We start from the raw sequence: 260,695 nt of genomic DNA on the forward strand, positions 1-260,695 counted from the left end.
ATAATCAAACCACCAAAAAGGCACAGATGAGGATGGCCTCAAGAACAACTGGAATTGTGGCTCTCCTTAGAAAACATTCTCCATCTTTCCTCTTTATGTTTCTCTTTATGTTGGTTTTATTCTTTCAAATTAGCTTACTCCTGCCAACAGGGACCATGGCAAGTCTGAATTCACATCCTTGCCAGGGTTTCCACCAGTGGTGGTAAAGGAACTTCTTGGTCCAAATTTTTTGAAATAACTTGGTGAAGACTTCTGATTGGCCTGCCCTGGGTCATATGGCTAACTATAAGCCAATTAAAGTGGCCAGAGACAGGAAACTATTATTGGTCTAGCCTGAGCCACATGCCCACTTTTGTGGCCGAGAGGGGGGAATTCTATGATTGCTAGCCTTTATCAGGACCAGGTTGAGGTAGGGAGAAGTGGTTTTCCAAAATACTGAATTTCCTATTCCAAGAATGAATATATATATATATATATATATATATATATATATATATATATATGATCAACTCTTTTGATTATATTGTTTATGTCTCCTGTCATTTGCACTGAGAGTAATGTATAAAAGTTTCCTTTACTACTATGCATCTATCTATGTTTCCTTGTAACTCATTCACTTTTTCTTCTATACATGTGGATACTATATTGGATTGGCAGCCACTCACTTTCCTTTCTTGGGCTCTTCTGCTGCCCTTTCTGAACCTCATCCTCAAATTCCTTCTAATCTCTTGTTTCTGCTTTTCTTTAAAAAATATTTTACTTTATTTTTAAAGAGAGAGAAAGGGAAGGAGAGAGGGAGCGAAACATCAGTGTTTGGTTGCCTCTCATGCTCCCCCAACTGAGGGCCTGGACAACAACCTAGGCATGTGCCCTGACCAAGAATTGAACTGGTGACCCCTTGGTTCGCAGACCAGTGCTCAACCCACTGAGCCATACCAGCCAGGGCTGGTTTCTGCTTTTAATGTTACAGGTATTTAATATTTGCAGGCCTATGTTTCTGACTCTTTAAAGATGGACACTAGTAACAGCTAATGTTTCCTGACCACTTATTATGCGCTAGGTATTGTGACATACATTATTGAATTTTATTTAATTTAATTCTCACTGTAGCTCCTATTCAGATGTTCTATTATTGTTCCCCTTTTTGCAGATGAGAAACATAAAGTACAAAAACATTAACTTGACCAAGGGTCACCAAGCTGGCAAATGGTGGAGCCAAGCTTTTAACCCAGTCTAGCTCCAGACCTATGCTCTATAATGCATGTAAATGCACAGAAAAGAAACTCAAAGGACATACATCAGACTGTTTTAAAGCCATTATCTTGGGAGAGCAGAATGGGACTGAGGAGAAAAAATGGTCAATGAGGTCAGTCATGCTTTGCACTGTAAATGTTTACATTTGACTGTTTTTTATAAGTTTGTCTTTTATCTGAGCTTTGCCTCTTTTAAAAGAAAATCATTTAGGTATTTAGGGGTTTCTATTTTTTATTGTGCAGAAATACGAGGTCTGTTGAGATGGTATCCATCAATGTAATATGAAAAATAGAGACATTTATTGAGGAAGATACAAAATACGAGAAACATTGTCCTCGGCACCTTGGGACTTCACACAGTTCTCCAAGCATCTCTTCCACTGTTCAAAACATTCTGTAAAATCCTTTGTTGGAATTGCCATCAGTTGCCACAACACATTTCATGCCAAGATCTTGCATCAAAACCTCCGACACAGTAGTTTTCGGAATCCGCAGTTCAGCTTCTAGTTCTCGCAATGTCAGTCGCCGATTTTTGTTGATTGCAGCCCGTACAAGTTCAACATTCTCAGATGTTCTGCTTGTTGCAGGCTTTCCAGAATATGGATCACTTTCAACAGATTCTGGACGACCTTTGAAGCATTTGTGCCACACTTTTATTTGTGCTGCACTCATTGCATCATCCCTGAAAGCCTTCTGAATCATCCAAGTAATTTCCACAGAAGAATGTTCAAGCTTAGTGCAAAATGTGATGCAGATTTGTTGCTCTACTCGCTCAGTCATTTTGAATGTGACGGACACACAGCACACGTGCTCACTCAACAGTATTTACCGCACCCACTGACTAGCATAGTGAAGTCATCATTGTTCACACATGTGTATTCCAGTCCACTCTCCTTGGCTGCATGGTTACATTGATATCACCCAAACCATTCTCATTATATTAATAATGGCTGGACTTTTTCCAGACAGACCTTATATACGTGACTTAATTTTTACCATTTTAACTATTTTTGAATATACAATTCAGTGGCATTAAATAAATTCACATTGTTGTTCAACTATCACCATCATCCATCTAAAGAACTTTTCTATCACCTCAAACTGACAATTTGTATCCATTAAATAATAACTTTGCATTCTCCACTCTATCTAGCCCCTGGTAACCACCATTCCACTTTTGGTCTCTATGGATTTGACTATTCTAGGTAGCTCATAGAAGAAGAGCCATACAGAATTTGGCCTTTTGGACTGGCTTATTTCTCAGCATAACATCCTCAAGGTTCATCCATGTTGGAGCATACCTCAGAGTGTAACGCCTTCTTAAGGGTGAGTAATATCCATTGTATGGCTATACTACATTTTGTTTATCTACTCATCTTTTGATGGACAGTTTCAACCATTTGACTATTGCGAATAATGCTGCTATGAACATGGGTGTACACATAGTTGTGTAATTTTTTAAAACACTGATAAAATACTTACAGAATGATCTCATTTATGTTTAGTGTGTGTGCATCATATACATATGAAATGTATGTAAATGTGTAGAAAGAAATCTGAGAAATATATATAAAATTTTTGAGTCATTATTTCTAGAATGGGAAAAGAGTGGTATGGTAAAGAAAAAGACTTTATAACTTTTGTATATGTCTGTATTTTTTGATTTTGCATAATGAGACTAGATTAACATATCCCTTATGTAATTATGCAATTATAAAATGCGATTAAAAATAAAGGTTAAGATTTCAGGCATCATGGCAGGCCATGAGCAAGAAATATTCAGAGCAATTTTCAAGGGGTTATAGAAACTGAAGGCATAAAGAAAAGCATAGCCCTGCCTGGTATGGCTCAGTGGATTGAGATCCAGCCTGTGAACCAAAGGGTCGCCAGTTTGATTCCTAGTCAGGACACACTCCTAGGCTGTGGCCACATCCCCAGTTGAGGGTGTAGGTTCTCCCGCACTTCCCCTCTCTCTAAAAATAAATAAATAAAATATTTTAAAAAGAGAAAAGTGTAGACTTCCAGCCAAGATGGAGGTGTAGACAGACATGCTGCCATCTCCTCCACAACTAAGAAGAATTACAACTACCTCAAAACTAGAAACAACCAGAAGTTCCAGAAAATCAAACAGCATAGAAATCTAACAAACAAAGATATAAAGAAGAAATACTCATCCAGACAGGGAGGAAGAGTGGAGCCATGGTGGAGAGGACGCGGTGTGGTGGTGGTGGTGGCGGCGGCAGCAGCGGCAGTGGCAGCAGCCACAGGCCAGCAGAAAGCAGTTACATGTTTTAAAAAGTCAGGAGGGACACCTGGGGAGCGTTCCAAGGTCCTCACCAGACCGCACAGCTCATGGTCTCAGCACCAGGGAAAATCAAGTTTCATTGCTTCTGACTGTGCAAACCAGTGGGGGTTGGGGCAGAGGAAGAAACTGCTGGTCTCTCAGCAGAGTCCGCTTGTCTAAAGGGCCCCCATGGTCCTAGAACATCCGCAGACCCATCCACTGTGGAAATGACAGCCAGGGCAACAGCTAGAGAGGCACCAGGCCCATACGAAATTGGGAGAAGTGCCTGAAAAAGGGGCGAGTGCTGGGCAGGCAGCACTGTTCCCTCCCAGACCCCTCCTCCTACAGCACCACAACGTGGTGAAACAGGTCACCCTGTACTGATGAATCCCTAAGTCTCTGCCCCTTAAAACGTAACAGGAGTGACAGCTCTACCTGGGACACAGGCAAACAAACACAGGAGCCTGTCAGAATCAGGAGACAGAGAAGTATGGCGCAAAAGGGGGAACAGATCAAGGTTCCAGTGGAGAACTAAGCAACAAAAAGATAGCCAACCTCACAGATGAGGAGATAGACAATCTAACAGATGCAGAATTCAAAACACTGGTGATAAAGATGCTCACAGGTTTGACAGATATGCTTGAGTACAGCAAACGCCTAAGAGAAGTGAAGGCTATGCTAAGTGAAACGAAGGAAAATCTACACAAAACCAATGGTGAAGGGAAGGAAACCGGGATTCAAATCAATGATTTGGAACATAAGGAAGAAAAAAACAGTCAACCAGTGCAGAATGAGGAAGCAAGAATTGAAAAAAATGAGGAAAACTTCCCAAATTTTATGAAGGAGATGGACATATGGGTCTGGGAAGCACGGAAGGTCCCAGGCGAGCTGGACCCAGAGGGGACCACACCAGGACACATCATGACTGAGATACCAAAGGTGAAAGATAAAGAGAGTCCTGGGGGCAGCAAGAGAGAGGCGGAGTGTTGCCTACAGAGGGGTGCCTATAGGACTATCAGCTGATTTCTCAGAGGACAGTTTGCAGGCAGGAAGGGACTGGCAAGCAGTGTTCAATGTGATGAAAAGCAACCTACAACCAAGATTGCTTTATCCAGCAAAGCTACTATTTGGAATGGAAGCGCAGATGAAGTGCTTTCCAGACAAGGTAAAGCTAAAGGAATTCATCATCACCAAGCTATTATTACATGACATGTCAAAGGGCCTTCCTTAAGAAAAAAAAGATCAAAACTATGAACACTAAAATGACAACAAACTGACAACTATCAACAATTGAATCTAAAAAATAAAAACAAAATCCAACTAAACAAACCAGAATAGGAACAGAATCATAGGTATGGGGATCATTTGGAGAGTTATTAGCTGGGAGGGGGCAGGGGGAGAAATGGGGAAATGGTGCAGGGACTAAGAAGCATAATCAATCGGTACAAAATAGACAGGGGGATGTTAATAATATAGGAGACGGTGAAGCCAAAGAACTTATATGCAGGACCCATGGACATGAACTAGGCGGGGTGGGAGTGCTGGAGGGAAGGGAGGTATTGGGCAGAGGGGAGCAAAGGGAAAAAATTGGAGCTACTGCAACAACATAATCAAAAAATATAAAAGAAAAAAAAGAAAAAGAAAAAGAAGGTAAAAAAAATTATTAATATAAGAAATTGAAGCCCAGTAGTGGAATTGCACTGACAACTGAGGTCCAGAGGAGGGCAGTAGAAAGCCATGAGGAGGAAACCCCAGAAAGGTTCCTGGGTCTCACCTGGAAAAGGGCCAAGGATTCCTACTTTCCATGTGGGAACTAGAACAAGCTTGGATACCTCTGATTCCACTTGCAGCGGTACTGGCCAAACTGTGGGAGGAAGACAGTAAAATAAAAGGGAGGGATCATAAGAAAGCAGCCCAGGAGCAGAGTCAATACAAACAATAACAAAGTCCGAAGCAAGAAATGGGATTTTAAAGTACAACTTTATGTACAATTTTAATCAAAATTCTACCCAGAATTTGAGGGAAATTAAATCCGACATGCCATTCATGTGAACCTACAAATAAAACATATAAATTTACGTTAAAGCAAAAATAAAAAGTAGGTTTCTCTATTCGTTGTGAAAATGAAATTAATATTTAAATTCTTTTGAAAGCTATTCTGAAATACTGGCTTTAATATATTGTCTGTCAAGTATCTGTCCATACTAGGAAAACAACCTGATTTTAAAAAGAGTTGGCAGATACATTCTTTCACTTTATAGAAATCACTCAAATTAAGATCATTTTATTCAAAAGGGAATAAAGAACATTTTTCTGTTTTAGGGTTTTTTTCCCCAGCTTTATTGAGATACAGTTGATATACTGTATAACATTATGTAAAAATATTTTCTGATCTTTATACTGTTAAAATGTATTTGGGGAGCAGGATTATTTAGAGTTTCAAGGTAAAAGTTATTTGTATTTTCCAAAAACTATTTAATTTTTTTCTATTCCAATGGTCCCCAAAGGATGATTTCAAAGATTGCTACTCTTATAGGCCATGTTTTTTCATCTCTTCTCTATTCATTTTAGAGATGAGGAAATAGGCTTAAAGAAAGGCTCTTAACCCTGGCTGGTGTGGCTCAGTGGATTGAGCTCTGGCCTGCGAACCAAAGGGTTGCCAGTTCAGTTCCCAGTTGGGGCACATGCCCAGGTCCCCAGCTGGGGGTATGTGAGAGGCCACCACACATTGATGTTTCTTTCCCTCTCTTTCTTCCTTCCCTCCCCTCTTTCTAAAAATAAATAGATAAAATATTTTTTAAAAAGAAAAATTAAAGAAAAGCCTTTAGCACACAACCCTTCCTTAAGGGTTACCCTGTTTACCTATTCCAGCTTTATTTCAAGCTATCCCCTCCCAGTGTTATTCATTTTGGCCATATGGAAATGAAGTTTCGTCAACCATGTTTTATAGATATTGATTTATCTGTCTTCAATACAATGTTCTTTCCTTCCTTTCTGGGTTCAGGGAATTCCTACTCTCATTAAACAACGAATTAAAGACCTCACTTCAGCTCAAGGGTCATCTCCTACAAAAGTCCTTACTCTGAAAACATACTCCTTTTGTATGCTCCTGTGGCACTGTACCCTGCACAGCCTGCATGATGTAATACACCCACACTACCTACTGATTGTTTATTTACATGTCTGTCTCTCCAAATAGATTTCAAATTTCTTTTTTATATTTTTTAATTTTATTTTTTGTTATGCAATTACAGTTGTCCCATTTTCCCCCCATTGCTCTCCCCTCCCAGCCCATCCCTTCTCCCACAATTATATCCCTCCCCGTTGTCCATGTCCATGAATCATTCATATACGTTCCTTGACTAAACCCTTCCCTTACTTATCCCCCTTCTCTCCCTCCCCCCTCCCCCCTACTGACTACTATTCTAGTCTTTGCCTATTTAGTTCGTTTGTTTGTGTTGCTCTTTAGTTTCCTGTATTGGGTGATATCATATGGTATTTTGCTTTCTTTGCCTGGCTTATTTCACTAAGCATAATTCTCTCTAGTTCCATCCATGTTGTTGCAAATGGCAGGAGTTCCTTCTTTCTTTCTGCTGCATAGTATTCCATTGTGTAAATGTACCACTGTTTTTTGATCCACTCATCTACAGATGGGCGCTTAGGTTGTTTCCAGCGCTTAGCTATTGTAAACAGGGCTGCTATGAACATAGGGGTGCATAAGTTTTTTTGAATTAGGGTTTTAGGATTTTTCGGGTATAATCCTAGCAGTGGAATCACTGGTTCAAATGGCAGTTCCATTTTTAGTTTTTTGAGGTAATTCCATACTGTTTTCCATAGTGGCTGCACCAGTCTGCATTCCCACCAACAGAGCAGTAGGGTTCCCGTTTCTCCACATCCTCGCCAGCATTTGTTGTTTGTTGATTTGTTGATGATGCCATTCTGACAGGTGTAAGGTGGTATCTCATTGTGGTTTTTACTTGCATCTCTCTGATGGCTAGTGATGTTGAGCATTTTTTTCATGTGTCTATGGACCTTCTGTATGTCCTCTTCAGAGAAGTGTTTGTTCAGGTCCTTTGCCCATTTTTTAATTGGGTTGTTTGTTAATTTCAAACTTCTTGAAGGCAGAAACCATGTCTATTAAAATGTCTAGTACCTAGTGCAAATCTTCCTGTCACATAATAGACACTGAACACTTCTTTTATTGAATGAATGAATCATCCTTGCTACCTCTCTACCCCTCATGCCCCATAGCCCACCCATCATCTAGTTCTACCTTGTATCCATATAGTTCACAAATTCGTTGATTTTTCTCCATCTTCACCACCACCACTCTGCTTCCAGCTACCATCTTCTATCATCTCTGGACCACTGCAACAACATCCTAGTTGTCTTACTACTTTCTTCCACATATGACCCTCCAATCTGTTCCCTATACAACAGCCTGGGTGGTTTTTCTAATATGCAGATCTTACCGTGTCATTCTCTTGCCAGAAACTCTTTAGTGGTACACCATTTGTCCTAGAATAAAATTCAATGTACTTAACTTGACCTACACAGAAGTTCATGCTTTACCATGGTGACATTATGTTGTCAGCATATGGCACAAAAGCTATGGTGTCATAAACCCCTAGAACAGGCTCAACCATATAAAATTCAGCAGTTTCCTTGGTAGAAGAAACATTTGAAGAAAGCCCCTGGACATAAATCTTTTTATTTATGTCCTACTTTTGTCCATTTGGACAAGTAGCTGTTCAAATACAAAGCAAAGTGACGGATCTTCTACTACAGGTAGGAACCTAACCTTAAAACCTAGAAATTATGATTGTAATATGCATTCAAACACCTAATTAGACAATTTAAGTGTGTTTAAGAAATCTGCTGTTTATTGAATATTATCATTTAGTAAGTCTTTGAGAATTTCAAGGGCAACGTCTGAGAGTTTTTATTCTGTGGGGAAAACCCAAGCAACATTGCAGCAGAGTACAGACATATTTTCCTCCTTCACTCCCCTTCTCCACGCAATCCACCAACCCCCATTCTCATCCAAACTAGATAATAATATTTGAATGAATCTGGCATGGTATTTAACCATAGTAGATTTCAACAACAGTTTTACTTGTTCCATACTCTTTCCCACCACACACACAAACACACACACACATTAACACTCAAGTGTATTCAAACATGCAAGACATACACACACACTCAGAATCTTAAGTAATAGGGTGAGAAAACCATGATGCAGGGATAACCCAGGTAGCTACACTTATTAGCCAGAGATGTCTCCCAGATTTGGATTCTATACTGTGGCTGGAGGTGTGATAGAGGGAAGAAAATGACAATCAAACATTTATGCTTAAAAAAAACAGATTTTATTTGGACCAATAGTGGCAAGCCACTATCAAAATGGAAGAAACCTTGGTTACCTAACACATTTTCTGGTCATACAGTCTCTTCGACAGGAGCTGAGGACCCTGAACCAACAAGACAGAACAAAACAGACAATTCCAGAAGACAGACGTTCGTTTCTATAATTGGTGTTGTGTGCACAGCTATTATATTGGCCTCATTTTGTTTCTTCCATTATAATTGTTTGACCAACGGTCCCAAACCAGAAGTGCAAGTTTTACACCTTGAATTAAGAATTCATGGAGTGTGTGTGTGTGTGTGTGTGTGTGTGTGTGTGTGTACATATAATGAAGATTTCATTGTTGGAGTGGTTACTTAATGTTAACTGTAGAATTCTAAAGTGCTACCAACATCTTGTGGGTGGATACCTACACTTCAGTGACATCAGTTCTTAAATATTCTCAGGTACATTATCAACTTTAGCCAAAGCTGTCTCCTATTCAGTGTTCAGCTGAGCCCCAGGCTATTAATTTCAGTATAAACTGAGTTTAGGAAAATAGGGTATGACTATCTGAATAAGACTGGAAGAATGAAAAAGGGGAGAGAGAGGGAATCGGTCTGCATTCCAAAGAGAATGAAACATGTTGGATAACCTTCCATTTATGATGTATTATCATAAAGTTATTCACTGTTCACATGAGTTCAGTCACTGCCTTTCATATAGGAGGATCAGTCTGGAGCTAATGTAGTGGTTCCCTAAATATTTTCCAATCCAAGGACTGATGAATAAAATATACCAATGCTTTTTTCCTTTAGCTTTTGGGGAATATTGTGAAAATAAATATGCATGGATAGATAACTTGATGTTATATATATAATGGGAAAACAATTACTTTGGTCTAAAGAGTGGTTGTTGTTTTTTGCCCAGTTGCTCTCCCCTGCCCCGCCCCCACCCCTACTCCCAGAGTCAGTCCCCACCCTGTTGTCCATGTCCATGGGTCTTTATAGATGTTCCTTGGCCAGACCCTTCCCTTTATTTCCCCCCTTATTCCCCTCCCCCTCCCCTCTGGTCGCTATCAGTCTGTTCCTTGTTTCTATGCCTCTGGTTCTATGTTGCTCCATTGTTTGTTTTGTTCATTAGGTTCCTCTTATAGGTGAGATCATATGATATTTGTCTTTTGCCACCTTGCTTATTTCACTTAGCATAATACTCTCCATTTCCATCCATGCTGTCATGAAATGTAAGAGTTATTTCTTTCTGCTGTGCAGTATTTCATTGTGTAAATGTACCAGTTCTTGGATCCACTCAGTTACTGATGGGCACTTAGGCTGTTTTCAGCACTTAACTATTGTAAATAATGCTGCTGTGAACATAGGGGTGTGTAGGTTATTTTGAATTGGTGTTTCAGGGTTCTTTGGTTATAATCCCAGCAGTGAAATCACTGGGTCAAAAAGCAGTTCCATTTTCCGTTTTTTGAGGTAATTCCATACTGTTTTCCACAGTGGCTGCACTAGTCTGCATTCCCACCAACAGTGCACTAGGGGTCCCTTTTCTCCACATCCTCACTAGCCCTTGTTTGTTGATTTGTTAATGATGGCCATTCTGACCATGTGAGGTGACATCTCATTGTGATTTTAATTTGCATCTCTCTGATGGCTAGTGGTGTTGAGCATCTTTTCACACGTCTATGGGCCCTCTGTATGTCCTTCTTGGAGAAGTGTCTCTTCAGGTCCTTTGCCCATTTTTTAATTGGATTGTTTGTCTTCCTCGTGTTGAATCATATGAGTTCTTTATATATTTTGGAGATCAAACCCTTGTTTGAGATATCATTTGCAAATATGTTTTCCCATACAGTTGGTTCCCATTTCATTTTGATGATGGTTTATTTAGCCATGAAGAAGTTTTTAAATTTGATGTAGTCCCTTTTGCTTATTCTTTCCTTTATTTCCCTTGCTCTAGAAGATGTTGGCAAAAATATTACTATGTGGGATATCTGAAATTTTACTGCCTATGTTTTCCTCTAGGACTTTTATAGTGTTACAGTTATGTTTAAGTCTTTTATCCATCTTGAGTTGATTCAGGTGTATGGTGTAAGTTGGTGTTCTAGTTTTATTTTTTTGCATGAACCTGTCCAGTTCTTCCAGCAACATTTGGTGAAGAGGCTATTTTTACTCCATTGCATGCTCATGCCCCCTTTGTCAAATATTAATGACCATAGAGACCTAGGTTTATTTCTGGGCTCTCTATTCTGTTCAATTGATCTATGTGTCTGTTCTTATGCCAGTGCCAGGCTGTTTTGATTACAATGGCCTTGTAATATAGTTTGATATCAGGTATTATGATCCCTCCTACTTTGTTCTTCTTTCTCAGGATTGCTGAGGCTATTCAGGGTCATTTTGGATTCCATATAAAGTTTTGAAGTATTTGTTCTAAATCTGTAAAGAGTTTTTTCTTCTGACAAGTTGTGACATTTGTTTATCAGTTCTGTATCAACTTGTGATTTCTTTTATAAAAAGTTTAATTTCTGAAATAAATGCAGTTGTCTCTCTCACTAGTAGATTTAAAACAACTTTGTAGTTTTTCATTTGTAGACTATATAGTTATCTAATGTGGTTGAAACAGTAAAATAGTCTGAATAAAAAGAAAAAGCATGAATTCAACATGAGTTCATATCTGTAACCCGAGTCAAGGCTTTCACTACACTCCAGTTCTTACTGTGTTCAATTTTCCTAGTAGAGCCAAGAAAAAAAAAAGATGAAAAGTCTAAACTGACACAGTAGCTTATGTTTCCTGGTGGTAGCAATAACACTCTTTTGTTTTAAATTGTCATACTCCATATTTTTTATATTTTCAGGGTCAAGAAACATGTAGCATATGTAGCATCCAGACCATCCATGTCATTCAAAATGCTCTTCAGTAAATATAACAGAAACGATTCATGCATTCCTGAAAAGCAACCCATGCTATCTGATACCGACCAATTATTTGAGCCTTCAAGTCCAGAAACGTCATCATTCTATTCAGAAAATGTAATTAGTTCCTCAAGTTCTGGGACTTCAACTCTATCATCTACAGAAAATTTCATCAAGCCATCAAGTCCCAAAACAATGTCCAGAAAGATAAATAGAAAATGCACTCTAGGCAAGTTACATAAGCTTGCTAATGCCCATAAACTAGGAAGTCAAGTCTGTTTATCCTATCCAAATAGGGCAGCCAGGCCACCTTTACCAGCCAGTCTACCATGCGCAGTTGAGCAAACTGAAACACCTTGTCTAACCTGTCCACAAAATCAAATCATGCTACCAAAGTCATCCAGTTTACAGAAATATACCAAGTCCCCGAGACATCTTAATCTAAAAATGTCAGCCAATACAGGTGTGGCAGACATGTTAGCTCAACTCAGTCAATTAATTTTTGTCAATACTGTAGGGGAAAATGTCTTGTTTGCAGAAATGCTTCTGAGTCTTTGGTTAATGATATTTCTGAAGTCAAGGAGTCACATGCTCTATGCCTATCTTGTCCATGCACACTTAAGCCTATTTCCAAGTTCTTTAGAGAAAATGAATCCCATGGCCATGTGAGTGACACTGATATAATGACATATAACAGCAACAGTAACAGTGAGGGGGAAATAACATTATTTGCAAGATAAAACTTAATGAAATCATTCTTAATGCTACCCTAAGTAATTAAGGGCTCAATAAAAATAAAAACTACCTGTAAAGAAACCAATATACCAGCTATTTTATGCTCACCATCCTTAAGATCTTGGAGGTTATTTCTTTGAAAAATATTAATAAAATGCTTGGTATAACAAATGATTTTATTGTAATTATTACTGCATTTTAGAGGCAGAAAGCTCTTTTGATGTATCTTATTTAGATCTGGTCACTTGGACAGGAACCATAAACATACAAACATACACACATACACAAATCTAGAAAGGAATTGAAAAATGGGTACCCTGGACTCCTCCTTCCCTTGGATTTGCCCTCAAAGTCCCAACACAATTGAGTTTATTTTTTAATGTTTACATAACTCCTCTCAGTTTAAGATTGCCTTTCTATAGTGCCCAGTGCCTAGCAAAAATTACTTTGTGTGCTTGGTTCTGGCTGAGTTGGGGACACTGACAGCTATTTTGTAACATCACTTCCTCCTATAACTGCTACTTAAAGTGAGGCTCCAGCCTCCAGCATGCACACCTAGGGCTCCATGATACCAGTCTAACTGTTTTAGTCTTCATAATTCTCAACAAGTCTTTTCATTCATTTTGTTACCCTTCAAAATGCTAAAAAAGAGTTTTTCCTCCTGTGTATTCTCAAAAAGTCCCCGTTGGAGGTCTGATCATCTACCCATTTTTCCCTAGATGGTATCTCCCCACTCTGAGTGGGCAGGGGTGGATGGACAGGGGAGAACCTTGGAGTTATACCCTCTAACTTCCCCACTAAAGAGATGTTATTCTTTACTTCTTCCAAGGGCATGGCTGAGAAAATCAGGCAAGTCCTGGATTCAGAGCCTATGTTCTAGTACAGTAAAGTTAGTCCCTTATAACAACTAGCAGGCATAAGTTAGATGCAAGTAGCTAGCTTCTATTGAAGGCTACAATCAAGTTTGCTGATTCAGTGAAAGGACTCACAAGACTTAATAGCAGGTTATATTCATGGCTAAGGTTTACTAGAACAAAAATAGCCAGACCAAGGCCAATAGCAAAAAGATATGAATCAGGAGGAATTCAGAGATGTTAGGCACAGGCTTTTGAGTACTTCCCCATCTAGGACCACCCATGACATGCTTTCTCTCTAGCAACAAACTAGAATGGCATGTGCAGAATATCTCTGCCCAGGGAAGCCTGTTTAAATCTCTGCGTCTGAAGCTTTTATTGAGAAGTGGTCACATAGGTAAATCACGCTACATGACCACCATGTCAACTGAAATTCGGGATTCCAGCAATGAAACCAGATGCACATCAAAAATGTTGGTGTTTATGCAAAGTAATCCTGACGAGCTAATATGGAGTGGTCCATTGTTCCCTGTGTACAAAACATAATCATCAACCATTAACATAAGACATTCTGAGAGCCACATTCCCAGAAGTTGGCCAATGCTCGATCATGGTTCCAGGTTCCCTTGAAGACATACAAGTACTAAACAACCATACTTGTTGTATTAATACTTTCTCACACATCACATATTTTATTTAATCTCCAACAATCCCTCATTATACGGGGGATTATATGAGTTAACTGAGGTTCTCTAACATATAGTAAGATCACATCTAGTAATTAGTTGAATCGAGATATGAATCTATGATTAGATTATGCTCAAATTTTCCTTATGCTGTACTGCCTTCTCAATATCAGCTTCTAGGGAGCCTGCTGTTCACTGATCACCCAGTCCATTGGTGTAAGCAAAATCCCTACTTGATTTTTAATCAGTCTGGGTCATTCTCCCAGCCTTTTGGGGATGTCTTATGTTCATTCATATCTGACTTTCCCATGGCTCTTGTCTCTACTGGTGGTTCCACTGGTGGGGACTGTACCTATAAGGTCATCATGAAATTCACAAAGGTCACTAAGTTGCTGCTTATGTGTAAAAGTTTTAAGTGATGGTATATGCATATAAAAAGCATTGTGGGAGATTACAGACTTGATACCCTACTGGTATTAACCTTTTTTAAAAGACAAACTGTAAAGGGTTAGAATTGTTTGAGGTTAGCCCAGTCTTTTTAAAATTCACAAAGAGAAGCAAAAGTTCTGATCTAATTTAAAACTGCTTACTATGAATAAAAGTTTAAAGATATACAAAAGTAGAGCAAGTAAGCATTGCTCAGATTCAGCAATTATCTCTACATGGCCAATCTCATTTCATTGATACATTTATCCATTCTCCTTCCCATTTATATCTCTAAAAGACAATAACTTTTAGAAATACAGACACAATACTATCATCTCACCTAAAAATTAACAATAATTTCTTAATATCAATTATTCAGTCAGTATTCAAATTTCCCCATCCTTCTGCTAATTTGTTTTATGGTTGCTTTGTTCATATGAAGTTGATCAGCATTTGACAGCATCTAAGACTAAGTTTTTAAAAATCAAAACTACAATTTGATTGGCTAATCTGTTTTTTTCTTATTGTAATATAATTTTGGAGTTAATCTGAGCTGTCAGTAGTCTGGAAAATACCAAAAGTTAAAATTGTGTGGTTTTCAGATTAAATTAAACTGATGTCTGGGTAGGCAAAGACAAATAATCTACACTCTATTCTCTTCTCAATTTTGAAGCTAGAGACTTGTAATACTTTAAAAGCTGCGAGTATTAATATCTAATAAAATGACTAACTGCCAGTGGCAACTATGATAATGACATCTTAACAACAAGTTTTCTGCATGACTATGTATGTTCCTTTTTAAAACATAGTTAATTATATAGTAGTAATCTACAGAATATTTGAAACTCGTTTAACATGCAAAATTCTAAGTGAATTAATAGGGTCTTCACACATAAAAGCAATATAACATACGTAATAAAAATATATACCATGAATCAGAGAAGAATTTTAGTAAAAAATATATATACCAATCAAAATTTTCCCAGGTTAATAATTAAGTCCTATCACTCTAATAGATAGTCTCCTATAATTCTTGGTAATATCCTGATTTAAGTAAGAGTCCTGAATTTCTATTTTTTGGTCTCATCTCTCATGGTATCTTACTGCTTCCTTCTTTCTCATTCTGGTTCTTTCCTTCTGTTCAGCAAGTCAGGGCCATATGCTCAGTCAGCCCATGGCTTCCTTACATTTTAATTCTCCAGAGGGCACTGTGAAGCGAACTTTAAGCATGGCCTTTCCTCTCAGAACATTCCCAGTCTGTTTCTGTAGAATCCACCTTACTTACACTCATCTCCAAAATTCATGCCTTGCTCCTGGCTATGGGGCTAAAATGAACTATATTTATCTTATTTCACTTAGTACAGCTCTTTGTAAAAACCCATAACTTTAAAAAAACTGCTACAAGGTCAGATTTCAAACATTTCTCACATATACAGAGGTGGGCAAAAGTAGGTTTATATTTGTGAGTATGGGAAACAGTTTATTCTCATATTATTATTCATTGACTTATTTGTATTTTTCTATATGAAAAACTGTAAGCCTACTTTTGCACACCCCTGTGTTTTCTACATGAAATTATATAAGCATGGAGCTGAAAGGATGCTTAGAGATCCTCTCTCTTCTACCCTCCTGTGGGGAGCAGAAGCTGTGAAGAGTTGAAGGAATGCTCATTCAGCAAGAAAAGCATTTTTGGCTAGCTGGAGAGACAAGCTGACTGTGGCATAATGCCAGGGATCACAGATCTTTAAGAGGCAACAAAGAAGTGACATACCAGATGTGAGATGTTTATGGTGATGTCAAGCAGGAACTTACTAAAAATTTTCAACTTTATCAGTTTCCAAAATCCTACAGTTCCTGCCTCATTTCAACTTTATCAGCTTCCAAAATCCTATAGTTCCTGCCTCACTATGCGTAATCCTTAAGAATCAGAAGCAGCACAGTGGATTGAGCACTGGCCTGTGAACCAAAAGGTCTCTGGTTCGATTCCCAGGTCAGGACACATGTCTGGGTCGCAGGCCAGGTTCCCAATTGGGGGTGTGCAAGAGGCAACCCACATTGATGTTTCTCTCCCTCTCTTTATCCATCCCTTCTCCTCTCTCTAAAAATAAAATAAATAAAACCTTGAATACGAATTAAAAAAAAAAAGAATGAGAAGCAGCTAAGGAAGGGAAACAGAAGTAGGAAAATAGCCCTGTGGTTACTTCAGCCAAGTATTTCCTTAATTGTAATCCATATACAACCCTCAATTATTCCTATGCTGCTGTGACCTTAGAAAACAAGGGTTAAGCATGATTAATTAGCTTTTTAATTATTTATGTAATACATAGAAAAGGGCCATCTTTAAAATAAGCAGGGACAAATGATAGCTTACATGGAAGAACTTTCAGGTAATTTTACTTGTTTTGAATTATCCCTTTATATGCCCAATCAAAATAACAAATTGAAAAGACCAGTAAAGTAGATGAATAAATAAATAAGTTACCATAAATTTGTCATATGTAAGTATTTTACTTTGATCGAAAGAACAGCAATGGCAATGTGTGAAACTGTCAAAACTAAAACTTTCTCTGCTGATCTTTTAAAGCTACTATAGGAAACAATAAAAACATACTACATAGTCACTTAAAAGATTAAAGTGATGGGGGGTAAGCTGTTTCAGGACTCATATGCCGATTGCTAGGCCAGTGGATTGTCAGCAAATCAGTCTGGACTACTATACTAAGCTAATTCACGCCACTTTCATTTGTTATTACTGTTACCTTGTACTAAACTATGAAAGTCTAAAATAGAGATTTATGGTGCTCTTGAGCTTTAAACCACTTTTATATTGTATCCAGTCTCGCAAAGAACACCTCCATTATTCATTAACAACATACTGGATGCTGGAATAGCAGGAAAAAATTTTCTTTTTTGAGTATGACATCCCATTCATTTTATATGTATATGTATATAGTATGTCCAGAAAAAGTCCAGCCATTGTTAATATAATGAAAACGGTTTGCACAACATCAATGTAACCTGGCAGCCAAGGAGATTGGACTGGAATACGCATGCGTAAACAATGACTTCACTGTACTAGTCAGTGGGGGGCAGTAGATGCCATTGAGTGAGCATGTGTACTGTGTGGTCATCACATTGAAAATAACTGAGCAAGTAGAGCAACAACTCTGTGTTCAATTTTGCGTTAAGCTTGAACATTCCTCCATGGAAACTATTCGGGTGATTCACAAGGTTGCAGCTCCGGGCAACTGGCAATTGGCAGCTTCATCATGACAATGTGCCTGCTCATGCATCACACCTCATGCAGAGTTTTTTGGTGAAACATCAAATCACCCAGGTGACTTAGCCCCTCTACAGCCCATATTTGGCACCCTGTGACTTCTTGCTTTTCCCAAAACTAAAGTCACCTTTGAAAGGAAAGAGATTTCAGACCATCTATGAGATCTAGGAAAATATGATGGGGCAGCTGATGGCGATTGGGAGAACTGTGTGAGGTCCCAAGGTGCCTACTTTGAAGGAGACCAAGATGTCATTGTCCTATGCACAATAGTTTTTGTGTCTTCTTCAATAAATGTCTCTATTTTTCATATATATAATTAGTTTTTTGTTGTTTAGTTTCTTTTTCTAAAGCTGACATTTTGTTGTACACCTCTGTTGTACCACAGTAATGTGGATCAAATTTTATTCAAGTATATAAGGCCTGCCACACAAATATCACACTGAACTACTTTTGTAAGGAGTACTTAAATAAGAGGACAAACAACCCAAGAGATGCGGCAAGGAATATGTGGTTCAAGAGTAATGGAATATCTTGGTATTATGTGTTGAATTGTGCCCCCTCTCAAATTCATATGTTGAAGTCCTAACTCCATACCTCAGAATGTGACTATATTTGGAAATAGGGTCATTGCAGATGAAGTTAGTTAAGGTGAAGTCATACCATAGTAGAGTGGACCCCTCATCCAATATTACTGGTGTTATAAAAAGAGGAAATTTTGATCCAGACAATGAACAGAAGGAACTCCATGTGAAGATTAAAATTATGCCGCCACAAGCCAAGGAACTACCAGAAGGTAGGAGAAAGGCCTGGAAAAAATCCTTCTTTTGCACCTTCAGAGGGGGAAGAATATGGTCCTTGATCTCAGATTTCTAGCCTTCAGTACTGCAAGATAAAATATTTCTCTTGTTGCCCTGGCCAGGTGGCTCAGTTCGTTGAATCATTGCCCCATACACCAAAATGTTGCAGGTTCAATTCCCAGTCAGGGCTCATGCCTAGGTAGTGGGCTCAATCCCCAGTCAGGGTACATATGAGAGGCAACCAATCAGTGTTTCTCACATTGATGGCTCTCTCTCTCTCTCTCTCTCTCTCTCTCTCTCTCTCTCTCTCATTCCCCCCTCCCTCCCTCCTTCTCCTTCCTCTCTCTCTAAAATCAATAAACATATTCTTGGGTGAGGATTTAAAAAGTTTCTCTTGTTTCAGCCACCAAGTTTATGTATGGTACTTTGTTATAACAGTCCCAGGAAACTAATATACTTGCTGAGGTTTGCTACTGCCTTAATAATAGTTAACATCAGATAATAGGAAAATAAGAGGGAAATACTAGAGAGGAAGTGTCCTTTCACACACCAACCATTGCAATGGATACTCCTCCCTGGAAGAGTGACTAATCTGATTATACAGAGTTTAACATGCATTAAACCTAATGGTTACATGTCACTAGTGGGTAAGGTTACTGCCTTTAAGGGTGATTTGTGTTTGTCATGTTCTCAAGGTTACGTGAGGCACACCTGGGGTCCTCATTCATTTTGCTGGTTGGATAAGTGGACTGGAGTCTATTTTAAATCTCTCATTCTCTCTCCCCCCCACACCCACCCTCTCTTCCTACACACAAGAATATTCAGGTTGGTCCCAAAATTATAATTCATGTGGAGAACTGAAGGCCCTTTTCTTAAGCTGAAAGTCTAAGCTGTATCTACCTCTTAGCAGCACTCAGTGTTTGCTTATTGGGTCTTGGCCAGCCATAATGAATAATTCAGTCCTTTGTAATCAGTACTTTGGTTTTGATTTGGTTATTGAAGATGAATGAATGGTGCCAAAAACCCTAAACAAATCCTACCCAAAAGCCACAAGCCCTGGTCAACATTCCTTCAATGCCTTTTTTTGATGAAACTCTTCCAGAATAGTTATTTTTGAAACTGCGACATTTGTTATATATTCATGTTGTTCCAGACACTCCATTAAATAATGCACATAGAATGAACATTAATCAGACTCTGCCCCCAAACAGCTTCTATTCTTTTCTAGTATGCATATATCAAAAATATTCATAGTTTTTCTGAAATACAAAATTAATTGGGTCTCCTGTATTTTATCTGGCAAACTTACTCAGGGGTGACAAATAGAGAATACATATGATCGAATTAGATAGTCAGTTTGCTCACTGTGCCACAACTTGTTGAGGTTTAACCTGGCATGTTCATAGCTCTGTGAGGGACAGACCTTCATATAATGACTCCATTCCCTTAACCCTGGCTGAACTAAAAGTATACAACTGACCTCCTGGGAACCCACAAACTTGTTGGCTATCAGATTTAGTTTCTTGAGAATTTTCAATAAGAGATAGAAATTCTAGTGAGAGAACTATGTGGATGCTTGAATTAAATAACATGTGGAATCTAGCCAACAAGGCATGTTAATTAGAGAGTAGAAGATGATAGTCAAAAGAAAAAGGAGACAGATAATGTAAGAGACACTCTATGTCAGCGGTTCTCAACCTGTGGGTTGCGACCCCTTTGGGGTTCAAATGACCCTTGCACAGGGTCTCCTAAGACCATTGGAAAACACATATATAATTACATATTGTTTTTGTGATTAATCACTATGCTTTAGTTATGGTTGGGGGTCACCACAACATGAGGAACTGTATTAAATGGTCATGGCATTAGGGAGGTTGAGAACCACTGCTCTGTGTGGTCATTGAGAGAAAGAGCAAGCAATTTGCCAATTCTAGTTTCAATCACTCTGTGGCCTGACTGTACTTCATAGACCAGAAACCTGTAATAGTGCCTGTTGTATTCTTTTTTTAAAAAGTTTATTGATTTGAGCCCTGGCTGGTGTGGCTCGTGGATTGAGTGCCCACCTGCGAACCAAAGTGTTGCCAGGTCAATTCCCGGTCAGGACACATGCCTGGGTTGTGAGCCAGGTCCCTGGCTGGGGGCTTGTGAGAAGCAACCACACATCAATGACTCTCTCCCTTCCCCTATAAAAATAAATAAAATCTTTTTAAAAAGTTTATTGATTTGAGAGAAAGAAAGAGAGAAACAGAGAGAGATGTGAGAGAGAAACATTGAACACTTGCCTCCCATATACTCCCCAACTGGGGATTGAATCCGAAACCTAGATATACACGCTGACAGAATTGAACCCACGGCCTTTTTGGTATACAGGAGGATGCTCCAACCAACTGAGCCACATCAGCCAGAGCTGTTGTATCCTTATAATAAATTTCCCTTTCTTAAGATAGACTGACTGAGCTTCTACTCCTTGACACCACTGACCCTTGGTAAGATATGGGATGACCTTTTAAGGTTAGAACAAGAATGACAAATGGCTTTCATTTAAGGTAACTACTCTGATCTATTCACATAACTGTGTAAAGGGCTGGATTGCAAAAGATTATGGTATTACTTTCAAATTCATGACAAAGAAAGCCAAGACTAACGCTGTCTGCTATGAATGGGAGAGTGGGGACTGGTAACGTATGTGTCATACATTTGCCATCCCTGCAGTTGAGGAAGAAATTAAAATAAGCATATGTCTTCTTCTAAAAGGTGCCAAAGGTCATTATAGAACTACATTGTGGAAAAATGAGGTACACAGAAAAAAATCAAAATATACATAATTGTGTCAACTATAATAACAGCAGTTTGCTGAACTTTTGCCTATTCCTATCTGTTCTTTATGCAATCTCTAATTTCTTTCTATGGAAGGTCACCAATAGAAATGAATATGAATCAGTTATCTTCCTAGCAGGTTTCATTTGGATTATATTTATACTTAAACAGTTCAAAAATATGTCAAAGCTATAAATAAATTCTCTGTACATCTACAATCATGAATATTGTTTATGATCTGAACCAAGAACAAAAGCTGATTAGGGGAATTACCATATATTCCAGAGGCAGCTGTGGTTTAACCAAAGAAGATACTGACCTTTCCTACTAAATAATAGTAATTAATAACAACTAATATTAATATGGCACTTCACAGATTATTAAAAAGAACTCTCAAATCTCTATTAAATAGAAATTGCTGATACCAGGGTCTCTGTACATATTACAAATATGTATACCATCCAGGAAACATCATTTCTAAACTGGAGTAAATCAGGGCAATTTTCAAGGGTCTTGTGCTTTAGGGAATAACAAATATCTAGTAGACTCAGAAATAATTGAGGGTGGCAGCCCAAAGGAGATAAGGAAGGAACTGGTCTAGTGAATGCTTAAAAAGAAAGAAAACTGTTGTCTGTCTAATTTATACACAATTGGTCTATAAACTCTACATTTTCTGTGACTTTTCTATTCCTTTAACATAAGTTCATTTGTATAACAGTATTGGGAATGGGGAAGGGAGTGGGTCTGCTGGAGATTCATAGTGATTAGATCTGGCTAGAACATCTGTGAAAGCCTGCAGCTCAGTTGGAAATCTGCCTGCCCCATGGTAAAGTAAAACAGTCATTAATGATAGGAAATGGCACAGTAACAGAATGAGAGCTATTAGAGAAATAGCATAATTATTAATTATGAGTTACAACTGAGAACAAGTTGAGACCTTGCCAATCATAGCCTTAGTAGTGTTCTGCAGGGTAAGATCTAGTTAACTTCTGCTGAAGAATGTCAAGACCATTATTTCTTTAAATTCTATATTCTATATTGTTGCCTGGGTGATTCTGGACAACTTATAAGTGTGTGTATACAAAGAGGAGGAAGCTGTATTACTCTGAATGTTAATGAGACCTGCAATGTAAGTACTTAACTTATCTGATGGGTTTAGTCTTTTTTATTGCTGGGCATTCTCTTTTCAACCCAGGATGGACTAAGAATATTTTCATAAGCCACAGGTATGGTAGTATGATGTAGGGAGGGCAGAGTAAGGAGGTGTTGAATATTTAAAGGTAGGATGACTGTAGCAGAGTGTAAACTTGGCCCTCCCAATAATTGTAAAGCAGAAGTTATTGGGCAGAACAGTTGACAGTTACATGATGATTTGAGAGGCAGTAGGTGAGTGAACCCTCTCTACACACCCAAATAGTTTACTTATTAATACTTAAATCCCATTACCATGAACTCGTTACTTTGGCTCAGCATTGTTCTTCCCTGCTGTTTAAACATTTTATAAGTTCCCCAATTCTTAGGTTGAAGAGGCTTATCAGATCTCAATTTGTCTAGTCACAAGTGGGGATTGCAGAAGAGCCCTGCGCTCTGAGGCAGGGGCTAGGAAAAGGCAGTGTTAAAAGTAGGGGTCATGGGAGTTTGAGAATGCCTAGTAGAAACCTGTTGTGATGTCCACCTTGCTCATCTCAATTGATTGCCTGTTTTGCTGGAGTTCTCCTTTGAGAAGAATCTCCTGGTTTGCTGATGGTTTCCAGTGGAGACTGAACACCTAGCCAAGTGAGGATAAGGACTACAGGTTGCCCATCACAAACAGTGTTATCTAATCAGCCTAGCCATAAAACCTGGAGTTCCCAAAAGTATTTCATCATTTCATGGAAGATGTATAGGTGGGATGGAGCCTGAGCAGGCTCTGAAGGCATAAGTTAGTTTAATAAGCAGGTGGCCCAGACTCCTGTGGCACTTCCTCCTTCCATACTGCTGCCCCTCCCTCAATTCATATGTGTGGTCTCATGGTAAGTTACCTGGGACCAAATGTCTTAAAATAAACAAGAAATACATGAGCCTAGGTTGCACATAACTTTGTATACTTAAGCTGGCACCATCTGAAAGTGAATGGCTGCAGCACTACAACCCCACCACAGGGTGCTCCAAAAAGACACCGGGGAAGGGAAGTCTTCGCAATGGACAGAACTTTGAGTAGCACATCTGGTTGGCTGAGGACACAGAAAAAAAATGTCTAACAGCAATTTAAATATTGCTACTTGGAAACCTGAAATTTCATCTGCTTAAAAATGGCATAAAACTTTAGAAGTAATAAATAAATTATCCAATCCCTTCATTTTCCCATGGGGAGAATGAGACCCAGAGAATGTACGTGACTGGTCCAAGGGGAACTCGAAATTTCAGCCAGGATTGACATTGCCTGGGTCTCAGTTTTGGGCTCTCACCATAACAGCACATAGATAATCATTCATTCCTTTGTCAACATTTCACACTCTTCCCTGGGAAACGGGGACAAATTTTAATATGGCATGGTCTCTGCCCTCAAGAAGCTCTTGTGTTTGCTCTGTTTTGTGCATATTTGTGTATTCTAGTTATATCTTGTGACAAGACATAACTGAAACCAAAATCACAAATACTTCTTCAAGTAGAGCACACTAAATACTTGCTGAAGAATGTCAAATGGAATTAAAATATGTTAGAAAGTGAGATACTAAGAACTATGTGACTTAAAAATAAAACAGACACCAAGAGAGATATTAATTAATTCAAGATTGTATTTGATAGTTAAGGGGAGTTTGCATCACTATAACTTCTGGGAAGAGAGCCATTTTTAATGGATTTTGATGGCATCCTGCCTGAGTTTTAGTATTTAAATGTTGGCCTGGGTGAGATAAAATTTGAATTAATTGATCAGAAAGACTGGAGGATGGTGCAATCTACTATTATTTTAAACAGTAGAAAGTGGTTGAAATAAGGCTGTTCAATAACCCCCAGATTTGTTAATTTTTAGATCTATCCTTCAAATTCAATTCTATTTCCTTACAAATCTCCATCCCCTTCCCCAATAGACCTTTCTTAAAAAAAAAAAAAAAAAAAAAAAAAAAAAAAAAAAAAAAAAAGCTCTGCTAAAAAAAAATAGAGACTGTTTACTCCTGGGCATCCTTTCTCTAACAATGTTTTATTCCCTTTTTTCCTCCTCAGCCTACTTTCTTGTCTTAGAGGGAAAAAGTTCCCTCCTCCTTTCTCAAACCTGAGCCTCATATTCTCCAGTCCATCCTCTTACTGCATTTCACACCCAGCTTTCTCAATTATTTCTCTTTCTAAAATCTTTAGCTTCCCCTTTCTACAGAATCCTTCCCCCTCTGCTTTTAAACACATATAGGTCTCCTTTAGTTTAGAAAAAAAAATGTTGCTTAATTCTGACGACCCTCATAGCTATTGCACTTTTTTCCTTTTTCCACCATCAAGCTTTGCAAATGAATGGTTTACACCTATAAACTCCTACAATCTAGCTTCCAGCCCAACTACCATTGAAACTGTATTCTTAAAGTTTATGCAGAATTTCTGAAGCATTACATGAAATAGCTTTTCTAAATTCTTATTTCCCCTGACCAAGAATATGTTTTTGAGGTTTAGAGCATCTTATACCAAGCTCTAATACCACATTTTCCATGCATACAGGACACTTTTATTTGAACATTCTACTGTTACTTTAACATAGTTAAAAGTTAACTCACAATTTTCTCCACTGATACCCCCCTGAATGATTTTCCTGTGCATGACTGATGGTAAGCTCTATGAGAGCAGGGATACTATCTCTCAGATACATTACTATAGCTCTTTCACACTGCTTGGATATAGTCAATATTCAAAAAAACATTTGTTGAAATGAATAAACAAATAAACATCATTCTCCTAACTCACCAACCTTAATTCCTTAGTCATTTTGGATTTACTTCTCTCCTTTGCCCCATACACTTAGTGGTTAAGTGTATGGATTTTTAGTCAGATGGACCTGTTTTACTCTTTGTTATTTTCTAGCTGTGATTTTGAGCAAGTTCCCTAATCTCTCAGTTCCTTAGTCTACAACATGAGGATAATAGTGGAAGCTTATGAGGTTAGTGACAATGAGATGATGCATGTAAAGTGCTTAGCACAGTGGCTGGCACATAGCAAAGTTCAATAAATGACAGCTATTCAAATTATCTTTCACTACTCCCCAGTGGGAACTCACACTCCCCTAGAGAGGTGTACTTGGTGCTTCCTATATTTGCTGTTCCAATCAGCTGGAATACTCTACTCCTTTCTGCACATTCAAAATGCTATTTACTTACATGTTATATGTGATTATATGTCAATAAAGCTGGAAAATATTATTTTTAAAGTATACTTTATTGATTATGCTATTACAGTTGTCCCACTTTTTTTTCCCTTTGCCCCCTCCGCACGGTACTCCCTTTCCCTCTAGTAATCCCCCACTTAGTTCATGTCCATGGGTCATGCATATAAGTTCTTTGGCTTCTCCATTTCCTTTACTATTCTTAACGTCCCCCTGCCTATTTTGTACCTACCAATTATGCTTCTTAATCCCTGCACCTTTTCCCCACTCTCCCCCTTCCCCCTCCCCACTGATAAACCTCTTTATAATCTCCATATCTATGATTCTGTTTCTGATCTAGTTGTTTTCTTAGTTTGTTTTTGTTTTTTAGATTCAGTTGTTGATAGTTGTTTGTTGTCATTTTACTGTTTGTAGTTTTGGTCTTCTTTTTCTTAAAAAAGTCCCTTTAACATTTCGTATAATAAGGGCTTGGTGATGATGAACTCCTTTAGCTTTACTTTGTCTGGGAAGCACTTTATCTGCCCTTCCATTCTAAATGAGAGCTTTGCTGGATAAGAGTAATCTTGGTTGTAGGTCCCTGCTTTTCATCACTTTGAATACTTCTTGCCAGCTCCTTCTTGCCTGCAAAGTTTCTTTTGAGAAATCAGCTGACGGTCTTATGGGAACTCTTTTGTAGGTAACTCTCTGCTTTTCTCTTGCTACTTTTAAGATTCTCTCTTCAACTTTTGGCATTTTAATTATGGCATGTCTTGGTGTGGTCCTCTTTGAGTCTAGCTTGTTTGGCACTCTCTGTGCTTCCTGGACTTGTACATCTATTTCCTTCACCAGATTAGGAAAGTTTTCTTTCATTATTTTTTTCAAATAAGTTTTCAATTTCTTGCTCTTCCTCTTCTCCTTCTGGCACCCTTATGAGTCAGATGTTGGCACTTTGGACATGTCCCAGAGTCTTCTTAAACTCTCCTCGCTTTGTTGAATTCTTGTTTCTTCATTCTGTACTGGTTGACTATTTATTTCTTCCTTATGTTCAAATTCATTGATTTGAACCTGGCTTCCTTCCCTTCATTGTTGGTTCCCTGTGGATTTTTCTTTATTTCACTTAGTGTACCCTTCATTTCTTCCCTCATGCATTTGCTGTACTCAGTGAGTTCTCTGAGCATCCTGATCACCAGTGTTTTGAACTCTGCATCTGATACATTGGCTATCTCTGTTTCACTTAGTTCTTTTTCTGCAGTTTTGATCTGATTTTTCATTTGGGCCATATCTCTTTGTCTCCTCAATTTGGCAGCCTCTCTGTATTTGTTTCTGTGTACTAGGTAGAGCTGTTCTGACTCCATCTCTTGGCACACCTGTTACATTATAAGAGGTGGAGCTTTAGGTATTCGCCAGGGCCATTCAATCCATTTCACCACCTGGTGGCACTGTATGTGGGGGAAGGGTCAGAGAGGGAACAATGCCACTTGCTGGACACTTGCCCCATTTCCAGTCACTTCACCCACTTCTTGTGTGTGACTGGCCCCCTTCTAGGTGTTGTCCTGGTTGTGGTTCCCAGTGTAGATGGATTTGGATACATTCTAGGACCGTGGGGGCCCTCTAAATGGACTCTCCTGAGAGGTGGTCAGTTTCTTCCACTGCCCCAACCCCCGCTTGTTTTCACAGCCAAAAGCTAAGAGGCTTTATTTTCCCAGCACTGGAACCCTGGACTGCGAGGTCTGGCCTGGGACTGGGATTACTCCCCAGGTGTCCCTTCCTGCTTTTATCCACCATATGTGAATGTGAGACCACCGTTTCCACTGGCGTGAGACCACCGTTTTCACTGGCCACCACTGCTGCCTTGCTGCCACCACCTCGCTACCACCACACCATGTCCTCTCCGCCCTGGCTCCCTGGCTCCCCATCTCTGTCTCTCATACCCATCTGGATGAATATTTCTTCTTTAAATCCTTGGTTGTCAGACTTCCATATAGTTCAATTTTCTGGCAGTTCTGGTTGTTTTCGTTTTGAGTTTACTTGTGATTCTTCTAATGGTTGTATGAAGAGGCAAAGCAAATCTATCCATGCCTCCATTTTGGCCAAAAAATGTTAAAAATATTTATTTTTTAATTAATTTTTATTTTTTCATTTTTTGTATTTTGCATCTAATATAACATTTACTTAAGCCATAAAAAGTGTATTAACAGTTATCTTATACATGTTCAGTAATCATAAACAGTTGGACTATATAGAAAACCCAAAGAACAAGTATAAGTATTATTATGGCTAATATCCTTAGCAGACAGGTAAAGACAATTAAACAAAATGATTTCTGAGTTCAGCATCAAACCATAGGTATACAGGTCTTGTCAATGTTTTGGGATAGCTGTCTACCTCTGATGTTAATGGTTCTCAACCTAAACGAATCTTTGACGTCCCTTGGAGGCAGGGGCAAGGATAGGTGTCCATTCATGGTTAGGTGCCAGATAAGGTCCCTTCCAACAAGGCTGGGCAGTGTCTTTATCTGATGTCCTTTCCAAGTTCACCCAGTTTGAAGCATGGAGATGGTAGGGCACAATGGGCACATGTTGGTACCTACAACAGGGTCTGGGTCTGCAGGATGGTCCTGGGTGGATTTCTTCAAAATCCTGTCAACCATGCCAAGTAAATGTCAATGTAAGAAACATCCAAATGTGCCCTGGCTTGTGTAGATCAATGGATTGAGCACCAGCCTGCAAACTGAAAGGTCACTGGTTGGATTTCAAGGTCAGGACACATGCCTGGGTTGCAGGCCAGGTCCCCAGTTGGGGGCAAGCAAGAAGCAACCAATTGATGTTTCTCTCACTCCTTCCTCTCTTTCTCTAAAAATAAAATATTTTTTCAAAGATTTTTATTTATTTTATTTTTAGAGAGAGGGGGAAGGAGAGAGAAAGAGAGGGAAAGAAACATCAATGTGTGGTTGCCTATCAAATGTTCCCCACTGAGGACCTGGCCCACAACCCAGCCCTGTGCCCTGACTGTGAATTGAACCAGTGACCCTTTGGTTTGCAGGCCAGCACTCAACCCACTGAGCCATACCAGGCAGGGCTAAATAAAATATTTTTTTAAGTCCAAATTTGTCGGAATTTTTGTGTTTATTTGAGCCAAACTGATGACACTGCGGGAAGCAAGGTCTCAAATGTTCTCTATTATTTTCTGAAAGTAACACATATTCATAGTTTAAAAGTTAAATAGATTAAAAAGACATAAATAAAAAGAGCAGAACCCTACCTCCCTCCCAACTTCTGATCTGTACTACTAAAGCAACTGCTTTCAATAATTTTAGATGTTTCTATACTGATGCTTCTTGATCTCTCAATTTTTAGATAGCATTTACTGCCTTCTTATTATGGAAAATAAAGATTTAGACCTCTTATAATGCCAAACTTTCCAACTTGTTTTCCCTACATCTTACAAAAGAGTTTTAATTTGGTATATCAGTAAAGCAGTGTTTTCATTGTTATGGCTATATAACTGTCTTTTACTTTGAAACTGAGTAGCATTTTATCACGGCTCGTTTACTTTCTTGAATAACTCCCGCCCCACCCGGAGTTAAATACTGCCTTGGTTTTTATTAGTTTGTGTGCTGCCTTTTCTATGTACCAATCACTAATTCTTCATTAATTGCCCTATAATATTGTAAAACCGTTCTAAATACTATTCTCCATGTGGTCAAATCTAGCAGGTAATCTATTAGTTAATTAATTTATTTTTCTTTAGATATAGCCCTCCTATGTCCCTCTATCTTCCTACTTTCTTTGGGCCTGGTTGTTCTCTAGGTATGCCACACAACTTTTCACCTTGAGCTTTCTTTCTTCATCATCTAGGGAATTCCCTTCACTTCTCTTTTATGTTTATCTCCCATTTTCTGGGTCTCATATCTTCCTCTTTCTTGGTTTACTCTTTCATATGACAGAATGCATATTCCAGTGGCTTCCTGAGATGGTAGATTTAAATTTTATATCATTTATTAATCCTCAACATGGACCCATTGCTTCTGTAGGCAGGTTCACTTATTATTTACTGGAATACTTTTACCTCCACATCGTCACCATTTCTTTTGGTTAGAATGCTCCCCAACTTCCTGTCTGCATGTCCAAATGCTATTTGTATTTTGAACTAATTTTTATTTTTATGAAAATAATACATGCACATAGTTTAAAAGTTAGTTATAAGGCTTGTACAGAGAAAAAAAGTCCCTTATCCCATTCTTTTCCATTCTCAAATTTTGCTTCTAGAGCAAGTACTTTCCATTATTTTAGCTGTTTCTTCTGGTATTTACCCCCTTATTTCTAAATAATATAACTATACTGATATATTTTAACTTAATGACTTCTTATTATGGAAGATAAAGATTTAGTCTTCCTATGCTGTAAACTTTCCAACCGCTTCTCTGTCTCTCCTCCCAATATAGTTTGGGAGGAGGTAGAATTCTGAATTAGAAATCATTTTCTCAGAATTGCGAAGGCCAAACTGTATCTCAGAGACTTCATTGTGGTTTCTAGTGATTGCCTTTTCCCTTCCACTGTAATAAAATACCCTATCCTTATAATAGTCAGTTCTAGAAATGTGTATCCCTTCGATATTATGATTACTAGAATACACAAACTTCCCCTTTTTGAAAAGCAAAACAATATTAGATCATCCACAATCCCCTTGGAATTCTGTTGTTCTCCATGATTACTAACCTCTTTTGTCATTAATGTCATATTAATGTCATTAATATGAGCTATTTGGAGCACTATAACAGGTAGCCCTAATCTAGCCTGACAAAGTGTCATTTAAACTAAGATCTGAAAGATGAATAGCAAAGGCCATGTGAAAGCGTTCCAGCAGAGATGGTTGCATGTGCAAAATCTGTCAGGGGAGAAGGATATTTGGGAACACCAGGGAATAAAGGTGTCCAGTGAGGTGGAGCTTGGTGAGTGAGGGAGAGAGTAAGCCCACTGAGGCTAGAGAGGAAGGCAGGGGTCAGAGAATTCAGGGCCATGTAATTGATGGTAAAGTAAGATTTGGGACTTATCCTAACAGGAATGAGAAGCTACTGAAAAGTCATAATCAAGGGAATGATTTGATCTGATTTATCTTCCAAAGATTTCCGTGGTTGCAGTGTAAAAAAAAAAAAAAGAATTTGAGAGGGCCGATAGTTAGGAAGATATGGGTAAAATTGGTATAAAATAAACATTAAGGCCAGTCTTGGAAGAGAGAAAAAAATTTCAAATAGGCTAAAGGTAGTCTTATGAGGTGTGTTTGAAAGCTCAGCAGAGATACCTGAATTTATTCAACTTGCTGATGACACTGATTTAGATGCTGATATAACAGCTTCAATTTTTTCTTTTCTTTTTTTTAGTATTAGATGGAGGAAACGACTCCTTCTTACCATTCCCTTCCTACTGGATCCCTGAATTGCTGAACAACTTGCTGATCCCAGAAGCAGTGTGCTCCCCTCCTTCGCAATTGGGGATGGTATCCTGTGCCCAAGATTTTGTTCTGCCCGTTTGCCATGGTGAGATTTCTGAGGGGTTGAGGTGAAAGGTGGGGAAGAACGAGGGGGTCAAATAGAGAAGGGCTTAGGAGGGGCTTGCATAGAAATGGGGCAGCAGAATTAAAATAGTTGAGGAAGAACATTTTCCTTTCTCTTTATCCTACAGTAAGCATTATATCTAGTCAAGATGTGAAAAGGACAGAAGACTGCTTCCTCACAATTCCTGCCTGCAGAAGACTGGGGCTTCTGCTGCAGTCAGCTGCTACACCACAAGAGTTGGTGTTATATATACTGAGGCTTCTGACAGTTTAGGCTGGAGGAAGTTAGTTTTTGCACTTCTGTTTATGGAGTTGGCCAAATGAAAATGCAGGCTGAAGATCTGCTTTTCATAGTCATTGACAACAGCTTTCTACAACACCTGGGTTTTCTTTAGAAATTGTGAAGAGACACTAAAAAGAACAGAAAATAATTTCTTCTTGTCTTAAAAAATAACCCTCAAAGGAAAGTAACACAAAGATGTGTGTGAGAGTAACTTTAATTTCAGGTTGAGTTTGGATATGGAAAAAAATTACCTTGCATAAGTTTCACGTTTTGCTGAGCATATATTGATTTGTGTGGAATTGCATTTTTATTGTCAAGCAGATTAGTCTAAACCCATGAATGTAGATATTGTGATGAAATAAATTAGGGGGACATAGAGTTGGTGGAATTATAACAGCAAATGAAAATATGTCAAACATTACCGCTATATCTCGGGGGTTGCTAAACAGTTATGCTTTTAAGCTGCGCAACATGGCAATGGCATGTGAGATAATACACAATGGTGTGTGAGAGAACACTGCAAAACAATTTCTAGTCCTCTATTTTCTTAAGTTTATCTGTTTGAATTATAAGAAAAGTACTTCTTTCCATTTAACAAAATTGTATATGAAAACATATTACTTATTATTTTTTAAAGATTTTATTTATTTATTTTTAGAGAAAGGGGAAAGGGAGAAAGAGAGGGAAAGAAACACCAACGTGTGGTTACCTCTCGAGCACCCCCAACTGGGGACCTGGCCTGCAACCCAGACATGTGCCCTGACTGGAATCAAACCCTTTGGTTCAGAGGCCAGAGCTCAATCCATTGAGCCACACCAGCCAGGGCTACTTATTATTATTAAATTCATTTTCTATTACCTATTTTATTGACAAGGATGCATTTTATTGACAAGGATTCTAATCTTACGCCTACACGAAATGACAATAACTTCTTACACCCCCAAATTTCAGCATCTAGAATAGGCCCTTTTACGTAGTAGATGTTCAACAAATAATTAGTGAGTTAAATTATATTAATTACTGTGTTCAATAAAAGTAAAGTCAGAAAATAAATTATTTGAAAATAGACCTTTGAAATAGTAGGTAGCAAAATCTTGGATCCATTTTGCAATAAAATAAAATATCCTAATATCTAATTAATATACATTTAACACAAACCTCAAAATCATTGGTTATAGCCTTAAGTTTGAGCAAACTGACGGACTCACAATAGGAAAAGAAGTGGAAGCGTATGGTTTTACTTTTTGGCAATAAGGACAATTTTGGGGCATCCCTTGTCTCTTGCATTTGCACTTCGTTGGGGATGGGCTCCTCACTCAAAGAATCAAGTTCAGACTTCATAGTGTTTCTGAAGATCATTTCCGGGGTTTAGTTCATTCCTGCAGCCTGTTCTCACATATACTGGGCGTCCGGCAGGGCGTTGTTCTTCTTAGCTCATCCTGTACTTTCTCACAGACTTCTCCCCCAACCCTGGACTTTGCCCATTGGGCTCTTTTTGTCAACTCCAGTATAGTCTTCCCACATTTCAAGGTCCAGTTTAATCTTCAGCGTTTTCAGAAAAGCTTCCCAGACCCCCTTTTCAAATACAATATCGCCCCCCCTCATTTTTTGAACCTCTACTGCAGCAGGTATCCCCTGACTAGACTGCGACCAGCCTATTGGGGAGGTCTTTCAAGTAGTCGCTGCGTTCAGCCCCTGCCGCAGTGCACGGTACAAAGAAAATGCCAAATAGTGGTTGTTCAAGTGAGTCTGAACTTCTGAGAGGAAAAGAAAAGCCTGTGGACAGCAGTAAAGGTCCTTCACCACCCGAGGGGAAGCCCGTTGTGTAGCTGGACCCTTCTCCTCAGCTGCAGACTGAGAGGAGAATGTTGTGTGGCAGAAGGCTCTGGTAAATGTACTTAGGTCTTCTTTACTTTTATAGGGGGATCCGAAAGTTCTTTAATAGTCTCTGGGCTAGCCGTAAGCAGGTGGGGGTTGGGATGCCCAGTCTCGGGGGCAATTCTAGGCTTAGCTTTCATATCTCATTTTTAAAGTTTTGTGAATTCCAGTTCTAAACTAGGAGCAGAGGGTGTAGTGTTTCACAATTTTCGCGCCCTAGGGACGGCTACCTCATTTATCCCTCTCACATTCCCATCGTGGGCAATCTACCGATCGCTCCTGGCCTCCACATCCAGCCGGTGCTGAGAACCACGGTTCAGCCCGGCAGTCGCAGCCGCTTCCTCCTTCAACCCTCTGGGCAAACCCTGCACGGGCGAGTGGGGGAGCTCCCGGCCCACAGTACAAGGCGGAATCGGTACACGGTTGCACTACAACTTCCAGGATGCACCAGGGGTGCGGCAGGGGTGGAGGGAGGCGAGGGGGCGGGGTTTGAGGTGGAGGGGCAGGGAAATCCCGCCCCGCTGTGCGCAGTGGCGACACAAAGCTTGACTTTACTACCTCAGAGAAAGTGGAAGTAAGATGGCTTAGGTGGGCGGCAGGACAAGAGAAAGAACTAGGAGAGGGACAACCGTGTAGGTGGAAGCGGAGCTAGAAGAGGGTAGTGGGGTGACCCGCGCCTTTCCAAATGAGGTGGGGGCGGCCTTCTTAACTAGTTCCCCTGCCCTGCTTGCTCTGGGGTCTCTACAGTGCCCTGCCACTGCTCGCTCTGAGACCTGCTGCCTTTTGGGCTCGGGGCGGGCCGGTGGGCGGGACTGTGGCTCCCCAGCCCGGGTGCGGGACGAAAGCGCGGGGCAGCACGGCAGCCGCAGACCGAGGAGGGGCAGTGAGTGAAGCAGCGTGGCGGAGGAGTTAGGGCCGGGGCAGGGGAGGCTGTGACTCGCGACAGAGCCAGTTAGAGTAGTGTCTGAGGAGAGGTGAGGCGCTAGGTGCCTCGGGGAGTCCTCCCAGTGCCGGGAGTGGGGCGGAAGCACGCGGGCTGGCCAAAGGGGAGGGCGGGCAGTGGCACTGCTCCAGGGAAGAGTGCAGACCGCGGGGGGCCGAGTCCGGCGCCAGCGGAGAGATAGGAGCGTCCCCTCGCCGCAGGAGGAGTCTGAGACTCCTCCACCTTCCCTCCCTCGCGCTTCGGGTTCGCCTTCTCCGCGGGCTGCTGCGGGAGCGAAGGGGAGGCGGCGGGGGGGCAGCTAAGGGGGAGCTACAGGGCTACAGACCCCAGGACTGGCGGGCGCGGGCCGTGAGTGAGGCGGGGCGGGGGTGTGTGGGGTGGACTAGGGCGCGCGCGCCTGGGGGGCAGGGGTAGCGCGCAGAGTCAAAGAGGGCGGCGGCGGCGGCGGCGGCTGGTGGCTGGTTAGCCTCCCTCGCGTGTGCTTGGCGCGACCAGTCCAAGCTGCAGTGTGTTCTGTGGACCGCACCTTCCGAGACAGCCCGGCAGAGTCCACCTCGGTGCCTCCAGCGTTGGACGCGATGTTCCGCCGGAGCTTCAATCGCTTTGTAAGTACACGCGCTGCGGCTCCACGCGGGCCGGTTCGCTGGCTCATCAGCCCCTGTGCTGGATCCCTCGGAACAGTTTTCTGAGGACATTAAGTGCATCTGTGGGAGACACCACCACCCCCTTTTAATTCTCACGGAGATACGATGCCCAGGCGACCAGGATGGGGAGTCAGGTAGGGCTCTGAGTCCCTGATACCCCCCCACCCCGGACAATTTAAGCAGAGCTTCTCGGGGTCGTTACAAACTCCGCCTGAGACCGGGGTGGGGGGTGCCCCAGAGGCCCCTTGGTTTGCCAATTAGTTGAAGATGGCGTTTTATTATAAGGGAGGTGGCTTTCTTTTGTTTCCTCTGCTGCGAACACATGGAGGTAAACGTAAACCTGTCTCTTTGCTCCCCCTCCCCCAAAAGATAACCCAGGGGGCTGGGCTCGGCAGGGCGGGCGATGGGTGATTGAGGATCGGAGGCTGGGCAAACTTTGGAGACCCAGCCTAAAAAGCTCACCTTTAGGGGTTGATAAAAGCTAGGGCGATTGTCAGGGTTGGCTGGGTGGATGTGGAGACCCCAGGAGATGGCAGCTGAGCGGCGTGTCTGAAGCCTCGCGGGTGAACACCAAACACCCCAGACATTGAACCCTTGGGAGAAGGCAGGCTGCTGGACTCTTCCGCCCACGTTTACCCGCTTCCAAGTCCGCAGAATGGGGAGTTGGGCATAGAGAAAAGCGATTGGTGCCTACTGACTTTTGAGTAATCTGTTTTACTCCTAGAGGGAACATTAACAATGGAGCAAGGCAGAGACCATGACTTCTGTGCTGCTATTTGTAGCAACTTCCTTAATTGCAAGATGAGGTGGCGGGAATAGGATTTTATTTCTGCCAATGATGTGAAAGAAAGGGTTCGTCTTTAAGTTTAGATTTTTCTGTCCTCAGGAAAAATGGTTAGGTGCTGTGCGCTCCCCACAACCCCTCACAATATAGGTTTGAGAACTTGTCAATTTGGTTTTTAATGCGTTTATTCTTACTGGCATTTTTTATCCTCGGATGATTTTGCTCTCATCTGCATTTGAAACTTTCTCAAATGTAGCCTGGCTAAAAAGAATTGTACATCCCCTTTTAGGATATTGTTATCACAAGAGTGCTGCATTATAGTTTTTCTAAATGTTTAACCTCATCCATAAATTTATGAAATTGGAGCAGATTATCTGTGGCACAGAACACTATTGGTTGTACATATCAAGGATCCTTAAATCCATAGCAATTAGCTTGTATCGGATGCCTTACTATGTAGCAAGTGACTAAAACTGGTTTCTCACTTTTAGCCTGAAAAATTTTCATAGTTCTATTTCCCATTAATTCTTGGGATTTTGGGGTGGTGTTTGTGGGTGACCAAAAGCTCATTGTAATATTTGGGAAAAGGGTAATCTTTGCACATGGCACTCTTATAGTGGAAAACAACTGGTTCATAATAAATTCATTAGCTTAAAATTAAGATGTTGATATACATTTTTTTTGACAATGTTAACATTTGAAATCAAACAACCCAAATATTGGTCTAAAAGCCACCTTTGCTTTTCTTTTCCTAAGAGCGGTATACATTGTATCAGAGCAGTAATTAAGCAGTGTTGGCCCAGGAAGCCAGGGCATGCAGTAGAATTTTCAGAGGTTATTGAGGTACCAACCTGCAGGTCTGAGGCTAGTACAGTACTTTGCATCTCCAACCAGAATCTTTCTGCAGAGAATTACTTAAGTTCACACTGAAATGAGCTTTGACCTCATTGTTTCAGCTGGAATATCTGACTGCTCACATTTTCCTATGCAGCCATGACTATGGTAAGTCTTGGAATTTCTACCAGTGCTATAAACTGGTAGGCTCTCAGGAGTTGTTTCTTAGGCCTAGAGCAAGGAATTAATCTGCAAGTGATGGAATTGAATGTGAAACATGCTATCAGATACTCATTGCTAAAGAATTACTTCAGTATTTTGGGAAGCCAAATTTTATCTCCTTTAGATCAGAAACCCACATGTCCCAACATTTTTACTGGTAGAGATTATTTGAGGGATACTTCCATTTAAATCACTATAAGGCTACCATTAAAGATTTAGGTTGGACTTTGAGTCTTGCACAGCAGTATAGTCCAAGTTGTATGCTGTCTTGTGATTGCTTTTATATTTCAGAGATGGGGCTATAAATTCTTACCAAAATTAAGCATCTTTTTTGTATGCCTAAAATCTGAAATTGACTTGGAATGTGAAGTAAATTATGGTGGTGTTTGTTGTTGGTCACTGAAAACTAGATACTGCATGGTAGGATAGGGCTTTATATTTTAAAGTAACTGTCTCTTGGGAGCAGCATCATTTATGGCTTAGTAGTGTTTGCTGAATCATTTTTAAAAGGCCGTTTTTCCACCAGGACCTCAAATTTCAAGCTAAAAGACATAGTGATTCAGAGACTTTTATCCTCGAACCATGGCCCAGTTTGTCCATAACCCCTCATGTTCACCGGTAAAGATGCTGTGACTTGAAGCCTTGATTAGTCACATTTTGGCACTAGGCCATGGTTGAGCTGGTTCCTCTAGCCCCTGCTGAGATCCCTACAGCTTTTCAGAGATTGAAAAAAGAATAGCCACTAGTGCTCAAATTGATGTCTTCAAACAGGTCACAGTTAAGGGAGTTCTCCTGAATGGTTTGGTTGTCACTGAGGTGTGGATGTGGTTTTATATCAGTGAGATCATAAGCAGGTGTGGCATCATTGGCTTTAATGTTTGAAGACCAATCTTTTTATTTTTAAGATTATTTATTTTTAGAGAGGGAGAGAAACATCAATGTGTGGTTGCCTCTCGCGTGCCCGCTACTGGGGACCTGGCCCGCAATCCAGGCATGTCCCCTGACTGGGAATTGAACCAGCAACCTCCTGGTTCAAAGGCCTGTGCTCAATCCACTGAGCCACACCAGCTAGGGCAATGAAGACCAATTTTTAACACCTGTTTCTTTTTGGTTTATTATTTGAATGTTCTTGGACCATGAGTGATCAGAATGGTATTTGAATTAAAAAATGATATTAAAAAAAAGTGATTCATTGTATTTTTTAAAGACATGGCCTTGCCATCTTTACCATTGGTAATTTTCTTTCCATTCTGATGAATTATTACTTCCCTTTTGACAGTTTTAAGGGAGAAATTGGTGGATTTGGTGTAGGATTTTGGAATTTAGGCAAGTAAGGGGTGTCTTAAATGATTTAAGAGTTAAATGCCTCTGAGTATAATAAAAGCACTTCTTGTTCCCAGTCAACATCTCCATTCTCCATAAATGTATTTATTAAAATAAATAATAGTAGTTTGTCTACAATTTATTTCCTTTAAATGAATATTTAATTGGAAGTCTGGACTAGTTGAGACTTAAGAGATGGGGACTTTTATGTTATCCTGTCTTTTACTCTTCATAAAATCCTTAGTGATTGCAGTAGCATTTTCACAGGGGTTTAAAGGTTGAATGAGAAGCTAAACAATGAGAATTCCTCCCTTTTGACTTGTTATTTCATGCTGAATCTTGTGTAAGATGGGAAACATAATTAGGATAATTTCTGTTACTTGAAATAAACATTTATTATTAAATTAGTTGTATATTAAAGAACCTGAAAACAAGTTTTTGTCTTTTTTTTTTCCTGATCTGCCTTTTACTGATTAAGGAACATAAAACTGAATCTTTTATAAATACCTTCTATGAGGGCTTACTTTTTGCTTCTTCTGTTTATGATTATTGCTCATAATTCAACCTTTCAGTGGGTAATACTGAGTGCCTAAAAATCAGGTAGTTTTCACTGCTCTTAATAGATTTTTAGAAGAGGTGAAATTCAGGCAGATGAAGCTAGCCCTTTTCATATTGATGCAACTGTCCAACTGAGCTCATTTTCCCTGCCAGTTGACCACCGGCTGTCCTGAGTTCCTGGGGGTAAAGAATGGTCAGTGGTCCCTAGGAGAACCATTACTAACTCCACTTAGTGTGGATGATATGCAAAGAACTAGCCCATGAGTCATTTCAAGTTCTGGTTTGTTGAGTGATAGAAAAAGTCATCAGGGCTGACTGCTTGCCTAACATAGTTAATTTGTTTTCCCAAAGAGTGTGAAGTCATGGGACACAAAATAAAAACGCTATATTTTCACCAAGGTAGTGTTGTTACCTGTACATCTGTAGAGCTTTATATTGATTACTCTTTTACATTGGAATCTTAGAGATGGGGGGCTGATTTTCTGGTTTGGTGGAGGCAGGTTGAATTAGGTGCTGTTTTCAAGTTTATTTCCGGTCACTTAACACTTACCTTCTTGGCTGGTATAAGGGTAGATCAGCGGTGATTGTAAAACAAACATTAGTACGACTGCAGCATATGTTAACGTTACTGCAGTTTAATGATGAATGAGTGTTCAGCACTGCAGATAAGGGCACAAGATGCCCTATGCCAGCATGATGGCAGACAGCCTCTCAATTTCTGCTGTGCATGGACGGATTGCTGGTTTGGCTGACTTCTTGACTATCTGCGAGTTTAGAGATAATGTTGGACCATGGATAATCCAGATTTGTCATTGACTTTTTGCCCCATATTTATCTAATAGAAGATGGGAAAATTGGTGAGTCCTACCCTATTTAAGCAGACATTTGTTTTTTTAGGCTTTTCTGTTATATGTTTTCTGAAAGTATTATGGTGGCTATATTTTCCTAGTCTCTTCCTCTTCACCTACGTATTGGGAAAATGAGAACAGTTTTATTGATAATGATCTTGTGACTAGTAAGCCTCAAGTAAACAGATGCTAAATAAATACTTGCTGAATTGTTTTGAACTGAATTGATAACACAATCTGAGGAGTCAGTAATAACAGGTGAAAAATGGTCAGTTGAGTAAGCAGCTACTAAGTATGCATTTCAGATGGGGCTACTATTAAGCGCATAACACTGAAAATAACTCCCTTTCAGTGGACAGAGTTCTGTGCTCTGCTTATTCTAAATAAGAAAAATAATACTTTTCTGCGCACTTAAAAAGTGATAAAAGAGTTGAGCATATATTTAAGGCTATTTTCTTGATTAGCCAGAGTGATAATTTGGTATCCTAAATAATCTATCACCCTCCCCCTTCTTGGTCATTCAGATTTCAGATAAAACAATAATTAACATGTTGTCCTCAACTTCTAAAATTGTAAGCAAATCAGTATTCTTTTTATTATATTTGTGCATAACCTTATATTTTCTCTTGCCACTAGTACATCAAATCTTTTTTGAAAACTAAGGCTGCAGTGTTAACTCTCCAAGAGCTGTGTACTTTTTAACTTTACGTGGTAAGTGTGCATTATTTGGTTTAGGATACCATTTAATGTTTGGTGCTGGGAATTTAAGACACTTTCCTTTTTTGTGTGCCAAATTGCCATGAACTGGGTGAGAAGGCAGAGCAAACCAGAGGAACTGCAGAGTTTGAAATATTTGGAAGCAATTTTGTTGTGAAAAGAGCCTCAACCTTGTTAAAAAGGGTTACTGCAAATCTTAGTTCTACCATTTACTGCCCAGCTTGGGAAACTGGGCATTGTAGTTCATATACATCAAACTGTGTCTCAAAATGTGGTTCTTGGACTACTTGCATAAGAATCATCTGGAATGTTTATTATAAATACATGTTCCTGGGCCTCCTACCTGCTGAATTGAAAGCTCATGTGATAGAGCCCAGGAAACTATGTTTTTAGCAAGCACTCCAGATAATTCTTTTGGTTCACTAAAATTTGAGAATGCCCATATATAATAAACACTGCAGTATTTATTTTGCGTGGATACTGTTCACCTCTCTGAACTTTACTTTCTTTATCTATAGAATGAAAATAATGATACCTACTTCATAAGGTTGTTGGAAAGATGTTTGGTAGACTGTTCAACACTACCAGATGTGTCAGAAGTCCCTGAAACCACTCTCAGGTTTGATGGTTTACTGGCACAACTCACAGGACTCAGCATATAGTTGCACTCACAACTATGATTTATTACAGCAAAAGGATAGAAAGCAAAGTCAGCAAAGGGAAAAGGCACATGCGGCCAAACTGGGAGGAAACCAGGCGCAGTTTCCAACAGTCTTGTCCCACTGGAGTCACACAGGTTGTGCTTAATTTCTCCAGCAGTGAGTTGTGGCACCTTCTGTGACATGCTGTCTACCAAGGAAGCTCATCAGAGAATCAGTGCCCAGAGCTTTTATTGGGAACTGGTAACATAGACACACTATGCCTGGTATGTGCCAAAATTCCAGACTCCAAGAAGGAAAACAGGTATTGAACATAAACCATGTTGTTTATACAAACAGTTTATGTACAGTGAGCTAGTCTTTACCAGTTAGGGTGTTAGAAACTTTCCCAAAATTCAAGTCCCCAGACACCATCTGGGTACCAACTTTGCAAGCAGGTCTTTTTAAGAATAGCAGTCTCAAGCCTATGTTAACTCTCCCCTACACACTAATGTTAGGAAGCACTGGTATTTTTCAGTGAGGGGAAATGACTTGCCCATGGTCATTAAGCTAATCGGCAGAGCTGAGACTTAGAATTTCAACAATCACTACCTTCTTTTTCACTGCTGCACACAGCCATGCTTCTGGTGTGGGTCCTTCCTTTTATATTTTTGAATGCATTTACTATTTGTCACTTGCAGCAGAAGAGCAACTTGCCGGTGGTAAATTGATGCACCCAGTGGGGGAGCCAGGAAGTATTGATGTTTCTGCTAGTTTAGCGTCAACACTTGCTGGTTTCCTCTCTGGAGCATCACCAGGTTCGTGGATTTTCATTTTTTTCTGACTTTTGCACTTTTTCTGCCACCCCTAAGCCTCCGTGTTCCTTGCATTTACCTCTAGATTCAACATTCATTTGCATCATTACTTCATCCTATTCTATATATGGCTAACTGTAGCTCATAGGCAGTGATTTAAAAGTCCTTCTGGGAAACAAAACTCCAAAGAGCAGGCATATTGAAGAATATTTAGTCAAGAATGATTATATAGGAAAAACAGCCAAAAGAAAAAAGTCTTGGGCTAATAAATGAATTTTATAGCACTGTTTATAAATATTGTTTAATTCCAGGATTGCTTTTGAGTTTTATAATCATGGAAAACCCCAGGGATATCGCTCTGGTTATTTTTAAGTGTCAGCCTTTTTTCCTGTTAGCAAAAAGGGAAATTAGGCCTGAATCAGGTAGCTCAGTTGGTTAGAGCGTTATCCTGATATGCCAAGGTTTGATCCCTGGTCAGAGCACAAACAAGAATCAACCAATGAATGAATAAATAAGTGGAAAAACAAATCGATGTTTCTCTCTTTTTCTCTCCCTGCTTCCTTTCCTCTCTCTCTAAAATCGATGAATTAAAAAAAGGAAATTAAAATTCTTTTATGATGTAAGGAATAAATAAGAAAATCAAACCTGAAAGTTGCAGTAATCCTACAGATCAACAGGGAGCAAAAGCTAGGAGGGAATTGTCACAAATAAGTAACAGCTGGATGTAGCAGCTTATGTAAGCCACACCTGTTTGTCTAAGCAGTGGGAATATTCTTTGAGCTTTACAATTAATGTAGTTTGCAGTAATAAGATTAAGGGATCTATAGTATAGTGCACAATTTACTTTGGGTTCTTTTCTGAAAACATTCATATGAGTCACAAGCCTCCTTTGAACATTCATACTCTGCTCGGTGCTATTAGAGGTATGTAAGGCATAGCCCTGCTCTCCAGTAGCTTGCAGTCTGTTAGAGATAGGACAACACACAGGACCAACATCCTCACAAGGCAACAGGTCGTCAATGCCAGCCTTTTGAAGGCACACACAGCAAGTGCTTTAAACATTCAGAAGAGGGTGCTGAATCTCACTATGGCTCTAGTGGTTGCGGTTGTTGGGATTTATACGGGAGGTAGCATGTGAATTGGGTGACAGGAAATCCCCAGATGAAGGCAGTTTCCCAAGCAATTGGGTGGTTATTGCTTATGGCACTTACAGCAGGGGAACCAGTTCATTTAGAGGGCATAGGTTTCAATACCAAATGCAGCAGAAAGACAAAAACGATCTTCAATGCCTTATGTTTGCTGTGGTAAAATTTAGACTTTAAAAAAGAAGCACGAAAAATGGACATCAGTTGGCTTTTTGCCTCCACAGCAATAGCTATAGGAATCTTCCTGCGAATGCCCTCTTCTGAAATCTGTTACTGGTGATGATGGTCCTCGGTCTTCTGATTTGGTACAGGAAAAATAAGGCAGGAACTGGGATAGAATAAGCATTTGGGTTAATATTTCATGACACTGCTTTATATAATATTAAATGACTAGTTATTTAGTAGAGAAGGAAAACTCTGATTCCAAAAAACCTCCGCTGCCTTGCGGCATACCTCTTCAGGGGAAAGGCTAAGGGAGTAAACCCCGACAGAAAATCCGGAGCCGGAGTCCCTAAGGCGGTTTGACGTTGTAGTCAACACCGGCAACTCCTGCGGCGCACCTGAAGCCAAGCTGTATTGACTCCGTCTTTCCCTTGGACCCTTCAGCTGCGAAGAGAGGGGGGGTCTGCTGCATGGGCAACAGCAGACCCTCCATATCACCCTGCCCAGGCTCTGTAGCTTCAGCTTCACTGGAGAGGACACTCCAGCGTCATCACAAGATGTCGATTCAACACAGGAGGAGACAGATACCATGTCACTCCCGAGTCGGACTGCACAGCCATTCTCGGCGGTGCAGATAGACTCTTAAGAAGCTACACCATCGTCTCTCGAGACGGATGGCTGCCGACGAGTTATTTAGTTATCTTGCTTATATTATAAGTGCACACTTTCAGAAATCATTGCCAAATCCAACATCATGAAGCTTTTCCCCTATTCATTCTTCTAGTATTTTTAGTATTTTAAGTCTTGCATCTCGGTCTTCAGTCTATTTTGAATTGATTTTTGTGTACAGTGTAAGATAAGGGTCCAACTTCATTCTTTTGCATGTGGATATCTGGTTTTCCCACATGTTGAAAAGACTCACTTTTCCCCATTGAGTGGCCTTGGCACTCTTGTCAAGGATCATTTGACCATGTATGATTTGATCATGTATGTGAGGGTTTCTTTCAGGGCTCTCTGTTCCATTGATCTATAATGTCTGTCTTTATGCTAGTACTACATTATTTTCATTACTCTAGCTTTGTAATGTTATGAATTTAGGAAGTATGAAGTCTCCAGCTTTGTTCTTTTTTTGGGATTATTTTGGCTATTTAGAGTCCCTAGAGATTCTATATAGATTTTAGGATGGATTTTCCTATTTCTGCAAAGTCTTCCTCACTTTTTGTCTTCTGTCTGCCACAGGTCCTTTGTATATACCATTTCCCTTGTCTGGTAGACTTCTCTCTTTTAGTCTGTTGCCTGAACTCTTTTCTTACTCATCTCTCAAAGCTCAGCTTACTCATCACTTCCCCAAGGAAACTGTCTCTTATCCTTCCCTCAGACAGAGCCAGTTTCCCAGGTTCTCATATCACTGTGAACCTTTCCTTTACACTCTTATTGCAGTTGGTTTTACATTTATATATTATACTTGTTTGCTAACCTATTCAAGATCAAGCTTCCCTCTACATAGTAAGTTCCATGAAGATAAGAGCCTTGACTATTTTGCTTATTGCTGTTGTTAATGCCTCAGTGCCTGACATATAGTATATGCTCAATAAATATTTGCTTAATGAATGAAATATGATTCCTAATCTTATTTTCCATTTACAATCATAGACTTTGAACGCTTGACTGAGAGATCAAATTGTTCAGTCTTTAGACATCACTTTTGTGTTCAGTTAATAAAATTATCTTTGCTCAGACTTTAGAAATGAAGCCATTTACTCTAGGCTTACATGCTGTGTTTTGTAATGTATACATCATATTTCTTTTACATTATGTTTTTAGGTATTTAATATTCTCTGATGTAGTTAATAAATAACTTTATATTGATGAGCATCACCATTGTTGTGCACACATTTATTTATTGGGTTGGCTAAAGAGTCCATTATGTTTTTTCCGTAAAACAAAAGACACATTTTTCATTTTCACCAATAACACTATTGATTTGGATATTTTGAGTATGTTGGCTATTTTCCACTATTGGCCAGGGGTGCTTCTAAACATCTTCCAGTGCATAAGACAGCCCCACAACAAAGAATTATTTGGCTAGACTGTCAGTAGTATCAAGAAACTTCACAAACTGCTTTCGACACATTTGATCAGTCACAGCACCTTCTCCATACACTGCACAGAACTTTCTTTGCATTTCAGTTGCATTTTTGCCTTTCTTGAAATAATAAAGTATAATGCACTGAAAATGTGGGGTTTTTTTTCACTCTTTTCTTTCATTTTCAATATTAAAATGGCTACACAAAAATTCACCAATTTTGATAAGTTTTTTTAGTGCACACTGATATGACAGCTGTCACAATGCTATCTAACAGAATTGTTTCAAATGAAGTTAAAGACAATTACTAGATCCATCATACAGAAGAAATGTAATGGACTTTTTGGCCAACCGAATACATCATTGACTTTCTTGAGAATTTGCTATTATACTTTAATTTATTTTATTTATTTTTTAACAAGGTTACTTTATTTATTTTTATTTTACTTATCTGTTTTTAGAGAGAGGGGAAAGGAGAAAGAGAGGGAGAGAAACATCACTGTGCGGTTGCCTCTGGCATGAGCCCAACTGGGGACCTGACGTGCAACCTAGTCATGTGCCCTGACTGGGAATTGAACCAGCGACACTTGGTTCACAGGCCGACGCTCAATCCACTGAGCCACAGCAGCCAGGGCCGCTATTATACTTTAAAAGTACCCACTTCACTATGAAAAACATGAAGTATTTACTGCTTAAAATGTTTTTTATTGTCTTTTGATGATATTTATCTGCATATTTTACAAATACTTGATTTTTAAACTAAAAATCAGTTATATTGAAGTGTAAGTACTTTCAATGTTATAATTTTTTGTGAGTTTATTGCAATCTTGCTGGTAATCAGATTTCAGAAATGATAGTGGGGGGTCTCATTTAAGCCCTTAATACAGGAGGATGGAAATAATCTGTCTTTTTATATGGATCAAATTTTGAAATGAGAGTTCTTTTTTGTATTTTTATACATATTTTACGTTTAACGTAGGCATTTGTGTTATATTGGGCTATTTGCTTGCAGAACTGATTATTCCAATCAGTACTTTGAATTACTGATCCATGGCTTCACTGATATACTGCATTGCAGATATATGGAATTGTAGTTGTAAGTTGTCTTTGTTTTTATACCATTATAATAATAGCTAACACCAGGATGCTAAGTTCCTGGCATTGTTTTAAGTGCTTTACAAACATTAGTTCATTATACAAATTCGATTATTAGTATTTTCCAAAGAAACAGAACCATAGGGGTGTATGTATTTATATGCGTGTTATATGTATATATGTAAGTACCTATATATTTCATATACTTAATATTATTATTTATATGTATATGTAAATATATAAATGAGTAAGGAATTGGCTCATGTGGTTAGGAAGGTCTGAGAACCAGGAGAGCTGATGGTGAGGGCTAGCAGGCTCTATACTCAGGAGGAACCAATGTTTTACTTAAAGGCTGAATGCAGGTTAAACTGATGTTGCAGCTCAGAAAAAGGAGCTCCCCCTTACTTAGAGGAGGGTCAGTCTTGTTGTTCTCTTTAGACTTTCAACTGATGGGATGAAGTCTATTCACATTATGGAGGCCAACCTGCATGCTCTGATTTAGTCTGTCTCCCAATTCAAATGTTAATCTCATCCAGAAATACCCTCACAGACACACACAGAACAATGTTTGACCAAATATCTGGGCACTATGTGGCCCCTTCAGGGTGACACATACAATTAACCATAATACTTATGTCCTACGGTCGAGTGAGCAAATCTCAAGTGTGTATAGACCAGGAATGGAAGACCTTACCATAAATAACTTAGTTTGCTAGCCTTCCCATGTTTAAAGTGAAAGGCTTGGACTGCCACACAGTCTGTAAGGCCCAGCGAGTCCTAGAACTGGTAAGGGATCTTAGAGACCATTTAATCATACAGTCTCTTCATTTTACAGCTGAGGAAATAGACATGGAGAGAGAGCAAGTGGTTGTCTAAGATTATTCAATGAATGACAGATGAGAAATATGGAATTCAGGGTCAGCTCTGTACCCTGTCTTCAGTTTCCTCTTCTGTGAATCATGAGGGCTCCTGGGTCATGTATATTTAAGTTTTTTCCCTGCTTTATAATTTTGTGCTCTATGTTTAGGTTTTACTAGCAGTGGAATTTTTTTCACAATTTTCTTTTTTTTTTTTTTTTTTTAATTCTGTTACTTTTCAGGTCTCCATTTCTTGATTGGTCATTTGTACTCTGCCTGAAGCTTCACTTTCCTCTTTAATAGGAATGTTTGTGAACTAAATTGTCTATACTTTGAATAGCAACAATGACAATTTTTAAGAAGTGCTGTTTGTGCTATTGATGGGTCTTTTTTGTTGTTGTTTTGATTTGTTTTTAAGACTTTCGGTCCATTTTATTACTATTTTTTAGTGGTTTACAGACAACACATCCCTCTCTTGCCTGCACCAGGGTGGACTGCTCCACCATTCCCCACCCTGACCCCAGCCCCAGCAGGCCTCTTATTGGGAAGACATGAAGGAAACAAAACCATCATTTTGCAAACCCTAATCAAAAAACAGATTCGGGAAACATTTATCAAGGAATGACAGTATTAGGTGAGGGGCAGTGGGGAACTTTACAATGGCGGTGGGGTTAGGGGATATGGTGAGGGGACAGCCAGGCATCTCCAGAGGCTGTCCGCTTCAGCCTTCAGGCCCTGGGGCCAGAATTCATCCCTCAGCCAGTAAGCGAATACTTCCTGAACACCACTGTGCACAGGGTGCCTGGTGTGCCCAGGGATGTGGCCCTATCACTGGCTCCTCTGGTGTCCAACACCATGAAGGACATGACACAGGGAACTCGATTGGAGCCAGGGGGACAAATGCCTGAGAGAGAGCCATCCTTACCCCCTGGGCCATGAGCACAGGGGCCCACCAAAGTGCCCTCCCTCACACCTCACTTGGCCCTCACCTCAACCCTGTTTATGGTGCTCTCAGCCAGAAGAGGCAGCCAGGCTCTGGGAGGTGGCACAGCCAGGGTCACACTGAGATGGAAGCAGGGCACCGTGCTGTATCTTCTCAGCACAGTCAGGACACTTGCCGTGGCAGCTCCAGTGCCTCCTCCTGCAGGAAACCTCCCTGGCCTGCTCCTTATCCATTTCCTTACTGAGCATGGTTTTCCATGCTAATTCAATTGAGAGGGGGTCACACATGAGTCATTTCCTTTTTCATCCTTTTACATGATCTGCTTCAGTGGGAGACAGTCTTGGTTGGAAGGTGAGACAGCTTTAACACCCCGCCAATGCTTGCTCATCTCCTTTCTAAAAACATTGTAATAAAACACACATTCCATAAAACTCGCCATCTGAAGTGTTCAGGTCAGTGGCATTAGCTACACTCACATGGTTGTGCAGCCATCACCACCAGTCTCTCCAGAGCCTTCCTATCTAGCAAAACTGGAGCCCTGTCCCCAGGACACACTCCCCCATGCCCCACTCCTAGCCCTGATTATGGCCATTTACTTTCTGTCTCTATTAACTTGACTGCCCTGGGCGCCCGTCAGAGTTGGGTCAGATGGGAAGGGCTCAGGCCTGAGCTCAGGGCCTGTCCCATGTCCTGTCTGTAGTCACATACCTTGATGTTCTTCTCTTCAGGGCTGTGACACTGGTTTTCCAACTTGGGTTTCAAAAAAACAAATACAAGTGAGAAACACAATTTTTCATGAAAGACTGAAGGCAGAGAGGCAGTCAGACAGAGGAGAAGAGAGGATGAGAGGTGGGGAAGCCCAGCCTGAGGCTCGGAGGCTCCTTGTGCCCAGCCCTGTGTGTCCCCGATAACAGCCCCACATGGGCCTCAGCGAAAGAATGTGCCAACCACTCCATGTCCTGCCTCCTCAGCCTCCAGTCACCATCTAGGAAAGGCTTTCAGGACCTCTCACCTTTGCCACCTCTGCATTTGTCCATCCACTTATTTATTCAGCAAACCTGGATGTCTGATGGGCTTAAAATTTTTTTTAAGTTTATTTATTTTTTAGAGAGAGGGGAAGGGAGGGAGAAAGAGTGAGAGAAACATTAATGGGGACCCGGCCTGCAACCCAGGCATGTGCTCTGGCCAGGAACTGAACCAGTGACTTTTGCGTTCGCAGGCCAGCACTCAGTCCACTGAGCCACACTAGCCAGGACTTGATGGACTTTTAATAGTTGTGTGCTTTTCGGTTTTACATTGACCTGAATGATGGGGGATCAAATGTAGGCCTGTATCTTTGTTAGTGCTATGCTTTAGAGTTAAACTCAACTTTGGTTTTATTAACCTCTTAGCTAACAGCTCTAATGGTGGAGAGCATTTTTTTGTGATGCTACAATATGATGGGCAGGCTTCCTGAGGACCAGCACCACTGTCTTCTTTGCCATTGGCCACGTAACATTATTTCTCAATGACACTTATTAATTTCTACTCATGAACACAGTTAGCTGCACAATGGTAGACAGTGAAACAGCTCTTGGATTGTCTGACAGTGGCTAGGAGACAGTAGGAGGCAGTAACTAGACAATTCATATGTACATATTTGAGAACCAATAGTATTGTGAAGTAAAATTGTGTGCTTGCTATGTTTTATTGTAGACAGTGATTCAGTCAAAGTATAATGGCCATAGAAAACAAGTAGTTTCATGAAATGAAATTCTATTCTCTTAAAAGTCATAATCATTTGTTAATTTAGGTTAGACCCTAGACCTTGATGAGATATGAGTAGATATGTATTGCACTGTTTTGAAATGTAAGGCAATGCTATTAAAATATTCTTGTGAAAATTTAGACATGATACTTATCAAAAATTACAGTGAAAGCAATATAATAAAATAAAATGAAATCAAATCAGAAGACATAATGGATTTATAGAATTCATGTTTGGAATTAATAACTTAAGTAACTATGAAATTCCTGTTGCATCAACAAATGTCTCCTTAGTTCCTAATATCTATCTAGCATTGTGAAAGTTTTTTGAGGTATGGAACTGGAAACTTCTCTGCTATGGTTTCTCCACTAAACCGAAGTATAGGCTTAAGAAAATCACTTCCTTTAAAAAAAAAAAAAATTTAATTTAATTTTCAAGAGAGGAGGAGGGAGGGAAAGAAACATCTATCAGTTGCCTCTTGCACGCCCCCAACTGGGTGCCTGGTCTGCAACCCAGGCACATGCTCTGACTTGGATTTGAGCACGTGACCTTTGGGTTCATAGGCTCGCACTCAACCCACTGAGCTACACCAGCTACGGAAAAATCACTTCCTTTTTAAGAAAATTTTTTATTGATTAATTTCAGAGAGAGAGAAACATTGACTTGTTGTTCCATTTTTTTTATGCGTTCATTGGCTGATTCTTCTGTGTTCCCTGACCAGGGATTGAACCCACAGCCTTGGTGTATTAGGATGGCTCTCCAACCAACTAAGCTACCCAGCCGGGGGGAAAATCACTTTATTTTTAAAATGTATTCAGTGCATACTGAAGAATATGTGTAAAATATGTGCATCATAATAAAATGAACACCCTTTTATCTACCACCTAACTTGAGAATTAAACCATTACCAATATAATTGTGTCTACCTATGTGCTACTTCCTTATCTCATCCCCCTGCCTCCCCCCACCCTGTAACCATTAATCTTATTTCTTTGAGTCGTTCTATTGCTTTAAAAAATAATTTTAAAACATGTATGCAAAATTAGATAATATATTGGTTTTCTTATTTTGAGCTTTAGAAATAGTATACTGTTTTTTCGTACTGTATTCAGTATTATATTCCTAAGATTCTTTAAAAGGTTTAATGTAACTATAGTTATTCATTCTTACTGCTGAATAATATTTCACTTTGGGAATATACCAGAACCTATCCATTATTTAGTTGATAGACCTTTAGGTTGTCTGCAGGGTTTTTTTCCTTTTATGATCAGAAAATAATGTGTCTTTTGGTGTATATTTATAAAAGGGGTTCTCCCCATGTGTGTGTACACATATACACATACAAACATTCACACTCAGGCATATATACTCAGGAAGACACACACATGTAATGTTAGATCTTGAAATGTACAACTTTACAAGAAGAGGTGAAATTGTTCTCCAAATGGTTTTACCAATATACACTTATATTAACAATGTATAATTTCTGATTGCTTTGTATTTTTTCAACAGTTGGTATTGTCTGACTTCTTACTTTTTCCCGTTCTGTGATTTCTAATGAAGTTAAGCATCTTTATTTGCATGTTTTAGGGACACTTATGTTTCCCCTCTGAAATACTTATCTAGACTGAGCTGCCTCCAACGCCCTAGCTTGGTTGGAAACTTCTCTGTCCAGCAGAGGTTTCAGGACCACGTGGAACAAATTTATCCAGGACACTGTATTTTGTCTGGGGGGAATGGGAGGTGGCTATTCCCTCTAGTGGAGAAAGCGCAAGACCTCCATTCCTCATGCCTTTTATTGAGAAGAATATGCATGGGGGATACAAGGTCAAAATTCATAAGTCATCAATGGCTTTTAGGCACCTGGATTACAGTTAACAGTTACAGATTACAAATATCAATATAGAGGGCACAGTGGCCAGTCTGTGTCAGGGTCTGTTAAACATCTTGACGCCACACTGGCATTAGGTGTAAGGTTTCATACATTCTTTGCTGGAGGTTGTTTATAGTTAACGGAGAGATAAGAAAAGCAGAGCAAACTCCAAAGCATAGTAAGCATTCTTTAAATCCAATTCCCGTGGGAACGCTCTGAGTGCCCTTCGGGCCTGTCTGCCTCAGCCTTCCAGTTTTCTTTTGAGACTTAGAGGTTTCCCGAAGAGGGTCTGCCTGGCTTATGGCTTGGGCTACAATTCCTAAAACCACAAGGAGCGGTTCCCCACACTTATCCATGTCTTTTATCTATTTTCTATTGGGTTGTTTTTGTCTTTCTCATACTTATTTAAATAATTTAGTCCTTTTCACATTCAGGTATTAATGCTTTGTTGGTTATATTTGTTGCAAATATCTTCTAAGTTTGTGGCTTATCCTTTTACTGTTTGGTGTCTTGATAAACAAGTTCTTAATTTTAACATAGTTAATTATTTTTTTGTTCTTTTTCTTTACGATTAGTGCTTTTATGTGTTTTGTTTAAGCAATCCTTCCCTGTGCCAAAGTTGTTTTTTTCTAAAAGTTTTGAAGTTTGGCAAATTACTTTTTGAGCCTTATTTTTCAGATCTGTGAAATGTAGGGATTGGACTAGGTGTTCTGTAACTATCTTTCACTCTTTGATATTGTGACCTGAAAATACACTGAAGATATGTGTTTATATTTTCAGATATTGTGGTGTTCTTTTAGTAATGTCCCTCACTGCAAAGTTTCATATTCACTCCTACTTCACTTTTCTTTTTCTCAATTCACTCCTGCTATACTTCTCTTTCTCTCATTTCCCCAGCCTCTTCCTTCCTGGTTTTTTTGTTTTGTTTTAAGAAAAGTAACCAGTTGAATTCTGCAACATAGAGTTTCTATGTTGAAGCAGAACTTATAGATTGAAATTTGGATTGAGATCATTGGAGATATGCATTCAGTTGTAGCACATAATAGAGATCCCATGCACCCTTTACCTAGTTTCCCTAGCGGTAGTATCTTGCAAAACTAGTATAATGTCACAAACAGGGTGTTGATATTGATAACATCCACTGATCTTGTTAGTATTTCTCCTGTTATACTTGTACTCATTTGTGTCTGTGTGTATATGTTTAGTTCTATGAAGTTCTATCCCATGTGTTGGTTTGATTATTCGCAAGATACAGAAGGAAACAGTTTTTAAAAACTGTTTTTAAAAGCCTGTCCCTGAGTACCCCCAGTGTTCTAGAGTGCCCAGTTTGGCTGGTGCCCACACAGTTTCAGAAGGCCACCTCAGATTACATAATCCAGAAGCAAATCGATGAGCTGAAATCTTGACCTGAGAGATAAGAGGAACTTTGGTCCTTGGGTCTGAGGTCCTGGGAGGCCAGTTGTCAGGCTCACAAAATAAAATCATTTATTTGGAATTATATAAGCCCATATGAACCTGCATTTGAGACAACCTAGCTGTTAGCAACCAAAAACTAGTAATGGAAAGGAGTAATGAAAATCTTAAGAAAACAAAGGCATGACAGAATGTGCATTGGTTTATAGCTCCATAAATAGAAATTTACCTTATCCTCAAGTTGGTAGTCAAGGACATCTGAAGACTGCATTTATGGAGAGCTATGTGTGCTTTCATTCATGTCTACCTCAAAATATTTTAAAAACACTCAGCATCTTTAGTGCAGTTGATTTATACCCCACTTTATTGACTTATTATGACAGGCCAACCATTAAGCTAAGCAAAGAGGACCAGGTGGTGAATAAAAACAAAAGTGCTTTGTGTACTATAGAGTTGTAATCTAATTTACTGTTAAAAAGAAGCAAAAATTTTATAATGACTCAGTTTCATACGTTATAAATAAAATAAATGGAAAAAGAGATAGCAGAAATAGTGTCTGTATTTTGATAGGGTGGCCAACAAGTTCCATCTGAGGAAATGACATTTAAGCAGATAACTGAAGGAATGAGGGACTACTTATGCAAAGGGGGTTGGGAGTAGATATTGGAACCAACTTTTTGTGAGGCCCTGAGTTGGGCGAGAGCCAGGCACATTGGGAAACTGAAAGGAGGGTAATGTGGCTGAAGGGCACATTCAGTGGAGGAAGAGGAGGAAAGATGGCAGTGAAAGAGGTGTAGGATTTTGGGGCACTGTCTTGGGAACAATTTGGTTCTCTTAATCTGAACTTCTTGAAGCCATGAAGGTGATTTGTAGATGTGGAACAGTGGTGACAATGAAGTCCATTTAATCAATTCACACATTTATTGAGTATTCCACCATGTGTAAGGCACTATTCTACTTGTTAGGGATGTACTCGTGAGCCAGTCAGAGAAAAATCTCTGTCCCCATGGACCTTACATTTTAATATGGGAGGATGCCATTAGGGTAAAGGGTAAACTGATGTAACAAAGAGCTCCAAAATACAGTGGCCAGTAAAAGGTAGATGTTTGTTATGTGGCATGTACTAGGCCAGGGCAAGGGGTCCCAGGCATTTGGTTTTCAGGTTCCAGCTAGCTAGAAAGAGAGAGGGGTCCAGGGTGAGCTTTAGGAAAATGACCAGAGTTTCACACATCAGTGTTACACACATACCTTTGGAGAAATCTTAGTCATGTAGTCCTCCCTAGCCACAAGGGAGGCAGGATAATGTCATTACTAGTTGAAAAGCCAGGTGCTCAGAAAGAGAGGAAGAACGTGTTTGGATAGACAACCAGTAGACAGGGCGACAGACAATAAACAATATATAATTGTAATCTCTTGTATGGAAGTGATGAAAGATAAAGGGAAAATAAAGCAGGGAAGAAGGATAGAAGTGTCAAATGGTGGAGGTTGCAGTCTTTCATAGGGTGACAAAGGAAGGTCTCCCTGAAAAGGTGCCATGTGAATAAAATAAAGCTCTGAATGAAGTCTGTGAGCAAGAAATGTCCTTCTGAGTTGTTAGGAGGTCTACTATAGCACAGAGTTGATTTTTAACATGCTTGAATCTTAGACCTTATCTGAAAGCATTTAGATAGTGGAAAGGCACCATATGCTACTATACACTGTGCTCCTACTGTATGGAATCCTCTCCCCAAGGACCCATTTCTGTTCCTCCTTCAGAGAACCAAGCTCAAGCATCACTTGCTTAAGGAGGACTTTCCCTGACCCCTGCTGAGGTCAGAACACACTATCTCACAGGATCTTGTAGCACCTTGTACTTCTCTTATGTAGGTCTTTCTGAAATTGTAATTAATAATGAATTTTGGAACTACCGGTAATTATCAGCTGCCTCTCCTGGAACAAAATCATGTGGGCTGTGTATTTTTACCTATTCACTGCTCTCTGTACTCAGAGCCAGTGTCTAATATAGTGCTGGACTCTGAAATTAATGCTCAAAAAATATTTGTTGCTAAAGAAAAGAGCAGAAAGTTCCCAAATCATGTAAATTTGAGTTTGTTAGGTTTTCTACTGTTGGAATGTTTACAAAAGACAGTATCAAAGACAAGTATCCGCTACACCTGGGGGCAATTAGAAATGTACTTTTCAGACCACTGATACAGACCTACTGCATCAGCAACTCTGGGGTGGGGCCTGGCAGTCTGTTTCATAAGAAGCCCTCCAGGTGATGCTGATGCATAGTAATGTTTGAAAAGCAGTGTCCTATAAAAAAATATTGACTGGGGGTTGATTCATTTAAACCTTTCAAAATCAAGTACATTGTTTCTGACCAACAGTTGGTAATAAACTACTTTTCAGTCTTCCACCCCCACCCCCATTTTATCAGTTGATGCCTTAAGATGTTAACTGAAACATAAACAAGGTCTACTTCATTAGTCAAATTGAACTTTAAAAATTAAGTAGTACTTTTTAACCTTTACCCCTCTAAATCTAACTTTGATCTACTGCCATCCAAATCCAGGAAATGATTGTAAAACTGATAATGTCCATGATTCGAGTGTTGGAGCATTTAGTTTTTAAAATTTTTAAATGTTTTTGTACAAGGTCAAACTATTTTTTGCTAAAGCTTAAGTTGTTGTAGTTTCTAGATTTCTATCTAATGCATTTTGAAGCATGACCAAGGTTTAATTGCACATATTCTTCACTACGTTTGGATTCCAGGGCTGTGCTACATCATCAATCTGTTTTGGCTGATGGATTGACTGCATGGTTAAAGGTCACTCATCCCCAATTTTGCGATTGATTTTAAATTTGCTCCATGTTTGATTCAAGGACATCCCTCCCAGTGACTATTTGATAATCCATAGGAAATTAAATGCAGGTTTCTTTCTCACAGAACAGGTGGCCAAGCCTCATTGATTCTCTTTGATACTTGGTTAGAAGCACAAAATTAGACTGGACAAGGGAGATATAAAAATTTTTTTTTTTATAATTTATTTGTTTTTTTTTTATTTTTATTTTTTTATTTTTTAGAGAGAGGGAAAGGAGAAAGAGAGGGAGAGAAACATCACTGTGTGGTTGCCTCTCACTCGTGCCCCCAACTGGGGACCTGATGTGCAACCTAGTCATGTGCCCTGACTGGGAATCGAACCAGCGACACTTGGCTCGCAGGCCGATGCTCAATCCACTGAGCCACAGCAGCCAGGTCAAAAATTTTTTTAATGTTTTAAAACACTTCTTATTTTAGAGTATTTTGAGATTTACAAAAGAGTTGCAAAGTTAGCGCAGAGGGTTTTCTTATACCCCACATGCAGTTTCTTGTATTAACATCTTGCACTAGTAATGTACATTTGTCAGAATCAGTGAACCAATATTGATACACTATTATTAGCTAGAGTCCATACTTTATTTAGATTTCCTCAGTTTACCACTAATGTAATTTTCCTGTTTCAGGATCCTATTCAAGATACTATATTACAGTTATATCTCCTTAGACTCCTTGGCTGTGACAGTTTCTCAGACTTTGCTTGGTTTAGATGATGTTGACAGCTTCTAAAAGTATTGGTCAGGAATTTTGTAGCAGGTACCTGAATTGGGACTTGTCTACTCTTCCATGATTAATTAGACTGAGACTATTTAATTTTGGAAAGAAGACTGGAGAGGTGAAGTGCCATTTTTATAACACCATTTCGAGTACATATTATCAATATGACTAATCACTGTTGGTGTTGAACTTTATCATCTAGTGTTTACCAGATTCCTCCACGATATAGATATTTTTTAATGTATTTTATTGATTATGTTATTACAGTTGTCCCAGTTTCTTTTCCCTTTGCTCTGCTCCACCCAGTACCCTCCTTCCCTACAGCAATCCCACCTCCCTTAGTTCATGTCCATGAGTCGTGCATATAATTTCTTTGGCTTCAACCTTTCCTATATAATTCTTAACTCCCCCCTGTCTATTTTGTTCCTACCAATTATGCTTCTTAACCCCTGCACTGTTTCCCCATTTCTCCCCCTTCCCCCTCCCAGCTGATAACCCTCCAAATGATTCCTATACCTATGATTCTGTTCCTATTCTGATTCTTTGCTTAGTTTATTTTTGTTTTTATTTTTTTAGGTTCCATTGTTGATGGCTGTGAGTTTGTTGTCATTTTAATGTTCATAGTTTTGATCTTCCTTTTCTTAAATTAATCTCCTTAACATTTCATATAATAATGGCTTGGTGATAATGAACTCCTGGCTGGTTTGGCTCAGTGGATTGAGCGTCGGCCTGCGAGCTAAGTGTCGCTGGTTCGATCCTCCAGTCAGGGCACATCAGAGAAGGAAAACTCTGACTCCAAAAAACCTCCGCTCCCTTGCGGCATACCTCTTCAGGGGAAAGGCTAAGGGAGTAAACCCCAACAGAAAATCCGGAGCCGGAGTCCCTAAGGCGGTTTGACGTTGTTGTCAACACCGGCAACTCCTGCTGCGCACCTGAAGCCAAGCTGTATTGACTCCGTCTTTCCCTTGGACCCTTCAGCCGCGAAGAGAGGGGGGGTCTGCTGCATGGGCAACAGCAGACCCTCCATATCACCCTGCCCAGGCTCTGTAGCTTCAGCTTCACTGGAGAGGACACTCCAGCGTCATCGCAAGATGTCGATTCAACACGGGAGGAGACAGATACCGTGTCACTCCCGAGTCGGACTGCACAGCCATTCTCGGCGGTGCAGATAGACTCTTAAGAAGCTACACCATCGTCTCTCGAGACAGATGGCTGCCGACGACGATAATGAACTCCTTTAGCTTGACCTTGTCTGGGAAGCACTTTATCTGCCTTTCAATTCTAAATGATAGCTTTGCTGGGTAGAGTAATCTTGGTTGTAGGTCCTTGCTTTTCATCACTTTGAATAGTTCTTGCCAGTCCCTTCTTGTCTGCAAAGTTTCTTTTGAGAAATTAGCTGATAGTCTTATGGGAACCCCTTTGTAGGTAACTCTCTGCTTTTCTCTTGCTGTTTTTAAGATTCTCTCTTTATCTTTAATCTTTGGCATTTTAATTGTAATGTGTCTTGGTGTGGTCGTCTTTGGGTCTAGCTTGTTTGGGACTCTCTGTGCTTCCTGGACTTGTATGTCTATTTCCTTTGCCAAATTTGGGAAGTTTTTCTTAATTATTTCTTCACATAAGTTTTCAGTTTTTTGCTCTTCCTCTTCTTCTGGCAGCCCTATGATTTGGATGTTGGAATGTTTAAAGTTGTCCCAGGGGTTTCTAAGTCTCTCCTTGTTTTTGTCAATCTTGTTTCTTCATTCTGTACTGGCTATTTATTTCTTCCTTATGTTCCAAATCATTTATTTGAACCCCGGTTTCCTTCCCTTCACCATTGGTTTCGTGAGGATTTTCCTTTGTTTCATTAAGCACAGCCTTCACTTCTTCCCTTCTGCATTCGCTGTACTCAAGAATATCTGTCAAGTCTGTGAGCATCTTTATTACCAGTGTTTTGAAGTCTGTGTCTGTTAGGTTGGCTATCTCCTCATCACTTAGTTCTATCACTGGAACCTTGATCTGTTCCCTCTTTTAGGTCATACTTCTCTGTCTCCTCAACTTGATACTCTCCTGTGTTTGCCTTTGTGTCTTAGGTAGAGCCTTAGGTATTTGTCAGTATCACCACATTGTGGCACTGTATGTCGGGGATGGGTCTGAGAGGGAACAGTGCCACTTGCTTAGCACTTGCTTTTTCTCCAGGCACTTCTCCTGCTTTCTGTTAACCCACTTTCCCTTCTGGGTCTGGCACCCATGATTTATCAGTTAATCATGATTTACCAGTTAGACTTTTTCACCTTCTCTTTTCACTTAATATTCAGAAGTAACAGTGAAAAGTATTTCCTTTTCTTTCCTCCCATCTTTCATATCAGTACAAAGGATTATATAGGTATTACGGGTCAAGCAACTTCCTTATTTACATTTCTTCAAATGCTAGTCATTGTAACAGATGAAGATCAGAAAGTACTAGCCAGGAAGTCATCAGCACACCTTGTGCTGAAGTTTGTTAGGGCATTTCAATATCAAGAAATGAGTGTGTCATGTAGCAGATGAACCTCTGTGATGAAGTTGATTAATTTTCTGCATCAGCAGGATATAATCAGATTGTGTTACTTGAGGCTTTCTCTTGCTTTGGAGTTGGAGAATCTAAATTGTGTAACTTTTTGGGGGGGGTTCCATTTTGCTATGAATTAAGGAATGTCTGTGCAGATGGAAAGAGATTTTATGTTGGGCTGTGTGTGAGCTCAAATGGAAAGGGTTAAAATTAGCTGAATTTTGCTTCCTAGTGACAGGCATATCTACCAGATTTGGTGACACTGCAATCATAGAGGGAACAAAGACATTTGGGTTTCATTGCTGACTTTGCCATGAGTTTGTTGTGTAATGTTTTTAATGTAAGTTTCCCAAATGATCCTCACATTTCCATCCGTACAGTGAGAGTGGACAGGCCAGAGCATTGTTTAAACCCCTCAAGACCTTCTAAGTCTGTGGTTGAGAATGGGAAAGACGAGTAGCATATGGGCTGTCCTCGCAGTTACACATTATAATTATGGTGTATGTTACATTAGGAAAAAAATGTAATGGGAATCTGATCTTCCCACAAATGTTTTATATATAGTTACGTGCATGGGTCTTGACCAAGGAACTGATGCAAAATTATTACTTTCTTCTAGATATAGCCACAATATATAAAAATGACTGGACTTCTGGGTAATACCTATGGGCCATAGTGCTTTTTAAGATATGTATTCTGGATTAGGGAAATGGTGGTGGATGGAGAAAGTGAATAGAGAAGAGATGTCTATACAGTGAATTCCATATTCCTTTTCCCTGGTCCTTCCACATGACTCTCTCTTTCTCTTTCATTGGTATTCTTTAAGCAGCTCTTTTCTGTGCATGGCCTGCCTCATGCTATCTGATGTTTGGAGGGCTGTGAGGTCCTGCTGGCTTTTGTGTCTTCACAGCAGTTCAGTGGACAGTTGGGGTGGGTCAAGCCCCGAATAAGGCTTTGGGCCATAACCTTTTCTGAATAGAGGAGAATATCGGGAACCTCAGACAGCTAGCTCAGCAGATCAGCATGTCTGCTAGTCTCATTCTGGCTTTGTGTGCTTAGGATTTTGTAAGGCTGCTTCTGCTTGGTTCCTTGTGATTAAGAATGGCCTTGTATTTCTGAGCCAGAAATGGGGCCCTGTTCTGTTTTTCCCATGTGAAGTCCTTGTCTGCATATAGTGGTTCGTGCCCTAGTTCCTCCAAGGGTAGGGATATGCTTTCTTAGCCAGGCTTGTCAGGAACTTGAAATCTGCCTAGACGCATGCCTGTTGTTGGGATTTTGCTGTCTATTGTTGATATTGGTGTTCACTGACTAATTGCTTTTTATCAGATTTCTGTGATGTATTCTGTCTGCTTTCTCCATGCTGAGTATCCTGATGCTCACTGCTCTCCTGTTTAGACCTCTGCCTATTGCTGCCCACTCCCCTTCTCTAATTATGCACTATTGCCTACTTGGAATTCCTCCTAGACCTTACTTCTGGGCCCACCTCCAAGCACCTGACATTCCCTCCCTCCTGTGTAGAGGGGTCTGTGTAGATTACAGGGCCTGATCTACTATAGGGACTGCCTTTGGAAGCTTAATTATGATAATCAGTGGTTTCCTTTCTTGGGGACCTTTATAAAAAATGTACTATTAGCTGAATTAGTTCATTATTTTCTTATATTTTTGTCTTTCTTTAGAACAAATCTCACATATCTCATTTTCAGCCACTTGTTACTTTCTTGGGAGTGGCCTAGAACCATAAAATCTTTATATTGGAAGAGACTTCAAAAGGTATCCAATTCAACTTTCCATGTGATGGGTAGCTTACTAACTCCCTAGATAACCCTTCAATCACATTTTCCAACATCTCTCAATTGGTTTCTTGCGCCCAAACTATCAATTCAGTCATTTATCCATTCAATCAGTCAACATAGTTAATATTGTCAGCAAAGCACTAGGATATAAATTAATGGTGTGTGTGTATCTCTGTGTTCTGTGTGTCTCTGTGACCATTCCTGACCTTAGGCAGCTGCTACTCTGGTTGGGGGTGGGGGTTGGAGAGAGAAATAATTATAGTTGCTAGCTAGAGATATGCAGTAGGCAAAAGAATGGGTCATTTCTTCTGCATGGCTCAAGGTTGGCTCATGGAGGGGCTCTACCAAGGGCACCAACTTACTGATACTCCTTCAGCTTTTCTTTTAAAACTTTTTTAAATTGATTGATTTGATAGAGAGATATTTATTCCACTTATACATGTATTCATTGGTTGCTTCTTGTATGTGGCCTGACTGGAGATCGAACCCACAACCTTGACGTATTGGGATAACACTCTAACCAACTGAGCTACCCAACCAGGGCCTCCATTAGCTTTTCAGTTACCCAAAAAAGAGAAAGGAAACTCTCCATCTCCTTTCTGACCCTGTCCATCCTTGACTTGCCCTTGGAATCATCTTTCTAAATGCAAATCTCGGTTTGCTACTTTTTTTGTTAATAGGTTTTCCATCGTCTACTCCATAAACTGACATCTAATTTTTTGGCACAACTTGCAAAGCCCTCAGCCTTTCTGGTTCATGCCTACTTCTCCAGCCTCATTACGTGCCATTTTCCATCAGGTTGTCTGTGCCACAGAACTTCATGTTGTTTCCCGGCTATGTCAAGTTTGCACTTCTATTGCATATTGTGTTCCTGCTGCTTGGAATGACTACCTGTCTTGTGTTCTGGGAAAACTCTGGTGTGCTGAGAGCCTAACAGAAAATGGTGTACAAGGAGGAATAATGACATCTATAGCTTTCCTCTTCCATTAAAGTGCACTTCATGCTATTGTCTGTTACTGGACCTTATACATACACCCCTACCCCTGTCCACCAGAAGATTGTAAGCTACTCTAGACTAGGTAGTTCTCTCTGTGTCTTCAGTCTTCTTATCCAGAGCATGGCCTAGAATAGGCAGTCAATAAATATTTGTTGGATGAGTGGATAAATAAAGGAAGACAAGTTTTTTGTAGTCTGTTTTCCAGTTTAGATCTCCCTTGGAGCTCTGAGAATGCTACTTAAATGTCTTATACCACTGTTTTGATCATAACTCCTTGCAAATCCAGGACCATGCAGACTGGCTTATCCACTACTAGACACCTGCTTACAGCTATTACTGAAAAATAGCTTGCCAAACAAGGAGAAAGGCCATTTGGTGGGGAGGCTAGACAACTCTTTACCCTCTCCCATCCTGCAGCCTCTGCTGCCAAGATGAGCTTTTCCTGTGTCTCTTCAAAACTAACCAAGAGAAAGAAATTGCACAGAATGAAAATGCTTCTTCCCTGCTCTTATAAATCAGAACACTTGTAAATTAGGGAGAATTAGTTCTTGAACAGGTTTCTGCCCCATTAGGCAGTCCTTTGAATGAGTCATCTACAAACTCAAGCAATTGTTAAAGACAGTTAGTGGTCATTTATCATTTTAGGTTAATCTATTTCAAATAAATAGCAAATGGGGAATTTTGGTCATAAATTACATATTTATCACCTTCTTACTAGAGGCCTCTTATACAATTTTATGAATGAGCAGTGAAAGATACACAAAACTGTCATTAACATTGTCCTCCCTGTCTTCTGTCCTTTGGATCATAAACTTAACAGTCAAAATTCAGCATGTTTAGACCCGATTAGTTGTAGATCTCTACTCAAAATAGTTGGCCATTTCTGAAGTGGTATGTATTTTTGTTTTTATGTTTCATGTTTATTAAGATATAATTTACATACAGTAAAAATCACCCTTTTAAGGTGCATACAAGTCTATGAATTTTGATAAAATTATATAGTTTGTAGATACCACCGAAAGAAGACAATAGAATTTTTTGCCATGCAGAATGTTCTCTCATGTGCCTTTGTAATCAATCCCCTCCCTTACTGCCAACCTCTGGCAACCACTGATCTGATTTCTGTCTATAGTTTTATCATTTTTAGAACTTCATACAAATGGGATCAGCATATGTAGCCTTTTGAGTCTGGCTTATTTCATTTAGCTTAATGCTTCTGAGAGTCATGCATACCATTCATTGCATTTATTCAAAGTTTCCTGCCTTTGCTTATCCATTCAAAAGTTGATGAACATTTGGAGAATTTAAAGTTTTTAGTGATTATGAATAAAGTTGCTGTAAACATTTGTGTTCAAATGTTTGTGTGGATATATGTATTTCTGTTAGGTAAATACCAAGGACTGGGATGGCTTGGTTTTATAAGTGTGTTTAACTTCATAAGAAATTGTAAAACTTTTCCAAAATGACTATGCTGTTTTTGATTCCTATCAGCAACGATAAGGCTCCAGTTGCTCTAATATCCTTGCCGACATTGTTTTTCTCTGTCTTTTTAAATTTTAGCCATTCTAGTAGGTGGTTAGTGATAGTCTCATTGTAAGGTTTTTTCTGCATTTTTCCTAATGACTAATAATTTAAGCAAGTGTCTGTTTATATGTGTGTGTATGTGTGTACACACACACACACGTTTTGAGGGTTCTTTATATATTCTGGTTACCAGCCCTTTGTTACATGTTTTGTAAATAGTTTTCTCAGTCTGTGTCTTGCTTTCTTACTGTCCTTTAAAGAGCAAAATTTTTAAATTTTGGTGAAATTTGGTTTATTATTTTTTCTTTTATGGTTCATACTTTTTCTGCCCTACGTAAGAAAAAATTACCAGACCTAAAATTATGAATATTTACTTCTGTTTTTTTTCCAGAAGTTTTATAGCTTTCTGTTTGGCTTACATTTCAGTCTGTGAGCCATTCCAAGTTGTGTATATGTATAGAGTGAGGTTTGGGTTGAGGTTCCTTTTTTTAAAAGATTGTATTTATTTACTTTTTAGAGAGAGGGGAAGTGGGGGAGAGAGAGAGGGAGAGAAACATCGAAGTGCAAGATACATTGATTGGTTGGTTGCCTCTCCTGTGACCCTCACTAGGGAACCTGGTCCGCAATTCAAGGCATGTGCCCTGACTGGGAATCAAACCTGTGACCTTCTGGTTCGCAGGCCGGCACTCAATCCACTGAGGCACATCAGCAAGAGCGGGCTTTGTTTTTTAAATATAGGTATGTTCTATTGTTCCAGCACTATTTGTTGAAACACTAAAAGATTTATCTCTCTTATTGAATTAACTTGACATCTTTTATGAAAATCAAATGACTGTGCGTGCGTATGCGTGCGTGCATGTGTGTGTGTATCAATTTATGTTATGCTCTGTTCCATTGATCTATGTGTTTGTGCTTTTGCCAGTACAGTATCATGCTGTCTGGAATAGCATAGCTTTATCCTAAGTCTTGAAATCAGTTGGTTTGAGTTCTTCAACTTTTTCCAAATTGTTTTAGTTATCCTAGATTATTTGTTTTTCCATATGACTTTTAGAATCATCTTGCAAATTTCTGAAAGAACAACTTGCTTGTATTTTATCTGGGGTTGAATTGAATCTATAGATTAATTTTGGAGAGAATTGCAGTATTGATGATGTTGAATCCTCTGATCCATAAACAGTTTATCTCTTCAATTATGTCTTCTTTGATTTATCTCATAATTTTTCAAAATAATTTTCAACATATAAATATTATAATACTTTGTTTTATTGGTCCATGTATATTGAATATTTATTGGTGCCATTGTAAATAGTGCTTATAAAATTTTTAGTCCCCAGTTGTTCACTGCTGTATATCTTATTAGGGATTTCTGGACCCAAGGGTAGGTAGGACGACGACCATGTTCAGCTAGAAGCAGCTTGAGGAACACGAGACCTTTGCCCATTGTCCTTCATAAGGTTATAAAGGGTCTTACGTATGAGAGGGGGGAATTGTTACAGAGTGGGGGATCCCCCTGCAAAAAAAAAATAAATAAAAACTATAATTGATTTTTGTATAGTAATATTCTATTTTCCAATCTTGCTGAAGTTACTTATTACATCTAGTAGTTTTTTTGTAAATACTTGCTTAGGTCATTATGTATTCTGTGGAAAAAAAGTGTTTTATTTCTCCTCTCCAATTTTATATATATTTCTTTTCTGTGCCTCACTGCATTAGCTAGGACTTCCATCTGGGAAGATGTATAGAACTGGTAAGAGCAGATTCCTTGCCTTGTTCCTTATTGTAAAGTCATTCAGTCTTTCATCATTAAGTATGAGTTAGCTATAGGCTTTTTCATAGATGTTCTTTATTAGACTGAGGGAGTTCCCTTCTATTTCTACATTTTAATATTTTTAAAAAGCATAAATGGCTGTTGAATGAATGTCATACTTTTTCTGCATCTAAGTAAATAATCATACAGAATTTCTTCCTTAGGCTGTTGATATTGTGAATGACATTGTTTGAGTTATGAACGCTGAACCAACCTTGGACATTCATAGGCTAAATCCCATGGGACCATGATATATTATTCTCTTATATTTTATGGATAAAAGTCATGGTTAGATGCCACAAAGTTGTTAACAGTTCCTTAGTCGTGTGTGTTTTATAGGTCATTAGAACCACTTACTGACCTTGCTTATCATAAAATACAGGTACTTTTGCTTCATCTTCATTTTTTCTTTAGGTGATCAAAAGAGAGTGAGCAAAAAGGCAACAAATATAGCAAGTGTGTGTACTAGACAGTGTACAGTTATTTAAATTAAATAAATATAATGAGAAATTGAGGTCCATAAGTAATTTTTACCACTGACATTTTGCATCTAGTAAATGACAGGGTCAGAAATTAAGTGAAGGGTTGTTTACTAAACCCCATGATCAGCCTGCTACATTGTATTGCCTTTCTTTGTAAATGAGGGCAAGCACATGTGTGGGATGGAGAGCGTGTGACAGGGACAGCGACAGGGAGGGTAGGAAGAAACTGAGATTAGAAAAGGGAGATCTGTTCTACCAACTTTGATTGCCATCTAAAAATCTGGGCTTTTATTTATTTATTTATTTTAATTTATTTATTTTTAAATATGCTTTATGTTTTTAAATATCTGGGCTTTTAGATAGCTTGGTTTGGATCTCACTTCTGCCATTTCTTTGATTTGTGGCACATTTATTTCACTGAGACTCATTTTTATCTTAATTTGAAATGTAGAACATTAACGTGGGTTGTTATGCCGAATACAGGTACCATATGTAAAGTGCCTTGTAGATAGAAGGTGCCTCAATATAGTGGTGTCCATTACTGCCGTCATTACTGATTTCCTACTATTGAATGTACTTTATAACTGGAAATGATTAATTTGGGTTTGGAAAATGCGAAATGTGACTTTGAATGATTCCTGTCGTTTGTATAGCTGTGTTGCCAAAATAGCCTAGAGCAAGTTCTTTTTTATAAAAATGGACTTAGTTTCCTCTACTTTTTTACCCACCTCCTTCCTAAGTCAAAACTAAATCAATTTGAAAATTTACAAGATTTAAAAAGTACTTCTGAATGCTTTGGGTTTCAGAAGTGTGTGTGTGTGTGTGTAAGTGGTTGTCTTAACCACAGAAAACTGGAGATGCAATTTTCAGTTTACATGGGCAATCAGCCATTGATAGCTAGCTTTATTTCCTTAGTTCTTGCTGATCTGCTCTGGCAGTTTCTGAGTCACTGTGACTCTATTCTCTAACCGACACAAACCACTTCACGCTGTTTGGAGGTAATGATTGCCTTTTTCAATAGTTATTTTGGTTTTCACAAGTAGGGCCTGTTGGTGACAATGACGGCACCAGGTGTTAGACCCGTGGAGTCAGACTTGGACCTTGGGTTCAGCAAACTCTGTACTCGAGTTCTGGCTAAGAAAGATTCAAGAGTCAAGACTCAAACTCTTATATAAGAGAAAGTGTGTTTAGAAAGTCACAGGGGTAAATGAAATGGGCTCAGGAAGCAAATTACAGAAGTAAATGAAGGGGTCTTGGAGCTTTGGAGAGAGAGAGAGGCAAGGAAAGTGTGCCTGGGGAAAGAGGTTGGGGAAAGGCGGGTATGTGCTATATATAGAGAGAGCAGCACAGGGTCCTTCATCTTGAGGGTATTTATCTGGAGATCTTAGAAGAGGATCCCAATAGAATGTTCATCAGCTTTCTAGGTGTGTCCTTTCAGGTCATGGTCTCCACTGATTGGTCAGCGCCAGGGTCATTAGACATTTCAACTGGCCCTGATGTCAGCCATGGTGTTGCTCATCTGGTTTTGCTGCTTTCTAGGCCTGGAGCTGAAACACAAATGAGGCTTAGATGTATTTGATGTGGGTCAGAACCTCATTGTCCTGGGGGCTTAATGCTCAAGGACTCTTCTCTGGCCTCCTTGTTCGTTCCCACTCTAAGGGGGTCTAAACCCCCAGGACTAGCAAAATGCCAGGGGACGAGAGGTCAGGGGAGGGTCTAAACCACATGACCTGTGATATGCTAGGGGAGTGAGGTCCTTGTTTTCTCAGTTTTGCCCGTTGCTAGGTACCCAGGACTTTCAGCCCTGGTGACATTATGTACCTGGCTCATCATCCTTGATTTGCTGATGGCTGTCTTAATTGCTTGCCATAGGGCCTGGGAGTTTCTGTGTTTCATCATTCAAGTCTGGGGGATAGCGATGAGAAAGCTGGATGAAAGGTCAGCAAGCCATCATCAAATGACGTTCCAGTGCCCCGGACGTCAGGAGGGCTGTTAGCTCCAGCTCCAGCAATGCATAGCCTTCTAGGAATTGATTCTGATTATTATTTGATTTCATAGCAGTACCCTCTCAAATAAATTTGCTGTTTGACAGATGAAACTAAAGGGAAATCAACTGTGTTTTGAAAATTTTTGGATATCACGCCATCCCTTGATGGTGTTGCAAATCAGAATTAGCAATCACTAGTCTTTTTAACAGCTTTATTGAGGTGCGATTGTTTTACAAAATACTGCATACATATTTAATGTATGCCGTTTGATGGGTTTGAATATATGTATGCACCCTTGAAATCATCACCACAGTCAGGGTAATATATATATCCATCACCTTCTAAAGTCTCTTTCTGCCCTTATATTTATGTGTGTATGGTAAGAACTCTTAACTTGAGATCTACCCTCTTAAATTTTTAAGTGACAATATAGGATTTTACCATTTACTGTTTTCAAAGCACATTGACCACACATTCTCATTTAATAAATTAGAGTAGATTTTATTTCTTCTTTATGATGGAAAAGAACAGACCTTAGGAATACGTTTTCCCAAAGTTCACCATCGGATTTTGCACCAATATCCAGAACCCAGTTCTGATTTTTGTCCAATGTTCTGTGCATGAGCTTCTGGACCTTGAGCTTTATCTATCTGTATCTACTATATTGACCTCCTACCTATTCAAAAATTAAATGTTGTGATTAGATGTTTAGCTTCAAGGAGAGTTCATGAAAAACTAGTTGGGAGGTAATGTTTTGGGAATCACTTGCACTTAACTGTAACTTAACTGTTCTAGATTGGCTAGACAGAGAGTTCCAGTGTCAAAGCAGGAATGTTCAACAGCTGATCCTTAAATTTTTGAGTGGCTTGAATTAAAATGTTGGGCATTGAGTTGAGGCCCAACCTAGTATATATAGCAGGGCCTCTTGAGTAACTATGTTCTGTTAAACACTATTCTAATAAGCGTTATAGTTGCATAGAGATTAAAGCAAAACAAAAATGATTTCTACTCTTCAGGACCTCAAAAGCTAGCAGACAAGATGGAAGCATACATAAAGATGCTTACATTTTCTGCTTCCTCCAGTCCATGATCCATTCTGCAAGCAGAACAATGTTTTGAAAACACATGCTTTTCCCCTGCTTAAAACTTTCTGGCGGTACTCTGTTTCTCGAGGACCAAATCCAGTATTCTTGTGGTTTTTTTAAAGATTCAATTTTTTAAATATTTATTGAATTTATTGGGGTGACACTAATTAACAAAATTATACAAATTTCAGGTGCACAATTCTACAACACACCTCTACACTGTATTGTGTGCCACCACCCCGATTCAAGTCTCTTTCTATCACCATTTATCCCCCTATACCTCCCTCCAACCCCCAGTTCCCCAGGCAGTCACCACACTATCATCCATGTCTGTGAGTTTTGTCTCTCTTCTTTTTCATTTTCTGCTCAATCCCTCCACTTCCACCCCGCCCTGGCAGCTGGCAGCTTGCTCTCTATGTATTAATCTCACTATTTTGCTTGTTACTTCAGTTTGTTGATTAGGTTTCACATGTGAATGAAATCATATGGTACTTGTCTTTCACTGACTGGTTTATTTCACTTGGCATAATACTCTCCAGGTCCATCCATGCTGTCACAAAGGGTAAGATTTCCTTCTTTTTATGGCTGAGTAGTATTGCATTGTGTAAATGAACCACAGATTTTTTTTTTTATCTCCTCATCTATTGATGGACATTTGGGCTGCTTCCAAATTTTAGTTATTATAAATAACACCTGCAATGAACATAGGGGTGCATATATTCTTTCAAATTAGTGTTTTGGGTTTTATTGGGATAAATTCCCAGACATGGAATCACTGGGTCATAAGGCAGTTCCATTTTTAATTTTTTGAGATAACTATACAGTTTTCCACAGTGGCTGCACCAATCTGTACTCCTACCAACAGTGCACAAGGGTTCCCTTTTCTCCACATCCTGGCCAATGCTCATTGTTTGTTGATTTATTGATGATAGCCATCTGACAGGTGTGAGGTCATATCTTATTCTGGTCTTAATTTGCATGGCTCTGATGATTAGTGATGTTGAGCATATTTTCATATCCCTATTGGCCATCTGTATATCCTCTTTGGAGAAGTGTTTTTCAGGTCCTTTGCTCATTTTTTAATTGGATTGTTTGATTGTTTTAGTTTTGAGTTTTATAACTTCTTTATAAATTTTGGATATTAATCTTTTATCAGATATATGGGCAAATATGTTCTCCCTTTTTATGGGTTGTCTTTTTATTTCATTGATGGTTTCCTTTGGTTACAAAACTTTTTCAAATCCAAGATTCTTTTTAAAATCATATATTATTTTTCAATTACAGTTGACCTACAGTATTATATTAGTTTCAGGTGTATATCCTAGTGATTAGACATTATATAACTTACTAAGTAATCATCCCGATAAATCTCATACCCATCTGACACCACACATTTATTAGAATATTATTGACTATATTTCCAATGCTGTATTTTCCGTATCCATGACTATTTTGTAACTACAAATTTGTACTTCTTAATCACTTCACGTTTTTTACTCATCCTCCAACTCTCCTGCTCTCTGGCATTTTTCAAAATGTTTTCTGTATGTATGAGTCTTACTCTGTTTTGCTTGTTCGTTTATTTTGATTTTTAGATTCAATTGTTGATAGATATGTAATTATTGCCATTTATTGTTTATATTTTTTAATCTCTTCTTCATCTTCTCCTTCTCCTCCCTTTAACATTTCATGTAATACTAGTTTGGTAGCGGTGAACTCCTTTAGCTTTTTCTTGTCTGGGAAGTTTTTTATCTGACCTTGGATTCTAAATGATAGCTTTTCTGGGTAGAGTAATCTTCATTGTAGGTCCTTGCTTTTCATCACATTGAATATTGCTTGCCACTCTTTTCTGATCTGAAGTGTTTCTGTTGAAAATCAGCCGAGAGTCTTATGGGAGCTCCCTTGTAGGTAACTAACTGCTTTTCTTTTCCTGCTTTTAAGAGTTTCTCGTTGTCTTTAACTGATTTTTAATTATGATGTGTCTTTGTGTGGGCCTCTTTGGGTTCCTCTTGTTTGTCTGTACTTCCTGGACTTGTATATCTAATTTCTACACCAGATTAGGGAAGTTTTCCACCTTTAGCTTTTCAAATAGTTTTTCAGTTTCTTGTTCTCTGTCTTCTCCTTCCAGCACCTGCATGATGCAAATGTTGGTATGCTTGAAATTGTTCAAAAGGCTCCTTACACTGTCTTCATATTTTTGGATTCTTTTCTCTTTTTGCTGTTCTGATTGGGTGTTTTTTACTTCTTTATATTCCAAGTCACTGATATGATTCTTGGTGTCATCTACTTTACTGTTGATTCCCTGTAAATTATGTATTCTTCATTTCGCTTAGTGTATCCTTCATTTTCGACTTGTTCTTTTTTATGGTCTCTATGCCCTCTTTCATGCTGTTGAAGTTCTCACTAATTTCCATGAGCAATTTCATAATCATTGTTTTGAACTCTGTCTGGTAGTTTGTTTGCCTCCATTTTATTTAGTTCTTTTTCTGGAGATTTCTCCCATTCTTTCATTTGAGACCTGTTTCTTTGTCTTCGCATTTTGGCTGCTTCCCTGTGTTAGTTTCTATGTGTTGAGCAGAGCTGCTATGTTCCCGGACTTGGTAAAGTGGCCTTGTGTAGTAGGTGTACTATAGGGACCAGTGGCACAGCCTGTACAGTCACCTGAGCTGAGGGCTCCAGGCGCACCCCCTGTGTAGGCTGTGTACACTGTCCTGTTGTAGTTGAACCTTGATTGCTATTGGCATCACTGGGAGGGATTGACTCCCGGGCCAATTGGCTGCAAGGATTGCCTGCGACTACAGCAGAGGAGCTTCTGTGCAGGGGTAGAGCCTACAGAGCAAGACTTGTTTCATTGGGTCTTTGGTGTTCACCAAGTTTGCCTTTTGAGTATGTCACTTGTGGAAGTGGTAGGGTTGTAATCTGGCATGGTCTCAAGCTGTCCACCTGGTACCCTGCCTGGGACCACCTGGCACAAGCTACAGAATGTTCTACAGATCCCTGCTACTTATGCTGGTCTTGGAGGTGCTCAGGAGAGGCCAAACTGTGAACCAAGGCTGGCTGCTACTAGTACTGGGCCTGGGGTCACTTAACAAGAGGTGGGGTGGGGGACGTACACAGAGGCCAGGTGCTGCTTGTTTGAGGCAAGAGAGGCCAGTTGTATGGAAAAGCCACTGGAAGAAGCTTGAATGGGCCTACAAGTTGGGTGGGGGCAGGATCTCCTAAGGCCAGGGCGAACAGTGTGAATCAGTTTGATGGAGACTCAGATATGGCACCCACCTGCTGGCTCTGTAAGGGGAGGGCTCAGCAAAGGATCAATGGCCTCTGCCAGCACTTCTCTGTGGCAAAAAGCTGCCCCCCACCCCCAGCTTTCATCCTGATGCCAGAGAATTCAGTTCCTCCCAGTATGTCCTGGTGCCTTTCATGCTGTTGTTCCAGCGCTGGAGCTTAGAGGATTAAGTCTGAGTAAGTCCAGGTGTGGGCCCTTCAGTCTGGGACTGCAGAAGCCCTCTATCGCACTCAGTCACAACCCCTGCTGGTTTTTACAGCCAGAAGTTATGGGGACTTCTCTTCCTGGCTCTGGAACCCTGGGCTAAAGGACCTGGTGTGGGGCTGGAACCCTTGCTCTTCAGGGGGACATCCACAACTGAGATAACCTACCCTCCGCCCGATTTTAAACCGCCACACATGGGTGTGAGACCAGCCTGTTCCATAACTCTGCCCCTCCTACCAGTTGCAATGTGACTTCTTTAAATCCCTAGTTGTACGACTTCCATTCAGGTAGATTTCAGGCAGTTCTGAATGATGATTGTTCTTTAGTTTAGTTGTATTTTTGATTAGCTGTGAGAGGATTTACTGCATTTACCTATGCTTTCATCTTGACTAGAAGTTCTCAAATCCAAGATTCTTAATCAACATATAAGACTTCTCTGATTTAGCTCAGCTCCTTCTCCCTCTATACCTACACCTTCATAGAAAGCGCCAGACACATACCACTCCTTGGGATGCTCAGAGTACCTCATGATTTTTCATGCCTCTAGGTGTTTACTCATGCTAGACTCTGTCTAGAATGCTGTGCTAGTCTGGGTCCTCTGAGAAACAAATTTAGGCTTAAACTGGCTAGGATTTTATTCTTATTTTTTTATCCTCACCTGAGGACATTTTTTCATTGCTTTTAGAGAGAGAGGAAGGGAGAAAGAGAGAAACATTGATTGGTTGCCTTCTCGTATACACTTGACTGGGGATCAAACGCACAACCTGGGTATGTGTCCAGACCGGGAATCAAACTCGCAACTTTTCAGTCTAGAGGGTAATGCTTCAGACAACTGAGCCACACTGGCAGGGCTGGCAAGGATTTTGTTCAGGGAAACTGCCTGTGTGAGAGAGAGTCGGGGAGGGAGATTGGAAGGGTAGGCGTACCATTAGTCTATGATGCAAGTCTGACCCCTAGTGAAGAGGAGAGTGAGAGTAGTAGCTTCTGCAGAGGCTTTCTAGATAGACTGCGGTGCAGTTGAAGGAGCATTCAGAAAAGCCTTTGGGGAGTCCAAAGTCAGCAGTTAGTGGAGTCCTCTTCCTGCTGTACTCAGGCATTGATCAAGTAGGTACAGTCCATTGGGAGTGTGGCTTCAGTACAAACATTAGGATGAAATTCTGAGGCAGCAGCTCAGTTGTGGTCCTTGTAGTTGACCTTCCTCTAAGCTTGCATAAATGCCTTTCCTCTTTCCTTTAAGTCCTCCTACTTTTCCTTAAAAGGCCAGCTTTAAATGTATCCTCTTCTGGGAAACTTTTCCTTGAAGGAAATTCTCAGCATGTCACATGATGGTCCCACTGCACACAATGATCATTTCCTATTCTCTGCCTGGTTAATTCCTAGTACACTTTCTTGAATGTCTACCACCTATTACAGGACTGAAAAACTAGTTGGTGCTCAGGAAATATTTGTAGAATGAATGAATGAATGAATGAATGAATGAGTTGGAACATTGACAAGCAGATAGATGGGAGAAGATTGTTGAGGCCAAATGAACTGCTTGAGCAAAGCCATAGAGGGAAAGAATGAACAATGTACTCTGTCTTTCTTTTTATTTTGTTCAAATAAGTATGTCTTGCACCCAAACTGTCATTTTAGGGAAATTACTATGATGCAAAACAGTGGGGGAAGGAGCATCTTCCTGGCAGTTGAAAATGATTCATATTTGAGAACTTTGTTGAGAAAAGTGTTTTTAGTATTTCCTGAAAGGAAACAGTTCATGGAAATGGAATTTTATTGCTGCCAGGAAAAGCGATAAAGATCAAATCACATACAACTACTACCAGAATAGAAATTTCCATAGAGCAAAGAGATTTCAAAGTTCCAGCTAATGGCTCATATGTGCTCAGCATTAAGTGCAGCTGAACTGCAACTTTGTAATGGAATTTGACCAATTGTGACAATCCAGTTTATAATATATGAATTTGGTGGAGACCCATTCATCTTGACGTTTCCTTACTCTGCCAGATGTTGGTCATATTTTTATGGAAAGAAACAGAGAGCTAGCCAGGAACCCAAATCACTGCCAACGACTACTACTGCCACATGTTGTCAGATGAGATAGATATACTGAGGATAAGACAAAATCACTCTTTATCAGCAACTGGAGATTTAGTCCCTGATCTCTATGTAATGTTATATACCCTGGTGACTTGTGTTGGACCGTGTATGAGGCAGGCTCTTTTTGCTCAGGCCCAAGTCTCTCCTGTGCAGTCTTCTTCATGTCTTGTTTCTCCAGAGTTGCCATTTGAAGGGATGCTAGTTTCTTCATTTGTAATGTCAGGATGAATAAAGGTATCATGGGCTTGCTGTGAGGATTCAACCAGGTAATGCATGCTGAGGGCTTAGACTGTGCCTGAGATAAAGTATTTGTTCAATAAACGGTCGCTAGCTTTTATTATTACACAGTAGAAGCCAGGGTCTGAGGGTAAAATCTTATTTTGAGGCAAGTATTATCAGAGTTGGTGGCACATTTGGTGAGTGCCTATTCTTTGGTAAAGCAGAAAGGGACCCTAGGGACTTGGGCTGCTATGGCGCATTCTGTAATTAATCTAGTATACATAGTAGCTGATAATCTCTTTCTTCTCTCAAGTGAAGACAGTTCACTTTGGCTTATACATGAGCAGAATCACTTTGTCCTCCACTGTCCTCCACCTGGTGTGGAATACCATTCCTTTCTCATTGATCCATCTCTCTCACCTTTGTTTTCTTTAGCTTACAATACCTAAGAAAGTCCCTAACTTAAGAAAGACATGTGAAAATAAGAGTGCGTGGTGCATTTCCCTGCCTTGATGTTTTTGTCTATCATGTTGGGAAACTCTTTTACTTTCCATATCTTTTTTTTTTTTTTTTTTTTTTTTACATTTTAGTGGAATAGGTCACTTGGGAGACTATCCATTTACTTCTATCATTAATTTCACCAAAGAGCTTGCTTCTCTTTCATGTGTGTTTGCACACGTCTCTTAACCATTTTTCTCTTTTTTTCTCCCCAAGTCTTGGCATTAGATCAAGAGCTCCTCCTGTCTCACTTCTTTTTTTGACAACCAGAAATGTTACCAAGCAAAGTGGGGCCCATTCACGTGGTACCTTGGTGTATGACCCAGCAATTAGTGTAGAGAAAAACAGGTCTTCATTTACAATATTCCAACCTTGGTGGAGGGGGGGCGTTGGCAGGTAGCATTCCTGCTCAGAGCCCTGTTCTCCCATGAGACCCAGCACTTCTCTTGCTCCCAGAAAGGATATAAGCCAAAACCAAGCCCAATAGTTCCCTGTCCCTTATCTGTCAGCTCTCTCCTCCAGGATCTGGGGTATGTTGTCCTCAGCCTCCATGTAATAGTTCAGGAAAGCATGTGCCGTGTTACATTGGATCATGCTGAAGTCCAGGAAAGGCACAAGTCCTAAGACAGTGTCCTCTCCCTATGTTCTGAGTTCCAAGAGTACAGATAGAGTCCAAGTCTGCAAGGCAGAGTCCTTGGTGGCTTCGAAGTCAGCTAAAGTGGGCAGGATCAAAGCAGCAGCGTGCCTGCTTTCTTACTAGCCAAGGTCACATGGCCGAATCCTGACTGCAAACTGCACGGCTTGCTGCTTCCCACGTGGCTGCTGCAACATGCTCCTACATCATGGCACCCCTCCATCATGCTTCTCAAGGCTGCCAGCCCTTGTTTTTAAACCTGAAAGTCAGGTACACCTTTTGTCCCGGGGCAGTAGCACAGTTATTATGTAGCTACCAGCTTGTCATAGATATGCAGGGTACCTTAAAAGGTACTTTGCTGTACTGTCTCCTTTCCCCACCCTCTAAACCATGGACTATGGGGAAGATCTGTACCCCGTTTCAGAAAAATGAATTGAATTATGACTGATAGGGAATAAATTATTACTATTAGTCAATATGTACCAAGGCAAAGGAAAGCTATAAATTAAAAAGGTGGGGGCGGGGAGTATTATTTGAAGTCCCAAAGGTATCTCATACTCAGTATGTTCAAATCTGGACTCTCTCTGTGTCTTCTCTATGCCCCTGACAGTCAGCTGTGCAGATGTTTCTCAAATGGGTTTATTTCTTCCTCACTCCCACTTCCCTTGTCCTGGGGCTGGCCTTCATCATCTTGCATCTGGAGGCAATAACTCTTTCCTTATCTTCCTTCTAGTTCCCACTCCTCCCTCTTCTGACTATACAGTGTTACGGGAGGGTGCCTTTTTTTATTTTTTAGCTTTTTTAAAAATTATGAAATGACACATGGATTTAAAAGAAAAAACCAAACAATCAAATGTGTACCTTAATACAATATTCCAAGGCAAACATCCAGATCAAGAAACAACATTGTCAACCACCCTTGAAGTCCCTTCAGGTACCCTGTCCCAAACATAAACCGTCCCTCCTTTCCAAATAACTGTTCTGACTTTTAAAGTAGTTATTTCCTTGCATTTCTTTATCACAAGGGCGCTTTTAAAACCATCAGTCTTGCCATATCTGGCTACCTTTATACTAAAAAAGCCTAGGGAATGCAGAAATTCCCTCACAGGTTTTCTCAGGCCTACCTTTGCAGCCTCCCTTCTGTGACTACTACTCTTCCTGGTATCCCAGTGTCTGGCTCCCAGATACCTCAGATGCCTCTAGGTGCTTGTCATATACCTCCAGGCACTTGTTTCTGCTTTCTGGAGTTGCATGTGTTCCCAACTCAGATGTCAGTTCTGCTATAAAGCTGTCCTGAATCTTCCCTCCTGGACATTCCTGGGATAGAATGAATTACTCCCATCCCTGTGCCTTGTGCCTGTTATAATATTTTACACATGTTCTTTTATTAACATGTATCATTGTCTCTGGTATGTAACAGATTGCTTAATGCACACTTGGTGCTCAGTAAATGTTGAATGAATGAATCTATGTAAAAGATCTTTAAAGCTCTTTCAGGGTGTCAAATTTTCTTCAGAATTGACACAGAAATCATATACTTGATCATATGATCAAGCTTGCTTAAGTATTCCTTTCTATTTTACACAAAAAGTTTTAAGTTAATTTATTTCTGTCAATAACTAACATTTCCAGTATTTACTGTTAATTTTTGGGTGCCGACTATGTGCCAGACACTGTGCTAAGCCCTGTCTGTGCATTATTTACTGACTCATCACTCTATTTTCATTTTACAGGTCAGAGTGTTACTGAGCAAAGGTGGGGGGGACTTGTTTATGTGGTGCCTTGGTGTAAGACCCAACAATTAGTGTTGAGAAAAACAGGTCTTTATTTACAGTATTCCAACCTTTGGGGAGGGGGCTATGAGCACTTCAGCTCAGAGCCTTGTTCTCCCACAAGATCCAGCACTTCCGTTGCTCCCCAAAAGGCTAGAAGCCAAAACCAAGCCCAATAGTTCCCCATCCCTTATCTGTCAGCTCTCTCCTTCAGGATCTGGGATATGTTATCCTCAGCCTCCATATAATAGTTAAGGAAAGCATGTGCCATGTTGCACTGGATCATCCTGAAGTCCAGGAAAGGCACAAGTGCTAAGAGAGTCCTCTCTGCATGTCCCGAGTTCCAAGAGTCCATATGGAGACTGGGTCTGCAACACAGAGTCCTTGGTGGCTTCTGAGTCATCTGGAACAGGCATGACCAAAGCAGCAGCATGCCTGCTTTCTTACTAGCCCAGGTCGCATGGCCGATTCCTGGCTGCTACTTCTCACATGGCTGCTATAACCTGCTGCTCCATCATGTTCCTATAACATGCTCCTTCTATCATGCTTCTTCTCATGGCAGATGGTGCCCTTCTACATCCTTTCAAACCACATGGTCTGCTTCCTTATTATGGCTGGCTCCTTTCCTGCTGGCTCTTTCCTTTCCTTCTGGCTCCACTTTCCTTATGGCTGGCTATATCCTTGTCATTGATATGCAAAGTATTTTAAACAGTATCATTGCTCTTTTACTGGCCCCAGCTACCAACCTGCCATAGATATACAAAGTACCTTAAAAGTTATATTATCTCCTTCCCCCACCCCCAAAACCATGGGCTGTGGGGAATTTGGGGGTCCCTCCCCCATTGTTACAAGGGCACTGAAAGTTAGAAAAGTTAAACAACGTAAAGTCATGAAGCCTAAAATGAGGAGAACTAGGTTTCAAACCCATGCAATCTGACTAGAAATGTAAAACTCATGTTCTCTTTACCATTCTGTGTTATTGCTTATTAAGAAAGTTAGTATGGGTTATTTATACTAGTTCGTTTACTAAACCCTTCCCCTATTTATCCCCCTTTTCTCCTCCCCCCCCAACCCCCTGATAACTGTTACTCTGTTCCTTGTTTACATGCCTCTGGTTCAATTACCCATGGACATGTACAATGAGGTGGGGATTGACTGTGGGAGAAAGGTGGGCTGGGTGGTGGGGAAGCAATGGGGGAAAAAGTGGAACAACTGTAATAGAAAACAATAAAAATAAATTTTATAAAAAAAAGAAAATATGCTCTCAGTTGCAAACAATGGATCTTTGCAAATTATCTGTGGAGCATGGTTCATTTGTGGAAGGTGTATTACGCATTGTCACATTAGTCTAGTCAGTTTTTAAGTTGTTCTTTCCACCTTCCCAAAACTGCTGCTGTTCAGGGCTCTCTCTAGTTCTATTAACATTAGGTGTGTATTTCTTGTGGCTAATGAGTGGTGGTTTGGTTAATGGCTCTCAGTAAGCCATAAAAAAGAAGATTGTTCTTGTATTGCCATATCTCTTCTTGGCCACATGTATTACCTTATCGCTGCTGCCTTGAGGGTTGTTTGCCTTATGCCTGGCATGGTAGTAAGTTGTGTCTGTTAAAATTATATTGGTCATTAATGTTAATGGCTGTTTCTTAACTTCCCTTTGAGGTGCTAAAAGGAAATCCAAGTATAAACAATTGAAGAAACAATTAAGTGAAAGAACACCAGTACAGGAATGCTCCAATAGTGGGTCCCACATACAGAGCATTGGGCTTACAGAAACCCAGACTAGGGACTCTGGAGAAATTGAGTCTAAGACCGGAGCAATGGAGTGACAGCCGCTGTTAGGCGGGCACAGAGGAACACAGATGCATGATGTCTCGTCTCACATATGTGCCTATGGCAGTGTTTGTCGTCTTCTCCTTACTAGTATGGCAGCTTCTCCAGGGCAGAAATTGTAGTTTTTCTTTGTTTGAGCCTCATGCCCCCTAGTACTGCTGAGTCCTGCATATGGCATAGATAGGGCATTGCTCACCTGCTAGTATTTCTTGTCTGTTTTAAAGAACCTTCATACTGTATTTTGGTTTTTAAAGTCAACTTTCCATTTCAGCATATGACCAAGGTTCATCGAGAATGTTTGGTTGTGTAAAACCATGTTGCATGTAACTTTTTTTTTAACTAACAGAAATAACAGCAGCTAACATTTTTTAGTTATCTTAGCAACACTAGGTGCTGTTTAAATTGCTTTATACACACATATCTCCTAGAGGATTCTCACAGATGGTTTGAGGTTGGTAATATTACCCCTGCTTTAAAGCTCAGGATGCAAATGGGTTATCACTTGCAACTAAGGTTTCTTATAAATTCATTGTATTAGAAATTTGAACTGCACTTTCTGCCTCAGATTACTGCTTTGTTTGGAAAGGGCACTTGAAAAAACATCAGTATGGCTGGGAGTGTGCTTCTGGAGATAATGGTTTTCTCTAGGCTCACTTACATGTAACATTAGGGAGGAAACACCATTTCTGTTGCTGTTTTACTTGTTAGAAAAGTTACTGTGGCATTTTCTTTCAATTGATACTTCATTAATAACTTTTCCAGTAAGTTTTTTTGAGGGACATGTTTCCTTTCCCAGGCTACCCTACTTTCTGCTATATTCTAAGCTATAGATGGGTTTAGTGGCTGATGGTCAGCAGTTTGACTCTTGTCAGTTCCTGGTACTGCAGTTGAAGTAATGTATTTTCTTGTCAGGTAAAATGCATAAGGCTGCTGTGCAACCTGAAAAATGAGTTAGAAGCACTTCTCAAAAAAAAATAATTCAGAGACATCTTGTTACTTTTCCTTTTGCATTGTCAAACTGTGTCTTCTTGGGTCTTAAGAAAATTTCACACCTCCCCAAAGGCCAGCGTGCTCTCCGGGTTAATAATGTTCCAGGTTGTCTCTTGCTTACCCTGAGGAAGGGTCTTCAAAGGTGCTTTTTTTTTTTTTTTCTTGCCTAAAGAGCTTGAGAAGAGCAATACCAAGACTTAAGGAGCCAGATGAGAAACCAGGTAGAACTTAGAAATATGTATTATAATGCCTACAATTTGTGCAATAATAATATTCTGAGAATATGATATTTGTTTCATCTTCTTTTCCCGCAATGGGAGTAAACAATGGGTAATGAAAGTGAAGGGTGGAGGAGAGGGAAGTAAAATTAAAGTAGACAAGGCATTTGACTAGTCATAGATAGAGATGTCAGGATCCAAGTACATCTGCTAGTGAAGTTAATCAAAGCAAGAGAAATCAGCAAGCCTTTCTGTAGAGCCAGATCCCTTTCAGTTTCCTTTCCTCTCCTGCTGTGCCCTCAAATTTCCCTCATTTTTCTGCTCATAGCCAGTGTGGATGTGATTCCCAAGTCTCCTCACTTCCAGAGATTGGGATTCACTAGGTTTGGCTTGGGGCAGAGAGCTCTGCATTTTGAATAAGTACCCTGGGGATTCTCTTGCAGACCTTCTCAGAAGCACTGTTTGAGAAAGCCTGGATTCAGTCTAGGGCCCAAATATCCCCATAATTGGTCAGCCATTGAGAGAACACCTATAATCAGCATTGAGTGTTAGCATACAGTCAATCGACTTTTTAAACAAATGTTTCAGAAACAAGCCAATTTAGTTTTTTTGTTGTTAGTTATTTTTAATTGTAGTAAAATACAAATAAACGTTTACCGCTTAACTACTTTTAAGTGTATGGTTCTGTGGTAGTAAGTGCATCCACACTGTTGTGAAGCATCACTGCCATCCATTTCCAGGATTCTTTCCATCTTGCAGAACTGAAACTCTGTACCCATTAAATAATAACTCGCCATTCTCCCCTTCCTCTAATCCCTATCGGCCACCACTCTACTTTCTGTCTCTATGATAAGTCAACCAATTTTTGTGTTAAGAGTATGCTATTAATCTCCATAGCCACCAACTTTGCTGTTGATTTTTTTAGATAAAAATGTTACAAATCAAACCAGGACAAATCAAGACAAAGACACTTTAAATAGAATTTAGCCTGCCTTAAAGAAAGAGATTGTACTTTTTAAAGCACTTGAGGTTCATACCACTTTATAGAACTAGATTTATATTTGGCAACTTGCAGATAAGAAACTGCACTGAAAGGGAAAACAAGCCTTATAGTTGGGTGTTTCTTTAAGTCTAGGGAGGGCAGTTTCTTTGGAAAATAAATACATTTTCAGTCACATGAATCCATGCAAATTGCTGCATCAGACTAAAAATCCATTACACTCAATACCTTAAATAATGGGATTGTATATTTTGGGATGCTTTGGACAAAGCAAAACATTGTATGCTAAAAGTGCTGATTATGAAAGCTGAAGCCCCACTTTACTTTTTCCTCCCATCAGTTTTTTAAGTGAATTGCCCATAGGTTACTCATACTTAGAAAACTGAATTGTGTGTTTACAGTACATAGGTATAATACTTTAATTTCAAGCATTTGAAGATACAGTTCCCCCACCCTCTCCCTTTGTCTTTCTGGGAAAATCCTGAAAATTGAAATTTCTGAACTTAGTTTCTGGTCAAGATGGAGGCATAGGTAAACACAGCTAGCCTCCTCGCACAACCACAGCAAAAATTACAACTAAACTACAGGACAAATACCACCCAGAATTGTCAGAAAATCGAGCTGTGTGGAAGCCCAGCAACCATGGAATTAAAGAAGTCACATTTACCCAGATAGGTAGGAGAGGTGGAGAGGTGCGGAGAGGTGTGGAGATGTGGAACGGGAGGCCCCGCACCCATGTGTGGTGGATAAAAATTGAGAGGGATATCTTGAGAGAGAGGGATCCAAGCCCCCCACCAGCCCAGCCAGCCCAGGATTCTAGTCACAGGAAGATAAGTCCCTACAGTTTCTGGCTCTAACAACCAGTGGGGGTAGTGGGGGCAGAAGAAATTGTGTGATTCTCAGGCGTCTCCCCTTAAAGGGCCCACAACGGACTCATTCCTTCTGGGCTTCAGCACCAGGGCAGCAGCTGGAAGGGCACCAGTGACATAACAGGAAGCAATTGAAGTGTCTGGCATCAGGGCAAGTGCCAGGGGACAGCTTCCTCCTGGACAAAACTCCAGAGGCCAGGCAGCAGCATTGGCCCCTTTCTGAGCCCCCCCACCCCTACAGAGCCACAGAGCAGCAAAACCATATAGAAGATTCCTTCAATTTGGCTCATACAGATGATTACCTAAGGCTCTGCCCCATCCAACTTACTGGCACACTTTTCTACCATAGGCCATGCTACTAAAACAGGGAGTCAAAGCAGCTCTACCTAATATGCAGAAACAAATAGGGAGGCTGCCAAAATGAGGAGGCAAAGAAATATGGCCCAAATGAAAGGACAGAACAAAACTCCAGAAAAAAGAACTAAACAAAATGGAGGTAAACAATCTATCAGATGCAGAGTTCAAAACACTGGTTAATAGGGTGCTCAGGGAACTCATTGGGTACTTCAGCAGCATAAAAAAGACCCAGGCAGAAATGAAGGATACACTAAGTGAAACAAAGGAAAGTTTATCTGGAATCAACAGTGGAGTGGATAAAGCTGAGAATCAAATCAATAATTTGTAACATAGGGAAGAAAAGAACATTCATTCAGAAAAAGAAGAAAAAATAATCCAAAAAAAAACAAGGATAGGCTAAGGAGCCTCTGAGAGAACCTCAAACATGCCAGTATTCAAATCATAGGGGTACCAGAAGGAGAAGAGAAAGAGCAAGAAATTGAAAACTTACTTGAAAAGATAATGAAACAAAACTTCCCTAATTTGGTGAAGGAAATAAACATACAAGCCCAGGAAGCACAGAAAGTCCCAAACAAGTTGGGCCCAAAGAGGACCACACCAAGACACGTCATAATTAAAATGCCAAAGGTTAAAGATAGAGAATCTTTTTTTTTTTGCACCTAAAATATATAAAGAATTTTTTTTCATTTTTAAATTTTATTGTTCAATTACAATTGTCCCAATATTTCCCTTGTTGCTCTCCCCTGCCCTGCCCACACCCCCACTCCCACAGTAAATCCTCACTCTGTTGTCCATGCCCATGGGTCATTTATACTTGTTCCTTGGCTAGACCCTTCCCCTTCTTTTCCCCTTTATCCCCCTCTCCTCTCCCCCCCTGGTCGCTGTCAGTTTGTCCCTTGTTTCGATGTCTCGGGTTCTAATTTGCTCATTTGTTTTGTTCATTAGATTTCACTTATAGGTGAGATCATATGGTGTTTGTCTTTAACTGCCTGACTTATTTCACTTATTATAATACTCTCTAGTGCCGTCCATGCTGTTGGAATGGTAGAAGTTCCTTCTTTCTTTCTCCTGCATAGTATTCCATTGTGTAAATGTACCACAGGCCCTGGCTGGTTTAGCTCAGTGGATTGAGCGTCGGCCTGCGAGCTAAGTGTCGCTGGTTCGATCTTCCAGTCAGGGTACATCAGAGAAGGAAAACTCTGACTCCAAAAAACCTCCGCTGCCTTGCGGCATACCTCTTCAGGGGAAAGGCTAAGGGAGTAAACCCCGACAGAAAATCCGGAGCCGGAGTCCCTAAGGCGGTTTGACGTTGTAGTCAACACCGGCAACTCCTGCGGCGCACCTGAACCCAAGCTGTATCGACTCCGTCTTTCCCTTGGACCCTTCAGCTGCGAAGAGAGGGGGGGTCTGCTGCATGGGCAACAGCAGACCCTCCATATTACCCTGCCCAGGCTCTGTAGCTTCAGCGTCATCGTAAGATGTCGATTCAACACGGGAGGAGACAGATACCATGTCACTCCCGAGTCGGACTGCACAGCCATTCTCGGCGGTGCAGATAGACTCTTTAAGAAGCTACACCATCGTCTCTCGAGACGGACGGCTGCCGACGACGAAATGTACCACAGTTTTTTGATCCACTCATCTACTGGTGGGCACTTAGGCTGTTTCCAGCACTTGGCTACTGTAAATAATGCTGCTGTGAACATTGGGATGCATAGGTTCTTTTGAATTGGTGTTTTAGGATGCTTAGGGTATAATCCCAGCAGTGGAATTGCTGGATCAGAAGGCAGCTCCATTTTTAGTTTTCTGAGGAAATTCCATACTGTTTTCCACAGTGGCTGCACCAGTCTGCATTCCCACCAGCAGTGCACTAGGTTTCCTGTTTCTCCACATCCTCACCAACACTCTCCAAAGATGTGCAGCTGTCCAATAACCACATGAAAAGGTGCTCAACACAATTAATTGTGCAATAAATGCTAATCAAAACTACAGTGAGATACCACTTCACACCCATCTAGGTGACTTTTTTTTTTTTTTCAGGGAAAATAAGACTGTTAGGGTGTTGGGTTGGATGTAGAGAAGTTGGAATGTTCATACTTTGTTAGTGGGAAGCTGAAGTAGTGCAAACATTGTGGGAAACAGTTTGCTGGTTCCTCAAAAAGTTAATCATGGAATTACCTTATTACCTAGCAATTCTACTCCTAGGTATATGCCCAAGAGAAATGAAAACATATGTTTACACAAAAAACTTGTACACAACTGTTTATAGCAGCATTATTCATAGTAGCCCAAATGTATAAACGACTCAGATGTCTACCAGCTGAGGAATGCATGCATAAACAGAAAGTGGTATATCTACTCAGTGGATCATTTTTTGTAGGGCCATAGAAAGGAATGAAGTACTGATACAATGAAAATATTATGCTAAGTGATAGAAGACATAAAAGACTACATAGTGTAGTATTTTTTTTTAAAGGTTCAAAATAAATAGTTAATTAGTGATTATCAGGAATTTAGGGGCAAGGGAGGAAATGGGAGGATGGGAGTGACTGCTAACAGTTACAGGGTCTCATTTACGGGATAAAACGTTCTGAAACTGAATCATGGTGATGGTCGCCCAACTCTGAGAATATTATAAACCATTATATTATAACTTTAAACGTGTGGGTTTTATATATTGTCCAGCATTATAAAACAACAGAGAGCCCTTAAAATATTGTTATTCCTTAAAGGTCTGTCCTTGACTCTGGTGGAGTGATTTTCTCCAATGTCATGCCCTCAGTTGGTAAATTCATGGGGATGAAGAACAAATCTGTTTATTCTCCAGCAAGTCCTCTCCCCTGAGCTACAGAGCTATATTTGAGGCTGCCAACTGAAGAGGTCCACTTGGATTTCCTACAGGTTCCTCAGAAGCAGCACTGTGTCTAATACAGCTTGTAATCACCTCCACTCACAACTGTATTTCCTTTCTGAGGGAATGATGTTCCCATTTACCATCAGTCAAGCAATAGACCTTCAAGTCCTACTTTTCCTCAAACAGTTCCACCTACTCTTTACCATCCTCCTGTGAGCAGCTATGGTCCAGGCCCTCAGCAGTTCCTGCCAAAGCAAATGCAGTCATGTGCACTTGTGTGCTTGGTCCCTGTTCTGCCTTGTCCCTTGACACCTTTCCCTTCTTATCCATTTTCCTCTAATAGGAGAACTTGTAGTTCACTTAATCCCTCAATGCCATCTTCTGCCTTTGGGCCTTTGGACCTGCTGGCTCCTCTACTGGATCTTCCCCTTTACTTTGTAGTATGGCTAACCCCTATTCATCTTTGTAAGACTTGCTTCAGGTATCACATCCAGGAAGGGTTTGCTAGTCCTCAGCTGGGTTGAGTTAGGCACCCTCCTTGACCCCTCTGGCCTGTAGCTCTTATGATGTAACATTCACCACACTGGATTATCGTCATCTGTTTGAGAGTCTGTCTTCTCTACTAGATTGTAAGGTTTTAGACTACAACCATGAGGGGAAATCCTATTCTACTTTCTCTGTGTCTCTGTGTAAGAAAGGTGGATGTCCTTCCTTTAGTCATGAAATCTTCTCAGGGAGGCCTTCCTTTGCAATCTTATCTAAAATTGCAACCTCCCCCAATATTTACCTGTCCTTCTTTCTTGCCTTTGCTCTCCTCATCACTGTATATTTTACTTACTTAATTTATTGTCTGTCTTCTCCAACTAGAATATAAGCTCCAATGAGGAAAGGTATTTTTGTCTCTTTTTTTAACCGTCATGTTCCCACTGCATAAACCAGTACCGGGTACATGATAGGCATTCAGTGAATATTTGTTGAATGATTGAAAGAATGTTTGCTTTATCTGCCTCAGGGAGTATAGTTTACTCTTAAACAGTGTGGGGGTTATGGGTGCCAGTACCCTTCAGTTGGAAATGCACATATAACTTTTGACTTCCCCAAAATTTAACTAATAGCCTGCTGTTGAATGGAAGCCTTACCCATAACATACAGTTGATAAACATGGTTTGTATGTTATATGTCGTCGTCGTCGGCAGCCGTCCGTCTTGAGAGACGATGGTGTAGCTTCTTAAGAGTCTATCTGCACCGCCGAGAATGGCTGTGCAGTCCAACTCGGGAGTGACACGGTATCTGTCTCCTCCCGTGTTGAATCGACATCTTGTGATGACGCTGGAGTGTCCTCTCCAGTGAAGCTGAAGCTACAGAGCCTGGGCAGGGTGATATGGAGGGTCTGCTGTTGCCCATGCAGCAGACCCCCCCTCTCTTCGCAGCTGAAGGGTCCAAGGGAAAGACGGAGTCGATACAGCTTGGCTTCAGGTGCGCGGCAGGAGTTGCCGGTGTTGACTACAACGTCAAACCGCCTTAGGGACTCCGGCTCCGGATTTTCTGTCGGGGTTTACTCCCTTAGCCTTTACCCTGAAGAGGTATGCCGCAAGGCAGCGGAGGTTTTTTGGAGTCAGAGTTTTCCTTCTCTGATGTGCCCTGACTGGAAGATCGAACCAGCGACACTTAGCTCGCAGGCCGACGCTCAATCCACTGAGCCAAACCAGCCAGGGCTATATGTTATATGTATTATATACTGTATTCTTACAATAAAGTAAGCTAGAGAAAAGAAAATGTTATTACGGAAATCATAAGGAGAGAAATTACATTTACAGCTTTTTTTCTGTTATTTTTTTTTTTTAAACTCCATATAAGTGGACCAATGCAGTACATACCAGTGTTGTTCAAGGGTCAACTGTATATGTTAGCAATGTGCTGTCTGGAGCCAGAATGCCTGATTCCATATACAACATGTGATTTTTTTTTTTTAAATGTGTGTCACCATGGATAGGCTGCATAATTTCTCTGTGCTTGAGTCTTCTCTTCTTTAAAATGGGCCTAATAGTAATATTTACTCTACAGTTTTCATGAAGATTGAATAAGTAGGCCTATATAACATATTACAAGAGTACCTGGTATATAGTAAATGTTCAATAAATACTCATTATTGTTATTTCTCCTTTAGGACATTGCCTTAGAGGCACCTAGTATAGCTACATGTTTATTTCTGAATTTCCATAGTCTAGCCTGATAGTGCATGCTTTGAAAATATCGAATAATTCTTTATGAAATAAATGTCTGAATGGAATTTAAACAGTATTCAAAACTACTTTTTAAAATATTTTATTTATGTATTTTTAGAGAGAGGGTAAGGTAGGGAGAGAAACATTGATGTACAAGAGATACATCGATTGGTGGTCTCGCATGCTGGGGACCTGACCTGCAATCCAGGCACGCACCCTGACTGGGAATCAAATAGGAGACCTTTCAGTTCACAGGCTGGCACTGAATGCACTGAGCTACACCAACCAGGGCTACTTTTTTTCTTTATATTAGTGTTTTGAATTTTTAACAATTACCAACAAAACTGTCATGTCAATCCTGTGTCCTATTTATCTTCTCTTCCAGGGGATTTCGGTTCTTACCAAAACAAATCAAAGTCCCATGTGTATTGCTGGTCCTCAGGAATTATCAGTTTCTGTGGTAACTGTTTAATGCACACAGATGCTGTAGCAGTTACTCCCCAAGGTAGCATGTGCCTTAAGGCATTTTAAATAGTATGTTTTCAGTATGATGCTGCTGCTCTGGAAGGACTATATATAGTGGTTTACTTTAGCAGTGTGGTTAGAGCTGACATTTTTAATATATAAAGAGATTTAAGGAGGATTTGTATTTGTGTTCTGGTTCTGTTACTTAACTGGAATACTTTGAATGATTTAGTTTTCCTCTCTGTCCCTCAATTTCCTCCTCTCTAAATGAAGGTGATAAAACCTACTTTGTAGCTTTGCTGTGGGGATTATTTAACAGGATTTCATAATCTTGATTTATGCACTTGCTTAAGACAGTATAGTAATGCGGTTAAGGATGCAGGCTTGAGAGTGTCTGCATGCAAAACTTAGCTCTGTTTCTTCCTAGCCACCTGACCTAGGATAAGTCAAATAATCTCTGTGCTTCAGTTTCCTCATCCACAAAATGGGGAAACTAATAGCTACTTACTTCATAGAGAGGTTATAAGGAGTAAACGAGTTAATACATATGAAATGCTTTGAATGATACTTGACACATACTAAATATTCAATAGATGTTAAGCATTATTATCATTATTATTATCTCCACTTCTCTACATGCAAGGTCAATGTTTGTTTTTGTTGTGCTCACTAAACTGAGACCTCCTTTATATCTTTTGAGCCTTGCATATAGTAGGTACTTAATGAATTAATGAGTGAAGGAATACCTTTATGTTTCTCAGATTTACCTTTTGCCCTGTCCATTTCTTTAGAAAGTAATCTCCTTCTCCCATGATTCCCATGGTTTTTGCAGCTGGACTCACCCTGTTTTCCCGAACAAAAATTTGGGATACTTGGTCTAAAAAACAGAACATTCTTGTTACATCCAGCCTGTACTATTTATCATAGTCTCATATTCTGCCTCATTTAGATGTATGTCTCCTCTCCCACTTAACTGTGAGGGGAAGGAATTTTGTCTCCTTCCTCTTTGGTCCCCAGAACCCAACATAGAATCTGGGGCACAGTAGGTGCTTTATAAATGATTGTTGAATTGAACAGAGTCAGGAGTTGAGTTAACCTTCCTCAAGATGGAAATAAAGAGCTGCCTTTTTAAACCAATGATGGTTTCAAGATTATTAGGAGCTATGTGATCTGAATCTGACTTGTTTTGAACCTCAAATTAGGTGCAGTATCTATGAGAAGGAGGAGTCAGAAACAAGACATTTGAAAGAATTCCATTTCTAAAATTGAATACTGATGCTTTTTTTCCTGGTTGTTCTTTTCTCATATCACTTATAACCTACATATTTATTTTATTCCATTTTCCTTCTTGGTTTTTCCCAAGTCCTTGAACAGCAAATTGGATTGGAAATAACTCATCAGTGCTTTGCAGTTAGTGGGCAAGGAAAGCTGGCATCAATGGTGCAGTTTTACTTTCACTGCATCTCTCCACCTAGAGCAGCATGGAAATACTTTCTAATTAGAGTCATTAAAAGTCTAATGAAATTCTGTTTTTAAAAAGCCTTTCATAGTATTCCATTGTGTAAACAGGGCTGCTATGAACATAGGGGTGCATAGGTTTTTTTGAATAGCAGAAAGAAAGAAGGAACTCCTGCCATTTGCGACAACATGGATGGAACTAGAAAGAATTATGCTTAGTGAAATAAGCCAGGCAAAGAAAGAAAAATACCATATGATATCACCCAATACAGGAAACTAAAGAGCAACACAAATAAACGAACTAAATAGGCAAAGACTAGAATAGTAGTCAGTAGGGGGGAGGGGGGAGGGAGAGAAGGGGGATAAGTAAGGGAAGGGTCTAGTCAAGGAACGTGTATAAATGACTCATGGACATGGACAACGGGGAGGGATATGATTGTGGGAGAGGGGGTGGGTTGGGAGGGGGGAGCAATGGGGGGAAAATGGGACAACTGTAATTGAAAAACCAAAAAATAAAAAAAATAAAAGCCTTTCACATTTTCTTCTGTTAAGCAGTTTTTTTCTGTTTGTGCCATATATGCTATTGATAATTGTCATTTACATACTCTACTGACTTTATACAATTGATTTTATTATTTTCATGTTACTAGACATTTATCATGTACAATCTTGTATGTAGGGAGAGACCATTCTTTATTCAGTCTGCTAGATATTCTTTTTACTGTTCACATGAGGATTGACTGTCTGCATTCTGGTAGGTGGCAACATTTGCCTAGCTATAGGAATATGTAGCTTTTTCCTTGTTTGAATGTATTGTACCATATGGGTAAATCCAATCCTGGTAGAAAACTCCCATTTTAAAGATATAAAAAAATAAACTTCTGTATTGTGAAAACATAAATATACACTTTCAAAGAAAGGAAGTTGCTTTGTCTAGACTGGCATAACACATTGTAATTGTTTCCTTTTTGAATGTAGTTATCTTCAGGTTTCACTTTCTGAAAAATCAAAGTTATAAAGTACCCATATCAGTGACTGCTAATAGGTACTGGGTTTCTTTTTGGGCTGTTGAAAATGTTATCAAATTAGGCTGTGGTAATTGTTATGCAACATGAACATAAAAATTATTGTTAAACAAGTGAATTCTATAGTATGTGAATTATATACCAATAAAGCTGTAATTTTAAAAAGGTATTCATGTTTACCAGTTCTACCACTTACTGTGTGGCCTTGAGCAAGTTGCTTTCCTTTTTGTGCAGTGACTTTCTCATCTGTACATGGTGATAATAGTACCTTTGTGATAGGCAGGTTGTGGAGAGTAAGTGAGTATACACATAAAGAGCTTAGAATTGTGCTTTGGTATGTAAACCCTCAACTGTCAAAAGTTGTCATTGTTTGTAGAGCTCAGAAGACAAGTCTGCGGCTAGAGTTACACACCTTTTTGGTGCCATCAGCATATAGATGTTTGTTAAAGCCATGTATATGGATTATGTTATTTACGTTGAGCATACAGAATGGTGAACGACAGAGAGCTGAGGACTGAATCTAGGGAAATATCAGCATTCAATAATTTAATATGGTGGCAGGACAAGCAGATTTGGCAAAGGAGTGTCTGGAGTAGTAAGAGGAGGTATGATGTTAGGAAGCAAAGGACAAAATAGTCTTTCAAGAAGGTGAAGGTGGATGGTTAATAGTGTCAGTACTAAACAAAGGATAAGTAGGGAATTGTGCACTCACTTTGGCAAGTTAGAGCTGTGAGAGTGTGGGGGCAGGAACTGGCTTACAGAGAGAGGGCTGAGAGAGTGAAGAGGAAGTGAGGAAGTAGACATAGTGAATGTATTCCTTCGAGGAGGCTATTCATTTATTAAACAATTACTTTTTGAGCTCCTACCATGTGCAAGGCCCTGCTGTAGGTTAGTGGTATGCCAGTGAACAAAACAAAACAAAAGCTCTTGCACAATCCCTGCTTTAAGAAGCTTTACTGGGCTTGTGTAGTGAAGGAGAGAGATAAGGCTGGAAGAGGATACTTGATCAATGAAAGTGCACTGTGTGCGCGCGCACGTATGTGTTTAAGAAAATAAGGACTTAAATATTTAAACTAAGAAACCGTCGGGAGATAGAGAGTAGAGATTACATGGTTGACAATATAGGGGAGGTGGGATAATTACCGATGCAAAAAGATGGGAAGATGGGAGATCAAGACCATATGCAGAGGGTCTTTCTCGGTCTTGAGCATGATGAGAGATTCTCTTTTCAAACTGGGAGGAAAGAGCTGATTTGCACACCAGGATAGTGTGAAGAAATGCCCACCAAATGACCCTGATTTTATAAAAAGTGTAGGGGCAAGGTCACCCATATAGAAAGCAGTGTGTAAGGGACTTGAGGACAGTCATGAAGCTTTGAAATCAGTACTTAGGGTAAATGGAGAATGAGGTGAACAAGGACCAGTGAGAGGTTTGTGGAGTGGCACTGAGGGATTTGTAACTGCATCGTTCTTCACGTTGGTGTGGTTATACCAAAACTGTTCTCAGCTTCCTTCATGCAGGAGTGAAGAAAGCAGTTTCTGAGATTGGCACTGGGTTTTGGATTTTGGATGTCAATTATGACAGAAAGCCAGGTTGGGAAGGGATTGAAGGGGCCCTGGTAAGTTCCATGAGTGAACGTGGTGTCCAAACATCATAGGGAAAGTGAAGGTGAGGACTCTGAGAAACTGAAGGTGGTATCAAGACACTAGAGGTTTTATGGAAACAGACTTATAGGTACAGAGAACAGACTGATGGTTGCCAGAGGGGAGGGGGTAGTTTAGGGGACTGGGTGAAAAAGGTAACGGGATTGGGAAGTACAGATTGGTAGTTACAAAATAGTCACAGGGATGTAAAGTACAGCATAGGAAGTATAGTCAGTAATATTGTAATAACTATGTGTGGTGTCAGGAGGGTACTGGAAAGACCAGAAGAACACTCTGTGAAGTATACGATTGTAACCACTGTGCCATACACCTGAAACTAATATAAAATAATATAAACTAATTGAAAGTAAATAATAAGTAATAAAAATAAAAGACTAGAGGTTTTAAAGAGCTACTGTAGTGGGAATGAAAGCTGAAGAGCTGTGTGGGAGGGTGAAATGAGAGTTACTGTTTTTTGAGGTGTCAGAAATGAAGCAGTAGGTATTAACCAATCCTGGTCTGTCACCATAGAGTAGTTAGCTAAAGAAGAGCAAAGGTGCAGACCTTAGAGCAAAAGATTTCTGGAACTTGGAAAATCTAGGTTTCTGGATGGGTTTTTCCATGTATTATACATTCATTACCTCATATAATTACAAATGTTTTTCTACAATTTTTATAACAAATTTTAAATGTTTATTCCTAGGAGTGAATAAGGGAATTTCTTCATAGTATTTCAGGGGCACCATCAGAGCCCACATCCTGCTTTCACTCTAGAAGCTGAATAATTGGATATTTATGCATGTGAATAAATTTGTCTACTTATGTATTTATAAAGAAAAGAAGAAATAATGATGTCTAAAGTAAACCTTGGGAGTTACATGGTGGATTACATTATGCCACAGACAATTGCTCAACCCAGCCTTGCTTAAACATTTACAAAGCTAGTTTTGATATTAGTTGTTTAATCTTGATTATCAGATAGACTTCAGTCAACTAAACCAAGTCCAGAGGTGATTATTACTGAGATTTATAGCCACTTACACCACAAATTTTACAATTTAGCTGTTTAGGAATTCTTTGGGGTGGATGTATTATTTAAGAAGGAAATCCTGTGTTCACTAGGGTGGAGACAACTGAATAATAGTAAAATTGAAGCCCCTTAGCAAAATTTTATCCTGTTTCTTTTATTATGTAATATGATATGCCAGTTAACAGCTAGAGGTTATCTGGATTCATGCAAGAGGTGCTCTTTCTTAAGGTCAAGTGATGTATAGCCTTTTACTGTAAACCTTTAAATATAAATGTATAAGACAACATTCTTTTTGAAGGATTACATTAAAATCAGAAGTTTCATAATGAAATTGATATCACAGATTCTTACACAATGGGCCAAGCAACCTGTATAGTGGCCTACTACTTTCTTCTTGCTCTGGGAATTTCTTAAACTTAATTATTCCCAATTCAAATCCACTGAAACATCAAAAATCAATGGGACTGGCTATTGGCAAACATATACATATTTGAAACATGATTGCAAAGATGTTTAAGGATTTTAGTTGTGTAATGATGAAAACTTAGAAAAGAAGGGAATTCGTGTTTTCTTGCCAGGAACAGTATTTGGAAAGGCCTACCTTGGGTCTTAAATAGAATTATTAATAAAGGCAGTGGTTTCTAAAAGGTGACTACATATTAAATGTCATCTTTTAGAGTATTTTATTCAAACACTTTCTTGAGTATTCCAATGTTTAAAAACTGTAATGTAGTTTGTACTTTGTGTTAGGCCCAAATCTCTCTTCATTTTCTCTACTCACCTGAATATGTAAACTATATTCAGACTCCTTCCATTGCACCACCTTTATTTATATACAGTAGTCCCTCTCTATATCACGGTTCACTTATCGCAGCCTCACTGTATCGCGGGGTTTTTAAAAATACTATATTTAATTATTTATCGCGGATTTTTCACTATATCGCAGGATTTTGTGGGACTGTATACATATGTTGTTAAAGTTACATAGGTTTAAGAGTATAGAATATATTTAAGAACATAAGTAGTGTTTATAAAAGTGTGGAAAGGGTTAATAAGGGTCTGGGAATGGTTTATAAGTGTGTGGGAAGGGTTTCTAAAGCCTTAAAATATATATAAGTACTAAAACAAATGTAAGGTTCTTACTTCACGGATTTTCACCTATTGCGGGGGGGGGGTGGTCTAGAATGTAATACCCGTGATAAGTGAGGGAATACTGTACCCACATTTTTCTCTTAGAAATCCTTGTTCTCTCCTGATATTAAAAATAAATCACTTTAAACATGTATTAATAAGAAACACATTAATGAAAAGGCAGGAACATTTATGGCAGTTTTTTCCACATACCTGTATCTTAAAAGCAGAAGCTCTGGAAGGGGTTACTGATTTGATTCTGTTCCATATTGCCCTCGGCCACTAAAATCAAACCATGGGGCCACTGCTGCTTAGTGAAAAGCAAGACTTGATGCAGGCATACCAGCTGGGAGCCACAGTTTATGAATGGGAAAACTGAGACTCTGAGTGGGAACTGAGACTCAGAAGTGACTTTCTGGTGAAGTAAGCCTCTTAAGTTTAGCATAGGAATGATGCGTATCACTGTGCTTAGCTCTTTAGACGCTCTTTAAACATTTGTTTCAATTAAAAGGGGAATGGGTCTTGGTTTAGGGGATCTCACAAATACACAACCCTCTGTGCATGTATTATTTGATTTGATTTGGAACAAAATGTTAAGTAGGTGAATGTCTGAGGCCAGGTTTAAACTCATGGCCCTCTCTTTGTCCAAAGCCACTTGCTGCTCTGACCACCTTCTTCCCTTTAGTAAGGGTGCCACCAGGGCAGGATGGGAGGTTTCCTCATACTTTCTGCTTGTGTATGTGATCGCCTCTCATTTCCAGCAGGTGTTGTGGAGCCATGTGCTAGTACAGAGTTGGGTGCTTGATTACACATGCTATTTATTTCTGCTTCCAACTTAGTGCCTTACTAAAGAGTCCTCCACTCTGATACTCTGTGGACTCCAATCTTGAACCTTTTTGAAGTTGGCTTTAGTTTCTTTTTTGCAAGCATTTTGAATGAGGTATAGGTCTTCTAGTTCCATTGAGTCCTGAGTAAAGTCGCAATGTATTATTTTGTCCCATGTTTATATGCTACTTAATAAGTATTATCTGGTCAAGTGCGACACACATCATTTAAAGAAATACTCCTGATCATTTTGATTTTGTAAGCATACTTCCTTTCTCTCTGCTTCCATAGTTCTCTAGTTATAAATACGTTCACATTGATTTCATTTGTGCCACTGCATATCAAGTGTAATAACCCTATAGATGTATTTCAGTTATTTGTGTTAGGATTACATTTTTTTACATAGGCTAGTTTTATCTCTGGTGGAAGCAACTGATTAGAGGCAGCAAAAGAATTTGCTATTTCCCTATGCTATATATACAAAACAGTGACTAATATTGTTTGAGAATTTACTATGTGAAGGCACTGTCTCACAATTGCTTTATCATCAACATTATCCTCACTTGTACAGATATGGAAACTGAGATATGATGTGGTTAAAGAATTTGCCCAAAGTCACTTAGTTAGTAAGAAGCATAACCAGGATTTGAACCCAGACATCTGGCTCCAGAACCCACACATTTAACCAGTATGCTCTTCTTCCTCACCATCTCTTTAATGGCCACTTGGAAACAACCTAGTGATTGCCAGGTTCTCTGAAAGAAGGTCATTAGAATAGCAAACATCAGAATGCCTCTGACTTTTTTTTAGCATTAAAAATACCACAATTAGAAGATATTTATGAAGCAATTAGACACTGAGAGTCTGTCCTTGATTAAACTAATTTTCATCTTAGGTTATAGCTTGAGTATTCTTGGTGATCTCAAATGGCTCTAAATGATACTCTTGATTTTGGGGCTAGGTTGCTTTAGTCAAATGAGTGAACCATATCTGTTTGCCTGTAATCTTTCATGTTTTGTCCATCTATCCTTCTATCTATCTACCTACAGAATTCTTCATCTGCTTATAATGTAAACAAAGGTGTTGCTTACCCTTACTGAGGAAGGAAATCCCAAATGTATATTAAGAGAATAATGCACAGAGTTCCAAAGATCACTGCCTAATTACCTTGAGCGGGAAAGCAATCTGTATAGCTTTGCCAATTTTATGTATCTACACCCCTCCATATGTTACATAGTCTGTTAATTAGGTTGCTGAATTTGGCATAGTTGAACCTTCAGTTTACTTTCAAGGAGACTAATTCAGGTAATTCCAGTCCAGGAGAGCAGCAGTTTGGAATAAACTTGAGATATTTATGGAGAAAATGAGAGAGAAAACCGGCTTGGTGAGAACAGAACCCTCTTGCCTGAGGACTGACAGCAGAAAATGCAGTTAGAATGGCTCGGAAAGGCCAGGCTATGTCAGACTTGTCCTTAAACCAAGCACAGTATGTGACTGGAAATAAAGTTCTTGTAATTTTATCCAAATTCTAGTTTTGGAGCATGGCACGTGTGAAATATATAATAGACATAAAATGATAAGTACCATATGATTTCACATATATGGAATCTAATGAACAAAATAAACTGAGGAATGAAATAGAAACACAGGCATGGACACATGGGACAGGCTTGACAGCTGTCAGCGGAGAGGGAGACTGGATGAAAGTCGGTGAAGGGATTTGCCAAAGAACATACATGCATAACCCATAGACAAGGACAAAAGTGTGGTGACCACCATAGGTAAGGGTGAAGACAGGCAAAGTAGAGGAGGGGGTGGGGACATCTCTAATAATGCCAACAATAAAAATAAAGAAAAAAATGTTAAATAATTTTGATTATTCTCTGGATTAGAAGAGGCCAAAATTACCCGAGGCTCAGACATGCATTAACCTGGAAATCTACTTCGACTACTCTTTCTGGCCCTAGTCAGCCTCTGCATTTCAGGAACCTTTATTCTTCCTTCTTATTTCTGTGTTTACTTAGCAGTGTGCTGCAGATGTATTTATATACTTCCTTCACGTAAGTCCTACTTGTGTTCTTTCTGTCAATCCAATGAGATTGTACCTCAGGAACTGTAGTTCAGGAACTGGGGTGCAACCCTAGTCAGTAAGAGGTAGAGTCCAGGAACAAGGAACTAAGAGATTGGGATTTATTCCAGGCTCCCCCTGCTTGCTGACTGATGACCTCCCACCATGGCAAAAGGTGAAAGAGTGAAAGAGGGGGTGAGTGTTATTGGCTGGCAGGGTGGCCGGGGATAGGTAAAGGATAAAGAATTTAAAACCTGCCTGTATACTCTGAGCTACTCAAGGTTCTTGGGGGCCTAGAGAGCCATGGGCTCATCTTTAAGTTGTAACCTGAGATTTCCCAGTCCCAGGAACCTAGTTAGCTAGGGAAACTAGGAAGAAAGATTTTCCCCAGGGAAATCAAATCACTTTATTAAAAATCATCTGTTAGGTTCTATTATTTACCAACTTCAGAGCAAGATTGTATGTGTGTGTAAAATACAGTATTTCCTCACTTATTGCAGGTATTATGTTCTAGACCCCCCCCACAATAGGTGAAAATCCATGAAGTAGGAACTTTACATTTATTTTAGTATTTATATATATTTTAAGTCTTTATAAACCCTTCCTACACACTTATAAACCGTTCCCAGTCCCTTATTAACCTTTCCCACTCCCTTATTAACCTTTTCCACACTTTCATACACTACTTATGTTCTTAAACATATCCTACACTCTTAAACCTACATAACTTTAACAACATATGTATACAGTACCGCAAAATCCTGCGATAGAGTGAAAAATCTGTGATAAGTAATTAAATATAATATTTTTAAAAATCGTGCAATACAGTGAGGCCGCGATAAGTGAACCGCGATATAGAGAGGGACTACTGTATTTTTAAAACTTCATTTTTGTGCCTTTTCTACTAACAGGGAGGCTACAAATGTTGATAAGTGGCGATTTTGTAATTGAAACATATCACATAAGTATTTGAATTGTTTTTCTACAACAGGTTAACTGTAGTCTCAGTACAGGAATAGCAAAGGGTAAAGAGAGAAAATCCACTCACGTGTTTTTCAATAATGATGAAGGGAGAGATTTTCCTTACAGCTGTGTTGCACTTGAGTGTTGAATTTTAGTCTTCACATTTGGAGTTTTATTTGGACAAATAGCTTTCTTTCCCGACCTATTGTACTGACAGCCATTTCCACCTGCAGTCCTCCTTCTGCACCACACCTTAGCCTTTAGGAAATTCTTTCAAAGGAGGATGTATTTGCTGTGATCAAATAAAAACAACTATTTTATCTTAGAAATGTTCAGGCATAAGACATAAACTGGCATTTTGTATTTATAAACATTTAGGGGTGTAGGTGAGAACTATGGGGGGGAACCACTAGTCTTGTTTTCTGCTTGGAGTGGAGTATCTAGATACTGTGTTTCAGGTTTTAAATTCCATACCCTCTTACCTGCCATTTAATAGTGGTCTTTAAGATTAGAAGCTATGATTCAAGAAATAGTGTTACTGATTACATGCTATTATTTACTCATTTATTATTGAATCCTTTGTGTAAGCTTTTACTAATTGTTATGCCAAATATGTAGAAATAATTAAATATCCGTGAATCATTGATATGTTATTTTTTATATATTTTTTAAATGGCTTTTTAAAAAAGACTTTATTTTTAGAGAGAGGGGAACAGAGGGAGAAAGAGAGGGAGAGTAACATCGACGTGCAAGAGAAACATAGATTGGTTGCCTCTTGCATTCACCCCAACTGGAGACTGGGCCCCCAACCCATGCACACACCCCAACAGGGAATCGAACCAGCCATGCCCAACCAACGGAGCCACACCAGTCAGGGCATATCTCATTCTTTTTATCAGTGGAATAAACTGTTTCCCTTAAATAACAGGCACATTTGAGAAGGCATTTATTTATTGGTTTTTTCCATTTAAAGGTTATCATTAAATAAATTGACTCTGTTGCTTTAAATGGACATCCTTAAAGTCTGAAAGAGCCGCTATATCTTCTAATGTGTCAAAATTTGTAACCTGAAGGCACATGAGCCTTTCCTAGGTCTTTGTGACTTTTCATCATTTCCTTTATTTCTCACTTCTCTGCTTTGAAGTTTATAAATAAATTTCATCCTGAATATACTGTCATCTCATTGTATATTGGTTAGTAAGTTATTCTTTATCCTTAAAGATCTCTTCCTCACCCTTGGAAAGTTTTTTTAAAGTATATTTTATTGATTATGCTGTTACAGTTGTCCCAATTTCTTTTTCCTTTGCTCCCCTTTGCCCAGTACCCCCCTGCCCTCCAGCAATCCCACCCCCCTTAGTTCATGTCCATGGGTCGTGCATGTAAGTTCTTTGGCTTCACCCTTTCCTATATTATTCTTAACTTCCCCCTGTGTACTTTGTGCCTGCCAGTTATGCTTTCTAATCCCTGAACCATTTCCCTTCCCCCTCCCAGCTGATAACCCTCCAAATACCTATACCTATGACTCTGTTCCTATTCTGGTTGTTTGCTTAGTTTGTTTTTGCTTTTATTTTTATTTTTGGTTGTGTTGTTGATAGCTGTGAGTTTGTTGTCATTTTAATGTTCATAGTTTTGATCCTATTTTTGTTAGATAAGTCTCTTTTAACATTTCATATAATAAGGGCTTTGTGATGGTGAACTCCTTTAGCTTTACCTTCTCTGGAAAGCACTGTATCTGCCTTTTCATTCTAAACAATAGCTTTGTTGGGTAAAAATCTTGGTTGTTGGTCCCTGCTTTTGATCACTTTGAGTACTTCTTGCCAGTGCCTTCTTGCCTGCAAAGTTTCTTTTGAGAAATCAGCTGATAGTCTTATAGGAACTCCTTTGTAGGTAACTCTGTTTTTCTCTTGCTGCTTTTAAGATTCTGTCTTTATCTTAAGCTTTGGCACTTTAATGATGATATGTCTTGGTGTGGTCCTCTTTGAGTCTAGCTTGTATGTCTGTTTCCTTTGCCAAATTTGGGAAGTTTTCATTCATTATTTTTTTCTTAAATAAGTTTTCAATTTCTTGCTGTTCCTCTTCTCCTTCTGGTACCCATATGATTCAGATGTTGGCACATTTAAAGTTATCCCAGGGGTTCCTAAGCCTTTCCTTGTTTATTCAATTCTTGTTTCATCATTCTGTACTGGTTGAATGTTTTTTTCTTCCTTATAGTCCAAATCATTGATTTGAAGCCCGGTTTTCTTCCCTTCACCATTGGTTTCATGTGGACTTTCCTTTGTTTCACTTAGCATAGCCTTCACTTCTTCCCTTATGCGTTTGCCATACTTACGCGTATCTGTCAAGTCTGTGAGCATCTTTATCACCAGTGTTTTGAACTCTGCATCTGTTAGGTTGGCTTTGTCCTCATTGCTTAGTTCTCCCACTGGAACCTTGATCCGTTTCCTCTTTTGGACCATACTTCTCTGTCTCCTCAACTTGACAGGCTCCTGTGCTTGCTGCTGTCTTAGGTAGAACTGTCGCACCTGTTACATTGTAAGGGGCTGGGCCTTAGGTTTTCATCAGTATCGGGCAACCTGTATCACCACGTTATGGCACTATATGTGGGGGAGAGGTCTGAGAGGGAACAATACCTCTTACTCAGCACTCATCCCTTTTCCAGGCACTTCTCCCACTTCCCTATGGGACCAGCGCCCCTCTAGCTGTTGCCCTGACCATGGTTCCCAGAGTGGGTGGGTCTGCGGACTTTCTAGGACCACGTGGGCCCTTTAAACAAGCAGATTCTGCTGAGAGACTGGCAGTTTCTTTTTCCACCCCAACCCCCACTTGTTTTCAGAGTCAGAAGCAATGAAGCTTTATTTTCCCTGGGGCTGGAATCGTGAGTTGCAGGGTCTGGTCTGGTGGTGTGAGTGCTCCCCAGGTGTCCGTCCCTATCTTTTTAATGTGTGACTGTGCTTTCTGCCAGCCTGGCACTGCTGCTGTCACTGCCACTGCCTCCACACTATGTCCTCTGTGCCCCTCCTACCTGTCTGGATGAGTATTTCTTTATATCTTTGTTTGTTGGGCTTCCATGCAGCTTGATTTTCTGGAACTTCTGGTTGTCTCTAGTTTTGAGGTAGCTGTATTCCTTCTTAGTTGTGGAGGGTGATGCAGTGTGTCTGCCTTCGCCTCCATCTTGGCCAGAAGTCCTGGAATGTTATTTTTTGTTTGTTTGTTTGTTTGTTTGAGTCCCGGTAGGAAAAGGGTGACAAATGTACATCCATGATCACATTTCAAGATTTGTTTTGTTGTTTCATTAAATTTTTATTTATTGATTTGAGAGTAAGAGACAGACACCGATATGTTGTCCCACATATTTATGCCTTCATTGTCGTGTACATGCCCTGGCCAGGGCTCAGAGCCATAGCCTTGGCATATCGGGGTGATGCTTTAACTGAGCTGCCTGGCCAGGGCTTACCTTTTAAGTTTTATTGCTTGAGGATGGGGACCCAGTTTCGCTGCATCCTCTTGGCTAGATTATTTAGTTAAGCTCTCCTCCAGTTACCTATGAAGAAATCAACATTGGGGCTTCTTCCAAGACAGACACAGAGTCTAATCAGTAATAGAAGGTACTTACAAGCAAGATCTCCTGGTTTCTTGCCTCTCATAATTAAGCTTAGAAGGAAGAGCACGCCCACCTGTGATCATGGCCAGACACTTAATTTTCCTTATCTTTTTTTGGCATACAGGAAAGAGACATTATCAGAAATTTAACAATTATCTCACTTCATACCCTTGAATGCTTTGCCAGTCTAGCTAATGGTGATTAAGAAATATATTAGAGTAGCAGTGCCCAAAGTGTGTTGTACAGAACATGATGTCATTGGATCTTCAGCAGTGGGGGTAGAGATTTCTATGGCAAATGCTGACCAAAGATAAAGAGGTTTCTTTGTTTTAAGACTTTTTTGAGCTCTTATTATATGAATATACATTGTGAATAAACAGGAGGAGGATTATAGGAGCAGCCTTCTTTCCCCCTTCGATAAGGAACATCATTAACAACTTGTTCCATGTAATGCAGTTTAGAAAACATTGAGTGATATAGTCTAATATTCTTGCCAGTTTATCTTACTTTGTATTTCCCAGTGAGCAGTACTCAAAGGTATATTAAAATTTCAAAAACCAAACAAATTTTATTACATACAAGCCATAAATAATGCCATTAAGCCATAAATAAATCAGATATTCATTTAAAGTGCTCTTCCTTCTACACTTCAATATACAGAAAGTTTTCTTATACTTCATACATATTGCTAATTTCTGATGTCTCTTTTAAGCATGTTTTAGGAATAATTACAAACAGATCACTTTTTAAATTTATAGCCACACCCGATCTTCATAATGCACAAGAGCTGTAAATCCAAAGCTCTGGGCAGAGAGAAGGGAGATTAAGAGACATTGTCAATAATTCCAGTGCAGTTCTCAGGTGACCATGTGCTCTGCCACAAAGGGAAAAATGTATTCCAAGTTTTACTCCCATGGTATCAAATCAACAGTTCCAGAGAACTTAATGGCTTATATTATGGCCAGTAGCCTCCAGCAGAATCCTTGAGTGGCCCTCACTTAAAGTCAAACATGTCACCTGTCAGCCTCCCTGACCAATTCTAGCTATCTTCATACACACTAAGGAATGGTGTCTTAAACACCAAGCACTCTGCCATTGGGCCATAACTAACCCTGCCCCTTGGTATGGGGGTGTCAGACTTGCCTATCCCACCTCTTCTGTAGAGCCAGAAATTTTCTTGTTTTAAATGAAACATCTCAATTATGTTGAGGCCATTTCCTAGTCCTGTGCTTGCCCAGTTCCTCCTGTGCTTGCCCCGTTCCTGGAGTTGTAATAATCATATTGTTGGGAGTTCCATTTTTTAATTTTTTGAGAAAATTCCGTACTGTTTTCCACAGTGGCTGCACTGGTCTGCATTCCCACCAGCAGTGCAAAAAGCTTCCCATTTCTCCACATCCTCGCCAGCACTTGTCGTTTGTTGATTTATTAATGAGAGCCATTCTGACAGGTGTGTGTGGATATCTTATTGTGGTTTTAATTTGTATTTCTCTGATTAGTGATGTTGAGCTTTTTTTTTTTTTTTTCATATGTCTACTGGCCGTCTGTATGTCCTCCTTGAAGAAGTGTCTATTTAGGTCCTTCACCCATTTCTTTTTTTTTTGTTGGATTGTTTCTCTTCCTGGTGTTGAGTCATGTTAAGTTCTTTATGTATTGTGGAGATTAAACCCTTGTCCAGTGTATCGTTGGCAAATATGTTCTCCCATGCAGTCGGTTCCCTTTTCATTTTGTTGATGGTTTCTTTAGCTGTGCAGAAGCTTTTTAGTTTGATATAGTCCCATTTGTTTTATTTTTTCCTTTATTTCCATTGCCCTAGGGGATATATAGGCAAAAATATTGCTATGTGAGATATCTGAAATTTTACTGCCTTTTGATCCAGCAATTCCACTGCTGAACATATACCCTAAGAACCCCGAAATGCCAGTTCAAAAGAATTTATGCACCCCCATGTTCATAGCACTGCTATTTATAATAGCCAAGTGCTGGAAACAAGCTAAGTGCCCATCTGTAGATGAGTGGGTCAAAAAACTGTGGTACATTTACACAATGGAATACTATGTAGCAGAAGGAAAGAAGGAACTCCTACCTTTTGCGACAGCATGGACTTTTGGAACTGGAGAGTATTATCCTAAGTGAAATAAGCCAGGCGACAAAAGACAAATACCATATGATAAGGGAAATCTAATGAATAAAATAAACTAATGAGCAAAATAGAACTAGAGGCATGAAAACATGGAACAGACTGACAGCTGTAAGAGGGGAGGGGGCAGGTGAGGACTGATTGAAAAAAGGTGAAGAGATTAGTCAAAGAACATATATGAAGGACCCATGAGCATGGGCAGCAGCGTGGGGACTAACTATGGAAATGGTTGGTGGGCTGGGTGGAGCAGAGCAAAGGGGGAAAAATTGGGGCAATGGCGATGGCATAAACAATACAGTATTTTTAAAAATAAAGTAATTGTGTAGTTGTTTAATAAACTTTATCTTCCTACATGAGTAGCCTTTAGAGCTCTTTAAAGTGATGTCCAAGTGTTGTTAGTCTTACTGTAAGTAGACTTTGAAGTTACATTACCTTATTTTACTGTTAGGAAATAGAGGCTCAACTAACTAAGCCATATGTGTCATTAATGTTTCCCAGGGTCATGTCTTTACTGTTTCTCTTGTTCCCTCCAAACCTTACCCTAAAAAAGTCTTCACCTGTGAGCAGGATACTTTTTTTTCAGAACAGACATTTCTTTAAGACGTCATTTGAGCTGAGAAGTTGGCCGTGATATTGTGGTTCAATGGAAAGCTAGCAATGCTTCACAAAGAAAGTGACTAGAATTGTGAGGCAAGAGTAACCGCTCAGAGCCCCTCTCCCTTGTTTTCTTTGCTTATTCAACTCAGCTGTGCTTTACAATAGACATTTGTTTTTTTACCTACTTCTTTTGTTGGGAGGCTATTAAATAAAAACATATAGCCTGATGTGCTATTTAAATTAATTACATTTACAGCTTTGACTTTTTTTCCTAGGTAGTTTTCTTTCTGTATGATATTTAACAATACCAGGGAAAAATGCATTCATTAGTTTTCAGCAACATGCGCCAGCATGTATTTGAACTGCTAGGCCTTGCTAGTAGTTCACTTATTAACACTTTAATAATAATGATGCTATCACTGGAATGGCAGATAAAACCCTGTTTGGGACATCAGACACCTCTTTTACAATATATATATTTTTGCTCTAGCCAGAGTTTATCTCTGTAATAAAAATTCTTCTCTGGTGACCTAGAAAGTGATTTTTGGATGAGAATTTGTCTCTTCAGGTAATGATATTGGTAAAGGATTTTTTGCCCTACTATCCAGTGGGTTTTTTCCTTGCATTACTAGGTATTACTGTTTGCTATTGAGATAAAACTTTCGTACCTATGAGATGTCTAAAAACTGAGGAATATCTTCCAGCCCTAAGGGATATCTCCACAGATGACATCTGCTTAGGCCTTATATGTATTCTGGCACACATTTTTGAGGCTTCAGTGCACAGTATTACAGTCACTCTCTCACAATGGGGGGACTCAGTGTATCATAGGGAATACCTAGATTACACCTTTTCCTCTTAATACTATTTACCTGCCTAGAACCAAACGTTCAATTGAACTTTTCCTCAGACGTTTGATTTTTAGTCCCAGTTTTTATCATGGTCCATTTATTGCAGGCATGGTTTAGAAAAGAACTTTATAGGATGAGGAGAAAGTACTATGTGGTTCAAGATACTAATATTTTTGAATAACAATACTTTCAAATCCAAAGTTACAGAGGCAAATGAGGTGATTTGAAAAGAGCAACAAAAAAGATGTAAAATGCTGTAATGGAGGTCAGACCACTGGAGTGCTGCTTTGAAGTCCTAAGGGATAAAGCAGTCCTCCAGTGCTCTTTGCCACCTACCTTGGATTAACAAACTTTCAAGTCACAATTGTTTGTCTTCCCACATTCTGGGAAACTTTTACAAGTATCACAGGGGTTAGTGCAAGTTACTTGTTAATCTGCAGCAATGTAGCTGCCATTGTGGTAGCAAATTTTCATGTGTTGGTATGCAGATTGGTCCCATCTTTCCCTTCTGCCTCTGCTGTTAGTAATCAGTAATATTTTATTCTGTTATCTTTAAGCCAGGTTGGGCTTTGAGGTCCTGGACCTCATTATATTCGCTTTAGATTTGCATCTGTGTTTTTATCATATTCCCCAGGGCTATGGGAAATGTTTAGCTGGATTGTCAGTCAGCCTCACTGTTCCTATCCTTAGAAATTACGTACCTCCCAAATTAGATTTTTAAAGTTTGTTAAAGGTGGTGTGTAGATATGGGTAGTGAAAGTGAAAAGTAACTTCTGAGGCCTTGTAGATGTATGTGATCAGTTTATCTCTAGTTAAGTTTGTGTGCATACAAGGTCCGTCCAGTGGGTATCCAGTCATGTACTATGAAAAATAGAGACATTTTTTGAAGAAAATACAAGAAACCTTGTACATAGGACAATGACACCTCAATCCCCTTGAAAGTAGGAACCTTGGGACCTCACACAGTTCTCCCAGTCGCCATCAGCTGCCCTTTCATATTTTCCTGAATCTCATTGATGGTCTGAAATCTCTTCCCTTTCAAAGGTGATTTTAGTTTTGGGGAAAGCATCAAATCAGAGCTGTAGGGGGGCTGAGTCACCTGGATGATTTGATGTTTTTCAAAAAAATATGCATGAGACATGCTGTATGAGCGCGTGCATTGTTGTGGATGAGACTGCCAATCAGCAGCTGCCCATAGCTGCGGCCTTCTGAAATCATTCAAATAGTTTCCATAAAGGAATGTTCAAGCTTCACACGAAGTGTGATGCAGATTCATTGCTCTACTCACTGTCATTTTGAATGCAATGGCCACACTGTACACATGCTCTATCAACAGTGTCTGCCGCCCCCCACTATCTAGTACAGTGAAGTCATCATTGTTCACACATGCACATTCCAGGCCGCTCTCCTTGGCTTCTAGGTGACATCGATGTTGTGCAAAGCATTCTTGTTATATTAACAATGGCTGGACTTTTTCTGGACCGACCTCATATTGTAGGGCTGTCCATTGGGAGAAATACTGTTAACAAAGTGGAGCCCCAGGACGAACCTCTAAGAGTCTCAGGTTACTTTCTATAAATGGAAGAATCTCTGAATCATTAAAAAATATTCAAGAATCTTGAATCTAAATGCTTACAGCAGTTTACTCTGTCTACTTGACTCTATTAGTCATCCCATAAGAGAGCTGTATTTCATCTTCAGAGCCACGGTTCTGTAACCCTGAGGTCCGTGGGGTGAGGGCATGGTGTGGAGTGGTATTGTTACAGAGCAGGGTCCCCCCAAAATCCCCAGAGTCTGTGATTGGGGGAGGGAGGAAATGGGCAACTTTCAATATACCTTTGCACATCTGTGTAGCTAGTGTCTTAGTTATGCAGATGCTTTGGTTCTTCCAAGGTCCCAAGGAGATGGGAGGAGTTTTGACAATGGCATGGTGCGGAAAGGGTGTATGGGGCCTGCGCAAGGTTCTGTGAATGGTCAGAACTGGTTACCATGTCCACTGCGTGAGAGGACACAGTCAGGGATTTAAAAACAAGGCAGCAGCCATTTTAGGGAGAGTTGAGGAGAACCACACAGTTTGCAGAGAGGAGGGACCCATGTGGCTTTGAAGGGGCAGAGGGAGAACCATGCATGATCCAGTGCAACACAGCACATTTTCCTGGACTGTTATATGGAGGTTGATGACGTTGTACCCCAGGCCCTGAAGGAAAGAGCTGACAGATAAGGGATGGGGAACTTCTGGGCATGTTTTTGCCTTCTAGCCTTTTGGGGAGCAAGGGAAGTGCTGGGTCCCTTGGGAGAACTGGGCTCTGAGTTGAAGTGCTCATTGCCCTCCCCAGCTTGGAATATTGTAAATAAAGACCTGTTTCCCTCAACATTAATTGTTGGGTTTTACACCAAGGGACCACGTTGAAAACACCCCTTTTAGCTCTGTAACAGTATCATATTGGAAACACTCAGAATTGATTGTTACGGGTGAAATTAAACTGCTCTGTAGACTACATTTAGATAATGAAAGTCTAACTGAGCTTCAAACAAGGTGTTCTCATCCAAGTCCTCATGGTTGCTGCTTTTTCCTAAGCATTGTGCTTCCTGATTTAGCTGTTTGTTTTTGTGGGGCTTAATCTATTTCCTATAGCAGTTTCTAGTGGATTAAATGTGCTGCTATCGGGTAATGCCTAATTAGAGATCATCTTTGTGTCCAGGGTTGCACTTTGAATATTCAGTTGTCATTTGATGAGGTGTTTGAGAGTTTCAGTTAATGTGACCATAATTAAGCTTTAAAGGAAAGAAGACACAAAATGTCTTGTCTCAGTCTTGCTTCATTCACTACCTCTGGCAAAGAACGGAGAGACAGCTTAATTACTTAAAAAGATGCAAAAAAGCAAAATGTGAAAAGTGGAATTTTAAGGCCTGTTACAAAGTTATGACTAAATTACACATCCAGGTTACTCTTTTTGGCTTATTATAATGGAGTGGGCTTGGAAACCTCAGCAATTTGACCACTGAATACATTGTAGCAATTTTAACCAAGAAGCTTAACACTTAACTGGAAATGTTACCCGGCAATGTAGTGCTCTCTCCTTGCACACCCCACCCCTCCAACCATAGTACAAAAATGCTGACTTTTGGGAGCATTTTAATAGCTAGAAGTTTGATGAAATACTACTTTCATTTTGAATTTATTTGGACATTTTAAGACATTATGCTGTTGGAGTACACTAGTGCTTCAGAGAAGAAAATAGCTTCAGGGCTGGGTTGCAGAGAAAAGTTTAAAATCATTGCAAAGGTTTCAGATTTTTAGTAAGGATTTTTGTTCAATTTTTAGCAACCACTTATATTTGCTTTAGTAATTAACAAAAAACAGTCTGATGAAAAATAAAAATAACGCTGTGATTTCCAAGGATGACATAGTGATGATGTGTTGTTAAAGCTAGTTGTTTTGCATTATATCAGGGCCTGTAATTTTTATCAGTGACCTGAATAATTAGTGGCTGATTAGCCACATGCAGAATAAGTATTGAAGGAGAATCTCATTTTGTGAGCAGTTTAAAATGATTGGAGGGGGCCATTATGTGAGGGTGATTTGTATTTTTATCCTTTGAAAAGCAAATTGTTTAAATTATTTTCATTACTAAAGAAAAGTGTAGGATTATGGCTAAAAAGTTGTAGGATGTTAGTTTAGAGCAATCACTAATTCAATGAGAGAGATTCTGTAGCATTTTTCTCACCCCTGGCTATAAATTAGAATTGTCACCTGGAAAGTTTCCAAAACAATTAAATTTTGAATAAAATATGCAGCCATTAGTATTATGTTTAAAGCCAATGCGTGGCAAGAATTAAGAACCACTGATCTATGAGTAAGTGATGTATTTAAGTCAGCCAACACCTGGAAAGTATGGAGAGAGTGAGCTCTGTTTCAGATATTGTGCCAGCTTTTATAGTGACAGTCTTGTATTGAGGTCCCTCTTTTCCCTCAGTTCTTATTGAGTCACTGGTCTAGAGGCAATCAAGAAGCAAATTACACTTCCAACAGCTTTCTGTGTTTTATGACTTGCAAAAGTATAGGATTTTAAGGTGTTGCTAGTTGAATAACAGTACTACTCTTATCTATCTTTTATTGAGAGGTTATGTTCTGGTGGAAGTTATTTATTTATGTATTTATTCATTTTTAAAAAGATTTTGTTTAGTTTTAGAGAGAGGGGAAGGGAGAGAGGAAGAGAGGGAGAGAAACATTGATCAGTTGCCTCTCACATGTCCCCAACCAGGGACCCTGCCTGTAGCCCAGGCATGTGCCCCAACAGGGAATTGAACCAGCGACTTCTTGGCCTATGGACAATGCTTAACCCACTAATCCACACCAGCCAGGGCTAAAACAATATTCAGTTTATACTCTGCAGCTATGAAGCAAGAATACAAAAGGATAATTTTTATCTTGAGGAAGAAACTTAAATTGCTTTCTCTGTTAATTCATATGTTATAAATATACTTTTTAATATTTATATAATACTTTTCATTATAATGCATGATGTGTCATTAAAATACAATTGGTGTCAGCATATTTCAATTTTTTAAACTGTTGTTTCTAAGGACATTTGAATGGGAAGCAGTTCAACACAGATGGACTCTTAATAGATTAAAATTCATTATAAGGTGGCAGGAATCATACACTCCAGACTACACTGTATGCCATCCAAATGGGAAATTATTTTATGATTCCTACTTGGAATTTCTCTGTCTTGGCTATGGCACCTACATTATTCAAAATCCCGGAAGTTAAAACCACTGTTTTAACATTACATTGGCAGCAAGTGGAAAATTACAGTGAATTTACACAAGCTCAGCATTGCCATTTATATGCGGACCAAACAGCATTGAACAGAGCAGATTCCACCAGAAATTGCAGATTCATCAGAATTTAGAGTGCAAATAGACATGGAAAAGTTATCCATTTCACCTACCTCACCCCCAGTTCTCAGGAAGCTCCATACTCAATCCTGCCTGGGCTGCATGATGACTGCCAGGACACACACACACACAGCATACCAATTTTAATCCATTTTGTCTAATTAAATGGAGATAGAGGTCACTTAGGCCTATTTGAAATAGATCCCAGAGCTAAAATATGGGAAAGCACTTAAGGAAACTATAAATGCTATTCACATGTACAGAAGTCATAAAAATATCATGTGCCTGAAAAATTGCGTTATACTTGTTCCTTTTGTTCTCTGGAATGCTGTGACCTGCCAGAGAAGAAAGTTGAAGACAATTCAGAATTGGGGAAGTACTAGTTCATTTTTGTCTTAAATTAATCAGTAGCCATTGTTAACTAAGGGGAACAATTTATATTGGCCGTGTACGAAACATCCTGCAGAAAACACTCACTGATCCTCTACCATGTTTCCTTTACTCTTCTCCTTTCCATTTGCAGAATGACCTGAGAACTGGCATAAAAGGTAGCTCTTTTTTATTTACTTTGTGCCACTTCTTGCTTGTGGCAAGAATCACCATATGGATATTAAACTAAAGGTTGTAAATTGCAGTGTGTATACATGGACTTGACAATTTCTGTAATTTGAATTGGCACATTATAATGTTCAAGTGTTATAGAGACTACAGTGAGACAGTAACTTGGAACAGAAGGTGAAGGTAAGTTTGAAGGAGAATAAACAATACTTTTAGTAGGTGTATTCACTTTTAGTTTATATTTTATGAAATGGATCTTACAGAAAATACAGTGATCTTATCAGTAAGCTGTGTCAGACCCTTTATTCTATAGTTACAAACAAAGTCAGTTTTGAATCAAAATGTATATAGCTACTATTCTGGTAAAGGTATTCCTTACTTACTTCCAGGAACTGTTTGAAAACTTACATGCTAATCACTGACTCTTGGCATGTGAAGGGACCTGTACAGTCAGTTGTTCTAATGCTCTGTGTTTGGGCAGATGGGTAAATAGCTAAGCTAGCCAGTACTAATACTTAAAGATTTTATTCCAGCCTGCCATAGATAGAGATTCCCACAACATCCCTTATCCCCAGAAGTTACCCTTTATATATAGCCTCAATCTCTCCTACTTCAGTTATCCCAGTTACTCGTCAGTTGATTCCCTACAGATATTGAAGGATATCCCCCACTAAGTAGTTATTTAATAAGCTTAAATTTTAAAAATGGTGAGGCAAAAAGTCTTACCTATCTATATTTTGGGGGCAATTTATATTTTTTAAAAGTAAAAAAGCATGCTCCCTATACTATATATATAAGGTACAAAAAAATTCAGACTAGAATACATCCAAATATGGACATTTCGAGAATTTCGCAAGCTCTAAGTAGTTTTGTGTAAAATAATTATTTTCAGGTAGAGATTTGCCTCTTTGACCCTTGAATAGATCATTGAGAGGAAGGGGAAAGTCTTTGTGGCTGTATCGTTTTTTAAAATATGTTTTATTGATTATGCTATTACAGTTGTCCCAATTGTTTTTCCCTCCTCTGCCTGGTATCCCGTTCCTGCCAGGAATGCCCCCCTTAGTTCATGTCCATGGGTCATGCATATAAATTCCTTGGCTTCTCCACTTAACTTTACTATTCTAAACATACCCCTGTCTATTTTGTACCTACCAGTTATGCTTCTTGATCCCTGCACCTGTTTCCCCATTTCTCCCCCTTCCCCCTCCCAGCTGATAAACCGCCATATGATCGCCATACCTATGACTGTGTTCTGTTCTAGTTGTTTGCTTAGTTTGTTTTGGTTTTTTAGATTCATTTGTTGATAGCTGTGAGTTTGTTGTCATTTCACTGTTCATAGTTTTGATCTTCTTTTTCTTAAATGTGTCCCTTTAACATTTCATATAATAAGTGCCTCGTGATGATGCACTCCTTTAGCTTTACCTTGTCTGGGAAGCACTTCATCTGCCTTTCCATTCCAAATGATAGCTTTGCTGGATAGAGTAATCTTGGTTGTAGGTCCTTGCTTTTCATCACTTTGAATACTTCTTGCCAGTCCCTCTTGTCTGCAAAGTTTCTGTGGAGAAATAAGTTGACAGTCTTGTAGGTAACTCTCTGCTTTTCTCTTGCTGCTTTTAAGATTCTCTCTTTATTTTTCACCTTTGGCATTTTAATTATCATGTGTCCTGGTGTGGTCCTCTTTAGATCTGGCTTGTTTGGGACTTGTATGTCTATTTCCTTTGCCAAATTCAGGAAGGTTTCCTTCATTATTTTTCTACATAAGTTTTCAATTTCTTGCTCTTCCTCTTCTCCTTCTGGCACCCCTATGATTTGGAGGTTGGTACATTCAGATTTGTCCCAGAGATTCCTAAGCTTCTCCTCATTTTTTTTCAATTCTTGTTTTTTCATTCTGTACTGGTTGACTGTTTATTTCTTCCTGAAGTTCCAAATGATTGATTTGAACCATGGCTTCCTTCCCTTCACTGTTGGTTTTGTGTGGATTTTTCCTCATTCACTTAGTGTAGCCTTCACTTCTTCCCTTATACATTTGCTGTGCTCAGTCATTTCTCTAAGCGTTGTTATCACCAGTGTTTTGAACTCTGCATCTGTTAGGTTGGCTGTCTCCTTGTCGCTTAGTTCTCTCTCTGGAGCCTTGATCTGCTCCCTCCTTCGTGCCGTACTTCTCTGTCTCCTCAGCTTGACAGGCTCCTGTGTTTGTTAGCCTTTGTGTCTTAGGTAGAGCTGCCATCCCTGTTACATAGTAAGGGGTGGAGCCTTAGGTATTTGTCAGTGCTGGGCGACCCATTTCCTCACCTTGTTGCACTGTTTGTGGGGAGGGGTCTGAGAGGGAACAGTGCTGCTTGCTCAGCACTCACCCCTTTTCCAGTCATTTTACCCGCTTCCAGTATGCAACTGGTGTCCCGCAGGCTGTTGCCCTGGTGATGGTTCCCAGAGTGGGTAGGTTTGAAAATGTTCTAGGACTCTGGGGGTCCTCTAAACAGACTCTCTTGAGAGACCAACAGTTTCTTCCGCTACCCCAACCCAACTGGTTTTCACAGCTAGAAACAATGAGGCTTTATTTTCCTGGGGCTGGAACTATGAACTGTGCAGTCTGGCCTGGGACTGGGATCACTCCCCAGGTGTCCCTCTCAATTTTTATAATGTGTGACTGCTCATTCTCCCGGCTAGCCACAGCTACTACCTTGCCACCACCACTCGGCATCCTCTCCACCCCGGCTCCCCATCGCCATCCCTCCCACCTGTCTGGATGAGTATTACTTCTTTATATCTTTGTTGGATTTCCATGCAATTCAGTTTTCTAGTAGTGCTGGTGGTTTTTTTGTTTTGAGGTAGATATAATCCTTGTTATGGTTTTGGAAGGAGGTGAAGTGTGTCCACCTGTGCTTCCATCTAGGCCACAAGTCTGTGGCTATATGCTTTTAAATAAAACATTTTAGGTTGAGGGATTATCTTTTTCAAAAATAATGGAAATATATGAGTGGATTGGTTTCTGTCATACTTCCATTGACTTAAATATATGGTTGTCTCAAACATGGTAATATAGTTCCATCAAAGGAGACTGTCCTAAATTTGTATAAGAAAATGTATTATCCTGATTTAAGAAAACAGGGTGACATCTCAGTGAAATACAAATATGAGGTAAAATGGAGCTCAAGTTTGGAACTTCTAGATTCAACAGGTCTACTTTTTAAAAATGAAAAAGGGATTTTAGGGATATATTTTGTGAAATAGGACTTTTTGACCATAGGCCCTGAGAGATCACAAAGAAATGTGTTTTCTGTAAGGTGAAAAAATTTACAGATTTTCTTTATGGAAATAGTTGATCATTTTGTTAGTAGAGGCAGCCATTGTATTTCTATATTATTATAGGTAATTATTTGCATTTTGAAGTAATTTGCATTCTGTTTCCTGCTATCTGGTAAGGGTGTTGACAAGGTTGTCATCAATAGTTGTATAAAAATTAAATTTTTCTAGTCTAAGTTAGTGTGTTGGTGTGGTAGTAATGGTTGAGTGAGATTCTGTGGATGAAAGAAAAATGACCGGCAATAAAAATTATTGTTTCTCTAGGACACTTAATTTAAACATTTTAGAATTGCAGTATTGGTCTCAGAACAGTTGGCTCAAGCAACACTTTTACTAAATCAGCAACTAGGAGCTTAGTGGAGTTTGACATTCCTAACAAGGTTTTGTCCTCTCTATTGCTCTTTCTTTCTCTGTAGACCATAGCTAAGCATACTTAGACAAGAATTTTGAGCTCTGTAGAAGCATGGAGAAATGTGACATTTTTCCTTTTTCTTTTGGTCAGTGTGCTGGAGAAGAGAAACGAGTTGGTACACGCACAGTGTTTGTTGGCAATCATCCAGTATCAGCAGCAGAAGCTTACATTGCACAAAGGTTTTGTGATAATAGGATAGTATCATCTAAGGTAAGTTTTTAACTCAATATATATTCATATAGTGAGCCAGATAATGCACTTACTTTTATTTATGCTTCTAAGGAAGCTGGTGCATTTATATATGCATACATGGCTTGTACTTATATCAGTCATATACTGTTATCATTATTTCACTAAAAGGCAGTTTTTTTAAAGCATCAATTTGTCTTGTTGTAGCTGAAACATCATTTACTTGCCTTCCATTATGATTCACAGTGCTTGTTGATTATGCATCTTACTTTAAGCCATAAAGTGTGCTGAAAGTAGGAATATTTACTTGCCCAAAGCTTCCTGAATTGCCCTTAATTGGATGGACTAGTTTGTAAATAATTTACATTCTTTTGGAAGGTGCTATCCTAGAATGACATCTGTATCTCTTTCTGTTTCACTGAGGAGCTTCTCAAGTACACTCCTGGACTCTAAGGGTGTACCCTGCTTGGTACAGTGCTTGAACAGTTAAAGAGTCTTGAAGATCTGAGTTTGAATCCTGGCATGACCATTTACTAGCTCTGAACTTGGGCAAATTAATCCCTAAGTCTGAATGTTCTCAATGGAATAGAACTGATACTCGAAATGTGAAAACACGAAAACACTCTTTGTAGTTCCTAGTACCCATAGTTATCTTTCTACAACTATTAGTTTACTAATTTTAGTCTTTACCTTTGGCTGACCAGATTAGGTGCTAGGTGCTAGGTGGTTGGCCCACTGCCATCTCTTGTAGCATGACACAGTTTATGATAATTTTCCATACTTACTCATGCAACCTGACAAAGCATATTTAAAATGTTGGTGATAGTTGGGTCACTGCATGTTTGCAAACACCTTAGGACCTGCAACACAGAATGATCCATTTAAAAAAAAAATTAACATTTTGGTTTTTTTTAAAAAATATTTTAATTATTTATTTTTAGAGAGAGGGGAAGGGAGGGAGAAAGAGAAGGAGAGAAACATCAATGTGTGGTTGCCTCTCGGGTGCCCCCAACTGGGGACCTGGCCTGCAACCCAGGCATGTGCTCTGACTGGGAATTGATCCAGCGGCCCTTGGGTTCACAGGCTGGTGCTCAGTTCACTGAGCCACACCTGCCAGGGCTAATATTTTAGTTTTCAAATGTACATGTGATTTATCTTTGAGTAGGAGATTAGTGTGTAAAATATGGATAGAATGAGTAAAAACTATTTTGTCTTATGATCTATTGTCTTACAGAGCACTATGATTATATTTGGAGACAATGTCTTTCCTGCTAATTTTTAACCTCATGGCAGAAAATTTATCTTCAGTCAGTAACTTCTATATGTGTGCCCAAGAGAGTGAATAGTCCTTCGCTGAAAATTGTGACTTACCCCATAATATCTAAGAAAACAACCAATAGTAGTTATTTGACTCAGAATAATAGACTTGTAGAACTGAAAGATCCTAACAGGTCATATTGTTCAACTCACTGACTTTGCAGATGGAGAAAGCAAGCCCAGAGAAATTGAGTAAGTGATGTGGTCTCCAAGATAACTTAGGGATAAAGCCGTTTTCATATCGTTGTGCTAGTTGGGTTTCTTTCTCAGTTTTATCTCTCCTTTTGCAGCAAGTGAAATACAAAGTATTTCCAAGGGAATTACTGTTTTTCATAGTATTTTAGGTGGAAGGTAGTAAAGTGACTTTCCATTGAACTAGTGAAAATCATTTTGTTGTGATATACTTTGCATTTTCATGTTTTCAAAGAACATGAAACTCAGCTTAATTCTTAACTCTTTTTGTATTTAATAGGATATTTTTCATATTTTAGCTCACTTCAGTTTTGCCATCAGGTAAAATAATGCAGTAGGATTTTTTTTTTTTTAATATTCAGGAGCTCACAGGGAAAATAAAGATTGTGTCTGAACAGATTTGTTTATATATTTATGTATATGTTTTAGAAATCAGAATAAAGAATTTAACATCAATACACTTACAGATATCTTTTTTCTCTGTAAATATTATGTTTATAGTTTTTGTGGTTTACTGCATATTAACTGATCTGCTTTTTCATAAAAGCTCTAGAACAGAAAAAGAAGAAATGAGGGTTTATGAGAGGGGACTGAAAAACACCTGAAATTTATTTATAAAAAATCACGTTCAATCACGTTCAAAGTACATTTGATGCAGTACACTTATTGAGACGTTTTTCCCACTGCTCAAAACAGTTTTTGAACTGGTCATTTTGATGCTGTTTAGTGCTTCGATGTTTTTGGTTTCACCTCTTCCACATTGGTGAAATGTTTCCCTTTGAGGATGTTTTTCACCCAGGTCCGGGGGAGTTGCTCAGAGTGAGATGGAGTGAATAGGGAGGGTGGAGCACAGGGTCTGGGCATCGTGCTGATTTTGGTCAAAAACTGCTGAACACTCAGTGCAGTGTGGGCAGGTGTGCTGGTAAATCATCCATCATGAAATGGGCACATTGAAAAAGTCTTCAAAAACAATTTACTGATGTTGAACGCAGCCTTTCACAACAACACCAGCTGGTACACTGATACAGATGAGGTCCTAGAAAACTCACCTACTCAGGGAAGCCTCTACTACAAGGGACCCGCCCTCCAGAAGATAATCCTGGTTATTTTTTGGGTCCCCTCTCATACTAACCACAAAAAAAGAATGAAATCTTAATAGAAAGAATATTTATAAGGGAATGGTACACAGTGTATAGTAGGTGGTAAAGCACTTCATCCTTGTAGACAGAAAACGTGAGTTTGAAGTTAAAATAAGTCATCGAACCTCTCTGTGTCTCATCTTTCTTATCTGTAAAATGGGGATATTAACAGTACTTACCTTACAGGATTATGGTGAGGATGAAATAAAGTAACCCATAGAAAGCATTTAATTAAGCATTGTGCTTGGCTTATAGCAACAACTCAATAAATGGTAGTACTATTGTTACTTTATTTCTGTGATTATTGTTATTATAGTCCTGAACAGTACTATTGATTTATTCAGTTTCATGTGTTTTGAATGTATGGAGTTATTTCTCTGAAAGGGGGGTTTTGGATCTGGAGAGAATAATACTATAGTTTCATAATTTGACTTTTTCTTCCTCATATTGTCTTTTGACTGTTTGTGTTTGCACCAGAATCTTTTAATTGAACAAATGTACAATTTATAGAATATATTAGCTACCTTCTAACTTTGTAGCAGGTGTTGATTTTCTTTCTCAACTCTTTAGTAATCAAAACAATTTTCTTTTAATTGGTTGCTTTTTTGTTTGTTTACAGTTGCCATTAGTAATGTCAGTGTAACACTGGGAATAAATCTTGTTAATATAAAGAGCATTTAAAAAAACAAAAAAAACCTTTGACCTACTTAAAATTTTACTTATAAAATTAGTGTTTTTCTCTTCTTTTGAGAACACAAACATTTTCTCCAGAAACACTTATCTGGGAATCACCAGAATTTTGTAGTTGGCATAAAACTCGGAAATCCCCTCCTGTAGCAAAAGAAGAATTGAGTGCTCCTGCTAGGATCTTTAGCTTTCATCGTATTCCTCTGTTCCACATTTTTTTCCTTTAAACAGCCTAAGCCTCATCTTGAAGGCCTTTCAATGGGATAAGAATCAGTGAACACCTAACTCTTGGAAGGTATGCTCAAGGTTAATCTGAGTACTCTTATGTAAAAGAATACCTTGCATTAAAGTTTCAAACCTAAAATTACACTAGTATATATCCTCATTTTAAAAATCAGATTTACCTGTAGAATTTATCAGATGTCTTTTTGTCTGAGTCTTTTGAAACCCCCTGAAGGAGCCTTTTTAGCTAAAGTTACTAAATCCTAATTCAGTAATATCCTAGTTACTCTTTTTGCTCTTCTGAATTTATGGTAGAAAGAGTGATACTTAAAAAGGGAGAAAGTTCTGCTTGACATTGGTAATGGAAATGAAAGTATACTGCTATGATGCTCAAAATTATATTTAATGCCTATAATAAGGAGAACTGATAATCAAATGAATATAGTAATTTAAACAGAATGAACAGTTACTTAGGCTAGAGCTCTGCTTATTTACAACTAATCTTAAAATATAGTTATTTTGTTCCATCACATCCAAATCCTAGTACTTAGAAAAGTCAGTGCTGCTTCTGATAGCTCATTCACAATTGGTTGTTAACTTTAATAGTTTCTTTAAATGGTTATGATTTCCTTTTTAGTACACCGTCACCATTTTTACTGATAAATTAGAAAAATTTTGCACCTTGGGTAAAAACAGGTAATGTTCTAAAGCCTCCCTTTGCTTAAATTGAAATAATAGACTGTTGAACTGTGATTTAATTTATTTAACTCAGTTAATTCATTTGATTCATTTCAACCTCCCTCCTTTAACCAGTGGTTAATGTTTGAGGGACTGACCCATAGTATTTTCACATAAGTGCATCTGAAGAGGCCACATTTGGGTACCAATTATTCAGTTCACTATAGAGCAGATGTAAAATGCATTATATATACTTGGGAAGCTGACATTTTTCTGTAGAACCCATTTTTCAAATTTTATTTATTTTATTTTATTTTTTATTCTCACCTGAGGATAGGCTTATTCATTTTAAAGAGGGGGGAAGGGAGGCAGAGAAGGGGGAAAGAAACATCAATTGGTTGCCTCTCACATGCGCCCTGAATGGGGACTGAATCCTCAGCCTAAGTATGTGTCCTAACCAGGAATTGAACTCGACCTTTCTGTTTACGGGATGATGCTACACCTAACTGAGCCACACTGGCCAGGGCATAGAACCCATTTTTAAACATGTTACAAATGTTGGTGTTGCTTCTTAAGTTTATAATTGCATGTTAAGATAGTATAAAAGATCTACTTACTGACTTTTTTGAGCAAGAAGTTACTCATGACCACCCCCAAAATCTCCATTCTTATTGTTAATGAAACGAATGCTATAAACACTTTCTTCCTGTGAACTAACATTGTATTTGGTTTGTAGCAACTGAGATTGAGACTACTGATCAATTACCCTAATAAATCTAGTACCCACCTGGCACAATACATAGTTATTATAATATTGACTGTATTCCATGTGCTATATTTTTAAAATTTCTTTCAATTACAGCTTACATTCAGTATTATTTTATACTAGTTTCAGGTGTACAGCATAGTGGTTAGATCATCATATACTTTACAAAGTGTTCCCACAATATTTCCAGTGCCCACCGGGCACCATACATAGTTATTACAGTATTATTGACTATATTCCCTACACTGTACTTACATCCCTGTGACTATTTTGTAACTACCAATTTGTACTTCTTAATCCCTTCTCATTTTTTTTACCCATTCCCCCAACTCCCTTCCCATCTGGCAACCATCAAAATGTTCTTTATCTATGAGTCTGTCTCTATTTTGCTTGTTAGTTCAGTTTGTTCATTAGATTCTACATATAAGTGAAATCATAAGGTATTTGTCTTTCTTTGTCTGACTTACCTCACTTAGCATAACACTCTCTAGGTCCATCTATGTTGTTGCAGCTCATAACAATTGATGACCTCAAATAGGAAAGAAGAGGGCATATCTCAGTAGTTTCCTCCAAAGGGAGTAAACATAGTTCCTCAAGGAAGCTATTCTTTAGGAAGTTAGAAAAATGGTAAAGGAACCTAGAAACAACAAAAATGTTTCCTTTTATGTGTTAAGACTCATCAGAGGACTCTTTTTTTTTTTTTAAATAATTTATTTATTTATTTATTTTTAGAGAGAGGGGAAAGGAGAAAGAGAGGGAGAGAAACATCACTGTGTGGTTGCCTCTCACTCGTGCCCCCAACTGGGGACCTGACGTGCAACCTGGTCATGTGCCCTGACTGGGAATCGAACCAGCGACACTTGGCTCGCAGGCCGACGCTCAATCCACTGAGCAGATGAATCTTTAACAGTTCCTAATGTTTGTTCAATCAAAAATTCTTTAGTTAGGGAACATAAGATCACCAAACCAGAAGTTCAGCTGTTAGCTTGTTGTTGGGATAGTTAGGTGCTGATCTGGACTGCATCCGCTTCAAAGTGTGACTAGATCAGTGGTTTTGATCCCTTTTATTTTTGGACACCAACTGCCTTAGGAATCTGATGTAAGTGTGGACTCTCTTCTCCCAGCTGATGCCCAGGCACATACAATTCTGCACTTAATTTTGAATGCACTTCCTTGAGGAATTTCTGAACTTTGAGGGAAGAGCTCTGCAGGTTGTCTGTTGGTTGTAATGAAGCTACATCACTGAATTTGTTTCCCTCCACTCAGCCTCATTTTTCTTGGTATTCCCTTGGGGAATATTGAGCCCATAAGCCTTCGAAAGAGGGGTTAGTAATAAATTCCCATACACCTTAACTTAATTTAATGGATATATATTTTTCACAGTATGGAGATACTATGCACTGTTGTAGTATAAATTTAGATATTTAAGTTAAGAAACTTTTTTTCCCCTGTTTTCTGGTCTTCTTTATTAAGAAGTCCATAAAAACCAACTCCTTCTGGTTATTTTTAGTGACCCAGTCCTTCGGCTTAAGTTATCAGTGAGAAGGTCTATGTGATTTGACTGTTGGCTCAAGAGGTCTCTCCTCCTACCCATGTATAATTTAGCATTGAAACCTTTACCTATTACCAGTTACCAAAGCCCAGGGTGGTATGTTTTTGATTAAAGTGAAAGCCCTCTGTGACCCAGGGTTATTTGTATACCTCAGTTGTCATGGAGGTACTGATAGGGACAGAGTTATATTTGTGATTGTGATCAAGATTCCAAAGGTTAGCTGAGCCAAAGGAATTAATTTGTTCATTCACCCAACTCATTTTATTGAGTGTCTACTTTGTGTCAGGCACTAAGCCAGATGTTGGGGAAAATAACAAAAAGACAGATGAACAGCCTGCCCATATAGAACTCATTGCCTGTTGAGGGAGAAATTTTAATTTAAAAATGTACACATATGTAATAATCCATTACAATAAGTGTTATCAAGGAAGTATAGGATAATATGAGAACAAATAACAAGGAGCCTAATTTAAATTGTGTCAGAAAGCAGATGCATGGGACTACATGGTCCAATCGTAATGGTCAAAGTGAAAACTTTATCATTGAGAAGTGTTTATTCACTGTACCTCTAAGTATATGCTTATTCATATGTGTGAGTTTTTATTTTTAACATGTTTTCAGAGTGTTGGGATAATCTGGACCCATGTGACTTGTTATTACTAAGATTTTTTAGTTTGCTTTCTAATAATGTTTTTTTTTTCTCTCCTTCTTCTTTCCAGTATACACTTTGGAATTTCCTCCCCAAAAATCTCTTTGAACAGTTCAGAAGAATTGCAAATTTTTATTTTCTCATCATTTTCCTCGTACAGGTAAGAGTTCCATAAACAGGAAGTCCACTTTTAGAAACTTAATTACTTCGAAGAAATTTTCAGTCCATTTCTAATCTTAAAATGCCCTGTGATTAAAAAGATGCCTCAGGGCTTATTATAACAATACTTTTTAGAGTACTAATATTACATTTTAAGATTTATGTTATACCATATTTCTAAAGTAGCATTTTTACAAGAAAACTTGCTGAGACTTACTTTTTAAAAAACTTTCATGGATTTTATATCTTTGTTCATGCTAGAAAGACCATCTATTGGATATCATTAAACACAATGTTGTATATCAAAATTGAAAATAGGTTAATAGTTTACTTTATAAAGCACTAGTTTCAGCTTAATTGAAAATGTATCACTTATCTTCCTGACTATCAGTTTTGCTCTTCATTCATTTACTTTAAGGGTGAAAGCTTAGTATTTAGACATTTTAAATTGTGTCTTCCATTTTTAGGTCTATAAGCTATTAAAATATTTCCCTTGCCAAAATCACTCCCTGAAAATTTTACGTCATTAAAGGTATTTTTTTTCTCACTTCACTTTTCTAAATGGAGAAACATCCCAATGCAATTGCTCAAATGTCTTGTTGATGTTAAAGTGCTTCTGTTTATCCACTGTAAGTCTTTGAGTAAATGGTACTATAATTGAATTTAGCCCTGCTTCTGAAAACCAATCTGGGTTGCGATATGAGAAAGAGCCCATTTCAATCTTGAATGATAAGGGCATTTGAAAAGGAGCTCCTTTGCATTCATGGTAAGGTGTCTTACAGAACAGCATGAAATAAACTTGCACACAGGATTATATTCACAAGAGTCATTCCACTTGGTGTGCAGCACATTTCAGTTCAATTCATTGAACATATACCAGGCACCTATTATGTGCCATTCAGTAGTCCAGACAACAAAGATTTTAGCAGATGTAATGCATATCAAGATATGGCTTTTCTATCCTTAAGTAATTTATGGTATAGCCCAAAACAGTCATGTATTCACTTAATTTACTGTAGTAAAAGTCACATAAATAGCATGAGGATATGATCAAAGTTGTGATTTTTTTTTTTCCTATCCAATAGGAGCTTGAAAAGTCTTCAAAGAGTAGGTGATTTCCAAACTAAGCCTTAAAGGATTAGAGACTGGTATCTCAGTCTGTGCACGAAGGCACAGAGCCATATAAAAGCCTGTGTCTGTAACAGTGTGTGTGGCGGGGGCAGGGGGTTAGAGATGAGTCAATGAACTGTGAGGGCAGATGGAACTCATGGTCCTCTGTTCCTCAATTATAGTTCTCTTTTACTCTTTCCTATTTCAGTGAATGATGACAACATCCACCAGTTATGTTAACCAGATACTTGGAAGACATCTTTAATAACCCCTTAGGAGAAGTTCCTTACCAGTCCTACCACTTTTGCCTCCTAGATATCTCTGAAACATCTTTCTCTGTCTGCTGCTACTCCCCTCATCCACACCATCATCTTTGGTTCGGGCTAGAGCAGTACCCTCCTAAATAGACTCCCTGCCTCCACTCTCGTTCTCTTCCATTTTATTTTCCATAAAACAGTGAGAATCTTTTCAAAACATAGTTCTCTTCATGTGACCTCTCCCTGCTTAGAAGCTTCAATTATTTTCCACTGTTGGTGGGATAAAGAATGAATTCTAGTGTAGAGCATCCTGCTTGGTCTTCGTGTCTAGCCCCATCTCACACCACACTATTTGGCACTGGCTTCCTTTATTTCCTTAACCTGTGCTACACTCCCTCCCACCATACAGACGGTGTATACATGGATTACTGTTCCTTGAAACCAACCCCTCCTTCATCTAGTTAACTTCTGTTTACTCTTCAGATCTCAGTGAATCATTTGTTTAATGCCTGGTTTTGCCTGTAAGCTGCCAGCTATATGAGGTCAGGGACTTTCTCCATCTGTTTAAAGCAGCATCTCTAGAGCCTGGCTGATAATAGTACAGGGGCTAACTGAATGGTGCTCAACAAGTAGATGGTAAATGAATGGATGTATTTCAGTAAAGGGGTTAATCCAAGCTGGGATGAAAACTAAACCTGACTTAGAACTATTTTCTTAAACTAACTGCAGTTTGGATTGCTTTTATTTTAATCAAAGTTAACATTCACCTTGCTACCAGAATATGTTCTGTCTGCGTTCTGGCTGAAATGTTTGCGGCATGTAAGTGCTACATATAAATTATTAGCTTATTTTCATCTTGCTTTCAATTTAATTTTTTAATTTAGGTCACTGTAGACACACCAACTAGCCCAGTTACCAGTGGACTTCCACTTTTCTTTGTTATAACTGTTACAGCCATCAAGCAGGTAAATTTCTTATTTACAATTATACCTGCATTTTATTCCTGTCTGGTTTAAATTTCATTGTCAAAAGTTTTTTTTCCAAATGTATATAGAGTGGGCAGTATCTCTCTGATGGATTTAATTTATATTTGGTTCCTGTTGAAAACCTGTTAAAATGATTGTAAAGTACATGTTTAATTTCCTTGCTCCTTTCCTCCTCAATGTTTGCATGTGGCCACATAACTCAAAAAGAAAGTGTAGGTGGAAGTGTAAGTGTAGGTTAGTTGGGAAATGGGAGGCAAATTTTATTGGGCATTACTTTTTTCATTACAGTATGTATCAGAAAATTTTTCTTTTTTTTCTGGGCTCTTTTTTTGTTTGCTTGCCTACAGCAGAGAACTCAAGAGCATAAATACTTTAATTTGTTGTTTTTCCTGCCAGAGGCTACTGGGGGGGGGGTAGAGGAGAATTGTATTGTTTCTTGTCAAAGCTGACAACTGCCATAGTTTGTAATGCTGATGTTATTAAGAGACTGAAGGGGCTAAAGGTATCTATTTGCCTGTGTGCAGCAAAAAAAAAAAAAAAAAATAACTAATAATAATAAGGGTTTATTTTTAGATAGTGGCCTATGCCCAGAGTCATAGGTGAACTAATGCTGCGAGACCTGGCTCCTGGGTGGTTTCTAGGGAATGGGTTATAATGGAGGAAATCATTAGTTATGGTGACAAAGGGAGTCAGGGTCGTGACCTCTACCGAGTGCTCAGTACTAGGGTAGGGGTAGTTGATCGGTGTAGCTCGTACTCACATCAGCCATGGCGTCACTTTGTCTGGTTTTGCTGCTTTTCTGGGCCTGGAGCTGAAACATAACTGAGGCCTAGATGTTATCTCTAGTTTGACCACAACTCTGTCTCTGTGGTCAGCAGACCTGAAGCTTTGTTCCTGAGATTGTTTGATGCCGATCAGAACCTCCTTGTCCTGAGGGCTTAATGCTTAAGGGAGATGGAGGCAGGTTAGTCAGGGTGCTAGACAGGCCAGTTCGAATCAAAAGGAAAGAAAGGAGAAAGGGTTATACTAAAGAAATGAAGTTCCTGCATGGTTAGAATGTCTTTGAAGTATTTTGAGCATTTTATATGATAGTACCTTTTAGGCAGTACTTACCAAAGTGCTCTTAACAGAGTCTCCACTTCCAAAATAAAAGTCTGCTTAACAGTATTGGGAACAAGGTTTCCTTTTCTGTTGGGGATATCTGTTCAAACTTCTATCTTACCTACAGAAACTACAAGAATATTTTATCAAGTTCTTGGTTGCTAAATCAAGATTTTTGGAATGTTATTTCCCTTAGGCTGTTAGGATTATTTTCTTTAACATCATAGAATTGCTACTTCTCAAAATAGCCTGTATGGTTTCAGAAGCTCTTACTGATTCATTTTATTCCCAGTACTAGTTCATGTTAGGGCCTTTCTTTTCTCACTGAAGTTATAGCCTAGCATTGTCACAAAGAGTGACAGAATAGGAATGAATATAGAAACTGAGAAAAAAGGGGGGAAGCGATCAAGGAATTTTTTAAACCGTTATATTTGAAAGGGTACAGACATAATTATAAAGAAAAAAAGGAAAGTGATATAAAAAAAGGAGAGGAGGTTGTGCTCAAACAAATGAACATCCTCCTTCCTTGGTTCTTTTTGCCTTAAATATACTCCAGACAAAAAGCCCAAAGAAAAATGAGCTGTTAAACTTTCCCCTGATTACTTTTTATTCTAAAAAATGAACACCAATTTATATTTTCTTTTATCACTGTCAGTGTAGAAGTTTGACTGTTGGTCTCTAAAACTTACCATGGATTCTCTGCCAAAATAATCCTAGCTTGCCTTTTCTATTTTGTCCCTGGGAGGAATTCAATTTCCTCAGAGATGTTCATTCCAATAGTCTACTATGGAAGACTATATTTAAGTGGTTAAGTCCCTAAGAAAATGCCACCCAGAAAATTTTTCCTCAAATTCAAATGTAGAAACAATTAACCTTAACATGAATAAGAGTAGAATTAGAAGAATAGATGATAGTCCTTCACAGTTGAAGAATATTAAGGCTCTAACGCCTGTGTTTTTTCATTAATAGTTTAGAATGGAGGAATCTTTTAATACAGTAAAGCTATTTACTTAAGGGGTATTTTGAAAGCATATCTTAGTTATTCTGTAAAAATGTATGGTGTTGTCTCTTTAGCATTATGAATTGAAATAAATAGTGTAAGTATAAATATCTGCTGGTAATTCATTTAGGGGGTTATAGAAATTAACAACTTTACTTCATTACATGAGCTTGACTTAGTTTTTGTTTCTTTTTTTTAAAATCCTTCTAGGGATATGAGGATTGGCTGAGACACAGAGCTGACAATGAAGTCAACAAGAGAACTGTTTACATTATTGAAAATGCAAAGCGAGTTAGAAAAGAGAGTGAAAAAATCAAGGTATTGATTTTTGTAGTTCATTCTTTTTTTTGTGGTGGAAACACACCTTTTAAAAATGGACAGTTAATTCATTGGCATTTAGTACTTTCACAGTGTTGTGCAACTATCAACACTGTTTAGTTCCAGAACATTTTCCTCACCCCGAAAGGAAACCCCCATAAGCCATTAAGCAGTCATGCTACATTCCTTCCTCCCCCAGGCCCTAGCAACCACTAATCTTCTTTCTGTCTCTATGGATTTACCTATTCTAGATATTTTATATAAAAGGAATCATACACTGTGTGGCCGTTTTTGGCTGGCTTCTCATTTAATTTAATGTTCTGAGATTCATTCATGTTGTAGCATGTATTAGTGCTTCATTAGTTTTTACATTCCATTGTATGGCTATACTACAGTTTGTTTTTCCATTCATCAGTTGATGGGAATTTTTTTTCCATCTGTTGGCTATTAGGAATATTGCTGGTATGAATATTTCATATACAAGTTTTTGTTTGAATACCTGTTTTCAATTCTTTTGGGTATATACCTCAGAGTATAATTGATAGGCGGTAACAGTAATTCTGTTTAACCTTTTCATGAACTACAAACTGTTTTTCATAGCAGTTTACCATTTTACATACTACCAGCAATGTATAAGAGTTCCAACATTATTTTTTTAATCTCAGGCCTTTTAACTTTTTATTGAAAGTAATCAATGTTTATTATTACCTAATACGATTCCTGTCAGTAAGATTTCAGATTAGTCTACATCAAATAATATTTTTGTTACCAACAGTTTTATTTTATTTTTATTATATTTTATTCATTATGCTATTATATTTGTCCTAATTTTTCCCCTTTGCCCCCCTCCACCCAGCACCCCCCATTCCCTCAGGCAATCCCCCCACCATTGTTCATATCCATGGGTCATGCATATAAGTTCTTTGGCTACTCCATTTCCTATGCTGTACTTTACATCCCCATGACTATTCTATACTACCTATTTGTACTTCTTAATCCCCTCACCTCTTCACCCATTCCCCCACCTCCCGTCCCATCTAGCAGCCATCAAAACACTCTCCATATCCATGATCTTGTCACTTGTTTTTCTTGTTTATTATATTTTTAGATGCAATTGTTGATAGATATGTATTTCTTGCCACTTTATTGTTCATAGTTTTGGTCTTCTTTTTCTTAAATAAGTCCCTTTAACATTTCCTATAATAACATTTGGTGATGATGAACTGCTTTAGATTTTTTCTTGTCTGGGAAGCTCTTTATCTGCCCTTTGATTGTAAATGATATCTTTCCCGGGTAGAGCAATCTTGGCTGTAGGTCCCTGCTTTTCATGACTTTGAATATTTCTTGTCAATTCCTTCTGGCCTGCAGAGTTTCTTTTGAGAAAGCAGCTGATAGTCTTATGGGAATTCCCCTGTAGGTAACTTACTGATTTTCTCTTGCTGCTTTTAAGATTTTCTCTTTAACTTTGGGCATTTTAATTATGATGTGTTTGGAGTAGGCCTCTTTGCATCCACCTTATTTGGGACTCTCTGCTTTCTGGACTTTCATGTCTATTTTCCTTTACCAAATAAGGGAGTTTTTCTTTCATTATTTTTTCAAACAGACTGCCAATACCTTGCTCTTTCTCGTCTCCTTCTGGCACCCCTATGATGCGAATGTTGGAACATTTTAAGCTGTTCCAGAGGCTATTTTACACTATCCTTGATTTTTTTTATTCTTTTTTCTTCTGTTGTTTTGATTGTTTTTTGCTTCCTTATCTTCCAAATCATTGATTTGATTCTTGACTTTATCCACTATACTGTTGTTTCCCTGCAAATTGTTCTTTATTTCAATTAGTGTAGCCTTCATTTCTGACTGGATTTGTTTTATGCTGTTGAGGTCCTCACTAAGTTCCTTGAGCAGACATAACCAGTGTTTTGAACTCTGCATCTGATAGATTGCTTATCTCTATTTTGTTTAGTTCTTTTTGGGGGGGGGTTGATCTTTCATTTGGACCATGTTTCTTTATCTCCTCATTTTGGCAGCCTCCCTGTGTTTGTTTCTATATACGAGGGAGAGCTGCTATGACTCCCTGTTTTGGTAGCATGGTCTAATGTAGTAGGTGTCCTGTAGGGTCCAGTGGCACAGGCTCCCCTATCACCCAAGCTAGGTACTCGAGGTGTACCCTTTGTGTGGGCTGAGTACACTCTCCTCTTGTCATTGAGCCTTGATTGCTGTTGGCAGGTCAAGGGGAGGGATTTACCCAGGCCAAGTCAGTTGCAAGGAATGGCGGTGACCATTGACCACCAACCTCCACCCTTGTGGAGGATCAACTGTGTGGGGGACAGGGTGGTGGTGCTCCAACGTGGTCTGTAGGTGTCCACTGGGTGTACAGGTTCTGGTGGTTTCCCAGGTGGTGCAGGCCAAGGTCAGCCCCCACCTGTGTTTAGCCCTGGTCACCCTGACTGAGCTATAAAGCAATCTGAGATGGCTTTTACTTATGCTGTGCTTAGAGATTCCTTGGCTAAGCCAAGCTGTGAATCTATGCTGGTTGCTGCTACTGCCAGTCATAGGGCCACTTAGCAAGAGGTATGGGGCCTGGGGGCTCACTGAGGCCAGCTGTTGCTTGTTTGGTAGGATTTAGGAAGTTGTGAAGCACTAGTCAAGACCAACCATACATATAGAGGAGCAGCTTGGGTGGGTCCGTAAGTTGGGTGGGTGGAGTCTCTGGGAAGCTCAAGGGTAGGGCAAAAGTGTTAGCTAGGTTGATGGAGTCTCAGATATGGCACCAGACACCGGGCTCTGTAGATCTATGGGGGGAGGGTTCAGAAAAGGGACAGTGACCTCTGCCTATTTTCCTGTCTGGGAGAAAGCTATCCCCCAGCTCCCACCCTTGATGCCAGGCACTTCAGTTTCTCCCTGTATACCACTGTTGCCTTTCAAGCTGCTACCCTGGTGCAAGAGCTCAGAGAGTAAGTCTGTGTATGGGTTCCTTAAGAGGAACAGCTGGAACTACAGAATTTTCTTCCACTGACTCAATCCCTGCTGGTTTTTGCAGCTAGAAGTTGTGGGGACTTACCTTCTGGCACTGGATCCCTGGGCTGGGGGGCCTGGTGTGGGGCTGGGACTCCTCACTCCTGAGAGATTCCTCCCAAGCTTTTATCCACCACACGTGGGTGTGGGACCAGCCCGTTCTGCATCTCTGCCACTCCTACCCAGTCTGGTTGGATGTGGTTTCTTTTAAGTCCATAGTTGTCAGACTTCCATTCAACTCTATTTTTGATGGGGTTCTGAGTGATGGTAGTTCTATAGTTTAGTTATAATTTTGATGTGTTTGTGTGAGGAGGTGACCTGTGTTTACCTATGCTTCCATCTTGACCAGAAGACCAACAGTTTTATTTTAATTAATAATAAACTTTACTTTTTAAAAAATAATTTATTTATTTGTTTGTTTATTTATTTTATTTTTAGAGAGAGGGGAAAGGAGAAAAGAGGGGGAGAGAAACATCACTGTGTGGTTGCCTCTTACTCATGCCCCTAACTGGGGACCTGACGTGCAACCTAGTCATGTGCCCTGACTGGGAATCAAACCAACGACACTTGGCTCGCAGGCCGACGCTCAATCCACTGAGCCACAGCAGCCAGGGCTTATAAACTTTACTTTTTAGAGCAGTCTTAGGTTCACACTAAAACTGAGCAGAAAGTGCAGAGCTCACATATACTTCCTTTCCCTACACAGGCATAACCTCCATTGTCACCAGTATTCCTCCCCAGCATGGTACATTTGTTATCAGTGAACCTACATTGATGCATCATTGTCATCCAAAGTTTATAGTTTACATTAGGGTTCACTCTTGATGTTGTGTATTCTGTGTACCTGAACAAATGTGTCGTCGTCGGCAGCCGTCCGTCTCGAGAGACGATGGTGTAGCTTCTTAAGAGTCTATCTGCACTGCCGAGAATGGCTGTGCAGTCCGACTCGGGAGTGACACGGTATCTGTCTCCTCCCATGTTGAATCGACATCTTGCGATGACGCTGGAGTGTCCTCTCCAGTGAAGCTGAAGCTACAGAGCCTGGGCAGGATGATATGGAGGGTCTGCTGTTGCCCATGCAGCAGACCCCCCCTCTCTTCGCAGCTGAAGGATCCAAGGGAAAGACGGAGTCAATACAGCTTGGCTTCAGGTGCGCCGCAGGAGTTGTCGGTGTTGACTACAACATCAAACCGCCTTAGGGACTCCGGCTCCGGATTTTCTGTCGGGGTTTACTCCCTTAGCCTTTCCCCATAAGAGGTATGCCGCAAGGCAGCGGAGGTTTTTTGGAGTCAGAGTTTTCCTTCTCTGATGTACCCTGACTGGAAGATCGAACCAGCGACACTCAGCTCGCAGGCCGACGCTCAATCCACTGAGCCAAACCAGCCAGGGTTAAATGGCATGTATCCACCATTATATTATCATACCAAATTGTTACACTGCCCTGAACATCCTCTGTGCTCTATTCATTCCTCCATCCCTCCCTTCAACCTGGGACCACCACTAATCTTTTTACCATCTCCATAGTTTTGCCTTTTCCATAATGTCACATATGTCACATGTAGCCTTTTCATATTGGCTTCTTTCACTTAGCAGTATGCATTTAAGTTACCTTCACATCTTTTCATGGCTCGAGAGCTTTTTTTTTTTTTTTTTTTTCAGTGCTCAATAATACTGCATTCTATATGTACCAATTTATTTGTCCGTTCCCTTACTGAAGGACATCTTGTTTGCTTCCAAGTTTTGGCAGTTATGAATAAAGCTGCTATAAACACCCATGTGCAGGTTTTTGTGTGTACGTAAGATTTCAGTTCATTTTGGGTAAATACCAAGGGTGATTACTGGATCGTATATTTAGGAGCATATTTAATTTTGTAAGGAACTGCCAAACTGTTCAAAGTGACGGTTCTGTTTTGCATTCTCATCAGCACTTAATGAGAACTGTTGCTCCACATCAGCATTTGTTTTCAGTCTTGTAGATTTTGACAGTTCTAATAGGTGTGTAGTGGTATCTCATTTTTGTTTTAATTTGCAATTCTCTAATGACATATGGTGTTGAACTTCCTTTCATATGCTTATTGTCATCTGAATGTCTTCTGTGAGGTGATTATTTAGGTGTCTCACTCATTTTTAAATCAGATTGTTCATTTTCTTATTGTTGAGGTTTAACAGTTTTTGTATATTTTGGATAGCGGCCGTTTATCAGGTGTGTTTTTTTATAAATACTTTATCCTAGTCTCAAGGTACTATTTTTATTTTTTTTACTTTGTCATTACGATAAAACATACATTAAATTTAACATCTTAACCACTTTTAGGTGTACAGTTCAGTACTGTTAAGTACATTTACATTGTTGTGCAAGAAATCTCTAAAATGTCTTCATTCTCTAACACTGAAACTCTATAGTCAGTAAACACTAATTCCCCCTGCCTCCAGCCCTAAACACCTTTCTATTTTCTGTTTCTTTGATTACTTTAGAGAGATACTTCCTATAAGTGGGATTATACAGTATTTGTCCTTTTGTGACTGGCTTATTTTTTACTTAGCACGATGTCTTCAAGCTTCATCTACGTAGTAGCATATGACAGAAGTTTCTTCTTTTTAAGGCTACATAACATTTGATTTGTGCAACTAACACATCTTCCTTATCGGTTCATCTGTTGATGGATATTTGGGTTGTTTTAGTCTCTTAGCTATGTGAATAATGATGTGATAGACAAACATGTATAAATAACTCTTTGAGATCCTGCTTTGAGAAGATATGGAAGCAACCCAAGTGCCCATCCATAGACAAATGGATAAAAAAGTTTTGGTACACAATGAGATATCACCTCAAGCTGGTCAGAATGGCCATCATTAATAAATGAACAAGTGCTGGTGAGGATGTAGAGAACAAGAAATCCTTGTGTACTGTTGGTAGGAATGCAGATTGGTGCAGCCACTATGGAAAACAGTATAAAGTTTCCTTAGAAAATTAAAAATGGAGCTTCTTTATGACTCAGTGATTCCACTTCTGGGTATGTATCCAAAGAAACTCAAAACACTAATTCAGAAGAATATATGCACCCCTATGTTCATTGCAGCATTATTTACAATAGCCAAGATTTGGAAGCAACACAAGTGTCCCATCAGTAGACTAGTAAATAAAAAACAGCAGTGGTACATACATACAACTGAATATTACTTGGCCATAAAAGAGAACAAAATCTTACCATTTGCAACAGTGTGGGTGAACCTAGAGGGTATTATGCTCAGTGAGAAAAGTCAGTCAGGAAAGACAAACACCATATGATTTCACTTATATGTGGAATCTGAAGAACAAAACCAGTGAACAAATAATATTGAAACAGACTCATAGACATAGGGAGTGGACTGGTGTATACCAGAGGGGAGGGGGATTGGGGAGCTGGATAAAAGAGGTGATGAGATTAAGAAGTACAAATTGATATTTATAAAATACTCACAGGGATGTAAAATATAACCTAGGGAATGTAGTCAATAACATGGTAATAACTATGTATGGTGCCAGGTGGGCACTGGAACTATCAGGGGGAACACTCTGTAAAGTATATGATTGTCTTACCACTATACTGTATACCTTGCCCTGGCTGGTTTAGCTCAGTGGATTGAGCGTCGGCCTGCGAGCTAAGTGTCGCTGGTTCGATCTTCCAGTCAGGGCACATCAGAGAAGGAAAACTCTGACTCCAAAAAACCTCCGCTGCCTTGCGGCATACCTCTTCAGGGGAAAGGCTAAGGGAGTAAACCCCGACAGAAAATCCGGAGCCGGAGTCCCTAAGGCGGTTTGACGTTGTAGTCAACACCGGCAACTCCTGCGGCGCACCTGAACCCAAGCTGTATCGACTCCGTCTTTCCCTTGGACCCTTCAGCTGCGAAGAGAGGGGGGGTCTGCTGCATGGGCAACAGCAGACCCTCCATATTACCCTGCCCAGGCTCTGTAGCTTCAGCGTCATCACAAGATGTCGATTCAACACGGGAGGAGACAGATACCATGTCACTCCCGAGTCGGACTGCACAGCCATTCTCGGCGGTGCAGATACTCTTAAGAAGCTACACCACCGTCTCTCGAGACGGACGGCTGCCGACGACGATACTGTATACCTGAAACCAATACAAAATAATACGTAAAATAAAGTAATTGAAAAAGTTTTAATAATATATTTATAAAAGATCCTGCTTTGAATTATGTTAGCTATTTACCCAGAAGTAGAATTACTGGAAAATTTGCTACTTCTATTTTTAATTTTTTGAGGAACTTCCATACAATTTTCCATAATGGATGCACCATTTATGTTTGCATCTAGAGTGCACAGGGTTTCAACTTCACCAAATCTCCTCCAACAATTGCTGTTTTCTTTTTTGATAGTGACAATCCTGATGGGTGTTACATGATATCTCATTTTGGTTTTGATCTGCACTTCCTTAATGATTAGTGATGTTGAGCATCTTTTATGTACTTATTGGCCATTTCTATGTCCTCTTTGGAGAACTTTCTATTCAAGTACTTTGACCATTTTTAATCAGCATACTTGTTGAGTTGTAGAAGTTCTTTATTTAGTCTGGCTATTAACCCTTTATCAGATAGATGATTTGCAAATCTGTTCTCCCATTCCATAGGTTGTCTTCTTAATTTGTTGATAGTGTCCTTTGGTAAGAAGTTTTTAAGTTTGATGTATTTGCATTTCTAACATTGATGTTCTCCTGTGCTTTTGATGTTATGTCCAAGAAATTGTTGTCAAATCCAATGTTCTGAGGCTTTTCCCTCAAGTTTTTATGCAAGTCTAGTAGGTTTAGGCCTTACATTTAGTTCTTTAACTTATTTTGAATTAATTTTTGTATATAGTGTAAGGTAAGAGTCCAGTTTCATTTTTTTCCATTGGGATATCCAGTTTTTCCAGCAATATTTGTTGAAGGAGATTGTCCTTTTCCCATTTGCATAGTCTTGACACCCTTGCTGAAAATCATTTCGCCATATATGCAAGGGTTTATTCAGGTGTCTATTCATTGGTCTGTATATCTGTCTTTATGCCGGTACCACCCATCTTAATTACTGTTCTTAATAGTATGTTTTGAAATCTGGGGGTGTGAGGCAACTGAGGTTTTTTTGTTTTTTTGTTTGTTTGTTTGTTTGTTTAAGATTGTTTTCACTATTTGTAGTGGGGGGGTATCCCTTGAATTACATATGAATTTCAGTATTTCTTTTTCTATTTCTTCAAAAAGAAGCAATGGGCATTTTCATAGGAATTCCATTGAATATGAGTTTGCTTTGAATATTATAGGCATTTTTATAATATTAGGTTTTCCAGTCCACAAACATGAAATATTTCCATGTATTTGTGTCATTTTGATTTCTTTTAGCAATGCTTTGTAGCTTTCAAAGTACAAATCTTTACCTGTTTTGGTTAAGTTTATTCCTAAGTGTTCTAGCCTTTCTAATGCTATTGTAGTGGGTTTTCTTAATTTCCCTTTGAGATTGGTCATTGTTAATGTATAAAAATTAACTGGTATTTGAGTGTTGATTTGATATCCTGCAACTTCGCTGAAATTGTTCACTAATTCTAACTTTCTTTGTGGACTCTTTAGGGTTTTTTTTACCTATAATAGCATATCATTTGCAAACCAGGATAAATTTACTTCTTTTCCAATTTGTACCGTATGCCTTTTATTTCTTTCTTTTATTTTTCTAATTGCTCTTGCTAGAATTTCCAGTACAATGTTAAATAGTAGTGCTGGAAGTAGACATCCTAGCTTTGTTCCTGATCTTTCCCCATTGAGTATATTAGCTATAGGCTTTTCATATATGGCTTTTACTATATTGGGGACATTTTTTTTCTCTCCCTAGGTTATAGAGTATTTTTATCATGAAGTGGGTGTTGAATTGTGCCAGATGCTTTTTCTGCATCAATTGAGATGATCATGTAGGTTTTCTCCATTGTTTATATGTTGCATTATATATATATATGGTCTGTCCAGTAGGTATCCAGCCACGTGCTATGAAAAATAGAGACATTTATTGAAGAAGATACAAGACACAAGAAACATGGTACATAGGATAAAGATACCTCAGTCTCCTTCGAAGTAGGCACCTTGGGACCTCACACAGTTTTCCCAGTCTCCATCAGCTGCCCCCTCATATTTTCTCTGAATCTGATCAAGGGTCCAAAATCTCTTCTCTTTCAAAGGTGATTTTAGTTTTGGGGAAAGCCAGAAGTTGCAGGACACCAAGTCTGGGCTGTGGGGGGCTGAGTCACCTGGGTAATCTTATGTTTTGCCCCAAAACTCTGCATGAGACATGATGCATGAGAGGGCATGATGTCCTGATGAAGCTGCCAATCACCAGTTGCCCATAGCTGCAGCCTTGTGAGTCATCCAAATAATTTCCATGGAGGAATGTTCGAGCTTAATGCAAAATTTGACATGGATTTGTTGCTGTACTTGCTCAGTTGTTTTGAATGCAACAACCACACAGTACACGTGCTCCCACTGACTAGTACAGTGAAGATGTCATTGTTCACACGTGCGTGTTCCAGTCCAGTCTCCTTGGCTGCCAGGTTACATTGATGTTGTGTAAACCATTCTTGCTATATTAACAATGGTTGGGCTTTTTCTGGACAGACTTTGTTGTATAATCTTGAATCCGAAATATAAATCCAATTTGTTCGTGATGTATGATCATTTTAATGTGCTGTTGAATTTGATTTGGCTATACAGTAGTCCCTCGCTATATCACGGTTCACTTATCGTGGCCTCACTGTATCTCGGGATTTAAAAAAATATTATATTTAATTATTAATTGTGGATTTTTCGCTATATTGCAGGATTTTGCAGTACTGTATATGTATGTTGTTAAAGTTACATAGATTTAAGAGTGTAGAATATGTTTAAGGTTCCTACTTTGCGGGGGGTCCTGGAACGTAATACCCGCAATAAGTGAGGGAATACTGTATTTTGTTTAGGATATTTGCTTCAAAATTTATTGAGGATATTGGTCTGTGGTTGTATTTTCTTGTAGTGTATTTTTCTGGTAATGGTATTAGGGCATCATGGAATAAGTTTAGAAATATACCCTCTTCTTTCATTCTTTAGAAGAGTTTTACAAGGATTGGTGCTATTCTTTAAATGCTTGGAATAGTTCTCCAGTGAAATCATCTGGTTCTGGCCTTTTTTGGGCAGGGAGTTTTTTAATTCTTGCTTTCATTTCCTCACTAGTATTGGGTTTGTTCAGATATTTTATTTCTTCATGATTCAGTTTAGGTGGGTTCTATGTTTCTAGGTATTTTTCCGTTTCTTCTAGGTTATCCTGTTTGTTGGAATATAATTGTTTGTAGTCCTTTATCTTTTTTATTTTGTGTCATCAGTTGTAATGTCTTTTTTTAAAAGCTATTTGAGCCCTTTTTTTTTTCTTAGCCTGGCTCAGGGTTTGTCAGTTTTTCTATTTTAAATGGTTTTACTTTAAAAATAATATTACTATGTGAATATGGATTAAAATATGAAAACTAATATAAGTCAAATTCCCCCAGAACAAGGGAAGAACTTGGGTGGAACGCAAGGAGAAACAAGTAGGTGAAAGTATCATTCCAGAATGGTTTAGCACTGTCATATAAATTCACAAAAATTATACTTCCTGAACTTTTATCAAGTGTTATCACTGCTGAATTATCTATTAAATACCTGGGATTTATGGACATAACTTCTCTGTGGTCCCAGTGATAAGTAAATTGTCTTGTATCTTATAGTAATGCTGGGAAGAAGGCTATAAAGTGGGGCATAGAATGTCTTTCTTTTACTCTTTTTTTCCCCTCCCTTTGCATCCCAGAAGAGAAGAGCCTGTGATGAACTGGAGTGGTTAGGATTTGAAGTTTTCAAATCAGTTGTAGAAAGTCAGCATTGCTATTCAGCATAAGAACCAAGGCATCCTAAATGATTCATAGCATTAAATCTGTTGCTAACAGGATATTTAGTATAATTGCAAAGCGAGTAAAAGTCTCCAATTTCTTCCCCTTTCTCTCATTCACTCTTTATGATTTTGCTGTCACCCCACCCTCTTAGAAAGAAACCCACCTTCTATCTTCCCTTCAGTAGGCTTCATTGCCTTAAGGCTTTCCTCAGTCAAGTATAATCTTAATTAAATCAGTTGATGTTGATGTGTGAACTGCTGTTTGATTATTTGATTGAGTCTTCTCTGTAGTATTTGTATATGTAAAGAGATACTTATTAACCAGAAGTGTCTAAATGTTTAATTGTTGAGCAGGAGAGTAACTTGGTCCACATCCTCAGAGCAATGGGAATTCTTTGAAGGGTTTCAAAGTCGGGGGGCGACTTCATATTTTTTTTTTAAGACACTGTTTTAAGAAGACAACTCTGGAGAGTGGGAAAAGTGGAATCAGGGAGACCAGTTAGATAGCTACTGCAAAACATGGTAAGTGTTTATATTAGGATGATAATAGTAGAGATAATTATAAAAATAGTAGTTAACATTATATAGTATATCAATATGCCAAACGCTCCCTTTTACATTATATTAACTAATTTAATCCTTAATTCACAACAGTCCTATGAGGTAGAGTGCACCTTTTTTTTGATATCACTATCCCCTCTTAATAGCCAATGAAAGTAAGGCCAAAGATGTTAAGAAACTTATGCACAACCAGTGGACGTCAGGGTTTAGTGATATATTGGATGTAGGAAGTAAGACGTAGAACCAAATAAATAAGTAAATAAATAAAGATAGCCTTCTTGGTTTTGGCATGAGCAACTAGATGAATCAAATAATGCAATTAAACAAAATGCTAGTGCTATTAAATAAGATGGCAAAGAACAGGTTTAGAGATAGGTGGGAGTGAAGTGAAATTAGAAATTCAGTTTTGGCCACGTTAATACTGAGATGCCTATTAGACATCCAGATGGAATTGTCAGGCCTAGAGCTTAGAATGTTTTAGATAGAAATAGAAATTTTGGTTTATCAGCATGTAGAGGGCATATGAAGCCATGAGACTGGGTGGAATCATATAGAACACAGAGAAGACAACCTAAAAACAGAACTTGTAGAATCAAGATGCAGATGTTTGTAAGGCAAAGAATATGGGTTTTAGCATTAGAGATATCAGAAGAGTTTCTTTAGATTTACTGATTGTTTTCTTTGTTGTGTCCAGTCTGCTGATAAGCCCATTAAAGGAACTCTTTATCTATGAAGTCATAGTTTTCATTTCTAACTTCTCCATTTCCTCTTTTTTTAATAATTTCCATTTCTCTGCCCACATTCTTCATCTGCACATGAATGTTGTCTGCCTTTTCCAGTAAGTACTTTAAAATCTTAATCATAGCTATTTTTACATTCCTGTTCCATAACTTCAAATTCTGAACATTTCTGGGGATAGCCCTGTTGACTCCTTTGTCTGTTGATGATAGGTCATTTTTGTCTTGTATTTTGTGTGTCTCATTTTTTAAAATTGAATGTTGGATATTGTACATAAAAAAATGCTGGAGACCTAGGTAAACAGTATTTCTATTCTGAACTGGGGAGGCTTCTTCTGTCAGCCCATTGGTGTTGGGAGTTACTTACATCAATCTAGTCAGGAGTTGGGCTGGCTTTGGATTTTGATGCAAGCTATTGATATTCCGGTACACCACTGGACTTAACACTTTTGGAGTGCCAGATTGCCATTGCCTTGTCCTTTGTGTGGGACCTGGGGCACCAAAGGGTTTTTCTCGATGTTGCTGTTCCACCCTCTGCAGGTCCTACATCCCTGAGACACAATGGATGCCTCCCTCTCTGCCCTTTCTCCTCCATCAGTAGTAGATTGCTCTTCATTACTATCATTCATTGCAAGGCTGCTGTTTAGAACAGTGGTTTCTTTGATCTCATGCTCTAATCTCAATGTTAGGTAAGGTTTATGTCCCTTTACTTCAGGGTAGAACTTTCTCATTACTCTCACCCCACCTCCCATGACAGCTGAACTTTGCCTTTTATCAGTGCTAAGTCGTTAGTAAGAGTCAGTTTCCATTCTCATCCCCAGAAGGAGATGGCTTTTGCTTCTACCTCCTCTAGCAATAGTGGTATTTCCCTGATACTGTGCCAGCGAGGATTTCTTGCCTTTCTCCTAGATAGTTGGCTTTTGTCTCAAATGAGAAAAGGGTCCATGATTCTGGCATACAGTCCATCATGACCTGTACACCCATACCAGTGAGGAAGGGTATTTTAGGTCTCCTGCCATCTTGCTTTCTCATGAGTACCCAATGGATGTCTGTTCTATCAGGCTTGCATAGATTCTAATGTCATGTTAGCTCCTACCAAGCCTTTTAGATTTGGTTAAAAATCTAGTTTTCTTCTTACACATGTTTATGGTAGCCATCTCTTCACCCTGTGCTTTGTCAATTGTGAAACAGTTGTCTCTCTTCAGAGGGACTTTTCAACCTTTGAAATTCAATTCACTTGATTGCCTTGCAACCTCAGCTCTCTGATGCACTAAAAAATTATGATTTTGTGGTTTTTTAAAATATTTATGTTGAGGAACAGTGCTGCTCTCTTATAGGTTTTAACTCACTAAATGGAAACAGAATTCTAGAGTTGAGTGTCTAACTGGACTGTGTTGTTCCCTTTCTTTAAATGTCCTTCCCAGTTCACCTTTGCCTTCAGCGTGAGGCTGAAACCCCTAAGCCTGGATGCCAGGACCTTTGTGATCTGGCCCATATCCATCTCATCAAGCCTCAACTTGTACTCCAGGTGCAGGGACCTTGATAGTTAATATCTAAGCAAATCCTAAATGTTGTATTAGAAAGTCTCTATTTGTGGCCTTTACTTTTCAGTGCCTGAGTATCACCTTCCATCCTTTAATGAGTGTTTCCTTCTTGTGACATGCTTTAGGGTTTCATTTACTTGTCTTTTATGTATTTAAGTATCAGTTATGGTTTTATGTAAGCAACATAAGTTTGTGTAATTGACTAGGAAAGATCCAACAAAATAAAATGCTACTTACAAATTAGTTTAATTATTGATGTTGTTGCTGTTGGCGACTGATGAAAATTGGCAAAGAAAATAAAATTGTTCCCGAATAGGTCTTAAGATCCTCATCTTTATCTGCCAAATTGTGTAGCAAATAGGGAGGTTGTTACTTATTAGTTCGGCATTTCACAATGAGTGTCTAGGTTGATATGCCAAATATTGACTGTTTAGCTCAGAAGGTGGATCGTCTTCTGCCACCAGCAGCCTCCTCCCTTTGTCTGAGGATGCTGTACCAAAAGTGTTTTTTGAATGTGCCATGGTGTGAAAAATGTCGGGAAGGGCTGGACCAGACGATTTCCTACATCCCCCCACACTCCCCCAAAAAGCTGGGAGTGAAATAGTTGCAAGGTATTAGTAGTAATTATAATTAATACCTATCAGATGGTGTCTGTGTGCCAAGAGTTTGCAAAATGCTACCTTTGTCCTCATTTCATGCTCAGACCAGTACAATGAGGTAGTTACAATCATCTAGGGCACTTAACCAAGGTCATATAGTTAGGTGCCAAACCTGGGACATAAAATCAGCTTAAAAAGTCCTACCTTTTATCCATTATGATTTATTCCCTACATTATTCAATTATCTGCAATAGAAAAGGTTTATGATTTTTCTCTCATTTTTTTTTCTACTTGAGCTTCAGTTACTTGCACATAGGAAATTGTTTCTCATTGCTATATTAATTGATTGTTCTAATGCAGATGAATCATAGGAAAATGACCTGTTTGAATTTTTTTCAAATGTTTGAGAAAAATAGGCACCTGTAATTAACTGAAGTTTTCTAAGCACCGAAGAAGGAATTGGCACCCAACAAAACTAGCTGTTATCACATTGAAGGCAAAACATATTAAAATATGTGTGAATGCAGGGTGGAAGTGTGGCTGCCCAGTGTTCATGAAGTGTTCAAGTTGCGACATGTAGATTTTCTTGATTCATTCATGAAGCGGTAATGATCACTGTCTTATCATACATCAGTGCCAGAAACATCAGAGAGCAAATGGGTCCTTTGGTGCTGAAGTGTCATATTTTAGAGATTAAAGTTCAATACTAAGGTAATCTGAAAGCATCACAAGTCCTCATGACCTTAAAGAGGATTCTGAATGTTGAGTAATATTCTTTCATCAGCTTTCATAAAATGCTGAGATACTTTCCAAGCCCCAGAACAGGAGAGGTCTCTTGCTACTCTTTTGACTTGCAGTATAATAATGCTTTGTTTGGAATTAAGAATATTTATATTTTTTCCATACGAGGTCGGTGATGTAGTAGAAGTACAGGCAGATGAAACCTTTCCCTGTGATCTTATCCTTCTGTCTTCCTGCACGAGTGATGGAACCTGTTATGTTACTACAGCCAGCCTTGATGGGGAATCCAATTGCAAGGTAATAAAGACTGAACCTTGCCTAAATATTTGAAGCTCAGGCCAATTAATCATAAAATACTCCTTTTCACTGCCCCCTAATCTTTTATCTCATTTTATTTTATTTGTGTAGGTTTTGTATTTGATGACAGCTTTTATATGATTATCTCTGAACTTATAAGCAAATTCTTAACTTTTGGGGAAAGGGTGATGTTAGGTGAGGAAACTGATGTCCCAAATAAAAGGCACACCACATTTTAAACAGCACTGCTTGCATTTCATATTGACATAACCCACTCTATATTTTATTTAGGCTTTTAAAAATGAGAGTAATCATAGGCTGAAACTATGTAACTATAAAAATAATTTCAAGTACTCTCACCTTACAGTTTGATCTGTTTCTCTTTTAAAAATGATAGATATTTTTTCTTTAAAAATGTTTGTTCCTGGCATATAGAAAATTAATCTGGGGTAATTTCATTACTTTTTAAATAATACCGTAGGGTGTAGTTTGGCAAATGTTTGCTTTATTACAACTAGGAAGAATTACAAATCTGTGAAAGTAAGTTTGCACAAACTGGAAAATCAAATACTTTCTTGGTACTTTCTGACACAGTCAGTTCTTGGCCATCATCCAGAGTTCCGCCAAGCATGAAGATGTATTCTCTGTGCTGCCTTTAAGAAATGATACTAATATGCTCATCTCTGTGCATATATTTGAGGGTTTTCTTTTGTTTGTTCCATCTGGAGTTGAGGACCAGGACTTGGTATATGAAAAGGGACCTGAAATGCCTTAAATGACTGTGTTCTATACTTAAAGGTATGGTGATAAATTGGTCCCATTTTAACAAAGTTATATTCGAGACAATGTCAAGACAAAAATCAAGAAATCTATCTAAAGATTCCCTAATGGGGGAAAACATTGTTAAGTTGATCTGATCAAATCAGCTGAAAATAACATAGGTTTTCAAAGTCAGGAGAGAGTTTTAAATATAACCCAGGCAGTTCCATAATATTCCCCAAAGACTATGCAACAGCTTTCCCTTCTGTGTAAGTGGTGCAGCCTCTGAGCCTGTGTCAGCCTTTCTTTGATGATTTATAAATAGGTTCACTGGAGCCTGCCTTGGGTTCTGGGTAAATCAAGTACATAATATACGCCAGTAGAATATTCTGTCAGACTAAAGCAAGACACATCATCTTCCTGCTCCATGTATGAAATGTAGCCACTTGGAGCATTTTCAAGATTATTAATTATGCTATTTGTGTAATGGAACTATTAATGATTTTTTCTTTCTGTTGCCATGGTATTATAAGTCTTTTGACCAAAAGGGGTTCAGTTTATATATGTATATTCACATCACCATACACTGTCGTGAGCAAAATAATATGTCTCAGTAACAATAAATGCACTAAATTTTATGGGGGTTTCAGTTAATTGTATGCCTGCTGCAAATGGAATTCTCTCTGCTGTCAGTATCAAGAGAAGCTTTTAGTTTTTTCATTATCTTTGGAATCCCCTTACAGCAGGGGCATCTTTCTAATTATTTGTAATACATTTTAAGAATTTTATTTAGCTGGAAATGTGCATTAATACTTGTATTATTCTGCCAGTGCCTCTTACTAAAACATACTCTGTTTCTGGAATCAGGTGGGTGTATGATTACGAAAAGAAATACTTTGTTTGTTTTGCTTTTTCTTCCGCTTTCATCTAGACACATTATGCAGTACGTGATACCATTGGACTATGGACAGCTGAATCCATTGATACCCTCCGAGCAGCCATTGAATGTGAACAGCCTCAACCTGACCTCTACAAGTAAACATCGCCTAGTTTCATTTTACTGCTGTCTGTTGGCTCTGCCTATCTTTGCCACCAGTATTGCAAAGAAACACCCACCACTTACCAGCGTCCTTTCATTTGTGTTTCTATGAGCTGTTCCTTCCTTCTGGCAGGGAAATGAATCAAATAAGCCTTGTTCACTACCAGCCCAAGATCAATCATTATGGACCCAAACATCTTCCCTTTTGATTTTTCTTTTATTTTTGTTATTTGTAAACATGGGCATCAATCAAGTTTTAAAATGATGTTATCCTGTAAGACTGGTCTACCAAAGTCATGCATTAACCAGAGTTAACTAAAACAAAAACAAACCACCTTGTGTGTTTCTGACATCAAAGATAGAAGGGAATACAGAGCCATGGAATTAGTAGGCACTCTATCCTTTTATGTAATGGTGCTGATGAACTGCATGTTGCAAATAAGCTGTTTCTCTTTGTCTGCAGTAAACAGTTAAGTGGAGGAAGTAGTGTAATGGTGTAATGTCCTCTATTTTACTATGCTTAGGCTTTTTGGAGTAGATTTGCTGATTAACAATAATTGTGGGTTGTCAGAAATTTGGAATTTGGTTTTTAAGCTGGTCAGTTTGGTTAATTAGAGCATGGTGTCAACAAGGGTAAAGTAACAGGTTTTATCCCCAAGTGTGCTAATTAATTGCATTCTATTACCCCATTACAGATGACATCCATTACCTATTGTAGCCATCTTGTTAATGAGTGCTGTTGGTCATAATTGGTCAGATGGTTGGGTGTGGCTTATGTAAATGCTCAGTAGTGGAGAAATGAAGTAGTCATCCTACTACAAGAACAATATCCTCCCTTCTACCCTCCATTCCTTCTTGCCTCTTTCCCTTCTGTATCCACCTTGATATTAGGAACTAGGACCACAAAGCAAAACAGCTGTTCCCTGCCTACAAGTAGCTCACAGTCTGCAAAAGGAGATAAAACAGTAAAGCTATGCTTACAGTAAAATGAGATAATACAGATGAATAAAAGGCCCAGGGAATCACAGAAAAGGAAATGATTGAGTTAGAGAATAACATACATCCTTGTATATTTACTGGGCAATTCCTAAACATTTTAGTTACCTTCAATATGAAGGAGAATTTTTTTTTAGGTCAGGGAAGGTTATTCTTAATTCTTCAGACTAGATTGCTTGCCCTTACTATGTGACTTCAGAATGCCTTATACTTCCACTACCCTAGTGGTAATCACTTAGATTGAAATTGCCTGTTTGTCTGTCTTAGGGCAAGAAATATCTTTCTTACTTATTAGTGTATCTCTAGCACCTAGCACATACTTGCACAATTAATATATGATGAATGAATTAGCAGAGTTTCATATTTTGGAATATAGTAATAATTTTTATTTTTCTGAAAAATATAATGCAAATTATAAAGTCCAACACTTGTTAAAGAGGGGTTAGGCCTTTTTATCCCATTTTTCAGAAATTCATATTACCAGGTACCTAGCCATACTAGCTGATTGGCTCAAACTCAGTAATGAGATCAGCTGCAAGACAGTTGGAATTTTCCAAGACAGTAATGAAGTGTTCACTGTCTAAGACTAATGCCATAGTTCTCAAAGGGTTATCCAGGCCAGCAGCATTAGCATCACCTAGGTACTAGCTGGAAATGCAAATTCTCACCTAAATCGTGATCTTGGGTATGGGTCCCAGAAATCTGTAGTTTAATAAGCCCTTCATTGATTCTGATGCATGCTCAAGTGAAAGAACCACTGAACTCTAAGTAATTATTTTGAAAGGTGTTTAGCACCAGAAAACTTTCTTCACATGAATCTGAAATAGAAGCCAATTATTCATATTAAGTGTAAATGAGAGGGGTGTTCTGTCCATACACAATGCCAAGGAGATTTTGAAAATCAACTTAGAATATTTGTTTGCATTATTATAATATAATATTTTAAGTAGTAGGATAAAATGTTACCTTACTGTTATTTCATCACTTTTTCAGAAACGTAATACATTCTATAGTTCAGAGTCTTATCTGTTTTGCATTCTCTATATTTTTTATCCATTTTCATATTTGCAGTATATAGTTTGCCTGGATATAGAAAACTCATTTGCTATTATGTTCTTTTTGCAGGTTTGTTGGGCGAATCAATATCTATAGTAATAGTATTGAGGCTGTTGCCAGGTTAGTTTGCTATTCCTTTAATCTGTCCTTGACGGGGTGGGGGGGATATTTCTCTTTTAAGCACATTAAAATAACCAAATAGCTTCTTTTTTCTTAGAGAGATAGAGAGAGAGATGTGAAGGTGAATAAATCTGGAGTAACTAGCCAGTATCCCACTAGTGGGTCTTAAGTAACCAACCTTTTAATTGGTAGGGGCTCTTGTGTGGTTACGTGTGTGCATGTCCTGTGGGGAGTGTGGTATTAAAAGTGATGCTGAGCCCTTGCTGGAGTGGCTCAGTGGATTGAGCACCAGCCTGCAAATCAAAGGGTGCCGGTTTGATTCCCAGTCAGGGCACATGCCTGGGTTGTGGGCCAGGTCCCCAGTTGGGGGCGCCCCGGAGACAACCACACATTGATGTTTCTCTCCCTTTCTTCCTTCCTCTCATTCTAAAAATAAATAAATATTTTTTTAAGTGATGCTGAAGGTTTCCAAAATTACAGAGCTGCAGACACATTGATATTCCCAGATCTCTTCTAGACACTGTATTTATTGTCCTTGGTTGTTTAGTGGCTTAAGGGAGAGTTGTCGAGGGTATGGACAGTGGATAAAATGCTGGGAGAATGACCTAGACTTAAGTAAAATGAAAGGCTAATCATTTATAACAAAGCAATTCATATAAAAAGGGGTGTTTTTCCCTCTTCTATCATCCAGTACCAACTTTTCCACTTGGCCTTTATACCATACTCAAAAGGAAGTAAAAGAAACACCCATTTGCCCAATGATCCCCCCAAAGGCAGGTGTACTCTCCTCTATAAATACGTCAGTGTGTCTTTCCCACCTTGACATTTGCCTCCCCAGCCTTTTATCTGTCACCTTCTCTTTCTGTGTCTTGCTGTCTGCTGCTTTGTCCTGTTCTTGTCTCGCTCTCTGTGGCTCATAACTCTTTTATTTCTCTGTGCCTCTCCTTACCTCTCTGTGTTGCTGGCTACTCCTCTATTGTACTTTTAGCTGTGCTATACCCTCAAGTAACTTCAGAGGGAAGGATTTTTCAGCTGGTCTTGAGGAGTAAGCATGTGATATAAGTAGGGATACATTCTGAACACAGCACGTAGATGTATGGGCAAAATATGTCCCCAGAGTTGATGGTGCTATTTATTGGGTTATTCATTTTTTGTTTAGCTGTGTTCATTTTTTATTTAGGTCTTTGGGACCCGAAAATCTCTTGTTGAAAGGAGCTACACTGAAAAATACCAAGAAGATATATGGTGAACAATTTTTTAAAATATACTTATCAGAAATATGCTTTATAAAGCCTGTGCCTAAAGAGTACATGTTAAAAATTGCACATAGCAGATAATTGCTATTTAATCTTAGCTTACTTTTAGGTGTTGGGAATTTATAAGATAGAAAACCAACTTAAAGTATGATGAATTATGTAGAATTAAAATTATACTATAAATGGTATATCAACTGTTGAATACAAGAGGGTTTAAAATTCCTACTTTTATAGGATGAAAAAAATCAGTAGATCAAGCTAGGTGGGGAATTGGTTGTAACTTAGTTTTCATTTTTATTCTGTTATTCCTTAGGAGTTGCTGTTTACACTGGGATGGAAACCAAAATGGCTTTGAACTACCAAGGGAAATCTCAGAAGCGTTCTGCTGTTGAAAAGTTAGTGTACACCACAATTTCTTTAGTTGTCATTGAACTGAAGTCGTTACTTCTTAGGAATTCCAATAAGAACCATAATGAAAAAACACCACCAATTATAATAGCAGCTGCCATTTCGAGCACTTTTTATGTTACAGAAACTGTGCATAAAGATTTGTATTTCTGATTTTGTTTAATCCTCTAAGCATCTCCCTGGAGTAATTCCTATTATCCTATTCGCTTCACAGATAAATAAATCATCTGAGATAAGTGACTTACCTAAGCTCACATAGATATTAAAAGGTAGAGTTTAGTTGAAATATAAATTTATTCCCTTTGCTTCTGGATAATGGTTTGGGGTTCTACAGTTGTTATACTAAAAGAATTTCTGTTAACATCGATTAACAGTCTCCAGGCAAATGCTGAAGTGGTACCTGCTAGACCTTCAAGCCAGTTGACACTGGAATGGACCTGACTATTGCTAGCATGGATATCCAGTGCATCGGTGACACTTCCAGACTAAAAGAATAACTCCAAGTTTCAGGATCTCACATAATTCTACTTCCAGACGAAACTGCACTAAGCTTCAGGATTTCACATTTGCTTTCCCACCCTGCACTCCAGGTTTTTAGGATTCAGGGAAACAGAGACAACCCACTCCTATAAGGGCTGAGTAGGTAATGGGGTATGTGTGTGTGTGTGTGTGTCCTCTCATTTTATAGGATCCTTACTAAAGGTGTGTTAAGCTAGTCAGCCATTGCACTTTGGGCAGCAGTGGTCACCAACATACAGATCAGGCATGGCTTTTCCATTTTACCACTTGAGAGGAACACTTCAGCAGTGATAACTGAGGTTCATACATACATACAGGCTTGCTCTGTGGTTATACATCATGCACAGGAGAACTTTTAGAAAACAGAATAATTTATACCTGGTTGCTATCTTAAGTAATTAGATGGTTTTTCAACCCATAATATCTTATTTTTCAGGTCCATTAATGCCTTCTTGATTGTGTATTTATTTATCTTACTGACCAAAGCTGCAGTATGCACTACTCTAAAGTATGTTTGGCAAAGTACCCCATATAATGATGAACCTTGGTATAACCAAAAGACCCAGAAAGAGCGGGATACTTTGAAGGTAATTTGCTTTATGCTGAAAATCGCACTTTTTGACCATGGTACCCTTTATTGAAATGCTGCTCAGATAGTGATGCCTTTCATTAGTTTCTGGGTTCTCGCTTGCTTGTGTGGTAGCCCTAAGCCATTAAATAGTTAAGAAGTTTTAGAGTTTTTTTTTTTTTTTTTTTACTTTGGCTTCTATGCTTGTTTATAGCTCTTTAGTTAAGAGTTTTAAATAATTGGGGCAAGAAGCTGGCACGTTAATGTATAATATGAGCTTGTAATATATTATACAAGGAGCATAATGAATGCCAACATAAACTTTGCTCCTACATTCCTGTCTTAAGGTAGGAGGAGCAGACAACTTTAAGGAAGTAAAAAAATATGGAGTCAAAATGTACATATACTGAAGAATAATGACAAAACTGAGGGTGTTTTCATATACTGTGATAATAATCTTGACCAATGATACAGTGTCTTTGGGAAGTTTTTTCTTTATAGCAAGGACAGTGCTTTCCGCATTGAAATAAAAGATAGAAAGTTAACTAGTTTCTTATATTACACTTGTTTAATGAAACTGCATCTAATTAGCATGAACTATTTGTTTGTTTTAGGTTTTGAAAATGTTCACGGACTTCCTATCATTTATGGTTCTCTTCAACTTTATCATTCCTGTGTCCATGTATGTCACAGTAGAAATGCAGAAATTCTTGGGCTCCTTCTTCATTTCATGGGATAAGGACTTTTATGATGAAGAAATTAATGAAGGAGCCCTGGTTAACACATCAGACCTTAATGAAGAACTTGGTCAGGTTAGAATTTATTTTTACTTAAAATAAGTTAATATAATTAAAATATCTTTTCCTTGTAGTCTAGATTGCCAATATATGTAACCATTTCATGTTTGGGAATGTGATCCAGAGAAAAAAAATTTAAACAGACAGGCAATGAAGGCAAGCAGTGTTTTCATAACTGTAACATCAGTCATTTTGCTGGCTTTTGAGAAAAACTTCACTTTTTGTATTGAATTTGAATGTTAAAGAAATTCTCTTTAACACTGATGTGGTGATGTTAGATTATGGGTTATTGCTTTGGAAGAGGAAACATGTAATCTTCATCACCAACTATAACCATTTGTGGATAAAATATGGGGTGGTAAATCAAGATATTTTATAAATGAATTTTGTTCCATAAGTTAGATTGACCAGAGTTGTCCTATTGACATTTTCTTAGTACATTTGTGGTCAGATGGAACATAGACCTAGAAAGCAGTTGTTCATCCTAGGTCAAAAAAATTTAAATGAAGGAAAATGTGAAAGCATGTACTCCTCAAAATGCTTTTTGCTTCCTACACCAATGTAGCCCGGGCTGTGACCGTGTTTCTAACCCAGGTACATTTGTTTTCCCATGCAATGTAATCCAGCTGTAATTTCTTCAGGTGATGATTTTCTAGGTGCTTTTCTTATCAGTACTGAGAGAGTTTTCCCTTTGTCTGAATTTACTCTGTGTCATGCAATGATCTTCACAAGCTTGGGGAATTTTTTGGCTGCATTTAATTCTCATGATATTTAGAATGTCAGGGATGTGGAAATGTCATTTCTGTGACTGTGAGATGCAAATTCAGTTAATGGAACTGTGTGGCTGGAACAGAGCCTCACACTTATTTTAAATGGTACCAATTTGCATTTACACTTCAAAACTCTTCCTGAATTTAGTTCCCCCTCCACCCTCGCTCTCTATTTCTGTTCTTTACACAGCCTTTACATAAACCAAAGTACCCTCTTGACAACTACAGTCACAAGAGTGAAAAAATTCTCCAGATGTAATTTTGTTGAAACCTGACTTCAGGAATCCAGGATTCCAAACCATGGAATCTGCAACCCTCAGTGATACTAAGTCACTAAGGATACAACAAAGAATAAATGAATGAATGCTTTCCTCTTAAATACTGTTCCCAGAAGATTCTTCTGTAAGTGATTTCAGCAGCAACAGTTGACCTTAGCCTTTTTAAACCAGAAGTTTTCACCCAGGGACAGAGCTATATGAGCAAAACTACTCTAGTCCCTATAAAATATATCAATTTACAGCATTTTTTGCATGAAAAACAAAAAATAAATTAACAAGCCACCTCTGGCAAGCTTTTTCCTGAAAGCTGATTTTTAAATTTATTTATTTATTTTGGGAGAAAGGGAAAGGGAGAGAGAAAGAAAGGGAGAGAAACATCGATGTGAGAGAGGAACATCAATCGGTTGCCTCTTCCACAAGCCTTGACCAGGGACCAAACCTGCAGCCCAGGCATGTGCTGTGACTGAGAATCAAACTAGCAACCCTTTGTTCTGCGGGATGATGCCCAACCAACTGAACCACACTAGTTAGTGCCTGACAGTTTATTCAGTTGAACAGATACAGTGCTTGGCTGTGTGGATTCACCTAACCAAAGGTGAACATGGCTAAGTTAGGCTCAGGCTACTGCAGAGAACATTCATTATTCTGGTGGTGCTTAATGCCCACCAGAAACAGGCAGGATATCCAGGCCAGGTTCCACTAGATAAGACTCTTGTCACTTTCTTTCAGATCTCCACTGCAGCAGATTCCATGTTACCTATGGGAATGTAATCCCTATCATTTAGACTGTATTCACACTGCAGATAGTAAAGTGGCACTTTGGGTAATGATCTGGTAAATTTGATCAGTGGAAAAAAAAACTACAATCTTCATTTCATCCACCACTTCTTTCTCCAAGCAAAACCTGCTTTTCTGGGTGTGATGGTCATTTACTTAATATAGCCAGACTACCACCTCAATTTATGCAGTGAAAAAAACAACTTGACATCATTATCAGCTTACATGTGTAGTAACTCCCCAAATTAAAATGCAAAGAAGTCTTGAAACAGTTTCTTAGATCATTTAGCTTTCAATGGAACACAAAATGCAATATAACCAGTTTCCTCTTTGATGATTCACAATTTAAGATAATAGAGGGCTTTCTATGTTACTAAAAGCAGTGTCAATTAGTTTTCTTTTTCTTTTTTTTTTCCATTGAAATAAATTTATTTCTTATAACTTTGCTCTGTTTCAGTTATGTTGTTTTGTTCCGTTATGAGAACAATCTTTAAAGGATGGTGGGTTGTTGGCTAGCTTAATGGATGGAATAGGAACATGGAAAATGTAAAACATCAGGAAACATACATTCAGAGCTAGGCAAGTTTGTTCACTGAGCCTGAACAGGCTAATCCGTTAAACACAATCTCCTCAGAAAAAGCACGAAGATTCTACTAACTGATACACAGGGTTTCTTCATTCAAATAAAAGATATACCAACTAACCTAGAAGCTAGCTGAAATACAAAGAAGAAATCCCAATAAGAAGAATACCCCAGTTTCTAGATAAAATGCATGCATTTAAATGCGGTCCATCTGGTTGAAAGTAGGCACAACATACTAAATTCTTCCCCAAAACAGAAAGCACAAACGAGGACTGGGGAGAAGCCTCACTTTTATGATCTTGCTCTCAAATTGCTTAGCGCTCCTCCACTTGCGAATACACTTGAGACAGTAGGTGTGGTTGCAGTTGGAAAGGATCCCGAAGCGGCGCTCGCTGGGGTTGGCCTTCTCGTAGACCACCTCCATGCAGATCCCACACACCTTGTCCTTGCTGCACTGGACGGCGAACGAGAGCTCCATGTCCTTCTCGTGGGACTCAATGCAAGATTTTATGTGTTGTGACCTCTGGGCAGCATCCACGGGGTGGAGGACCCGCAGCCCACAGAGATCACAGGCGTCGCCATGGAGATACACACAGTTCTCCCCATAGCGGCACTCTCTAACAGCAGCGTAGGGGCAGAGCTGCTGCTTTGTATCCACCGCCGGCAGCTGCTCCTTCTCCGAGTCTTCCTTGGTCACTGAGCCCTGCAGGGGGGCTTCAGTGCAAGAAGGGGCCGTAGGGCCACAGTAGGGCTGCCCGGGAACAAACTCAATGGCATTCACCCAGTCTTCTGAGCCTGCTCCTACAGTTGCAAAGTTTGAATTTCTTGACTCAGCCTCGCCCGTATTCATTTCAACAATCGGTCCAACTACTGATGGGAGACTTGAGGAAGCAGCAAGGGACGATTTTGCAGTTAGATCTGTAGCGGTTCAATTAGTTTTCACCAACACCATTGGAAACACTTGCTTAACCTCTTTAAAAATGACCTATATTCATATTTTTAAAAATAGTAAGATATGTTTAGGACAGCGTTTTACTTTGAGAAACAAAAAGTAGACTGCTCACTCAGTTCAGTTGGAAAGGATGGGGTCTTTTACAATCAGACATCAGTATTTTAGACAACCAAATGGTTTCAACCTATGTATCTTGAAGAAAAATAAGAACTCTGGGGGTAGCCTCTTTTTTTATATCCCCTTTCAGTCTTGCAGCTGTGCTTAATGGTGTGTCTGAGTATATACTCGGATTCCAACAATTAAACCCAGGGGTGTGTATTGAACTTCTGTGTATCCAGGATATGTTTTTGGTACTGAGGTTATTTTTATAAAGTAAGCAAGAAACCCTCAACCTTTCACCATTTAGTTGGGGAAATACACATATCATACCTAACTATAGCATAATATTTCAGAAAAATTAGGGAAGGTGGGATGATGAAAAGAGTCCAGTATTTGTTTAAATATGTTTTATTGATTATGCTGTTACAGTTGTCCCAATTTCTTTTCCCTTTTTTCCCCTCAACTCAGTGACCCCCCCTCCAGTTGTCCCCCCCTTTTAGTCCATGTCCATTGGTTGTGCATATAGTTCTTCTCAACCTCTTCCTGTCTACTCCACTCCCTCCTACTATGCTTCTTAATTCCTGTACCATCTCCCTCCCTTTTCCCCCTTCCCCCTCCCCGCTGACCTCCCCCCAATATGTTTCCCATACCTATAATTCTTTTCCCAATCTCGTTGCCTACTTAGTCTGCCTTTGTTTCAGTTCCCTAGCTTCTGTTGTTGGTTGTTGTGATACAGTTTTCATTTTAATGTTCATAGTTTTGATCTCCTTCTCCTAAACAAGTCCCTTTAACATCTCATATAACAGTGGTTTGGATCTGATGAACTCCTTCAGTTTTACTTTGTCCTGGAAGCATTTCTCTGCCCTTCTATTCCGAATGACAGCTTCGCTGGATAGAGTAATCGTGGCTGTAGGTTTTTGCTTTTCATTACTTTGAATATTTCTTGCCAGTCCCTTCTTGCCTGCAAAATTCCTTTTGAGAAATCAGCTGATAGTCTGATTGGGACCACTTTGTGCATAATTCTCTTCTTCTCTCTTGCTGCTTTTAAGATTCTCTCTTTATCCTTAATTTTTGACATTTTGATGATAATGTGTCTTGGTGTGGTTCTCCCTGGGTCCAGTTTATTTGGAACTCTCTATGCTTCCTGGACCTGTAAGTCTATTTCCTTCCCCAAGTTAGGGAAGTTCTACTTCATTATTTTTTCACATAATTTTTCCAGTTCTAGTTCTTCTTCACCTTCTGGCAACCCTATGATTCAGATGTTGGCCCGCGTATACCTGCCCCATAGGTTTCTGAGCCTCTCCTCATTTTCTTCACTTTTCATTTCTTCTTTCTGCACTGGTTGACTGTTTGTTCCTTTCCTATGTTCCGATTTGTTGATTTGATCCCTGGTTTTTCTTCCCTCACCACTAGTTTCGTATGTGTTTTCATTCATATCAGCAGGACTAGCCTTCATTCCTTCCCCGACTTGATTAAGTCCCGCTGTTATTTCTCTAAGCTGTCTTATAACTATAGCTCTGAACTGAGCCTCAGAAAGATTATCTGTCTGTTCGTCCGTTAATTCGTGTATTTGCTTTCTGGTCAGCTGTCTAATTGGGATCTCTATGGGGGTCTGCCTTCCCCAGCGCGTTGGAATTGCGAGCTGACGGGTTTGGTCTGCAGCCAGAGGTGCTCCCCAGGCACTTCTCGCCTCCCCTTAAATACAGGTGTCTGTCCTCACCACAGTCCCTCCACCGGTCGCTGCAGCTGCTGCCGCCGGCGCAGCTTGACCTCTCTGCCCAGCTTTGCCCCTCCTACCTGTCCAGATGAGCACCACTTCTTTATAACTTCATACGTTGGACTTCCATACTGTAGCTTTATTTTCTGGAACTTCTGGTTATTTCTGGTTTTTCCGTAGTTGTATTCCTTCTTAGTTTTGCAGGGAGACAGAGCATGTCAGTCTAGGCCTCCATCTTGGCCAGAAGTCCAAGAGTCCAGTATATTTAATTTTGCTTCAGTCAGTAGCAGTGACAAGCAACATCTGTATAACACATCATAGTTTACAAACAGTTTTATTGTTGAGCTTTATTTTGTATTCTTACAGCCTTGTGCAGCAGGTTTAGTTATTTAAGCTTAATATTTAAAGTTTAGAGAGATAAAGAGAATTTTTCCAAGGTCACAAAGTTAGTAACTGCTAGAGCCAAGACTGCATTCCAAGTGTCCCGTTAGGTTGAACATTGTTGACCAATTTTGAACTCTGAAATAGGCTATTTCATGGGTTCAACCTTCAGTTCAGATTCTTTGTACCTTAGAACACCTATCTCACCTTAGGCTTTCTATCCATAAAGTGGTGGGTTTGAGCCTGTTGATAGAAAGGAGCCTATTTTGCTGGTTCAGATCTGCCACCAAAGAGGAAGAGGCTGGTTAGAGTCAGAGGCAAGAAGCAGTCTCTTCATTCTTTAGCCCTCCCTCTTCCTTAGATATGAGAATACATACTTTTTAATAACGGCTAATCCTCTCCTCCTCCTTTCCTTAATATAGGGTGTATATTAGAGCAGTGATTCTCAAGTATGATCTTGGAGCCAGCAGCATTAACATCACTTCACAAATTACTAGAAATTCACATTAACTGACACTGTCCTAGAGCTACTGACTTAGAAGCTCTGGGAATAGAGCCCATTGATCTGAGTTTCAACAAGCCCTCCAAATAAGTGTGATGCACACCACAGTTTAATAGTTACTATATTAGTTTATAGTTGATTGGCCTGTACCTTGAGATTTATTGTACACAGAGCCATACTGCACAACCTATTATATTTCGGCAAACAGTTACACTTTTATATTTTTTAAAGTGCCACCTTTGACACTCATAAAAGATTTCTGAATGTGTTAATTAATGTTCACCTAGCACAGGAGGTACAACAACCCAGGATAACCTCTAAGGGAAAATGAAGGTTAATCATTTTGATCTGAAAAAAGGCTCCAAAGACTCATTTAACTGGAAAAAATCTAACAACACAGGAATAATACCACTTGGATTAATTTACAGAGAGAATTCAAACTTGGCTGGCTAAGAGGTAAAAAAAAAAAAAAAAAGCAAGATTGGAACGCTATATTTGTACCAGTGCTGCTAATGTGAAAAGCTTTGAAAAATAATTAGAAAGCAAGTACTGCTGGATTTCCTCTCTTTTTCCCTTACATAATAGAAGCCTTAATCTTGTGCTTATGCTTTTTCCTGCCAGCCCATAATTTTAACTATTTAAGCATAAATTGCCAAAAGAAGGATAAAATAGTGGGTTTCCAAAAGCCAGATGTTATAAATAGAAGAGATAAAAACAGAGATAAAATGGAAATGCTCAAAATGACTTATTTTACATGGAAAATTTATTTTGTAGCTTATTTTTTCCATTATTTGTGAAAGTATGCTTATATTATACTTTAACCTATCATAAAACTCTGCTTTTTTTAGTTTGGAAACTTTTCTGAGACATATCTGAAAATATAAATAGTACATGAAATTTCAATTATGTTTTTGATCATTATTGACTTAACTGTGTCTCTTGATCAAGTAACTTAACATTATTTCCCATGTCCCATCTATATTTTATAGCTCTTATACATATTATATAAAACAATGCATTTTATTTCATCAAGTATATTTATAGAATATTGTACTTTTTAAGGAAAAGTTTTATTATATCCCAGTTCATTTAGGTTCCTATCAAATATATGTATTATCAAATAAGTGGTCAGTGTGTTCTTGTTTCGCCCTTGGGAAATTGACTTTTCTTATGTAATTTCTTTATATCAAATTGGGTAGGTGTTAAATTGAAGGGTCCTTTGATAAAATAGACACATTCTTCCTTCTTATTAATCTTCTATATGTGAGTAGATCTACCTTAGACATGTGATACTGTTTCAGTGTCTTTAAAAATACTTATTTCTCATGCATTTGATAATATTGTAACTGCCTGACATTGGACAAGAAGTCTTAGAAAAGGTGTTTTCTATGGATACGAAAATTGCTCTGCCTTACACCCAACCAAAAATTAATCACACTGAACAAAGTTAAAATGTATGTTTGTATCCTTGTTTTTAGGTGGACTATGTATTTACAGATAAAACTGGAACACTCACAGAAAACAGCATGGAATTCATTGAATGCTGCATAGATGGGCACAAGTATAAAGCTGTAACTCAGGATACTGATGGACTCTCTCAAACTGATGGACCCTTAACATATTTTGACAAAGCAGATAAGGTGGTGTTTTCTGCATTACCATTTTACCTTCAGAAATAAATATATGTATGCATGTGTTAACCCTGCATAGTAGAAATGAAGAATTTGGGCCTGTGACATAGACTTTTGAATAACCATTTGTTTGTTCTCTCATTTTACCTTTCTTCCTTTACTAACACCTCTGGAATTTGTAAACAAGTATTGTAGAATTTATAAGTGGAGAGAATTATGGGAAACTGCATTTGGGTAAAACTGATGTGTGTGATCATAATTTTTTGTGCTTTGTCTTTAAAAAATATGAGCTGCTCCAAGAATGATCTCTATTCAAATCATTCAAATCCCAGGAGTGTCTAGGCATTAAATGAACCAGAGTCTCCCTGTGACTGAGCTATGGTCCGATTGTGAATTAGACATTGAATAAACTCTATTAGGCCATGAAGAAGTCAATGCTTTGGTATTAGCTGGAGCTACACTAACCTGAACGAGTTAACACAACCCATAGGTATGTTAGCTGGGAACCAGGAATGCTGTTAGGTGCTAGGAGGATATATAGCTCAGTTGAGTATTAAGAATTAATAAATTTCTGCTAACTGAATTTACTAGAGGTTATAACTTTTTCTCACATTAATATCTCTCTTCACAGACTAGTTACCAAGTGATCAAAGTGAAAATAATATAGTTATTTTTGTTACTGTTTAACAGAATCGAGAAGAGCTCTTTCTGCGTGCCTTGTGTTTATGCCATACTGTAGAAATTAAAACAAATGATGCTGTTGATGGAACTACAGAATCAGCTGAATTAACCTATGTGTCCTCCTCACCAGATGAAATAGCTTTGGTGAAAGGAGCTACAAAGTAAGCACTTAACATTATTCTAGATGAGTAAGTTCTGGAGACCTGTACAGCACCATACCTATAGTTAGCAGTACAGTATTTTAGAACTTCAAGTTTGTTAAGAGAGTAGATCTCATGTTAAGTGTTTTTACTACAAACAACAACAACAACAACAACAAAAAAGGGACACAAAACTTTGAGAGGTGTCAGATATGTCTCTTACATTGACTGTGGCGATGGTATCACAGGTGTTTGCATGTGTCCAAACTCATCAAATTGACTCATTAAACCTGTGCAGTTCTTTGTATATCAATTATACCTCAATAAAGTTGTTTTAAAAAACCTGAGGGAAGCTGTAGAGAAATACATTAGCATGTTTGAATAGTGAAAAATGGCACTTCCTGTCTTGTCCTGAAAAAGTGAAGTCACAGGACAGGAGTTATTTTTTTTTTTTCTCTGCTTGCTTCAGTAACCTTATCTCGTAAGTAACTATTCTTATTCTTTAATAAAAAGTCAGACTCCTTTATCTGAAAGTTTATGGAAATATTCCCAAACCCTAACAATTAAGAGCAAAAAGAAAATAGTAATGCATAGATATAACTTGCATTACTATTTATGCATTCCAGCCAGAAGTTTAAATGTTCATGTTATATTTTGCAAATCATAATGATGACCAATTTTTGTATAACACGTTATTTCTAAAGTGCTCCCAATGACTTTGACATAATTTGGTAACAATAGTCCCATTTTACCCATGAGGCCCAGATTATTAAGTGGCTAAAAGATCACCGAGTGTGTTAGTTACAGAATTAGAATTACAAATTGCATCTTTCACAGTTACAATTTGTGACTGGGACTTGCTCTGTGTTACCATCTCAGCCAGTAAACGGAAATATGGTTGTAGATTGAGTTCATATGAGAGAAGAAAACAATAAAAGATTACAAGTAACCCCAGTGCAAAGGAAATAAATCATTCTTTAGAGATATACAAAGATCTTTTTTATTGTTTTTGACAGGTATGGGTTCACGTTTTTAGGAATTCAGAATGGCCATATGAGAGTAGAGAACCAAAGAAAAGAAATAGAAGAGTAAGTAGTAGCACTATGTGTTTGTTTGTCCTGTCTTAACCCCACAGTCAAGGGCAGCAAAGGAAGCTAATTGCACCTGTAAGTGTAGGACTCTGCTCTCCCAGTTCAGAGTTTTCTGTAAATGTAGTTGGAGGAGGAGAAAGACATTTTTTCATAGAATGACAGAAACTGAGATTTGAGGTGTAAAGCATACCAGTTTCGTTCACATATGGGTCCAGTAGCCTGAATGAGAGTCTGCCTGGACTTCCTTTCTGAAATTAAAATGCCGTTTCAGGTCTCCAACACATGCTGCAAGAAAAAGCAGTGAGCATACATGAAACCTTCTGTCCAGAACCCAACCAGTAATTGGGATTTTTTTCAAGCCCAGCCAGTCATGGCAGCTTTGGTGTCAGAAGCTTTGTCTTGCTCTAGATGCTCAGGGTTGAGCCTTGGGACAAGTACTCTGATGAGTCAGTGTCACCCACCCCACCCCCCAGCGAGCAAAGCCATCTTAGCTTAATAGCAGATTTGAATTAGGCTCTGTGATGAATTTGAATTGCTTCATCTGAACTTGAAATTTAATCATCTGGCTTACATTCTGGCCTACAGCTTTTCATGAGACCCATGACACAAACCTGTAATACAAGTAGATGTGCTTGGGGAATATGCACCTCTGGGGAGATATGCCCAGAAGCCAGAGGAAGTCTCTTTGGCTTGACTTCCAAGAGCCCAGACCCATCATCAGTTCAGATTCTAGCCAGTTCACAACAGTGTCCCCAACTTGGCCAACACCAAATGAAATGCTACATGTAGATATCTTGCATACACACATATCCAAAAGCATTGACCTCCTCACTCCCATCAAAAACAAGCTTTGTAATAAATAGTTTTAAGCCAAATGCTTGTATCCAAGTTATTTTCAAGAAAATATTTCTTCACATTTTGTTAATAATTAACTTATTTTTACCCCTTTGCATTCTTTCATTTGATTAATATAGCTCAGCCATCTGCACACAAATCTGATCAGATCATTCCACTGTTTAAACTCTTCAATGGATTCCTATTGCTCTTAAGATAAAATCCCACAGTGTTCTCATTTTCCCAGCTCCTGCTTACTTCTCTTATTCCCTTATCAACTAGATTTCAAGCCTCAGTGAACTACTTTATATCCCCCCTCCCATGGTTTGTGTGATAACATGCTCCCGTGCCTTTGCACATGCTCTTCCCTGTACTCAGTATGCCATGCTACACTTTCTTCATCATATCACGTCTAGAGAACACAACTCAGGTGCAACTATTTCCAGGAAGCCTTCCTTCGCATGTCTTTGTTCTGTGCCCCCACATCTCCACTCTGCGTTCCTTTATTACAATATTTGGCAGACTGGGAGGTTCTCATCTCATTACCCTCCTCACTCCCTTGTCATATGAGGAGCCCTTTGAGGGAAGAGACTCAGGCAGATTCCTGTCTAGTTTCCAGTACCTAGCACTGTGCCTGACACATAGTTGCCGTTCCATAGATGATCAAAATAATTGGAAGGGTGTGACTATTTCTACACCTCTTCAGCTATGGCTTGGTGGGACATCTCTTGGTCCCCCATTCCTGTGTAGTTACTCTCTCCTTACGATTTCAAGTATTATAATGAGAGGATACAGATACCCCTTACCCACAGTGGTGTCAGAGTGTTGTAAGTGCTGAGAAGTTTCAAAAACGCAACAAAAATCACCAGTTGTACATATAATTAACACCCCTTACTCAAAAAGGAGAGCTCTACTTATTTAAGATGTTGAAATATCTCGAGATGATTCTCTAGTGTTTTATTTTTTCCAATGTGATCTAGGTATTTTACTTTTCTCATTTTTCTTCTCATAAAAGGTATGAACTTCTTCACACCTTAAACTTTGATTCTGTCCGCCGTCGTATGAGTGTCATTGTGAAGACTCAAGCAGGTCTGTATTTTTAAAACTTGACTTTTTCTCTCTTTTCAGTTTAAATTTATTTGTTGACAATTTCAAGAAAGGAAACATTTCATGTGGTAGCATATGATTACCTAACAGCATACAAAGCAGTAGCTTTTGTATAGGCCTTAACGAATTTATGTAAGTAAGCACATAGGTTCGGCTTGCCAGACTGTCAGTGGCAGAACCCCTGATATGACAGCATATACATTTTCTTGAGACTTGAACTCTACTCCACAGTCCCGGTTGTCCAAATAGGGACTGAAAGGCTGACTTTTTTGTTTGGATATGACTGATCAATCACCAATAACATCTACGTGCAGCAGCCCTGTACAATTATGCAGTTTGCGATTACTAGCCGTAAAGTCCTTGAGAGTAGAGAGCTGCTGGTTATCCCTCCCTGACATTCCTCATTCCCCACTGCTTTACATTCCCTGGAAGCCAGTGAGCTAAATAAAGGTAACTAAGGGTTCGCCAAATGGGGAAGGCCACTGTAATGTTACCCCAGCACTGTGTCCTCTTCGACAGAGTAAAGAAGGTTGCACTTTGCAAGGGAACTGGCACCATCATCCCAGGGTCCCCCACCCCGTATCTCTGGGAGGAGCCGTGGTGGTTGGGATGCCTTCTGCTCAATTTCAACAAGACTCATGGAGAGAACTCCGGCCCCATTTGTGGGCTGTCAGGAGAGGGGCGGGGGGGGAGAGAGAGAGAGAGAGAGAGAGAGAGAGAGAGAGAGAGAGAGAGAGAGAGAGAGAGAGAGTGTTGTCTGTGTGTTGTGTGTGTGTGTCTCCAGGTAGTTTTTTCTAAAATATCCTTAATTAATTTTCTAGTACTCTACTTTTTTAGTGTTAAATCTGTTGTAACTTCCTGGATGTGAGAATGGGAAGATACAGACAGACTCTAGAGGGAATGTATCCGACTTTGCATTATGTGAATGTGGAATTGCTTTGTGACTTTGAAGCAAATTGGGTATGTGAGAGAAAATAAAAAAAAAAAAACACTTAACATTTGAAATAATTGGCTGTTTTTACCTGTGCACATGCACATATGCATTCTATCACAAATGGCAAAAGGGGGAAGTGGCCAGCCAAGGGCCTTAATATGAGAGCTACACTTTTTACTTTTAAGTTGTTTGACTCAGCATTTTGCCTTATAAGGATGCTCAACTATGACTACTTTCATGGATGCATGGACTGATATAAAACTACTTCTACTAACATTCTCCAAGCTATTCTCAAGTTTTCGGTAAAAACCATCAAGCCACTGTTTTAAAAGCTAATTTGTATAGTTATTTAAAATGATTTTATCTTGTTTGAGAATGAGTTTAGTCCTTGACATCTGTAGATGCCACATGTGCCCTTTAGACCGTGGTGACAATATGTTCAAAAGTCATTCAGATGCAGCTTCTTGACACAAGCAGTCTTTCGTGAGTCACTAGAAGGAAATATATCTTAACAAGTACTTTTTTTAAACTATGAGTTATTACTTGCATCCATATTGCCTTAAGAGGTGGTGAATATTGTTCTGAAAAAGAAAAGGTCAAGATGTCTCATTGCATTTGGGTGAGCATTGCAAGGCAGGCTCAGGATATACTCATATAACAGCTGCGTAGGAGCATCCACCCTAATGGTTATGTTATCAAAGCCCCAGTACAAGTCTTAAAATTCTAAGTCGAGTACTTTGGTTCTTTATTTTAGGAGATATACTTCTGTTTTGTAAAGGAGCAGACTCAGCAGTTTTTCCCAGGGTGCAAAATCATGAAATTGAGTCAACTAAAGCCCATGTGGAACAAAATGCAATGGTGAGCCTACACCTCTACCCCCAAGACACAGAAAGAGAAATGCTGAACATGGCTATGCTTATGAGATTGCTATTTAAATAACAGTATACATGAATTTTTAGCTTATTTTTATGGTCTATTTTTAGATTTGGGGCTTTAGTAATATTGTTTTTCTTATTTTAATATAAAATATCCTAGATTAAGTTTCTTTTCAGAATTTGGTACCTTAAAGACTTTTCACAAATCTTTGTATTATGTCCTGCTTTCTTTTTTTAACCCCAGAGATAATTATTTTGTTATTTTGAACCTTACCTTTATAGTTGTAATTTTTTTAACTAAGAATGTGTCAGAATTTCTCTTTTGTATTGTAAAGCAAGATACTTAAAGAAAATGTGCTTTTTTTCTATAATTATTTGGATAACTAGAGAGCTCCTATTTTGTTCCTAGGATGGGTATCGGACACTTTGTGTAGCCTTCAAAGAAATTGCTCCAGATGATTATGAAAGAATTGACAGACAGCTCATAGAGGCAAAAATGTCCTTACAAGACAGAGAAGAAAAAATGGAAAAGATTTTTGATGATATTGAGACAAACATGAATTTAATTGGAGCCACTGCAGTAGAAGACAAGTAACTAAAAAATGATATTCTTCTTATTTTAACACCCAATCATTTAGGGTGGTATCTGTTCAGATTGGTAATTTAATCTTCGGTTTTGAAATCTTTGGTTTTGCATTATCTACACACCAGATTTTGAACTGTTTGTGGGAATGGTTTTTAAGTTAAATATTTGTGGATTAGAAGAATGAATCTATCATCTATAAGGTCTTTTGACTATTTACTAAGCCATCCGTTTATTTATGCAGATATTTATAAAACAGTCTTATTATGTATAGGGAGCTTTGTGCTGGAGGCATCATGTGAGCTGAGCTGGTGCCTGATAGAATGGGTAAAACTTTGACAGAGATGAGCAGAAAGGAAATTCAAGGTAGAACAAATAACATGAGAACTCATTCTAACCTGATTTAACAGACTAGAGCTTGTATTTACATACTTTAAAATGGTTTTCTTTAACCAATAAGTTGAGCTCTGACAGACATGATTGCAGAGTTCCAGCATTGATCTTCCTGAAAGTTTTAGACTCTTAATATTTTAGGTTGTTTTTTGTGTTGTTTTTTTTTTAGAAATTATAAGTGAAAATTGTGAGACTTAACCAAACAAAAAGTTACAAACATTCAGCCACACTGGAAGCTACTGAAATTCTAATGAAATTTGTTTAGTATAATTTCATTTTATCCTTTTGCCAAAAGGAACTCAAAAGGAAGTATCATTCTCCTTTTATCCCTGCCTTTCAGAATTATGCTTAAATTCCCTTTCAAGATGGTTGGCTTTCTGATTCTTAAAGATCTTCAGGGATGGGATTCACTGACTTCCCTCAGTATCTCATTAGAATGTCTTTGGCCCTTTCTGTTTTGAACCATGTTAAGTATTTGTGTGGTGAGATACAAAATACAATGTAATATGCTAAAGTGAAAATGAATAAGAATGCTTGATGAGTTTCTGAACATTTTAGCTAAGAAGATGATTCTCAGTTCTGCCATAGGGTACTACCAGTTATATCAAGAGATGTCATGAATTTTTCCAAATTCATTATTTGAAATTCACTTTAATAAGTAAAACTATGCTAGAGAAAAATACACTCAGAATAGAGGCTATATAAGAAAACCAACTGTGATACCATGCCCGGACTCTAGAAATGCTGTGAATTTTAAAAATATTCTCTTTAATAAGCCTTCTTACAGAATCTCTGTGAGGAATTTTTGAGGATAACAAGATTTCCTTTGTGTTCCCAGGCTACAAGATCAAGCAGCTGAGACCATTGAAGCTCTGCATGCAGCAGGTCTGAAAGTCTGGGTGCTTACTGGGGATAAAATGGAGACAGCCAAATCCACCTGCTATGCCTGCCGCCTTTTCCAAACCAGCACCGAGCTCTTAGAACTGACCACAAAAACCATTGAAGAAAGTGAAAGGAAAGAAGATCGATTACATGAATTGTTGATAGAATATCGTAAGAAGATGCTGCATGAATTTCCTAAAAGTACTAGAAGCCTTAAAAAGTAAGAGAGCACATTGGTTTCTTATATTTAGGCATTGATAACTGGTGTAAATCACAGCTGCTTATGCAGAAGGCTCCTTTTTTTTTTTTAATTTATCATTCTTTGTTTGCAGGTATATTATCCTTATAACTTAAAACCTTCCCTGAGGTTATGGCTAGCAGCCCAGTTGACATTATTTGGCACTTTCTACCTCTCTTTTAATTTAAAAGAAAACACTGCACCTGGTCTAGGGAGCTAGTTCCATTTCTCAATGTTTAGGGTCTGGGTATTTAACATTGATATTCTGGCCTGGTCCATGTTAAGAAAAAATACTTCTTTTCACAGTCTCTTAAACTGAATGTAATACAACCGGTCTTTGTAATCATTTCCATGCATTTTGAGACCCTGGAGTAATTTTCTGTGTGGATTTTCATGCCCCAGATTTCCAAAGGGAGCCAAAATCTTGTTAACATGGACACTTCGAGTCTGCTTTTAACTAGCTGCTTACTTAAGAAGAACTTGTGGAACCTAAGGATCTCAAGGAAAGCCACTGATTGCACAATAATTCAGTGATTTATTTTCCTATACGTATCACTGACCAAGGCTTAGCCTTGTCTAAACCAGTTACTGGAATTTACATTGGCCATAAGCAAATCTATTTCCTCTTCAGGAATGCCACAAGATGTGCCTGCACTAAATTGAAAGACCCCTTAGATAATACTATTTTGCATTTCTTGAGCATGCTATTTGTTCCAGAAACAATGTTAACCACGTTATATAATTTTTCTCATTTAATCTTCACTGCAGCCCAATAAAGCAATCTTATTTTCTTCAGTTTACAGATCGGAAAACTAAGGCTCAGAGAGATGAAATGACTTAGTTCAAGATGACAAAGCTAATAAGGGGTGGAACAAGTCTGTCCAATTCCAGAGCCCATGCTATATCTTTAACAACTATGCTATATTCGCATTCTCATTTTTAGTGTTTAAGCCAACTTTAAACATGAATGGCCCACATTTATGAGGCTACGGCCAATTCTAAAACAGCTGTTGTTCTTCTGGTATTTGGGCATCAATGAGAATAAAGAGATTTTTATTAATTGCCTATGATTAATGATTCCTTCGTTTAGTCAAGTGATACTTATAAAGGCAGTCCAAATTACATGCATTTTACTGGTCCATTTGTCCTTGTCTGCTCTGACTACAACTGGGCAGCTTAAACAGTGGAAACTAATTCCTCACATCTGGTGTGGTCCCTCTTTCTAGCTTGCAGAAGGCAGCCTTCTTCTCACTGTGTTCCCACACTGCAGAGAGAGGAAGCTCTGGTGTCTCTTTCTCTTATAAGGGCATTGATCCTATCAAAAAGGCCTCACCCTCATGACTTTATTTAAACCTAAGTATCTCCCAAAGGTTCCATATCCAAATGCCATCACATTGGGGTAAGGGCTTCAATGTAGGACTTTTCAGGAAACACAGTTCAGTCCATAGCACCATTCAGCAGCTCTGCAGCACTTTAACAAAAGCCAGGGCTTAGAGAAAACTTAACTGATCAGCTCAGAACATTCCCTCTTCCTGGATCACCTGTTTAGAGTGGGGTGGGTACAGTCTGTCCCCAGGTTACATAGGTGTCAGACCTAGAATCACCTTTGCCAGCTTATGCTCCTTTGTCCCTTCCACTTCAGGCCAGCCTCCTAGCCTAATTCGTGTTCTCAGTTTCACCACTAGTGCTCCACATCAGATTTGTAGCAACTCAAACCTCAAATCACTTTAGCCCCTCTGCCAGACAAATGGGCCTTAAATGTAAAGTACTGACCTTATCATGTCCCTGCTCAGAAACATTAGTGGTCATTACCCAAAGATCAGTTTGCACCAAAGGCCTCAAGTGACATTTTCAGCTTGCTTTCCTAGTACATCACTACATACATTCTCTCCCGCCACCAATTTCTGCCCTGTCTTTGAAGTTCCATTTCAGATATTACATGTCACAAAGAACCCACTGTTTTTCCTGTATATTTATTGTGCCAGTCACTGGATATTGACTATTTAATATCTTGTATGGTCGGGTATAATCTATCATATATGCTTCTGTCACCACAAGGAGATTTTCTGTTCTCTAGGGAAAGATTAGTTAATAATTCTTTTCATTCTTCTATATAGCCTAGTTATCGTTGATGTTTACAAATCCTGCTTGATTGATTATTGAGCCATTGTTTTATGTACATTAAGTTAGCTCTCTGGGTAGGGGAGCAAAGAAGGAGAACACATGATTGATAATTTCTTTAGTAAAAAAATGGTTATAAAATTATGAAGCAAAATATGGATAAGTACAAAATTTTATGGTGTTAGCAGTATACACCCAAGAAATATAGAATAAAGGATAGATGAGACTTATTACACTCTCACTACTCAAAGTTTATCCCTAGAACATCAGTTCCATTATCACCAGAAACTTGTTAGAAATATAAAATTTCATATCCTACTCCAAACTTACTGAATCAGAATCTACAAGAGTCCCAGAAATTTTAACAAGATTCCTTAAAACATTAAACTTGGAGAACTATCAACTTAGACAAATGAATATATAATAATGAGATCAAGCTGTGTCTAATACTTTCACTGCAGTGGTTCTTAAATGGCACCCCAGATTTCCTGAGCTAATATTGACTAATCACTATTTTTTTCTTCATTGTAAAAATGACACGTTAATTGATAGAATTTTCTCAGTTGTAAGTTTTTCCTTATGTGTTTCTCTTAAATACTTGGCACTGGTTACATTTGTCTTTTCTGGCACCTAATACCTCTTAGTCCTGGTTATGGATAAGAATCACCTACAGAGGTGTTTTTTTTTGTTTTTGTTTTTGTTTTTGTTTTTTTAATACTTTATTTTTAGAGAGAGGGGAAGGGAGGGGGGAAAGAGAGGAAGAGAAACATCAATGTATAGTTGCCTCTTACTCACCCTCAACCAGGGACCTGGCCTACAACCCAGGCATGTGCCCTGACTGGGAATTGAACCACGACCCTTTGGTTGGTAGGCTGGTGCTCAGTCCACTGAGCCACACCAGCCAGGGCACCTACAGAGGTTTTTAAAGCATACCTATATATAACTGAGTACTTCCCAGAATACTCTTGATCTAATTTGTTTTGGGACAGATAGACCTTAGGCATGGGCAATTTTTTAAAGCTGCTCAGATGATTCTAATGGAAAGGCTATGGCTGAGAACCACTAACCTAGTATAAAATGATACTTATTTAAGGAATATATATCACTGTATGGTATTCTTTAATGAACACCATATATTTTAGGTATTGCATCTTATTTGAGAAGCCAGGTATCCTGATAATTTATATCATGCGGGCAAAAATATTAGGAAAAGGTTTTCTGTGACTGTATACCCCAAAGACATTTTTTCTTTTCCTTCTATTGTTAAGGAGTTTTTAGACTGACTAATGATTTGTCTTTTTTTTTTATTAGTTTATTTTTATAACAATAAAGAATAACAATCCCCCCTCTCAGAGTTAAGACCCTTTATAATTTTATAAAGGACAATGGTCGAAGGTCTTGTGCTCCTCTAGCTGCTTCAAGCTATGATTTGCCTTTATATCAGAGTTTGACTGATCTGTAGTTCCCAAAATTCATCTTCAGTTTTCTTTTTTTTAACGGACCTTTTTTTTTTCCACCGGAAGACGCTTTTTGTTTTTGTTTTTAGAGGGAGAGGAAGTGAGAGAGAGAAGCGTCAATTGGCTGCCTTCCAAGACCAGACCGAGTATCAAACCCACAACTCTATGGTTACAGGACAACACTCCAACCAGCTGAGCGACACCAGCCAGAGCTCACTTTCAGTGAGACTGACTGCTCATTATTTTTACACCTTTTAGAACTTAATGTCATCAGTATAGGCACCTTGAGTCTCAAACCTGTGATGAAAAGCCTGTGTTGTGCCATTAATTGAGACAGTTGCTTAAGAATTTATAGGTTCAGGAAGCAGATTACTGATGACTCTTATGTGCAATCTTCCTCTTTGTAGTTTAAAAGAATCAGGTTCTTAAATAGAATTGTATAATAGATTCAAATACAGCATTGTTTTTCTTTTTCAGAGCATGGACAGAACATCAGGAATATGGACTGATCATTGATGGCTCCACATTGTCATTGATACTAAATTCTAGTCAAGACTCTGGTTCTAACAATTACAAAAGCATTTTCCTACAGATTTGTATGAAGTGCACCGCAGTGCTCTGCTGCCGGATGGCACCATTACAGAAAGCACAGGTAACTGGATATTAGTTAATATTCTATTCTGGGGAGTTCTGTATGTACATGTGCAAATGTTCACTTTACTTTCAATTTGTTTCTTCTTCAAAGAGCCACTATTACCTTATTACATCTTCCCCGACCTCATCCTCTTTGTGGTCAAAGTCAGGAGTCTTTGTACCCATTTGAATGAAACCTATGCTTCAGCTTGTTGTTCCCTCAAGCTGGCTGTCCAGTTCCTCACCTTCCAAACTTCTCTAATGTATATTTGGTGCCTGCTGCCTCCCTAGTCTCATGCGTTCTTTCTTCTCATCTTACTCTGTTGGATCGCCTGGGGAACAACAATGACCTCCTTGCCGACTCCATCGTGCTGCCTTCCATTCTTCTCAGTTCTCTGCTGCAGGTGACACTGTCAATTACATCCTCCTTAAAACTCTCCTTTCTTGGTTTTTGTGATGGTCCACAGTCTTGACTTTTTTCCCTACTTGGCAATATAGTGTCTTTTTATTTTGTTTCGTCCTCTGTCCTCTCCCTCATTACCAGTTGTCTCTGGTCTTGACTTTCTTTTCATTAAGTCTCATATTTCTGGCTGCCTGCTAGACAGCTCCATATGGATTCCCCACAGTCACATTAAATTCTAGTGTTTTAAACAGATCCTACAATTTTCCCCTTCAGGCCAGTTTGTTTTATGTCTTCATCATTCCTGTTACCAGTGCCTTTTTTCTTTTGCTATCTAAGTCTCCAATACCTCTGACTGTGCTCTACTCCTTCACTCCATATATAGTCAGCATGTCCTATTGTTTCTACCTTTGGCATAGATGGCATTTTTGTGCCATCTTTTTAAACCTTTTACTTTCAGCCCGGTCCAAGCCCTTATGACTATACAGACACCATTTGATTTTGTTTCCTTGCTTTCACAATCCCTCCTTTAATCTCTTTCCCCATACTCCCAGAGTAATCTGGTTAAAACACTACCTCTCTCTTCATATATTCTTGCTAGATACTTTCAGTGGTTTCTTAGTCCCTCAGGATGAAGGGTAGGTGATTCATTGTGGCACCCAGGGCTCACCCTATGGGCCGTAAATATGTGTCTACATACTTTGTATCCACCGTAACTCCCATATCCAGTGTGAATTGTTCCCCCTTTTTGTCCTCTCCACATGCCACCTTCCAAGCTTTTCTCACATCATTTCCTCATCTGAAATTCTCTTTGACTTCCTCTTGACCTAACAAAAATTATACTCATCACAAAACCCAGCTCAAGGGCCACTTCCCGTGTGCTGTCTTTTTCAGCTCCTCCAGCCCACACTGATCTGCTTCACCTTGCTTCCTTATACTCACTGGGTCCAAGGAACTTTAGAGTCTCGGTTACACACTTCACTTCTGTATCCACTGTGGAGTAGTTTTTCATATGTATTAGTCTTGCTTCTTGAGATACTTTAACTCCTTGCTCTACACCCATGGGATGACTGTGTCTTTGGATTCTCCTTTATATATAAACTACCTCACACATGCTTGCATGCTATGCACACACACAAACACAGCCCATCCTAACTTAGAGCATTTTCTCTACTTTCTTCTCGCTCTCAATCGCCACAACAGCCAGCTGCTCTTCTTTTTTGTTCAACCTTCAGAGCCCTGGTTAGCCTCAGCTGAGGAAGTACATCCTGCCAGAACAGGATCCATAGAAATCTGTCCCTTTAGTCAGAGTCAATATCCCTTCTCCCGCCCCCCTACTATCATTGTTGCTCAAGTTGTTCACCTGGGTTTTAACTACACCAGCCATTGCTCAGGCTGGTGTCTGAATTCCTGACCCCACGCTGCTCCCACCCAGAATACAGAGCCCCCTGTACTGCAGTCCTCAGTCTGTTTTATTTCTCTTACTATAGTCTCTTCTGGGCTATCACCTACTCATTGGTCATGACCATATAGGTGATTTTTAAGTCACTTCTCCAATCCTAATGTTTGGGTTTCTACTTTACTCCTGTAGCTTCTTAGTGAATACATCTTCTTGGGTGTGTCTTTATCACCTCAGCTCAGCCTTCTCTAGGGCCCAATTGTCATTTTCCTTGTCTTTTTCTACATCTGTTACTGCGCTCGTTGTACTTCCAGGTTTCTAGATTCAAAACCTTGAAATCTCTGCTGACTTCCCCCATGCTTGACCCAACCATGTGATCTCAGTCACTGAATTCTATTTGTTTTCTAGTACATCTTTGTCTTTTCCATCCATTCCTTTTGCTCCATTACTTGCCCCATCTAGACCTTTAACTACTAATTGAACTGCACCTGTAACTAGTCACCTTATTTCTCTTTGCCTGCAGTCTTTTTTTGTTTTTTTGTTTTGTTTTTTTGTTTGTTTGTTTGTTTTTTCCCATTCCTCTTGCACCGTGCTGCCTGCCACTTTCAGAATATCACTCCCTATTGTTCTGGCCCCAGGTATACCTGTCCATTCCTGCTATATGAAAACTCATTGATCTTTTCAAGCCAGCTCTGTTTTCTGAGCATATACTATACTTACCTGGCTGTGTCTCAGAACATGACATTTCTTTCTCTAAAATACTATTACAACCCCTTTTTCCCCCATCCATGCAAACTTAACAGTCTTTTATAGTTTAGATCAAAACACTGTTTTGTAAAATCATTTCTGATCGCTGTGGCATACAGTGCCCTCTTCCTTCTCTGAGATTGTCGGCCTTCTTATGTAGACAACTTCGATGACAATTTATATATTCCCTTGCACAGGTTATTTTATATTGTTATCTTATATTATTAATCTAATCATCTAATATTCTTGTATTCATTCCCTGTCTCTACTACTTCATCATATGCTTTTTAAAGTGTGTGACCAAGCCTTGTGTCTTTGTTTGTATTTTGTTCATTGCTTTGCACTTTGAATTACATGCAGTTTAGTTGATCAGTGAATAGCTTTTGGTAAATTTATTTCTTTTTCATGAAGTTATCCTAGAGAATGAAGATAAATTCTTAATCCAGGTGATCTGGGGCTCAGTAAAACAAAATAAAAACAAACAAAGAGAAAACATGTTTATCTGTCTAAATCTTTCCTTATTTTATAGTCTATGATCATATATCCTTTTATCTTTCTGCAAAGACAAGCATTAATCTTTTTAATCTATATTTGCATGCAGAAGCTGTCAACTTTGATAATTGTCTTTTCTAGACTTTTCCTTGCTGTAGCTTTACTTCCTTGAGGTGCAAGTCATATCTGCACATAGTATAATAAGTACAATTAGCTTAACCAGTACTGTAGCCAATAAAAAGCCAATTTAGTGTAGGTTCTCTAATATGGCCAAAGGCTCATAGATTATTTCTTGACAGTCTTACAAAGTTTTTTAAAAGAATTCGGATGAGAGGAGGGATGCAGGAAAGTTGGCATTTCACCATACCATCATTCTTGTGTTCAACTGAATTGGATGTGGGTTTTGGGATATGCTATTTAACGCTAAATAAAACCTGACCGGATTTTGTTTTTTTAAGAAGTCTGTGGGGTGCTTTAACCTTGTATAAATTATTTTTAATCATTTTAGTTTAAAATGGGTTTTACTTATGCTGACTGGTGAAAGCAATTGTGAGGACAGAATTTTTACAAGGCATTATTTAACTGCTGGATTATATAAGCTTTTAAAAGCTGCTAGATTCCAAGGGGTTCTGAGGGTTGACACATAAAGTAGTCATATCTAAAACATAGGGTAGGAGGACAGCTGCTTACCCAATACACTTCCCACAAGTAACTCCACCAGAAGATTTATTTTATTCAGTACCTACCATGAAAACTGAGTCATTGACGCCTTAAAGATACACTCAAGGAATAGTGACAAGCTTTTTACACATACATATCTCAGTAAAAAAAGAAAAAGGAAAAAACGTTTTATCTTTCTAAAGCTTTCTGCAGAAAGTATCTAAATCTCAGATATTTTTGGCAAGTCTCACTACCTTTAAGATGTCGCCTTTTAAAATGCAGCTACCTATAGGAGAGATGAAATAATATTGGGCAGCGGGAGAAATTTAGTTGGCAGCTAGAGGAGTGCAACAATTTAACATTAGGTAAGTCCCTGGGAATAAAGGTTGAGGTACACTAAGGGGGAGTGGGAGTGTCATGAAGGAGAGAGGAAGAGCTTACCCCAAAACATTGTTCTGTCGCTTCCCACTTTTGCTTTGGTAGCCCTATGCATGATGACCCAATCAGCTTTCTCATCTCCTCTGTCATGCATTCAACACCTGATCTGAAAGGATACATGAAGCAACAAAAAAAAGAAGGGAAACGTGTTGGCCTTTAATGTAGATAAGGGGCAGGGGGTTTTAACAGTTCACAGAACCAGAAACAAGTGGGCACTGGTATTATATTTTGAAAAGCTGCATTCTTCTGCCTCTGAGAATTTGAAACTATTGTACATATATGCACAGACTCCCTTTCTGTTAGCAAGGCTTCCATTTACAAGTGTGAATGAGGCATCTGCCCCTAATGTGGTACAATCTCACATTCGACTTTGACCTTTTCTATACCTCTTTTATGTTTAATGTTTAGATTGTCAGAATGGTGAAGAATTTAAAAGGCAGCCCAATAACACTGTCGATAGGTGATGGTGCCAATGATGTTAGTATGATCTTGGAATCCCATGTGGGAATAGGTAAGAAACATCTAATGAGATGGCAGCTGTAAGGTATCGGTATTGCTTTTAGGTAGAGTGGTTTTGTATTCTAGAGAGATTGTTTTGGTTGCTCAGCCTGAATTCTCATTTGGGAATGATAATTGTTAATTGAATTAATGTCCTCGATTGATCCTGTAACAGATTCATCCCAAAAACCTACCCATGGGGGGAATACAGCAATACAAAGTTGAGTATCTTTTTATATGAGCCAAGTAAAGTGAAGTTCCCAAACCTACTGGCAGCACAATTGATTTTTTAGCTCTCACTTTGACAGCATGCATGAAATTGTATTGTTTTTCTGTTCCTGGCCAGATCTCCTGCTTATGTTGCTACACTATTATATCTTTTGAGATTCTTAACCATTTGGTACTAAGAAGTGATCATCGCTGGCTGGTTTTCCACATGGCAATATTTATGGGTGGTTTGGGCTGTAGTGTTGAATTAATATGTTGGCATGTAAAAACAGCTTCTGTATAACCTGCCCCATTCCCCAACCTACCCCCTACCCTGATTAGGCTGCTAGTAGACAGCCATCCTAACACCCCAGAAAGTTTTTTTTTTTTTTGAAGGGGGAGAAATAATGGAATTATTATCTTGTGAATTATTGTGCTGCAGTTTGGATTCCCAAATCCTCAAATTTTTTTCATTTGGAAGCAGCCCTATATTGTATGGAACTCTTAGTTCTACTCATTGGTTATCCGGTGTGGAAATGACCTAACGCTGCTTGAGCTCATAAAAACTTGGGCTACTACTGAGAATTTCATTTGGTGAAAGAACTTAACTGTCTCCTCGTAACTTTTCAGTTTTGAGCTCCTAGAGCACAGACCCAGGTCTCTGAGTTGCTTTAATATTGCACCTAAACTCGTGTCATACATAAAAGTACTAAGTGGCCTTAAACTAACTTCCAGATTTAATTGTTTCTCAAGATAATTTTTGCCTTATAATGATTAAAGTAATGATTCTATTTAATTATATATTGTGTTATAAATAGGTAATTACCAATTAAACTTAGCTTTACCACTTATTGGTGTCTCATCATTGTTGAAGACAGCACTTTTTGATTTAAAAACAAACTAAGCTAAACTGTACATTTGAACTATAACATGTACGCAGGTGAAAAATATGAAAATAATAAAGTCATTTGTTGCTTATTCAATAAAATACTCACCCTATAGAGATTTTCTTTTTTTAGGTATTAAAGGTAAAGAAGGTCGCCAAGCAGCCAGGAATAGTGATTATTCTGTTCCAAAGTTTAAACATTTAAAGAAACTGCTATTGGCTCATGGACATCTTTATTATGTGAGAATAGCACACCTTGTACAATATTTCTTCTATAAGGTATGTGATCAAATATTTGCAATTTAAATTAAGACTACTTAATCCAACATGGTCTCAGCTTTTTTCCCCTTTTTCTCATGTTCCTCTTGCTGTCTTCTTACTAAAATTTGTGGTCATCAAAACAGATCTGTTTATGGAATTGGAAGCCAGAAAATCCTTTGAATGCAAGAGATTTGAGATGAAATTTAAGTCAGCTTTCTTGAAGCTGACTACAATAAAACGTACCCATTAAAAGTGTACAGTTCTGCCCTGGCCGGTGTGGTTTAGTTTGTCGGAGCATTGTCCTGTAAACTGAAAGGTTGTGGGTTTGATCCCCATTAGGGCACACATAAAGGTTTCAGGTTCAATCCACCAACATTCCCCCCACTCCCACCCCGCCACTGCCCAGTCGGGACACATATGGGAGGCTCTCTTTGCGCTCTCCCCCACCCCAACTCCCTCTCCCTTGCCCAAAAGCAATGAAAAAAATGTCCTCATGTGAGGATTTTTAAAAAACATACAGTTCCACCTGGCTACTGTGGCTCACTGGATTGAGCGTTGGCCTGTGAGCTTAGTGTCACTGGTTTGATTCCCAGTCAGGGCACATGACTAGGTTGCACATCAGGTCCCCAGTTGGGGGCACGAGTGAGAGGCAACCACACAGTGATGTTTCTCTCCCTCTCTTTCTCCTTTCCCCTCTCTCGAATAAAATAAAATAAAATAAACAAACAAATAAATAAACTTTTAAAAATGTACAACTCCATTTTGACAAATGTATACATTCATGTAACTACCACCCCAGTCAAAACTAGGACATTTCTCTCATCCCAGAAAGTTCCCATTTGCCCCTTCCCAATCTCCTCCACCCCAACCCCAACAATGGCTACTCTGATTTAAATGAACATAGATAGTATTATAATATGTAGCATATAATATTATAAATTTAGATATAATTTATGCAATATAGACATTAGATATGCCTGTTTTAGAACTAACTAGGATCAGAGGTACTCAAATGTGTCTGGCCTGTTTCATTTAGCATGTTTTTGAGCTTCATCCATATTGTATCATCTGTCAATAGTTGATCCCCTTCTTATTCTGAACAGTTTTCTAAACTACTTTTCTTAGTATTCTCTTTTCAAAGGCAATTACACAGATAAAAGTGGATAGAAGCAGGATTGCACTGACTAAAGAATGATGGAGCCAGGGCTGTGTATTTGCTCAACCTCCCTGTCTTGCCCAGAGGTTCCTCGGAGCACAATTTTGAGTCTATTAATATAATTTAAGCCACTCATTTTACACATAATTAATCCATCATACATGAAGGTGAAGAAACTAGTCTAAACTATGCAAATAATTTTTAGCCAAGATAGCCCAGAAATTGATCTCCTGTCCTGTATATGTTTAGTATGGTCTTTTTAAAAGATGTTATTTATTTATTTTATGGGAAGGAGAAGAAGGGAGAACGAGAGGGAGAGAAACATCAGTTGGTTGCCTCCCACATGCCCCCAATTGGGGGCATGCAACCTGGGCACGAGCCCTGGCCCACAACCCAGTCATCTGCCCTGACTGGAATCGAACCAACAACCTTTTGGTTTGCAGGCCAGCGCTCAATCCACTGAGCCACACCAGCCATGGCTCAGTACAGTTTTTTAAAGTATTTTTTTTCACTTTTCATTTTAATATAATCTGACTTTAAAGAAGTTGAAAAATTACTGAAATAATTTTTATGTATTCTTTGCCCCATTTTGCCACCTGTTAACACCATAGAAAATCCACAACATAGTTATCAAGATTATTAAATTAATATTAACTGGCACATTATCAACTAGCCTACATATCAGATTAGAATTTTGCCAGTGGTTTATAGAATCTCCCTCAATTTGAGTTTGTCTAACATTTGCTTATTGTTAGAGTCAGGTTATGCATTTTTGGCACATGTCAATATGTCTCATTCCTGACAGTGTTAACTTTGATAACTTGGTTGAAATGCTGTTTTGGGTATCTCAAGACACTACAACTTTGCTTTGTATAATTTCATTTGAAAAGAGCATTGTAGTAGTTATCAGAGGCTAGGGGAAAGGGAAAATATGGAGATGTCATTTAAGGGTACAGACTTGCCACTAGAAGATGAATAAGTTCTGGAGATTTAGGTACAGCATGGTAATTGTAGTCAATTATATTGTAGTATATACTTCAAAGTTGCTAAGACTCTAGATCTTACATGTTGATAATTATGTGATATGACAAAGGTGTTAGGTAACATTATGCGAGTAATCAATTGCAATATAAAAATGTATGAATGCAGCATGTACACCTTAAACTTACACAATGTTATATGCCAATCATATCTTAATTAAAAAAAAGAGAAAGAAAAGGCAAGGTCACCTATCCCCACCAAGTCCTGTAAACAGGCAGTTAGTGATGGAAGGGGAGCTGACTTGGGGTGGTGAACACACAGTAGAACTGTACCCTGAAACCTATATAATTTTATTAACCAATGTCACCCCAATAAATTCAATTTTTAAAAAGAACAGTAAGAGGCAGTTAGCCTTATAAATGATTTCTATAAAAAAAGAAATAGTGGCTTCAATACCCTCTATGAAGCCCTTCCTAACTCTGGTGTGTCCATTAGACCACTCTCTTCTTGTGTTGCATTGCCCTCCATAGAAACCATAGCTGAGACATATATGATGCCTTTCTTTGTGTATTTGTGTCTGTTCCTTCTATTGGACCATAAAACCTGTGGACCAGTGCGGGGGTTGGGGGCAGGGAGAGAGCATACTGCTACTAAAACATATTTTTTTCTGAGTTAAAATCCATTACTATTGTTATTTATTCTATTACTCAGATTGTCGTAGATTTGGCCCTTATGTCCTTTCACCATATCCCCATCATTTTAAAGTTTTTATTTTATTGTGATAAGAGCTCTACCCACTTAACAGATTTTGAATTGTACAATGCAGTATTGTTTACTATAGGCATAACATTGTGCAGCAGACCTCTATAACTTACTCGTCTTGCATAATTAAAACTTTACACTCACTGAGTAGCAACTCCCCATTACTCCCTGCCCCCATCCCCAACCTTTTTTGAAGACTTTTTATTTTCTCATACCACATGGTGTTCTAAGCTCATCTTGTATTTTTCCGCTCCCGTCCTAGATTTGAACATTTCTTCAAGGAACACTACTTGCTTTTATTTGTAAATGGTACTTAGAAATCAGGTCCTGGCTAGTGTGGCTCCGTTGGAGCATTGTCCTATACACCAAAAGGTTGGGGGTTTGATTCCTGGTCAGGGAACATACCTAGGTTGTGGGTTCAATTCCCTGTCGGGGCATGTATGGGAGGCAACCAGTCTATGTTTTCTCTCCTCCCCTCTCCTCCCCTCCCCTCCCCTCCGCTGCCCCTCCCCCTCCCCTCCCTTCCTTTCTCCAGTGAAGAGAAACCTGATTCTCATTACTCTCAATATGTTTACTTATTTGCTCAATCCTAGAATACATTTAAAGTAGTTTCAGAATTGCTAACTCATACTCCTAGCAGAAACAAGCTGACTAACTTTGAGTTATATGTTGTGTGTACTTCCTTTTTGTCTTTAGCCTTTGATTGCATAGTCAAAAGACTATTTCCAAAGTTACTTTTCCCCCCCTTTTCTACCATTTCAGTGTGGTTGTGTTATTTATTTGTGATATATTTAGGTTAAGTTTTGTTTTCATTCCGTTTGGGTCCTTCCTCTCTATTCTTGACTGATTTTGATTAATTTTTTATTACGTGAAACTGGCATGGTTCTCAAGATGAGGTTCTTTGAGAATGTTACTTAGTGAGTTAATGCTCTAAATAAAAGAATTATACAACTGGCTTTTCTCAGATATTTTTCATACAAAACTTCTTTTCTAAATTGAAATTTTTGAAGTCCTCTGTAAATGCATACCAATAGAGAGAGCAAATGGTAACATTGTTATGTGACCTGTTCTTTTGTCTATACAAATGTATGTATACATCATTTTTATATACTACATACACTGACTTTTTCATTTTTTATTGAGATATAATTCAAATAACAAAATTCACTGTAGTGTAAAATACAGTGGCTTTTAGTATATTACTATGATGTGCAACCATCACCACTACCTAATCCAGGACATTTCCAACACCCCAATAAGAAACCCCAAACCTCTTAGCAGTCAGCTCCAAAGCATACTGGTTTGCACTTTGCGTTTTTTATTTACTATATTGTGAGCATTTTTAAAAATAATTTATGTTTGTTTATTTATATTTAGAGAGAGGGGAAAGGAGAGGGAGAGAAACATCACTGTGTGGTTGCCTCTCACTTGCGCCCCCAACTGGGCACCTGACGTGCAACCTAGTCATGTGCCCTGACTGGGAATCGAACCAAGGGACACTTGGCTCGCAGGCTGACACTCAATCCACTGAGCCACAGCAGCCAGGGCTTTATTGTGAGCATTTTTTCCCAGTGAAATATTCACCTAAAATACAATTATCATGAAACATCCCAACACCCATGTTTAGTCACTGAGGTAGTTTCCCCAACAACACCTTGATTTTCTTTCAGCACTAATCAGAATACATGTTAAACTGAGCCTGCATACTCATTTTTGTCTACCAGAGAATACAATTTACCAAAGATCTTAATTAAATTCAAGTTTATAGATATATTATCAAGTTAATATACTAGTTGGAAGTGATTCAAGCATTTAGGGTGTTTTTTACCATATATTTCACAGGAGGAAAAGCTCAGCAACTGCTTTTCTGTGTCAGTTTTCTTTGATCAACCCCAGGTTTTTCTTATTAACTTGATATTAAAAAAAAAAATGTAACCTTGACCTCAGGTTTACAAATTTGCTAAGATCCTGTCAACAAGTATCAACTGGTATCCAGGCCAAACATCGATGGTGATTAATAATGATAATTAACCCAGTATGTGTAATGTAATTTGCTGGTTGACAAAAGTACTTAATTTTCTTATTTAATGCTCACAAATCTTTTATGAAGCAATTAGTATTATTTCCATTTAAAATATATGGAATATAGGGCTCAGAGAACGTACATAACTTGCCTTTGGAGCCACTGAGGAAGTGACAGAGCAAGATTTCCACAATAGCTTTACTTAACTCTGATTCCAGGACTCTGTACATCATAGTTATGGTCTATCAGGCCTTAGACTCAGGAACTTAACAGCCCCACATGGAGATGGGTTGTTATTCCCTCTTACCTCCCTCTTGTAGGAGCGCCCATGAAGATTTGCCATAGAGACCTGCCTACCATCTAATTCCTAATTCCGGAGGCTTGGTTTACCTATTTAAGATTTTGACCTGCAATTCATTCAACTGCCACCAGATGGAAGGAATACTCTGTTAAGGAAAACAAAACAAGCACTGAAATGGCTAATGTTTATTAGTGGTCATTAACTGAAGGTTCCCAATTGAGGGGCGCTCTCTGTCTTCATAAAATCTCTGTGCCTGTTAATCTCTTAGTTACTGATTTAGCAATATTCCTTTTCTAGTGCTGCCTTTTGTCCCAGAATGATATCTAATACTTTCGACCCTCTTGCTGAGCTAAGAAACCTTTATGCATCTGAAGTTTGCTATTGCCTCACCTCTGGAATACTTCAGTGACAGGTCTTCTTGCTTTCTGTTTCCCATGCAACCTACCTTGCATAATTCAGCCAGGTTAATGTTTGAAAAAATGCCACTTTAAAGAAAAACAACCAACACTTCTTAGCTATATTGCAGAAACTTCGCTCTCCATTGTCTAAGGATTAGTCTGGCTCTTAAGGCCCCCCATAGTCTCACCCTGTTTTACCTTATCTGTTTAACATACATAAAGCCTTACCTTGGTTCCTGCTATCAACATTTCTGATTCATCTTTAACACCTAGTTCAACTGCTAACTTCTCTATTCATTGACTTAACAAGTATCTTTGAATATGTTACCAGGTGCCAAGCGCTGTTTTAGGCCTTGAGAATTCATAATAGAATGGCAGGCAAAGTCCCTGTTCTCATGGAAATTACATTCTAATGGGAGGGCCAGACCTCCCCTTCCCACAAAGCACCCCAATAATCCCCACTGAGCACTGCCTCCTCCAGCCTCAGAACTTTTTAAAAAAATGATGACTCCAGAAGCGCTACCTACACTGTTTTGCATTCTACCAGAACTGATGCATGCAATTGAGTGTCGCCCTTCCAGGTGATAAGCTCTTTGGAGCTGTGACACTTACTCTAATGCTGTAGGAGTTATTCAAAGCATGTCTAGCACTTTTCTTTAGGAACATCCTCCAGAGCCTGTAGCATATTCACCTAAGTATCCCCAGCCTGGAAGATGTTCATCCCTTGAGGATGCATTGGATTTTTTAAAAACAGCCTCTAGCCTCCCAGCCTGGGAAATTACCTATGAGGATGTGTGACACAAGGAAGGAGACTGATTTTTTGACATGATTCAAAAATGGGCCCTTGAAACTGCTGCCCAAAGAGAAATCCAGAGACAACATGAACTGGTGACAAGCAGCACTCAAATAAGGTCACAGCCTGCCCTGAGAGATAGCACTCATTTGAAAGTATTGGTTCTGATAGTTTGGCCTGAAGACATTGATTTCAGTGTTTAGAATCACACCTAGTAACTTACAGTGCCTTGTTAATTCTCTGATTGAGTTTTTTAAACCTGTTTTTAGTATCTGCCCAATTAAATTATAAGTCCCTCAGGAATACGAAGTTTTGTTTTACTTTTGTACCACCCACAGTGCCATATTTTGCATATAGTAAATGATCAATATTAATATGTTGATTGTTTGATGAGGCAGTAAAGCATTAGTTGTTACTGTTAGTGTCAACATACACTGTAATAATTTCCTGACTCTTCATTGGCATCAATTCACTTAAAATATGGGCCAGGCAAAAGTAGGTTTTCAGTTGTGAGTACACAAAACACAGAGTTAATAAAGCTATTGTAATAATCACAACCTGTATGTCTTTTTCCCTATGAACAACTAGTTGGCATTTAAGGTACAGTATAGGTACTTATATTGTGTTATATGATCTCATTTCTTCCCTAGAAAAAGAATAGCAAGAGGTTCTCATAAAGTAAGATCCTTCTGCCTTGGTAGGACAAAAGTTGGTATTAATATGAATTAGTAATTTTTTTTTAGTTATTTCCTTACAACTCTAGAATAGAGACTTACTGCATTCTGATATAGAAGGGCTTAGGAGTGATTGTAAACTATTTGGAGTAGTTTCCTGTTTTAGTTTAGAAAGTTAAGTGAAAACATTAACCCTTTTCTCCATTTTTTCCAGAACCTTTGTTTCATTTTACCACAATTTTTGTACCAGTTCTTCTGTGGATTCTCACAACAGGTTTGTTTCCCTAGTTATTTGTTATAATGTAGTTTACATTTGCTATTAATAATTTACGTTTTTACAGTATGTATTGGATTATAGATATTAGAGAGATATGACCAAAGTAAAAGGGAGTTTGTGGACTTTTTTTATTTGTTTGTTTTGGGTCAACAGTTGATCTCCTTGACTTGCATTTTGACAATAGCAGATGTTTGTGTTTTTGCCTTGGCAGTGTTCTTATTATTACTTTGTATTCAAAGTTATTTAGTATACTTGGTTGGAATTGAGATAAGCTTTAAAAGAATATTCTGATTCTTTTTCTTTGTACTAGCATATACAATGTTTCCCAATAATCCTAAAATGTCACAGTTTAATATTTCATCACATAAAATCTCACACTTTTGCAGTTTCTCAGGTTGATTTTCTAGAAAACCATTGACCTTTAAGCTGGCCACAAAGCTGTGGTTCCTGGATAAAATCTTGGATTACTTGAGCAACTCTGCTTTTTTGCTGCACCCCCCCCCATTGTTTTCTTTTGTTTTTTTCTTAAATCCCCATCCCAGGATATATTTATTAGTTTGAGAAAGAAACATTGATCAGTTTCTTACCATATGTGCTCCAACTGGGTAGGGGGTTGAACTCATAACCTAGGTATGTGCCTGGACCAGGAATCGAACCCACAACCTCTTGGTATATGGGACGATGTTCTAAGCAACTGAACCACCTGGCCAGGGCTGTTCTTTATTGTTTCCTGAAAAATGTATTACATAAAGAATATACTGTATGTTAACTTGATATTTAAGTGGTGGGATGAGCCAGGCACGTTTCTCAGTTTGTTTTAACAACTGAAATGGATTTTGGATTGCTTCCCGTGCAAGTACAGCTAAACATAGGAGCTATAATGCTCAATGATTCAGAAATTTTCCTAGTTAATCTGTGAGCAGTTCATTGATATTGCTAAAATGAGCTGCTGGTAACATCACCACAGGTGTTACAGATTGAGTTTCTAAATTTCAAGGTATGCTTAATTCCCTGTGGCAGGAGTGATTTTTTCTAATTTCTCGGCAGCATTTTTAAGGGAATGGATTCTTAGTGGAAGGTGACTGCTCTCTTTCTCTTGAACTTGCCTTGTTACCATTTGGTGTGCTCTCCCTTACTTAAGTGAGTGCCATGTCATTAGCCACATGATGCCAGTTAGGCAGATTGCTTTACGAATTAATCATCTAGCTATAGGAAGTGCCATCAGCCTTGTATTCAAAACTAACAGTATTAGCTACAAAGACTTATGAATTCTGATCAGTCTGCTTTTCTTCAACATTGAGATTACTATTGATCATGTTTCTAATTCCTCACTTAGATGAATGCAAATATTAAAAATATGTTTCAAATTTTGTAGCAAAATGCTGAAGGAAGTGTCTTAATCTGGTTAAAACATTGATTTTATTTTGAAAGCAATCTGTTGCTTTGTTATCCTTTTGAAAGATGTTTACCAAGCTCAAATTGTATGAAGAAAGGAAAGACTTATTCCTAATAAAGCCATCTGATATTCAGACCCTGGGATGTCTGGGGTCTGCTTAGGTTTCCATAGGAATTGATGTTTGGCTTCCTCAGTTGTTCAACTGGTATGTTTATTCATTTAACAGGTATTTCTTGTGTGTCTACCATGTGCCAGACTAACTGCTGGGGATACAACAGTGATCAAAAACCTTACCCCATGGAGCTTGCAATGTAGTGCTAGGGGAAAGACAGACAACAATCAGATAATACATTGTTGGGTGCTGATAAATGTTCTGAAGAGGGAAAAGCATAATAAATCAATAGAGTGTGACTGGGGGAAAGGGTCACTATTTTGGAGAAGCTAATTTGGAAAGTTCTCTCTGATGAGGAGACATTTGGGCAGAGATACTAAGGAGATGAGGGAGCTATGAAGATGTCTTAGAGGAGAAATTAATCAGGTAAAAGGAAGGTCTCTTGAGGTGGTGATCTGATGTACAGTATTAATAGTTCTGAGTGTGACTTGGTGCTTCTGCTGAATGCAGCAGCCTTTATTGCAAATATCTTTGGAGTACTTACAGGTAGCCAGTCAGTCTTTTTCATCTTAGATCCACATGAGGTATTCTCTTCAGCTTTGAACTTGGACAGTGAGCTATGGAAAAATGTGGAAATGTGACCAGGATTCTGATTCTTTAAGCAAAAAGCAGCTCTTAATTTAGCAAAGCTAGAATAATACTGATCTTTTTTCTTCGTGAAAAGAAAACATTTGTAACAGGTTTAACAAACAGTATTATCAACTAAATGGGTTGTTTGTTTTGAGAACATTTTATCTTCTCTAATTATGCATCTAAGAATTACAATTCCCTTTCATGTAACCTCAAAGTACCGTAATGGAACAAAAGTAGATTGATGCTTCTTTTGTTTGAATGAAATTCAAGACTAAATTACACACCAATCAATCTGAGTTATTTTTCAATTTTCTCATTAGTGAAAATTCAGTTTCCAATGAAAATATGTTGTATGCCAGCAGACTAGTCCTCTCCCTTGAGAATTAAAAGGAATGTAACACTTTTTTTTTTTTTTGGAGTACTTTTTAAGTCAGTAGAATGTTTTTGCTGAGTTTAAATCTTTGTATGTGGGAAGTATCTCCATTTTCTTTGTAAAGCCATATTTTTAACTTCATTGAGAATTTTGCATTTACATTCTCTTGCTTTGTCTCTACTGAAGGCCAGAGTTGTCCTTTCCTGTGAATTCCTCCAGCTCTTTGTATACTCACCAATCTGCCTCATCCTCTGCAATTTGTGTGCCTTGGCAGACAAGGCATGAATCATCTGTCCCCAGTACTTGTCAAGGTCAACTAATGAAAGAACTAAGGCTTCATTTAAATTTTTCTCAACCTTTTTGAGTCAACTCCCATCGTGAAAATAAGTGTATCTTCAGTAGCCATTGTTTGAGAATGCATAATTGTGTCAGTTTATGTCATATTTAGATGCATTTTATTAATCAAAGAACATTTATATGTGTGCAAATACAGATGAATATGCGATATGATTTATTCATGCCACAGGTAATGGTTTTATGACAACATCTAGCACTGTATAGAAAAATATTGAACTCAGTAAATATTTTCACCAAAATGAGGTTCAGAGAATACCTTGAATTTTTCCATATAGAAAAAATTTAAAAATCAGATCAGTCTTTTACAGATGTGCTATAGCTTCCAATCTCTACACATTCATTCATTCATTCAATATTGAATGCTTTTTATATACCAAGTTCTATTCTCAGTGCTCAAGGTTGTCAGAGCCCTCTCACCAAACATCACCAGGCACACACTTGTAGTTCAGTTTATTATTTGCTGCAATGGGAAAGAATGTACACCATGAGGAAGAGTGGGGCCTCTCAGGAAGAGAGTGTTAGAAAAGTCTTAAAAGGTTTGGCTTGAGTTAGATAATTTGGAGAGAGGTTTGAGAAATAGGGCCTTGCTCTAAATGAGGTGCTGTTAGCAAGCAAGGGTGATTTTATGACTGGGTATTTCAGTACATCTTATCTAGGAGGAATAAAGACTAGGAGGCTAATGCTGTCATTGGTCAAGAAGCAATAGTCACTCATATTAGCCAGAATGGGGCTGTTGATCATTATTTATGATTTGGACGATACTCATACTCTGTGTCAGATGTGATTGTAGAGTGGTCTTATTTTTGTTTTGATTCATAGTAACTACAGAATGTCCTTGTTGGACGTTGCAGTTCTGTGAAATTTTGCATGTTTGACAGGAGAACACCCATGCCTAGCTGTGAGTGCTAGGCCAGCTCCATGATGTCAGGGGCTGCTTTGCTCTTTCTCAAGCTACAGCTGCCAAAAACTAAACAAAAAACTCTGTCTTCATAGAACTTAAATCCTAGTGTGAGGAAATAGTAAACCTAATAAACTTATAATGTAAGTTAGAAGGTAATTGGTACTATAGGGAAAAATAGAACAGAATAAAGGGGGGAAATGTCTCTGCAAGAGAGGGCGTGGCGAGTTGAATCAAGGATGGTCTCCCTGAGAAGGTGGCATTTGAGCTGAGATTTGAAGGAAGTGAGGAAGTACTATCTAAAGATAAAATGTTCCAGGTGGGCCAACAACCATGTCAAAGGAGGTCTTAAGTCAGGGATGTGCCTGACATATTAGAGATACAGTGAGGAATCCACTGCTGCTGAAGTAGAATGAGCGAGGAGCAGGAAGGGTTAGAAATGGGATCAGAAGATAGGAGAAGCCAGATCAAGAGGGGCTTTATAGACACCCCAGAATTTTTTTTTTTAACATTCAGAGCTTGAAAAAAGGTAATGACATCATTTGATTTATTTTCTAATAGCACTAACTGAGGACTTAGAATAAACTGTAGGTCAAAGGGAGAAGCAGGGGAACCATTTAGGAGGCTTATCAGGTGGTAACAGTAGAGGTGCTCAGAAGTGATCTGGTTCTGAATATATTTGAAGATAGAACCAATAAATACTTCTTAACTGATTGAATGTGCGATGTAAAAAAGAATAATCAAAAATGAATCCAAGATTTTGGTTCTTGTTCATCAGAAAGATTTAGTTGCCCTTTCCCAAGATGGGGAAGACTTCAAGTGGAGCAAGTTTGAGGTAAGGACAGGTCAGGTATCCAGTTCTGGACATAAATTTGAGATGTGCTAGAACCCAATAGGAAATGTCAAGTGTATACTTGGATATATGGGGACAGGTCTGGGCTGGAGATAGATATTTGGGAATTTGCAGTGAATAGCTAATACTAAAAATCACAGGACTGAATGAGGTCTCCTAGAGAGTGAATATAAATAAAAGTTTCAAACACTGAATTCTGGAACACTCCAACAAAAGGGCTCAGGGAGAATAGGAGACTGAGAGGGAATGGCTAGTGAGGTAGGAAGAAAAGACTCAATTTCAAAATATTTCTTGAGCACCTAAGTGGTACCAGAAACCAAGGTAGATACTAGGGTCATAGACATTGTGGAGCCACTCACTGCAGTAGGAACCATAGGAGAAGCAGATTGAAAGGGAAAGTTAATGAATTTGGTTTTAGACATTTTGAGTTGTAGGTGCCTATGGAACAACCAGAAGACAGTTGGAAAATTTGGTCTGGAGCCTAGGAAATTCAGGACCAGAAAGAGTTGGAAGTCATGCCATATATACATATATTTAGCTTTGGTTTTGTTAATACATTTATTTAATTCCTAGTAAATGGCCACATTCATTATCATAAATAATCCTGGAGAAGGTGATATTTAAAGCCATATAAAATATTAAACAAAAACTGTGACACAGGTTAGCCACTGCCTGAATTTAATTTCCCTGAGGATTTCCTGACTTATTCTTAACTGGTCTTTGCTAGCTGAAAAGTCTTTTGAAAAGTTAGTAATACCTGTTAGAAATAGAGCTAATAGCACATAAACATTCTGAATAAGATCCTGTTAAAAGGGGAGGGTATATTAATATGATCCATCACAATATGTTAGCTTCTTTTTTATAGTTACCAGTTAGAGTGATCTTGTTTATAGCACTTCCTTTGCAAAGGAGAAAAAAGTTTAAAAATATGAATAATAAAATGACAGTAAGTACATATCTATCAACAATTACTTTATGCTTTTTTTTAAATCCTCACCTGAGGATTTGTTTATTGATTTTAGAGGAGGGAGAAGAGTCAGAGACTCAAACATTGATGAGAGAAACATCAACCAGTTGCGTCCCATATGCACCCCAACCGGGGATGAAACCCACAACCTAGGTGTATGCCCTGACCAGGAATTGAACCCGTAATGTTTTGGTGTAAGGGATGATGTTCCAACCAACTGAGCCACTCGAACACAGCATCAGCAATTAAATGCATATGATTAAGTGCTCCAATCAAAAGACATAGGGTGGCTAAATAGATAAGAAAATAAGCCCTGGTTGGTGTGGCTCAGTGGATTGAGTTCCATGTGGCCTAGTGGATTGAGCTTTTGTCTGCGAACCAAAAGATCGTTTGTTCAATTCCCAGTCAGGGCACATGCTTGGCTTGTGGGCCAGGTCCCCATTTGGGGGCGTGCGAGAGGCAATTAACCAGCTGATTGATATTTCTCTCTTCTTAATTAATATCGTAATAAGTATGTATAGTGTCAGAGGGGTACTAGATTTATTGGGGTGATCATTTTGTAAATTATATAAATGTGTAATCATTGGGTTGTACACCCGAAATATAATATTGTCAACTGTAATTTAAAAATACTTTTTCCAAAAAAATTTTTAACTTCCTTTGTTATTACAAAAAGTGAAAAACTCTCTTGTTTTAGCTTGTGATTTTTTTCAAACGCATAAATATCATCTTGAAATGATTGTGACAGTACATTTCTTTCTCCTTTGTTGTTGTCATTTCAGCCACTATATGATGCTGCTTACCTTACAATGTATAATATCTGCTTCACATCCTTGCCCATCCTGGCCTATAGTCTACTGGAACAACACATCAACATTGATGCTCTGACCGCAGATCCCCAATTGTATATGTAAGTTGAACATTACAGTTAAAACCGCCTCAGACTTACAAAGCTGTGGGTATCACTTCATATGAAGGTGGGAAGGACACACACTGCTCACCTGGTTTGCCCGATCACATGGTTCTGTTCCATTCAATAGGAAAATGGTGTTATTTTCGAGGTATAGGTCCTTTGCTTGAACGTGTGTGAACCATTTAGTTCAAAATTATTAATTCCTAAAACTTGAACTTACATTGTCAGAGTTCTGGAAATTTAGAGGAAGACAATATTCTAACTACCAAAAAAAATAAAATAAAATAAAGCCTCACACAAATATCTTTGTTAGTTTAGAATATTGATTCCTGACTATAGTGGATTGAACTAATACTATATTAAGCTTTCTCTTGTGAACTGCCCCTGAAACATAGCTTCTCCCTTTGTTATCCCTGCTCTAAAACTGTTTTGTTGAAGAAAATAATTCATCAAGCCATTATATTCATTTTGTGTTCATTGGAAATGCACACATTTCTGTATGGATGGGTGAACTTGGCACTAGCCCCAGTTGCTTAACCCATGCTTTAATTGGATTTTTATAAATAAAGCCTAAAGCTAAGGATAAAGATGTTAATTTACAGCAGATTATAAGCATTGCTAAATACTGGACAGCAAGTGCAGAAGAGAAACCTGGGTGGTTGACATGTATGAAGTGAAGTGTACAAATTAAGGAATTTCTTTAACCAGTATGACTCATAAAATTCACATTTAGTCATTGTTAGACTTAACTAGATTTATAAAATATATCATCATCATTTTAAAGGAAATTTTCAAACATGCACAGAAGTAGGAAAAAGTACTATTAATACAGTGAACGTCCCTGTCCTCACCACTCAGCTTCACCAATTATCAATTCAGAGCCAACTCTCTTTCATTAATAACCCTATCTGCTCTCTCACAGACTTATTTTGAAGTAAATATCAAATACTGTATAAAATAGTTATTTCAGTATGTATCTCTTAAAGATAAGGGCTTAAAAAATAACAGTACTTATATTTTTTAATTTTTTATTTATTGATTTGAGAGAGAGAGAGATTTGTTGTTGCACTTTTTTATGCATTCATTGGTTGATTCTTGTATGTGCCCCGAGCAGGGATTGAACCCACAACCTTGGCACATCAGGATGACACTAACCAACTGAGCTACCTGGTCAGGGCTAGATCTTAAAATTTTACAAGTCCATAATGCCAAATATTCAGTCAATGTTCAAATTTCTCCAACTGATTCATTTCTTTGAATAGCATGCTTATTTAAATCAGGATATAAGGTCCATATATTACAGTTGGTTAACATGTTTCTTTCAATCTGTAGGTTAATAACCTGGCAATTTTTGACAAAATGGATCACTTATCTTGTAGTTTCCCCTGATCTCGAGTTTGCTGATTGCATCAATGGCATTTTTTAACCTGTTCTTCCTTTCCCTGTATTGGTTGCAAAGGAGTAGTTAGATCTAGAGGGGAATCTTAGAAACCTTAGTAGAAATCTCACAGAGTGTCATCTTCCATACTCTCATTTTTTTAAAGATTTTATTTTTATTTATTTTTAGAGAGAAGGGAAGGGAGGGAGAAGAAGAGGGAGAGAAACATTGATGTGCAAGAGAAACATCAATTGGTTGTCTCTCCCACACCCCTAACTGGGGACCCGTCCCACAACCGAGGCATGTGCCCTGACTGGGAATTGAACCAGTGACACTTTGATTCACAGGCTGACACTCAATTCACTGAGCCACAGCAGCCAGGGCTCCCATATGCTCATTTTTAAAATGAGGAACCAGAACCCAGAAATGACTTGCTTAAGGACACAAGTGTAACCAGAGGCCAAACCAAGCTCAGAATTCAGCCCTCCTCATGACCAGCTTTGTGCTTTTACCAGCAGGCTGGTGGTTTTGAAATACTGAGCCAACAGTGTGATCTGTCGTCTGACAACAGCTAAAGTGAAGGCTAGTAGTGCTATTGCTCTGGTTGAAGTGGAGTTAGGCGGCAGTGTTCAGAATCCCTCCCATTCGGTCCCAGCAAGAGTTCAAGCTAACTGCCTAAGTTCCAGTCCTGGCTCTGCCACTCATTAACTGTGTGACCTTGCACAGGTTACTTGACCGAGATGTGCCTCAGTTTCATCTTTGATAAAATCTGGGTAACAACAGCAGCTAATCCACAATGGTTTTATGAGGAGGAAATGAGTAACTATGCATAAAAGAACTTAAAGAACAATGCTTGGCACATAGTACGTTTTCAGTAGATGGTAGCTATTAACCTTTTTATTCTAACACCCTCCTCCACTTAAATTCAGGGCAGTATTGAGCACTTTTGTTCATTAAGAATGTTGAAAACCAGAAGAAAATTGTTGAGTACAAATTATTGGAAGGGTTTTCGTGATGTTTTACTTACTGAACAGCAAGTGTAGGTCCTGAACTATTAAAAAGTTTGCCTAGAGGGTATACTTGCCACATCGGATGCAGAAATGAACACAATGACATAGCTGTTGCCCAGCCCAAAATTCAGTTTCCCTTCTTGCCTGCTCTGAGGAGACACTGCTCTTGGCCTGTCGCTGTAGATTGCTCCATTACTCCAAGTATTCTTTTGTAAATATTAAAGCCTCAGTCTTCATGTGAGGCTCTCTCTGCAGTTGTGTGGCATATTTTAGATAGCACCTTCAGGGACTGACTGACTTAGGCATTTCCCATACATTTTGACATGAGACTAGGAAAACATAATTAGATAGTTTCATGTTTTTTAAGAGAAATATTAGAAGTAAATTAGTTATTTTATAGAGGAAGGAGACATGATTTGTTTCTTCCACAGCTTTAAAAGGCAAAAGAAAGGTCCTAGAACACCAGCTGCCTCCCATCCCGTGGAGGTGCACAGGCCTGTGCTGCTGGTCAGCTGCCCCCCAGATCTATATTCTCTCATGTTCTCCTGCATGTTCTGTTTCCAGCAACTTGGCCATTTATCTGGGTGCAACTGGAAAGCCTCACCTATAACCCAACACACCATGATGCTCCTGTCCATCTTCCTACAGTATGTGATGTAACACCTAGATAAGATCTGGAAAGAAAGGAACCACTTTCTGCCTCAGCTCAAGACAGTGGTTCTCAAAAGCCTCATTGGGTGGCAGTTGCTGGGCAATTCCTACAAGGATCTTTAGAGAGGTGCCTCCCCTGTGGCTCCCAGTTGCCTTGGGAGTCTTGAGTTAGTGGCTGTGGAGTGAGCTTGTTTCTGGGAAGCACCTACCTCTTTTCTCCTGCAATTTTTCTAAGGCAAACAACAGTGCATTGCTTTATGCATCTTCTGAATTTCAGATACCTGCATGTACCTGGAAATCTTACTACCTACCACCTTTTCGGGAAATCCCACAGTACTCATAACTAGCTGAGTTAGGATCAGTTGCACTTACATTTCAAGGGTATTCCTTATTCCATACAGTTCAGTGACATTCTTGGTAGTATTGAGGACAGGTGTGCTGTTTTTGAGGCATTAGATACCTTCTGATAAATATTAGGAGTAATTTGAAGTAGAGTAATAGGGTCCAATAAAAATCTATGCACAAACCCATCTTCTTTCTGTAGCTCTGCTCCATTAGTATTGCTAGCCTCATTTAATATTCTGACTTGTACTGACAAGATAGTGTTATTTTTGTCAGATTTTAAACTTTTGATCTGCCTTCCATTCATCAAAGCATGACTGTACAGCTCAAACATGTTATTCGACTCAATTGAAAAATACGAAGGGCATCCCAAGACCAAACAAGGTTAAATTCCTAGGAAGAAATCTTGATGAAAAGAAATATTTTAACAAGTATAGTTGGAAAGCAGAGGTAGCTTGGTTGAGATCTGAATCAAGTAAATCTAGGATTGTATACTATGTCTGTCCCTCACTAAATGAGTGAGCTCCAGTGTGCTGCTACACTGGTGATTCCCAAATGGTAAAATCACCTGGGGAGCTTTAAAATATGCTGATGCCCAGGTTAGTCTCGGGCCAATTAAATTGCAATGACTTTGGAAGCCATGCATCAGGGTTTTCAAAGATCCCAGGTGATTCCAATGTGCATCAAAGTTTGGGAAGCATTCCCTTAACACCTTTTTGAGGCTCATTATTTATGGATAGGATTGATAAAATCACCTGTCTTATGTGGCTAAGAATGTACTATATAAATAAAAACTCAACCCAATTTTCTGACATATGATAAGAATTCAATAAATAGGGGCTCATTATTAGTGATATTGTCAGGTGGCCAGTAGTTTAACTTAGAAGTGCTCGGACAGTTTAGTCCAATATCTCAATCGGGGTGATGACACAAAAATAAACCTGTAGCTCAGTCTAACCTTTTACCAAAAGCCTTTCTGTCCCTCAGGGGGTAGCTCCTTTCATTATAACGGTCAAACCTTGTGTGTGCTTTTGGCATTTCACTGTATCTTTAAATAAACAGACTACAGAGATTCATTAACCTGTATTTTTTTTCCCCACTTCTCAATAGGAAAATTTCAGGCAATGCCATGCTACAGTGGGGCCCCTTTTTATATTGGACGTTACTGGCTGCATTTGAAGGGACAGTGTTCTTCTTTGGGACTTATTTTCTTTTTCAGACTTCATCCCTAGAAGAAAATGCAAAGGTAAATAAATGTCATTACTCTTTTGGTATTATAAGCATGGCTTATGGAAAACCTTTTTTCCATAAGCGCTAAATCAGTCATACACCTATTCTAGCTGTGATCATTTTGCAAATTTTTTAAAGGTACAGTGTTTAGTTCTCACAACTTCTTTAGAACAGTAGGAAGTGTTGAAGTACAAAATCGGTTCCTGTGTGCATGGCTAACAAGAGAGGTTACATGCAAACCTTTTGGAAGCTTAATTTAACTTGGCTGTAATTTTTATTGGATGAACAGTTTTTGGGACTTCAGACTTTAGACCACTGCACTTTGATGTGAGCAGAGCTTTTCATGTTTTCAAAGCAAAGTCTGGTCCCAGTCTCTCCTTATTCATAGTTGCCTTCCATGCTTAGAGTTCAAGGGGGTAACTGCCATATCTTTAGACTTCCCTTCTCTTCCTCCTTCCCTTCCACATGGTAGCAGGGTCTTTTTCAGAAAGGCTACACTGGTCCTACCAGTGCCTTCCCAGTAAGTGACTACAGTGGTTAGCACCTGCATTAGGGTGCTTTTGAACTGGCTATGCTGTAGGAGAGACTTGCTAATGGGGTGAGGTCTTCCTTCAGCCACACAGTGGAAAATCAAACCCACTGCCCTGCATGCTGCTTTCACGATGTTGGCTCTTTCTGGCCTTCCTCTTTTATGGTCATTATTTTTTTATATTCATAATATTGAAACAAAGTTAAGGTTCAAAAAGAATTTACTGAGTACAATCACTCTATCTAGAAATACGCATCTAGTACTTTATAGTGGGTCCATGTAGCACTTGCCAAGAAGTGTGCCCTACTTAATATCTCTACATGTCCTTGGGCAAGTCATTTCAGCTTTCCAAGTCAACTTTGCCCATCAGTCAAAAGAAGGAATTAGATTTAATGATTTCTTGCATTTTTAGCTTTATGAGTCATTCTGTGACTTTCATTTTTTTTATTTGATGTTTATTTGGCACATAAATTATATAGAGATGACTTGCTTTTTAAAAAGTTTGCTGCAAAGTAGGCAGATACTCTCCTGCTGTCCTACTGACATTGTTCATTTTCTCAGCAAATCCTTCAGGTGGTGCCTGGGGAGCCTCAACGTGTCCTGTGTCCAATTCATCACCCATGTTCGGTTCATGATATCCAGATTAATTAGATTTTACTGTACAGTACTCCCTCACTTATCACAGGTATTACGTTCTAGACCCCCCCGCGATAGGTGAAAATCCGCGAACTAGGAACCTTACATTTATTTTAGTATTTACATGTACTTTAAGGCTTTAGAAACCCTTCCCACACACTTATAAACCTTTCCCACTCCCTTATTAACCTTTTCCACACTTTTATAAACACTACTTATGTTCTTAAACGTATTCTACAATCTTAAACCTATGTAACTTTAGCAACATACGTATACAGGACCGCAGAATCCCGCGATATAGTGAAAAATCCATGATAAGTAATTAAATATAATATTTTTTTAAATCCCGTGATACATTGAGGCCGTGATAAGTGAACCACGATATAGAGAGGGACTACTGTATATGTCATCATCCGAAATGTTTGCTAAATTTATAGTAAGTTGTAAGAACTACTCTTATCACTACTGAAACATAACACCCATGTATGATTTGATCAAGTTCCTTTCTTTGCTTCTATTAACCTTACTTTTTGTTTTAATTTTTTGAAAACCTTTTACATTTCGTTTTCTGTTTTAATGTTATGCATTCAGATCTTGACAGCATTTGGTAAGCATATGTGCCATTCATTGCCATTGTTAGGATTTATACATGGTATCTGCTTTTCTTTGATGTGCATATGCTGACAGCTGTACTATTTACAGCCGAAAGACTCTTTTAAAAATGTGAGTCCATTTGTCTGCAAATTAGTCCTTATTTCAGAGCTTTAGTTGTATATTACAGGAAAAGCCCGTATCAATCTCTTTAGCAACATGAATCATGTAATGACTTGTTTTGATGAACATTACTGTTAGTGTCATAGACTTTTTTCCTCCCTTATTATACCAGTATTCTCCCTATTTGTTGCTGCATGGAATAATGTAAATAAATGCTACCAACCACAAATGTGCTGTACCTGACCAAGAAAATCTAAGGTCACAATAAAATCCAACATTTTGGCCTGATCTTTTGACCTGATATTCCCCAAACAATTCATACAAACTTTTTTTGCAGTTATACACAAGATTAAACTTGGATTTATTTTTTAAGCAGGCTTGTGCGTTCTTGGTACATGTAATTATATTTTTTTTCAGGTGTATGGAAACTGGACTTTTGGAACCATTGTTTTTACTGTCTTAGTATTCACTGTAACTCTGAAGGTTAGATTTTTATTTATTTAACTATTTAACACCATTTTTGTAATACTTCTGGTCTTTTACTAATATGTCATTTTTGCCTTTTTATTATGGGTTGTCGTTCAAGTCTGAATGCTTACTAAAATGTGTGTGATATTGGAGGTTTAGGTATTTGTATACTGTTTGTGATTCATTTTTTACTATATATTGTCTACCCTCCTTATTATGTTTTGTTTTTTAATTCATATATTATACTTATTTCAGAAATCTGTTCCTTCTTTCCAGCCATTTTCTAGATGCTATAAGTGGTATATAATTAGACCATGAATGTGTGTGTGTGTGTGTGTGTGTGTGTGTGTGTGTGTAAAGTTAATTTATGATACACATAAAGCACTTAGAATGGAGTCTGGCCCTTAGAATGTGCTCAGTACAATAAGTGCTAGTTGTTATTTATCTGTATGTTTTACAGGATACTGATTTGAAATGGAAGCCTCACCACCCTTTTTTCCCCCCAGCCCTGTGTTATGGACCCAGGGCTTCCAAGTTCCTTTCATAGTTAAGGTGGGCCTTATTGCAAAAGGCATGCAGTCCCTCTTCTTTGGGTGGATATTATTGTGACATTTTCCCTAGCATCCCAGAGGTTGAGAATTCAAAACTGGGTTATGTTAACAATGTTATCAACATTCTGTTAATGAGTGAGAAACTGTAACAGAGAGCTGAAGAACATGGTGTCACAGCACGTACCAAAACTGAGATATCACCTCCTCTTTGATCATTAAATGCCCTGGATTTTCACGTGGCCCAGAAATTATAAACAAGTGAAGCAGACCATACTGTGTCTTTAGCTTGCATTTGAAAATTAGGGTTCCATGATCTATAGAAACAATCAACCGTGGCAGGAACATGAAGGGATTAACATCTAAGATGACTGAAAATGTTAGTTTAATTGATAGGTAAGGGTTTTGCAATTGAAAGGCACACTTCGCAGTCAGACCCATGATCCATCGCTACATGATGCAGGTGTATAGAGCTAATTTCCTTTGTATTTAGTTACTCCATTCTGTTGTGTCTGAGCTATCAATATTTTTTTTTGTAGTTTACTCTTCCTAGCTACCCCTTCCCTCTTCTACTTCTTTTCAGTATACCTGCCTCCATGAGCTAGGGCTTCTCCTTCTGCCATCATCTCCCTGGCCGCCACTGCCTGAGGACTTGGGGCTCCAGACTCCTAGATGTTACCATTACCTAATTCTTTGACCTTCCTTTACTAGCAAGACATCTGTAGCCCCATACCTACCAGCTACTTGCTTGACCACATCTCCATACCTGTGTTATAGAGTCTAGAGAACTTAGGGCAGAGTTCAGCTCCTTCGTACCCTCACGTTATGAAAAATCTGGACTCTGTCCTCATTTTAGTTGCATTATTTTCTGGAAGCCTGGACCAAGCTAGGTCCTCTGGTAGGTATCATATTGTATGCTAGTTATCTGATACAATAGTGTATTATTGCCTGGTGCAATTCGTATCCATCATGACATTTCTTGTGTTGTATCTTTTCAGCTTGCCTTGGATACTCATTTCTGGACGTGGATAAATCATTTTGTGATTTGGGGTTCTTTAGCCTTTTATGTATTTTTCTCATTCTTCTGGGGAGGAATTATTTGGTAAGCAGCTGTATATGTGTGAGTAGTATATAAATAACAAAAGTATATGTATATATACATTGTATATGCAAGCATTAATTATACTTTTGACTATATAAGATGGCAAATATTCAACATTAATGGACTAGAAGTTATTTCTAGCCAATAACACTGCTAATTTAAGTGAGATTTCAAATACAAGTATGTAGAGTGCATGAGTTACTCAAAAGACCTCCCTTCCGGTAGCTCTGCCCAGATCTTTCAATTGAAAGTGTGTAAACATCTCTCTATGAAGTGAAACTGTAATTTCTAGTATGACCTCCCATATGATTTATAGTGGAAATATCCTATGAAGTAAGTTTCTACACAATATAGTGGCTGATAGATACATTATTAACTACCTGGGCCTTATTATCTCTTTATGGTATAGAGCTGTTATTCATGTCACTACAGAGGTGCTTAAGGTATAGAATATATACCACTTAATACTCAGAGGATTATATCTTAAAATCACTATCTCATTGTTTTAGAGGGTAAAAGCAGAATCTACAGCTTGGCCTTAAAGTTCACTCAGTTCATTTGGTTTAATAAATGTGTGTTCAGGATTTATTTGGTGCAAGGTACTCTGTGGGATACAAAGACATATACTGTGCCCCTGCATCAAGGACATTAGAGTCTGTTGAGGGACACATAGCTGTGGTTGGGAGAGTTATAAGGAATGAAAATTAGATTTTCAGTGCCTTTCTTTACCCACAATACAGAGATTAGGGACACCAACCCTCCCTACCAATTCCCTGACAGTCAGAAATCCATGTACAATATTTTGACTCACAAAAAAACTTAAAAACTATAATCATCCCATGGTATCTGCTGGGGAGTTATTTCAGGACCCCTATAGATACCAAAATTCATGGATGCTCAAATCCCTTATATAAAATAGTATAAAGCAGTGCAGACAGTCAGCCCTCTACATTCGTGGATTTCCAACCAAGGATCAAAAATAATGTTTTTCATATGCATTTGGTTGAATTTATGTAGGTGAAATTGGGGCTACATAGGGCCAACTGTATATTTATCTGTGTTGTTCAGGGGCCAAGTGTATTTCTTTTACACTTAATCAATGGCTTCCCCTGATAAGGATGCCAGCAGCAGAGAGCATGGCTAGAGTAAACCATAAAGATTCCAGGAGTCCATATTGTCACTGGTTTAAGCAAAATCATATATACAAAAAATTCTATGTTATCGTAGAAATGTGAGGACCATGTTTATGTCCCTTGAGAGTTAATTGGGAGAAACTCTTAGTTTTTTTGAAAAGCTTTTTAAAATAAAAGCCTTAATAAATAAAAATATGAAAACCTTAATCACTTAAGAAAGTATTTCTCAAAAAATGTAATTACAGCATATATTTGGCACCTATACAGGTAATTATTAGAGCAGTGAAGCTGAAGGAAGTCTCTACTTTTTCTTTTTTAAAAGATTTTATGTATTTAGTTTTAGAGAGAGGGAAAGGAAGGAGAAAGAGGGAGAGAAACATCAATGTGTGAGAGAAACATCGGTTGGTTACCTCTTGCACTACCTGGCCCACAACCCAGGCATGTGCCCTGACAATGTATCAAACCTAAGACCTGTTTCACAGTTCAGTGCTCAGTCCACTGAGCCACACCAGCCAGGGCTGTATTTTCTTTAATAATACACAAATGAATCAAAGTTGAATAACCAAATGTAATATACAATTGTAGTTCTGCCACAGTACCATAATTCTATGAATCTAACTCTTATCATAGACTATTCCTTATTAATTTAAATAAGTCCTTTAAGTGATTAAGACATCATAACACCTGTTTCAGTTCATTAGCGATACTTACTAAAATTGAAATATTACTTATTATGTTGCCTATAGTGTTTTCCTCAAATAGAACTGAGTTGAGCTACTACATGAATATACAATTTATACTATAAAGTAACCAGCAAAATGTGACTAGAAACCATATGAAACTTCAGCTGAATGCTGGTTGCAGCTAATATCTCTGGACATGTTCAACCCTGAGGCATTGTAACACACTCCTCTTTGGGAGTGGTCAGTGAGAATGATGATTTCTGAGCCCCTGAGCCCCGAACCCAGTCCTGTAAAATCTTCTGTTTTTACTAGTCCCCTGCAAAATTCTATAGATGCCATCGAGGTTAAAAAAAAAAGAGAGAGGGTGGAAGGGAGAAAGAAACATCCAGAGATATTCGTCGTCGTCGTCGGCAGCCGTCCGTCTCGAGAGACGATGGTGTAGCTTCTTAAGTGTCTATCTGCACCGCCGAGAATGGCTGTGCAGTCCGACTCGGGAGTGACACGGCATCTGTCTCCTCCCGTGTTGAATTGACATCTTGCGATGACGCTGGAGTGTCCTCTCCAGTGGAGCTGAAGCTACAGAGCCTGGGCAGGGTGATATGGAGGGTCTGCTGTTGCCCATGCAGCAGACCCCCCCTCTCTTCGCAGCTGAAGGGTCCAAGGGAAAGACGGAGTCAATACAGCTTGGCTTCAGGTGCGCCGCAGGAGTTGCCGGTGTTGACTACAACGTCAAACCGCCTTAGGGACTCCGGCTCCGGATTTTCTGTCGGGGTTTACTCCCTTAGCCTTTCCCCTGAAGAGGTATGCCGCAAGGCAGCGGAGGTTTTTTGGAGTCAGAGTTTTCCTTCTCTGATGTACCCTGACTGGAAGATCGAACCAGCGACACTTAGCTCGCAGGCCGACGCTCAATCCACTGAGCTAAACCAGCCAGAGATATTAATCAAAGAATATTGTGGGTACTATGCAGACGAATACCCTGTGACTAGCTGTCATTTGTCTGCTGAACCTTTAGGGCTCAGTTAACTAACTGCCTAGAAAATTAGGGTGCTTTTCAAAACTATAGAGTGTAGGTAGAGCTCTGAAGAAGTGTTTTTCTGTATGGTAGGGCCCCTACAAAGCCTGTTTAACCCAAACCTACTAACTATCTCCACCTCACTGTTCTGCCCACTTTTTAAAAAATCCTAACTTGAGGATATATTTACTGATGTTTAGGGAGAGGGGAAGAGAGAGAGACATCGATGTGAGAAACATCAATCAGTTGACTCCCTTACGTGCACCTACTGGGGATTGAATCCGCAGCCTAGATATGTGCCCTGACCAGGAATCAGACCCATACGTTTTAGTGTACGGGACGACGCTCCAACAAACTAAGCCACACTGGCCAGGGCTGTTCTCACTTTTTATTCTTCAATCTGCTCCTTGTATATGTAGAATTACAAGCTTGTTTTTATCATGTTACATATGAGTGCACAGATATAAATTTTAAAAAGAGAACCAAGTTCATCTTCAGTGAGCACTATGTGTGATCTACATAAAGGGCACCAAGCAGCTGTCTGCCTCAGGCTCCTAATCCAAGGATAGTCTGATGCAAATCCCAGCCTTGGACATTGGCTCTGTGGTTCCACTCAGGCGGGGGAAGAAAACCTGTTCATGCTTCTCAGCAGCCACCTAATAGTAGTTCAGTGGATGACTTGGAATGAAATCCAACATCAGAATGAGGGGTCCTCCTGGATTTCTGAACTTCAAGGTTTAACATCCTATTGGCAATATTCTGCTCTGTCAACCTATTTGGCACACACTAGTACTCAATATATATTGTGGTAGAGTCTTCCCTTTTGAGAAGGATAAGCTCTACAGTTCTTTTTGTATTTATATAGGGACTTGAGGGGGTTATAAAAATGTCTTTTAAATTTGGAATATAGACTATACAATCCACTCTCATATTAATAAAACAGCCGAGGAAGTAAGATGCTATTTAGCATAAAAATCAATCATTTTTCTTGCATATCTTGGAGCCCTAGCATTTTCTAATGTAAATAAATATTTTCCAGTTGGCAGCTTTAAAGTTGATTGCTTGGTTATTTTAAAGCCAAGTTCATTTGTCCTGGCCAGTGAGGTTCAGTTGGTTGGAGCATCGTCCTATACACCAAAAGTTTGCGGGTTCAATTCCCTATCAAAGCATATATGGGAGGCAGCCGATCAATATTTCTCTCTCACATCAATGTTTCTTCTCTCTCTCTCTCCCTTGCTCTCTCTAAAATCAATAAACGTTTTTAAAAATTAAAAAAAATAAAGTCAAGTGCATTTTATTATCCTATTTTTCTTTTTTGATTATACTTTCTTTTTCAAACATTTGATAAATGAAATCTGTTTGCTACTTTTGGAATGTTCTAAAGAAAATTATTTTTATTATTGTTAAAAGGAAAACTTTTAAATACAAAAGACAGTTTTGATTACACTTCTGTTTCATGTGACACAAACTGATTTGTTTTTTTAATTATGTATTTTCTTTCCACTTTAGGCCTTTTCTCAAACAACAGAGAATGTATTTTGTATTTGCTCAAATGCTGTCTTCTGTATCCGTATGGTTGGCCATAGTTCTCCTAATATTTATCAGCCTTTTCCCTGAGATTCTCCTGATAGTATTAAAGAATGTAAGAAGAAGAAGTGCCAGGGTAAGAACTAAATTTATATTACAACCTAATATTTGGAAGGAGCTTCAATATCTGCCGTGAACTTAAAAGACTTATTTAGAGAATTGTTCTAGTTACAGCATGTTAAACCCCTCCTTTCAGGTTCATCACTTAATTTCCTCTTCTGCATAAAAAGTATAGTAAAAAACTTCGTTATCCAATACAGGTGGTAAGTAGATTCCTTAATAGTGTTCTCTGTGACCTTTAGCAATCCATATGGAGTATCACATATGCTCCATATGGAATTTTAAACGGAAAAAAATAATGTTTTTCTTTAACCTAGAATTTTCACACTAGGAATTTCCACACCAACATTCCAGCTTTAACCTTAGAAATTTCCCTGTGGGTTGTTTGCAGATTTTTTTCAGTTGATAACCCCAATTTGCCTCTTTCAAAACCTTTTCCCTTCCTTTAATTATAGTGCTGCTTAATCTCTGAGTTGCTTCTAGCCCTGTCTGTCCAGCAGTATAATTGAACCAAAGAAAATTTCCTGGATGTGGTTTCTACATCTTTACCCTCCTAAACACACTTGTAAAAATTCAAGATGGTTTTATAAGTGTGTTTTTATTGTTGCTGCTTAAATTGTAAGTTTTTTGCAGGAATGAGAAGTTATTACCCTAATTTCTTGGCCCTGCATTGTCTGATATTTTTCTAACTTTTCTATAAGAGCCTTTAAAGTGAAAAGGGTAGATTAGCCTGGAAAATGAAAAACTTCTAGCAAATTTTGACCAACACATTAATTAAATATGTCATTCCAGCCAACACTAGCTCATTTTGCCAAACAAAACCCTGTTTCTATCATGCTGACATCAACTAGAGCTTGTAGCCCCTCCAAGGCAACATTTTTGGGAAATAGTCTAAGCTATTTGATCACATTTGTGAACCAGTTTAGCCACAGTGCTGGTTTGTTTGATTTTATTCTTTTTTGACCTATTGAATTGATAGAATCCCATGGTTGTCATCATGCAGACATAGGGAACTAAAATAATTATAGTGGGAACATCTTCAGTGATTAGATATGTAAAAGAGGCACATCATTGATACAAGTAAATATTCGGCCCCAATCAAAAGCAATAGATTTATCAGTGACGTAAGCCACATTGTTTCTTGGTATACGAGGCTAGTCAGTGTACAGTTAAATGGTTGGAACTGGCCTTAATTCTCTGCTTCTGCATACCTTGTGGATCCAACTGGACACAACAATGTTAACCTAGCTAAGACTACCTTAGTCTGCTCTTTAATCTTTCTGGTCCACTCCTGACTAACTCCCTCTAGCCCTGTGTTTAGTTTGAGAATCGGAAAGTGACATTTACTTATCTGATTATATTCTAACATCAGTTGAACAGAGGTAAAACAGATTGCTATAATAGGTTCCCCCCAGAATGGCTCAGGTGGCAATTTGCGTAAAGCCAAATAAAAAAATGTCACCGTAAAAAATGTTTGGTGCCTTCTTTTAATAAAGAATTTGTCTTGGAAGGATCTCTGAGGTGTTCTTCCATTCTCCTTATTTGGGAGTACACTTTGGGATGCTCCTAACTGTTTTTCTTATTTGGAGCTCATACTAAATAATGGCTCACACCCAGCTTCATGCTCTAAAGATAATACAAAAGTCTCAGAAATCAAAACCTTCAAATATATCTTATCCTCTTTCTTAGTCCCTTTCTTTAAAAACGCATAGATACTTGGGTGATAAGAACTACTAACAGACATGAAAAAATTAGATACTGGCTGACAGTGACTTTTATGTAAATTAAATGGTTGTTAAATGGAGGGATGCCACAAAGCAGTCACAGATAAAGACTAGAATATTCCCAATTTCTGTTGAAAGCATGCAGTTCTGGGACTGTAGCCCTTTTTACACAGCAAGCATAGAATGTTGCCAGGGGTTCAGCATGAAATGTGTTTGTCATGGGTTATGTACATTATAGGAAGAATTCTAGTGTCTGCTGTAGCTTGGCATGCTGATGTGCTAGAACAACTAGGAGAATTTCCATAATCACCTTCATGCATTCAATCATTATTTAATTTATTCCTACCCTCATTGAACCAATGGACATGTTGAACCACCTAATGATGAACATCTCTCTTTACAACCAGTGTCTGAAAGACTACATGGATTTTCAGACTATGTGGTTTTCAGAGTTGCAGATGAGACAGAACGTTGTGGGCACTCAGCAGTGCTGCCACTTACTTGTGTTTCTTTCTTTTTTTTTTTTTCTTTTTTTTTTTTTTTGCCATTTTTTTCCCTTGTGAGAAAATGCAAGAGCAAAGTAGTGAATATGAATGCATAAAGGCCAACTGAAACATCGCAGCCATAGGTATCTGATAAAAAACATGTTTACATAAGGCCCTATTCGGCTATATCAAAGAGGCAGAGGCTACTTCTAAGATAAAGGAGAAAGAATATCTTAATAGCCAGCAGTCTGGCATCCTGGGTGACTACTTTGTTCAATATCCCTTGCTAAGGCATTGGCCTTATTTTAAAGAGAGGCAAAAGATTCTTTTCCATTAAGTTGGCCTCTTACCTGGCAGGCTCCCTAATGGGATAAAAGATGTGTCCCTACCTAGAAGTAGTAGATCCCCTGACCACCAACCAGTAAGCATCTTGGATACTTTGTACACACTGCCAGAAGTGCCTATGGCAAGGAAGCTCCCAGTGCTATCCTCACAAGGGTCTAGTCTGCCTCTTTGAGAAGGGCATTTAGCAGTGGGTAGTGAAAATGTCTCTGTGGCCTTTGAGAAAGAAGCTAAGCCATTTACATGTAACAATTACAGAGCAGCCTTCTGGTGACTCCCATTCAATTAATCCCACATTCCCTGAGGGTCCACTGTAGGTTAGCTACTTAGATGTTAATTCAGAGATGACTCTGATGAGGACCCAGCTCAGAAGGAGTCTCTCTAGTTAAGTTCTAAAGGGGATTTGTATGATAAAAATAAGAATAGTGGACTCAACGATATGGCTTGTTTTAAGACAACTGAGGTATTTCAGTGTCTGAGTCACTCACTATCTCCTGAAGCCTCCAGTACAAAGGCTTATATGACGGCCTCTACCACAGCCAAGTTCTGCCATGGCAGTAGCATTATAAAGAATTATTCTATCTTCGAAAAGGTGAAGAGATTAAGAAGTACAAATTGGTAGTTAACAGAAAAGTCATGGCATGTAAAGTACAGCATAAGGCATATAATCAATAATATTGTAGTAACTATGATGCCAGGTAGGTACTAGATTTATCATGGTGATCAGTTTCTAAGTTATTTAAATGTCTAATCATTGGGTTGTGTAGCTGAAACTAATCTAATATTGTACAGTAACTGTAATTGAAAAATTTTTTTAATTTAATTTTAAAAGGTTGAGAGGGGAGGAATTCTGCTATCTTCAGAAATAGGTTCCCTCAGTCACTTAATTCAATATAGTTAAGCTATATAATCCTCAGCTATATTTTCAGCAATGTGCTTAATTATTTTTAAAATCTGTAAATATATTTATTGATTTTAGACTGAGGAAGGGGGGGGAGGAACATTGGTGTGAGAGAGAAACATCAGTTGGCTGCCTCCCATACACGTCCCAACCAGGGATCAAACCTGCAACCTAGGTATGTGCCCTGACTGGGAATCAAACCCCCAACCTTTTGGTATACGGGATGACACTCCAACCATCTAAGCCACACCTGCCAGGGCACAGTGTGCTTAATTTTTGAGCTAAGATTCCATCATTAAGGGCCATAGGGCTTTTCTGTAGCTTTTAAATCAACAAAGCTGCACTACCATACTGCTGACAGTGGATGATGCAATTTCAAAGGAAATTTAAAGTTTAGGATTTTTGATATTTCAAAAGTTGCGTTCCCTCTGAGCACAATTTTTGGACTATCTCTCAATCAGTGAAATATATCTAGACTTTCTGGCCAATTAGTAAATACCATTTCCCATTGCCTGTAGAGGAATTTTCCATGTATCTTTATGTAGGTTTTCCCATGTAAACCACCACAATAAAAAGGGGGCTTGACTTTGCCTATTAGAGACAGGGACACTATAATCCAACGGGAAGGGACCCAGCAACATGGCAATGCCTAGCATGGGATGTCTGCACAAACAAAAAGAAATATGTAGAGTGCTCTTTCAGAGTGGAAGACAAGAAAAGAAAGAATGTCAGCTGTCTGAGCAAACTTTCCAGAGAAAGCCCTTTGAAAATTTTGGAAACTGCAATTTCTCCTTCTAATAATGGTGACAGTTATGATTACTATTGAAATGCTGACAATCACCTACAGCCATTGGTTCTGAGGATAATAGTCCTGTGAACTGGATTAGACAAACATAAATTTGAATTCTAACACTGGTTGTTGAAATGGACCTTTATGCATTGGCCTCTTTGACATATTGTTAACAGCTGGTGTCAAAGCTCTCTAGATGACTGCAAAGGAATGTGGAAATTTCATACTGTTTCAGCTCATTATCTCCCATCCTCTGCCATTTAAATCAACTTTTGATTGCTTTAGATACTCTGTCCATGCTCTCTGCCGCCTTCTATACTTTCATACTTCTTTTTTTCCTTTATAAAGTAACATAATCTATAAACTAAAATTTGTGCTGCATAAAAATAATTTTATCTTCAGTGGTTGGGTGCAAGGTTTTGAGTGTACCAAAATATGCTTGTCGTTAACAATCTTAAATAGATAAGCTTGTAGAGTAAACACAGGGATGGGGGACTTGGCATCCTGTTAATCTTGTAAAGTGTGGGCCCACGAAATAGAAGACAAAGCAATTTTCAAAAATGTTTTATAAACTAAATATTTATCTAGCTTTATTCACTTGTATTAATTTGCATGTTACCAAACATGTCCCCAACTTTCTTTTGTTTTGTTTGGTTTTGTTATGTTTTGTTTTTGCAGTAAAGGCAACATTTATTTTGCTTTTATTTTATTTTTTGCCTTTTTTATTGTTCTTTTACAGTTGTCTCAATTTTTCCCCCATTGCTCTCCCCTGCCCTACCCCCCCACTCCCACAGTCAATTCCCACCCCGCTGTCCATGTCTCCTCAACTTTCTTTAATGTAAAATATTAATAGGAAAAAATATAGTAATGTTAAAACATTAATAAATCAAAGTATTTGTCTTTAACTTTTTGTTTATTGGACTCCGCTGGATACATATATTACATTAAGTGGTTTCTTTTCTTAAGCCTATTTTCATTAGTCATTAAATAGATAATATGGTTAATTAGTAGCATTGTAAAACTTATTCCCATAGTTGACCACTCATCTTATGTTTTGCTTTGGCAGTGCCAAAACCAGGTCTGTAAATTAGCTTATAACTTCAGTCACAGAATAAGAAGGTTAAGAAAAACATAACCTTTTTGGTTTTCTGATTAAACTTTATTAATGTTGACTTTTTAAAAAGATTTTACTTATTTTTAGAGATGGGGGAAGAGAGGGAGAGAAACATTCATGTGCAAGAGAAGCATTGATCGGTTGGTTGCCTCTCGCTCACATGTTCCTAACTGGGGACCTGGCCCATAACCCAGGCATGTACCCTGGCTGGGAATTGAACCAACAACCATTCAGTTTTCAGGCCAGCACTCAACCCACTGAGCCACACCAGCCAGGGCTCAATGTTTACTTTTTTCTGGGTGTTTTAAAGGAAAGATGTATAGCTCCTTAGCCTATGCTTTTGAAGAGGTCTCTGTAAGAAAAAGGAGAAAATCCATCACATTATGTTAGAATAAAGGTAGTCAAGCACTGACTCAGAGATAAATGGGCCTAAAGTGTGGGTTCGCCAACGCTTTTCCAATTGTGTTAGTTTTGATTAGGTTTTTAACCTGCAGCTGCCCAAAGGCAGTCAGTCCCTTCATACTGTATTTGTGAAGTTGGATAGGAGAGATAGTCACTTCAAGGAAGAGTGGTGATGGACCCTGGATGTAGCTCTCTGACCAATGGATTTTGAACAATGTATTAATAACTTAGTAAATTAAATATGAGAGGTAAGCCTTGTTTCAATGAGAAGTATAGCTTTAAATTATTTTATTCAAAATAGTCAATTTTCCCATTAACAAATAATTTTAAATTGATATACAGAGAAATAGTAGTTTGCCCCATATAATAGACTATTCCTAATTCTAACTTCTACTTTTACTTGAGAAAGTAGCGTCTTCAAAACTAACATGTCGTTTTGACTTCAAATTCTCAAGGTTTCTTTTTAAATGTCTTACATTTCAGAGAATATTTACTTTTTTTTGTTTTGGTTTCTGCATTTCTCTTTCTTCTACTGCAATTTTCCACCTTTTGTGCAATTGTGAACAAGGTAACGAAACGCCTCCCTTCCTCAGGAACATCTACTATCTTCATGCTTTCTCAAACTTCCAGCAATCACAGTTTCTCTTGGAGTGAATAAGGTGATTTCCTTTCTTAATGTACCGACTTGCTTGCATTCTCATCTGCTTGACACTATTTTCTGATTATGAAAAATTACTTCTCATGACTCATTTTTATATCTTCTATTGATACTTAAAGAGTATTTTGTCATTTTCCTTTAATCATTTGTTCATCTTCTCAAATTGTCACACTGGAGAGGAAATTATTTTTAAAAACTTGGACAGTAAGTCTCTGGTCCCATTGATTCCTGGTATGCAGTAGAAGCCACAGCATTTAGAGTTAATCTGTTCACCAAGACAGGAAGGTTTTGCACAAATTTCTCTTTGTTCAGTACACTGACAGCGCTGCACAACTCTCACAGGTGTTCACCAGAAGGATGGCTTGGTTTACTAATCAGACCATATTGATTCATCCACCACATAACTTACCAGTGTCATTCCGAAAACTCAAATTTGGCACATACTACTAATGTCTGTATACTTCTACCCTGAAAACAATTCTATTCAAGATGGAGACTTCTTGGGTCTTTAAATGTATTCATTTAAATGTTATACATTTGCTATAGAATGATCATTTGTTCTTTTAGCCAGAAGAGTAGTCTATAGAAAATGATTTTTTTCTTCTACATTTTAATCACCAGGTAGGTTAACTGATCTTCAAATACTTTAAGTATCTTTACCTCACTATTACAGAGAAATCTGAGCTGTAAAAAGGCATCTGACTCATTATCCACCAGACCTTCAGTCAGACCACTTCTTTTACGAACATTCTCAGACGAATCTAATATGTTGTAACAGGTACCTAGTGTTAAGTGGGCTGGCTTTAAAGAAAAAGATTAACAGCATTATAAAGCAAAAATGAAAATATCACTCTCTAAATTTTTTCTGCTGTTGGTGTGGTGAACTTTATCCTATTCTTTGCCAAAATATAAAGATGCATTACTTGGAATATGGGGAAATATGTATTTTAAATTTGGTAACCCTCAAATAAAATTTTCAGCGTTTTTCAGAGCTGAAGGGTAATACAGTAAATTTAATTGGTAAGGGACAAGTAGTCACGGCAGAACCATCATGTGAAAATGCCCATTAATACTGATGGAAAAGTATAATTTTGATTTTTAAATGTCATTTGGAAAATTGAAAATAAATATTCCAAAATTGCATCTGTATAATATCAAGTCAGTTTAGCACTGCATGTTCTTTTGGGAATTATGTGAAAATAATTTAGTGTGTTTGTATCTCCATGTGCTGTGTCTGTGTTTGCAGGTTTAAACTTAATGTCCTTGTAAATGTCTGATCCCTAGATATATATTAATGAGCCAGTGTACTATAATCACTTTTAATGTCAAGTTTTATTCAAGCTAAATGTTTCAACTTTCACAGGTAAAATCATTCCTAGCCATTCAGGGGGGTGCTAGCCTAATTCTATATACTCCTTCATAATTAATTTTCCCAAAAATAAGTAAATTTCATTTACCAACAGAAAATATTGGGGAGGAATTAATATGCTATGAGAGAAATCCTTGAGCTCGGAATGACTCCTCCATGTGTATTCTGTTTCCCACTGCAGGGGCCTCTGTTACCCCAGACCTTTATAGGTCTTTTATCCACTAATGGGAATTTAGAGTAATTCACGAATGAGGTTTACAAGCTTATCAGCTTGGAAACAACTCTATACAGCTTAGGGCAGGGCTGTCTTTCATGAACACATACAATTAATGATTATTGTGAAAGAAATTGCAGGTCAGTTCATTTTGAAGCTAACAATTGTGACTCCACCTCTTAGGCCCACCCTTTTTTGCTGGCTGTCAATTTTGCCACACTCCAGCAAAGAATAAATATTGAGCTAATGGATTGATTCCATTGGTTTTTCTGTCTCCTGCAGTTCATCAGTCTGCATCTCCCATGTTATTTTGGAAGTGGACTGATTTTGCCTCCATCAGCGTCTTCCCCCACCCTCCGTTTTGAGTAACTCACTTGCTTGTATTTTCCCTCAGTGATGAATCTGCTTCTCAGTAGCCTTCAAAGTCTTTGACTCTTGTCCCGTATAGCCTTGTCCTAAGCTGTGTGATGCATTTTAGCTATACTGTTTCCAGTTAATTCTGTATCCCCCTGGATTGCTTTCTTTAGCTTGGTCTATGGTTTGAGGGACTAGGCTGGGTAACAGGCCCTGCTACTGCTTTTGGCCTCTCCAGGGCCTTAACTCGTACAATGCATAATAGAGAGCTAAGGAAGCTGCTTTAAAAAAAAAAAAACACAAACAATTATTTTAATGTACTTATTTCTTCCAAGAATATATGTTCACATAGCATTAGTTCTCCTCCAAGGAAAATAGTTGGCAATTAGTTTAGCCCCACTGAGTTTGTCACTTGGTTGATAAGGTAACTGTGTGACAGTGGCAATCTTATTTTCGTCACTATGACTCTTCTATCTGTAAAAGTAATATGAGGATATGGAACATAAAAAGGAATGGAAGGTACTCTAGAGGACTTCTAGTCCAACCAGTGCAAGGAAGGGGCACCAAAATGGGAAGAAAATAGCACACCCCTTTAAAGCTTTCCACTACTTGGGTTAAAAAAGGTTGGATTTTAGAGTTGAGAATAAAAGTTAGGATCCCTCCCTTGACATAGAACTTCTACTTTTCAACATACCTGATTCACTCAGAGATCTGTTGACCTATCATGTCCCATCCCGATGACAGCATTTGGTAATCTGTGGAGGACAGAAAAGAATCTACAATTTTAAGGGAAACTTCTGTGTTTTTTTTTCTTAAAAGATAATGAATATGAAAAACAGAAGAGCCTATTGACCCCTTAGATACATGATCTACCAACAAGAAAATTAACTTCAGTATACAGGGAGGAAACATGTTTCTCTCAATAAAAGAAAAATACTTTCACAGCAATCTTTTAAAACAATATAGCTTCCGACATTCTCTGTCAAAATTTGCACATCCAGAAAAACAGTAATTGACTGATTCATTCAGCATGTCCTGAGCACTTGCTATGTGACAGACACTGTGCTCGGTGCTGGAGATAGAAAGAGAAATAAAATGTCCCTGTTTTCAAGGAGCTCACAGGCCAGAGAAAGGGATCTTAGCAAGCAAGGTAAGCCTCTGCTATGGAGGATAGTCCTAGTGGCAACAACTATTAGGAGAACCCTGGAGCAATCCAAAAGCAAAAAGCAAGTCTGGATCTTGTTCTGCTGACAAATAATGAAATGATTTAAAAACTGGTGATTGTTTCACTCTTTCTTGTTTCCCTGCATGTGAATAAAACTTGGCACTTTGTTAAGACAGTTGCTTTACTCTTGTAACAAAATTTACTGCTTGATTTATTTTTGAAAATGCTTTACACATAGTTTTACATTGTTTTTATTAAAATAAACCTTTTAACTCTGTATATTTTAAATTTTTCAGAATCAGAATCTCGAACTGCCTATGTTATTGTCCTACAAGCATATTGACAGTGGTTACAGCTAAAAAAGAAAGCATGAAGAAACAACTACAGAAAGTTATCATCTCAGGATACTCTATATGCAACAAACTAAACCACTCTTATGTCTAGAGTTCAGAATAAATGTCCATTAAAATACCAAATGACTTTCATAAGCATTTACAGTTATTGTACACAGCCGTTATGGCCAAAGTTCTAAGTTGCAAATTATACGAAAGTTGAAAGTAAGAATATTTAGAATTTTTGGCTTTAAATAGAATAACTTATCAAATGGGTGCTCTTTTAACCCATGAAATTTGTGAATGGATTTTACTGCGATAGTATAAAATAGAAGTCATGCAATGGAATGAATAGATTTTGCTAATACTTCTTTTTTTGCCTGGCAGAAGAAATCGGCTGTTTGGATCACATTTCTGGTTCCTGCTGAACAATAATCTTAAATTATTTTTTCAACATATGAAAGGAATACTTGAAAATACATGAAAACTAAATGATATCAGTGCATCAGATAGAATAATTAATCCTTTCTGTTTACCCATGTGCTAAATTTGGATAGAATATCCTTGCCAAAAAAAAAAAAAAAAAAAAAAACTACCTTGAATACCTTATGTGGAAATAATGTTAGTCCTGGATGTTTTTGTGAAAATCCAAAAAATTTATTTTATTTTTGTTCTTCAGAATAAACCCCACTTCATGCGTGTGTGGCTACTAGATTTGAAAATACATTTCCAATCACTTAGTAGCCCCTTGAAATAGTTAAGTTATAACAGATTTTTTTCCCATATTAGTTGCACTGGCATGAGTTAAGGTGAGCAAAACCATAGTTACGTAAAAGTAAAGGTTATTCGGAACATCACTCTTTCATATCTTCTTGTAAAGTGGAAAAGAGAATAGCGTCTTTCAAACATAACAATTTTTATTTGAAAGTGGCTGCATTTGTGCATATATTCAGCACTTTTTTTTGTGCCAATTTGGGAGGGAAGGATCCATCCCAAGATGATGGTGTGTTTCAGCTTACAGAGCCATAATTCTGGAGATAAATGTTATCTTCTCAGCAAACTTGGCAGGGTAATGGTCTAACTCTAAACCATGAGATTCACCTTGGCAGAGTCCTTGACTTACTGGACTAGAAGGAGGTTTTAGCCTCTTAATGAGTTCAGTTAAAACATAAAAATAAATGTGAAATGTCATTATTACATGTTAAAATTAAACATTTTCTGAATTTCAGTGGCATTTGACTACTAGATTGAAATGGTCTTTTAAAAAGTATTTTCATACCAGTTTCCATTTTGGGTTGTCTTTCTGGCATGCCTGTACTATGATTAGTGTTTATATTGTACCTTTTTGGAAAAGTATTGGATTCAGTCTGTACCAGTGTGTTCATGTAGTCCATATGGCACATTTGATTCTTCCATATATAGTTTATGTTAATGTTTAGGTGTAATTTTTCTTCAGTTTTAGGAGGACATAATTTCACTTACCAGAACCATTTCATCATTACTGACCCATTTTTATTATTGTATTTGTTCTCATCTATCAGTATTATCTTTGAGTATTTTGTTTGGTGCCATTCACGCCTTACCTAAGTGTGCTGTGTTCTGGCAGTCTGCATTTGAGGCAGTGCGCTGAAAACAAAGTCTGTGTATTCTTTGCCTATTCCAAAGAGCTAAAAAGACAGACCCAAGAAAGCTTTTGATGTTTTGTTGTTATTCTTGTTGTTATAATTGTTGCTGTGTTGTTAATTGTTTTTATGTAAGAACTGTAGGGACTGTGAATACAAATGAGAGAGCCACGGTGGATAAAGAAGGTTGTTTAATGCAGAGCCATTGGAGATTTGACATAATCAAAATATCCATGTTAGTGGAAATATAACCGGTATCATTTAAAATTCCTTATAGCCAGAAAGAAAGATGAGTAAGGGGGATGCCATGCCTCAGCTACACATGACACTGCACTTCAGGGTCATGATCGCAAGATGTTTAATATTGTGGTTTAGATCCTTGAGGGGGCCTGGCTCTCCTTTTTGAGAAACATTTTATCAATGAGCTAAAAAGTGGCTAGTGTGGGTGGGGTTAACAGATGGAACAACTTGAAGGAAGCCATCCAGTATGCCCAGCACTATAATCTAACCACCTTATTTTGTGACAAAGAAGAAAATGTAGGATCATATTGCATCATTTGAATAATTTTGAACTATCAAAATGTCCTTGTAATTTCACAGCTGTTGTCCATTGTCTGAGGATACTACTTACTAAACTGAAAAAATAAATTTCATACCTACTACATTTACACCAGCAACAGTGTGAATGGAAGCGTAAATTTGCAAAATTCATAATTTAGTAATTAAATTTTTAATAACATGCAGTATATAAATGCAGATTTTATGCGTGTTGACAAAATCATTTTTCAGCTTGCAAAATGAGACTGCAAAATGACATTTTTCACTTAAGCAATTTTTTACATCTATGTTGCTTTCTATAATGAATGTGAATGCTGTCTTTTATGAATGCAACTTGCCTTTTTCATTACAGAAATTTTGTTTGATGTAATCAATAAACTTTGGTATGATATGATATGATTGCTATTTTAGCCTCTTTTTTGGAAAATTCTCAGTTTCACATAAAAACAATGTGGAAGTAGTTTGGTGATGGGAAATAAGTTTCTAATTTCCTCTGCCTGTACAGATCACAAAAGATGGACCATTTCTACACGCATTCAACTGACATTTTAGGGCAGTATCTAATTTGTGGAGGTCATGATATTGGCAGGAGTATTGAATAAGACTGTATCTTGTTACTGCAGAGATAAAGTCCAACCAAATCAGTAAATACATATTGAAAGTCTACGTGTGTTTGGCAGTGTACTTGCTGCTGCCCACGTGTTGGAAGTGGTGTGATGTATGGTCTGTGTCTCCATAGCATTGAAATCATTTGATTCTTAAGTAGTCAAAGATGCAGGGGTTTTACAGTATCTTGAAACTTGGTCAAAAAATGTGCGCGTACACTTCTCTCTCCCTCTTTCCCCCACTCACTTCTCTTTCTCCCCTCCTCCTTTCTCAGACATGCTCAGCCTGCATCCAAGGTCTTGTGAAAGAAAGTCACTTGCAAAACCCTGCTCCCTTTCACTGCTAAGAAACTAAGATTTCTCCACTGTAGCTGGATGCGTTACATTTTTACACTTAAGTTTCTTTTTGTGCCCTGCCACCCTTTTTTTTACGTGGGAAATGGGCTGTATTTGAAGGTGAGACCTGAGTTAAAGTTTCAGCTTTGTCACTGTGACGTTTCCCTCTTTTACCGTGGGAGATGGTGACTTGGGAGTGAGGAGTGGTCAAATGAGGTAAAGGATCAAAATTGCTTTGAAAAGTGCCATTGCTATCCAGATTAAAGCATCATGTTTATATTAGAGTTTTTGTCGCTTTGACTTTTAAATGAATAGTTGTCATTTACCAAATTTTCATAGATGTGCCTTAGATTCTTTGCACCTTCCTAGAATTAGTCTTTTGAGGCTTCCTTCCCTTCCCCCAACCAACCTTGTGGGGAGCTGCCTCAATGCTGAGTCTGCCCAGGATTGGCCAATAAAGTAAGTATTGTGAGGGTCTTCAGTGGTTTTGGCCCCTTAAACAAGAAGCACATGCAAAGGTTAGGGGCTGAGGTTATCACTATGGTTATTCAGTGAATGTGTCCATGGCTGAGGTGCTGGATGCATACTAATGAAGCTTGAAGGGCTGAGTTCTGAGAATAGTTGTCAGAAAAAAGGGGGGGACTCAATTATTTCACAGCATTTAAAAAAATTAACACATTTCCCCAGCAACTGATGGGGAAAGGAAATGTGGGCTCAGTTCCTAGTACGTGGACCTATTATGCTGAAGAAGTACTGCTGTGTGGATCAAGCAAGTCCTCATTTCATGGGACTTAGGAGCTAGTGCGTGGTGCAGGCCTCTGGATGAAAGGGACAGTGCACCTTTTGGTGGTCCAGAGTTCCTGTCTGCCGCAGGTCTTAGCCCTGGCTCTTTGGTTGGGGAGGGGCAAAGGATACTCATGGCTAAACTGCCTGCTGCTGCTTTGGTCTCTTCATCAGTTCGCAAGGGCCTATTTCCTACCAGCAAAGTCACTAAATCCCAACTCATGTTAGGTAACACATACACCTAAGCACTGTTGTAATGACTACATATATTCACTCCATTAATAATTCAATAACCCTATGAAATAGGTGTTAACATGTATTTACTTGACAGATACGGAAGCTGACTCACAAAGGTGACACAGTTTGGCTGAGGCAGATTTTAAACCCAGGTACTCTGACTAGAGTTCATGCACTTAACCAGGACACTTCCCATCATTATACCAGCCCCGATGGCACGAATAAACAAAGCATCATGATGGTCATGCAAAACGTTAATATCAACCATGAGAGCATCAGACCCAAGTTGAGGGATAGTCTACAAATTAACTGGCTTGTAAACTTCAAAAGTATCAAGATTATGAAAGACTAAGGAATGGCCAGTTAAAGGAAACAGACAGCATAACTAAGTGCAGTGTGTGGTCCTCAGTTGGATACTGAACCAGAAATTAAGACATAAGTGAGATTATTGCTGAAGTTTGACTATGCTATGCACATCATATGCAATTACATAAATTATAACAATGTATATCCTGAGATTTGAAATTGTGCTATGATTATATGTGTTATATTTGGGGGAGTCTGAGTGTAAAGTATGTGGAAATTTTTTTCTACTGTTTGCAACTGGTCTGAAGTCGTTTTAAAATTATAATTTGAAAACAACATAATGAAGCATAAAAATTATCTGTGAGAACATTAAATTGAATCAAGTGGAGAAGACTGAAATATAAATTATTAGCTAATATCTGCATAGCACTTGGTGGCATGTGTTTACATACCTCATTTAATCTTCACAACAGCCCTATGTACAGATCATTAAACTCCAGATTCTTACTGATAAAGACACAGGCTCAGACAGGTTAATTATCTTGCCCCTGGTCCAGCAGGACTGGAACCCAGGTCTGACCCACGTGTTTCACACTACACCACACAGCAGTTTGGGGCTTCTAAAGCATGTCCTAATGAATTCTGGAGTGATTTAAAAAACCTTAACGCAAGTCCTTTTCCTGTGGGCCCATCAGGATCCACTCAGTCTTACTCCAAATCAAACCATAAACAGGAATCATGTCTACACTTAGTGTTGAAGTGGGTGGCCTCAGAATGCCCTAGGTCCAGCTTTTCCCTTCTGCCCATAAACTGGGCTTCCCCAAGAACTGTTTATCTGGGTGTCCCAGGCAAGTTTTAGCCTACCCCTTCCTCCTACCATCCAAGTGAGAACACGAGCAGGCTCCTTTCATTTAATTATGAGGTATCAAATTAGTCACCTACCTCTACCTCTGGTATCTGAAGTATGTACTTCACTTAAGGCAAGAACATAGAGATATTGCCGGTGCTCCATCTCAAATGATTCTACCCCAGTCCTGTCAAAATCTGATTGAGATTATTGTTTTTCAGCATTTCAGAGCCTGGGTTGTATGAAATTAAAAGAGTCCTAGGAAACGTTACTGGGTTTTCTTGCAGAAGTGGGTTCCCTGGGGAAATCACTTTGGAACCTTCTGTGTATGAATGTCCCTGTTTGAGAAGTTAAAATGGATACTAGAACAATCAAGTCTCTGAGAGTTATAAGATTAAAGAAAGCCTTTGGACTTTGTTTAACTCACTATGTTGCAAACACTGGACCTAGGAACCCATTTTGCATAAGCCATCTCACAACAAATTGGATTGCGGTTTTCTGTGTCGTTTCACTTCAAGAAATGAAACAATAGCTAAACTCTCTATACTGGTAACCTCATCCATTATATTTCCCATATAAAGAAAATAAATGTGGAAAAACAAATCTGAACTCACCTTTCTAATATATTTAGTGTGAGAGAGATGATAATTATAAATGCATAAATTAATGAAAATAGGAGGCACTTCTATAACACCACCTTCTTAATTAGTAATAAACATGAGCATTACAAAAACGAGCTAAATAAAGGAGTAAGCATATCTAGATAAATGAAAGTTACCTATATCATTTTCAAAATTTGGGAACACATATAGTACATCTTCTTAAATGGTTCTTAAATACAATTCAAGGGAGGTCATTTTGGCCTCAGGCTAGGCCAAATTTAAAAATGCAACCTTGCAAATAATAGATGGCCATTTTGTCTGCATTAGGCCCTTCTACATTTTCATGATCAGAGCCATGCTGGGACCATGGATGATGTTTAACAAATACATGTTTAATTAATGATTATTATTTTATGTCTGACTGCTCCCTGAGCTTATTTCTCAACTGTCTTTGAGCTCACAGGGGAGAGAGAGACTACAATATATAGGGAGGAGTGCTCACATTTTCTCCTTTACCTTCATGTTCAGATAGCCAGTCGCAAGCTCATTACCTTGGCTTTTGTGTTCCAGGGGTAGGTCACTAAGAAGAATGTGGAAGGTTTGCAGAGGAGAGGGAAAAGGGGAGTCATGGGCACCGAGTGTCCTGGAATTACATGAGGACAGAGCCTGCCTCCAGGCTGCTAGAGGAGAAAGGACAAAGGGCTCTTAGAGCGCAAAGAGCAGGCAGGACTGATGCTCTCCTACCAAGCAGCATCTTCAGGGAAACACCAGGAATGGAGAGATCAGCAGTGAGGTGCATCAGGGCAGACAAGATCCTAGCCAGCCTTGGCCAGAGCCAGGACAACTGGCTGTAGGAGACACCGTGTAGATGGGGGAGCAGGGGGATGGACCTCTCTGGTGTTATGGTGTGTAGGTGATGATTGGGGACCAGAGAGGTGCCTCATCCATCTCCAACACCTGCACACTGCATTAGCTCCAAGAACCATAGTATAGCCCTGAGGAAAGGGGAACCCCAGGAGCAACTATATATTTTTATTCATTCACTCATTCATTTCTTTAGGTGGCCCAGCAGGATGGGGGCTAGGCAGGGTCAGAAATGGAATTTATTTTTTAAATATATTTACTGAGCGCACACCTGTCCCTGCATTTGCCCCATTTCCTTAATAGCATCTCTCATCTTGCACTGTCAATGTCTACATAATTGTGTTTTCTCGGTAACTTGCCCACTTAGGCATCAGAACTTTTTTCTTTATGTCATTTTGAATGGAAGTCTTTTTATACTGTGTGGCCCTTTTTTCTGTCCTCATACAAAATGCGCAGAATACCACCTCACCATCTCTTCTTTTAAAATATGTTTTATTGATTATGCTGTTACAGTTGTCCCAATTCCTTTTCCCTCTGCTCCCCTCCACCCAGTGACTCCCCCTCCAGTTGTCCCCCCCTTTTAGTCCATGTCCATTGGTTGTGCATATAGTTCTTCTCAACCTCTCTCTGTCTATTCCATTCCCTCCTACCATTATCCTTAATTCCTATATCATCTCCCTCCCTCTCCCCCTTCCCTCTCCCTGCTGGCCTCCCCCCAATGTGTTCCCCACACCTAAAATTCTTTTCCCACTCTCGTTGCCTACCTAGTCTGCCTTTGTTTCGATTCTCTAGCTTCTGTTGTTGGTTGTTGTGATACAGTTTTCATTTTAATGTTCATAGTTTTGATCCTCCTTCTTCTAAACCAGTCCCTTTAACATCTCATATAACAGTGGTTTGGATCTAATGAACTCCTTCAGTTTTACTTTGTCCTGGAAGCACTTTCTCTGCCCTTCTATTCTGAATGACAGCTTCGCTGGGTAGAGTATTCGTGGCTATAAGTTTTTGCTTTTCATTACTTTGAATATTTCTTGCCAGTCCCTTCTTGCCTGCAAAATTTCTTTTGAGAAATCAGCTAATAGTCTAATTGGGACTCCTTTGTGCATAATTCTCTTCTCTCTTGCTGCTTGTAAGATTCTCTCTTTATCTTTAATTTTTGACATTTTGATTATAATGTGTCTTGGAGTGGTTCTCCCTGGGTCCAGTTTTTCTGGAACTCTCTGTGCTTCCTGGACCTGTAAGTGTATTTTCTTCCCCAAGTTCGGGAAGTTCTGCTTCATTATTTTTTCACATAATTTTTCAGTTTCCAGTTCTTCTTTTTCACCCTCTGGCAATCCGATAATTTGGATGTCGGCCCGCTTATAGCTGTCTCAGAGGTTTCTGAGTCTCTCTTCATATTCCTCCCTTTTTGTTTCCTCTTTCTGCACTGGTTGACTGTTTGTTCCTTCCCTGTGTTCTGATTTGTTGATTTGATCTCTGGTTTTCGTTTCCTCACCACTTGTCTCATCTATGTTTTTGTTCATTTCAGCAGGACTCGCCTTCATTCCTTCCCCATCTTGTTCAATATCTTTTGTTAATTATGTAAGCTGCCTTATGACTATAGCTCTGAACTGAGCTTCAGAAAGATTACCTATTTGTTCGTCGATTAATTCACGTATTTGCTTTTTGGTCAGCTGTCTGATTGGTATTTCAATCATTATTCCTGCCATCCTAACCGTTTTTGTTTATCTTTCCTTCTTGGGTGGGGCTGTCACACCTCCTACGCTATCGGGAGCAGAGCCCTGAGCACTCGTCACTACCCCAGCGACCGGTGGCGATCAGTGACCTTTTTTGCTGCACTGTGGCGCTTTGTGTGGGGACGGGGGTCCAAGATGGATTCCTGCCGTTACCTTCCCCAGCATTGGAATCACGAGCTGACGGGTCCCAACTGCAGCCGGGACTGCTCCCCTGGTGTTTCTCGCAGTCCCGCCATCCGTTGCTGCAGCTGCTGCCGGCAGCACAGCTTGATCTCTCTGCCCCAGCTTCACCCATCCTACCCGTCCAGAGGAGGAACACTTGTTTATAACTTCATACATTGGACTTCCATGTAGTTTTATTTTCTGGAACTTCTGGTTATTTATGGTTTTGCAGAAGTTGTAGTCCTTAGTTGTGGAGGGAGACAGAGTGTCAGTCTAAGCCTCCATCTTGGCCGAAAGTCCCACCTCACCATCTCTTGATGACAGTGGGTCATCATTATCGTTATCCAGTACCCTGCCAGGCAAGAAGTACAGCTATGCCCATATTTGGGCACCTCCACACTGCTTGGCTTTAAGTGGGTACCAGATTTCTCTCTATAGTCGTCCTGGCACCTCCTGTGCTGTAATGGTCAGTTATTATTATTTCTTGCTATATTTATAGCATATCTGCTTTCTCTCTCTCCTCCCACTGATTTCTTTGTAAATTATAGCATGTAACTGACTCAAGATTCACATGAGTAAGTCTGTCAGAACTCTGCATGCTGATCTTGAACTGTACTAAGATCTCAGGGATAGTGCCCACTCCTTGCCACCCCAAAGACTCAGGAATCACGTAAAAAACCTGCAACTGGCTGAGTACTCTGTGTTTCAAGACATCCCTCCAGGCCGACTCTACCGCCTTCCTGTGCCAAGACTCTCATGCATGGAATTCTAAGGAGCTAGAATTTGGATTCCTATTAGTCTCCCTTTTGTGGAAACTCCACTGGACACTGCTACTCTTTTCTTATACTTTCACCTCCATGCTCCACAACCCAACAACCCAGGCTGTCCCAGGCTCCCAGGGTGCTACTCACCAGCCCCTCTAGCTTGCCCTTCTCTTCAGACAGGAAGATCAGAGACTACGTGCAAAATGATGAGGGGGAGATCCTGAGTGAGCAACCCCTGAAATTTTTTTTTTATTAAAGAAGTTTTTTATTTTTTTATTTTTTTTAAATTTTTTTTTAAATTTATTTTTAGACAGGGAAAGGGACGGAGAAAGAGAAGGAGAGAAACATCGATGTGTGGTTGCCTGTCACCCTTCCCCAATTGGGGACCTGGCCCGCAACCCAGGCATGTGCCCTGACTGGGAATCAAACCGGAGACCCTTCTGTTTGCAGGCTGGCACCCAGTCCACCGAGTCAGACCAATGAGGGCTAAAGAAGTTTTTTAAAGTTTACATTCAGTATTATTTTGTATTAGTTTCAGGTGTACAAAATAGTGGTTAGTCAATCATATCCTTTATAAAGTGTTCTCCCTGACATTTCCAGTACCCACTTGGCACCATACATAGTTATTACAGTGTTTGGCTGGTTTGGCTCAGTGGATTGAGCGTCGGCCTGCGAGCTAAGTGTCGCTGGTTCGATCTTCCAGTCAGGGCACATCAGAGAAGGAAAACTCTGATTCCAAAAAACCTCCGCTGCCTTGCGGCATACCTCTTCAGGGGAAAGGCTAAGGGAGTAAACCCCGACAGAAAATCCGGAGCCGGAGTCCCTAAGGCGGTTTGACGTTGTAGTCAACACCGGCAACTCCTGCGGCGCACCTGAAACCAAGCTGTATTGACTCCGTCTTTCCCTTGGACCCTTCAGCTGCGAAGAGAGGGGGGGTCTGCTGCATGGGCAACAGCAGACCCTCCATATCACCCTGCCCAGGCTCTGTAGCTTCAGCTTCACTGGAGAGGACACTCCAGCGTCATCGCAAGATGTCGATTCAACACGGGAGGACACAGATACCGTGTCACTCCCGAGTCGGACTGCACAACCATTCTCGGCGGTGCAGATAGACTCTTAAGAAGCTACACCATCGTCTCTCGAGACGGATGGCTGCCGACGACGATTTTATTGACTATATTTCCTAGGCTGTACTTTATGTCTCTGTGACTATTTCATAAATACCAATCTGTACTTTTCAATCCTTTCACCTTCCACCCAGTCCCCTAAACCACCCCTTCCTCTCTGGCAACCATCAGCCTGTTCTCTGTGTGTATGAGTCTGTTTCCATTTTATTTGTTCATTTACTTTGTTCTTTAGAGTCTGCATGTAAGTGTAATCATATGGTATTTGTCTTGCTCTGACTGACTTATTTCACTTAGCATAATACCCCCTAGGTCTATCCATGCTGCTGCAAAATAGGTTTCATTCTTTCGTATGGCCCAGTGATATTCCATAGTGTAATTGTAGCACCGCTTTTCTATTCACTCATCTATTGATGGGCACTTGCATTACTTCCATAGTTGGGTGATTGCAAATAACACTGCAACGAACATAGGGGTGCATATATTTTTTCAAATTAGTGTTTTGGGTTTCTTTGAGTATATACCCAGAAATGGAATCTCTGGGTCATAAGGCAGTTCCACTTTAATTTTTTTGAGGTAATTCCATACTGTTTTCCACAGTGGCTGCACCAGTCTGCATTCCCACCAACAGTGCACAAGGCTTTCCTTTTCTCCACATCCCCTCAAGGATTTTTCTGAATAAAGTTTATGGACTTTAATGCATGGACTTTGAAAGCACAATCATTTGGATGGCTCAGAAATGTTATGATCTTCAGTGTGTTTGAGATAGTTAATATCAGCTGGTAACCAATTTTCAGGGAGTAATTTGACACTGCATTTTATGATTTTTTAAATTCAGGTGTGGCAAAGGGTCAGTACAGTAGAGAAGATGCAGCATGTTGTAGTGGAAACAGTAACAGAAGCAGGAGGATCTGAGTTAAAGTTTTAGCTCAGCCAAATCCATGTTTTATGACCTTGGGCAAGTCACAATCTCCCAGTGACCTAATATATAAAATGAGGGTAACATACCTACCTACCCTGCAGTGCAGAGAGGATTATATGAGATCACACACATTGAAACATGTAATACAGATGCTAGCCTTAGTACATACTAGGTACTAAGAAATTGTAAAACATATATTTTTAAAGATTTTATTTGTTTATTTTTTGAGAGAGAAGAAGGGAAGGAGAAAGAGAGGGAGAGAAACATCGATGGGTTGCCTCTCACATGCCTCAAATAGGGACCTGGCCTGCAACCCAGGCACGTGCCCTTACCAGGAATAAAAGCCCGGCAACCTGACCGGAAATCAAACAGGCAACGTTCTGGTTTGAAGGCTGAAGCTCAATCCACTGAGATACACCAGCCAGGGAAAAATTGTAAAACATCTTCACATTTTTATTAAACTATAGAATGGGAAGTAACCAAAAGCAAAGAAACTTTGGGAAAACACCCAATTCAACCCCTTAATTTTACATAGAAGAAAACTGAGGTCCAAAGAAGGCCAACTGATATATCCAGAGTCACACAAGTTAAATGGCATATCTCTGGACAAAGGAAGTGAAAACATTTTCCCTTTTCAAATACTTCCAACGTTTTGAGTTTCTATTATTGGCAATTAATAGATAACTTTTTCATTTTTACTTTCTGCCTGCTGGACCTAATTTTTCCTCCTGGAGAAACACAGAACAAGATGATACCTTCTTTGGTAAGACATCCTTTTACATATTTCAGGATTGCTCTTGTGTTCACCCACCCCTTTTCCAGGATGCCCATCTCCAATGCTGTCAACTCCTCCTTTCTATGACATGCTTTGCTGAACCGTCACCATCCTGGTCATTTGTCTCTAACTAGGCTCCCATTCATCAATGTCCCTCGCAAAAGGTGGCCATAAGAACAGAGTGCAATGTTGCACTCCACTACTTTCCTTGATCTGCTAACTCTTTTTCTGTTGCTGTGGCCGAGGACTGCATTTACTTTCTTTATCAGCCACATCATGATGTTGGCCCAGATATTTTTACATATACTGTTGCCCAGCCACCTGTCCCTATGCTACTTTCCTAGGGCTGGCGTAACAAGTTACAGTACTATAGACTTCATGGTTGGGAAAAAAAAATACAGAAATTTATCCTCTCATAGTCCTGGAGGCTAGAATCTGAAATCAAAGTATTTAATTATATCTCCAAAGTCCCTTTACCAAATGAGTTCACATCTACATCCACAAAGCTGCTGTGAAGGTCTGACACTAATGCTACCTCCCACCATGTACCCCACTATATGACTGATGCTGTCTCTCCCTAGATGTTGTCATAGGGAGAAGCCCTCCCTCCACATCGTCTGTGGCCATAAACAATTCCCCTTGTACTTCCTGTGTCTCACATAAATATCATAGCATGCTGTTTTTCCCTACTTGGAGGAGAGCCTGGAGGTCTGACCCCTGTGGGGCCTGAGCCAAAGGACAGTCTGAGTGATGGAGACATTTTCTCCCTGACCTGGGCGAGGGGCCCAGGCTATTTGCTCCCATCACTCTGTACTTTTCATGTCACTTGTTCAATATTTTCCTTCCCTGCTGGTCTGCAGGCTCCATTGAAGACTTGTTCATCACCGTGTCCTTCTTGCCCAATGCAGTGCCAGCCACAGAGCAGGACCCCTAGTAAATGTTTATTGAATGAGCAAATGCTAAATAACTGGTGACACAAAGTCACCTGAGAGAAGGTTGTGAGAATCACCTGTCATTCTGTATCAGCACCATGGTCATCCCAAGGCAGTTAAGTGTGTGGACTCTATTAGTTACCAGTGGTGTGACCTTGAGCAAGCCACCATGTACCATAGGTTCCTCATGTGTAGATTGGAGATGATGACAACATCTACATTATATGGTACCTGGTACAAAGTAGGCCCTATGGAAGTTCGATCAAATAACACCACACTTTATTGGTTTATAGTTCTCCCTCACTACACTTGTGAGCTCCCTGAGGGCAAGATCCCTGTCTGTTTTTGCTCTCCACAAATCCCTCAGTGTCTAAGAAACTGTATGAGGTCAACATTTGCTGAATGAATGAACAAATGAACTAACAAACCTTCTGTATTCAAACTATTTCTTCTCCTAATAACTAGACTAATTACTGTCCCTGTGCCTTGATATATATCACTTAAGTGTGATTTCCTTTCTATGAAGCTCCTCAGTCCCTTTCTCTAGATATACACCTACTACAAAGTCATCTTACAGATCTAGACATGCTGCCGTATGGATAAGTCATGAAAATAACAAAATTTTATACCTGAGATGGTGTCCTTGCTACACTGGTTTTTAACTTACTATTCCAACCTGCTGAGATCTTTGAAATCTTGATTCTATAATCTCTGGTAATAATGCTACCTCCAAAATTTGTGATATGTGCAAATTTGATAGGCTTGCCTTTTAAGATCTGATTTACATTATTGATCCAAAATAAATAACTTTGTTTGAGTGCAAGTCATTACACAAGCTCTGTACATTGAAAATTGTGTACAGAGCAAACCTAAGTATATAATCATTACAATAACAGCTCAACAATCATGAGTGAGAAAATTCTAGGAGTATAACTGCTTTATTATTATATGGGAGATGGTAGCTGAATGTAATGTATAAGGAGGCAGACATTAATGATTTATACTACTGAAAAATAGTAAACTCAAGACTAATTTTCTTGTAAAATCAAACTATTATAGTTAAATGTCATGTTTTAGTAGAGATCAGTATGATGTGTATTTGTGTCAGAAATTCCACTTGGACTTCTCTGATAATTAAACTCATATGAGCCATCACAGGACAGATGGCTGTGCTATTTCAAATAAAGTATAACCTTTAAGGATGAATATGTACTATTGATATCTAAATATGAATTTACTTTGAGTTTTAATTGAATAGTGTACTATTATTTAACAGGTGAAACTGATGTGAAGACTTCAGAGTATTTTTAATAAGTTAAAAATACATCCTAAATTAGAAAAATATTAGTCAAGTGAAGATTATTTATGCAACTTGTCAATATTTCTGAAAGCTTTGGAAAGGTTCTTTCCTGACATTTAAATTATCTGTTCTATTGAATGATTTTGGAACTAGAAAGGGATGACAGATTTTTATCGTTCTCTTTCCATGCCTTAAAATTGGTCTGTATATAAAATTTGAATAGCAATTTTAACTTTCTTGTCAATCATTGAAGTGTCATCGAAGGGTGTAAGTAACATTGTGTGGCATATTTAATACTTCCTCCCCAGAGATTCTCCTTTTGATTATAAGAAATCTTCTGACCATTTGATTGAAAACATTGTCTAATTCATTGTTTAGATTTCAGTGGTTTTTAACAAATATTATTTTTGTGGTATTTTAAATACAATTTTGTGTAGGACCCTAGATTTTAATGATAGAGGTATGAAGAAACACATTGTGTAAATGTAATCTGTTAACCTTATTTCATCACTAGTTTGACAATCAAAGCTTTGACATGTTTTCCTTCACACTCATTAAAAAGATAGTGCCAATGAGAAATAAGTACGCTTTAATGCTTAGTAAAAAAATACTCAAATATCTCAAAAGAACTAGAGGAAAAATGCCATAATATTAACCATAGTGGCCACTGAATAATGTCATTAAGTCTGGGCTTTGGTCTTCTGTTTATTTCTACTTTTTCATAGTTTTCAAATCTTCCACAATGAGCAAGTATTACTCTTGTAATTAAGTAAATAAATAAATAAAGTTTTTCTCAGAGATAAAAATGTAATAAATTTGAACAGTGTAATACTCCTATTTCTACGAGCTTAATCTGAAGTCCTGTTCTAACTTTGTCAGTGTGAACCTGTAATATGGCTCTAGTAATGCTTAGTTGTCTTTAATTTTATTCAAAACAATTTTGTTAGATTGTATCGTGACAGGTGTCATACCAGTGTGCATTTTTTTTAAATTATCAAAATTGGTGAGTTTTTGTGTAGCTGTTTTAATGTTGAAGATAGAAGGAAATATGCAACATTTTCGGCATATTATGCTTTATTATTTAAAGAAAGGTAAAAATGCAACTGAAATGCAAGAAAAGATTTGTGCAGTGTATGGAGAAGGTGCTGTGACTGATTAACCATGTCAAGTATGGTTTGTGAGGTATCGTGCTGGAGATTTCTTGCTGGACGATGCTCCACAGTCAGGTAGTCCAGTTGAAATTGATAGCAATAAAATCCAGACATTAATTAAGAAACATCAATGTTATACCACATGGAAGATGGGTGACATACCCCAAATACCCAAATCAATAAAGTTATTGGTGAAAATAAAAAATGTGCCTTTTGGGGACTTCTATGTGCCCCCGAGGAGGACCAGGAGTCCCCATTCCCTGTTCCCCATTCTCTGTTCCCCATTCCCCATTCCCCTTACTCCTATGGGTCCTTGAGTTGGTCTGGGAGCTGCCTCTCCCCTCCCTGCTTCCTCCTTTTTCCCTCAATAAACCTACTGCTTGATCCGCGCCTCCCCCCAAAAAAAATGTGCCTTTTATTTTACGGAAAAAACAAAAACAAAAACATGCAGACTTTTTTGGCCAACCCAATAAAATCAAAGTTAGTGGATTCCTAGTGCAAAGTATGTGCACATTTAAAATTCTGATACATATTGACAAACCGTACCTCAGAAAACCTGTATCATCCGTACTCCCCCCTCCCCCAATAAATCAGGGTTTTGCAAACTAGGACACATGGGGAAAATCCAGTCAGCATAGTCAGCATCTTTACTTTTAAAGGATTGTGTTTTAGAAAAAGAAAAGACAATGAAGAATATGTGAAAGACTCTATTATGGCCCACGAAACGGAGATTTCTACTACCTAGATCTCTACAGACAAAGTTTGCCAACCACTGGTTTAGCGGAAAATAGTATCTTACTCTTTGGTAATATTTGCTTTGCTTTGCTTTGCTTTGCTTATTTGTGAGTTTAAATATTTTAAACAGGTAGGTGTTTGTATTTCTTCTTTTGTCCATTACATTTCCTTTGCTCATTGTTCTTTTAAGTTGCTCATCTTTTTTTTCTTCCTTAGTTGTAAAAGCTCTATTTATTAGAAAAAAACACATTTTGTCATATACTTGCAAGTATTTTTCTCTGTGTCATGTATGGCATCTCTTTACAAGGGAAGTTCTAATGACTGTGTAACTAATGCACATGTTCAGAGAATGACAGCGGGTTGTGTTTTACATATGGTAGTGAAAGAAGTTCTCTGACAAGTTGACATTTGAGCAGAGAATTGAAATAAGCAAGAGAGGGAGCCCTTTGTATATATATATGGATGAAGGGGAATCCTGGCAGTGGGAACAACAAATGCACAGACTCCGAGATGGGAGCTTATGTGACATGTGGCCAAAGTGGAGGGAGAGTGATAGGAGTTGAAATTAAAGAGATGGTGATGGATGGGCTAATGTAGAACGTTTTAGGCCAAGGTAAAGATGTTGGATTTTATTCTTATTTCAGTGCAAGTTTGTAGTATTATGACATGAGCTGACTTAAGTTTTAAAAAGGATCACTTACTCTAAATTTGTTGTTCTCTATTTTTAAATATGATTTATATTTTCTTCTTATAAGCTAAATATTACTGCTGTCTTCTTGAAGAAACCTCCGTGCCAAGCAGAAGAAGAAGTGAATGCTTTTGAGAGATCCATGTTACTCATACAAAAACAGTCCCTTTTGGTCCTTTGCCCTGGACCTGTGACATTCTGGACTAGTTCTGGTCTCAGTTGTGGCTGAATGTGATGTGTACAATAAATCTTCTCTTCTGCTGTCTTAGCTAGAGAAAAAGGAAAAGAAAAAAAGAGAAAAATATAAAGAACTAAGTAAGGGTGAGGGTATTTTAATAAGACTTTAGGGATACACACATGTGCACACATATGTAGGTATATATATGCATATCTTAAGGTTGGGAGGTACTTTAAAGATCTTCTGCTCCAGCCCCTTGTATATTTTTAATTAATTAATTAATTTACTTACTTATTTATTTAGAGGGGAGGGGGAGGAGAATTTGGTCCCTGGCTGGGTAGCTCGGTTAGAGCATCGTCTCGATATGCCAAGGTTGTGGGTTCTGATCCCCTGTCAGGGCACATACAAGAAGCAACGAATGAATGCATAAACAAGCGGAACAACAAATCAATGTCTCTTATCACCCCCCCCACATCCCCTCTCTTTCTAAAACCAATAACAAGTTAAAAATGTTAAAAAAAATGAAGATTTGGGAGCATGTTTCAAAACCAATCTTCTATCAACAAGAGCAAGCGGAGAGACAGGCTGTGATAAATTATGGTTCCTTTTGGCTGAGGAAACACAGAATGAGCGGCAACTATTTTAAGGACAAATAGTTGCAGTAAGGATTTCGTTGCCTTAGACTAATATAAGATATGGATTTAGGCATAGTAGGTCAGTCCTGGAATATTTCTTCATAAAATAACATCAACCATAGCCAGTCACTTCCACTTTTTGCAGTGGTCTCCTTTTCCTCAGAATCCCACAGATCTAGGACCAAAGACTTGTAGATAATAGTGCAGTTCTTGTAAGGGTATATTTATACATACACACTGCGATAACCTGCTTCAGATTTCTCTGCCGGTTTTTTGTCTGCCCTGTAAGTGTTTCCTAAAATAATTAGAGACTTCAAGGAAAGGCAGGCAGGAATTTCCCATTTCTGGATTAGGACTTCCCCAATAGTAAAGCTGGGGTTTCTAGTGGAACAGATCTGCTCATCTGTTTTTTGGGGGGGCTGGGCTTCCTGGGATAGCTGTACCTTGGTGGGATCCAAGGGGTCTGTCTCTGAGAAACTACCTTATGTTGCCTGAACCTATAGAAGATTGGCTTGTAAATTTGGACACCAAATAATTCATTTTCAGTGGGGAAAAGACCTTTCCACTATTTGTGTGCAGTTCATTTTATGCACATTTTTAAAAGCCCCACAATGCCTGGAAAACACTTTGGTCCCCAGAAAGTGGCTGGGAAGCATAGACTGAGAGAGTAAAGAAAAATAGATCTTGAGGACAATTTCCTATAGAAGAATATAAGAACATTTCTCTCTCTCTTTCTCTCTCTCTCTCTCTCTCTGAGTTAGATTGTATAAAGAAGCAAAACTTTACATTTTATTCCTGTTCTATAGTATTGATTGGTGTAGGTAGAAAGTTTCTGGCAAAGGAGTAAGCGCATATATGTAAGGAGCCTGGAGGTCTTCTAGGAATGAGGGGTTGAACTCCCATTCTTCATTCTCTGGTATGCAAAGCTGTTAAAGCCTACCTGGGTGAACCAAAGGCCAAGGGGAACATTTACTGAATTTGGTTACAAAGAAGTAGAAAGAGCTGGGAGCAGCTTCCTCTTAGAGTCTGCCCTTTTGCCTCTGAGCTGGTTGTGGTCCAGGCTTGCTGCATATCTCTGTTTCTAGAATTTCCTTTGTCTGTGCTCCTGGATTGGATCACTATTTTCTAAATTCCTTGTCTTACTCTTTCTTGATATACTTCTTCATTTGAGGGGAATGTATTCTCTAGTAACTTCCTAAGAGAAGTTCATGGGTGAAAAGTTTTTAAAAGCATTATTTGCCTGTCTCAGAATGTCTTTAGTCTACCTTCATATTTGTTTGACATTTAGGCTCAGTAATGAATTCTAAGTTGAAAAGTATTTTCCTCATAATTTTGAATGTATTTTTTCCATTAGTCTCTAGAATCCTATATTGCTACTGAGAAATTCATTGCCATTTTTATTCTTATTCCTTTGTAAGGGATTTATTTTTTCCCCTCTGGAAATATTTAGGTGCTTTTCATATCCTTGGTGTTCTTAAACAATTCATAAGGGTGTGTTGCATTGTACTTAAAAAAAATCATCTCATTTTGCATTTGAGGGGCCATTTTAATACAAATATTCCTGTTCTGGCCTGGCTGGTATGGTGGGCATGTAGTTGACATAACACTGAATACAGATAACAAAAGATCATGATGCTTTCTTATGCTCATAAAGATTCTTTAAGAATATAACTTAAAAATTAGACTTTCATTTTAAGATAATTGTAGATTTATAAGCAGTTGTAAGAAATAATACAGAGAGATTTCATATACCCTTTACCCAGTTTCCCCAAATGGCAACATTTTGTAAAACTATAGTTTAATATCACAAGCAGTATATTGACATTGATACAATCAAGGTATAGAACGGTTCCATCACCACAAGAAAACATCATTTTAAATAAATGCTTAATAATCCATTTTATAGGTGTACTGTATCATAATTTATTAACCCTGATATTGTTTGACATGCAGGTTGCTTCCTATTTGGGGGCTATAATAAATAGTGCTATAGAGAACATCCTTGTTTATAAATCTTTGCCAAAATCTCTGATTATTTCTGTAGGAGAAATTCCTTGAAGGAGGTTTGTTGAGTCAAAGGATATGTACATCTTAAAGTTCTCAATACTAATTGCCAAATTGCCTTCCAGAAAGATTATACTAACTTATACTCCTGCATTGCATGAAAATGCTTAGCTCGCCGCATTAAATAATGTTGAGCATTTGAAAAGTGTTTGCCAATTTGATGAGTGAAAAATGATATCTTGGGATTCTTTGGCTTATTTTTATAATTATGGAAGGTGAACATTTATATAAACATGTATATGTATATGTATGTGTATATATTAAGTGATTTTATTGTTTTTCTCCTGAGAGTTATCTGTTCCTATCTTTTGACAATTTTCATTATGCTTTCTTATTAACTTATAAATACTTTTTACATGTTAAGGGTATTTAAAACAGCTTTATTGTGATAAAATTAAAATACCATGCATTAAACTGTACAATTCAATGGCTTTTAGTATATTCACAGAATTGACCATCTATCATCACAATCAATTTTAGAACATTTCATTACCCCCTCCCCCAAAAAACCCTCTAATCCCTTAGTTGTTATCCAGTGCCTCCATCCTCCCATTCTCTGGCAACCACTGTTCTACTTTTCATCACTATATTGCCTATTCTACACATTTCATATAAATGGGATCGTAAAATGTGTGGTCTTTTGTGACTGGCTCCATTCCCTTAAGTATATTGTTTTCAAGGTTCATCCATGTTGTAGCATATGTCTGAATTTTATCCTTTTTAAAACCAAACAATATTTCATTGTATGGATATACAACATTTTGTTTATCTATTTATCTGTTGACATTTAAGTTGTTTCAATCTTTTGGCTATTATGAATAATAATGCTATAAACATTTGTGTACAAGTCTCTTGTGTGGACACATTTTCATCCCTTTTGGGTAGATAACTGGAAGTGGAATTGTTGGGGTTATGTGGTATCTCTAAATTTAATTTTTTGAGGAATTGCCAGACTATTCTCCACAGTGATTGCAATATTTTACACTCCTATAAACAATGAATGAGGGTTTCATTTTCTTTACAGTCTTGCCAACACTTGTTATTGTCTGTCTTTTAAAAAATATTATAATCATTCTAGAGTATATGAAGTGGTATTGCATTATGGTTTTGACTTGCATTTACCTGATGGCTAATGATGTTGAGCATCTTTCCATGTACTTCTCCTTTCTCTGTCATTTGTACATTTTCTTTGGAGAAATGCCTGTTTAAATCCTTTGCTCATTTTTAAGTTACTTTATTTATCTTTTTATCTTAGAGTTGTAAGTGTTCTTTATATATTCTGGACACTAGACTCTTGTCAGACATATGATTTCCAAACATTTTCTCCCATTCTGTGAGCTGTCTTTTCATTTTACTGATAGTGTTTTTTCACACACATTAAAAAATGTTTTTAATAAAATCTACTTTATCTACTTTTTCTTTTGCTGCCTATGCTTTTGGTAATCTAAGGAAACACTGTCTACCCTGGCTGAGTACCTCAGTTGGTTGGAGCATTGTTCTGATGCACCAAGGTTGTGGTTCCATCCCTGCTCAGGGTCCATGCAGGAATCATCTAGTAAATGTGTGAATGTGTGGAAGAGGAAATAGATGTTTTTTTTCTCTCTCTCTACCTTACTCTCTCTCTTTCTCTGTTTAAAATCAATAAAAATTTTTCAAAAAATTGTCCAATTCAAGGTCATGAATATTTATGCCTTTGTTTTCTCTAGTAGTTTTGTAATTTTAACACATTTAGATCATTGATCTACTTTGAATAATGTTTGTATATGATGTAAGGTACAGGTCCAACCTCATTGTTGTGCATATAGATATTCAGTTGTCCCAGTACCATTTTTGAAAAAACTATTCTTTCTCCATTGAATTGTCTTAATTGCCATTTTCACTCTCCAGGCACCACCACTGTTAAAGGTTTGCATCCTCCCTAACTATTTTCTATGCATGTGCATATGTATACAGTAGTTTTAAAAAGTGGTATCAAACTATAAATATGGTTTTGCATCTTTTTTCACTTGACAATATAGAATGGTGTCTTTCCATATGTAGATCAATTGCATACTTCTCTTATTATGCTAAGTAAAGCCTTCTCCACCCTGTGGTTATAAAAAATATCCTCCTATACAGTCATCTATTACTTTTATAAGCTGCTATTTTTATTTTTAACTTAAACTGTTGTAAAAGAATGACTGTAGCAATGGTGGAATTCTCAATGTCATCTTGTCCACAACAGAGGGGACAATTAAAAACAGTTGTTCCTCTCCCCTCTGCTCACATTCAAGAAAAAGGCTGCCAAACATTCTGCCTATTGATTTGACACATTCAGACAGAGCTTAAATTGGCTAGAGGAAAAAGTGTCTCTGTGTGTGTTCCTCCCCTACTCACCCTTGCCTTTTGTACTTTGTGTGGACCCATTCTCCTCAGGTATAACCCAGTGACTCTCCACAGAGTACCTAAAAGATCCACTTGGAATGATTGGACTGCTTAACATCAGGCCACTCTCTTGATAGACCATTCTGAAAAGGGTAGGATTAAATAAAGAATTGGCATTTGCAATTCCCATGAAGACTTGTAGCATTGGAGCGAAACTGGGAGAATCCGTGTCAATGACGTGGTTTCAGACTTGCATAGCTTTTACACTGACACCTCCTGGCATCTTCTCTGCGGCTGCAGCTTCCTGGGATCCCCAGGGATCCTGCAGGCCCTGCTCACTCATTTCCTTCCAGGCCTGCAGAGCCCCATCTTTCCTCTGCGAGATCCCCGGGGGCTTTGGGGAAAGGAAAGAGCTCTATCTCCTTTCTTTTCCTACTAGGATTCTTTAAGAAGTCGCCTCCCTTTGCCGTCCCTGTTTTCTTGTGCCCTAAGACGTGTGAAGATACCCAAGCCTCTGAGAGATGGTAGCCCAGGTATCTATACAGGGGGCTTCCTAGGACTCCAGAGTTTAAGAATCAAGGATGTGGAGGGCAAGGGATTTAGCATCCACAAGAAATAGGAATGAATGTGTGTGTGTTTGCGTGCGCGCATTTGGTGTGGGAAGCGCATATATTTTGGCTTCAGTACAGACTCTTTCAGGCTGACCAGGCGTAGTCTCCTTTTGGCGCCGGCAGGGACAGCAGTCCTGCCAGGGTCACCTGCCTTTGCCTGCACTGAGCAACTCCCCCGAGCGGCGAATCTTCGCTCTGGCCAGTACCGGCCGGGATGCTAACGAACCGCCAAGACTTTCAAGAGTTGCCATGGGAGTGCAAGGACGGGCCAGCTCCTCCCACCACGTGTGCTGGCCTAGTCCGGCCTTCCCTCCCTGACAATGGGCGACGCCGCAGGGGTTCTCCCTTTTGGCTACTTGAGCCCCTCCTCCACATCCCCCGCCCCCTCCCATCCTCTGGAAAGCTAAGCGGGGGCGTGTGTGCGCACCCTGGAGGAGTTGCCTTCACGGTGGCGGCAGCCTGAAGCACTCCACCGGGGGACCCAAACTCTGAGCTAGTTTCCGGGCCCCCGGGGCGCAGCGTTCTGCCACCTCCGGCGCCCCTGGCCCCACTAACGGGTTAGTTGTTGGGGGTGGAGGGGCGGGCGAGGTGGCCGCGGCGTGGCCGGACAGGCCTGGCTGCACGACCCCTCCGGCAGTGCGTGGAGGCGCAGGGGCGATCGCGGGGCGGAGTTCGGCGGCGGACGACCGGGGTGGTGGTCCCAGGCCGGACTCCCGCGTGCCAGTGGGGGCGGACGGCTCCCAGCGCTAACTGAGCTCGCCCACTCTGGCGGCGGGGCACGTGCCTCAGGCCTCCGCGCCACAGACTCCTGTGCTAGGCGGCAGGACCCTGGGCCTGCCCTCTAACCCGGACGGCTGCGTGTCCGTTCCTGCTACGCAGATAATCCCTCTGCAGGTGGACATGGCCAAGGCCCTGCAGTGCGCGAACCTTCCGGAGGAGTACGGCAAGAGATACCTCCGTCTCCTGCCAACGGTCTTCGTCGCAGGTACGAACCTTCCTGCGCGCACCGCCCGGCGGCCCTGGCTCCTACCTAGCTAGCTGGCGCTCTCCTCTCCTCTCCTCTCCCGCTCCCTCCCTAGCCCGCCCGGCTCGCACACTTCGTCTTCCCTCGCCCCCTGCGCACGCACACCAGTCCCCACTGCGGTGGTGCTCCCAGCTCCCGTTGTTTCTCTCGCCGCCGCGCTGCAGGGTGCGTCTGTCTCCCGCTCGGGCCCGCAGGCGCACCGTGAGAAACTGTGGGCAGCGGGGTGAGGATGTCCCCACCGCGGTTGGTTCAGGTTCCCTCTCCATTCCTCACCCGCTCCTGTGTGTCTCCACAGAGGTGGGAATAGACAGTATTTTCCAACTGTGCCTACCATCCTTGTAATATTACACGAGGGTGCACGTCCCTTGTAACATTCCCCGAATGCTGAAAAAGCGAGGGGCAGGGGTTGAATAATACGTGCAGGGGAACCAAGTCTAAAAAGGCGCTGGGATTCTGAGACGGCCGGCAAGGCAGTTGGAGAGAAGCAGTGCCGCCGGTGACTTGGACTTTCTCCCGGCCAGTGCATCTTTCCCTCTTGGTCTGTGAGCTCCCTGCCTCGTGAGGTCCTCGCTACAAAGGCAGACGTTTTCATCTGTCAGAACAAACAGACAAACAAAACCCAACAAACTTACAAAAACTTTTCTGCCGCTGTCGCGGTTTGTATCAGGGATGTGAGCGGGATAACGTGAGCGTGGTTACTTGCCATCCGTGATGCACAGACGTTTACCCAGCTGGAGATGCCAAGCTTTTGGGTTGGTGCTGCCGGCTCTGCAGCTCCGAGGACCTCTGTTCCTTTGGCACCCTGCAGACTGGGGCGCGGGAGGAAGCCGAGAACAGGGTACGACTCTGGGACTTTTTAAATTCTGCTAGGGCTTTTCAGACCGGTCTGTGAGGTACTGCATTGATGGACAAGTCTTCCTCTGCTCCCATTGTCGCTTGGTTGAGCACGTGCTAAGTCTTGCAATGGGAGTTTTGGCATCCAAAAAGTAGATTTGGTGGTAGTTTTCCACAGATGAGGTGGATACAACACACGGTCCACGTATCCCTCCTTATTCAGGGCTGGCAGGCCCCTTTTCCTGGGCATTATGCATCGCAGACCTAAGTGACGCCAGTTGCTGTGCGGTTTTTCACAAAGGCTTGCAGTACTTTTCTGCCTTTCAGCATTTTTAGCAGTGCCATGTCCCTATGAACCAACAGTGTCCTGGAAGCGGTTTGTATCTATGCTGTTAGAACACGGTGCTCTTGCATGTGAAAAGGATTTCATGTATTTAAAAATATTTATATACTTAAAATATGTTTAACAAAGCTTTTTTCTTTTTTTTTTAAGATTTGATTCATTTACCTTTAAAGAGAGAGGGAGGGAGGGAGGAAGAGAGGGAAGAAACATCAATGTGTAAGAGATACATCTATCAGTTGCTTCTCACATGCTTACAACCCAGGAATACGCCCAACCAGGAATTGAACCAGCGACTCTTTGGCTGGCTTGCAGGCTGACACTCAACCCAATGAGCCACACCAGACAGGGATACAAAGCTTTTCATAGTGGTACAGAACTTCTGGACGATCATTTCAATAATGACTATACATAGACTACCAGAAACATGCTACAGTATGATAAGCTAATTACACTTGCTCATGAACAATCTGCTGTGGGGCAGCCAGAGGAGGGAAAGATTGGCTCCACTTAGGGAGTTAAGGAAAGACTTCAGGGAAAGGGTGATGCATGAACTGCTTCTTCAAGGATATATATAAATTTCCTGGTGGAATGGGGATGAGGATGGAGTGTGGTAGGGATAGGTAGGGCGAGGGGTATTTTAGGCAAAGGAAATAAGATATGCAAAAACAAGCAGAAAGGCCACAGCATAATAGGTTTTGGAAGCTTTTTTTTTAATGAATGGAATGTAATCTGTGGGAAGGACAAAAAAGATAAGTTTGGAGAGATAAGCAGGGTTTGGATAAGGCAGGGCTCTGTAAAACATATTAAAAGGCTTTATTTGTAGGGTAATGGGGACTCATTGGAATGTTGTAAGTGGGGGAATAGAGCAATGCCTTCTTTATATGGTTGTACAGGTTGTGCACTGCAAAACGCTTAGGAGCTCCCCTCCGTTCACACAGGCTGGCCCATGCTAGGTAGGGTTGTACAGTGCACAAAGCACACTGTGGTCAGCAATGTTCTGGAGGCTTGATACTGTTTAATACGTTATTAGTAAAACCTGTGTTCTCTTGTAAATCGAGGTGTTACAATATGTGACATTGTAATATTTTACTTTCTTCTAAAACAAATAGTGTCTTCGGAATCATCAGAAAATTAAGATTCATTTTTATTCATTGCACATCTCAAGCATGCCTGTAAGTGCTTAGCACTAGAAGGCAATTCAGTCTTAGAAGTTGCCCCTAAGGATTGCAAGTTAATGTCTCTATATAGCATCTTCTTAAGTAAGCACCCTCTGAGGGCACCAGAAAACCCCCCCGCAACTCATCTTCCCCAGGAGAGAAGCACAGGTCAGCCCAGAAGGGGAGATGTCTCTTATGTGATTGCTGCCAAGGTCTTGCCTCAGAGGCAGTTAGCTCCTGGTAAGAGACCAGTGTCACTCACAGAATTTCCTCCCATGTATTGGGTTGGCCAAAAAGTCCGTATGGTTTTTTTCTGTAAAATAAAACACCATTTTTTATTTTCACCAATAATTTTATTGATTTGGATATTTTGAGTGTGTCAGCTGTCTCCCGCATGGTGTTACATTTACATTGATTGTTCTCAATCAATGTCTCAATTTGATCACTATCAACTTCAACTGGTCTACCCGACTGTGGAGCGAGAAATCTTTAGCACGAAACTTTACAAATCACTTTTTGTCACATTCGATCAGTCACAGCACCTTCTCCATACACTGCACAACTCTTTTTTTTTTTGCCTTTGAGTTGCGTTTTTACCTCTCTTGAAACAATAAAGTGTAATATGCTGAAAATGTTGCCCATTTTCTTCCATCTTCAATATTGAAATGGCTATACAAAAATTCACCAATTTTGATAAGTTTAATTTAAATGCATCCTGATATGACCGCTGTCACAATACAATCTAACAAAGTTGTTTCGAATGAAGTTAAATATGACTAAGTGGTATATTAGAGCCATCTTATGGAAAACAACAAATGAACTTTTTGGCCAACCCAATATTTTTCGCCCAAACCCTCCCCTCATTTTATATGTATAGCAGAAGTCTGTATCTGACTGCCTTCTCCTTACTATCAATGCTGTGGAAGTGACACTGAGCAAAGACCTAAAGGGGGTGAGGAAGTCATCAGGGGTATCTGAGGGGGAGAGTGTTCCAGGCAGAGGGGACAGTTGATGTAAAGGCCTTCAGATGAGAGAGTACTGACAAATTCAAGGAACAGGAAAGAGACCAATGTCTGAAGCAGTGAGTGCATTCAGGTGTGTGCGTGCGCAGGTGTGTGCGCACGTCAGTACGTGCGTGAGTGCGTGCATGCGTGCCTGCCTCCCTGCCTTCCTGTGAGCCTGTGATGAAGACAGAGAGGTAAAGGTCTGGATCATATAGGGCTTGGTAAAGACTTTGGCATTTACCCTGAGTTAGATGAGGAGCTATAAATAGAAAGGTTTTGAGAAGGGTGACATATCTCACAGGATGCTGTGTAGAGAATAGGCTAAAGGTGGGACAAAGGTGGAAGCAGGGAGACCAATTAAGAGGCTATTAGGATTTCCCTCGCTGGTGTGGCTTGGTTGGAGGATCGGTAGGTAAACCGAAGGGTCGCGGAATTCATTCGTGGTTGGGGTACATGCCTAGGTTGTGGGTTCGGTCCCCTGTTGGGGCATATAGGAGAAGCAACAGATCTATACTTCTCTCTCACATCAATGTTTTTCCCCCTCTCTCTTTCCCTCTCTTCCCCTCTAAATCAATAAGCATATCCTCGGGTGAGGATTAAAAAAGAGAGGCTATTAGGATTGATGATAGTGACTTGAACCTGAGGTAATAATAAAGGTGTTGAGAAGTCGTCAGATTCGGAATATATTTTGAAGGGAGAGATGAAAGGATTTGCTAATGGTTTGTCCATGAGAGAAATGGAAGAGTCAATGATGACTGTAAGACTTTTGGCTTGAACAAGTGGATGGCAGGAATTGTCATTAATGAAGATGGAGATGCTGGCAGGGGGAGCAGGTTTGTGGGGGAAATCAATGAGTATCAGAAGTTTGGTATGGAACCTGTTAACTTTGAGGTGCCTATAAGCTATCTGTGTGGAGATGTCATGTAGGCAATTGCATATAGGAATCTGGCTTTGAAGAAAGGGATCAGGCCTGGGGATACAAATTTGGAAACCTCGTCTTATAGGAGGAAGTGTTTAAAGCCTGGACGAATGAATTATAGAGATCAGTCAGAAGAGACTGTGGTCCGTGTCCCACTAATGAAGACTTGTGAATAACTTTTGACTCTACCCCAAAGCAATGTTTATTTGGGGAGGAAAGAAAGCACTGCTCCAGAAACACTGTTTCTCTGGTTTGTGTTCAAATGTTCAGGCTGTCAAGTATGCTCACAGGTCACTTTGACTCATCTTCCTTTGCTCACAGTCTGAAACACACGGTAATCTTTGCCTGGGGGTAAAGAAGAGGTCTATGTTTAAAGCTCTTTAAAGAGGAAACTACAACTTCACTGTTAAATGATTTTTCTTTGTGGGTATAAGAAATCTGTAGGTTAGTTACTTGTGGCTGAAATTCATGCTGCAGATGAATATCTTCCCATCTTATTTTTTCTTTAGTAGAAATATTAAGCAGCCACTATTGCTTTCCAGTTGAGAAGACCTTTATTCAATTAACTCCTATCATTTTCAGTGCATGGTATAGTTTTCTTAAAAAACGTATTTTAATGGAAAGCCAAAGCCTGATTGCAAATTGGAAAGAAGTACCATTTTTCACCCACAGTAAAGTTTCAACCTATGGTTTAGTGAACCAATGTCACTCCAATAAACTCAAGTAGAAAAAAAACGTTGAATTATGAAATATAGTGCCATTTCAATGTACTGAAATTTTCTCTTAAGGTAGATTATCTTCTGTCTGACTTTCAAATATTAATGATATTGTCATCTCTTCCATGAAGAACTTAAGTCACCTGTTAATCCTGCAGATACTAGGAAAGCAGACTTTTAAAGCAGAAATTATAACTCACATATGTGTATTCTGTCTCTGGAAAATAATGAGCCAGCAACTTCATGGAGATGATGTCTTCTCTATTTTCAGATAATTTTTTGCATTAATCCGAAAATGGAAGGAGAGCCACTCCTAGCAAGAAGGAGCAAAAAACAATTTTTATCTAGAGGGGAAATGGGAGAAGCAGGATCCCATTCTATTTTTTTTCAAACAGCTTTATTTAGATATAATTCACATGCCATACAATTAATTCATTTCAAATATACATTTCTGAGTTTCTAGTGTAATCACAGAGCAGTGCAATCATTCCCACGAGTTCAAAGCAGTCCCATCACTCACTCACAAAAGAAACCCCTGTACCCATTAGCTGTCTCTCTGCCTTTCTTCCCAGCAGCCCCTGGCAGCCAAAAAATATACTTCCTATCTCTATAGATGTGCCTATTTCAAATATTGAGATAAATAAAATCATATAATATAGGATCTATTGTGACAGGCTTCTTTCACTTAGCATAAGGTTTCCAAGTTTCATCCATGTTGTTAGGACTTGTCAGTACTTCATTCTTTTATATGGTTGAATATTATTGGTTGTATAGCTATAGACCATATGTTAATTATCTGTTCTTCAGTTGGAGATTTGAGTTGCTATTATGAGTAATGTTGCTGTGACCATCCTTAAACAAGTTATTGTATGGACATATGTTTTCATTTCTCTGAAACGTGTAATATATATGAGTGAAATTGTTAGGTTATAGAGAAACTGTATGTTTAATCTTTGGGGGAACTCCCAGACTATTTTCCAATATATTTTTTGTATTCTGCAAAACGATTACCACAATAAGTCTGGTTAACATCTGTCACCATAAATAGTTAATTTTTCTCTTGTGATGAGAATTTTAAGATCTAATTTACTATCTTAGCAGCTTTTGAATATGCAATATGGTATTAGTGACCATGCTGTACATTACATCCCCATGACTTATTTATTTTATAACTGGGAGTATTTATTTTATAACTGGGAGTTAGTATCTTTTGACCCTCTTCATTCAAAATCTATGAACTTGTTACTTGCTTGTTAGTTTGTTTTAGATTCCACATATAAGTGATACTATATGATATTTGTCTGACTCATTTCACATAGTATAATATTGTCTAGGTCCATCCATGTTGTCAGACCTATGTGTTTGTTTGAGTTTTATAGTTTTAGCTCTTGTATTTAGGTTTTTGATCAATTTTGAGTTGATTTTTGTGTATGATGTGAATTAGGGTCAAACTTCATTCTCTTTCATGTGCATGTATCCAGGTGTTCCCAGAACCATCTGTTGAAAAGAATATCCTCTCAGATGTTTTGGGACCCTGATTTAAAATCAGTTGACCACAGACGCAAGGGTTTATTTCTCAGTTTCATTCCCCTGATATAGCTATAAGTCGATCATTACACCTGTAACACACTGTCTTGATAACTGTTGCTGTGTTACCAAATTTTGTAATCAAGAAGTGTGAATTTTCCACTGTCGTTCTTTTTCAAGATTGTATTGGCTACTGTTGGACTCTTGCATTTCCATATGAATTTTAGGATTAGGTTGTCATTTTCCGCATAAAAATTAGCTGGGATTTTGCTAGGGATTGCATTGAATCTGTAGCTCAATTTAGGGAGTGTCTGAACCTCATGTTTATAGTACAAATTGAGGTTTTCCAAAATATGGGGTATTCACATTAAAGGTGTTTGGGAATTATTTACTGTAATGCATTGTGGCCCATCAATGCTTATATTGGATGGTTATTCATATGTAGTTTTTTCATAAGTTTAGAAGGATTACAATATATTAATTCATATTATGGAATTATTTTAGAGACCTCCTAAAAGCTTAAGAGGCAAAATAGTAAATATCCACAAGAGTTCTCCTAAGTTTAAAAAAAAAAAAAAAAGCACCAATGAAGACAAAAAAACACTAGTATAATCACTAACTCAGTTGCCTTAGTTTTTGTGATTCAGCATTTAGCATGCAAGTCTGTGTGGGACTAGAGTGAGATAAAACACAGGGAAAATGAGAGGCACGTGTTTTGATACCACATTGATGAGGACAAGACCATGTGTCAGTCAAGTGTGTAATCCTCCTTCCGATGGCAGGAGAGTCTTTTAGAAAAATATTTCATTGCTAAACATAAGCTTGGGCCACTCTGCTGTGGATTTGCTGATGCTTTAAGCAGGAAAAACAGTTTTATCTCTATTTTTACATACAGGAAATCACCACATATGCAGTTGTCTTTATGGAGTAATTTAGTCCCTCTCAAAATTTACTTACATATATTGGGTTTCTGACTAATGAATTCACTGGGCTGTAATTGTTAGGCAAATTCCTGAGACAATGGCAGCTCTCTGTTGTATAAGGGAAACCTGCTGTCTCCATTGGGTGGTTTTTAATCTGAAGTGGGGGAGGAAGGGAAAGCTGGAAAAGCTTTCCATAGCCATGCCCCTAATTAAACACTTGCAAGAGACACACGGGAGGCCCAGCAACTTGGGACACTAGATTCTGGGATGAGGTCACTTCCCTGTCATTTCCCACCTGCTGCATCTCATTTTTCTCATCTACTTTTTGGCTGTCTGTGTCTTCCCTCTCTTCTTGGTTTTCCTTATTAATCTCCTTCTTGCCTGGTGCCTTATATGTTGCGTTGACCAAAGAGTCCATTTAGTGTTTTTTTTTTTTTTTTCTTGTAAAGTAAAAGACACATTTGTCATTTTCACCAATATCTTTATTGATTTGGATATTTCGAGTACGTCAACTATCTTCCACTATGGGCTTCTAGTGGGTAGAGGCCAGGGGTGCTGCTAAACATGTTCCAATGCATAAGACAGCCTCATGGCAAATAATTATTCACCCCAAATGTCAATAGTACCAAGAAACTTTGCAAACCACTTTTGTCACATTCGATCAGTCACAGGGTCTTCTCCATACACTGCACACATTTTTTCTTTGCATTTCAGTTGTGTTTTTACCCTTATTGAAATAATAAAGCATAATACACCAAAAATGTTGCATATTTTCTTTCATCTTCAATATTACAATGGCTGCATAAAAATTCACCAATTTTGATAAGGTTTTTTTAAAATGCACACTGATATGACAGCTGCCACAGTACAATCTAACAAAATTGTTTTGGATGAAGTTAAAGACAACTAAGTACTACTAGACCCATCGTCTGGAAAAAAAATACTAAAACTTTTTGGCCAACCCAATACTTTTTTTTTTTTTCTTTTGAATGTTAAAAAAGTTTTTTTTTTTTGCATTTGGTAAGGGTCTGTTATTTTCCCATTTTCTTGTGTTTTTAAATTTATTTATATATGTTCTTTGTAAAAACATCTAAACAATACACATGTCAATAAACTAATAAGTGAAAGTCACCCCTGGACCTAGCTGGGTCCTACTGTCTGCAGGAAAACACTGCTAACAGTTTGGGTTTGTGGCCATAGGAACTTTCTATGGATATAGATATGTATAGCAGTTCAATTCCACAAACTTTGATTGATGAGTTCCTATGTGCTAGACTCTGTTGGGATATTTCAGAGAGCAAAGCAGACAAAAATTCCTGTCTCGATGGAGCTTATTTCTAACTAGTGGGAATGACAAGTCCACATATATCTAGGTAGTGTACCAAACTGGGATCATACCCCATATGTTGACCTGTGGCTTAGATTTGGGTGTATTTACTTAAAAATAATTTTATTATGAATTTTTTTTGGATTTATTTATTAGAGACATGGAAAGGGAGGAAGATGGAGAGAGACATCGATGTGAGAGAGAAACATCAATTGGTTGCCTCTCGCATGCATCCCACCTGGGGACCGAACCTGCAACCCAGGCATGTGCCCTGACCAGGAATTGAACTGGTGACTTTTTGGTTTGCAGGCTGGTGCTCAATCCATTGAATCACACCAGCCACAGCAGGACATGAAATTTTTGATACACACAAGTACAGGAAACAGCATATATAATATGAAATTATGTTGTTATTTAAAACTTTCCCTTTCATAAAGCACAAAGGCTATTGTATCTTTTCAGCACAAAAAGTATTTGTCCAGTTTGTCCTAGTGGGCTTATAGTTTAAATAAAACCCATGCAGAGAAGCGGGGTATTTGAGAAAGACGCTTTCTTTACACGATTATTCACATTGCTTATATCTGAATAAGCGGATAAAATTTTATTTAATCTTTCTGTATTTCTTTGATATAGACTGGACCAATTGCATACTGAGATCACCTTCAGTTTCTCAGGAAATCAGTTAACTTTAAAGTGAGATTCTAATGCATATATTATTTAAGAAATGGATCAATCCTGGCTGGTGCGGCTGAGTGAATTGGGTGCCAGCCTGTGAACTGAAAGGTGGCCGGTTCGATTCCCAGTCAGGGCATATGCCTGGGTTATGGGCCAGGTCCCCAACTTCGGGCACACAAGAAGCAACTGATCAACCTATCTCTTGCACATTGAGGTTTCTCTCCTTTCTCCTTCTCTTCCCCTCTCTCTAAATATAAATAAAATCTTTAAAAAATGAGTCAGTGATTGGTATTTATGGATATAAAGAGCCAATGGCTTTGCCCTGGCCAGTGTGGCTCAGTTGGTTGAAGCATTGTTCTGTAGAATGAAAGGTAGCAGGTTTGATTCCCAGGTTGTGGGTTTGACTCCCAGTTGGGGTGTGTATGAGAAGGTAACCGATTGATGTTTCTCTCTCTCATCAATGTTTCTCTTTCTCCCTTCCTCTCTAAAAGAGATGATGAAATGTTCTCAAGGTGAGGATTAAATAAAGAGTCAGTGGCTTTAAAATATAAAGTTAATATCACCATTATTATTTTATTGGTATTCAAATGATCTGTTACTCGGTAAGAAGTGGAAGTTTGAACTTCTAAAAAATCTAGTTATCATTTCCTCCAAACCCCCAACAGTTCCATGAAAGCAACATTCTCTTCCCTGGAAATCAAGTTTTAAAATCAAGTCACATATATACTTTGTGCATGTATGTGTGTATAATTATATACATATTTCATACATATTATATACAATTATATAGTATTATATACTGACTTAATTTTTAATAAGTTGCCTATGCCTCTCTTTATAAAACTTATAGGCAAAATAGAAGAGTTGTAGATGCTACTGGACCATTACTTTTGAATAACTTGGTGCCAGAGTCGTCTGGTAGTGGTTAAGCTGCCCTTTCAGGGACACTGGGTTCTTAGTTCACAAACTTCATTTGTGCTCTTGTGTCACTGATAGTTAAGTTGAAGCATTAGCCGTTCACTGTACAGTCTGATGACAAGATAAACCATAAGAAGTTATTTTAAACATATGGTGTGATTAGATATTCTTAGACCCTTTGATGACACTTAAAATTAATATATGTGTATTTGAGCAACGTCGTTGAGTTTGCAATTACAAGCTGGATCATGTGATTAGATACAGAGCAAAAAGCAGCATCCCTGTTTTAATTTGTCATTTTGCACTTGTCAGTTTACAAGAGGGTCAGTTTTGCTTCCTTAGTTCACACATGCCAAGGATCATTAACAGATGTGTGTTCTTCTACATGCCTTATAAGTTAAAGCAAATTGTTTTAATTGGATTACCTTTGTAGATGCTGTGTATTTCAAAATTAGATGTCCTAAACCCAAGAAAAGCCATGGAATAGGAGATCTAACATTTAGTCATATGTCTACATGGATATTGTGAGTTCTGACATTAGTGGGTCATCTTGTCTACTTTTAAAGCTTGTGCTTGAAGTAGCTACTCTCCAGAGGCCTGAAGTTATAATAAAAACTTAAAAAGTGGGTAATGTTAATATTTGCCTGTTGCTAAGCTAGTATGCTTAGAATTATCTAGTGGTGGCCATAGCTGTAGCGTTAGGGACTGTCACTTTGTCTTTATACTCATGTTCAAACATGTCTCTGCTCATTTTCACTGTGGGTACTGAGTGAGGATGATTTGGATAAAAAAAAGTGATGCCCCTTAGGTTTCATGCCTATTCCCCAAATTTCTGTTGTTGGGAAATCTAGAACATTCAAAACTGTGTGATGAAGAGTTGTTTTTTTTTTTAAACTGTGCTTTCAAGGGGCCCTAGGAAACTAATCCTCAAAGATATGTTTTTTATTCATAACAGATAATGTAAAGTTTTGAAGATGATGCCAATACATCTTTTTTACACTTTTATTTTTCAATTACAGTTTACTTTCAGTATAATTTTGTATTGGTTTCAGGTGTACAGCATAGTGGTGAGTGTTCCCCCTGATATTTCCAGTAGATGCCAATACGTCTTAAAAGCCTGTTTACCATAATTCCAGCCTTTTGCAAAGATTTAGTCCATTTTCATGGACTTCTATTTTAAAAGACACATGATCAAGTCAGAAAAAAGAGCTTTAGCACTGGAGAAGAGTAAGAAAAGGCCTCACACTACATGTTTTTCCTTTTCCTATGCGTGTGAGGCGCTTCTCATAATTGCATATTGATTTGATGTGATTTTAAAGGTGGCTGTGTGAACTTTCAAGACCAACTGTTTTAGTGACAATACTTCATATTTCTGTATTTGTGCGCTGTATGCATGCACATAAACATCAGTGCTTGCCAAAGTTATAGAAATGAATCATTCCCCGTTTCTTGCAGCAGGTACAAATATGTGTCCACTCCATGAAAAGATGATGGAGCTTGCTTCCAGATCAGCCCCATCCTTGGAAGCACATCACAGTCCATCGACTTCAGTATAACCTTAAGTCATGACCTGGAACTTACCCTGAAAGTGAGTTCCAGGAGGTATTCAGCATAGGCTAGGCTATAAAACTGGCTTTTTTCTTTCATTTATTAAATACATCATCTGTTTCTATCAGTTTAGTGTTAGATATCTTTTCTTTGTGTGCTCATGGCATCCTGGCTCAACACTCTTGCGACATCCTTCTGGACTGCCGTTGTCTCCTGTTCCTAAGTGAAGAACCCCATGAGATCTGGGCCAGTGTCCCCAGCACTGCTCAGGGCCTAGCATAAGATGGGAGTCTAGCAGAGGTTTGTTGAAAGAGGAAATACATGAATGAGTAGAGTGGCTGATAAATGGCAAAGGCACCTAAAGTTGTGTTGAAGCATGGATTCTTGTTTTCTATTCCTGTTCTCTCCTTCCATTCTCCTATACCTTCATTGCATTTTCTCCTTCCCCTAGAATTGCTTTGTGCTACCTGGGAGGCAGGTAGTAAAATCATCCCACAGTTGAACATCTGAGGACAGATTTGTGAATGTGCATCCCTGATTTGGAACCTATTATTTTTATGTGTTGTGTAAACAAGTGGTCAAATGATGTTGAATGCTTAGTAGGTACTCAGGCAACACTTCCAAATGTTTGATTGTACGTTATACAAGTCTTTCATGCAACCTCAGAGTTCCTGTGATCTTTGTTGCTACATCTAATTGATTTTCCCCCCATTTTAGACTGTAAAACCATATTTACTCTTCAGCTCTATCAGGTAAAACTCTGTCATATATTTTCTTTAAGTTATCACTAAAACAGTTTTTAAGGTGCTCTTTCAAACTGGATGCTTTATGAAAAAAAGTCTTGTGGTAAGAGCCAAGGCCAAAACCAAAACATATTTATAATGATTATGTTGCTGCACATAAAGGTCCTCGCTAATGTTGATTTTTAAAAAAAAATTGATGCTTAACTGGTAGTTATAAAAGATCATCTTACTGTCCTTGAAATTTGTATTTCACATATTACAAATGCAGTGGAGGATCTCTTCAGATGTTTATTGGCCATCCCTGTATCTTCTTTTGTGAAATCCCTGCTTGTGTTATTGTTATTCCATTTTTCTATTTGGTGATTTGTCTTTTAAAAGAAATTAACTTAGACTCTTTTATATGTCCTTGATAGTACTTTTTTTCATTTATATGTGTTGCAAATATCTGCACCCAATTTGTCTCCTGTCTAATTTTTTTTCCTTCTTTCTCCTGTCTAATTTTTTAATGATGTCTTTTGATTAAAGAAAAAATTTAATTTAATATTGCCTAAATTATCAGTCTATTCCTTTATGTTCTGTGCTCCTGATTAAAAAAATGTATCCTACCCACAGGTTATACAGATAGTCTCTTGTATTCTCTCTGATCTGATTCCTAATGCTATAGGCTTTAAATCTTCACCAGTGCATGACCATTAAAACCAAATTGTAAGTCACCTGGGAATTGGCAACTGCCCAGGGGCAACTTCTGTTCTTAGTTGGCTTACTTCTCAGGACATTTGCCCTAGTAGTGGTTTTGGCTTCTGAGGATTTCCTTGTCTTTTCTGCCAGCTCAGCCATGCATTAGAAAGGCTTTAACTTTATTTTCCTCACCATTTTTTTTTGTTTGTGTACTTTGTAGCGGGAAGGTTTTTCTGGATTTTTAGTCCCTATTGTGACTAGTAAGGGAAGTCCCTCCATGTTTTTCAAACTTGAAAGGTCAATTTTTATATTCAAATGTGATATCATTTAAGACTTTTCTTTTTATACAAGACCTGAGGTGTGGATAAGGAATCATGATCTTATTCCCTGATTTGCAAATGAATTAAAAGGTGGGAGTGGTATTCTGGCCTTGAAGCAATTGTAACTGGGGAAGGTAAGGATTAAAATCTTTGTAGAAACATAATGCTAACTCGTCGTCGTCGTCGGCATCCGTCCGTCTCGAGAGACGATGGTGTAGCTTCTACTGAAGCTACAGAGCCTGGGCAGGGTGATATGGAGGGTCTGCTGTTGCCCATGCAGCAGACCCCCCCTCTCTTCGCAGCTGAAGGGTCCAAGGGAAAGACGGAGTCAATACAGCTTGGCTTCAGGTGCGCCGCAGGAGTTGCCGGTGTTGACTACAACGTCAAACCGCCTTAGGGACTCCGGCTCCGGATTTTCTGTCGGGGTTTACTCCCTTAGCCTTTCCCCTGAAGAGGTATGCCGCAAGGCAGCGGAGGTTTTTTGGAGTCAGAGTTTTCCTTCTCTGATGTGTAATTAAAAAAGAACTTTAAAAACTTCTAATAAAGAATGCAGCAGTTCTGCAGCCTGTCAGGAACAATCTCCGAGAAGAGTAAAAAATGGAGATCATTTCTACTAAACAGTAATTGTTTTCAAACAACTGTATTTTGTTAGAACTTTATAAATGGCCGAAGGTTCACAGCAATCAAGCAAACAGTGAATTTTTAAAAAGGCCACTGGAAAACGGTAGGAAAGCTCTGGGGCGGTTTTCCTTGCCCTTGTGCCACTCCTTCCCCAGCTTGGCTGTGGGCATGAAAACCGCATCCCCCAGTTCCCAGGGTGGGATCCTGGTCCTCAGGTCTGGAGAAAGCACAGCAAGACCTCTTTGCTAATGATCGTGTAGGCAGGTCTGTTCTAAAGCCGTCTGAGAGCTCCCTGAAGGCTGGAAAAGCTACGGGCATTGCTTGAAGCCATTAAGCTGGCCAACAACCCATAGCTGCCTGGCCCAAAAGATTCTGGTTGAGGCATAATACCACAGATGGCAAAATGCTAACTATCCCAGTCATATACCACTGCCCAAATGCTTACTTGTACACTAAACCTTTTAATTTATGATGTTATTTTTTCTTTTTTCCATAACAGTGGCCAACGCTTATTGAGCATATTCCATATACTAGGCACTGTTCCAAGTCTTTGTATGTATTAACAACTTCAACATTACAGTAACCTCATGAAATCCCCCGTCGGCAGCCGTCCGTCTCGAGAGACGATGGTGTAGCTTCTTAAGAGTCTATCTGCACCGCCAAGAATGGCTGTGCAGTCCGACTCGGGAGTGACACGGTATCTGTCTCCTCCCGTGTTGAATCGACATCTTGCGATGACGCTGGAGTGTCCTCTCCAGTGAAGCTGAAGCTACAGAGCCTGGGCAGGGTGATATGGAGGGTCTGCTGTTGCCCATGCAGCAGACCCCCCCCTCTCTTCGCAGCTGAAGGGTCCAAGGGAAAGACGGAGTCGATACAGCTTGGCTTCAGGTGCGCCGCAGGAGTTGCCGGTGTTGACTACAACGTCAAACCGCCTTAGGGACTCCGGCTCCGGATTTTCTGTCGGGGTTTACTCCCTTAGCCTTTCCCCTGAAGAGGTATGCCGCAAGGCAGCGGAGGTTTTTTGGAGTCAGAGTTTTCCTTCTCTGATGTGCCCTGACTGGAAGATCGAACCAGCGACACTTAGTTCGCAGGCCGACGCTCAATCCACTGAGCCAAACCAGCCAGGGTGTAAAGAAATACAGTATTCCCTCTCTATATCATGGTTCACTTATCATGGCCTCACTGTATTGCAGGATTTAAAAAAAATATATTAGGTTTAATTATCGCAGATTTTTCGCTATATCGTGGGATTTTGCAGTACTGTATACATATGTTAAAGTTACGTAGGTTTAAGAGTGTAGAATATGTTTAAGGACATAAGTGGTGTTTATAAAAGTGTGGAAAAGGTTAATAAGGGACTGGGAACGGTTAATAAGGAAGTGGGAATGGTTTATAAGTGTGTTGGAAGGGTTTATAAAGCCTTAAAGTATATATAAATACTAAAATAAATGTAAGGTTCCTACTTTGCGGATTTTCCCCTATCGCGGTGGGGTCTAGAACATAATACCTGCAATAAGTGAGGGAATACTGTACTTATTTATGCAAAAAATCAGAATTTTATGTGTATACATCACCTAAGATAACACCCAAATATAACCACCATGTTAACTTATTGGTACTGTGATGTCATTGTGGTTTATTTTTATGCATAAGCTTAATTTTTATAAACATATATTTCTAAAAGATGAGCTCCCTTCTATTTGCTTTCATGATTAAATCCCTTTGGAAGGAGAAGTGGAAAAGTACATTCTTTGTGCAAATGAACATCTTTTGTTACAAACACCAGTCCTTTCCTTTATTTATTTATTTTTGTAAAGGCTTTATTGAGATGTAATTCAAACACTATACAATTTACCTATTTAAAGTGTAAAATTCATTGCTTTTATTAGCATGTTCACAGAGTTGCGTGACCATCATTGCAATCAGTTTTAGGTCATTTCATCATTCCTAAAAAAGACCCTGTGCCTTCTTCAGCTGTCATCTCCCTGACTCTCCCATTCCCCATCCCTAACCAACCACTAGTCTACTTTCTGTCTCTCTTTGTCTGTTCTGGGTATTTCATGTAAATGAAATCATATAATTTGTTACTTCTTACACTTAGCAATATCTTTTCAAGATCCACTCATGTTGTTCCATGTATTGGTCCTTCATTACTTGTTATTGCCAAAAAATATTCCATTATATGTATATGCCATGCTTTGTTGTTCTTCCCTTCAGTTCATGGGCATTTGTGTTGCTTCCACCTTTTGATTATTGTGACTAATGATATTAACATTTCTGTACATGTGTAGATGTATGTTTTCATTTCTTTTGGATACATACCTAGAAGTGAAATTGCTGGGTCATGTCACTCTGTTTAACTTTTTGAAGAATTTCACAGCTGTTTTGCATAGAGGCTAAACCATCTTACATTCCCATGAACAGTGTATGAGGGTTCTGATTTGTCCACATACTTAACACTTGTTGTACATCTTTTTGGTTATAGCCATCTCCATGTGTGAAGTAGGTATCTCATTGTGGTCTTAATATGCACTTCATATTGACAATGATTTTGAGCATCTCTGCATATGCTTATTGGCCATTTTTATATCTTCTTTGGAGCTGTGTCTATTCATATTCTTTGCTTATTTTTGATTATTTGCCTTTTTATTATTGATTAGTAAGTGTTCTTTATGTGTTCAAGATGCATATTCCTTAGCAGATAATTTACAAATATATTCTCCCTTTCTGTGGATTATCTTTTCACTTTCTTGTCAGTGTCCTTTGAAAAATAAAAGTTTAAACTTTGACGAAGTCTAATTTATCTGTTTTTTTCTATTGTTGCTCTGCTTTTGATGTCATAAATATGAAGGTTTTGCTTAATGTAAAGTCACAAAGATTTATTCCTGTATTTTAAGAATGTTGTTGTTTTAGCTCTTATATATCAATGTTTGAACCACTGTGAGTTAATTTTTGTATATGGTGTAGAGTAGGGACTCAACTTTGTTCTTTTGAATGTGGGTATCCTGTTTTCTCATTATCATTTGTTGAAAAGGCTATTCTTTCCTCATTGAATTGTCTTGTCCGTGTTAAAAAAAATCAGTTGACTTTAGATACATGGGCTAATTTTTGGACTCTCAATTCTATTTCATTGGTCTTTATATTTAGCATTATGCCAGTACTACACTGTCTTGTTTATTATAGCTTTGTATAGTAAATTTTGAAATTGGGAAGTATGAGTTCTCCAACTTTGTTCATTTTTTGAATCTGTATATCAATTAAGGGGTATTGTCCCCATAATAGTATTAAATTGAGTTCGTGAATGTGGGATGGCTTCCCATTTATTTATTAGGTAATCTTTAATTTCTTTCAATTATTTTTGTAGTTTTCAGAGTATAAGTTTTACACTTATACTTTGCACAATAGAAATACAATTGATTTTTTTGTATATTGATCTAATATACTCTACTTTTGCTGAACTTGTTTGTGCTAACAGGTTTTATTGTGTGTGTGTGTCCCTGTGTGTGAATTCCTTAGTATTTTGTACACACAATATCATGTCATTTGTAAATACAGATAGTTTCACTTCTCTTTGTGGGGGAACTGACTGTGTTTTGGGGATCTTCCAGACACCCCAGATTTGATGACTTTTACTAGGTGGATTCACAGGACTCTGCTTATATTTGCACTCATAACTAGTATTTATTACAACAAACAGATGCAAAGCAAAATCTTAGAATAGAACTCAAGCCAAGTTTTATTTGGAGATTATAACACAGAAGGGAGGCTTTCTCTTTCCCTTTCCCTTTCCCTTCCCACAGGCTTTGTGTTGTATAGGTGCTTATAAACAACGGGAGCCATAGGGAATCTTCCTTGAATTGCCGGAGGCTACACCAAAAATTGGTAGCTAATTGATTGTAGAATACACCAGTTTCTACATCCCAGCTTTTCTGTTGTAGGAGTTACTTGCTTGGAAACTACCTTTGTGCTAAGTCAGTGATCCTGGATCAAAGGCATTCCAGAAGCCCGCTCTCCTCTGGAGGCCTACAAAGTTCTCCACTTTTAGCTTCTAGTCTTGCTTTCAGGCTTTGGCTAGACTTGCCCATGCTCTAAACTCAAACCAAATCAGGCCATATATAATCCCCTATTCTTTTACTTACCCCTGTGTTTGGTGCCTTATATCTTTCACCTGGAAAGTCCTTTTCTGTTCCCCTGTGCATGTAATTGAATTCTAGTAAAATTTCAAGGCCCTGCTCAAACGTCACATCATCTATGAAACCTTTTTTCCTCACTCTTTCAATTTAGATTTAATGATTTGCCCTCCCTATATACTATATTGTATATTTCTGATATGCCCATACTGTACTCTATATTCCATATTGTATATTTCTAATGTAGGACACACTGTACTCTATATTATGGCCAGTTGTTTATTTCATAGATTTTGTTAGAATTTTAAGGCTTTTTTCACTATTTTGTTGAATTTATAGACTGACACTGGTTAACAAAATTATACAGGTTTCAGGTGCACAGTTCCAACACATCTTCTGTACACTGTATTGTGTGTTCACTACCCCAAGTCAAGTCTCCTTCCATCACCATTTATCCCCCCTGCACCCTCCTCCACCTTCCTGCTCAGTCACTACACTGTTGTCCCTGTCGGTGAGTTTAAAATTTTAAGCTTTTTAAAGTGAGAAACTATTCATATTCCAATGAGCCTCAGCACCTAGCAGAGAGGAGCAAATAGAAACCCACTGGATGTTTGCTGAATTGAATTACAATGGATTGGAAGGAGGCCTGGTAGGTTGTTAACAGAGGGAGGATTTAGCAAGAATCTTGTTTTTCTTTTGTTACTACAGAATCATGTGCGTTTTTCATACTGTACCTTCATTGCAGAACAAAGTACTGCATAGTTTGCTCTGCTATAGTCTAATGGGAATTAATTTTGTGATGGTTTCACAGTTACCTTTTATTTGTTTCACCTTTTAAAGCATAACACATGTCAAGACAGCACTTCAGTTTGTTGCATGTGCTAAGTCATTCGTGTTTACTGATGGGCTAGTGTATCTGACGTTCATTTTGAAAGGGAGAAATCACACTCATAGAATCCCATCTGCCTTGCAACAGGATTTAGACCCCAAAACAAAACCTAATTTCATCTGAGTCCTGCACATTAGCAACAGGGAACTTCCAAAGAGATGATTGCTAAAAGTAAGCACCATTGTTAAGAATTCCAGGCTGTAAAAATAATGACATTTGTTGCAAAAGATTGTGTAAAAACATTCCTGATATGGTTTGGAATGCAACATTTGCTGGAAGAAAATGGGAGGTTGTGTAGCCATATCTAATCAACAAGTAGCGGTAGAGCTAATTGAGTGTATGCTGTGTGCAAATTTTGAGATTGCCTGCCTGAGATTAGGGAACCAAATAGATGATACCATTAAACTGTCTTCTAAAAATCTTCTACTAGATTCTGCATTGGGTCTGTTCAGTATGAATTTCTTGAATGAATAAGTGCATGAATGGGAGCCTGTTTCCTCATCTGTAAGAAGAGGGTTTTAATATGGACTTTGGAGGATTGTTGTTAATTCCAGAGAAAATGCATACAAACTGCTTTATGCAGTGTCTGGCAGGTTGTTTATAAGCCCTAACTCCTCAAATGACCTCTATTGTTAATCATTTACTATGCTTTCCCCTCTGTTTTCATATTGGTGGTGGGGGAGGGTTGATGGCCATGGAAGAGACTGTCTTTCTGATTGACATTTCCTTTATTTTCCTTTCTATCTTAATTTGTGCTCCATCTTGGCCTCTTATTTTTAGGAAAACATGAGAATAGAGGTGTTTGCTCTTTCATGCAGTTTGTTAACAATGGCTCTGTATTGCCTGGACAAAATGGCATGTGTGTGCAGCGTGCTTCAGAACTCATATTCTTTTGTATGTGACACAAGAGTGTCACTGTGAAATAAAGCTCAAGGGTTGGAATTACTGCTGTTAGATGCCAGGATCTGGAGTAAAAATACTTTCTATAAAATGAGAATGCTTATAGATGCCAATTTACTTAACTTTCTAAACTATCATTTTCTCTATAGGAGTTGTTAATAAACTCAGTAGAATTGAAATTCTTTAGAATGGTAATACATACTCAAGTCATGGAGACCTAGGCTCTTGAAGTAGGACACAAGATTATTTATTCTAGCCCAACTACATGCTTGACTGTCGACTCTAGCTTCCTTGACACAGAACTGCTCAGCCTTTGTTCAAAGTAACTCTATTAATAATAGCGAAGGTCTCCTCTACCTCCCATGGCCGTCATTTCATCTACATCTTCTAGAACAAAGTGCTTCTTTACCTGGATCTATAGCTTTCTGTTTCCACCCTCCCCCCTTTCTCTTCCCCTCCGCTTCCCCCACCCCTCCCCACCCTCTGCTTGCTCTACCTTCCCTTCCTCCTTCCTTCCCCTCCCCCTTTTCTCAAAACCTATCAGCCCACCAGTGAAACAATCAACCAACCAAACAAACAAACAAAGGAGTACCTGATCAAATAGTTTTGGAAAAGACTGCATACAGAGCTCATACCCAATGAGTTACAGTGCTTCTTCTATGTGCATTTTCTGAGGAATATTTCAGTGTGTTTAACCCCCAATATCTCACAAACTTTATTTGATTGTAAACCTTGTTTTTACCTAGAACATCTGTTCACAACTTAGAACAGTAGCTGGTACTCAAGAAATAGTTGTTTTAAAAAGTTAATTAATGTAAAATAAATCTTTAAAGATGATAAAGGGTACCCTGTATCAAGGTGACATAACAAAAATTTAATGGGTGTATCTTCCTCCTCTGTGAACCATCATCTTTTAGGATTTTTAAACTTCTTTGTATTTGAAATTGGAGCTTGTATTCTCATTTGCACAAATACCTTTTATATTCTAAAAGAAATGTTAGTGATGACTTCACGACAAAAGCTTGTCTCTTTGCTTCCTGAGCAAATGTATGGAATGAAGGAATTGGCAAGCACTGTTCTTGTCTTTTGTTTCCAGTTTGCGCCTGATTGTGTTTGATTTTATAAGCACATGGTGCTTCAACAAGTCTCTTAAATGAAACGCTGCTGCAACCTGGTGTTTTAAGAGTGTTTGTCAGATAACCGATTGAGTTAGTTCCCCCTTTTCTTTGGCTTCCCAACCAGGTATTTTGGGGCTTAGCAACTAGTCATAAGTAAATAGAATGCATGCTTTTCATTTGTTAGTAATTGAGCTTTCCACCTGGGACAGCTTGACAAGCCTCCTATCAAGTGTGAATCTGGCCAACAAGGGACGTGCTGTCATGTGGACTTGATCCAGCATTGCTGATCCAGGCTTTTTATTTCTCATGCTCTGGAGTAAGAGGTTAAAGGGTCAGCAAGAGAAACATTATAAATCATATTTATTCTGTGCAGAAATTCAAGAGAGTCAGATACAAAGCTGGGTGGAACTCAGTGTCAACTTTCTCCAAAATCAGTCCTCTATCTCTTTTCTGTGGTTGCTCAGTGATAACCCTGTATCTTCTGCTTCCTCTCCCATGTTATCACCTCTCTCTTCTGTCTGTTTCCGTCCCATAATGTTATCACTTCTTAAGGTAATACCACCTCCTCTCTTAATCATTACTTAATCTTTATTCATTGGTATGGAAATGTTATTTTGTTGGCACATTGTGGGAGACATTTTACAGTAGAAACATCAGTATATTTCTCTTATATCTACGGATTTTACTTGCTCTTGGATCTTACAGAATGTAAGGGGCCTTAAAAAGCATTTGTTGTATCCCCCTCACTTCTGAACTGGAGGTAATGAGGTGAGGGATAGGGAGAGACTTGATCAGGATCACAGAGCAGCACACTGACCAAGCCAGCCCTAGGCTCAGGTCCTCCTACTCCCAGCTCTTGGCCATTTATGCCTGATACCTCTCTTATTACATAAGTGGGTTAAGAAAATGTAGAATAAGCGGACATAATTTCTGTAGCTATTGCCATCTGACATAAAATTCATCAATTTATTTTCGACTGCTGCAAGCAGGGAGGGATTTGGTTTTATTATGTAGGAATATTTTAATGTCTCATGCTCCTATTTAAATGGCAGGACTCATTTGGGGTATTACCACTTTTATGGGCCTTGAAGGGCAGAAAGACTTCTAATACTCTTTGCATGATCCCCATTCCCACCCTTTTTCCATATCTCCATGCCTAAAAACATCACGTGTGACATGTTTGTGGCTGTCAGAAACATATTTCTTATCAGAGAAATATGGAGCACTGGAAAAGTAATTGCATTGGGCAATGTGGTTGTGAAAATACAAACATTTATAAGTGCATGGGACATGTCAGGAACCTTATTTAAAAAAATTACAAGACATTTTTAGGAATTTTTATTTCCTGACAAATTTCAGATTTTAATGGTACGTATCTTAATAAAATAAATTTGTTAATTAATTCCTTTATGTTTTAAATGGGGGAGGATGAGGGGTGGGTCATTCTATATCAGATACCCTATTACAGTGTCTAGTGTGGGCCCATTGAGAACTTGTTTTAGTTATCCCCTTGAAGCAGGATTGACCCTGATAAACCACCTCCATATGGTATCAGGTTGGCCCAAAAGCTTATTTTTCCATATGATGGCTCTAGTAGTGCATAGTTGTCTTTAACTTCATTCAAAACACTTTTGTTAGATTATAATTTGACAGTTATCATATCAGCATGTACAAAAACTTACCAAAATCGGTGAATTTATGTGCAGCCATTTTAATATTGAAGAAGGAAGAAAATACATAATACTTTGATATTATGCTTTATTATTTCAAGAAAGGTAAAAATGGAACTGAAATGCAAAAAAAGATCTGTGCAGTGTATGGAAAAGGTGCTGTGACTGATTGAACATGTCAGATATGGTTTGTGAAGTTTCTTGGTACTACTGACATTTTGGCCAAATAATTCTTTGCTGTGGGGCTGAGTTATGCATTGGAAGATGTTTAGCAGCACCCCTGGCCTCTACCCACTAGAAGCCCATAGCAGGAAATAGTCGATATACTCAAAATACCCAAATCAATAAAATTAGTGTTGAAAATGAAAAGTGTATCTTTTATTTTATAGAAAAAAAATTAAATGGACCTTTTGACCAACCCAATATGATTTGAGGAGCTAGTACTAAGAAGGGTAATGTGTCATTAGTCAGACACTACCAGAAACTAGGTCTTTGAAGACCTTTTGTATCAGAGAGCAAGTGGAAATACGGCTTTTATAAGAGTTGTGGAACCACAGGTATTAAAACCAACAATATAAAACAGCCTAGTTTGATGACCTGTTTCCTTTTAAAAAGTTATCCTTACTCATAGACCAGAGGCAGGTAGTGGACTTTGATTTTTGGCCCTTGTAGATTTCACTAGAATTGAACATTAGAAATCAGCCCTTAAGATCAGGGACAACTAAAACATATTGAACAATGAGTGCATGGATATTGTTCCACCTGTAGTGATCAAAGGCAAGTTAATATGCCACTGTTTATAAAACACGCACTGTTATGCCATGTATTTTTGCATTTAGTTGGCACAGCACCCTGTGAGGTACATGTTACTATGCCCAGTTAATAAGTAAAGGAACTGAGGCTCAGAGAGGCTAGGCAACTTGCACTTCTGTACAATCAGTAAATGCAAGAAACTGAAATTTGAATTCAGGTCTGTCTGACTCAGAAGCCACATGCTTAACCACTACACTGGACTTACTCTCCAACTCATTTCCTGATTTATAAGATGGAATAATACTTTCCTTGGGGTTATTTTAAGGATTCAATAAGACAAGTGATCTGAGAAGTGCTCTGTAATCTCTAATAAGGCTTTGCAGAATGAAGGGCATTATCAGCAGTAGAAGACAATCTGCTAGTGCCTCCACACGACTATCTATCTACCCTTTAAATATATATATCCAGATTTCCCGAAGTTTGGACCTTTGC

At 38.9% G+C, this 260,695-nt stretch overlaps 1 protein-coding gene and 1 pseudogene across 1 annotated transcript; one reads left to right on the top strand and one right to left on the bottom strand.

Annotated features, from left to right (window-relative positions):
- The first annotated feature begins 34,884 nt into the window (after window positions 1-34,884).
- ATP11C (ATPase phospholipid transporting 11C (ATP11C blood group)) lies at window positions 34,885-213,526 on the top strand. Its single transcript, XM_090263917.1, has 29 exons — window positions 34,885-34,977; window positions 114,969-115,088; window positions 122,340-122,429; window positions 124,680-124,760; window positions 127,093-127,200; window positions 142,475-142,603; window positions 144,294-144,397; window positions 146,523-146,573; window positions 147,754-147,818; window positions 148,143-148,224; window positions 149,193-149,343; window positions 149,939-150,136; window positions 157,659-157,820; window positions 158,502-158,653; window positions 159,649-159,720; window positions 161,573-161,646; window positions 163,353-163,456; window positions 163,883-164,064; window positions 165,288-165,551; window positions 169,625-169,799; window positions 174,325-174,427; window positions 175,641-175,786; window positions 183,071-183,130; window positions 189,505-189,632; window positions 194,127-194,262; window positions 196,543-196,608; window positions 198,140-198,243; window positions 202,581-202,734; window positions 212,533-213,526. Exons 1-29 carry the CDS (start codon window positions 34,951-34,953, stop codon window positions 212,593-212,595), a joined length of 3,351 nt encoding a protein of 1,116 aa, XP_090120043.1. The 5' UTR covers window positions 34,885-34,950; the 3' UTR covers window positions 212,596-213,526.
- On the bottom strand, window positions 152,765-153,451 carry LOC149990607 (E3 ubiquitin-protein ligase makorin-1 pseudogene; annotated as a pseudogene).
- Window positions 213,527-260,695: the final 47,169 nt, after the last annotated feature.

The sequence above is a fragment of the Furipterus horrens genome, unplaced genomic scaffold (assembly GCF_987537825.1).
Source record: "Furipterus horrens unplaced genomic scaffold, mFurHor1.1.pri manual_scaffold_17, whole genome shotgun sequence".
Taxonomy (NCBI): Eukaryota; Metazoa; Chordata; class Mammalia; order Chiroptera; family Furipteridae; genus Furipterus; species Furipterus horrens.

Excerpts from the sequence above, each read along its gene's own strand:
- ATP11C (XM_090263917.1), top strand. The coding sequence starts at position 34,951 with ATGTTCCGCCGGAGCTTCAATCGCTTT. Across the intron at positions 115,089-122,339 it reads ATAGGATAGTATCATCTAAG|TATACACTTTGGAATTTCCT; the intron begins GTAAGTTTTTAA and ends TCTTCTTTCCAG. Across the intron at positions 144,398-146,522 it reads CCTCAACCTGACCTCTACAA|GTTTGTTGGGCGAATCAATA; the intron begins GTAAACATCGCC and ends TTCTTTTTGCAG.